This window comes from Halichoeres trimaculatus, unplaced genomic scaffold (assembly GCF_033239565.1).
Source record: "Halichoeres trimaculatus isolate MK-OKI-2021-1 unplaced genomic scaffold, fHalTri1.1 fHalTri1_scaffold_13, whole genome shotgun sequence".
Lineage (NCBI taxonomy): Eukaryota > Metazoa > Chordata > Actinopteri > Labriformes > Labridae > Halichoeres > Halichoeres trimaculatus.
The window spans coordinates 27,720,085-28,008,442 of NW_027437191.1; the positions used below are offsets into that span (position 1 = coordinate 27,720,085).

Here is a 288,358-nt window from a genome sequence, read left to right on the forward strand (position 1 = left end):
TTTTTATTATTAGTGTTATTTCTATTTTTATTATCATTATTATTATTATTATTATTATTATTATTATTATTAATAATAATAATAATAATAATAATAATAATAATAATAATAATAATAATAATTTTATTATTTTTTTAAATTATTTTTATAATTTTTATTATGAGTTTAAGTTTTGGCAAAATGTGTGCTGAATTTCTGAAGAATCAGTCCCACTAAATTTTTCAATTGGTGTCACCGCAAAAACACTACGAGTATAAGATAATGCACCTTCCTAGAAGTTATGCAAGTGTACTGTTGATGTAAGTTATTTGTTATGACATATAACTTCTAAATTATTAATCAAAATATTTAATTTCTTAATTAGATAATATTAGTTTTGTTGAACTGAGTGAGTCAGTATGCTGTACACATCAGTGTTGTCTTTATTTTTGGGTCATCTGGTTTAAAATCATTTTAAATTCTATTTTTACAGTGTATTAGACTGATAAAGTCAGTTTCATAGTAACTTTTAATTGACATTTATCAGTTTCACTAACTGGCCAGTTGTACCATAGTGCAATTTGACATGCCATATGAGCTCCTGTAGGCAACAGTGTCCCCAACAATATCCAATGATAAAATTGAAAAATTTTCGGGGCAAAGAAAGAGGTGGAAAAACTTATTTTAAGAAAGCAGGAAAATGTGTTCATCATGTTAAATTACAATAATCCAGAGCCAGCAGCTCAGCTTGAATCACTTGGAAGACAATCTGGGATTTCTCTTATGATCTTTATTCAAGTTAGTGTGTTTTTTTCAGAAACACAATTTATTATAACAGTGAACAAGAACAAGTGCATTTGTTTCTCAGTCATCCCTTTAATCAGTCCTGGTTTAGTGTCAGTAACTGAGCTGTGGCTTCAGAATAAAAGCTGTTAAGAGTTAGAATTCAGTTCAATTTTGAGAGAAGTGTCACACAAAACAGGGTCACGTGCACAAATAGATCAGGGGTTACGATTTATCTGAAATGTATTTTTTAGGTTTAATTTTTAATTGCACAATTACAAAAACTCCTGCACAAATAGTTGCTTTCTTCCAATTTTTAAATCAAGGGAGTATGTTTGGGCTCTGCATTTTCTCAGCATTGTCAAAGTAAAAGTGTAAAATTTAGGTTTAAAGTGGTTGTTAAATCATATCTCTGCATCCTCTTATCTCTGACCCCATGACCTAAAAGCCGACATTTATAATAGACAATCTAATTATGTGTTTCATTGTGTTGAAATTTCTAGAACAGCTATCAAAAGCACATTTTTATGCTGTTTTTCTCCATCATCCTGTAAAGCAGTCTTTGTCCCAGCAATGGAGGGAATAATAAGTCTCAGACCAGAGACGTGGTGCTCTCTGGGTTGATCCTGACCGGCCTGGTGCTCTTCCTCAGGTCCTGCAGCTGTTTGGCCGGCTTCCCCACCCCCTCCTCAAACCTCCGCTCCACCACAGGCAGCACGGTGTCGTGGAGGAAGCTGGCGTTCTGCATGATGAAGGTCTTCTTCTCGGGGTCCTGCTCGCAGCGCAGGCTGTAGTCCACGTGCTGCACGGCCACCAGGATGATCTCCCTCAGGCTCTCCAGCAGCACCATGTGCAGCTCGGGGAAGTAGAGCTTCAAGCCCTCCTCCAGGAAGCTCATCATCTGCTTGGTGAAGGCCACGATCGTGTAGCTCAGGTTCACCCAGCAGTCGTCACCAGTGTACTGCTCGAAGCTGCCCATGCCGCAGCTGCGCATTTCATCCTGCAGAGAAAAGATACAGAGACGTCACAGCCTCACTCTGAGTTCAACAAACACATACATCTAAAGCAGGAGAACATTTAAACCCACCTTGAGTTTTGCTAAAGCCTCAGGAGTCATGAGGTTCATCCTCCTCCACATCTCCTCTGAGTTGCGGTGCTTCGTGGCCTCCATGATGATGTCTTTGTAGCTGAGCAGAGCCGCTTTGATGTCTTTGACCAGCAGAGACTGCAGAGTGAAGGTCAGGTCCAGGCCAATCTCTGTGAGCTGCTGACAGTGCTCCTTCGCTACTTTGACGCACTCTGCTGCTGTGGAGAGGCTCTCCTTACTGTCAAACACCTAATGAGAACCACAACCAATCATTTTACTGGGATGTTTTTGCATCCTTAACTATAAAAATCCACTTTTAGGAGTTGTTAAAGAATACCGAACCAATGCCGATCTCTTTCTCTGATAAATACCATACTCCGTTGGGTGATTCTGTTGTAAATGAAAAATCATTTTTGTTGTATTAACACCCATTTTAAAAATGTTCCAAGACCCTGTTTTACTAGCACTGCTTTCCAAAAAGAAGTAGACCCACACAGCAGACATGTTTGCAGAGTGGTTTGATTTACAACAGCCGTAAAGCGTGACAGTGCTGAAAACACGTAAAAGTTGGATCAGTCCCGAACATGTACCAAAATCCAATCAACTCTCCAAAAACAGCCATATCGGGCACAATACTGATCAGAATATCGGATCTAGACATCCCTAGATTTTATCATATTTAAGACCATTTTGACCTTCAAACAACATTTGTATATTTCTTGCCCTGCTTTCTGAACTATTGTTCGTCTTGCTCTTAAAACGCCAACATTTTAAGGACATCCATGTGTTAGTGTAATCCTCCACCTACCTGTTTGCTAAAAGCGTCCACAAACATCCTCATGGCTGATCTGGACCAGACCACAAATGCAGAGTAGCAGCCCGTGTTCCCAGCGAAGTCCATCGCAAACTCTTTCGCTGTCTCCAGCAGACTGGTGAAGAAGATGTTGCAGAGTTTGTGGATGTACAGAAGCGTAGCTCCCTCAATGCGGAGCTGCCGTATAGCTGTTTGGACTGCGGCGGCTCGGTTCTTGAGGAACAACTCACAGGCTTTAGTTGACTGGTCTGAAACACAGGAAAACATGTCAAAGCTTTACAAATAAGCTGAAATAATGAGACTGAAGATGTGTAATAGATTTATAAAGTAGACTATCTTGTAATATGCTGTGAAAAGAGAGTAAGACCTAGTCTGATGAGCTGGGACACAGCTCTCCTCGTGGCTTTCGGTCCACCCCGGAGTGACCGATCTGGAGACAACTCAAACACCAGCACCTCTGTCAGCTGCCTCACACGCTCATCCACCTTCGCCCTCAGCTCTTTGACCCTCGGTGTAACCGGCTGGTCTTTGAGGTACTCATTCAGCTTATCCAGCAGGTCCACAGCACCCTCAAAGTCTCTTTGAGCTATACACACATCCAGATCCTCCGGCAGCTCCTGGATCCACTCCATGCTGAGGTCTACATTCTCTTCAGCACTTGCTGGTTCATCATCCTCCATATCGAAAGGGTTTGTGGACACCTCGGCTCTAACAGGTGAGGTGGGGACCTCCTCCTCTTTCTTGTGCTTATCTTTGGAGGCTTTGTTCTTCTTTGTCTCATCCAGGATCTCCAGCCACTCCTTCTTGATCTTGCTGTTCTCCGCTTGGAAGATGCGGCTGTCTGGGAACATGAGGATCTTGAACATGTCCTTCATGGGAGGGTTGTCTTTGACGTTGACCACAGCAAAGCTCTCCAGGTCGTATAAAGCGTTGTATTTGTACTTCACTGCTCCTCTGCGGTTTGGCAGCCAGGTGGAGATCAGCAGACAGTCGTTCATGAGGAAAGCGTGCACCTTCTGGATCTGGGACATGTTGTCAACATCAAACTCAACAAGGTCACCATTGTAAACAAGGTGTCTCCCTGGAGTGTCCATGATGTTTTTACCTCCCTCTACTTTCTCCAGCAGTGATGTGAGCGTCCTCTGCTTCACCTCCTCTGTTTCTTTAGGGAAAGCAGCCTGCATCTCTTTGGAGGTCTCATCTTTGTCTGTGGACAGCAGGGCCTGAGTGATGCTCTCCATGATGCTCTTCTGCTCCGTCAGGATGTGACTCAGTTGGTACATCTCACTCTCCAAGTAAGAAATCTCTTTAGCTGTTTCAATAAACTGTCTATAGTTCTTGTAGACATTCTTCTTCAGGTTTTGAGCCGTTTCGTCGGCCAGGTTTTGGATTTTTTGACGGTGCTCTTGCAAATCTCTGTCGCCATCGGACTGCTGAGACAGCTGCTTCACGTAATTCTGTGGATCGAAATTGGGCGATTCGAGCAGCTTCCGTAGTCGGTTCCCCGTTTCCGACATCCTAAACGTCGTTTTAGTTTTCGTAATAACCAAAAATGACGATTAATCAGGTTAAAATGTAGAAATAAGAAGAATTTCCTCCTTTCATATCCACCAACAACCCAAACAGGAAGTTGTATGCTGGTTGACACCCTGAAACGTCACGAGACTAATGGCCAACGAAAGTACTTCTATCAAGGCAGTTGGAGTCAATTTTTGTCTTCGACAAGATTAAAAATACACTTTTAGTTTATTCACTTCAAAAGTTAGTTTCGATATAGGTATTGTTATATTTTAGCACGGACAAATCAGTCAAAACAGCAGAAAAAGACTGGGAATATTTTACTGTTGGCCATCAAATTTAAACCAGTGACTTCAAGTCCCAGAATCCTTGACAGTTAGTTCAAGAAAACGGAAGTCAAGTCAACATTTCAAATTAAGTGCATCGAAAACGGTTTAAACGGTTTTAAACGCGAATTAATGTACACGACGGAAATAATATATATGTTTTTTAGTTTATTTAATTTATTTATTTATTTATTTATTTAAATTTATTGCCGCGTCGACTTTTAAATCAAGTTTTTAATTAATATTAAGTTTGTAGTGGGTGTTACTTTGAAGGTCTGCGGATATCGTTACGTATGCACTGCAAATGCAAAACATTTTACACGACAGCCGTTGGCGCTAGCTTTGGTCTGACAATAATGAGTTTACGTCCAATATGAGGATTTTAATACGTTCAGCGAACTCGTGGAAAGTTTGAACATTATTTTAAATTCATAAACGCTTTTAGAATTTGAAAGGACTCTGCCGTGGCCCTTATGAAGCTGTCATTTGATGTTTGAGAGCCTTGGACAAGCTACGTTAGCCGAAGCTACATAGCTACCTCAGTTTACATCATCTCTTGTGATGGATGGAGATTTGTTGCTCGCTATCCAGCTACAGGAGCAGTTTAACAATGAATACGAGGCATCAGTGTTGTCAAACAGCTTTGAGGACAGTGAACTGGAACAGAGCAGCAAGAAAAGAAAGGTGGAGGTAGCTGGAGGCGGTGGCAGGGATGTTGTCCCATACTGGAAGCCGACTGCGCAGCCTGAGAGGCCGCTGTCTATTGTGGATGAGACCTGGGAGATGCTGGACCCTAACCCTGACATCAGGGCCATGTTTCTGGAATTTAATGACACTTTCTTCTGGGGGAAACTCTGCGGTGTGGAAGTGAAGTGGAGCGCAAGAATGACACTGTGAGTCACTTCTTATCGATACCGTCACTTTAACTGTAACTAGATGCACTGATTTGGGGGAGTTTGGTGTAATCTTTGTAGGGAATGGGCATTGTCATCTCCATAGTTACTTTGCAAACAAGCGCATAAGGATATCCTCCATGTAAGCGTATGTGATGTTTACATATCTTATTGCTAATGCTGTTTTTGTGCTTCTTTGCAGGTGTGCTGGTGTGTGTTCCTATGAGGGTCGAGGTGGATTGTGTTCAATCAGACTAAGTGAACCTCTCCTGAAGCTCAGGCCAAGGAAAGACCTGGTTGAGGTGAGATGTTCAAAGTGAAAAAAAGAGCAGTCATTATTTTAAAAAAGGATAAGAAAAACAAGAGTTGCTGGAAGTCAAGGTGAAAAACACAACAAAACAAAAATTGCATGAACAGATAGAGATATGACTGAGGTTTAAAAACACCGAAACACATATTTGTTTCCTCCACAGACGCTACTTCATGAGATGATCCATGCGTTGCTGTTTGTGACCCAGAACAACAGAGACAGAGACGGCCATGGTCCTGAGTTCTGCAAACACATGGACCGCATTAACAACGCCACAGGGACCAAGATTTCTGTAAGTTCTTTAATCACACATAGCAACCGTTTTCTCAATAGATGTCTCAAAAATTGAACATCTGAAATGTCTCTCAGATCTACCATAGCTTCCATGATGAGGTGGATGTGTACCGGCAGCACTGGTGGAAGTGCGACGGGCCCTGCCAGCACCGTAAACCGTACTTCGGCTACGTAAAGAGAGCCATGAACCGGGCTCCATCCTCTCTGGACCCTTGGTGGGGGGACCACCAGAGGACATGTGGAGGGACTTACACAAAGGTCAAAGAGCCAGAAGGATATGGCAAGAAAGGCAAGAAGGATGGAAACAAGGAGGGGAAGACATTAGAGAAGAAGGCCTCAGGACATGGAAAGCCTTTGAGTATTACTGCAGGTGAGGGACTTGTTGGTATCTCTATTCTGCTGTAATAGGTGCACAGTGAGAATAAAACATGTACATATCTGTAACAACAATCCAGAATCTTTGGTACAAAAAGGGATGGAAAAAATAATCTAAAAATTGGGCACCAGATACCAACCTGAAGTCACAAGATTTTATTGTGTGCTCACCAGAAAATTTCACATGAGCACTCCATAATTTGTTGTGAGGATGAAAAAAGTTGTTTGTGCAAACATTAAACTAACATCTTTTTGCCAGCATCCACCCCACCTAAAGAGACCCAAAGTGTTTTTATGCAAGTATTTGAACGAGGGAAGGTAGTCTATATGTGTAATGAGTAGGAATGGAACAGTTTTTGAAAAAGATCTGAACCGTTTGATTTTCATCACTCAGTTCAGGGCATCTGTACTTTGTTCAGTTTTTTCTTTTTTTCTTCATTTTACTACTCAGTTTGGAGTGAGTATGTGGCTCCGATCATATGCATGCACAAGTGATGGAAGCATGTGTGTTTACATGACAAGCAAAGAAGACAGAGTTGGAGGGTGTACCTGTAGCGTTGTTCTGCTGTCTGGGAGCACTTTAGATTCAGTGTGAGCTCTGATCAGGGTGGTAAGAAAGTAGAGGATAAAACCACAACTGAGTGTTGCCAACTCAAAGACTTTGTTGCCTAATTTAATGACTTTTCAGACCCCTATGGTGAGTCTTTTTTTAAAGACGGCAATTTTTGCGACTTTTCTGGAGTTTGGAGAATCTGAATTTAAAGTACGTTTTGATGATGCTTCAAATGAATCACCAAGTGTGTGTCTCATTATGGTCACTTCTGCCGGTCCCCAGCCCAGATAAAGGAGGAGGGTTGATATTTAGACATAAAAAAAACAAGAATGGACAGAAGAAAGTTGATTTGTAGTTCTAAACATATTTATGATGTTGTGTTTTACCTGCTTTCTGTCTCTCCCGCATTATTCCTCTCTCCTACAGAGTCCATGACAATTACATGCAAATGGATTATCATACAAATCAGACAGCAGCGTCATTTAGTGGCTCTTAGTGGCTTCTGGAACAGCCAATAGTGACTTTCCATACTGAGGAGTTGGCATGTTGTAACTAGCAATGTTTCTCTCAGCTGTAATGATGTTTGAAATGGGAAAAAAGCCTCATTCTTTCAGGTTTTACAGAACTACAAACAACATAATTGATTAAAAATAATCTGTTAATGGTGGATTATTAGGGTATATGGTAATCTAGAGTGTTAAAAACGACAACAATGTACACCGAACTGAAAACTTTGACCGCAAAATCATAAGAACTGAACCATGTTTTTTGTGAACCGTTCCATCCCTAGTAAAGAGTATCTTGTGCTCCATTCTAAAGAATCTTTTTGCCACATGGTAGAATAGTTTTCTGCTGCTTCTCATTGTCTGCTTTTCCTCCCTTTCAGGCTCTGGACTCCAGGATATCAGGAACATTATCCCATTCAGTGGTAAAGGCTTCCTACTTGGAGGGAAATCACAGCCCTCTGCGTCTTCCTCAACACCTCAAACAGCAACCAGCTCCATCCCCTCTCCAAAGAAACCCCTCACTCCTTTGTCTCCAGCTAAAAATCTCACTTCTCCAGTTCACTTTGGCTCAAACGGCAATGCAATCTCCAAACCTGCTGCTTCTACAGGACCAAAACCACCAATTAAACGGTCTGTTAGTAACACGAAGGCTTTCATAAACATCAACGGCTCGCCTGTGAGGATCACAAAACCTAGCAGCAGCAGTGGCACTCAGGATGGAAATAAAATCAAACAAAGGTCTATTGAAGACCTTTTCTCCTCACTGAGTCAAACTCCAAACTCCATCAAACAAAGTGAAAAAGCTTCACCCTCTCCTTCTTCCTTCTTTACTAAACAGCAAAGCAATAATTCATCTTCCTCTCAAGAAAAACCCAAACCTAGCCCCAGTAAACTCAGCAACTCTAAGTTTTCTTCATCAGGAAGTAAAAACAGCCCTGCTGACACAACACTGACCAAGTATTTCACTAATTCAAGCAGTGACAGTGCATCAGGAGGAGCTTTCAGAAAGAGGTCGTGGGATGAGCGCAGCAGCTCTGCCGGCATCCTTGACTTCTTCCAGAAGACTTCAGGCAGCGTTTCTGGAGCCTCGAGGGACTCTGTGAAGACAAAAACGCCTGCAATGCAGCAGAGAGTCATCCCTGCAACTACTACCACCTCCTCCTCCTCTGCAGCTTCCTCCTCCTCCTCTTCCTCCTCTGCATTGATGGTCAGCTGTCCTGTGTGCCAAGCAAAGGTGCAAGAATCAAAGATCAACGCACATCTTGACTCCTGCCTGTCTTGAGTCTGCATTGAAAGCAATAGAAGTTCTGCAGAGAGCTTGTTCAGAGGTTGCTGTGTTGTTTTTTTTATCTGAAGTTGCACAACTTTTTCCAAGTTTAAGAATCCTAAAAAGAACAGTGAGTTCTCTTTCAGCTGGATTTTACTTTAGGTTTGGGTTGTTTTCTTGCTGTAGCAGTGAAAATCTTCCCCTCACAAGTGCCTGTCTTCGTTTGACTGAAGCATTCTTATTTTATCCACGTTAACTATTTAAAGGACGACATTTCAGGTTTATTTCCAGTCATTCTGATCGGTTCTGTGAAAAATCACTGCTGTGTTTAAAGGATGTAAAAGCAGCATCACAGTAAAGTGTTTCATTATTAATCTGCATGAGACACAGCAGAGGAATCATAGTTTGATTTCAGATGCAGGAAAGATCATTAAAGCTTCCTCCAAGGATGGATGAGTTGCCTACCTCCTGTACTCGGATCACCTTTACTCTGCATCCTCTGCCCTCCAGACAGCCGGAGACACCGACTGACCTCTGCTGATCTCTGGGAGTCAAGTTTCACAGTTTCAGGCTATTTATTTTCTGCACGTTTCCACTGTGCCCACCTGCAGGGTCAGGAAGGACGAGAAGAGCTGACTGTGCCTTTTTGCTGAGTATTAATGCTGCTGATGCATCGTCAAGATATTAAGTGGAAATGTAAAAGATGGTTGTGTTTTAGAGGAAGTGTTGGAGTGTAAAATGCGATTCATGCTGCTACACCAAGATAGTTTATAACAGTTTGTTCAACTTTTAAATGTTTTCAAGTAAATTTTAAATATGTTGTTTTTTCTGATGCCAAATAAAGGTTTGTACTATTTAATTATGTGTAGTTTTGTGGAGCATCTGTCATACCAATACCAATCCCAAATGATTACTCAATGAGGGAAATGAATAGAATTGCTTTTGATCTGATCCAAAATCAAGCACAACTCAAAAAGTGAAAACTTCAAAAATAACACAAAGAAACCCTCAGATCAATTGAAAGGTGTCAGAAACAGCAGGGGCCAGTCGTTAAAAGAATTTAATCTGGATTTGGAAATCCCATTTTCTGCCGTCCAGGATCAGGTAATCCATTGTAGTTTTACGCCGGTTTTAGATCACCCTGATCCAGATACACCGTTTTCAAGATTACCAGTGCTCTAAATGGGATAATGTATCACAATGTGGGCTACTAGCTCTGTAAAGAACAGGTGGAAGAGCCAAGACTCACTTAAAGCATTTCAGATTTTCAGACAAAACACAAAAACAACATGAATATCCACTTCTATTTATCATTTCATCTATGAGCTCTCATCTGAGCCACAACCAATTAAAAAAAACACTGACAAATACATTGTGGATATTTTGAAAACATCTTAAAATTAAAAAAGGCTAAATATCTGGTAGATAACACAATAAAGAATGTTCAGGGGAAAATATAATACGTGTAATATTTTCATGTATTGTTCTGCGCAATATCTCTACGAGGCACAATGTTCCTCTTTGTGATGATGATCCTGATGTACCTGAAACTGTTGAGGGACTAGACCAACTTCTGTTTCTGTCGGATTGATCTTTGATGATTGTATCTTATATCCTGTATCTGACATTTCTGCTTCTCTTTCTATAAATTTGTGCTCCTTCAAATGTGGCAACATTTAAAACAGAAATAAACTGGCTCCAAAGGTATAAGATTTATTTACTAAAAAAGCAAATAAAGAATGTACCAAACACATATTTCCTTATTTATTGTACTAAGTTATATCTAGAGACACTTTCAAATCCATATTTATTAGGGACTTGGCATCATATAGTGCAGTGTTTCTCAAAGTGGTCTATGAACCATGGCAAGGAGGTCCGTTCAGTCCAGTCCAGTTAAGTATGTTTTGCCAACCAGGAGAGCACTTTTACACACATTTTGGCTTGCGTCACTTCAGCGGGAGTTTTTCAACAAATGGGCCTTAAGGGGAGTGATGCCCCCCCCCACCCCCTCCCCCCTCTGTGCACACCACTGCTTCTGATACCATTTACTCAAAGTTTACAAAATGAATTGCTTCGAAAGTATGAATGTAGCCTTATTCTATCATTGCAAAATACTACATAGTAAATTATTACAAAATATTGATATTAAGCTAATAAATGTTACGATAACGAGGGGGTCCTTGGAAACATGTCTGACCTGAAAGGGGTCCATGGTCTGAACAAAACACTAAACAACACTTTACTTTCATGAATGGAGCTGTAATGGAGGCAGGCAGAGTGGGTGTATCAGAGCTGGTGGGTGAACAGAAAAGGGGGCTGAGGTCAGAGGTCAGACAGCATGAAGCCAGCTGCTGATCAGGACCACGCCCTCCTGTCTGTGCAGAGCAGACTGCAGCGAGGTTGGAGGCGACAACAAAGCATGTCGGCACATAGCCCCAAACACCCATCTCATTTCAATTAGCACAGTCTGCTGCTGCTGCTGCACACTTCTTTGATACCATCTGCCCACATCTGGAGAGGAAAGGATGGAGGTTCTCTGATGTTTCAATTTTATTTTTCCCAACCTGAGGTGCTTCAATAAATAACAAGTCATGTGTCAGACTCCTTGACTTATTTCAATAGGTTAAAGAAAAGAGCAGAGAGTATAGGATTTAATTGTTATCCTCCAACAATATGGGACAAAACTGTCACATTCCCACAGTGTGACATTACTCTGTTTCCTGTTTGAACCCAGGAAGGAAACCAAAAGGAAGGAAGAAGCTGTTTATCCATTTAACAACTTTGGGAACAGACAAATGTGCAAAACACATGTGACCCAATTGGACACAAACATATTGTGTGTCTGTATTGAAACAGCCTCTAAAACATCCAGCTAGTCCCACTCTAATGACCATAACGTCATCCTCCTCGTCCCCTGCGGTGGCCCCTCACAGGAGGAAACACTCGTGTCAGTGACAGCAGCTGCTCTAACCGGCCACTCCTCTTTTCCTGACCTGCTGTACACTGACACAGTGAAGGACACTGACCTCCTCCACTCACACACACACACACACACTCCTTCTTTTCAGTCTCTTTGTCTCTTTCTGACAGTGATGCATCCCAGACAAGCTTGAAGTTCAATGCAGTGTTGTTCAGTTGGACGTGGCAGCAGCAAGATGACACAGAAACAGGCTTTGGGCGGATTTGTCTTCTGTTTTTTCTCTTATTCCTTTAACTCCAACCTGCTTTAATACTGAATATCTTTTACAGTGATAAAACATTTTATTTTGAAATGTATCTCGCCAGACATACTCAGAGGACGTCTGCGGTTTCATCCATGATTTAGAGTTGGCTGGAAAATCTCAAATGACTTATTTATTATGGAAAATGTTGAGGCCTGTATTCTATTCATGGGGGTGAATGTGAGCACATTCTCAGTACTTTCCACACAATGCGAAAAACAATCATACTTTTATTGTTCAAAAGTCTATATAGCTGTTTTTGACTTAAGTTTCAACATATTTTGATCACACCCTTACAGTTTTGTGACAACAGTTTGATATAAGATATCAAATAATGGGTTGGAAAATAAAGCAAACTTAATCAGCGTACAAGGACACATCCACAACTAGTTGAAATTTTCTAAAAAAAAAAAAAAAAAAAAAAAAAATTTGTTTAGATTTAAATAGAAATTTACAGTTAAGTAAAACCTTTACATTTTAAAAGTTTGAGGTATTTTTTGTATATTTATTTAATAAACAAATAAATGAAATATTTTATTAATTAATTAATAAACCCTTCATATTTTTAATAAATTGTCTGAGTTTAAGTCATTTTTTAGTTGACGAACTTTGACTTTCTTAAAGGAAAAACAAGGAAAAAACATTAAAAACACAACCAAGAAAAGCACACTAAAGACTTAATACTACACAATACAAGTCCTGCAGAGACAGAAGGTGTAGTGTGAACATGGGTCATTATTAGCCAGCCTATGCTGAGTGATGCATATCCATTGTGCATTTCAGCATGGCAGATTAGCACCAGCATGCTACAGTTACAGTTACATGTAACCCCAGGGGGTACCATCATACCCCTAATCCTTTGATCTCAGGAGGCGGTCCTGATGATGATGATGGTGATGGTGATGGTGGTGCTGGTGGTGAAAGCTTCTTCTGCTCATAAATACCCTGAGCCAAACAGATTGTCCTCCATCAGTTTAAATGGTGCAGCTGTGTCCTGCCAGATGATGGATAATTGTTTTAATAGCTGGATTACATTGAGGAGCTGAAGGGACGTGGTTCATCTCAAGGGCAAATGAGCCATACTGTGTTCACTGATTAAACGGTCAAATACAAGTCAGACTTTGAGGCACTAAACAGTCAATCCAATTGTACACAAACATGGCCATAAAATCAGATTTAGATAACAGTATTACTTTAATTCATTAAATTTAAAAGTACTTCAATACCCAGCCTGGTTTGTTTAGATCTTAACTCTATCAAACAAGTCCGGTTGAATTTATGTCAATACAGTGAACATGAATACCAGGCCCCAGGCTCCATCCCTCTGTCTGACTCTGGCGTTGTGTGTGTGGTATAGCACATGCTGCTCTTTTGCCGGCAAGTGTGTGCTGCTTTTGTGTGTGAGTTTCAAGGTTATTGTTGTGTTATTGTTGTGGTGAGGCTGCAGGCTGGGGGGCCGGGAAGTGAAGCCTACCATCTGTCCTTTATGCTCAAACTATTGTCTTGCACACACACACACACACACACACACACTTCAATCATGACCTCACGCGCTGTTGTTTGTGAACACCCTGATGGTTAAATCTAACAGTAACTTTTATTGTTGTGAAGAGGACAGACATAATACACACTTTAAGCCAATGAAACAATATTTTTTTTCAGGGTAGTTTTGTATTCAGATAAGGGGTTTTTCAACTCATTGTTTTTCTACTAGATTTTTATTGACTTTAATTATTTATTTTGTCCTTTTAAAACTTATCTTAATGAAGCAGAATTATTGAAAAGAAAGGTGAAAAAAGGACAGTTTTCCATCAATGTGAGGGATGGCAGGGAGACGCCCAGCAGCCACTTTATTAAAAGGACAGGAAGCGGATTTAACTACTCAGCCACAATCTAAAACAGTCAAGTTTACAAATTCGACACCAATAGACCTGAAATTCTAACCAAAATAAAAGCTCTGGTATGTTTTCAAATGCTTGTTTTTGCACTTTGTTTTATCGTTGATATTGTTGAGAATTGTTTTGAAAAAATATCAAAATTTGTACATTTTAGATTTTAAATGATATTTTACTTTTTTATTAATATTATGTTGTATTATGTTGATATTAAGTTACACATAAGCAGGTCTTGGCATTCCTTAACTAAAAAAACATCAAATTGGACAGTGGAAACTGAAATGTAACTGCATGGATGATTTTTTTAAACCCACATAATGTTAAAAAAAAAAAAATGCAACTGACCCCCTACAGTCATCAGTTTTTACCAGTTTTCAATGACTTCTTTTTTTTTCTCCTTCTTTTTTAACATGATTTTATTTTTCTTTGAAGGGATGAATATGGTCATTGTTATATAGTGCTCAGTGGGGAAAATAAAACTGTGAATGTTTACTTTCTTCTTTTCAATGCACTCAAAAATCACACAGCTGTTGCAAGAAAAAAGATAATAATAATAATTTCCTCAGGAGACCCATAGCTATCCTTCCACAATGTGACAGAATAGAACTTGTTTGTTAATTTTTTAAGATGATAATAAATAATTGAGATGAAATTAGTCAGAAACAGTTATAAGTTGTGAGATAGTAAAAAAAAAAAACAGGGTGCCAACATGGCGCTTTTATTTTGGCAGTCCCACCGGAAACACAAGCAGCGACGTTAAGGTGCCCTGACGTGGCGACGCTGGCCGCCCCGAGCAGAGAAAACCACGGCTGTTGCTCTGCTTGTTTGGTGCTTGAGACGACTGTTTATTTCAAGCGCTGGACACCTTACGGGACTGTACGGCCAAATTTTGTCTTTAAACTAAGAGTTTTCGTTCAACAACTCACAGGACGATGAATGGTAAGTCAACGAACGGTTCGTTGGGAGGAATGGCCTGTATCGAGGGTCTACCCCCGCTGCCGAAGAGCCTGAGCGGCTTGCTGAACTCAAGCGGCGGCTCCTGGAGAGAAATGGAGAGGATGTATGTGAAGAAAACCATGATCCAGGACGACCTGAGCCGGGGCAGAAACAACGCCGATAACCTGCTGGCCAACAAGCCGGCTAACCTCGATGCTGCTTTGGCTCTTCTGCGGAAAGAAATGGTAGGTATTGAAAGGAGTTATCATTTATTTGGCGAGAAGAAAGTGCCTCGCTGTGGGCTTGTTAATCCCGTCTCGCGGTGTTGCTCTCCGGCCAGACCCCCTTATGAAACTCTGGGAGTTTAACGTTGCCTTGATTTAGGGACATTTAACACGTCCAAATGTTTTCTATGAAACGTTTTTACATCAGATTGGACTCTCATGATAAATTCGGCTTATATATGGTTTACCATACACCATGTTTTATCAATAATATGCCAATTTAAGTGTTTCCTGCAGCAATCGACTTTGACTATCATGTGCGCACAAGATAAGCTAAAAACTGAGGATATTGTTCGCTATCTAATCATTCAGGTTCAGTTAATCACAGCTGAACGTATGCCGATGATAGTAAAAATCTTGCTTTTTTCATGAGTTATGTAAGTATTTATGCTGCCTACTGCGAAATTTAAAATTAAACACTAAAAAATAAAACACGATTTTTATATATGGAGTCTGGCATTGGAATACCTAATTCAAGAGAAAGCAGGATCAGGAGCAGCTTTGCAGTGGATGACACAAATTAAAGCATTAGGCTTGTGCTGATTTTTGTTCTAAGCTGAATTTAATACCTTTTAGCTTAGGAGGGTTGAGGATAGGTGAACTAATACATGTTATTAAATGCACCGAGGAGTGAGCAGAGTGAAACGCTTACTACACACACCCTGCTCACTCCTTAGCCAGCAGCAGGGATTTTCATAACCAAAGCCAGACCAGATTTCATTCCTAAGGTTTACTCCTCCACACAACAATAGCCTGACTCCTTATATGAGGGGGTTTAGGTGGAAAAGGTCAAACTGTTGCTGAAACTTTACCGCTTTTGGACATTGTCACATGCTTTACTGAATCCTATTTATACTAAGTGCTTGCAGGGAATTCCAGGCTACTCCAGGCATATTGCTTTGATGCTGTTAATGTAATACTGAAAGTTTGTGGTTCACATTGTTTAGTAAGTTGACAGTGTCCCACATTTCAGAGTCTGTAAGCCTCTCCTCAGTGTGTGGAGCCACAGAGCTGGCTCTCAGCTGTTTGAACTGACTCTGACTTGCACGTCTGTCTGCTGTAATTTGTTTGAAAGACAATGCAGTGACCCTGAGTTCAAACTGCACTGTCAGCTCAGTGCTGTGCAGTGGAAATGTCCTTTTTAACCCTGCTTTTGACATCTTTTGGTGATGAATTCAACACCCTAAACTTGAGATTATTTTCAATGGAGGAAGCATGTCTTCAATCATGATTTGAAAGAAAAACCTTGACAACATAATAAACTAGAAAAGCAGTCAGGTTCTGGATCGTACTTTTACACCTGTCATAAATTGTCTTGACCTTGTCTTGTACTGTTTTGCAAAATAATCCGACCATTTATCGTAAAGTTATATACACATATGGTGAAAACGGCCCTATCTCACAATGATAAAGAATCCTTTAAAAGAATCCCGGATCCATACAGTGATCCGGATCATCTCCAAAATGTAATCACTTCATTTTTATTGCATTTCTAACGTTTCCTGAAATTTTCATCAAGATCCATTTGTTAGTTTTTGAGTTATGTTGTTCACAGACAAACAACTCTCAAAAACAACCTCCTTGGCAGGGAAAAAAATACTCTGAATTTATGTTATTTGAGGCTATGTCAAGAGTCGAAGGAGACTCACTGGAGTCTTGAGAACATTAATCCTGGATTAATGTTTTTCTTTTCCTTTCACAGTATCCTGTTTGTTTAAATTTGTATGTGGGTGTGTGAGCAGCTAATATTTACAGTGTTGCAAGGATCCAGTTCTTGTTTTTACTTTTAGATCCAAAGCAAACCCATTGAGCAAAAACCACAAAATAATCAAAAAGAAAAGGCTAGAAAAATAGTATTGGTTACAAATATACACAGTTAACTCTCATAAACTTGGCACAAAAAGTACAGATAATAATTGGTAATAAACCTTAAACTGTAGTAAAGCCTGTTTATTTCCCTTTTAATCCCAGAAATGCACATTCCTTACAAATGTGGCTCCATTTAAAAAGGAAATAAATAGACTTTACAACAATATAAGATTTATTGGCAAGAGGCACTTTAATCAATATCTCAATCCATTTTCTTCAAGGTGGGTTTGCGTCAGCAGGACATGTCCCTCCTCTGCCAGCTGTGGTCGCTCCACGAGTCTATCCAGGAGTACAAAGGCAGCTGCCAGGACCTGAGCGCCGCCTCCAGCCTCAGCATGATGGACAACGGCTACTTCGACGAAGATGATGAGTATTACCCAGAGTCCGGCGCTACGCCCACCGGGGAGCAGCCAGACGGAGAGGTCGGAGACGGGACGTCAGGAGTGAAGAACGGGAGCAGCATCGGCAAAGAAGACAGCTGGGACTCCTTTCATGTCACCATCTGAGGCCTGGTTCTCATGCAGATAAATGCACATTCTGGTGCATAGTTTGAGGGTTTAAAGTCTGAGTCAAGCTGGAGGAAAAGCTGAGGAACTATTTCTTGCCTCAAAAGGGAAGTGTTTGTTGGAGATAGCAGATTATGGTAACTCTTTACCATAAAAGACTCTAAAAATCAAGCTCCAGCTTCAATCCAACTCCTCCTCAGGTGAAACACACTCTTGCTTGTGCTGCAGAAGGCCTGTTTTTTGCAGTGTGAGCTGAAATACTTTGTGCTTTAACCAGCAGCACTCAGACTCAGGAGTTGAGATGGACTAAACTCCTCATCCTCACATTTAGGCAATATGAATTTGATATCTTTTTATAAACAGCTCTGCTGCTGCTTCCCTATCAAGCATTTTTGCAAGCCAGTTATCCTCTTTTGCAGAACTTTTCTTTTTTACATATCAAAAAAATATCTATGAACAAAGTTGTATTATTTATTATATAATATAAATAACAGAATATCACTTTCCTGTTACTCTTTATGGATGTTTTTACTGCAGCTCTACCGGGTACAAGTGGAGCTTTTAAAGTCCTTGAAATCAGGACGGTGGATGAGACGCTTGGACTCATTGGTGCAAAAAGAGCACAGACTCTGTGGATAAAGACAGTGTGTACTTTTTTGACGTTGATCTTGACAGGAGTTGAAGAAGAGGAGTAAGAGCTTGTTTTCTTGCTGAGTCTGCTCCGAAAATGTGAAATGCTCAAAATGCTGGAAACAATGTTTATTGTTTGCAAAGGCTGAACAAAGTCTGGGAGGCTTCAGACAGTGAGCTTCTCCAGACCTTCAAAGCTGTTAAAGCATTGCAGTGACATAAGGTGTTTTTCAACCACAGGAACTTTTACCCTGGAACTACATGTGGAACTAGGATCCAAATTTAGCCCCCAGTGTTACAGTTTGAAGAGTGACCCTGTAAACCAGGGACTCTCTGCAGAGTGTGTTGGTGGATATCCATTTTAAAACACTTGTTCCTGTTAAAAAAAAATAGTCATCTGGTTAACACTATATTTGAAGGAGTATGCATAACACTGACATGACACTTTCATTAAGCTGAAGGAGGCTTCATGCATATCTGAATGTTGTCAGAGTCATTTGGTCAATTATGTCATCTTTTAAGGAAAGTTGACATTGTTTGGGGGATGTCTTTTGTTATTACAACTTAGCATTTACACCACCCCAAGTTCCCAGTAGGATATTCCAAGTTCAGGAGTAAATACTAATTAAGCTTCTTTAATTTTTTTTTTTTTAAATTTCGGGCTAATGTTTGTTGCAATAAATTAGCCGTATAGTATAATTCCATGTTTATATACAGAGATACTGCTGTTATGGCCGTCAAAGCATTGCAGTGACATAAGGTGTTTTTCAACTACAGGAACTGAAAGACAACCTACACTGCCTCTGTCTTTGTAAATGTAAAGTTTTAATAATGATGCATTCAATTTGTACTCCAAACTAGGAAGTCAGGAGTGGGAATGACGTCATCTCCGTGTTCAGCATTCCAGTTGCCAAGTCAGAAAAACTTGCCATAACAGCAGTATTTCCAGAATATCCTACTGGGAACTCGGGGGTGGTGTGAGTGCTCCAACTTACAAGTTGGAAATTCCGACCTCAGTGTTCCAGTTGGGCGTCTCCACTCGAAACTCAGAAATTCAGTCTTCCGAGTACAAATGGAACGCACCATAACAAAGACATCCCCAAACAATGTCAACTTTCCTTTAAAGTTGAAATAATTGACCAAATGACACTTGATGACAACATTTATAGACATGCATGAAGCCTCCTTCAACTTAATGACAGATGTCATGTCATGCCACTTATCAAGGGGCTCGTTTACTAAATTAAAACAGCGGTCGATCTCTATCGTCTTCAAGATTTAGACAGCAGAGTTGTCCGGTAATCAGCGGCTTTGTTGCTTCTAGTGTCAACAAATCGATCTGCGGAATAAAGCTGATCCAAACCAGCACTCCTTGCTAACTAGCCAATGACTTTTGTCACTGTCTTATCGCCCTCTAGGGGTGTGGCATTGCATTACAGTTACTTTTATTTTTTTTTCTCCATATCACTGGCCTGGTTTGAAAAATCTACTACTGTAGTTCCTGGGAACCGAACCTTCTGGTTGAAAAACACCTTTTGGTATGAAAGGGTGTCCAAAAGTTAGATGGTTCCTATCACCAACTTGGGTCTTGTCGTAGCATTACCCGCAATCTCTGTAGATAATATGTTTGTATACTGATGTGTCAACATGGCAAAACAGACGTTAGACCATGCAAGTAACACAAGTTCTCATATTCTAGGTGCAAGCTTAACAAATCAACAATAAGCTCAGATAAAATGACTAATTTAGCCATTAAACATATATATATAACCAGCTTTCAAACTCTTACTCAAAATATACTCCTAGCAGTTAAACGTTGCCAGATTTGAGATACTCTGGTGTAATCTCACATTGTTTGCGCTCTGGCGCTGGAGAGCATGTTTGGAAAGTTCAGTTTTGGTGTAAGAGATGTGTTTACCTTGGTCCCTGTGGCCTTCAGATGCTGCTCGCAGAGCAAACACGGAGCTGTTAACCCGATATGAATGAATACAGGGTACTTTCTACTGCTTTGTATCCTCAACTGAACTTTTGATTAGCAATACATGCTGTGCTACATCTAGAATTGTACTTACAGACTCAAGACCAGCTTGGGCATCAGATAGATATATCAGCATTATTATTTTTTGTTGCTAAAACCAGACAGTACTAGTCTTTGTACCACAGCTGTTACTTCACACATGACACAAAACACCACACGAGAAGAGTTTCAGTCACGTTGTGTGTATGTCAGACACAAGCCAAAGAAAGTACAGCACTCGATATGAAATGTATTTGAAGTAAGGTGCTAAAAACAACCCAATCACCTGCTCTTGAATTGTTACTTTGTACTTAAAGGTTCATCATTACACCTGACGAATGTCTAGTTCATGAATGGAGTCGTACGCCAGCATAAACATGTTTTCTTTGTCCTCTGTAGGCGTGGCACTTAATTTGCATTGCAGTGATAGCTAAGTGTTTAGCTGTCTTAGAAAAACACACTCAGCTGACTGACACAAGGTTCAATTTCATTGTGTTCGTTAAAACCTGCTTTCACAGAGTGACGAGTGAACGTCTCGATAGCTTCATGTACTGTAAACACCTCCTGAAGGTTAAAGTTTGGAGCCTGTCATCACTTTCCAATCTATAATTACAGCAGACATTACAGGGGTGGAACTTTAAAGGAGCAGTTCCACATTCTAGGGCATTTTTTGAGCTGCATAATGCTACATGTTTTGCAGTTTAAATGGCCAGTTATGATTCCAAAGACATTCACAGTACTTTTTATTCTTGGGAGTATTAAATCATTCAGTAAGTCACAATTTAGATAAAGGTCTTAAGCTCCAGCAACTTAAAGACCACTTTGTTTAAATCCAAAAACTTTTCCCAATAAAAGATGTGATTCATGAGCTGTGAGAGGAACAGCTCTCATTATTTTCTCCAAAATAACTTGAGTTGAATGTTTTCTCTGTTCAGTAAACCTGCATCTGAATGCTACAGATACTTCCAGACAAATTCAGAGTCAGTTAAAAACACCCAGCTGCCACACTTAAAGCACATTGGCTCAAAAATGTAGCTGATTTAAAACCACTTAATTAAAAAAAAATAATCCTGACCCAAAATGTTTTTATTGGATGTCTACACAGTTAGTGCCTTTGTACAGCTTCAGGTGTCAGACCTGAGGCTCATCATCGAGGTGGAGACGAGGATTTAACACAAACTGTTTGAGTCGCTTGATGTGCACTTGGTTGTCAAAGCTGCTCTCCAGATCTCTCAGTACAATTCAGCAAATTCAATAAAAAGTTGCAAAAATATGTCAAAGTTTTATCTTGGTATTTCCTTTTTAACTCCTCTGTCAAAAGCATCCTTTTCTTCTCATTGAAGAGGATGCAGCTGTTGGGAGTGGTGCATTTTTGATGCTTCCTCCTCCTGAAACTCAAGTAGCGTCTTTGTTCAGAAAGAAACCGCGTTCTTCCTGAAGCTGCACACATCAAACATTTACCACGACGTGTAACAAAAATAACTCACTTATACTTCTTCACGTAGAGCAGCTTTGACTTCCAAAACTCGTACCAGCCTTAAAATCTGTCGTGTTACTCAAGCTTCACAGTGCACTTTACACTGCAGGTGTATCAGCGCTAATGTTGCACTCGATTGTGATTCCTCCTCCAAAACTACGACTACCTGATCCTCACTGAGCTCAAAACACAAGCGCACAGCTTCCTACAGTAACCCTACTGTAACCAAACCCAGCACAAGTTAGAAAGAACTGAAAACCAGCAGCTTGTAACAAATATTGGTCAAATGAGTGTTTTCTTCCTTCCTGTGATTATTGGATGTGTAATACGGTGATGTCATCTCAGGGTAACCTTGTGGCTCCTTCACCCTGGAGGGACTAAAAAAATATTTGATTGTAATGTGACACTGTGTGATTTGGTGGTGTTTTTTTATATTCACAAGAATAAGTGACCCAGTTTACACAGGTACTGAAGTAAATTTGATGGATGTATTTGTATCTTGTGTCGAGTTTTGGTGCCAGTCTCTTTGAATCAAACGTGAGAGTTTATCAGAAAAGGCGCCATTTTTACACCAAATTTAAACAACCCTGTGATGAAAATTCAGTTGTTGGAAAGGACAGAAAGATGTTTTTCCTCCTTAGAGCTAAGACATTTGTTTAGAGAACAGTACTTCATGTATTATTGCCCTCGCTTTAACAGTTGAATAAGGCACTTGGGAAGAAACAAGAAAAGTGAGATATTTGTTTACCAAAACTAGCAAATTCTGACACTTAAAAACAAATTTCCAAATTGATAAATGAGATTTCCTTACAAAGTGTCAGAGTGTGATAAATGTTCTGACAAATATTAATTTATATGTCATCAAAATGACTAAGTTTTCCTTTCAGGGTCTACTTTTTACAGAAGAGGATGAGAGCTACTAATAGAAAGAGAAATTTAAGTAAACTTTTTAATTCCTTATTCAGACTTTTTTTCAGATTTGAAGGGTTGAAGTCAGAATTTGGTCATTTTTCTAAGACCTCTGGCTTATATGTCCGAATTCTAAATTTATGACATTCCTACTTTAATCTCAGATTTCTAGGTTTTGTTTAAGACTTCACTTTAATGTCTGTTTTAATCGTAGAATCTTAACTTTTCTTCTACAAATTTTGATTTCAATCTTGGAATTATAATTTTTATTTTAAGAACTCTGAACATTTTTCCTCACAATTCCAGAGTAAAGTCGTGATCCTTATGTTCATTTACGGACTCCTGACTTCTATGGAAAAGTATTTGGGCCACTGGGGATTTTTATTATTATTTTGTTCTAATAATAATAATAATAATAATAATAATAATAATAATAATAATGGTAATAATAATAATAATAATAATGGTAATAATAATAATAATAATAATAATAATAATAATAATAATAATAATAACATTATTGTTGTTATTATATTATAGTATTATATTTTATAATAATTTTAATAACAATATAATAATAATAATAATAATAATAATAATAATAATAATAAATATTATTATTATTATTGTTATTATTATTATTATTAGAATTATTACTATTTATAAAATTGGAATTACCATTATTATAATTATTATTAGAATTCTGAGACTATTTCTTTTCTCAGTTTAATATTAAAAAATATATTTTGGACCTTATTTTTTACCCCATTGGCCCTAATAAAGTATGACTTATCTTATCTTATCTTATCTTTAATCCTCCTCTGTAGACTTCAATCCAAGAATTCCAGCTTTAATTTGAGAACTTTCTTACTCAGAGTTCTGTGAAGTCAATATTCTAATTTTCATTTGCAGAGTTATGACTTTAACCCAAAAAATATATGACTGAAACTGTACCTATTTGAAAATTCTGTCTTTAAGGTCAGAGTGAAAAAAAGAGACAAAGTCAATCCTCTTTTATGTTTTTAGTGGCATTTATCCTTTTCTGTAGTTTTGAGTCCTAAAACAAGCCAAAACAATAAAATCAGATTTTTTTTAAACAAAAATGAAATTGATTCTCATTAAGCTAACATATAAAAAAACAAGTTAAAATTTTGAAATGTGGATTTTATAAGAAAAACACGAGTCAGCCTTAGAAATGGTAAATCCTGAACATTAGACTCATTGTCCTCCTTTACTTCTGAAATTCCTGACCACAGCTGTTTATTTGGTTGCAACCTTGTATAAAAGAAATTTGAAAGACCGGATGAGGGAAATATCTGGTTTTGTTCTCATACTCTCTCAATCACAACTAATGTAGAAAAAAATTACATTAAATGGATCTTATGTTAAAAAATATGCAAAAGTTAAGAAAAGAAGTTGATGCAAACTGTTACCATCCATCATGACATGTTCTCTAATCCATGAATGACCATTCTACTGTTTCTTTGGACGGTTAATCTCAATCCTGTCATAGTTAATATGCTGGTATGTATTTAATAAAGCAGTTTCAATACTTGTCAGGTTTGAGTGATGGTTTTAATTCTTCTGAATAAAGTTTGGATGAATATATAAGCAGGTACCAGTGCTTGCAGTGACCTGAGTTATTTGTTTGGTTTGTTCCGCACAGCCTCACAGAGAACACAGTTAGAATAAATATTTGTTTAGGCACAAAAGCTGTTATCTTTCCTCTCAAATCCCTGCAAACCCTGATGAAAGTGAAAGCGACTCAGCTCCCTGAGACCAAACTGCAGTCTTTATCCTCTCCCCGCTGCCCTACTTCTTTCTCCCCTCTCTGAATGCGTCTCTCTCTGGCCTGCATTTAAATGCAGCGATCTGCATTTTGGTCTTGAGTAAAGCTGGCTGTTCTGCCGGTGCGGTTCTGCTTTAATTGATCATTACTGCAGCAGAATGTGCTGGCTTTGATGTAGCAGCTCCCCTCATGCTGCGAGCTTCAGATGAATTACTGATGATGATAACACTGTTTATATTTTCATACTGCGAGACCCGAATTAAATTCCCACAAACCTCTGTGAAAGTGAGGAAGTGGGTCACGCTGCAATCGATTCAGCTCTGGATGTTTTCTGAAGATTTTTGAATCTCTGCTTCCTGAATTATGAGTCAGGCTGAGTGTGTAACAGTGAGAAATACTGAGTGTTTTTACACATCTGTGACCTATTTGGAGATATATAAGTAAAACTGTAGCTTTAACAGCAAATCTGCCCCTCAGATCAGTAAACACTCCTCTGAACACACACTTTGGGCATCATTCGAAGCTTCTGTTTTCTTCCTCCTCTGCTCAGTGCTCGGGTCTCGTGCTGCCTCTCTGAGCGTCTGTTGGGGGATTAAAGCAGATTAACATAATCTTGATTGAGAGAGTAAATCCAAGGTGTGCATCACTCTCTCCGCGGGGAGTTCAGGGACAGATTTTCACATCAGAGCTGAACTGTGAGGTCGAAAGGCTGTATGCAGGCTGAACTAGCTGAGACACTGGTGGTGTTATCTTTACATGATCTCTGTCTGCAGACACCAGTTGCTGGATGTTGTTGGTATAGCTTTTGCACTTCAGCACTTGCTTCTTTCAAGGCCCTGTGAAGGCTTCAGTAGTTGTCTTGAAATAGTCTCACTTTTATGTATCTTCCTGTTCACACTCCACAATTTAAAATGAGATTATTGGCACCAAAAGTGGTTATTTCTAAATGCTATATCTCAGTATCTGTGCTTGAATAACAGTGACGGATAATTTCTGACAAAGGCAGCACAGTCATTCTGCCATTGAGTGCAAAATAAAACACAAAAAAGTTCTCCTTGAGTTTATGGTTCGTTTTTTGATAAATTAACAAAAGTACAAAAGAAGAAGGTAAAATACAACAAACAACCGTCTGAGTTTTTTGTTTGTTTGTTTGTTTGTTTTTTAAATAAACTGAAGTGCAAAATAAAACAGTTTAACTGTTAATTCTCCCTAGTTCTTTATATTGTCTGAACCATAGACTGTATATAGAGTGAACAGCGTGGCTCCATCATTTACCACTGTAGGGTTTTGAAGCCAAAATACCACCGTCACAAGCGCAGCCATTGGCAGTCAGAGTCTGCGCAGTAGAGACTGTGAGAAATTCTGGGAGAATCTGAGTGGAGCCCGTTGACAAAAATAATAAACATTTTTTCTTTAGAGAGTCTAATCTCTCTCCCGACATAAAACTAAGTTTTTAACCTCTTAAAACTACTGAAAACATTTTTTTTTCTGAAAAAAAGTGGACTCGAATACAAGACAGCCAAATGATATCTTTACTTCACCACAGCAATTGACGTGAGAAACATTTTTGAGAGGTGTATTAATTTTTTAAAGTTTGATCATAGCCCATCTGGAATGACTGGGGAGCGGGATTTTTTTTAACCTATACAGCTGCCGCCCACCAAGGGGGCCAGTTTTTGTGGCAACTTCACTTTGAGCCGAGCAAGATGACGTCCATTGTTTTTTTTACAGTCTATGGTCTGAACAGGACATGATGCACATTTGCAGTGGTGTCAAACTGCAATCGGGGCTGCCACATAGAGACAAACAACCATTCATGCACACACTCACACCAATTCAGTTAACCTGGTGAGCATGTTTTTGGACTGTGGGAGGAAGCCAGAGTACCTGGAGAGAACCCACGCATGCACGGGGAGAACATTCAAACTCCACACAGAAAGGCCCTCGACCAAGGTGGGCCTTTTTTTGAACCAGTGACCTTCTTGCTGTGAGGCTGCAGCGCTAACGGTCGCGCCACCGTGCAGCCCTCTGCGGTAACTTTGGTTGATAAAATGAAGAGTGAGGTTACCTTAGCTCTGCCTCGTGAGGTTGTAGTCGGTAGATGCGCACTGTAGTTTAACAGCTCACAGCTCTGGCGGTGTTGTTTATCTCAGCTAATCGTACAGGGAGTGTGAACTGACTTCAGGTTGGATTTACCCTCCAGCTTCAGACTTTGGGCAACAAAACTGGTTCTGACCCAATAAACGGCTGAGTGCTGACTGTTAGCATGGTAATCTGATTAGCCTGACTCAGGTCAAACCTCTGCATACCTCAAGCTCACATTTTTTTGTTTTTAGATACTCTCTCAAGGGTTTGTTGAAGCCGATTTTGACCAAGAGGAACTATGTCAGCAGGTTATGAAAACATTACTAATATGTCTGTATGTTCATTGAGAAATTTGACATTTACAAAGACAGAACAGGAAAGATGGGAGATCTGCTTTTGGAGATCAGGGCAGTAAAGAAATCATTAAACAGAATTTGCAGATTAGGGAAAGACTTCTGAAATTTGCCCCAGAAATCTATGTTTAATAATAATTTCTAAGCAATTGGTGACTTAAAGTGTTCTTAAACCATATAAACATCATGAATAAAATGTGAAACTTTCAAGATAAACTTTGACAAATGGAGCCTTAAAGAGTGATTTAGAAGAAAACACTAACACAGGAGTCAGAAGTCACAGGGAGGAGAAGAGAAGTGGCTCCACTCTGAACTTAAACTATAATTTTGATCCCTTAGATGCAAAAGCAAAACAAAACAATTATCCGTTGGCATGTTTTGGTCAGGCTGATTTGAACATGTCTTTGTTTCAAGCCTCCAAAGACCCAGACCACATCTCTCTGCAAAAACTGGAGCAAAGATCCACCCAGGGTGAGGACACCCAACCAAGCATTCCTCACTCCTGTGCTGTCTCCTAAACTATTCACGGTCCTGTAACAACACGCAGCCACGCGCCGAGTCAGCGAACACACAAACCAGGAGAAAAACACACCCACACAAAGTCAAATCACGACACACGTTTGAGTATTTTTCTGAAAAATAAAGCATTTTATTCCCTCATTTCACAGTTTTAGGAGCACATACTGTAACATTTACACACTGTGTGTCTCTCTGCAGCTCGAGACAAACCCGCTCTTCAGGTTCAATTTATGTCATCTATCACGGAGGTATGAGCAGCTGCCAGATTATAGGTTTGTCTATGGGTGGAAGCCAGAGCTGTTGCAACAGTTTTTCTTTTACAGTATCTGCAACATCAGAAGAATGTACACAGATGCAGAAAACACACTGGCTGCTATCGCTTGTTTAGTTATCACAGAATATTTAGCAAAACAAAAAGTGAAAAACATGATATGTATTCAACAGTATGGTACTGAAAAAAACAAGGAAGAAAGTTTTAGACATTTTGAAAATATGAACTTTAAAGCTCCTGTGAGAAACTTTTTGTCTCGATTTTGGCGCCCCCTGTGGACAAAGTGGTGCTTTCAAATCTGTATTGTTTTTAAAATCATCAGTCTTTCTGATCATCTTGTTAGCTTTTGTTAGCCACAGAGGGGCATCACTATAGATTAAAGTTTGTTTCATGACCAGGTGAAGACTTGGCACAGGAGCTTTAATTTTAAGGAGTGAGATGCTGAAACTTTAACTGGTTTTAACCCCTGTGTTGCAAAGAGTGGCAGTCTTATCTGGATTTCATGGAGTGAAAAAAAAACACAAGATAGAATTTCACCCTAAACACTGTGTTCAGACTTCATGGCAGCAGATTGTGTCACTTTAAATTTGATGCCTCCATGCATCTGTTTTAAATCACATTGGTGTTATTTGGGGGGGATATTGTTGCGTGATCTCGTGAGGTGAGTCCTCTGTCAGCAGCTGGTTTTGTTCAGAAAGAATTCTCCCCTCGCCTCGTCACGTGTTCAGCCTCTCAACAGTTTAAAATAATACTGGCTAAAACCCCCCGAGGCTGGTGCAGGTTCCTCTGTCCCTTCACACTGTAGGAAATCAGAGGGAATAAATTCCTCTCATTCCTCGGACTCTGGGTCTGTTTGGGATGTTTGTTTTGCTTTGTTTACTAGGAATCACAATTAAGGGTCCTTAATGGATACTCAATGAAAGATTTAAAAAAAGCTGTGTCATCCTGGGTCAAATTAATACTTATTTCTGGCAGTGAGTGATTTCACTACCTTCAGTTAAAATGGTGAGAACAACATGATGAGTAAAGAAAAAAGAAAAAAAAAATTCAACTGTCTACAGCTGTCAAGAATTGATGAATTATAATTAAGCAAATTACTTCTTAGCTGTTTAGGAAATGAAAATATCCTGCGTCTAGTCTTTCAAATAAATTATATTTCTTGCTTTGTCTGAGTTCAAAGTCAAAATCAGAAAAACTCGCTCAATTTGTGACATCACAAGTTGGTAGTCCTCTTTAAAATGGCAACTTCGTCATTTTAAAAATAGTAACATAACTGTTTTTTATTTCTGGTGTGGTAACAGTGAAGGAGGCTTCTTGAGTGCTGGGTTCTGGAATGCTTCAGGAATCATGTAAAGCTGCTACAAAACTATCAGAGGGACAACATTAAGCCTTAAAATGAGCATTATGACCCCTCTTTAAAACAATAACTAGGCTTCATAAGAAGACCCTGAATCAGTACCTTTGTGACATCACAAGTTGGTTAACCCCCCTTAAAGGGGCATATTTTGCTTTTTAAAAAGACTAACGCTGTTTTTTTCTTACATGGCAACAATTAAGGAGGCTTCTGGAAAGCTGGGTTCTGGAATGCTTTGAAGGGCTGGATGTAAATCATGTAAAGCCACTACAGAGCTGTGAGAGCAACAATAAAAAGAATTAAAATGAAAACACCCAGGCTTTATTTTTATGAGAGCTTGAGTTTTTTTAAGCATCTCTCTGATGAGTTTAGCAGTGTTAAGAGTGTGTGTCAGCCTCTGTCTAAACACAGATGTAGATTTTGATAAATCACCTCTGGTTAGTCAGTCTTAGAGAAGGAGTGAGGGTGTCTCCAGGTAAAGAGTCAAAGAATAAATCAGTTCATGTTGTGGCTCCTCTCTGGGCCTATTTTTCTGAAGTGGAGTGATCAAATTGGATTAGATTCCTGTGGACTCCAAACAAGAAAGATAAATGTCTTCTTAAAAGCAACAAAATAAAGATCATCTTCTTCCAGAATGAAGAAAGAACATCTTCTCTATAATGAGAATAAAACAAATGAACAAAAACGTTTCTTCCGAGGCTTCCCTCTTCTTCCTTAAATGTGCAAAAGCTCCAACTTGGCGTCATCTCTGGCTCAAGCTTACATCACCGATCTGATGTTGCTCTCAGTCTGTTGAGTAAATCATTCAAAAGTCAGCACATCCTGGATGCATGGAAGATTCTCACAGGCCCGGGCCACACAGGTCTCTGACAGCAGGCCTAAACACACGGCCATCAGCGAGAGGCGTCTGCTGCTGTTCAGGATCACTGGAGATGAGAGGAAGAGGAGTGTTGGAAAAGGAGAAGAAAACTAGACCCTTTTCATTTCTGTATGTTTCTCTAAAGAGACCCTTTGTTCAAGTATAAGGCAGTCAAAAAGCTTAATTCATTCCTTTGTCCCTTTGTTGCACTTGGCATCAGTGAAACACTAATTTGTTCCTCATTTCAGTGACGTGCAGAAACTCCTCATCAGAACAATAGAGAGTTAATCACTTGACAACATGTCACTGTTCCCGGCTCACGGGCTTGTTGCCAAAGACAGTGAGTACATTTATGTTCCCAAAGCTGTGGCTAAATGCTTTACAATGCATGTTATGTAAGGGATTTATTTTTTAGGTCTATGAGTTCATGTAGTCAGGAACCAGAGAGATGAAGGACATGTTTTTCAGACAAAGAAGCTGATTTTCAAAGCTGATCTCATTGGTTTCATCAAAGAAGATGGGACTTTGACATTTCTGAACTGTCAACTGTTTAATCTTTATCTTAAGGTCTGCAATAAGGGTCAGGGTCAGATATCCTTCCTCTCTTTTACACCCAGCAGAGGAGGGGGAATTATCTGAATAATCGCTCCAAAATTTGTTGTAATGATTTAGTTCTGCTAAAAATGTCCTTAAAATGAGTGGTTTTTGTGTACAGGTGTTGCTGTGAGATTTGTTATTATGCAGTCATGTCCTTGAAAGAATCTTCAATAAATGCATTTTCTTCTTGGGGGATTTTCATCAGCAAAGTGTAAAATCAGTCTTGTGGATTTGTGCCACAGTTATTTATTAAAGAGCTTAAAAGTTTTAATATAATCTTAAGCTGCTTCAAAGTCCACAATAATAGAAGATTTAGGTAAAATAAGGTCATTGTGTGGCATAATTTTCCTTCACCCTGCATTTTGTGAAGTAGCCTTTTAAATCTTTGTTTCTATGTTGTTTTATGGAGGATATTGTCAAACATCAAACAGATTAGAGATGTTCTCTCACCTCTGATAGCCTGAGAGTTTGAAGTAAGCACAAACAGCTTAATGAGACCGAGGCACAGCGGAGAGTAGTCGTGCTCCCAGATCACAGCAGGTATGAGGAGGACTTTCCCGTAACAGGACAGAAGCAGGGCTCTGAGGAGGAGGCTCAACTCAAGGGTGCCACCCTGGAGGAGACCAACCACCACCCAAAGGAAGCACAGCACACCTCCGCAGAACGCTGACAGCTCTGAGGGATCAACAGACAGACAGACACACAACAATAATATTACGATACATAGATTTAGCAGTAGATGATAAGTTGGTAAATCAAGAGTCTTGAGTATACGTCTTACCAAGGGCAGCCAATCCAAACATGTTGTAGAAGTCCCATTCCTTGGTGTACCGGATGATGTCAGCAGGGTCACTGCTTTGCTCTGAGCCATGAAGTAAAGACCACCTGAGATACGCCTCACACAGTAGGCAGAAAACACACAACTTCCAGTGGATCTGCACAAAAGGAGAAAACACATGAAGAAGAAATATGTGCATGCACAATACCAATCCCATACCATTTATAATAATAATCAACTGTCATTTGTATAGACAGTCAGAACAGTAGATACCACTTACGTTCAGGCTTGTGTTGAATAAAATATGTCTGAAGGCCTGAGTCTTACACAGCAAAGCATCAATGAGAATGATAACAGGGTCATACTCAATGTACTTGTCCACTGGCTTCTGGCAAGACTTCTGGAGACAACACACACAAACACAAAAGTTATAAAAACACTGCATGTGTACACATAGCATGTAGCCCTGATGAAACGGCAACATAAATTGTTTAATCCTAAAAAAAATATATAAAATGTAAAAAAAAAAAAAAAGGTTCACCTTTCTATCATCAAAAAATAGCAGGAAAAGAAAGAGAAGCATTTAGGTAGGTGACAATTTAGCAATCAGCAACCCATACTAGCTAGCAACTTTAACAATCACTTAAACTTCTCAAATCTAGGGAAAAATATTCAACTCACACATATTGTAATCTTCAGGATCCCGTTGCTGTAATCCCTGTGCAATTCCGTTGCTTTTTCATTACATTCAATACATCTAAACTCCTTCATACCCATTCTTCAACCTGTCAACCGCTACAAGATGTTAGCATTAGGAGGAATCACAGCGGAAGCAAAACACGGATCCATATTCCTCACCTTTCAAAATAAAATCATGTGCTCTGGCAACCTGACTTCTGAAGCTCAGAATATCGTGTTTTCAAGTTGGATATGTTGTGAACAAACTTGTAACTGTGTATTTTTCTTTGATATCAACGGCTTTAGATGGACATCTAAAAAAATAGATACGTTTTTGTTGACTTACTTATTTAAGTAAAGCATATATTAAATATTTTCAAACTACATTGCAATATTTTCCAACTCCAAGCTGTTAATTTTTTCCAAATTTTACGCCACTAAAGAAACCTAGTTTCTCTCTCTCTCTCTCTCTCTCTCTCTCTCTCTCTCTCTCTCTCTCTTTCTCTTTTTTAATTTCATTTTCTAGCGTTCATAATAAACCCTTACACTCAACACAATGTGCATGCAGCAAGTCTTTTACTTATAATGCTGGCTCTAATTTTGTGGGATTATAAATTTATCAGGCTATCTTTAGGCAAAGCAGCTCTATTTGTAAATAATTTCCATTTAAAATATAATAAATAAAGATTGTTTCTTAAAAACAAGCAACAACAACAAAAAACAACAACAAACAAAACTAATAGAAAGTCATGCATGTAAGTTTTGGCACTATTATAGGATGTATGATGGGCTGTTATTGGCCCTGAATTTTTTTTTTTTTTTCAAATATCTGGAAATATTATAATGACCCATAAAGCTTTATGCGTCATTTATATTTGATGAGCCAAATAAAGATTACTTAATGTAATTTAGAAATGTTAATAAGACAAAAAAAACGTATTTTCAATTAAGCTTTTTTGTCTTGTTTTGAAGTTGTACCGGAAACATTTTTACTTTTACATTTTCCGGAAAGACCAGTTTGGCAGCCGCAGTGAATACCGGGAAATGTGGTTTTACCGCCCTGCGGTCTTCTTGCTGGGAGTCGTGCGCGTGAGGGGGGCGTGTCCGTTTTGTTCGGTTTGTTCGAACTGCAGCTTCCGCTCTGTGGCGTCACACATGTAGCACAACATGGCCCCCTCCAGCCGGGCTGTTGTTGTGGTAGCGCTCTCACTCCTCTACCTGAGTCGGTCAATCTTCTCCTCCGAGTATTTCTCCACTCTGACTTTGTTCAACAATGAGCTCCACAAGCAGGGATGCAGCTCGCTGTCCGAGTGGGAAGAGTACGCGGCGGACTGCGGTAAAGTATCTGTTTTAGTTTGCCACGTCCTCCTTGATTCAACTGTCACTGTGTAACCCCGGTGAGCCGAACCATTCACTGCTAATGTTCAGGAGCTAAGAACAGGCAGCAGTGACAGCCTGGAGAGAGGATAAGCTGCTGCTCCAACTGCAGTGCAGGTTAAACGGGATTTGAAACAAAAGAGAAAAGAGGAGTTGGGAGTGAGAGTGTGTTGGTGTGTCGATAATGGGCTAAAAACTCGACACATTAAAAATGAACTTCCGTACAAACTGTCTTTTTGAGTTCAATGATAAAATTCACTATTCAACAGCTCATCGCTCAGTGGCAAAATTTATTTCTACTGAGCCTTTCCAAAACACATGTCAGAACAGCAATGGGCTACTAGCTTATTCTGCTTTCGATTTATTTAAATTGCTAACAAACTGATTTTACTTTTCATCTTTCTACGGAAGCCCACAGCAGACATCCACCTATACATTTAATTTACTGAACTCTCACATGGTTACAGATAGAATTTTGTTGCTTTTCTGACTCAGTGTCAATGAAAATAATTTGTATTAATGCAAAAGCACAAAAAAAAAACCTATAGAAATTACATTACAGCTGTTGTTACCCATCACAGTGACTAGCTTATTTCCTGAGATGTCACCAAATGCCACATGTCGAGATGTCAAGATTTTAAGGAAGTAATACAAAATGACTTGCAATCATATCTGCAAACCTACATTCTTGTTTTAGAATTTGAAAACATGGTACAGAATGTAAGGATGTCTGTCCACTTTGGGCTTCCATAGATTCCAGTGTGCCCCACCTTAAACTTTGTTGGCATAGTCAGAAGTGGTTGTACGACACTTGTGTTGCATCAGTGAATATGTATTCAGCCGTGGAGATACATAGAGGGATTTGAAAACTTGTTTTATGCAGTGTGTCTGCATATTTTGACCTTAGGTCTAACCTTTTCTCATGGGTCATTTGTCTCGAAGAAATCTGATTTCAGGCTCAGTTAAATCCTTCTCTGTGAATATTTAGTCAGCTATTGCAGCTATCACAGCTGGCTTTGTGTGGCAACACAGTAAAGGATTTGCCAGTCAATCCCTGCTTAGTTCTCATAGTCTTTCCCCGTACTTTATTAGTTTACCAAAATCTTAAAGAGACATGTTTCTTTTCTTATCATTGTTGGTCATAATTTCTCTGAATATTCATCTTTGCAGAGTCCTCGATCCTACAGCTGGATGACCCTGACTGTGAGGAGGGCAGCAATCCACCCTGTGAGTCAGTCTTCTCGCTCAACGCAGAGAAGATACTGGTGAGTACACACCCACACACACACACTCACACACCTTATCTCATCTTGAAAAAGGGGACGGAGTGTAATTTATTTTGAAAAAGAAAAGCAGTTCCTTTAAGGTGTGAAAACCTCATTTATATAAATAGCACAACTCTTGCACTTAGTACTTAGCATCTGTGTGCGCTAGGGAGTTTTAACACCCAATTTGAATTCTCATTTTACTCCAGTTTTCATTTTTACACATGAACTAAAACTCAACAACAGTCTTCTGTTAAAAAAAGCAGAAGTGCAAATGATAAACAAACCAACTGTTGGATGAAATATAAATAAGCGTAATAATTTATTAACAAGATCTCCTCTGTTTCACAGTCACACCCCAGGCTGTTGCTGCAAAAGCAGAACTACGTAGTACTGTAGTTACACCTCATGCCCTCACTTATACAGAATTTGGGAACCCATTAAACAGAAACTTTTACAAACACTGTCAACTTAGTTTGACTTAGAAAGCCTTGACGTTGTGCTGCGATGAGTGTGAGGTGAAGCAGAGACTCGTGAAAAGCGTGATGCTGACACACATTTGTTTACAGTTTGAGTTTTATTAGTCCTAATGTCTTGATCCCAATAAATTTACTTGGCCCTAAATCCAAAATAAGAAATCTTTGGTTTTACTATTGGCTGCTTCATTTATTGCCAGACACAGCTGGTAAAAGTCAGGATGCCTCCCCGCAAGCTGTGATGTAGCTCTATGTTTTGACTCCTTCTCCTGCACCCTCTTTGGCCAAAGTCAGACAAATTTCCATCAGCACTGTGTTTTTCTGGTTAAGACTCTTGTGTGTTTGAATCATCTACTATCTTTACTGCTGGAGCCCATCCCTGCTTGGTCTTTGGGTGCAAGGTGGGGTTGCCAGTTTATCACAGTCTATCTAAAGGCTGGTACACATTACAGGGCTCTAAAAAATTTCACACATTTAGAGACCACACACGTAATGATAACAAAAGACAGATCGCACAAGATTTCTCTCTTCTGATCTTACAGTGTGTGGTCTGCACTCCGAGGACACCTCACACTAACAGAAATTCAGCAGAGCTTCAGCTTCTTCACGCTCAATATTCCAAATCTCACGTAGTGAAACGTGACTTCTGTATAAGAAACTATGATGGTGGTACGGGAAAAAGCTAAGATGTTTGTTTTCAGACTCTTTTAGTCGTAAATGTTAAACATGTTCATTATCTGGGATATCTGAATCGGAGGCTCTCTGAGTGGCTCCGACCAGAAGAAAGCACTCTTAGCACACCCCACACCACAGGAATGATGTCATCAGACAATCGGGCCTTTGCTGGCTTCGATCGTAAGGGGAAGATCGGGACAAAAATCAGCTCGATTATCCTGTAGTGTGTACCCGCCTTAAGAGACAGACAACCATTCACACACTCACTCAATCAATCATTCCTACGGGCAATCAAGGCCTTGTACACACGTAGCCCGGCATTTTCAAAAACAAATATCAGCCAATCAGAATGAGCCCTTTTTATTCAGGTGGGAAGTTTGAGAACCAAAAACTCTGTTTAAGGCATCTACACCACACCATGAAACTGGAGTTTTCCAAAATCTTCACTTTGGCCGGAGTTTTCAGGAAACATTGTTCTAGGTGATGTAAAGCTGCTATGTAAAAATATATGCAATTATTTATTGGGCTTAAAATACTCACTTAAAAAAGATTTTAAGTGATACACCCCAGGATTCTACCTTTTGTTTTTTAAAGAGAAAAAGGGAAGAGAAAAAATGGCTTATATGGAAGATTTTTCACCTTTCTGTCCATCAGTATGATTTTCTTTTATACATCAAGGGAGCAAGCTTTTCTGATCTTTAGGAAATTCTGTATCCATCTTTAGTTCCTGTCTCATCATCATATCAGCGAGGCAGGAAGCTGCAGCCCTCTGTGTGTTATATTATAGCATGGCACAATGTAGTTCATGCTGATATTGTGTGATGGGGTTTTATATGATATGCTGCTCCATGCTAAGCTACATTACAATACAATGTAATAAAAAATCAACATGATATAAGATACATTATGATGGGAAATATTTTATTGTCTCATGAAGGAAAATAGACTTGAGTGTCTGAATTATTCAGAAAGCTCCCATTAACAAAAACAAACAACCATCCACACGCATAAATAGAAAAACCACAAAGAGTGTGATCCACTTTACCCATAATACACATCCCTCATAGAACACAACATACAGAAGAGAAGAAACAATAAGACAGATAATGAACATTCTCTCTTTATTTTTTTTATGAAATCATAATAACAGATCACATTATGTCTTCTAACTGCTCATTTGGACACAAGTTGTTTCCTCTGCATCAAATCATGCACTTGTGTGTCAAAGCCTCAAACCAAATTTTGAGGTGTGGTTGTTTCCACACCCTGCAGGGGTTTTTGTTTGCACAGACAACACCTCGTCATTACTGCTTCACGTGTGTTTTCACATCAGAATCAGTTCATGTCTGACAGGAGAGAGGAAACCTCGTGTGAAATAACAAAGCTCTACCTCACTCCCCTTGTTATGTGCAATATGTGACACATAATGATCACATAATGACCTTGTTGATGTGGCAAGTGTTTTACCTGGAAAGGTCAAGAGTTTTTTGACCGCTGTACGCTGAGAGGATGAACAAAAGTTCTGTATTTGTTATAGACAGACCGATATGGATTTTTCCAGGCTGATACCGATACTGATTATTGGTAGTCAAGGAGGCCGATAACCGATATTTGAAGCCGATATTAATTTGCAGTCAAAGTGCAAATATTGGTGTCAAAATTTTGAAAATGACAAACTCCAACACTTAACTTCATTCAAATCCCTTTAAGCATGAGTTTATTAAACAGCTCCCAGGCTCAGCAGCATGTTTTATAAAGTTAAATTAAACTTTAAAAAATAAATAGCCAAAGTTTTCTACAGTAAATTAAGTTTTCCAAAATGTCAATGTAACTGTAATAACTGTAATAACTGCACTGCTGATTGGCTGTTTCCCAAGCCATGACTCTGCTTGTTACCAATCAGATGATACTGTGGGTGGGACAGTGCTGGGGACTGAGTAGTGACTGCAGAGTAGTGAGCTGCAACAACAAAGTTTTAAATATGTTTCTCATCAGCCATCGGATTAAAATAAGGCCGATGCTGATATGCCTCAAAATGACGAATATCGGCCCCAATAATCGGCCCGGCCAATAACCCTTCTATCCCTAGTATTTGTTTCAAACAGGCTTAATGTTTGTTATGCCAAATAAATCGACTGATCATTGAGAAAAGCTAAGAAAACGTGGAGTTTCATTCGTAAAGGAAGAGCAGTGAATAGCAGTGAGTCAGCTATTGCCAGGTGAAGCACCTCAGTGGCTTAAAGCCTTGGCTTGGCCTCTACAATTATTATTATTATTATTGTTATCATAAATCGCTCTGGAAAATGTGCAACACCCTGTCTGTGGAGTACATATCCCTCTTATATGTGCAGTATTCTATATAACCTATTTCACCCCTTGCACACATATCGAACTTCTTGTGCACACCTCACCACCATTCCTGTACATATAACCTCCACCTGTACGGTGTTTTAGTGCTCTAGGGTTTCTTTTATATTCTTTATTTAAACTGTTTTATATTCTTTATTTAAATTTTTGATATTCTTGATTTGAATTGTTTATATTCTCTTTTTAAATCTTAATACATCTTGACTTTGAGAAAGCCCTGCCCAAGAATTCCTTTGTGTCTGGACTGTTGGTCCATGTGCAAATGGAGGGATAGACCAATTATCGGTACTGATATTTAGCATTTTGAGGCATATCAGACTTTTTTTTTTTACCCGGCAGCCATTAAGAAATCGAATTTCAAACAGTGTTACTTTAGCTCCAATTCAGCTGCACCTCTGGGTGACACCTGGTTGGTGACACACGGAGACATTTTATGGGAAACTTGACCTACTGTAAAAAAAACTTAAGGGAGTTTTTAACGCAACTGCTGAGCCTGGGAGCTGTCTAATAACCATAAGCTTAAAGGTGTTCAAACAAAGTTAAGTGTTGGAGTTCGTATTATCCCAAATTTTGACGCTAATATTTTCACTTTTACTGTAAATGAATATCGACCCCAAATATTTGTATTTGTATCAGCCCTGAAAAAACCATATCAGTCTATCTGTGATAAAAACCTTAAATCCTTGTGTTATATGATCTGAAGCTTTTTGAAAGGGGAAACTTTTATTACTTATGACCTACAACTGAATCCACTGCGATGGTTCCTTATGTATTTATTCATTACACTAAGCTTTCTGGTTGTAGGACAGTGACATGTATTTGTCTTGTCAGATGTTACCTCAGCATCATTTGCATGCTGTTGAATTTGCATCCAGTAATAGTGTTTGCTTTATGTCACTCTGCCTTTCTCCGTATGGGCTTCTACAGTAAATCCAATGTGACCCTGAGGAGGAGAGCAAACTTTTGATAGAAGCTGCTGAGTGTTAATCACTACAGAGGAATTGGCTTTGCATCAGTGAATGGCTTTTGAAAGGATGTTTTTCTACTCAGAGTAACCTTGAGAGATGCTGGAAGCTTGTTAAAAACTCTTGTAATTTAACAAAATGCCCCAAAGAGAGATTATGATAAGCAGAGTGTGTTTGCTTCACTTTTTCTCTCCTTGCTCTGAAACTTTCAATAAAGCTGAAAAACATGTTTTTAGTTTTTAAGACTCAAACTGTCGTATTCTGCATTTCCTGTCTGTTTGTACAGACTTCACACAGGAAACCAAACAGTTAGTTTTCTATGCGAGAGTGTGCTCTTTGCTTACCAGTGTTCCTGTTTTTTTCTGTCTTCACAGAACCAGGCCAAGCTGTTTGTAGAGCAGAAAAAAATCCCCTTCCCCGTAGATAACCACAACATTAATGAAGAACTGGGTAAGTCTGCCCGCTGGCATGAATACAAACGTGTTGACTCTGAAGAGTTTGAGATAACTCATCTTTGTTTTTTTCTGTCTTTGCAGCTATAGGTTATGTTCTGATAGCAAACGGTTTTTATGATGAAGCCATCAAACACTTCTCACAGTTATTACAGGTAGGTGAACCACGGAGGGGATGAAGGCTGATGAAAATGTTGTCTGGCTGCTTTGTCAATCTTTTCTGTGGGTGCTTTTATGAACAAAAAGAAAGAGCTGCATGCTTGTTTGCTGTTATCTATCGTGAATCTGTCGTAAAGACACCATCAGATGAAACTTCAGCCTCTGCTTCTCAGTTCCAGTATTGAACACCAGAAGAAAACACTGCAAAAAATGAAAGTTTATCAAGTGTTTTTGTCTTATTTTAAGCAAAACTTGTCTTGTTACACTTGATATGAGCAACTTTAACTGGTCGGTCCAGAAAAATCTCTTGTTTTAAGTTCATTAAAGACTAAAATAAGGTCTGAATTACTTGTAAAAAGTTGAAAAAATCTTCCAATGGAATAAGAAAACAGTTACTTGTATTAATACATTACTCCAGTTTCAGGCAAATTTTTAAACACTTTTTTTCTTGTTACATTGGCATATTTTTTTGACTTGTTAAAAGAAATTCAGACCTCATTTTTGCATTTAAATAACTTAAAACAAGGCATTTTTCTGAACTGCTCAGGTAAATATAAAGTCTAAAAAACTTTTTTTTACTGGTAATAAGACAAAAACACTTAATGATATTTTTTTTTCCGTGCATCTCCCTCTTTTGAGTCCAAGTGTAATGTGCTTTGAGTAAGTGTTGGATCTTCCATACGATAAGATACGATCACTTGGAGAATGAAGTAGAGAGGGGTTGAACTGTCAACAGAGTAGATTACATCAGTTCAAAACGTATATTCTGTCCAGCTGATCTTTTGCAGGTGAGGAGATGATTTCATCTGCACAGTAACAGGCATGAGAGTTAGCACTTTGAGACAAACCAGCTGGGAAAAACAGCTTTTTGATAGTCGATCACCAGGGGTTTTTGCTGTAAAATTCATTTTAAAATTAGAGATCATATTTGTAAGAAGAGAAAGGAAAACACCCCATGTTCTCAATCAGTCAATCAGTCAAAGTGCCAAATTATAACAAACATTATCTCAAGACACTTTACAAAGACATAAACAAGGCTAGACCTGTTAACATGAGTAAAATTTGATTTTATCAATCCCTGTTTTAATTTGATTAAAATGATGTGTAATCATATTGTAAAAAAGTGGCTCAGTCTAAAAGGATCTAACTTGAGATGACTATTGTTAAATGATCTTGTATAAAGAAAAAAAAATGAAAAAAGAAAAAGAAGTCATTTACAAACCACACAATTTCATCGTGTGGTTTGTGCAGACTTTACACCCGTCACACTCAAGACACAACTGATACAGATCTTGTGAAACAGGCCACAGAAATGTGTGTTTGGTAGATTATTTGTTGTAACAATGCTTCCTGGTAATATTTGATGGACCGTTGGGAATCCTCTTCACTTCCTTTTTAAATGGAGCAACATTTGAATTTTCTCTGCCAATCCCAAACAGCTTGTTCTGCCTTTGCCTCCTGTTTGATTTATTGGATGACTGAAGTCTGAAGAATTGAGACATACTAGCAGAAGAAGCCTTGGTAAAATAAATAAATAATCTACCATACGCAAACATCCTTACTTTTTGTGCTAAGTTTATATCAACTTTCTTTAACCAATCCAGTATTGTGGGAGCAGATTAGGAATTATGGTTGTTTTCATTTTTTTTTTTTTTTTTTTTAAATTTCGAGTGAAATTCTCTCTAAGGGTGGAACCTTGTTGGTGTGGCTGGTGTTTTACCCAGAACATGGGTTTTTAACAGGTACACGTAAAAGAGAGCACAGCAGCCCAGTACCTGCCTCAATTGACCGGCTCCCTGTAGCTTTTAGAGCTGATTTTTAAAATTCTTTAGTTTGTTTTTAAATGTTTGCCTTAAAAAGTGTCTTTAAACCCATTTTTATTCTTTTTCTTTTAACCTCAATGAGACTTAGTTTCTTTGTCTGATCTTATTCCCTTTTATTTTCTTTATTTGCTTTTAGTTGTTTTTGGTTTGTCTTCTTTTATGTGTTTCTTTAAGGATGCACTGGTATGAAAATTTTTTTCCGACACCGATATCCAATATTAATACTGTTGTTATGGCTGATAACCAACATTTACTGATATCAATATTGGTTTAAAAAAAATAAATCTAAGATGGTGTGCTGAGGTACTTTAGAGAGAAGGAGCCATGCAATCGTGAGAAAATATGATCATGGAGAGGATCAAAGGATGGAGTGGGGTCTTGAAAGTACAAGATGTTCAAGAAGCTCTGAAAATGGCCAGTAGCTAATGAGCAAATATAAGCCCACTTTTACACATCAGCCGATACCAATATTGATAACGATATATTGTGTATCCCTAGTTTTTTTATCTGTTTTTCTCTTTTTATTTTATCTATCTGTACAGCACTTTTGTTACAGCTGTGGTTGTTTATAAAAGTGCTTTTTGAATAAAGTATGGTAAGGTGGTATGGACAATAATTGACGCGCTGCTGTTCACTGCTCCTTCCTGATGAATGAAAGGCAACATTTTCTTTGCTATACACAATGATCAGTTGATTTATTTTGCAAAACAAATTTTCTGCTTGTCTAATGCAACTACAGAATGTTTGTTCACCCTCCCAGCACCATGCTGCTTCAGCGTACAGCTGTCAAAAAACTGTTAAACCTTTCCGGGTAAAACACCTGCCACACCAGCAAGGTTCCACCTTAATAAAGAATTTCACCCATAATTGAACAAACAAGCCCATTCATAATCTTCTCCTACAAGTATATCAGCAGAACTGTCTTAATTTGTATTCAAGCTTAATTTATAATTCTGTTATGTTTTGTGTTTGATAAAGAGTGACCCAGAGCTGGTCAGCGCCATCTATGGGAGAGGAATCGCTTACGGGAAGAAAAGTTTACAGGTGAGTGAAAGTGACTTTTAAAATACTTTTCAAAAGATATTGCTTTGTTATTAACTCTTTCCATGCTGACAACAAAACTGCAGAGCTGGGTTCTTACAGACTTCAAGCAAGGTATAAAAAGTAGATTTTAATATCTTCATCCACTGAGAATTTCTGATGCCCCAAAGGCATAAAAAGACGTCTTATGTAACTCCTGTGTTAAAATGTGATGTTACAATAATTATTAGTCTCATGTATCAACCACAAAGGATGTCACATGTGCCAGATTCTCTATAAACAGCCTTTCTCATTAATACATGATATTACTATTTGCCTGTTGTAGTTATGACTGCTGGTGTGCTCACGCTGCAGTCAAAGTCTAAAAATTACACATAGCAGGTGACTCATACTATCGTGGTTATTGGTGCTGTAAATCCTATCAATACACGTGGACTGGCTGTGTTTGCATTAGCAGTTTACTTTGTATGAGGTCAAAATTTCTCAGAATTGACTAAAAACCACACATTTTCTCATCTTCATTCTGGTATTCAGCAGCACAGAAAGCTGTGTGCATTTTTTGGATGCCTCTGGTTTTATTTGTGTGGAAATAAAATCCCACGCTGGGTTTTGGTGACAGTAGCAGTTTCAGGCAAACACAGAATGACTCATCGTGTCTTTGCTTAAAACAAACTCAATCTGGTTGTCTCTCCTGTTGGATGATTTCTCTTTGTATTAATACTCATGTCAGCTAAACGTGACAGTCCCGTGTCTCTGTTTCTCTGTTAGGACATCAAGAACGCTGACTTGGCGCTGTTCGAGCTCAACAGAGTCATCACCCTCGAGCCGAACTGGCCCGAGGTCTACGAGCAGAGAGCAGAGGTGAGGCTGACCCTGCTGAGAGGGTTTTATTACTGAATTTCCTGCTGGTTAATGAGCGGTTTGCTTCTGTGCCCACGTTTCCTCTTTCTGGCCCTTCTTACCCCACCATCAATCTGACAGACGAGTTACACAAAACTGCTCCACACCCTGAAGAGCCCAAAACCTGTTAATGTTGCAAAGTGTAGTGTTTTTTTTAAGAATTAGAAGAATCATGAATTATTAGATTAAATTTGGCTCATACCTTCAGGTAAAATGCGTGACGTCTCTGATCTGGATTGCAATGATGTCAAGCGTCTTTAATAATGTATGAGATGACTGTGCACTTGGAAAAAACAGGGAAGGAAATCAGATGATGGTGGGAGAGTAAGTGGGGAAGTTAGTGAACTAATGCCAATGTTGCTTTCCACATTAAGGCCTTTTCACACATGCACCAAAACTCCTGAAAATGCTCTGCAAATAGGCTGCATGTGTCCCAACAAACTGTTTTCCAGCCTCATCTGGAAGATATGATCCAGGAGGGAAAGCAACATTCACCAGTTGGATTAAGCTATGGGCACAAACAACATAAAGAGTGTACACATACATAAGTGCTACAAGTAAAGAGAGCTAATGACCGCTTTTTAAATGGAAAAAAAAAAAAAAGCAGAAAGACTCTACTCTAGAGTTTTTATGGTGTGTGCTTAACTAATGTACCCAAAAAAGAAAAGAAAAGAACTAACAAAAGGATATAAAACTGAACCTCTGCTTGTGAAAGACGCCTGGTGCTCCCAGCCCAGCGTGGCTCTAAATCTCTAGCCAGACTCTTCTCCTCTGTTGTTCCCAAATGGTGGGATGAATTACCTAACTCTATACGATCCACAGAGTCTCTTTCTACTTTAAGAGATGTCTGAGGACTCATATGTTTAGGGAACACTGAGGCGCTTAATCTGATCCTTCTCCTCTTTGTCCTCAGGGGTAGAATGAGTCAGAAGGTCTCAGCGCCAGCTCTTAGTGAATATTTAGCACTGATCATTGAATGTTGGTTAGTTATGGCTAAATTATTCTACATCTACAAAAAATATTCTTCTTGCACTTAATAGCAGCACCTTCAGCCAAATAACTTGTAGCTCTTCAACGCACTAATGAAGGTTTTCCCTTCTTTAAAAATTCTTGCTTGTGTTGTACACCACTTTGGTCAAAAGCGTCTGCTAAATGAAACTGTAGAAAACATCACGCCTAAACCTGGTGAATCTATTAAATTGGACTAAGTGCGCTGTAAATGTGCCCAAAGTAGGGGTGGGTACCGAGTTAGATATTTTTATAGGTACCGACCGAATTCTGTCAAAAGTACCAGGTTTCGATTCATGTAAAATCAAAAGGTACCATGTTTAGGTACCTTAATGCATCCTTGTGACTCTGAGGGAGTGAAGGAGTAGGTGATTTTCCATGCTGAACATGAACACAGAATTACCAAGTTTATTAAAAAGAATATATATTAAATAAAAAAAACATTTTATTATTAAACAAATTGATATTTTTTGCCACATAAACACAAAAAGTACTGAAAATTGGTACTGTTGAGTACTGGTACCAATTGCCAGGTATCGGGCATCAGTACCGTATCGTTTCAAAATGGGGAAAGGTACCCATCCCTTGCCCAAAGTACTTCTATCCATCCCCTTGAGTGCTGAAGCACATATAACAATTATTTTAATCATAAAAAAGAGTTTTTGCGAGAGTTTGACAATGGTACGACAATGTGGACTCAGTTTTTGTAAAATGTTGGTGAAAGTCAGGAAAAAAGTCAGGACAACTCACCTCAATTGCGTGCATGTGTTATCAAACATCTCTGCTTTAACTCCCAAAGTGTCACCATTAAAAAGATTCCTTCTCCTGCGCCTGCTTTCACCAAAATGAGACAAATTTTAATCAACATTTTTAGATATTTGACAATGACTAAAAGCATCTTTTGAACCAATTCTTACTTACTTACTTTCCAAGATCGTGACTGGTTATTTTTTGGAGAGAAATGATCTGGTTTACTTTAAAATATTCACCGTAGGTTTTCCAGTTGAGGAACAGTTTTCCATTATAGAAAGAAATTTTGTACATTTTCAAGTCAACAAGAAATCCTGACTAATATAAAACGTTTTTTTCCCTTTTCTGTCCCCAATTTACAAGTTTTTTTATTTTAATATAGATTCATAACCTGTCAGAAAATATATTTTAAAGTAAATGAAGAATAACCTACCTTGTCTGTCTTGTGTCTCCATCTCTAGATCCTGTCTCCTCTGGGTCGTATCAGCGAGGCTCTGGCTGATCTCACTAAAGCCATCCAGCTGCAGCCCTCAGCGCGTCTCTACAGACACAGGGGGACACTGCTTTTCATTTCAGAGGCTAGTTTTTAATAAGTCTGATTTGTGCAAGTGTACATGAATACTTTTATTCTAATCCGTAGATTTTTCCTCTCCAGGATTATGTGGCAGCTATGGAGGACTTTCAGCAGTCTTTAGAGCTGAAGAAGAATCAGCCCATCGCTATGTTGTATAAAGGCCTCACCTTCTTCCACAGAGGGATGCTCAAAGTAAGACGATTTGTTTTAATCATAAACCAAATGGGAAATTAGTTTATGTTTTCATTACTAAAAGAAACCGGTGAAGATCTCACTTTTTATTTTGCTCTCTGCTCATTTTAATGTCAGGAAGCCATTGAGACGTTCAAAGAGGCTTTAAAGTTAAAGTCAGACTTCATAGATGCCTATAAGAGCCTCGGGCAGGCCTACAGGTAAATCTGACTCTCTCATATTCTCTTTTTGTTTTACATTTCGGATAACTTTTGAAGGGAGTTTTTGTATTTAAAGAAATATTTCTTTTATTTCTTCTGTTTCCAGAGAGCTGGGTGACTTTGAGTCAGCGATGGAGAGCTTCCAGAAAGCCCTCATGCTGAACCAGAACCATATCCAGTCCCTCCAGCTCCGTGGCATGATGCTGTACCACCACGGCTCGCTGCATGAAGCTATCGGTAACTTCAAGGTAAGAGGAATCCTGCACAGGTCAATGAGACAATGAATTCCTTAAACTGACGTTATTCCCTCTGATATCTCTCTCCTCCTCCAGAGGTGTCTCCAGTTGGAGCCGTACAACGAGGTGTGTCAGTACATGAAGGGGTTAAGTCACGTGGCGATGGGTCAGTTCTACGAGGGAATCAAAGCTCAAACTAAAGTCATGTTGAACGACCCGCTGCTGGGACAGAAAGCCAGCTCAGAATACCTCAAAGTCAAATACCTCAGAGGTTAGCTGACATTTGTAGACACACATCCTCAATCAGTCAAGTTTCATGATTTCATTTTGACATTTTAATGATCTCTCCCTCACAGAGTACTCTCGCTACCTGCACTCCCACCTCGACATCCCAGTAGCAGAGTACAACGTGGACCAGGACTTACCAGGGAACTTTAAAAACCATTGGGCCAAAAACCTGCCGTTTCTAATAGAGGACTACGAAGAACAGCCAGGCCTGCAGCCGCATATAAAGTGAGTCTGACGGCTCAGTTAGAGCTGATTTAAGCCTTCAGCAGCAACCAAGAGCTGAAATCAACTGTTGTTTCAGTAACTAATGAAATACTCAATACTGACGTTATTCCCTCTGATATCTCTCTCCTCATCCTTTGTTTCTAAAATCAAGGATTTTAAAATTCTGGGACTTAATAAAATTTAAAACAGGTCAGATTTTGTTTAAAGCCTGGAATAAGTTGTTACCAAACAACATCCAAATGATGTTCATGGTCAGAGAGGCAGCATATAATTTAAGAGGGAATTTTAAATTTAAACAACCAACCATCCATTCAACACTTAAAAGTATGTGCATCTCTTTTAGTGGTGTAAAATTGTGGAATGAACTAGAAGAGGACTTAAGAATGTGCACTAACTTAAAACAATTTAAAAGTAACTACAAAAAAACACTCTTGTTCTCCTATAAAGAACTAGACAGATAATTTTATTATCTTTTTTATTTTTTCAAATAATTTAGTCGATTAACATGCTTTTAACTAAGGTTCTATTTATATTAAACTTGTTTGTTTTATTATAATAAGATTGTGTGAATTATGAAATTATATGACAGTGTAAGGGGGGGCTGAACTTGATAAGCTTTGCTTCCTTCAGCCCCTTCTCGAACTCGCACTTTATCATTATGTGTAATTTTTTTTCTTTTTTTCCTATTACAAATATTGTTTGTTTTTATGTGCTTGTTTGAGACAAATAAAAATCAAATCAAATCAAATCAAACTCAGAGATCAAAATAAGATCAGAGTTAGTGTTTTGAAGTGAAAGACGTTTAGAGTGACATTATACCTAACCATTTCTGTTTCCTTGGCTTCAGTGGATGTTGATCATAGCTAACACTCATCCCTGTCATAATCACAGTCATCCTCATCTTGTCTTCCTCCCCGTGTGTCTCGTTTGCAGAGACGTGCTGCCACAGAACTTTGAAAGCTACAGTAATGAAGTCCAGAAGTTAATATGCACAGCTGACCACCTGGGGGCGCTGATGCAGTACGACACTCCTGGTTTCTTACCAAACAGGAGAATACACAGAGGTAACAAACTAGGAAAGCACTTTCTGCCAGGGAATTTTTATCTTTTTATCTCCTGATTTCACCTTTTAAACTTCATATTTTGAATTACAATCTCAAAATTTGTCAATTTGTTTTGTGTATTTAGCAAGTGTCTCTTAATTTTGAGTTTTTTAACCCATGATTTCACTTTTAATTTAATAATTTTGGTCCTCTATCTCCTAATATGATTTTTTAATGTAAAATTTTCTTCTGTTATGTCACATTTTTATATTTTTCTTTCAAAATTTTGTCTTAGTATCTCATAATTTTACTCTTTTAATCTCATAATTTGTCAATTTGTTTTGTGTATTAAGCAAGTGTCTGTTTATTTTGAGTTTTAACTCATTATTTTACTTTAATGTAATTACTTTAGCCTTTTATCTCTTGATATGACTTTTTAATGTTATAATTTCAACTTTTATGCCATGTTTTTTATATTTTTCTTTCACAACTTAGGCCTAGTATCTCACAATTTTATTTTTTAAGCTCATAATTTGACTTGTAATCTTATTATTATGACTTTTTATCTCTTAAAGTTGACTTTTTATATTATTATATTGAATTTAATATCATATATTTTATTTTTGTTTCGATGTTTTGAGTAATTCCCTTAGAATTACATTTTTTATTCATTTTTTAACTTTTTATCTCTACAATTGGTTTAAAATTATTTTGACTTGGTTTTGCATAATTCTGACCTTTTATCATAAATGACCTTTTTATCTTAAACATTTCTGTTTATTTATCTTCTTTTTTATATATATAGTGTTTGTTTTTCCCAATTGTTTGATTTACCTGGCTGAAACAGGCTCCCTTAAGACTCTTATTCTTTTAGCATATTAAGATGTAGGTGGTTCTGTACTCATGCTGTGTCGGCTCTTCCTCAGCCATGGGGTTAGCCACCCTGGAGGTGATGCAGGCCATGCACAGAACATGGAGCAACTCCAAAGTTCGAGTCAACGGCAAGACCAGACAAATGCAGTGGAGAGACATGTTCGACATTGCAGTTAAATGGAGAAGGTGAGAATTCTCATTCTTATTTAGCCTGAAAACATGAGGCTAATGTTTTATTAAAATCCGTCCAACAGGTGTACTGCAGTCACGCCCAAAGTCAGGCTCAAAAATTACAGAAATAGTCCAAGTTCTGCGCTGATGGATTGATGTGGTTTCTCTGTTCTTCAGGATTGCAGATCCAGACCAGCCAGTCCTGTGGTTAGACCAGATGCCTGCCAGGAGCCTCAGTCGAGGCTTCAACAATCACATCAACCTCATCAGGTAGCAGCTCCTCCCTGGCAGCTTTGCTCTGGGTTTTTCTTGGCCTTTGTAGTGAGAAAAAGATTTATTCAGCTTCTCTGAACCCGGTTTCTTCAGAGCCCGAAAAACTCACTTAAAACATTTCCTCTTCAAAGTTACGTAAGATGTTGTTTGACAGTATTTTGAAAATCCTTTTTATCTCTGTGTTTCTTCAGGGGACAGATTATCAACATCAGATACCTGGCCTACTTTGACAACATCCTGGACTTCATCAAAGACAGAATTCTGGTGTATCATGGGTAAATCCACTCTACACTGTCTGCTGCTGGGGCTCATCCGTCTTTCATTGATAAAACTCTAAATTCACAAAAAACTCATGAACACCAGAGTACTAACACAAATTAGCTTAACTTCACCCTGGTCTGACAGACATGTTTTTTTGTTAGCATCTGCTCATCTCATCGAAACAATCTGACAGCAGTGATGTTTTCATGCTTCCTTGCTGTCTGCCATCAAAGCAGGGTTATGTAAATGACTCTTTCCTCCAGGCTTGATTCATTTTGCATGAGCATGTCGAGTGGGTGACTCATGCAAATATAGATGAGTATTTCTCTCTCTGCTTCTTTGCCGAACTTTTCTCTCCTTTCGTGTCTCAGAGCGTATAACCCCAGAGGACTCCTGGAGGTTCGACAGGCTCTGGAAAATGTGAATAAAGTAGAAGATCTGCTTCCTATAATGAAGGTAAGGACGAAAGGGGAAGAGATGTTTGCATGTCAAAAGTAAACTGATTGAAGGAGAAATTAAATGTGTTATTCTCGCAGTAAAAACCAGGGTTGGTTTGTTTTTGTGTTTGTTTCTTGAAGCAGTTCAACAGTAAAACCAGAGATGGCTTCACGGTCAACTCCAAGGTGCCGAGCATGAAGGATGCTGGGAAAGAGTACGACGGTTTCACCATCACTATTACAGGAGACAGGTGATGCACTCAGCCTCTTATCAATCATGCACACATTTGAATATTTCTGATTCTTCATCTCATCCTATGATTTGATTTTCTTCACTCCAGAGTGGGCAACATGTTATTCTCAGTAGAAACTCAAACCACAGAGGACCGGACGCAGCAGTACCAGTCAGAGATAGAGTCCATCTATAAAGACCTCACAGCAAAGGGAAAAACATTAATGCTGTCGACTGAATTCGGGGTAAGACTCATCTCTGCTCTTAGTGAGAAACTTTTCCCCTGGCATGACTGCACAGCTTCATAAATTGGAGGAAATACTTCAGGGGGGTTGGATTTCAGCATGATATGCCTCTCAAGTTTGAAGATAACTTCTTTTCTTGATATTATTTTTTCATGAAATAGCTCTTTTTGGGTTTGGACATCCAGGTCAAGACAAGAATTAGAAAACCTCATTTGGTCTCTTATCAAAAATCCAGTTTCACACTGAAATCAAGCGGCCTGTAAATGCCTGGTTTGTTTATTTTGTGCACTCTCTACAGGGGTTAATCTTTCAAACTAAGGACATGTGTATAGATTTTAGAGATAACTCAAACCCACCTCTTAAACCCTCTTTTTACTGTGATGAAGGGGGAGACTGTGGAGCGCATCACCACTTTAAAGTACCTTGGGGTTGTTGTCCTCTTTTTATGAAAACACGGACATTGTCTACAAAAAAAAGCACAGCAGCAGCTGCACTTCCGAACCGTTTAGTTTGTATCAAGGTTTTGTGGTCATGGTTTCCAGTTTGGTTTGATGTACATTGTTGTTTTCACCACACTAGATTACCATATACCCTAATAATCCACTATTAACAGATTATTTTTAATCAATTTTGTCATGTATAGTCATGATAAACCTGAAAGAGTCTGTTTCCCATTTAAAACATCATTAAAGCTGAGTGAGACATTGCTAGTTACAACATGCCAACTCCTCAGTAAGAAAAGTCACTATTGGCTGTCCCAGAAGTCACTAAAAGTCACTAAATGACGCTGCTGTCTAATTTGTATAATAATCCATTTACATGTAATTGTCATGAACTCTGTAGGAGAGAGAAATAACATGGGAGAGATAGAAAGTAGGAAAAACACAACATCATAAATACGTTTAGAGCTACAAATGAACTTTCTTCTGTTGACTCTTGTTTCACTTGTGTGATTTCATCTGTCTGCCTGTGTTTTGGATAGGGGAGGGGGGCACATATGATGACCACTGAGGAGATCAAAACACACTTTAACCTCAGATTCTCCAAATTTCAGAAAAGTCCCAAGAGCTGTCATCTTTAAAAAGACTCTCCAGAGGAGTCTGAAAAGTCATTAGATGTGTTGGCAACACTCAGTCTCAGTTTTATCCTCCACTTTCTTAACGGTGTCATCGGAGAATAGAATAGAATAGAATAGAATAGAATAGAATAGAATAGAATAGAATAGAATAGAATAGAACTTTGTTGTCATTGTAACAGCAATCAATAAAACAAAAGCAAGAAAGTGTATAGAAAGTGCAAAAAAATCCATAAAAGAATAGATGCTGACAGCTTGTCCATCATTGTCCAGTTCAGCCAGCCTCCACCTCTGCAGGTGAAGTTCTTCCAATGTGGCGTTGGTGTCAGGTGTTAGCTCCATAAGCCATGTCTGTGAATAGCATGATGCTACCCTGCCTTCTGGTATTCCCTCTGTTGCTGGGTCAGCACAGCTAGCTTGTGGAGTTGGATCTTACGTTCCCAATAAAGATGGATGGAAGGACAGGTAGATATCGTCACTTCTTAGCTCACACCTGAGAACCAGCACATCGTCCTCACCTCCTTCTCCTCACCTTGTGGGAAACATCAGGTCTTGCACCAATTAGCAGTGACACGCTACAGACTGCTAACAGCTGAGGTCACATGTAAACAATGCAGCCATGGTTACATGTTGGATCTGCAGACAAACACAGGAGAAAAAGTAGCAAAAATATCGCTGAATCCACTAAAAGTTTGGTGTCAATGACCAACAAATGAGCCATACAAAGTAATGACCCACTCCAAATACAAAGATTACGAAAAAGAGATGAAAAAATTACAAGAAACGGACAAAGAAGAGAGAGCTGCTGCAAAAGGCAGCCAAAGCCAACAGGGCGGCACCTAGCAATTTTTTTTTTTCACGTTGAATCTCAAGTGCTCCCACACAGCAGAACGACGCAACGCCACAGGTACACCCTCTAACTCTGTCTTCTCTGCTCGTCATGTCACCAACACACACCCCTCCCCACAACTGTTCCGCTGTATCCTTCGCTTCGTTCGGAGCTACAGACTCGCTGCAAACTGAGTAGTAAAAACACAAACCGAACAAACCACACGGGCCCTGAAATGAGTGAGGAAAACTGAATGGATTGGGTTATTTTCATAAACAGTCCCATCCCTGATGTTTTATCACCCCATGGTTGAATCTGTCCTTACCTTTGCCTTCATCTCCTGGTTTGGCAACCTCTTGATAGGAGACAAAAAGAAGTTGGGACACATCTCTGCAGGATGGTGTTTTTTTAAGGCTCGGGACATTGCGCAGTGCCCTGTTCATCCCCTCCATGCAGAGTTTGAGATCCTACCCTCTGGCAGGAGATTTAGACTGCCAAAAGCTAAATCTGACATGACCAACAATTCATTCATAACACAAGCCATTATACGACTAAATTCATGTGGTGGAAGGTGACCGTTGTTGTGCTTTTGTTTGTAATGATGATGCTGCCTCTGGTTATCCTTATTCTTTGGGTTATCTGTGCACATTTCCGTTTCAGTGTAATGTAATAAAGTTGAAGTTCAAGTTTTGATGACTCACTTTCCGGATAATAAACCTTCTAATATCTGCTCTTTTAGGATGCAGATGCTGTGTGTAACCTGATCCTCTCCTTGGTTTATTACTTCTGCAACCTCATGCCCCTCTCCAGAGGATCAAGGTAACGTCTCCCTCTTAACAACCTGTAGGCGTAGCACTCGGTGTTTCCTCAGTTCAATAAATGATGAGGGATTTACGCTTCAGTACCTGTGATTACTGTTATTTACTGTGATTTATTGTACTTTAACTGTCACATCGCCTTAAGCAAAACGGTGATGTGAAATATACTGGGAACCAGACCTACAGCACATTATTATGGGATTAAGCAGGTGTCTTTATGGTCTGTGGAATAAACCTGTCAATCTGCAGGTTAAAAATCCCAGCATGCAAAGTTTGTTTTTTTCCAGTTTGTGTTGAGATTGAGTTCAGAATTTCTGAAATGCTCTAAGAAAATAAATGACCCATGAGTGTAATGGTCTGCTTCTCCTCAGTGTGGTAGCGTACTCCGTGGTGATGGGGGCGCTGATGGCCAGTGGGAAAGAGGTTATCGGTAGAATCCCCAAAGGAAAGGTAAACCTCTGTGCACCTGTCTCTCACTCTCACCTCTCCCTGTCATGGCTGCATTCTGTCTCACTCACCATATTTGTTTCTCCTTCTCGTTTTCTTTTTCTATCAGTATCACTATCTATCAGTAGTGTCTGTATCTCACTTATTATTGCTCTCCCTTCCTCTTACTTGCTACTATCTTATTTCTCTCTCTGTGACTTTTCTCTCTCTGTATTTTTTTAGTCTTTATCTCTCTCTCTCTCTCTTTGTCCCTTGCTCTTTCTTGTTCTCTGTCTTTTTCCTCATTCACTATCTTTTTTCTCCCTCAGCCTTTTTCTTGCTCTCCTTGTCTTTTTTCTCTTTCTCAAGTCCCCTCTCTTTTTCCTCTCATTCTCACTCTCCCTGTCTTTTCTCTCTGACTATTCTTTCTCTCTCCCTGTATTTCTCTTTTTCCTTACTCTCTCTTCTCTTCCTGTCTTTTCTCTCTATCAATTCTTTCTCTCTCCTTGTATTGCTCCTTTTCTTTCTGACTATTCTTTCTCTCCCCGTATTTCTCTTTACCTCACTCTCTTTTCTTCCTGTCCTTTCTCTCTAACTATTCTTTCTTTCTCTCTCCCTGTATTTCTCTTTTCCTCACTCTCCTTTCTTCCTGTCTTTTCTCTCTAACTATTCTTTCTCTCTCCCTGTATTTCTCTTTTCCTCACTCTCCTTTCTTCCTGTCTTTTCTCTCTAACTATTCTTTCTCTCTCCCTGTATTTCTCTTTTTCCTCACTCTCTCTTCTCTTCCTGTCTTTTCTCTCTAACAATTCTTTCTCTCTCCTTGTATTTCTCCTTTTCTTTCTGACTATTCTTTCTCTCCCTGTATTTCTCTTTACCTCACTCTTTTCTTCCTGTCCTTTCTCTCCAACTATTATTTCTTTCTCTCTCCCTGTAGTTCTCTTTTTCCTCGCTATCTATTCTCTTCCTGTCTTTTCTCTCTGAGAATTCTTTCTCTCCCTGTTTGTCTCTTTTCCTCACTCTCCTTTCTTCCTGTCTTTTCTCTCTAACTAGTCTTTCTCTCTCCCTATATTTGTCTTTTTCCTTGCACTCTCTTCTCCTTCTCAGCTACTTTGTTGCTCTCCTTTTCTCTCTCTGTTTTTTCTTTCTCCCTTTTGTCTTCTGTCTTTGCCTTTCTCCCTCCCTGTATTTGTCTCCCTCTGCCTATTTTTCTTTTTTCTCTCTCTGCCTTTCCTTTTTGCTCTTCTTTTTTTCCTCTCTACCGTCCTACTCTCCTTTTTTCTTTCTCTGCCTTCCTTTCTCCTGTTTTTTTTCTCTCTATTTCTTACTCTCTGTTTCTACCCACCTGACTTTTTCCTTCTCTCCCTGTTTTTTTTCTCTTTTGCTCTTTTTCTCTCCCTTTCTTTGCAGATTTCTTACTCTCTCCCCTTCTCTCTCTTGCTCTCTTTGTATTCCTTATTTTTCATTCTCTGTTTCTTGTACCTTTGTCTTTCTCTTGCTCTTTCTGTTACTCATCTTTCACACTTTCTCTCTCTTTCTCTTTTTTTCTCTCTCTGTCTTTTATTATAAACCACATTATAAATCACAACCTAATCTGGATTCTGAGTAAGCGTTAAGATTGTGCTTTGTTTGTTTGTGTTTTAAGACCAACAAGGTCAAGTTAGAATGTCTAATCCTTCTTTCATAGAACATTAATTCATGTAGTTAAAGGGGAAGAATGAGACCAGGTGCCAAATATGGCATAGGCTCTTTGCAGTGTGATATTTGTGTGTCTTACTGAAATGATGGTACAGTGATTTTTATGTCTGGGTCAGTAACTTTTGTTGTTGAGTCTCAGATAAAGAAAGACAGGTCTACACAAAAAAAGATCCCTCCATCAGTCATCACTGCTGTTGATGTAAACAAAGACAGATTTCTTTTTATACAGAAATCTGTCGAAACCCTCGTCTGTGTGAGAGCTTCTCTACAGACTTATTGTTCCTGTAATAACATCACGTCTGACGGGAACAAAGAGGCGCTGAAATCTGATCAGGCATTTGGAAGCTGAGGCTGTGGGAATTTCAGCTGAGATGGACTTTTTGAATCAGGAGCTTTGTTGATTTAACTTCAGGAAAAATGAATTAAACATTCAGATGGGATGAAAGGGAGGACATGGTAGTAAAACAAACTGCTGCTCCTGAGAGCCTGAGTTCATCTATGCATTGTCATTAATGTTAAAGTTATTATATTCATTGGTCAGAAAGGTCACAGACTTCTTTCACTTTTTCTCAGCTGGTTGATTTTGAAGCCATGACCACTCCGAGTCCAGACAGCTTCAGCAAAACAGCCAAAAGTTGGATGAACCTCAAAAGGTAGGCAGACAAACCGTCCATCTGTTAGTGATTCCTGTTTCTGACAGAGATGCTGACCTGACCCGTTTCTCTGTCTCCACAGTTTGCCGAGTTGGTACCAGAGTCTGCCATCTGTAGCAGAAACCTTCCCGTCTTCAAGAACCATGATAGAGGTTCTCAACACAGACTCGTCCTCACACTGTCCAAAGAAGTCTTAGCACCATGTTGACCTGGGAGAGACGTCTGTTTTATAAAAGTCTTAATTATGGAGCTTCTACACTGGGCTGAATAAAGGGATGGGCTTCTTCTGCAACCCAAACGAAACAGTTCTCTATTAGCGTCTTTAGCTTTAAAGGTGACTGTGTGAAGGATGCCAAAATTTCAATCATGAATGCTGATAATGTCTTTTCCTTCAGTATTTTTAATCAAATCAAGGTTTTAATATTGCAAATTCGTAACATTAATTTAAACACAGTTTCTTGCATTTCATGGTGGCTAATAATCGGTTTGCTAAAACACAACAATACTTTAACTTTGGTATCGTCCTAGCTCATAAATTCTTTTCTTTCTCATTTTTTCAGAAACTACTGAACTCAAATCATTTTAGTTCTTGCACCACTTATACTTGAAATTTTTTTGTTCACACCCAAAAACTGTCCCAAAATTTGAATTTGGCTTAAAGCTAATGATTAAAACAGAACAGTTTCAATTAAAATCACTATAGATACAAAAACACAGTATTATCCTTCATATTAGGGCCTGTGTCCACCAGCAGATTTTCTGCAGAAGCAGCAAGTGTTTTTATGCAAACCAAAGCAGGTTAGCATTTTTAACACTTAAAACAGCCCGAACATCAGCATTTTTTTCTGTCTCAGTGAAAGGGACAGTTAGTGAAAGCTACCAGCTGCAAAATTTAGGATTGCAGAAAATGCTGCCAGTGGAACCAGGCCCTTAATTCATACTGTGTACTGACTGTATGCAAGTTAAAAACAGGTTAAAAAAAATGCAGAATAACATTTTTTCCTCCTGACTATTTTTATTTTCCAGTTTTCAATATTTTCATGTCAAATATAAATTTTGACCACTGTGTCTTTAATTATTCAGCTGTTTTCAGGAGGATAATAGAGAACTTTAGTGTCAGTGTTTGGGATGCAGAAGCGATTCTGTCCATCTTTTCTCTTTTTTCTCTGCATTTTAGGCCTCACACCGAAACACCCAAAGCACAAAGTCTATCTCGTGAGTCATCAGCGCGAACAATCCCACATTCTTTAGTCATGGTTAAATTATAGATTAGATTATTTAAAAGCAGGTGTCGATTTTTTTTATAGTTTCCTCCTATTGGAGAGCGTTCAATTTAGAGAGACGGGATTGTAATTGGCACTTTATACTTGATTTTTAACCACTGTGCTACACACACTCAGAGACACAAACACACACAAACACACACAGTCCAGCCTAACAGCAGAGAAGAAATTCTTTTATTTTAAAAGTCTGAAACCTTTCAGGGCTATTAAATTCCACTTCTTGGGATACTTGAAGCGTTTTTCTTTTCTCAATGGACGACAGACAGTCGCACCTCTTACAGCTTTTTTTTTAATGTGACCAATAAATAAAAAGGTTGGTTTTAAGGTGGGTTGAAGCAACAGTCGAGAGATTTCAGAGAATTTTGGGGAAACTTATGATTAATTTTTTTTCTTTTTTTGTTTTCTTGATGCAGCAAGAATACAAAAAGAAAAAAACAGATGTTCATTACAAAACCATTTATAATCACAACTACTTTATTTAAAGGTACAGACTCCTGAATATTCTCTGTCATCTCTGACTGTCGGGATTAATCATAGATGAGGGAAAAAGCACATCACTTCCTCTTTCTTCTTTGACATCATTCCTTTAGTTTGTATTTTTAAAGACATCTCAGACCAATGATAGTTCAGCAGAGAAAAGCTCATCACACAGACACCAGTTCTTTTGATGCGGTTACCTTGAGCAGATATTTGCCAGAAGAAAAAAAGACCAAGAAAATCCTCTGGAGTTAAAGTAGACCAGTCCCAAATTGTATGACTATCTCAGTTAAGATGATGTTTACATGCAGACACCTTGTGAAAAAGTGGTGCCTGTTTTTTTTTATTTTTATGAAGTGTCAGTTTAAGCACAAAGAGCAGAAGCGAACAACTTAAGAAGGTGATTCAGATGAAGTGATCAGAGAGTATTCAGTCTTATGAACAAATTTCAGCAAAAATTTTAAAGATTGGATTAAGATTTTTCTCAAGGGTTTTCCATGAAAGTGGAATAAAATCTGCAATAGTTCTTCACTGAATGTCATGTGTCATTTTTTATAAGAACAAAAAGGGTCCATTTCACTGCATATCTTAAGTTGTTTTTTTCCTGTGTTGCTTGATGTCTTTTTCTTCCTTTTTTTCTGTCATATCAATGATTGTGCTAATTTGATGTAATTTTCTTTCTTGCACCGGGTGTTCCAGTCAATAAGTGCTTTGTTGGGCTGTAGAAGAGGAAGAAGCGCACAACCTATCTTAAAGCTTAAAACTTGAAGGAGGGAATGTTTTATTGAATGAGTGAATGTTCAACAGTCAATAAAACTGGTTGACAATTTTAACTGCAGCTGTTATTGTTTTGTTGTTTTTGGAAACCTCTAAGGGTGGGATAAAAATTAAAAAGCACAGACCCTTTATTTCACTTGGCTAAAATACAGTAGGGTAAGGGTAATATTTTGGATTGAGTACATAAAAAATGAAATAAAACTGAAAAGCAGAAATGTATTTCTTGTTTGATATTGATATAAACCTTAATTTTAAAAGATTGATGTAATTGAAACTCAATAATATAGCTACAAATTCCATGCTTACTTTGAATCCTTATAGAAAAAAAATCGAAATTTGTTGAGATAAAAGCATAAAAAATGTACGTTTAATACTTAGATTAAGAAATTAGAAGTAGATGCAAATTTGGCAGCTTTGGGCTTCCATACAAGAGAGATTTACAAAAGTGCTGCGTCATTGGAAACTACTAAGAATAAAAGGCATGTAATTTTTTTTGTTAAGATTTTATTTTTAATTATTTTATTTTTTTGAGTAATTTCTTTTTTTTTCTTGCGGGTATTAATCATCATCGCTTGGCGTAGTTGCTAACTGTCACAGCCAATGACTGAAACCCTTCAGGCTAAAGCCCCACATGATGGAGTCACGTGGTCAGGATGTCCTGTAGTTCACATGTCATTTGATTTTTACTACCAGTTCTGTGAGGGAAGCCGGTGAACATGGCTGAAGACGTAGCTGAGTCTCAGGAGACTTTAGTCAGTGGTTTGGCTCTGTTGGTCAACTGGGGGAAAATCCTCCTGAGTGAAGCCAAAAAGGACGCAGAAGGTAAGTCTGATGTACAAGAAGAATATGCTACTTATACCAGACTTCATTTGAAATATAAAGCTTTTATTGCGTTTCGCTGGTAGGGGAAGTAGACACCTGTTGGGAGGTCACTTTTATGAGAAATTATTTCAATTTATTTCAAATAAAAATTCGGCATACAAATAATGCAAACTAGCTCTTTACTTTGTGCCGAATACACTATAAAAATTATTACCTTACGTGTGTACGTAAACGAGAAACGTACCTGACCAAAACTCGGACTCTTTTACCAAAATATATAGTTTTTCTACTATTCGCATTTTTAGGTTAAAATACATGTATGCCGAATGAAAGAGGAGATCAACTTTTAAATAAAAAATGGCTATTAATTTTTTTAAACCTGTGTTTTTTTTCAGATATTGCACAACAACATAAAAGTTAACAAAATTCAAATGGAATTCGGTGCGCCATTCTCACGAAATATAAACCATCAAACCCGTTTGAATAAATTGCATAACGTACATTTTAGCACATTTTATACATCATGGTGTTTAGATAAACCAGGTGCGTGAATGTTAGCAGGTAATAAAGGTGTAATGTATAAGTCTGTACATGAATACTTTATGAATGACCCAAAACGCATACTTCCTCTGAGTTGTAAAACTAGATCAGTGAGATCAAATCACTTGGATTAAGAGACCTGCTGGCATGGAGTGTGGTGTAATTTAATCCCTGTCATGCTTATTGCCAGCACAATGATATTGCACAAATCCAGCTGACCACTAACTGTGGCCTTTTGTTCTCTTTCGCAGTATCCCTGGAGGATTTTGTCCCACATAAAATCAGCACTTTGTTTGGCCTGATCACACCCGGGGCAGATTTCTATAAAAGGTGGAAAATGTGGCCTGAAAACACCTGCAGAGCTGCTTAAAGTTTATTTCCCTTTACGTTCTGATCAAAATGTTTTTTAACTGTGAATGATATGGTTGTTTTGTTGCTGTTCTGCAGCCTTGGAGTGAAGAAGTGGAGTGAAGCAGAGGCCATATGGCAAAAGTCCTACAAGTTAGTAAAAAAAAGTGATACAACATGAAGAAAAATACATATTGATATATGTTTAAATGTATTGTATTTAGCCATATCTGTTTGAAATTGAACCTAGATATACCTGTCAACTGTTGTATTGAGAAATGTGAAGTGTGACATCTATGATTGGATAATTTACCTCTTAAAAAACATGATTAGTTGGTAACAGTACTGCAGGTTTGTACAGGTTTTTTAGTAATGGAAATAAAATGAGGATATTTTTCCCTCTAGCATTCAGATCAGTAAAGACAGTTATTATCAATAATTTGTTTGCAATCAAATTTTAGTAGCTTGAGTCACAGGTTTGTAACAGTCATTGCTGGGAACTTGCTACAGGGCAAACCGCTGATTTCTATGACTGACCATTTCGAAACATCTTCATTCTTTCTTTTCAGTCATGAAGCAGTGAAAGAGCAGGTGGAGGAGCTTCTGCAGCTGGAGGTCTGTATCTGGGATGAGTTGCCTTTGAAATTTTATGTTTAGTTAAAGATTTATTTTTCAAAATAGCAATTTAATAAAAAACATGAGAAGATAGCGAAGAAAAATGGGAATTTCCTTATTTTGTTTGGATTTTTGAGACAAATTTTTACCACTTTTCTGTCCTGATGCATGTGTGTGCAGACTGAGTGGGACTCGTTCCTGGAGGGTGTGGACAGAGGTCTGCAGACCACAGACAGACAGCTCTCAGGAGGACAGACAGCTGACAGACTCAGCCCTGAAACTGAACTCATCGACGCACGGAGCACCACGTGAGTTTTTTACAATATATCAACCATTTGGGGATTAAATGTATCGCTGACTGAGAAAAGATAAATTTTAACAGTGAGGTTTTACAGTAGATGAAGTTTCCTTCATTTTCTGTTTGCTGTGTTCACAGGAGTGTGACTCTGGGTCAGTACCTGGGTCACGGTCAGAAGCTGCTGCTGGTTCTCATCAGACATTTTGGATGACTGCCATGACGAGACCACATGGCCGAGCTGGAGGCCAGTCAGGTCTGTATACCCTCAGTCCAGCAGCATTTACTTGTTCATGCACAAAACCGACCTTCAGCTGGTTCAGTCTGTTACATATCATTACACATTAAAAACTATATTTCATCTTTGATTAACAACGATTTGAGGAAAAATTTTGAGCAAACACAGAAAATACATTTCACTGCTTTGAGAACGCTAAAATCATTTTGAAGAGATGTTGCAGAAAACCAAACACAGAAACCTTGCAAGTAGCTCAGATGAAAGGAAGAGAGGACATCTTTTCACATTTGCACTCCTGAAATCTCCTTGGCACTTCAAGACAGCTTGCATGTCAAATTTCTCAAGGGATGTATCTACACATGTCCCTTGCAGTGTGGAAGCAACATGAAAAATAAGTATGATGAGTCTCATATTACGATGTTTTTCTTAAAACTTGTTCAATCAGAACATTTTCTGTAAAAAAGAATTACCGATTTGTGCAACAAGCTGTTTTGAATGGTATTGCTGTTCTGGGAGCTCCCAGAGCATGTAATCCTGTAATGCTAAAGCCTGTGGCAGGGGGAGCACACATGTCCTATCTTACATGGGTATACATACAAAGCCTAAGGCAGAAAGAGCACACTGTCTCACTGTGTGAAAAGTTCTTGGCAGGGAGAGCAAACAATGTCTCTTTCTGTCTCTAATGAACATCCATGAAGGCCTTTGGCAGTGAGAGCACACCCTCTCTCGCTCACTGTCTCCAATGATCAATCATCAAGGTCTTTGGCTGGAAAAACAGAATCCCCCCTCTCTTTTTCTTGTGAACAGCCATGAAGATCCATGGCAGGAAGAGCACATCTCTCTGTCATGAACATCTATAAAAAGTCTTAGACAGGGAGAGCACACCATATCTCTCTCTCTCTCTCTGTGTCTTTAATGAACATCCATGAAGGCCTTTGGCAGGGTGAGCACACCTTCTCTCTCTCTGTCTCTAATGATCAACCATTATGGCTTTTGGCAGGTAGAGCACAACCCCCCTCTCTTTTTCTTGTGAACATCCATGAAGATCCCTAGGCAGGAAGAGCACACCTCTCTCTCTTATGAACGTCCATGAAAAGTCTTTGACAGGGGGAGCACACCACATCTCTTTCTGTCTCTAACAAACACCCATGAAGGTCTTTTGAAGGGAGAGTACACCCCTCTTTTTTTTTTGAACATCCATGAAGATCCTTTGGCAGGAAGAGCACACCTCTCTCTCTTATGAACATCCATGAAAAGTCTTTGGCAGGGAGAGCACATGTCTCTATCCTTTTATGTTCATACTATATATTGAATAGCTTTCAGACTTGACATAAAAGAAACAGAAAAAGTTGCAACTGGGCGTGCATCAGCTGTATGTAATGACACTTGCCTAACTCATTTAGAAACATTCTGAAAGGGAGGATGAAACTGACCTCATTGGGCAGGTTTTTATTGAAAACTCCTGCAGATAAACATGAGGAAAGCAGCTAACAGGACAAAAATTAGCATATGACAGTTTTAGTTATTCAGTTCAGCCTTTCTCCTTCACCTCTGTCAGCATCTTTAAGTCATCCAATCTTCAAAGTAAATGTTGAACATGATGTTTAATGAAAACTTTTTATCTTAATACTAGTATTGTATTGTTCGTACCTAAAAAGAATCTGGCAGGGAGATCAGTGGCAAAGATGCCCTGTGAAACAGAAGAGCACCAGCAAAAATACATATGACACTGATGAAATCAGAAACAGCAAAAAAGGAGAAGCTGGAATGATGGTAGTTTGAAAGTGGTTGTCGAATCTGCAGGCTCTCCTGGGCGCTCGGTCTGTAAAGGTCTTGGTGGTCTCCTTTGGTGGTGTGGAGGGAGCCAAACTGTGGCTGGAGCAGACGAGATGTACCTTTGACATGCTGCTGGATCCACAGAGAAAGGTCAGGATCAACCTTGTCTACGTGATAACAGAGAGAATCTGGCAGGTGCATGGCAAAAGAAATAGCAGATCTGATTTTTACCGACTGTGACTCAGCAAAAAACAAGCACAGGAGCTGTTTGATGATGTGTCATAAACTTGCCAGTAAGCTGATCCTCCAATCCCTTCATTCTGAAGTCAAACACCAGATGTTGGGATGGAAACAAGGGCAAGGCACCAAAAATGAAAAGTTTCCACATACCACAAAGTCAATCATAGCTTGTGTTTGTGTGTGTTGAAAACCTGATTAGGTCACCCAGCAAATACTTTTACAATACTGGATCCAAAGCGGATGTGTCGTTTTTCTTCTTGCTCTCACCATAAAACTAACAAAGTGTCTTCCTGCACAAACTTTTCTGGTAGATATTTTATTATTTCTGCAACAGATTTACAGGAGTTTTGGCCTCGGCTCGTCCTACGCTAAGGTTATGAGGTTCAGGTGCCTGATGCAGTACTCAGAGTACGGCGCTGTGGGCATCGACTTCCCTGATGTCCCACCTCGCTTGATGGAAGATATCTACCAGGTACTAACAGGAAATGAGCTTAAGCATGAATATTTTGATATATTTTAATCACACTTTTAGATAACTGTATTGCATTGTGTTTCACTAATCCTGCTTTGTTATTGTTTTCAGATGGGAGGTGACTTTGTGCTGGACGAAGCAGGGAAAGTTCTTCTCTGTCATCCGTCTAAAAACCCTCACGACAGGCCGACTGTGAAAGACATCCTGCAGGCTGTGGCTCCAGGGAAGCTGTAAAAGCAGTGTGGAAACAGTGAGCCGGCGTTCAAAGCAGCACTGACACCGCAGAGGACGAGCAGCTCTTTGACTCACGATTATGACGTCACGACTCGCACTCATGACACCATGAAGAGGTGTGACCGATGCTGAGCTGTGAGGCAGAGAAAACGTCTCGTCCTTGTCATGTCAGTGCTGTTTTTAAACAAGAGGTTCTTCCACTACAGAAAAACAACTGAGTCATTAAGAAATCAAGTAAAAAATAATATAGTGTACTTTAAATGATTGCTAATATATCACTTTAGTAACAGCTCTGACATATTTTCATATCAAAAAGTTTTATAGGTGAACTTTGTAACTTTGCAGATGCTTTTTAAATTTATTTCAAAGTTGAGACTTCCTCAGGGTAGATTTTTTTTTTCCAATGCTACAAATGCAATGTAACTACTGACACTTTCCTTCATGTGCCTCGTTTTAGTCGAGGTAAACAACAGAAAATTTATTGCTGCTGCAACATTTTTTCTTAAACAAAGATCATTTTTAATGTAGAACAGAGCTTTAAGACTTGAATAGAAAAGGTTAACACATACTGTATTTTAGATCTACTCTTTTTATATCTATGAATAGTATGTGTACATGATGGGATTTTCCATGGACTGTGAGAAAAAAAAACATAAGATGGTAGGATGATTGTGTGAAGTAGGGCTGGGTATCAAACTTCAATGCTAGTTTGTTATGCTAGCCAAAATATTCGGCTAACTTCTAATTTTATAAAGACCAATTTATATTTTTTACCATAGGGGCGTTGATTTGCTCTGAGGTTTGAACATGTGTTCTGTATGCTAATGCTATAGCCCTAAAAGGCAAAAATAGCCCGCTTTTGAGACACTTAATTTTTTAAAACTTAAGCATCTTCTCTTGAATTTGAAATGCCTTTCAGGACATGTAAACATTTCTGAAAGTAGAGCAAAAGATTTTCATCCAAATCGAGGCAGGTGCAGAATGTCATATGTTTGGCGAACTTCCTGGAAAACCTGTATCCAACAAACCTGAATTGTGCATGCGTACTTTACATAAACAGCCATAACCATGGCATGAACACGATGTCTGCCATCTTTTAAACAACCTAAGAGGTGTGGGTAATACTGGTGTTAGTACCTGTAATGATGAGGTTAGATACCATTAAATTAAATGCTCTTAAATGCTAACCAAACCATACCATTAGTCCAAATGGTCCATTTTCATGTCTGTGCGTATATATGGCCCATGTGTTTAATACCCAGCCCGAATCAGGAATGAATGTGCTACGCTACCTGCTGAAATGTTTCAATGATCAAATAATGATTTTATAAGCCATTTCAACTTTTAATAAAGATTTATGATAAACATTTACAATCAGCGCTTTATGTACAACTCTTGTTTTACAGATTATGGGTCTCAGGATACATCTTTATACAATGATTGTCATAGCTAAAATGGGGTTTTGGGATACAGGGTAACATTGTACTGTAGAGAGTTTGGATGCAATTCTAATGCAATTCTAACACTAAACAGTAGGAGGCGCCTTGGCAAATGCTGAATGTGATATTAAGACTTCAGGTGTAAAGGAAGCTAACAAGGTAGCGGCTAAAGCCTGGAGTGGTTAATGTTAACAATCCTGATGTTTGTCTCAATTTGTCTCTAAACCACGCCCTTAACTGTGCATCATTTTGCAACACTCATAACCATCATATCTGTAAAAAAAAAAGGCGTTAAAAAAGAATTTGCCTCCTGTACAGCAGGGATGAACAAATAAATTGGATATTTAGAACAAAAATAATTTTTGTACCATGCCGTAAACATTATAACTTTTTTGCATTAATCTGCATTTTAACACTAGTGTTAATGAGACGTTATGGGCTTTTTGGGTCAGCCCCTAGTGGACACTTGAGGAACTGCACTTGTGGTAAAACTTGGCAAAGCAACTTAAATCAATGCTCAATGCCTCCCTTAAATTTGGATAAAGGCTCTTTTTAATTAAAATCCATAGCCAAGATTCATATAATCCAGAAACACACTAATCATTATCTCCAAAAACAACAGTGTAGATACAGCCAACCAAACTCAAAGTATATTAAAACGCCATTATAGATGACAATTTCATCAGCATCCATCACACCTGAAAATGTTAATCCCAGTGTAAACCAAGGTGCCACCTGGTGTTCAGTGTCAGGATTACATAGAATAAACACCCATCAGCATTTTTCAGGGAGACATCACATAACCCAAAATAAAACCCCCATTTTGTTTTCATCACAAAGACTTTCAAATAAACTGAAAAAGTGACCCCACAGCTTCAGAAATGTTTATGCCCGGGACGTTGAACACTCAGCAGTTTAACAAGAGAGTCCCATCTGGTACCAGACGTTGTGAAAATATCCTCAAAGCTCAGAACCAACAAAGAAACACTGCCTAATTCCTGTAAAGCTCAAGCACACATTGATTTATGTCTTCCAGCAGGTCAGTGTGTGCTGATCCATGGGGAAAAAAAATCCCCCAGCTTTTCTTGTTTTCCTTTTTTGGAACAAATATTTGGAATTCCAGGCTTGAAATGGCAGGAAAGTCCAAACTGTTCTTTCTTTATATCACTGCAGATGTCGATATTTATAACATGAACACACACAATTTTGTAGCCTCTTTATGTACTGTAACTTTATATAAAATTATTTGTGTGTTTTTGAATGAAGGTGCAGAATTATACTGGACATGTATCTTTGAAACCACAGGCTTCCTTGCAGGGAAATGAAGAATTTCTAGTGTATTTCTGAAAACTTTTTTTGTCATTATAACAAAGATGGATGACAAGTCCCCCCTTCCCCAATACAAAAGTGAAACCAAAATACCCTCATTGATGCTGACATTTAGTGATGGTGACGCAAGGTGAGTTTTATGACTTAAACAGCCACCCAGTAGGGGGAGCTACAGATTTACTGGCTTCACTTTGGAGAGCTGTCTTGTAGTCCACTATTTTACACAGTCAATGCTGAGGATCAACATCTCTAGGGTCAAAGGTCAAGCTGCTGAGACAGTAAGTCTCTCAGAGTTAATTTAGTTTCAAAGTCCCACTCTGTCATCAAACTCGCACATGTAGTTCATGTTCCGGTCACAGTAGTGATCCCACCAATCGCCATCATCCGACGACATCGCCACACAGTTCTCCCTCCTGCCTCCGTCCGGCTGACTGGAGAGGAAGTGTTTACGCCACTGGAAGTAAGAAACCCGAGTCCCGTCTTCGAAAAGGTACATGCCCTCTGATCGCAGGTCGTTGATGCCTAACCAGACGGGCCAGTTCCCCGGGTGGAAAAATGATTTCACATAGTCGGCGAGGGCCTCCTGCTCTCTGCGATCGCGGGGCATCGCCATCCTGCCGCCTCGTTCCAAACACTTCCTGGAGGCTCCTGCGTAATCCACATGGTTGTTATAGACGAGGTAGCATTTGTATCCTAGTCTGCGTCCCTTCTGGCAGCCTAAGACAAAAAATCCAAAATAAGCACATCTTCATTGGTCAAATCTTTTAATAATATTCACACAAGCAATGACAGAAAAAGAAAAAAGATTCAATGCTAAGGCTCGTTTCTGTCAGTTGTTGAGTTTTGTCACCAGACCAAAACAGAATGGCCCAATAACCCAAAACTATGTGCTGAAAGATACTACTCTGCCATCATCTGGTGGGAGTACCACATCATAGCCAGGCTTTTGTATAAACAATGTAAAAATGTACTTTTAGAATTTGATGATATTCAAATGAAGATTTATTTTTATTTAAATTAAAAAATATTCAAACATTCAGAAAGCACAGCCCTAGTTCTTGTAATTCAATTTCACCTAAACAAAAAGAACGTTTCAGATATCCGCTATTACGTTCTACATATCCTCAATTGTCATTTCAGACATCTACAATGTCATTTGACTCACTTTTCCCCATTCATGTGTATGGGATTTCTTATTCAAGACATCTACCATGTCATTTCGGGTATTCAAAATGTGAATTAAGGATATCTGCAAATGAGTTTCAGATATCTGTTATTCCAATTCAAGAAATCTCTGAAAATGTTTTGACTAGACAGAATTAGAATTACCAATAACTTTGACCAGTAATTCTAATTCTAGGTCTAGGGGCTGTTTACACGACAACGATTCTAGGGTGAAACGCCCAAAGTTTTGATGCGTTTCAGCCGACCTTAAACACAAACTTTTGAACACGGCCTCCAAAGTGGAATTTTGCTCTACTCTTGAACTTACTATTCCCCAATACACCAGATGATTGGCTCAACTCTACTTCGGTGGAGATCTACCAAAAGCGACTTATGGACAAGACAGTTGTAGCACCACCTACAGGCCTGGCATTCTTACTACAGCATCTTCAGTTGGTTGGCGTTTCCGTGTAAACACAGATTTTTTTCACTGCGTTTTCATTGCGTTTTAGCATTTTCAGATGAAACGTCATGTGAACGGGGCCCTAGTCAATTTTTTTTTAGAAATATCTAGAATGGAAATAACAGATATTTACAGGTCATTTGCAAATATCTGTAATTCACATTTTGGATTTCCAAAATGACATAGTAGATATCTTTAATGAGAAACCCATACACATGAGTGACGTATTTCGCCTAGTCGAAACGACGTTGTAGATATCTGAAATGACAATTGTGGAAAGGTGGAATGTATTTGCAGATATCTGAAATGTTCGTTTTGTCTTGGCAAAATTGAATTACAAATATCTGCATCACATGTCCTATCTAGCATTTAAATGTTTAAATGGCTTGCCGTACAGCCCATACTTTTTTTCCGTCCAGCAGAATTTGATTTTGCACAGTTGCATACAGACTTCCTCAAACAAGTGTCTTTCAGCTTAGACCCTGGAGGGAGTGAGTATAAAGTATATTGCAGAAGTCTGGGCAGATAACTGAACAGAGTATTTCTTCAATGTGATAAATCAAGGAGCAAATAGACATAAAGGGAAAATTAAAGTACGATACCCTCTAATCTTCCCATCTCTTTGCGGTTGTCCTTGCTGTGCTGGTAAACCTCTCGGATGCTGTCCTCCAGCTCCCCAACTTTGGCTGCCAGATTCAGTGATGGGAACAACAGGAAGATGGAGACATTAGAGTCAGTGAAGGGTGGTCTTAGAGAAAGAGAGATGAGGACATTAGTTTATGGGAGAAAATGGAAGTTATACCATCCATCCTGGAAAGACGATCCATCAGCTGACTGACTTTAACATCCAGGGTGTAGTGACCGACATTCAGCTTGTGGATCGCCTGGTCCATACCAGCTAGTCTGGACACTGAAAAACGACAAAATGTGACTTAATGGGAAAGAAAATACTTTTATCTTGCTTTCTGAGTTGGATCTGAGTACCAGACTCACAGACATAGTTGTATGAGTTCTCAAAGTCTGACACTGGACTCGTTGGTTCTGGTTCCGGCTCTGGAAGAATATCAGGAACATCCCCTCTTGCCTTCTTCACCTCTAGCGCAGACGCCTGGTACAAAACGAAATCAGAGTGTCAGCATTTCTCAGAAGCTGTGTCCTCCATGTGCAAGTTCCATCTCTGTTCCAGTAGATGCACTAAATCAAACCCAGCTTCCCCACAACAGCATTCGATGCTCCAAACCAGCTCATTAAGGCTTTTTCCAAAACACAAATTACCCCCTGTGAACATCTGGGCCTGGATTACTGTCAAATTCCAGATAAGTCCTTCGCTTCTGCAATGAAACAATTGTTACATAATCGTCTCCTCTCTAACAAGGAACATATTAGAGTAAATGTTTAGTTTACTGTGCTCTAAACCTCAACCATCTTAATTATGTGCAGGATGAAATGTTTGCAGACTTGTTTTAACTTTTGGTGCGGAGAAAGAAAACTGTTTAGAGCAGTGGGGAAGGATTTGGGAGCATTACATAAGGGAAACACCAACAGCACAGTGTGGAAATACTCAATACAAATACAAGTCCTGCATTTGTGCAGTTAAAACTCCTCTGAGAATTTTTTATTTTTTTATTTTTTATTTTTAGCCATTTTGAAATGAGACTGAAAACAACACCGGTGCCACTTTTTGTACCATAAAGCAAAGAAGAGAACAAGTGAAAAGACTATTTACTGATCTACTGAGATTTTTAAAGCCACTGCTGCTACTGGGTAGGTGCCACAGTGGGAAAATGTTTTTTTTTTTTGTTTTTTTTTTACATTACCGTGGCAAAGATAGACATCAGGTGGTATATTTGACTGTTTAAACAAAGCAAGCAGTGACTGTTTAGAAATATTTTTCAGATGTATACAGGATAAAAAAAATCTGTTAATATGCCCCTCACAGGAGCTTTAAGTTGAATTAAGTAAGTACAATTCCACTGTGCCAATTTAATAAGTTTGATATTCTATCATCAATTTTTTATTATTTATCCATTTTTATGTGTAAAAAGCCAAACTTTCACTTTTTGTTGATTGTGGTTGAGTATGTTCTAATTTCTCAGTTGTAAACGTTTGTAAGAAACCCCAAAAACGGAGAAAACTAAAAACGGGAAACAGTCACAATATAGCCCAGTTTATAAAAGATGGTTAAAAATGACAATATAGAGACTTTAGGTAAACAATACCAGCCTTGATTTGCTGAACAAAGCTACCAGTAGCAGAGCTAGCACCACCAGTCTTTAATCCCCTTCAACTGTTAGTGTCGAAATGCTAGCTAACTGTGGCTATGCCATTCATCTGTGCAGGTTTTCATGCAGAGTGTTAAAGCATTGTGAGAGTAGCCATAAACTGGAGCCACAGCCCCCTCTGGTGGTGGAAAGCTGCACTGCTGCTCAGACACACAGCGCAACACAAGACCCGTATTATTTTCCATAATCATATATTATGATACAGACTTTTAACTGACGGCATGATAATATAACTAGCAAAATACTACAGAGATGGACATTTAATTTTGTATATCACAAAAACTTTTACATATCCACGACATCGTCTTTTAGTGTAAATCAGCCAGAAAGCAATGTTCATATGTTTGTCCTTACATCTAAGCAAAGTATTAAAGCTCCTGTGGGGAACTTGTGGTCTGTGTTGCTTTGGCGCCCCCTTAGGTCAAAGTGGTGACTCTAATATTTTGGTTCAGTTTAGTCCTATATATGTGTAGGTAGTGATTTTAATCAAAAATCAAAATAATTCTTACTTTGCTTTATTTAACAAATAAACATATAATTCATTGTGAAAAAGTGTTGTGAAAAAGTGTTGTGAAAAATGTAAACAAATGCAAACACATGACCTGTGGGATCAAGCATATAAAATAACTGATTATGATACTCTATCCCATCACTGATGGTCCACTTTGTTTAAGAATTGCATAAAAAGAAACAAGTATTTATTTTATCCTTTTTCATGAACAGTTAAAAATTCCTTATAGGTGCTTTAATTTTGGTTTTACTTTACCTGATTTAAGGAAAACCTGAGTCCCACCTTTACACGTGTACAGTACAGACACTTTCAGAGCACTATGAATGGATACAGTGTTTTACCTTTGCAAGCAATGTCACTACAACATTCCCAGTTGAAAATGTAGATAAAAGTTGAATAAGTCAATGCATTGCTAACCTGTGTTGGTGAAGCGTCCACTGTCCCTGCAGGAACCCGCAGAGAACATAAACACAGCAGAGCGAGCGAAGTGGCAGCCGGTCCCATTTTCTGCTCCTGCTTCAGCAGCGAAACTCCCTCTGCACCTCAGAGTCTGTCTCCCTTCCCTCTCTTTCACTCCCCTTTCCCTCCTTCTGCCCTCAGAGATGTGAAGCAGGAGTCTCCTGTAAGAAATATGAATGAGAGCTGCTCTGCATCCCCCTTTACAAGAAGAAGAAGGAAAAAAAAAACCCAGGATGTTAAATCCCAGGTGTGGTGAAATAAATCAAACTCTCATCCCAGTAGTCCGCCTGCTGTCTCGTCTCCTCTCTCTGCCACGCTCAGGACGTCTCGCCTTCTTGCCAAACAACAGGAAAGCTCTTTGTTTTTGCTCCCACCTCCCATTTCCACTCTTTGTGTAAACCTGCAGTTTTATGTAGGGGCGGATAACATCACAGGTCTCTGTCCTGTGGAAACAACGTGGACAAGGATAGCTCCTCTGAATGACTCCTTTCCAAGAGTAAAGACAAACAGGCTCCCAAAGCATCCTATTAGTGGGTGTCATACATTCTCAGACAACATTTCAGTGTATTACTCTTAAAAGTGATGAAATGAGATCCATCAGTGCTGCTTCTTTGAGGTCTCAACGGTCTGGTACTGTCTTCATCTGGAGCTGGAGTTTGTATCGTCGTCATAGAGATGAATCCGTTTACACGCCAGCTCCCTCTGTCTTTTGTTTAATTTATGGCATTTTCAGGACATCTTGTCTGTGTAGCATTAAATATTAGATCATGACAGTTTATTCTTGACCTGCCAGAAAGTATTTGGACCAAACTGTCAGTTCCCTGAACTGTTTACGAGGTCAAGGAAGCCTGCTGCGCTGCATTTCAAACACTTATTTGTTGGCTTTCAGTTGAGTTGCCAGAAGAAAACAGAGCATGTTTGTCATAAACTCAAACATTAATGAGCACAGACTTTATGATAATTAGGCTCAATCTCAGACCTGCCTGCCAAACTATTTTTGTAAAATCTTGTAAATAAATGGTGAAAGAATTATGAGGTTGAGAATCTGTCCAGGGGAAATGATGACGTAAAAAGAGAAGGAAAATACTGTAGGAGAATGCCTCTGTGTGTGTGTCTGAGCGCGCGCATGTGTGTGTGTGTGCCTAGGAGGTATGCCAGTTAAAATGCCACAAGAATCCAGCAGAGTTTCCAGGAGAAGCGTCTGAGGCTCTGAGAACAGGAGACTGGGAGGAGCTTCTGCAGAAACCTGGACTGTGAGTGCAAAGCAGCTTTCAGGGAAAAAAGAGGCTAATGTGTTTGAGTTTTCTGGACGTCTGCACAAACAACAGCTGGTCCTGTACACAGTGGACTCTGTATTTGTTCAAGGTCTCGTTTGCAATTGACAAAGACACCATAGTCTTTGTTTTGACCTCAGCAGTTCTTTCATAGGTTCATGGTAAGGATGCTCCAAAGTGAATAGTTTCACTGTCACTTAGACAGAAATTTATATCCTGATTAGCGAGCTGATCAAAAATGGAAAAACATCAAAAACAGTTAAGATGCAGCTCAATTTACTTTATAAATACAACATTAAAAAATGTCAAATTGGTTTGCTGAGTGCAAGTTTTGATCAATTTTCTGGATCAAAATACTAACAAACAGTGTCACACTATGAGATACTATCTATCATCTGTGCTTGTTTTCATCCAGGTGGTAAAGCATGTCAGCATTATGATAGCCATTTACAAGAGCAACAGCCCCAGCTAGTGGTGGGCGGCTGCACTTACAGCTTGGACGCAACATATGACCAAGCAGCAACCTCTGGTTTAAGAATATGAGACAATGCAGAAGTGCTAAAATCTGCTGTTTCTCGAGTGTTCGCTTGAGGCTGGCTCCAGAAGTACCTGAAGTCACATACACACCAAGTCAAAAAAATATGTTTTCAAATCAGAAATTAACCTATTTACAGCCTGGTTCAAAAAACGTCTCCTGTCTGAGTTGCTAATTTTACTATCGGCAAACACTGTGCGGGGGGTAAATTTTTTTCTAACTTTGCCGTTCAGAGGATATTAAGATCGCAAGCTCGCCCAACCAGAGGCACAGCTCAGGCGCCCTATAGCTATATGCTAAGTCCTTGCCACTATTAGTATGGTCGCTATAGCCGATGTGCTTCATTTACCGTTTCAGAATCAGACGGTGATGTCGGGGAGACTACGTCCTTGTTTTATACAGTCTATGCATATGACCAGCATTTCAGGTCAATAATAATAAGGAGACGGGAACCAATCAGACAATGAACAAAACATGATCATATCATCATCACATCACTATTGGATAAAACTTTGTATCTCCAAAACCAATACTTTACAGAAAGTGAGAAAAGAAATACCTAGAGCTGTGTCTCAAAAACAGTATCCTCTGTTCTCCAACATGTCACATAACTCTTTGGAAGCCAGTTGCAAAAAATGGTAATACACTGTAATGAAAGCATTTAGTTTCAACACAATAGCAATACGTGAATGTTATCTAAAAAACACATGCAATGATCCAGATTATGATATTATTTTCTACAGCTATACAGTTTAATTTAGCAGACGCTGTTGTCCAAAGCGATGTACAACACAAGCAAGAATTTAGACAGAAGGGAAAACCTTAGTGTGAGTCAACAAAGTGCTTGTTGTTTGGCTGCAGGTGCTGCCATTAAGTGCAAGAAGTATTTATTTTTCTTTCCCATGTAGAATAATGCGGCCATAACTAACCACTATTAATCACTGCAACAATACAGTTCAACCTTCAACAAAGTTAAATGATCAGTGCCAAATATTCCCTAAGAGCTGGGTCTGAGACCTTCTGACTCATTCTAATCCTGAGGACAAAGAGGAAAAAGGTCAGATAAAGTGCCTGAGTGTTCCCTGAACAGATCTCTTTAAAGTAGAAAGGGACTCTGTGGATTGTACAGTGTTTGGTTATTCATTCCACCATTTGGGAACAACAGAGGAGAAGAGTCTGGCTAGAGATTTGGAGCCGCGCTGGGCTGGAAGCACCAGGCGTCTTTCACAAGCAGAGTGTAGTGGGCGAGGAGTGTAGACCTGGATGAGGTACCCCAGGTAGGCAGGAGCCGTTCTCGTCAATATTTTGTAAGCCAGAGGAAGAGCTTTGAATATGATTGGAGCTTCTACTGGAAGCCAGTGAAGAGCGATTAACAGCGGGGAGACGTGCTGTTTTGGGCTGGTTAAAGACCAGACGTACTGCTGCATTCTGGATCATCTGCAGAGGTCTAAAAATAGTTTTCAAGTTGTCACTTAAATCAACTGAATGCCGTAACTGTATAATAACCACTTGCACTCCACTCACAATAAGAAGCTTAAAATACACACCAGCCTGACCTACTCTTATCCAATGCATAACCTCTAACCTACTTATGAAATAAGAATCAGTCTATTTTCTGTTAAGACGCCTGCTTGAAGTAACACTTTCACAACAACCCTCCTGTTTTTCTTTTTGCTCTTAGTTCAATACCATCCAAGCATTTTCATTCACCCAAACATTTGTTGCAGAAAATAGCTGAGAGGGAGCACAAAGCCGTCATTGAGAGGCTGGAGGTGCTGGGTGGTGCTGCAGGGAGGCCGCTGGACTACACAGAGGGGCCTCAGTTCAACGGGGGATGATGAACACGAACACACTGTACCTGAGGACCACCGCTGATAAATGATGGATTTTATTTCAAAATGTTTGTGGCTGTGTGTGAGAAACTGTTTCCGACGAGTCCAGGATTATTAATGCTTGTGGCATATAAATTCATCTGTTACACATTATAACTGAGTTTAACCTGACGAAAAAAAAACAGTTTAACTGATTTGCATAACAACTGCTTCAAGAACTAAAACTAAAAACATCTCTTCTCTTTGTTTTGGAAGGCAATGTTCTGGAAAGTCTCAGTTTTTAGTGTTTGGCAACCTCTGGAAATATACACTTCTATACACTTAAAACCCTGCCCCATTACATTACTCTTACGCCTGTCCAACAGCTTGTTAAAGCAAATTTCTAACCAGCCGATCACATGGCAGCAACTTAATGCATTGAGCATGTAGACATGGTCAATAGGATCTGCTGCAGTTCAAAGTGAGCATCAGAATGGGGAAGAAAGGTGATTTAAGGGACTTTGAACGTGGCATGGTTGTTGGTCTGAGTATCTCAGAAACTGCTGATCTACTGGGATTTTAACCCACAACCATCTCTAGGGTTTACAGAGAATGGTCCCAAAAAGAGAAAATATCCAGTGAGCAGCAGTTCTGTGGGCCGAAATGCCTTGTTGATGCCAGAGGTCAGAGGAGAATGGACAGACTGGTTGGAGCTGATAGAAAGGCAACAGTAACTCAAATAACCACTGGTTACAACCGAGGTCTGCAGAAGAGCATCTCTGAACACAACACGACCAACCTTGAGGCAGATGGGCTACAGCAGCAGAAGACCACACCGGGTGACCCTCCTGTCAGCTAAGAACAGGAAACTGAGGCTACAATTCACACAGCAACACCAAAACTGGACAATAGAAAATTGGAAAAACGTTGCCTGGTCTGATGAGTTTAGATTTCTGCTCCACATTCAGATGGTAGGGTCAGAATTTGGCGTCAACAACACGAAAGCATGGATCCATCCTGCCTTGTATCAACGGTTCAGGCTGCTGCTGCTGGTGTAATGGTGTGGGGGATATTTTCTTGGCTCACTTTGGGCCCCTTAGTACCAACTGAGCATGGTTTAAAGTCCACAGCCTACCTGAGTATTGTTGCTGACCATGTCCATCCCTTTATGAGCACAGTGTACCCATCTTCTGATGGCTACTTCCAGCAGGATAACGCTCCATGTCATAAAGCTGGAATCATCTCAGACTGGTTTCTTCAACATGACAATGAGTTCCCTGTACTCAAATGTCCTCCACAGTCCCCAGATCTCAATCCAATAGAGCACCTTTGGGATGTGGTGGAACGGGAGATTCTCATCATGGATGTTCAGCCGACAAATCTGCAACGACTGTGTGATGCTATCATGTCAATATGGACCAAACTCTCTGAGGAATGTTTCCAGTACTGCCAAACTCTATGTTCGATGAGTTCTCTTTGTGTTTTTGTTTTTTTCATTAATACTCAGCTATTTTCTGGCTTCTAGTAAACATATGCACTGTGCAGATGGTTGTGATGTCAATTTTCATATCCATATATAGCATAAAGAAAATAAGGATTTTCCTTGCAACAATGTATTTCACTATGAAAAAAATATATTTTAGATATTTCATTTGTTTTTGGATATTTATGCTCTAGAACCGCCGGTAAACTTTTCAGTGACATTACCTTAGTGTATGGAGCCAGTTCATTGATGGTTGATTTCAGATGAAGCATGGTAAAACTTCACATTTCTACAAAAACACAATTCCTGTCTTTAACTGAAATAATCCAGGTTGACTCTGTCGCCTTGTTAACTGATAATACATGCAATATGTATGAACCACAGTCATTCTCTTCTTTCCTAAAATACATTTGGTACAGCAACTGTGTAATACTTGAGGGAGACACTGGAAAGAGGTCTGCTGGTTTCAATCTGGGCCGATGTGCTCTTCAATTGAGCAGTGAAACGTTTCCTTTTGAACATGGCTCATCCTTCCTTGCAGTTTGGATCTGGTGGAAATTACAGCTGGAGTCAACAAATGAAAAATGCTCAAAATTGGAAAGTTTCCATTCTAAACATACTTTGGAATAAAGACAAAAGCAAGCACTTTGACTTTTATTTATTTATTCACTTCCTTCCAATTTGTGACCCCAAAATGCAGAGTGCATAAAGTACATGAATAGAATAAGATACAATCAAGAGATAAATATAAAATTCAGTAAAATAGTACTCTAGTCATGTAAACTGGACTTTTTTTTCATCTATGACACAATTGGTGCAAATCACTACATGCCTGCCCGTTTATCTAAAACACCTAAAACACTTTAGTGCCTTTAATTTTCATTATAAATGCACACATTTGCTCAGCACAAGTTTGAGGTCAAAGGTGACACTTGTGGGAGGGGTGACTTTGGTGAGGAAGTGTTGGCAAGCAGCTAAATCCACACAGGACATCTGTAACAGCTTCACATGGCGGCCTGGATGCACAGACCGTGAGTTTTCCATGACGAAGTCTGAGCTCTTCCATGGATTTCTTTTTTTTTTCTCCCATTCCTGTTTGAGAAGCTGGTTTCCACTAACTAAAAACCACAATCTAATCCAATGAACGTGTAAAAAATGGAATACATTCGGCTATATTCTTGTAAGATGATGCGGCAGGAAAAAAAATCCACGTGAGTCTAGGAATTCCAGTACCAATCTTATCTATGAGGACCAGGAAAGCAAGACTGAGCACTACTTAAACTGTAAAACTCTTAGATTTATAGGAATATATAACTAAGTATAAATAAAAGCACAATAGAGAGCATATCTTCATAACAAAAATAAACATTAAAAATGGATGAGGGTCTAAGGTGTTGCACAGAGGAAAAGTTTAACATGCTAACAGTACAAAATATAGAATTGCTTGTTGTTTTAGTGTCTAAAAGGTACACAAGAAGGCATTCAACTCTCAGCATGACTGTACGTTCACACGACAAGCAGCTTGATCAACAGGTTGATGTTGTTTATACGAGTACTAGGCTTAAGTGTTGACCAGATAACAACCTTCTCTAATGAGAAAATGCAGCTAAATCTGCCCTTGATGAAAAAAAACATTAGATTGCTTCATTACTTTATGATAATGGCATCAAAATGTGAATTCTCCCTTAAACTGTTTTTGTTTTGTTACCTTCATAAGTTAAAAAGCAGCCATTCTGAGTATTGAAAATGTGTTTGATTAATCTTACTGCCATGCTCGGTGGTAAATGTTCAATATATTTGCATTTCTTCACAAACTTATACACTATTTAAGGATTTAAGGGAAGTAAAGAGTGTGTTAAGATCCCTGAAGAGTCTTTAGAAGCATAGCTAAAGCTGGTCGTGAGCTAATTGGTCTTTTCAGCAAGCTAGCAGGAAAATATCGTACCGATTTAAGAAGTAAAACCCAAGCAGGGAAGACTACATGATTGCACAAACTATTTGCATCAATTCACTGAAAGTGCATCAAAATTATGTATGTAAAGGAAAGGAATGAATCTTCATTGCTGCACCAGATTTGAATCTAATCTGTCATTTTGTTGGATTCTAGTGTTTTTGAATCACACTGCAAAAAACTGAAATCTGATCAAGTGTTTTTGTCTTGTTTTCAGTTGAAAATGTCTTTTTAGACTTAATACGAGCCACTTTCACCGAAAAGTCCAGAAAAATGAGGTCTGAATTGCTTGTAACAAGTAAAATAATCTGCTCATGGTGCAAGAGAAAAGTCATCTGTATAAAGACATTACTCTAGTTTCAAGAAAATTTTTCTTGCTGCACCTCATTTTTGTCTTAAATAACTTGAAATAAGACACTTTTCTGGACTGATAAGTTGAATGTGTCTCACACTGAGTATAATAAGACTATTTTTACTCAAAATAAGACACAAAACACTTGATAAGATTTCAGTTTTTTGAGACTGTAATGGCTGCATGTAGCTTTTGATGGTATCTGATGGCCCCTCAGGAGTGTAGGCAGTGGTTTAGTTCAGTAGGGATCTCAGACACAGGTCAGCTTTGAAAAACCTCTAAACCGAGCTGATAGCAGAGTGAACGCACAGTCAGCAAGTCTTTGAGGTCCGACCCCTGCTATCTGTACTTCGTGGGAGAGGGGGGTGTTAGGCGAGCACATAAAAGCCTTAAACCCTAATCGGGGAGCAAAGGGAGCTTTCTAGTGGGATGTTGAGTGGGTGGGTAAGGGGGCACCAGCACAAAGTCGGTGACATAATGTCTTAAGATAATTACAAGAACGTAATGTGGTCTACTCATAGACTGGTGGTTTTAAATCTAGACGTGGGATTGTGTGGTCATGGCAGTGTGGTCCTCCTTAAGGGTGAATGATGATGATGATGATTCATTCAGGGTGGTCACTGGTCTGGGCTGTGGGTTACCAGTTGTCCAGGAAGTCGAATCCAGTCTTCAGGATGTTGCTGCTTGTGTTGTACTGCGGGGTAGGAGACAGAAAGACGGGATCAGAGTCTGGAGATGCACATCTGTGCACAAACAGACATCCTACAAAAGATTCAATGCAACAAAACTGCAAGACCTTCTATATTTTTTAACAGCATTTGACTTTTTTTTTCTGTATTTGATTTACTAAATAAAGCTCATCTAGTTGCAATAACAAAGAATTAGTTTCCTTTTATTTGCCTTTCTAAATCTTATCATTTGTTCTCTGCTGCACAAAAGCTTCTGTTGCATCTTTGTCTTTTTACAAAACCTGCACAAAGAGGCTACTTTTGTTTCGTTTGTTGAGGCCAGTAAAAAACGCTGCCAAACTGAGTCTGAATGGTTTATTTTGGGTGAATTCTAGTTAAACTGTGGTCAAAGAAGGTTACATCACTGGATCTGTTTCTCTCCTCTGCTCTCTGTGTCACGCATAAAGCATATGTCGACTGAATCTGCACATAATCCAACGGCGTGGCACCTTCCTGCAGGGCTGTGCTGAAACAAAGCTTTCCATGACACAATTTCAAAATAACCGCTTCCCCCTTGCTTCCCTTTTCCTACTAGAGGAGGCAAATTACAGGTAGCACCTACAAAATCATACATTAAACGAGGGAGGTGGTTTGAGGACTTTTGTTTGAGGAAATGATGCTATAAAAAAGTTGTTTATCTAAATCAGATTGGCAGAAATCAGAGGCCTCTGATGAATAAACTGACCTTGTTTGTCAAACATGCTATTTTTTTTCCACAGGCTTTAATTTTCTCTGCAGACTTACAAAGCAGGAGTTAAGATTTAGCACCATCTGCTTCAAACCTCACCTGACCAAACGTGGGGCTGGAGGCTAAACCATCCTCCCCTCGGTCTTTCTCCCCATTACTGCTGGTTGTGCTGGGGGGCTTGGGGGATAAAATGCTGGAGGAGAACACTTCATCCACGGTGCTGCCGACGGATGGCAAGGTGCTCTGAGATCGCTCCCAGCCTGCGACCGATGAGGACACGCTGACAGGAGGGGCCGGACTCGGGGAAATGGAGATGGATGTGGGTGTTGCGCTGACAGCGACGGGGATGGGAGGTGGGGGAGCGGGAGGTTTGGGTGCTCGCTGCTTGGTGGACCTTGCAGGTGCTGGTGCTGGAGGGTGCGAGTCTGCAGGCTCAGGCTCCTTGGAGGTCTCCTGAGGACAACAGAAGTAGAGTTTCAGAAAGGATCTGATGTAATTGTTGCTTAACAGAAAAGCCTGCTCTCCACATTTCTTTCTTTTCACACTCGTGTCAGTGCCTCAGGCTGGATTCTATTTCAGAATCTAATCTGTTTGACATGTGACAAGTGTTTGGATAAGAAAAGCTTTCAATCTTTTGTTTGATAGAAACAAATTAGGTCAGATTCCCACAGAAATGTAGGAACATACTTTAACGTCAGCTGTCACTTTAGAAACACTTGAAACATTTCTCTGCTCACCTGTCGGAGGTAAGATGGCAAGGATTTCTCTCCTTTCTCCAGGGATTTGATCTGGCTTGGGGTTAGGGACTGGAAGTCGGCTTTTTCTCCCTCGCCGAGCCGGGACCTCTCAGAGGTGATCTTCCAGAAAGATGACTCTTCATCGGGCCTGCGTCCCTCGCTGACAGACAACTACAAAATCATGGAACAGGTTACATTTTAACTGCCTCTGAATCACACTGTGGAAACGGTTATTTTTGCTCGAGGATGAATCAAAGTTGCGTGCATGAGTGTGTTTTGTCCACCCATGAGGATTATATAACCACAGAAAGAATATTTAAAGAGTACTAGTCTAATTCAAAGTGGCAGGTTTATCAAAGTGAACAAGGTTTAGAAAACTGGTCATGCACTTGCTTTCATCATACCTTGGTTCCTGGTGTACTCTTGCCAAGCTGGTTAGAATGAGGAGTCTTTGCAGCCTTTGAGTCTGCCTGTGAAGATGAGACCCCCTGCTCTGAAGAGCCTGGTGCCAAACTGAAATCCAACTGGCTCTGAAACATGAAAGCAAAGGTTAGGTTAGGTTGAATAAATCTGATGCCTTCGGTGAGGTTCAAGTTGGCTCTAGGGGTGTTTGACAGAGCAATACTAAATCCTAAAGGTTGAGAACGTATTCAGTATGCCTAGAAAGATCGCAGGATAGGCTCTGTGCTCACACACAGATGCATGATGATGCTGTATGAGCGCACAGACAAAACACCATATGTGCTTTATCAAGTAAATCCACTGCATTACCATGCTTCACGTGCCGAGTTTGAAAACAGTAGGCCTAAAAATTAAAAATTTTCCTACTTGATCTCATTTTTTATTGTAAGCTAGAGCTGAAACAATTCCTCGAATGATTCGAGGTACTCGATTACAAAAATTACTTGAGTAATTTTCTTTGCCTCGAGGAATCGTTTAATTTTAAAAAAGATCATAAAGTGGTATTTCAAATAGAGCTGAGCTGAATTTTTAGACCCCTCAAGCTACCTCTTATACAAAATAGCAACTAGCAACAAATCTAGTTTCTTTTCTGGAGTTTGGAGACTAATGGGTCATTCTACGAAACGGTGCCATTTGGGTCCGCAACATTTGATGGGATGTACAAGGCACAAAAAATGTGTCAAAGTGTGTTTACAAATTTTGGAGCTACCAAAGCAAGTGCTCTTATTGACATGCTGTATCAGAAAATTCTATTTCTTAAAGAGAAAAAATTTCATTTGAAAAATAACTGCTCTTTAACTAAACAAAAATGTATTTTCTCCGATTACTCGATTAATCAATGGGATTTCCAGTAGAATACTCAAATACTAAAAATCATAATGTAATATTTTGTTTTTTGAACGATTTGTTGGCTTAAAATAGGTGATATTTGGTGAAGACTGTGTTCAAAATGCTTGCTTTTGTCAGATTCGGATCACGCAGAATAAAAATATTGATGTATGATCAGAACTTTCTTAAACAGCTGTGTAAAGGTAAACAAGGCTTTTCCAAGGGGCCATAAGAGGCCATAAGGCCTTTACACATTATATAATGCTGTGTTTTTATTTAGTGGGTCAAAAAGAAGCACAAGTGTTGACGTTGCCTATTTACGACAGGCTGAAAACTTAAAATCAATCCTAAAAATGTCAACAATGTTGATAAAAATGTTAATAAATGATGATAAAATGACTCACTTTTGTTTCCCATGAGAAAGGGGCAGAGTGCTCATCTTGCCAGGTGATGTCCTGAAAAGAAACATAGTATATCGTTGATAAAACTTCAACTCTCACCTTTAATATTTTCGGTACAGTAATAATGATAATATTACATTCTGTCTCTTGTTAAAATAGATGCCTAATTTTATTAGTATGCAAGTGACAATTAATTTTTACAGTGTTTATCACATTTTTATCTGTTTAAACATCAAACTGTACCCTGTGATACCGACAAATTCACATCTGTCGCTAGGTTACGCAGCAGCCAGCCGGGTGACGTACGCCAACATATTTTAACAGCTACGTGGCCGGTTAGCTACTTTGAAAACAGATGCTAATCCAACCTTAAACACGTCTAAAATGATTCAAAACATTACATAAATGAGTTAAAAGTACCTCCTCTCCGAAATGAACGATCTTCTGTCCCGTCTGAATGAGCAGTTTAGGGTAACAGGCGATTTCTTCACGCTCAACTCTGTGCATAGCGTATCGGGCTCGGATATGTGGGTCCATCATCTCGTTATCGATAGCCGTGTCCTGCTCTTGCGGCGTCATTTTCTCCCAAGACGAACCATGTTGGGCTTTAATTTTTTCCCGTTCCTGCATTATTTTCTTCGCCATGGAGTTGATGGAGGAGAAATATTCGAACTTCTTCTCCTCCATTCTGTGGGCGTCGAGCCCCGCCATGGTTGCGGCGGCCATCTTTAGCTGCTGCCAGCTGTTGTTATTGTTCGTCGCTGCTGTGGGCGGGGCTCGTGCTCAGACGTTACTGTTCCATTACGTTTCAAACGTTAATGGCGCCATCGTGTGGTCTTTACCCAGCGGCTGAAAGATTTCTTCAGATCAAGGTTGGTTTAAATCCAGAAAGTGGTAAAAAACACTTTCCCCCCCATTTTTTTGTTCTTATTTTCAACCAAGTCAGAAATAAAAACAATGTTGCTCTGACATCTGAGATAAACATATCAGACTTTTAGGATTTTAAGGACTTTATCTAGCCCAGGAAACAGGATAATTTTCTCAAAATCAAACTTTTTGAGTTGGTGATAAACATTATTGTACAAAATCTCTTTTTGGAAACATAACTCACAGGACAGGACAGGGGGTAAAATAAAAATACAGTAACTTTAAAATAATAGTACCAAAAAGTATGCTAACTGTTAATATCACCTCTTTCAGTAGATTTTTTTTTTCCAGTTTTATGTTGTGCTTGATATTTACATATTTTTTTCTTTACTAAATTATTTTTTTCAATATTTAGTTATTGTAATGTTTTTCACTTCATACTTTCTTGTTTGTCACTGATATTCTGTAAATTCCCCACTGTGGGACAAATAAGCTGTCAATTGACCATAAAGATTTCAAATCCAGGACAAAGTGGACTAAATTATGTATTCACTTTTTTCAAAACCAAACTACAGTACAGAACTTGAAGAAATGCATTTAGTTGCATTAAGTTACCATGTACAAGATTAGCACTGTCTCATGCCTTGATTCTCGGAAAGAGACAGTGGACCCAGGGAAGGCCAGTCTAGCTCTGAGGAAGATGAGTTACAAGGACATGGAGGGCCCCATTGACTGGGTTTGCCTTTGGCCCCCAAACGACTAAATACGCCCCTGGTGCTGACAAATCAAAATCAGATTTAGAGCCGCAATGGAGAAAATGTTCAGAAGAGACAAAAATGCAGGCTGTAGTTGTGCACAAGTAAAAGGCTCCATTTTCACTTTTTCTGTTCATTGGTATTGACAGAAAAACAGATTATTGTCCCCTGACCCTCACCCCCCTGAAGAGGGGTTTGTACCAAAGTCCACTGTCATCTCCACAGTCTAAAACAGGCATACTTTTTGATTGTTATTCATATATTAAATCTTATTTTTTTGCATTAGGAATGACAAACTTTGACGGAGGTTGTCGAACCGTTGACTGCAGTTACCTCTCAATATCTGACAAAGGGTTTAAAACCTGCAATTTTTCTTTTGTTTTTAGCTACTTTAGGTTGGATTAGAAAAGGCAAAGACTGAAAAATGACATGCATTTTTTGTAGTGGATATTACCACGTTAAAAAGTAAATAAAGAAGTACTTTGTTTACTTTATTGAATGGCTTTTATGAACCTCAAATGAAAATAGCAGGCCCTGAACCTGCTAAATGCTTCATCATGTCAGTAAGCTAGTTTTTAGCTCATAAGCGGATGTGGATGACACAGTAAAGAAAATACATCATAAAATTGCTTTCTGAAGGCAGGAAAAGCAATAAAAAAATGAGTGAAACAGTTTCACAAGTTATCAGTATGTTGTCGAACATTTATTGCAAGACAAATGTCCTTAGCGTAATGCTAACTAGAAGGAAAATAAGTTAACTTATTTGGCAGTCTGTCTTAATCAAATGTTCATTTGGAGTTTCATCTTTTGTTGTCTCGTTAATCTTTCTCTCAACAAGAAAGCGCCTCTTTAAATTAAAATTTTCATGAAAAGCTAGCAAAATTTTCAGCTATCATGCTAGATTCAGCTTTTGGAAACAGTGCAGCAGTGGATCCAATCACAAGATAAACTTGTAACTTTGTTTATTTTATTTTTTTACAACCAGTTAAAAACACAGGGCTCAAAACGTTACATTAAATATTACACATGATAAAACATGTAATTTTAAATTCAAATATTAACAGCTATAAAAGTCATACCAGGGAATTTAACAATGCAAGAGAAAATAAAAGAGAATTAAAAAGCGACCTCTTCTGAAGAGCACTATTTCATGACTGTCAATCTGACCAGCTTTCAGGTGGTGTTCAGGCTACACACGTCAGTTTATTCTGACATAATAAACAAGGTGCATCTTGAAGGTGCTAATCTTTAAGTTATATTTACAAAAGAAAAATTCAGTGAGAAATGTGCATGCACAAACACTTTTTTTCTTACACAAATTTAAAGGTTTGCTCTAGCAAATGTACAATATGTTATGTTGTTGCAGTTATTAAAAGGTGTACAGTCTAATAAATAGGTCTTAGTGAGCCACAGTCTCTTGCAAATTGAGAGCCATGGGTCACAGCATCAACCAACCTCCTGAATTCTCTGTAATCTTGTTTAAATCTGAGCTCTAAGACTTGATGCCTCCTTCAAGCTTTGCTATAACTGGCATCATGGAGGCTAAGTTTTTCATTTTTTGTCAGGCTGTCACCTCCTAAGTGAGGGTGCATGGCAAGAGCTGAAGCCGGCACAGTTCTTAACTTGCGCCTGAATGACCTGGAACAGGCCATGTAGACGATCTCTGCAAGATTGAGTAAAACCGAGACGCAGGACATTGTCAGCATGAAGATGATGAAGATGGTCTTCTCTGTGGGCCTAGACATGAAACACTCTACAGTGAAAGGGCAGGGGTCTCCGGAGCACACAATTCTGGGGTCCATGACAAACCCATACAGGTAATACTGCCCCACGATGAACGCTACCTCGATGATGATTCTGAAAAATATGGAGGTCATGTAGTTTCCCAGCAGGTTGCCTCTAATCACGACGTGACCTTTTTCATCTGAGTACTTGGGGGATTTGGTGGTTTCAGGTTGGTTCTTCATGCGTTCTCTCAATTTATTTTCTTTGTGGATGACATGGAGGACATGACCGAGGTAGATCAGTGTCGGTGTTGAGACAAAGATAATCTGGAGGACCCAGAAGCGGATGTGGGAAATGGGGAAAGCCTGGTCGTAGCAGACGTTCTTACAACCAGGCTGTTTGGTGTTGCAGATCATTTTTGACTGTTCATCACCCCACACCTGCAAAATAAGATCAACATCATTATATTTACATTTCATGGACAGAGTATTAAAAAAACAGAGTGAAGGCATTTTATGTGACTGTTCAGTGATTCAATTCAGTTCTTTTTCAAAGGGAAGCGCCTTCTTTATTTTTTCCCTGGTGCATGTTGGGTAATTTTCTACAGCTGTAACTTATGGACAGCATAGAAATTCGATGCACTTTTTCTAAAATATGTGTCACTTGTCGAATCACTGTGTTGGATCCCTATTATGGCCACTAGGGGGTGTAGTTTCCCCCAAAAAGCTTTCAAGTGGTGCAAATTTCAGCAAAATGTACCTTTTCTGCTCCAGCTCCCAGGATCATGATCCTGAAGATGAAAAGCACGCTGAGCCAGACTTTCCCCACTACTGTGGAGTGAGACTGGACCTTATCCAGCAAAGAGGACAGAATTCCCCACTCTCCCATGGTGTCTTATCTGAAAAAGAAAATGAACACAGTTTGTTTACAAAACCAAAACAGAACAGAAAAAAAGATTTTTTAAAAGTATAGTCTTTCATTCTATTTGGGTTATCCTGTATTGATATGTAAGATATAGGATCAAGAAGCACATGGAAAAAAAACATGGGGAGTGACACATGTGAAGGTGCAGTGGGGTCAGGATTTGACCCAGGCTGACTGGTTTATGGACCTAAGCCAATGTGCATTGGGTGTATGTGACTTAAAACCAAAGATACACCTGCAGCTCTAAAATGTTTTCAAATTTAGCATTTTTCACTTTATTTTGAATTCTGAAATTTTAATTAACTACAAACAAAAGCCTCATTTGTTCATTTTTCACAGACAACACTAAAACCTACTTTTGAATGTAATTAGCCATAACATATGGTGTAACTACAATATGACAATATAACTTCAATTATCTGTTCATGATTGCTATTAAGGCTGAAAACTCACAAGAACTTCTGACAGTAGACTTAAATACACTACACTTGTTGAGATGCTATAAATTCACATTATTAATCTCAGAAAAACTACTTTATTTCATTTAAAACTTATTCCCTGTCTTGTTAACATAAAGCACAAAAAGTATGAATAAAAAGATATTAGTTGGTATCTTGTTGCAATACACACTGAAACTATTGGTGCTTTAACCTGATGCAAATTTGACATAAACTCTGTAAAATCGTACCTCTCTGGAGTAGAAAAATGTGTCTAGGACTGTAAATCAATCTCTAAAATCAACTACATACCAACAATGTTAAAAATCTCCACTGTAAGAAAACAGATGTTATGATATGAAAATAATTTGTATTTCAAAGACCTTTCAACGGTTGCTTCATTGAGAACAGGAGCACTATAGTTTGTTTACCTCCAGTCCCACAAATCATTTGTATCCATTCAAATTATGTATGGCAAGAATTAAAGACTCTTTATTAATTAATTATGTTTCAAATATTAATTTTCATACCCAGAGACCGTTGGAAATAGATCAGTTGGATGCTATTGTTGCTATTGTGTGTTTTCTCACTTGCATTTATTCTGCTACATCCCTAAGCCAAGGTACCAAACCCCTCAAATATTAACTTAAAGTCACATTATAACCTCACTGGTTAGAGATTTGGTCGGAGTATGTCAAGAAATATTGTAATTGAAAAGTTTGTATTTCCTCTACTTTGAATATCCTGCAGCAAAGTCACAATTTAAGATCTTACCTTTGAGAGTAAAAGTCCTCACTGCAGACAAACAGAGCAGCGACCAGCCGTGTGAGCATGAATGATAGAGAGAACAGTGAACCAAATCAGACCTGTCTGTGGTACCTTGAACTTTAGATGTGATGAAATTGCACAAGAGAGTGAGCTGTCACGTTGTCCTGACATCTGGAAATGATAAAATCCCAAGAGAACACACTTTTTTTGTTGTTGGGCAGAGCGCTGACAAGAATGTTCAGGTTAATGATTAAAAGTGCTATAAAATTGATAAAATATCGCTAGTCAAGATTTGTCTTGTAGATGTTATATAATTGTTTATCATCAGTGTGTGGTTGATATAGGAAATTTATCTACATCCTTTATATTTTATTATCATTATTCCATAAGATTTATCAGTCTAGTAACCATAAAGTACAGGAACTAGAGGCCACATGCATAACACGAACCCCTTCACAGACCAATGCAGTAACCCTGCAATGATTAGTACGTGAGAAACGAGCAGCCACGTTCATTTTTCTGTTCAGACTGTGTCAACAAACTTTTTTTGTTTGATTCAATCTGTACCCACTGAGCAAATAAGTTTCACAAGGATGCTTTATCCCAGCATTTTCTGTGGAACTGAAGCATGTGCAGGTCCCTTTGCCCTGTATATGGATGTATTTGACCCCAAACATTAGTCACATTTAGTTTATACTCTGTACATCTGATGTTATAGCCCTTCACCTTATATAAACCAATTTAGATGATTAATTTGATCTTGTGGCTCATATCTACCCACATATTAACCCCTCCTTGTTCTTAAGTTATAATGATTAAGCTGCCATTATTTATGGTTGAGTGAGTCAGCAGACAACTCACTGGTTAAGTTTGAATTGTTCTTATGCAAAGAATACCATAAAATAATCTTTTTTTAGTTTATAAAATTTGAATATTTAAGGTAATCTTTAAGATTCAACAAGTGTCTGTTTTCAAAGAGTTCTAGAAAGCTGTAATTTTTCCTTAATTTACCTACAACATAAAAGAAACCCCAATATTTGATATTTTAAAGCTCCTTTATGCATTTAAAAAATAATTTTAAAGGTCCTTTGATCATTTTTTTTTTTTTACTAGTTTTGAGATAGACTCTAACTTTAACCACCTTACAACCCATGAAACCAAACAAGACCATCAGAATAATATTTTATTATTTGGAAATTATTATTTTGTTGTCTTATTGTTATTTTTACTGGTTGATAATGTTGTCGATGGGTAGATGTCAGGCGAGCCAAACTTGACCAAGAGAGAAATTATTCAAAGACATGAAACTTATTTTTTACACCAACTTTAATCAAGTAATAAAACAACATAGCATACAAAAATTCATCTACAATACACAACAGAGTCTTTACAACAATCATCATCATTTGACCAGACAACAATTTAAAGTTCTGGACAATAAACATGGCAATAAGTTAAAGAACACATTCAATAACTGGGCGTAGACAACAATCTATGTAAATGAGCAACATAAATACATTATTAATATTGCACAGTTTCCATTTATAGATTTCCAGTTGAAGTGCAAAGTAAAATTCTGGCAAAGTGTCTCTAAAACACCATGACTTGTTGACGTATTATGGTAAGAATATTACTTTGCAACAATGATAAAGCTTCAACTTAGTGCTCTGTAATAATTTCTGCACCACTTTGTAAGATATATTCATTTCAGTCTCTAAAATGTATCTGAGAAAGGTGGGGGTCATCCTTCAATGACCGCTCAGAAGTCGCTTCTCCTCTTTGGCCCCATCAAGGCTCCCACCCATGCTCTGGCTGCTCTCCAAATCCATGTTCAGCTTGTTTTGCTCGAGTGGCTCTGTGGTCGGCCACCTTGGAGCTGAGAGGCTGGCAGGGTTTTCTGCTGAGGTGACTTTGTGAGCGTTGGGCTTGCGCCGACATCGGACCCTGGTACAGATCAGGTAGAACACCTCGATGACATTGAGAAGCAGAGAGATGCAGGCCACGACCAGCATGAAGATGATGAAGATGGTTTTCTCTGTGGGACGGGACATGTAGCACTGCACAGTGAAGGGACATGGCGTCCTTGAGCAGGGGAACATGGGAACCATGACGAAGCCGTACAGATAGTACTGGCCCACGATGAAGGCAGCCTCAATGATGATCTTGAAAAAGAGCTGGGTGAGGTAGCTCCCCAGGAGGTTCCCCTTGATCTTTACCTTTCCTTTCTCATCTGTGTACTTGGGCCCTTTGAGGAGCCGGCTTCCACCTGGACTCGACAGCTGCTCTCTGAGCTTATTCTCCTGATGGATGACGTGCATGGCGTGGGCCAGGTAGATCAGCGTTGGTGTGGAGACAAAGATGATCTGCAAGACCCAGAAGCGGATGTGCGAGATGGGGAAAGTCCAATCATAGCAGACATTCTCACAACCAGGTTGCTGAGTGTTGCAGATGAAATCTGACTGCTCGTCACCCCAGACGCTCTCAGCACCTGCACCCAAAACCATGATCCTGAACAGGAACAGGACACTCATCCAGATCTTCCCAATGACCGTGGAGTGGGACTGGACCTTGTCCAGCAGCTTTGACAGAAACCCCCAGTCTCCCATTGTGATGAGTGATGTTCAGTTACTGAGCTGTAGTAAAGGAAAAAAGACAAGAACAATGAGTTGACACATGGGAAAAAAATGCCTCATCACGCCTTATTACCTCAAAGATTAACCACGATCTATTATAAAATCAATGTGCTGCTGTAGGAAGAAAGGTGCTCATTGTTCTGTGAAGTAAGATAAGCCATCTTTTCTGTTCCTAAACTTAGCTTCTTGAGAAGGAAAAGAGTAGCAGAGCCCCTTGACCCCTGAGCGGGTTGGTCAACGACCTCCTAAAATAATCATTAATGAAAATTTGGAACAGAAAAACCAACAACTTGGTGGAGTTGCTCCACTTAAGACACAGTAGATCAAATCTAAAACAGAGGTTCAGCTATGTTAAAAAGAAAAAGATGGATGCTTTCCTTCAATTGTTCTCAGCTGAAAGTCTTAACTTCATATTCAGTATCCAGCATGAATAAAACTAACTTATTCAAAGCAGCAGATATATTGCAAAGATAACAAAATAATATGACGTGAATAACTTTCAAGCTTTCATTGATTCCACTTACTTTTGGAGTAGAATTAAAAAAACATCAATATTATTCCAAACTGTGTCAAAAATATATAAAACCTCACATTTCCAATCTAAAACAGTCCTTCACTCACAAAACATCCTCTGTAAACTCCTCACATTGTCTGTTACACGTACGAGAGAACAAGAGCGGCTGAACCTTACCTGCTGACCTGCAAGCGTGGACTGATGGCAGGGACTAATCACCACGCTACCTTACAAGTTGGACCTTTGGCATAGCTCGTTGGGAGGACGGGGATGGGAGTAAATTATTATGCAACACATCTGGCGGTACGTGTCAGCATGTGAGGGTAGAAAAAAGTTGGGTAAAGGCAAGAAGTGTAATTATTGACAGGTGCTTTGGGGGCTGAGTCTATCTCTGTTTAAACCTCATATTGTTTGAAAACCAGTAGAGGAACTCAGTAATCCTTTTAACAACAAATGTAACTCAAATCTGAACTTTGGTTTGACTTTCAGCATAAATTATTTTCACCTACTTTTTGCCCAAATCATCAAAGTAAGGGTGACCAAAAGTGAAAAAGGCAATTGCCCTCTTATGGTTTTTTAGCATTTTACTGGAGATACAGAGTTCATTTTTTGGAGCATTTCTCATTCCTTGATCACTTTAACTAAAGTAGAAGTATTTAAAGTAAATGGCAAACATGAGATCAGTATATTTCTAAGATGTGTAGAAACTCATTCCTCTGTTTTCAGTTGCAAAATATGAAGCTAAAGCTTGCTAGCCTACTTAAGAAGCTGAAAGACAAAAACAAAAGTTAATAAAGCTCAGAGGAGTTATATGGAAGCCCAAAGTGGACACATATCTTAGGCATAAGCCTTGTTATCTTAAGAAAGTGAGAAATAACACTAAATATGTTGAATCTTCAAATTGAAAAAAAAACCTTTCAATTTTTGTCATGTACGGAAGCCCTCAGAGGTCAATTTTCATAAGACAATGGCAAACTTAACCCATTACCTTGAAAAAAAAAAGATCTTGCTTTCCAGCAGAGCCTGTGAGTGGAGTGGCCGAAATTTAAAAAGGGTGTCAAGAGGTTTTTATTTATTTATTTATTTTTATTTTTTTATTGATACGGAGGTGGAGCTCAATTTTCACTTGTTTCTGCTCACAACAAGAGTTTTGTCAAAATTTGGGCAAAATTTTATTACCTCCCACTGATTTGGGGTCTAAGTCTTAAATTAAAGATAAGTAAAGTATGCATGCACATGTTTTTGGAGCGAGTGCGAAACAAGTGTGGAACGGAGACGCAATTTTGGTTTGGAGTGCTGAGCAGCAATGGGCCGAGCGGCATGGTGGGACTTTGAGCAGGGAGTGACGAAGGCGGGCACCTCGGGTTGTGAGGCGTGGGATTTCTCACCGCTGAGCTCTGCTCACAAGCTCTGCTCACAAGCTCTGCTTTCTAGAGCTAAAAGTTTAAACTCAGGAGTAAGCTTCACTTACCTCAATCATTTGTGAAGGATGACAGCAAGGCATATTGTCTTCTGGCTAATGATAGCAATCAAGCTACCTATTAAATTTTTAGCTTATCTTATGAAAACGAGCTTTGTTTGATAACAAGATATATTAACACAATACTGAAATAAGGTAAATTAACTTTTTACCTAAAATAAATAAGTCAAATATATTAACAAATTGTGACATTTTAGGAGTCTTGCATTCATGAAAAAAATATTTACTAAAACTGCACTGGAAACAAAAAAAAGGATGAGTAGTACTGTTACAGGGGGCGCCAAAATCAACACAAACTGAAAACTCCTTACAGTAGCTTTAACTTGATGTTTTAATCAGCGTTTAGTGAGTGCAGGGAGGAAGAATAATGGATGAGGTTGTTTTGATATCAGTATTTATTAAAGTTTAAAATAAAATGTGAGCCGCAGGAAAGAAAAGGACAACTGAAAAAGGTACCATCTGAATTTTTGAGGTTTATTAAATCAAGTTTATAACAGCATTGTCTGAAATTCAAGAATGCACACAACATGTAAAAAAGGACAAGAAAATCCCAGTTTTTGCTTTGCCTCACAAAGTTTCAAGAACTTTTTAGGTGACATTTTTCATGTGACTGAGTCTTGTTTACCTAAGCTGGTTTTTCTCCTTCTCAATCTTTACTTACTCTGCACACACTCTCCCCCCTTTTCCCACCCACAGCCAAAACACACATGAACTGGATGCCAGGAGCTTGGGACACGCACAACCTGTCACTGCCTCCATACTTCAGACCAAGCTTCGGACCTCCCCCATATTGTTGTTCTCCGGCGTCACGTTCTTAGGAGCCTCGCTGACCCCGTTTATCCCCAACTTCCGGCCCTGAAATTCCAACTCTAGGTTGACACAGTTTTGAATCACTGCATCACTTTTGCTTTTAAAAGCTTTCCTCTCTGTAAGCGGGGGTGTCACTGGGGTCACAGTGTAGTCCTGCCTCCTAGCTAAGCACTCCTTCACAGCCTTCACGCATAGATAGATGAGCTCAACTATGCTAAGGATCAGGGAGACGCACGCCGCCACCAGCATGAACCAAATGATGACGGACTTCTCTGTAGGCCTGGACAGGAAGCAGTCCACTTTGTGAGGGCAAGGTAAGCGTTGGCAGACATGGCGGGTCTGGAGGGTGAAACCGTAAATAAGGTACTGACCAACGATGAACACAACCTCAAGAATGATCTTGGCTAAAAGATGGAGGACATAGCTGCGGAGTAGACGGCCACGGATGCTGATCTTGCCAGTGCTTTTGGTGTACTTGGGAACTTTGTAGGACCTCCTTAGGAACAGACTGGCTGGGTCATCCAAATCAGATTGTCTCTTGATCTTCTCTTTCATCTTTGAATAAAAGGACAAGAAAGTAGTTAGGAATTTACTCTAAAAACAGACAAAGTCAGATTTAAAGGTCCCATATCGTGCAAAAATCACTTGATTAAGTCTGTTAATGAAATTTCTGGGTCTTTGGCTTCCCTCCCAGTCCACAAAATGTTATATTTCATGACAAAACCTGTACTTAGTAGTGCTTATGAATGTAAAATCCTGACCTAAAACGAGCTGTTTGGATTTTTGGGGATTTGCCGACGTCAGCGATTCCCTTTTTTGACCAATCAGGAGCAAGTCTGACGAAGAGAAATCTCTCCAGCAGAGGGGTGGAGAATGCCAAAGTTGAAGAGCCATCACTGCTTTGATTTTGGCTGTAAACAGCCACATAGTTCCATGCACAAGCTTCCCATCTTGGAAGAAGATAAGACTAAGTGACTAGAGTTCATTTATCAAGGGAATGTGCCAGCTACACTCAGTAAAACTGTGCATGTGTGTGCTAGTCACTTCGCAGCCGACTGCTTTTCCAACTTTGGACAGTACAACAGAGGGCTAGAGAATAGACTGGTCCCGAATCCAGGCGCATTACCAACCATCCTCCAACAAACCTCAGACCCTGGAAATGTGAGTATTTTAAATGCTGTGTGCTGTGGAGCAGATGTAAGAGCTTTTCCTCAGTGTCCCCCCCGTCTGTGTGTTAGCTTCAGGATGCTAACTTTAGCTGCAGTTAGCCTGTTGTTTTAGCCTGTTGTTTTAGCCTGTAATGTTACAGTAAACGAGCTTTGCTGTTTTCTAAACATTGTGCACTCGGAGCTCGTGGCACCGCTCTCAGTGACGCGGAAGAGCGGGGCGGTATCAGCGGTGGCTCATTTACATATGAAGGCCACGCCCACTAAATCGGAGCGTTCTGAACAGAGGGGCTATGAGAGCCTGGAAACAATGCTGCTGTGCTTGATTTATTGGCTTTTTGGACCAAAACATGTTACTACCATTTCATGAAGACATCAATGATCCATATTAAACTGAAGAAAAGGAGCATAACATGGGATCTTTAAGCTCTCAAACTGATTTCACAACCAACTTGTGCCACATGGTCCTGTGGCAAACCTCTAACAGACCTACAACATAAATGCCGACTAAAGGTGCGGCACATCTGACACACCTTCTTCTCAATGTGGATGATGTGAAGTACGTAGCCGAGATAAAGCAGTTTTGGCGTAGCGACAGCAATAATCTGGAAGACCCAGAAGCGAACGTGGGAGATGGGGAAGGCCTGGTCGTAGCAGACATTCTCACAGCCAGGCTGCTGGGTGTTGCAGATAAAGTCTGACTGTTCATCGCCCCACACCTAGAGGAGAATAATAAAAAGATGAAACACAGTATCATAAACATAGAGTTCAATGTTTTATGGTGAATACATCAACTTCACAGAACATTAGAATAATCTTAAATACTACTATGTTGGCTTTCTAGCCTTTCATAAACACTGACAATGTAGCTACTCTCCCAATCTTTATATGATGTGAACTTGACATTATGCTCAGACCCTTTCAGCGACAGTTCCAAGCACCAGGATGCGGAAGACAAACAGGACAGTGAGCCAGATTTTGCCGATCACCGTGGAGTGGCTCTGCACTTTGTCCAGCAGGCGGCCCAGAAGATCCCATTCACCCATTTCAGTCGCCAGCTGTCCTGTTTTCTAAATGACAAAACAAGAGTCAGCTAACAGTGGTGTTAGTGCAGTCGTTCATAAAAAAGAAATGCTTTTTAATTTTCTTTTTAACAATTACAAAAAGCAGACAAAGTAATCATTAAAAGGTGTGAAGGCAGAATGACCCGACTCCTTTACGAGGCCAAGCATAATCATTTCTAGCGTTATTTGCAGATAGATGCCACATCTGCTGATTCCAGGTCCCCAAAACAGTCTTATCTGCTGGAAACCAAGACCTTAACCTTGGTAAATCCCAACCTTAGCATTGAGCTCTATCACTGATGAGCAAATAAGTAGACTGCAACATTTTTCCTATTCAGCGTCAAAACTTTCTAACTATACTGTGTTTCCCATAAAACAAGTATTTTTCCATAACAACACCAAATTTTCACCTCTTTTTTTAAACTTTTCTCAGTCAAACAGAAAGAAATTTGTCAAAGCATTTTGGGTAAAGGCTCAAAATTCACACAATCATGTTCAATGGTTGTCAGTAGAGAGTCAATTCATTCACATCACATGTATGAAGTCCCATTTATGTTCCTTTTCTGGGACAAGAATGCCTTTGCTCACTGCTTTATGTCATACAGCAGGGTTCGGCTTCCTCTCCTACACATATCTGCATGCAAATGTATGCACATAAAAATAAAAGATTTGTCATTTCAACCAGAAATCTACTCACCAGTAGAACAAATCCACAGAGAAAAAAGCAGGATGAAGGGAGCGATGTTTCATGAGGACAGAGAAGAGCAAAGTGAGGAAGAGGCTGTTCTCTCATCGAGCTTCTGACATCTTATCTTGAAGGACACCATTTTCCCCACAACAACCAAACTCCAGACCTTACATCAAGCAGAAACTATCAAAATGAAATTCAAACTGGGAGACTGATGTCAAACTTGTCAGTAAGTTTTATTCTTTGATGCGTAAGTGTATGTTTAATTTTCAGGACAGGAGGCAGAAAGATTAACTTAAGTTCAGGGAGCCAGTTCAAAACTGTGGCCATCATTGTAACGTCAACAGGAGATTTTTGGCCTGGGTGAAAATCAAGAAATTTCATCAACCTGCTCTGACGCCCTCTATTGTATGGAGCTAACAACAGACTCTAGCTTTGGGTTGTATCGCCCTAAAGCAGGTCAGGTTCACCCTCCACACTGTGTTTTCACTGCAGACTGCAGCTCACGTGTGGCTTTACAAACAGTCTCTGACCTGGCTGACCTGAGGGGCCACAGGATCAGCTCTGGTCGTTGGCCTAGTGTCTCTTCATTGACGTTAATGATTTACACAGTCTGATGATTGAGGGGGAAAAACAGGAGGTTTGTGTCCTTCAGCTTAAAGATCAGTCAACATTTAATGTATGCGGATAGACCTTAGACCAAACCCTGCACAGTCAGGAAAATAAACAAGTCTTCAAAGACTCACACTTTGCTAAACACACCTCTGTGATAATGGTGCTGTTTTACTAAAGCTGCTTTTACTATGATAAGTAATAAAAATACAAAACACCATCATAACGACTCTAATACTTTAAGACCTAGGCATGACTTCTAGTAGTACCTCTCCTACAAAGACCGGTATAACCACTCTGCATTTGGTGTATTTCCCCCACTGTTACTTCTAAATCTACTGCTATGGAGATCTACATCTACCATAACTACAACTCTGACAATGACCACAACCATAGAAGTACTAATTCTTCCAACTTCATTAAGCACTACCATTTTGACCATCACTACTTCAACAAATACAAATACAAGGCTAACCTAACATTCTACTACTAATTCTACTTCTACATCTTCACTAGTTAAACAGATACTGCAATACCATTTCTACCATGCTACTACCTTTTCTGCTACCATACTGCGGCTATTAGTTCAACTACTAAAATCATGCTTCCACTACAAGTTTTTCCCTGACCTAAACTTTAATATCTACCACTAATACCCCTATTACTGGATTAGTACTGCTGGTAACACTACCATTGTATCTTCTGTGGCCAAAGAAACATTTAATATCACTATTATTATTACTACAGCTACTTAGGTATGGGTACCAATTAGGTACTTTTAAAGGTCCTAACCAAATTCTGTCAAAAGTACTGGGTACCGTTTCATGTAAAATCAAAAGGTACCATGTTTAGGTATCTAAACGCATCCTTGTGACTGTGAGAGACTGGAGAAGTAGGCAATTTTCCATGCTGGACATCAACACAGCATTGCAAGGTTATGTACTGAAGAATAAATATGTTAAATTGAAAAAATGAAGTTTTATTATGAAACAAATTGATTTTTTTAACCATATTAACACAAAAAAGTACTGCAAATTGGTACTGTCAAGTACCGATACTGATTGCCAGGTACCGGGCATTGGTACCGTATCATTTCAAATGTCAAAGGTACCCATCCCTATAGCTACTATTAGGTCCAACTACAATCAGTACTTCTACCCCTGCCATAGAAATGCTACTTGCTCTTCCTTTCACGTCTTCAAATTCTACTACTAATAAAGCCAAAGTACCACCACCTGTGCCATTACTTGTACTTATCAGACTACTAATGCTACCACTACTACAGCCATCATAGGGCTACTTGTACTATTACTAGTACCACTCCAACAACTAGAATTACTTCTACCTTTACCATGGCCACAGAAGCACTATTTTAAATATGATTACTACTACTACTGCTGCTACTACTGCTACTACCTTGTGTCACATTAAGATACACTTTAAGTTCCCTTACCATAAAAAATACAAGACATGACAGTTTGGAAATGGAGAAAGAGCTTTATTGGTCTTTTGTGCTGTAAGTCAATACATCATATACCACACTTTGTTGTGTATGCAACCACTCCACAGAACACATATGGATATGATTCAGCTTTAAATATAAATATAAATCTTCACACAGCTCAAATGTTCTTGCTCAAAAAAACCCAAACTTAACACGCTAACTCTTCAGTGCATCTCAAAGTCACTTCTGGATATGCTTGAAACTTGAACCCCTGAGCAGTAACACCACAGACACCAAAGCTCATCCACCACCATGCACTCATTATTTGGCTGTAAACACACTCTGCACTCTTTGTTTCTCTGAGCTCTCTCTTTAATCTGATGTGGAATCCAAATACACAAACAACTAGTGTCACAATTTTGAGTTGGGCTGAAATATGTCTCCTCTCTTCATGTGTGGGCTGAGCAGCTGGAAATCCACTCGAATCACTTTTATTTTTTTGTTTTTGTGCATAATTCAGCCTTTTGCTTACCACTGTATTAATACTTTTGATTAACACAAAGCATATTCTGCCTGTTTCTTTAACATCAAATTATGTGAATTTGGTTTTGTAGTGAATACTGTTAACTTTTTGTAGGAGTGCCATAAAGGTGTGGTGAGTGCAGTAAAAGCAGGTCTAACCAGAACGAAGTGTAGTGTCTCATAAGGACTCAGAAAAACAAAGAGCAGAGTCAGAAATTTGATCCCGTGTATCTGTTTAACTTAATTCATTTTGTGAATTCTACTTTTGCACTTCCTGTTTAGTTGCTTCTTTCATGTCTTATGTAGCACTAGAGTAATGAACACGCTTTTCAGCTTGGCTTTATGTAGAAAAGTGACTTAAGTGCCACTTTTTATTTTCCTTTTGTAAAAATAATCATACATTCAAGTCTTTGAAGATAACTTAATTCTGCTGCTCTATATTAATGAATTACACCTTTATAGTTCATGGTCTGCCAATCTCTTATCTAATAGTTCAAAGGGTTGGAACTATATTGCATAGAGGCTCATATTCTAAATAGAGATGATAATCAACCGGGTCACAAATGACCTTCAGTTTCAGTCACACCCACATTTTCTGGCGCTTATCCCTCGGTCATTTGACTATCAGGCTATAACCCACTGAGATGTATTACATATTAAATCCAGATCCATGAAGACTCAAGGTGAATTGTGCTGTGGTCCTCAAAAGCTATTTGATATCAAAGGACAATCATTAATTATTATCTTTACAGGAATGAACCTCCGCCTTTGAGTTTGACAATGGAGAATGATGAATTCTGCTGTGACATGCTCTAGTTAGTCTTTAGCAAGGAGGCTGTACAGGAATGAGCATTCAGGTCAGATTGATGAACACGCGTGACCCAAGAACCCAAATCCACTCTGGAATACATCTCATCAGCCCGTACTGTGAAGAAAAACAAGAAGAGAAATGTTTTCAGTCATAAACTCTGCATACACTTCTTGCTATTGTCTTGTTGCATTTTCATATATATATTTTACTCACCTGCAGTGTGTGAGGCCAGTAGCCGGTGGTCCTGTTGGAGACGCCCAGGGTGGAGATTGCGTGGCGAGCATAAACATCTGGCTTTGGTACAAACCAGCCCTCTGTTGATGGTGGATGTCGTCCACTTGTGGCGATCTGGTTACACGTATATACAAAATGTAAACATCAACCACTGAAACAACTAAACAGCCAGGATGTAGTTAATGGTTCTATGGACTCTTACTATGTGATTCTGAGAGTTGTTAACTCAAAACTGAAGTTTATCTTTCACACTACCAAAAGAAGCCTGAGTATCAGCCCAAAATCTTCTCCCATGGTGTTTACCTGGAAAGGAATCAGACTTTGAATGAAGATCCCTCTGCTGCTGTACTCCAGGTGAAGAGCTCTTGAGAAATGATCCATATAGCCCTGAAATATCAGAAAAACAAAGGAAAGGTTGTATCATCATATGCATGTAAAGGATGATTGTGTGATTTTTCAGGACATGCATGATGATAAGGTCAGTGACAGTCAGGATGCGGTTTGGCTGATAATACAGTTCTACAGTTTCTACACTTTTCTACACTTTTGTCCAAAGTGACTAATAACACAAGCAAAAATTTTGACAGAAGGGGAAACCCTCATAAGTGTGACAGAGTGCCTCAAGTTATTTGGCTGCAGGTGCTGCTATTAAGTACAAGAAGATTTTTTTTTTCAGAAGTAGGGATGGGTACCGAATTAGGTACTTTTATAGGTATCGACCGAATTCTGTCAAAAGTACCGAGTACCGATTCACTTAAAATCAAAAGGTACCATGTTTAGGTACCCAAATGCATCCTTGTGTCTGAGAGGGAGTGGAAGAGTAGGCGACTTTCAATGCTGGACATGAACACAGTATTGCAAGGTTATAGATTGAAGAATAAATATGTAATGTTGAAAAAAATCAAGATTTTATTTCTAAACAAATTGATATTTTCTACCACATTAACACAAAAAAAGTACCGAAAATTGGTTCCGTTGAGTTTTGGTCCCGACTGCAAGGTACCAGGCATCGGTACCGTATTGTTTCAAGTGTGAAAGGTACCCATCCCTATTCAGACATATGCTCTATTTGCTGCTCCCCTCTCTGTCTTTGTTTACTTAAAGCCAGCTTCTGGTAGAAAACTGACTGATCCATATTAAAAACTTCAATAACTGTGTTTTTAATATTTGATAAAAAAGACTGTATCAGTTAAAATCAGGAAGTATCGAAATGTAGAAAAAAGAAGTGTGACAAAAAAAATCTGGATCCCTACATGGTGAAGAGGTGGGTATGTGTGGGTGTGTGCAAGAACAAAAGGTAGATCTCCTCAGTGTTTTATCTCACCGTTGAGGCTGTTAGTGCTACTCTTCCAGGAAAAGGTCTGCAGCAAGCACCCGATGATATATTGACCACAGCTCCTCTGCTGCGCTCCACCATACCTGGCAGCACCAACCGAGTCATCAGGGTAGCGACTGCAACGTTCTGATTCACCAAATCCAACAGGCCCTGCTCGGGTATTTCAATCAAGCTCTGCGGGGCAGCCAGAGACTCATCGAGGCAGTTCACAAGAAAGCCGATATCTTTCCCCCTCATGGCCTCTTTGATGGGCTTGCTGGCAGTCTGGTCCAAAGAGAAGTCAGCCAGCACAACGATGGTTTCCACTCCGTAGCTGTGGGAGAGGGACGCAGCTGTGTCTCTGACAGAAGTTTGGTCCTTTGTGACAAAGATGATGCTGATACCATGCTTGGCCAGCTCTTCTGCATAAGCTGTAGCTAAAGGCTCGGATGCACCTGACAAGAGAATACACACAATCCGTCAATGAAGAATCAGTCACAAACAACAGATGAAGGTCACTGATGGAAGGGGATAATGGCAAAATTGTTTGACTTTTAGCTTCCAAAGTGTGAAATACTACTGAATATCTTATAATTTCAATCACACACACAATTTGTGAACTAATATGTATGATGAATAGGATTTTGTTTGTGTTTTTTAATAATGCAAGGCAAAAAAAACAAGATATGACAGGCCACAAGAAAGCACCACAGAGAAAAAATAACAACAAAAGGATAGAAACACTGACAGGATTAAGTATTTAAGCTAACTTGGCCAGCAAGCAAGTGTATAGCAAGTGATTGTATTCGGATCTAACAGGATCTGTTGTACTTAGTTCTATCCAATTAATGATCTATTAAAGTTTTTCTTTTAATAGTTTATCTTTGTTTATTTATCAGTTTTGTGTTTTATGATTCTTCCAAGTTGCTCTTTTTGTTTTAACTACAAGTTGTTCTCCATTTACTGACGAACCATGTTGTCTATGAAAACACATCAATACAGAAAGAGGCCTCCTGCGTTTTCAGTGTCCAAAATAGACTTGTAAATACACACATATTCTCAGCATGATGCTCTGATCCCCTGCTACAGCCCTTCCTTACCATAAACAACAGCCCAGTCTCCAAATCTTTGAGTGAGCTTCTTGGTTGGGATCAATCTCGGCAGAAAATGCACCCTCACTAGCATGCAGCAGTCTCTCAGCAGGATCACCGCCTTGCTGACTGTGTATAAAGCCCCAACCAGAGCCAGGGTCTCAAAGTAACAACTGCATGACCGAGAAATTTCTCTGTACAACAACTGAAAGCTGTCAACTGCCGCCATGGTCCACACTGTTGATGTTGATGCTAATTTGGTAGCTTTAGCTTCTCCTGCTGATTTTACGTTTTAATTTCTTAACGTCACGTTAAGTGTTACGTCAGGCGCCTTAATAAAGCATTTCTATCTTCCTATTCAGTATCTTTTAATCAGAGTTGCAGGTTTTGACGGGGATTCCAGTGTGTGAAGGTGTCCGATGACAAGCACCCGGCAGACGAAGCAAAACATTGAGTCACGTGACAAAGTGCGTCATGGATGCTGCGTTCAGGGTAGTCGGGGAGGAACAGTTGAAGAAATTTCAAACCAATTAGGCATTCACTAAACAGTTATAACTTCCCAAAATATTAATATTTTTTATGATTATGTCAAATTAATCTCTAATTTGCTTGTCAAGTACAACATTTAAGTATTTTACATAATTTAAAGAGAAATTTCCGAGGTTTAAACGCGGCATCACACAGCGTCTTCGTTCCCAGATTGCAACGCGGTTGATGCGAGGAGACGTTTCCATAGATACGACACAGCCGCTTGCTAGCGCTTCTGTAATGCTACCTGCATAGAAAAGCTTACGTGAGTACCTCAAAAGGCAATTTCTATTGAGTTTGTATTAAATGTCATTCTAGTCGAAGGTTTTGATTTGGGTTTCATAGTTTTGTGCACTGCCTCGCATATCAGCCTCAAATGCTCTATTTATGAAGTAAGTTGTCGGGCTAACCAAAGAAAAGCATATGAAACGATGCGTCGGCTGCGTCCAGTGATCAGATATGGACGAGTTAAGTTATAAGAAACTCTACAAACATTTTAAAACAGCGTCTCAGAACTGTGAAACCTTTATTATACTGTATTGTCCCAATGTAGAGTGAAACAATCCCTCTGTCTGACCTCACAATGAATTAGGTTAGGCGAGTACCTCGTTATTTATTCTTGTAGGTAGACTTATTTGCATCAAAATGATGACATCTACTTTGACATTTAGTTAGAAAACAGTAAGAATTGACAGACTAACCCTAAAACACGATTAAAAACCTATTTTGACTCAACCAATCATAATTTAAATGACTGAATATAAAAAAACACATCAATAAAGAAATGAAATGAACAATGCTGTTTGTGTGCCACTTTGTCCTGCATCAAGGGAGGAAGCTGGATCTTATTGTGCAAAGGGCGGTAGTCACTGTATAATCCAGGTAGTAATATGCATGGTTTTTGTCCCCTCATGACCACCGCACATTTGTCCATTTTTAGCATACAATTCTAATCATTTGTTGGACTGGCTGCAGAGATGTCGCAGCTATCAGCTGAGGATGAGGTGGAGTTGCAGTCCCTGCTTAAACAGCTTCTGAGGAGCATCAATGACAGAATCTCTGATGCTCCATCAACTGAGTGTGCTGAAGAGATTCTGCTTCACTTGGAAGAGACTGACAAGAACTTCCACAAGTAAATATGATAAGAGCACAGTATTTTGACTGACCACATGCCCCCAAACATAACTGTACTTACATCTATTAAATATCTAATATATTCTCAAGTCTTATTTTGTCTATCATGCAGGTAAAAGGCGTAATACTAATAATTCTTGTCTATACTCTCTTTCCAGTTATGAGTTTGTTAAGTACCTTCGTCAGTATGTGGAAAGTTCACTGGGGAGTGTGGTGGAAGAGGAGACCAAGAACCTGACAAGAGGAGATGCACAGCATGCAGTTGGCTCGAGTCATGACACTTTGATCCACGCTGTCACTAGAAAGACCAGAGATTCCACTGAGTGAGTGTTTCCCAAACAGATATCTCTGGCTTTAAATTTTTTTGCTCAAGTGTCACTCAAATCTTCTAGAATCATAATAAATGTTGAGAAACCCAGTGTTCTAACTCTGAATGCCTGAGATAGTTTCATGCATGGGTTATCATTATTGTGTGATAAGACGCTTCTCATATCTCATGCGATTGGCATGTCTGCCGTTGCATGGGCCACCTTGTTTATTTTGGTATAAGTGTAAGGATCACTGAGTTTAAAACTCTATGTGCTTGCCATCTTTTACCAAATTTCCACAGGGTTTAGACCACAAACTCTGAAACTAGGGGATAATAATAACCAATTTGATGCTCCTCTATCTTCATCCAGATACCAGCAGATGATGCAGACTCTGAAAAACTCCATGATCATGGTGGTGGAGTCTTTGATCAACAAGTTTGAGGAGGACCAGATGAGGAAGGAGGAGATGCACAGAGAGAAGCAACACAGTCAGTCCAACAGCCAGTACACTGACAACTGCTCTGACAGCGACTCCTCCTTTAATCAGGTCAGAAACACAACAAATACACTATGGCAACAGTCCAGTGGGATTTTTATATCCTTATAGTCTTTTATAGTATTTGATGACTCATATAAAGATAGTAGCTCTGCTGTACTCCCTACATGGCCTGCATTTGCTGTCTGTAATACTAAACGTATGAAAAAGACTGGCATGGATTCACTTAGTTGCCTTTTTTAATCTCCACCTTCTTCTTTCTAGAGTTATGCTTTCATCAGACAAGAGCAACTGCAAGTTTTGGCTGACAAACTTGACTCCAGCAAACCTAAAGAGGTAGAAAAACTTAGTGACAGCCATTAAGATTATTGTTTTGTATTTTTCAGAACCCTGGGGTGTTATTTGTTGCTGTGTTAAATTGATTGGTGATAACAAAGCAGGAGCTGAGTTCTTCATTATAAATATGCAGGTTGTGAGATAATTAACCCGAAGAAAGGAAGAGATTGCCGTTGGAAATGATATTGATGTCTTCATCATTTAAGTTTGTCTACTGAGTAAACAGAAAGTTAACGCTGCTGGTGCTTGAAAAATGAAATTAAGTTGATTTTGGAAACAAGAGTTTAACCTGAGAAGTTAATTTGCTGTTTTAGCCAGGAGTGATGAACAACCAAGCAAAGAATAAAAATAAACACGCTGAAACAAAACCAATATATTCAAAGGAAAGACATCAAAACACATCCCCACCACTTCAGTTATACTTGTGTAACTCTGCATGTAGGTGCGATGGGAGGCTCTACAGGCCCTCTGCTGTGCCCCTCCGTCTGACGTCCTGAGCTGTGAGAGCTGGAGCAGCCTGCGCAGGAACCTCTGTGCAGCCCTGACTGACCCTGATCTCAGCGTGAGTCCTGAGCCACCTCCCCTACTGTTCAGTTGTTCCCCAATATGGAACCCCAAACGATTCATAATTAAATGAATAAAAATCATTTTGATAAATAACAGAAAAATATGTAATATGGCCATTTAATTGTGAAATATGGCACTTTTATTATGAAATATGTTTTATTATCCTTTAATATTGAATTATTATAACTAAATATTTCATAATGATCATTTTAATAATTTCATACATTATTTTAAAAAGAATGAAATAATATTTTATTTAATTTTCCAGCTTTTATTAAAAAAAATTAAAAAATCATCATTTTAAATTTTATAAATTCATTATTTTATACATTATTTTGTAAAGTATAATTTTTTTTTTTATAAAAGCTTGGGAATTAAATAAAAAATCATTAATTCATACTTTATAAAATCATATATTTTTTAAAATTTCCAAGCTTTTATGCAAAATATTCTAAAAAATGTTATTTCAAAATGGCCTTTTATTTCATGATGTTGTTTTACTGCTTAATGACTCGGTCTGTCAATCAAAGCATATAAGGCGGAGCTAGTTTACACAGACAATGCAGCAGCGTTTGAAGTATCCATTTAAACATGGAGAAATACCACTAATGTTAAGAAGACTGAAAAGCTGAAAACAGGAGTGCAGGACATGTTTGAGACAGAATGGCTGCAGGAAGAAAGTCAGTTTCAAAGTTGCCCCTCAAGCAGCTGAGAGCAGAGGTCTGCAGCTAGACCACTCTTAAACCAACTGATCCTAATAGATCAAGCATAGGTCCAACCCTCTGGCTTTGATTGACAGACCAAGTTATTCTGATGAAAAACAACATAATGAAATAAAAAGGCCATTGTGAAAAAGAACATTATGATTATGATTATTATTGATTATTATTATTATGTAATAATAATAATAATTATTATATAATGTAATAATATGATTATTATTACAATATGAAATAAAAGTAGACTTTGTAAAAAACGTTTTTTTAAAAAAAATTATTTATTTATTTATTATTTTGTAAAAGCTTTAAAAATGAACAAAAAGTCATTATTTTTTAAAACAATTATTTTGAAATGTTTGATTATACTTCTTTCACAATTTAATGGCCATATTATTTATTCGTTTGTTGTTTATCAAAATGGTATTTATTTATATTGAAATGCTGCTTTTGTTTATTTAATTATGAATCTTTTAGGGTTCTATACCTCAATCTCACTCTTAATCCTTTTACAAATGAATCAATAATAATCATGTCATCTTTATGGACGATTTCAAGCTTTGTAATGATGATAACAGGCACAAAACCCTCGCTTAATTGCGGGAAAAATGTGATAACGCTGCTGAGTAATTGAAAGATAATTGGTAGCTGCATGAAGCATGAAAATATGTTTGTGTCTACCTAATTTAATTTCCACTCACTGAAGTTTATCATAATTTAAGATTAAGCTACTAATGATTGCTTCTTACCCTCACACGGCCACTAACACAGTATCGTGTTTCCTGATAACTTGTATCTCTGCCTCTCAAATCCATCAGGATAATGTTCTGCAGTTCTTCGCTAAAAGCTTCTCCTCCTCTCCGCTGAATGTGACTCGGGAGATCTACACCAGCTTGGGTAGGCGTGTGGGCAGCACTGTCATGTTTGAGCCAAAGTGCATTTTTAATCCATAGAAAGCAAATTTTAAAAGGTTGGCTTCTCTTTTGAGTCACATATTAAGCATTTCTCCCACATATGCAGAAAAAGAAGTTTGGTTTTATGCACAGAGGATGTCCATCTATCAGCTTTATGCTTGCACTCAAATACAGTGGAGGTTTTAGTACTGAATGTATATTTGAGAACATTTTTATTGGTTTTAGATTCTGTTTCTTTTACGTTCAAAGCATTTTATAGTTGGAAATATGTGCACTTGAACTTTATCATCTACATGCTGCACTATGTCTTTGAACAGCAATTTATCTCACTCCCAGAATAATAAAATGCATGGTTTGTAACATAAACATTTCTTCTTTGATGTGCAGCTAAAAGCGTGGAGTCAAGTTTCCTGTCTCACAAGCTGAGTTTTCCGACCGCCTCGGCCCACATGGACATAAACAGACCCGAGATCAATCGACTGCTCAAACAGGTACCTCATCTTTCCCTTTTGAGTTTCACATAAGTGATTTTCCACAGTAGTTTTCCCTCACTGTTACCTGTCCTGCCTCAGATTCGACTGATGAATGACTTTCAGAAAGAAGTGACGACCTTTTGGATTCGCCACCCTGAGAAGTGAGTTAAAACAATAAATGTTGTCAAATCAGGCATGGATCAACAGGGCATAAATACAGGCATTAAAAATTAGGCTTCCATGAAGAGGTTATTCAATGCTTGTAAAATTCACCTACACTGGAAACTGTGAAAAGAAAACTGATAGAAGTGGAAAACTTGAGTAAACTTGTCATGTAAATAAATAAATACAAGATTATAACTTCAAACCATAAGCAATTGTGAAGTATGCCAATTAAGTAAACACATTCAAATAAAACAAAGTAAATTGATTAGAATAGAAAAAACTTAAACCCTTCTACCATAATGTAAAATTTTCTTTGGCTTCAGAAACAACACACACACAAGATCTTAGTTTCAAACAGGACAACATTCAGCAACAACAAAATGAGAGCACACCTGTTGTTCCTTCCAAAGTCATCAACATAGTCAACATAGTTCATAAACAACGAGTACAACACATAGCCATTTAAAGGGGCTGTGGAGGAGCTCAGTTTCTAAGTGATCTTGAACAGGTCTTCCCTCTAGATATATGCCTGACTGTAATCCACACTTCAAAATAAGATTTTCACCGCCCATATTACAGGTTACAGATTATTCTAAATTGATAATTCTTAGCTTCCTGATCGGGTTGAGCAGGACCGCATTGATTTACAACACGTCTAGGTCTCTATGACAACACCAAGCCGCTATGAGTTTGGTCATTTGGTCTGCTGAAGATGATTTCTGTGATTAGTTTTGTAATGATGGTGGACACAGGAGCCTAACTGCCAGACAGAAAAAGGACAGAAGAGCAGAAGATAAACAGGAGAGAGACAGAGCACAAGCTAAAGGCTAACACAGGGGCTAAACTGTTTGTGCTAATGTTCATTCCAACTCACAGTCAGCAGTTATTCTGCAGTGGTCTGTTCAAACTTGAGAGTCTATCAATAAAATGAAGAGTGAGGTTACATTAGCTCTGCTTGGTAGATGACTGGCAGGACATAGCTAACCAGGATTTACTTACGTGACACATTACAGACATGTCTTAGAGCACCGGGCTGCCAGCTGTGCCGAATATAAGCGGCTACTAAACTACATACAAACTGACAGTGTTTACTTGTTGTCACCAAGCGGCAACCTCCGGTCTGGGGATATGAGACAATGCGGAAGTGCTAAAATCTGCTGTTTCTCGAGTGTTCGCTTGAGGCTGGCTCCAGAAGTAGCAGAAATCACATACACACCAAGCCAAAAAAAGCAATTTTCAAAGCAGAAATTAACCTATTTACAGCCTGGTTCAGAAAACGTCTCCTGTCTGAGTCACTAATTTTACTATCGGCACCCACTGTATGGGGGGGTGATTTTTTTTCTAACTTGGCCGTTCGGAGGATATTAAGATTGCGAGCTCCCCCAATAAGAGGCACAGCTGAGGGTCACGTGACCGACAGGCGCCCTATGGCTGTAGGCGAAGCCCTTGCCACTACCAATATGGCCGCTATAGCCGATGTGCTTCATTTTTCATTTCAGAAACAGACGGGTGACGTCAGCGAGACTACGTCCATGTTTTATACATGGTTGTTACTTTGGCCCACAGATACGTCGGAGCACAAGGCTGCCGATAGCACTACATATAGTTGGCTACTACTATGTTTGCTTGTTGTCAAGTTTCAAACCGTAGGGCTATGTAACTGTAATGATAAGTCTCTTACCTTGGCGCGTTGTATCCAGTAAAAAAGTTAAACAAAGAAAGTTTGTTTCGATCTGATCTCCGTTTAATTCCAAAACAAACTCACGCCTCACTAAACGCAATTTACAACAGTGTGCGTGAGACTGCGGACCAGAAAGTGGCGAGGGGATTAAAACAGATTCTCCTCATAGCATCTTGAAATGGCTCTTGAAACATTGTGTCCTGTTGGCACGCCATTGCTCTGCCAGTTGAGCTTTGTATGCATGAGTTACAGTTTTTGGTTGTGGAGCAGCTCATGGAAAAGTCGAGAGAATAGAGACTTGTCTGTTTAAGTTTCTTCTAGTTATCTGCCAAAATTTCATGTAAGAATGATCTTTTCTGTTATATCTTCTACTCTTGTTACATCGATCTACATTGAACATGTCACACTCATGGAAAATATGAACCCAGCCCCTCTGCAACCTCTTTTCTAATTTTTTTGACAGTTCTGGTTTTCATACATTTGTTCTGTTTTCTTTTTGTTCTGCTTCAGATACATGGAGGAAGTTATAGAAAGCACCTTCTCCCTGCTTTCCTTCCATCACGATCACGGGTCTTCGTCTCCAAGAACAGAGAAAACCCTTTTACCTGTTAACCTCCTGGCCTTACTGGATGTTAAAGCCACCTGGTTTAAAAAGTGGATGGTGTGTACGATTAATGAGGACATATTCCTGATTTTAGATTTACTGTTAGCTATCTCAAACACTGTTGTCTCTCCTTCTTCCTCCTTTCTTTTTTAGCATGGATACTACAGCAGGACTGTAGTTCTCAGACTCCTGGAGAGAAAATACAAGTCTCTGGTGAGTAGTTCACTCCGTAATCAATATCTCTAAATAACTCCTTTGTACTTCTGAGGAGGCTGGCAGCAGAAAGAAAAAAAACAGCAGGAAGAAGAAAAAACTCCTGCACTGTGAAGTAAAGTGAGAGAAAAAACCTCTGTTATGTTTGAAGAGCTCAAAAGAAGCACATATTTAGTTATTCTGTGTTTTCTTTGGTCTGATCATTCGGCTCCAGAAGGAAGCAGAATATGCTTGTGTAGTTCCTGCATTTTCTGAGTAAAACAGGTGGTGAATAAGTTAAGAGATTCTTCATTTAACTTCTGTGAAACTCTTTTGTGCCAATAGAAGTCTTTGACTCAATGAGGCGTAGGAGCCCAGCGTCATTTCGACATTTTGGAATTGATTGTTTAATCCTAAACCTCCCTCTCAACTCTGACTTTGACTTTAGAGAGGATTAATGCCCAATTTTATCTGAAGGAAATGTCGATGGCTCTCTCAGAACACTGTCAGCATAAAGTACTCTTGCGCTGAAGTGCATTAATATTCCCTCAAGTGCTGAGATTTGGATTCAAAAGAACGCTTCGAGTCGTTAAACTGTTGATTAGGAAGTTCGATAAGTGGAGGTTGCATTAACTGTCTGACAGACTTCTTCTTAGGCCTGGTCTGCCAGCTTTTAGATTCAACACAGGAGATTAGGAGACGTCTAATCATTCAGCCAATCAGCTGCATTGTTTGATATTTGAATTTCAGATTGTAGCAGCGCTCCAGCAGTGCATCCATTACAAAGACTCCTCTGAACGTTTCTCACTCCAGACCTCTGATTCCAAGTCAGCAGAGCAGCAGAACTCGAGTAAGTATCCCGGTCGTGATGTTTCCTCCTCACTCTGAGTCTCACTCCATGTGGGGAACATCAGCACATTAGCCGTAATGCTGATTTAATGTGTCCTGTGAAACAAACAGTGGAATACACTCAGGGGTACGGTTAAAGTCCTAATGAGAAATGAATGCTTCATTTAAAGCCTGTGGGTGTTCAGTGTATTTGTACCTAGAGTGTGCAGCCATCATTTATCCAAGCTTCTTCATGTGCAAAAGTTGTTCAGGCTACTATTAGTCTGTGTACTGCAGGATGATGCAGAGGACAAATGAAGAAAGACGATACAGGATAAAAGGAAGAAAAGTCAAGAAAAAACAAACAGAAAGTACAAAATAAAGTTAAAGGGAGAGGAACTACGGTGGCCAGCGGGTGTCAGCCGATTTGCAACTGCCAAAACACCAACGCAAGAGCAAAAAACATAAATGCAAAAGCTACAACATAAATTCAAAAGCTACACAAATGAAAAAGCCAAAATACAAATACAAAAGGTACAACACAAATGAAAAAGCCAAAACACAAATACAAAAGGTACAACACAAATGCAAGAGCAAAAAACACAAATGCAAAAACCACAACATGAATGCAAGAGCCACAACAATAATGCTAAAGCTACAATACAAATGCAAAAGCTACAACACGAATGCAAAGAATACAAAACAAATATAAAAGCCATACAATAAATGCAAAAGCCACAACACAAATGCAAAAGCTACCACACAAATGCAAAAGCCAAAAAATGAATGCAAGAGCCACAACATGAATGCAAAAGCAATTACACAGGTGCACAGCCTACGACACAATGGAAGTACAGCCATAACAAAAGTATAAAAGGTTGGTTATTAAGAGAAGATGCAAAAGTAAGGAAATGTTTTTCTTTTTTAACATCATGTTTAATAAATAAAGCTTCATAGGGGTCTTACCTTTCAATTTCCTTCATTGTACTTAAATTTCTTTATTTACCTGAAAAACAAGTCATCTTATATGTAGCTGTATGAATAAATAACATTGGTGTTAAAGCTGTAAATATATCACACTTGAAGGTATAAAAAGAAAACATTCATTTGATTACCCACTCAACTTGTCTGTGTCTGTTAGGATAACTGTCCTCTTAACTTATGTTTAGGCTGCAACAAGCCTGTTTATTGACGTCTTTCAGCAGGTAGCATCCTTCTCAAACAGCTTTAGATCATCATCAAATACTTATCTGATGATGTGAAGATTTTGACACAGATTTTGAAACTTAACTAGAATTCATCCCATGGACTCCTTTTGTTTCAGCAACTGTTGTAAACTGCATATTCTCTGACACGTTCAGCTGTGGATCTCCACTTTACACTCTTTAAACTGTAACACCAGGGGCTGACAGAGACACATTCACACTGTCAGGCTCAAGGTAGATGACATAAAACCACTGTGAGTGCTCCACCAATCAGAAATGTTAAGATTGTAGGCCCTTTACCCCAAAAGTTCCTGAACATCCCAGACAGGGTCGTATTAAGGGGTAAATTTATTACTCCAGGGCTAAATTTAGACCCTAGTCCATTAAAAAAAACACATAGTTCTGACTGAAGTTCCTGCTGTAGAAAAAAACATCTTTTGTTTCACTTCCTAAAGACCCATTGCTGACAGGCTGAGCACATTTATTTTTCATTTAAACCACGTTAGATTCCATTTCTCTTTTTCCCTATGGAGTGTTTGTTTTCAAAAACATATTTAATCTTTATTTACAAAAGAACCACCTAGAGTTCAGCAGACCAACAGCTAAATGCTGCTAACACGTTTATTTGTGGGAAAAATAGAGCAGGAGTTGGTGTGTGAGTGCTGAGAGTGTGAGTGTGTTATCTCCTTAAAGCCAGCTGGCTCCTCCAGACCCAACATTTTGACCTTGTCTTTTGTGAGCGCTGATACACTGACTCCCCTTTCAGTGATACACTCCTCATGAAAGAAGAAGAGTTTATCTCAGCGCTGCCTCCTTTGGCTTTCCTGCAGCCATGAGATGCTGCAAGGGTGTACAATGTTTTTAATCTGGTTCTGTAACAGAAGTTTCATGAAACATCATTAAATCAAAGCCCTGCACTAAAGGCACTCATCTTAGGCTATAAAAAAATTGTATTTAAATCTTTAAATTGTGTACATTTCTTTTCTTTTTTACTGAAATCTCATCTTTGTGAAAATGGTGTGCTGTAGTGTCTTCTCCTATCTTTGCTATGTCAGAGCCCTTCTTTAATATTTTATTTTTTATTTTTATCTCCAGCGCTCCCGTAAATGTTATGACAGCATAAATCAATGAAGTCTTAAAACATGGTCTTATTCCCTGTGCGTTTCAGGCTCAGTCCAGAGGAGTGTTTACACAGGGAAAGAGCTGGAGTATGCCTTCTTTGTCCACTCTCTGTGTGTCCTGGGGAAGCTGCTCATCTACACCAATGGCAGGAAGCTGTTTCCCATCAAAGTGAGGAAGCATAAAGGTAAATTGCATGACCTTTTAAAAGCTTTTGGGGTTTGTTATTTTCATATTTTGTATTAAATAATTTCACCTTTAGTTTATTGCCATGCAGAAGCGGCCTGTGACTAAAATTACTGAGGAAGCCAGAGTGAATTTGATTCAATATTTAACTGTTATTTGCATACAAACAAATTGCTATCATAGTACAGATATTTTACTGAGCTCTCATTAATTTCAATGTATGTGTCAAAAAAGAGGGCAGTGCTTGTGAGAGGAAGTAGGCCGCAGTGTCACACCAGGTGTCAATACGTAGCCGGGTGTCTGGGAAACCGCATAGATTTTTATACGTTTAAGCCTGTCGTACACACAGAACCACGGTTTTGCGTCACTAAATAAACAATGTTTTCTGAAAACTCTTGCCAAAGTCAAGATTTGGAAAACTACGATTTTGTGGCTTCATGTAGATGCCAGAAAACAGAGTTTTTGGTTCTCACAGCTGGATAAAGCCTGTGTTATGCTTTTCTCACAAACAGACGCACGGAAATGAGACACATGAGATCCGCACGAGAGAATGCATGAGGCTTTTAAACTCTTTAACCATAGACTGTACATAGAGTGGACAGCATGGCTCCACCATTTACCATTGTGCGGTTTTGAAGCCAAAATTCCCCCGTCACAGGCGCAGCCATTATATAAGAACGGCAGCTGTCAACCATCGTTAAGCGTGGCGCAAAACCTTGTTTTTATCCTCTTAATAACTAACAAAAACAAAACTTTTCAGAAAAAGAAGACTTTAATACAAGGCAGCCAAATAATATCTTTAAGTTACCTCAACAACCAGACGTGAGAAACATTTATACAAGGTGTATTGATTTTTTAAAGTTTGACCACAGCCCAACTGGAATGACTGGGGAGATGGATTTTTTTTACCTATACTGCAGCCAGCCACCAGGGGAAGCAGTTTTTGTGGAGACCTCACTTCGAGCTGAGCAAGATGATGCCCATTTTTTTACATTCTATGGTTTAGGCCTGTTGTCCATATGAAACTGCAGTTTTACATCACTGAAAACGATGTCTTTTGAAAACTCCAGCCAAAATGAAGATTTTGGTTTTGTGGTTTTGTGTAGATGCCGGAATACAAAGTTTTTGGTTCTCAAAGGTCACCGCCGAATAAGGGAGGGTTCATTCTGATTGGATGGCACAAGTTTTGTGTCTAGAAAACACTGCCAAATATGGGTTTGGCTTGCTTCAAACTGCACTCACTGGCAGATTTGCTCAGTGTGTGTGGATGAAAGTATTTTTAAAAGCAAATGGGGGTATTTGTTTTGGAAAAAACCCAGCATTATGTGTTTAAGGCCTGAGGAACAGCTTGCTTCCGGCTGTGCGCATGTGTCCGGCACTATGACATATCTAGATATTAAAAAACAATTGTATCCATTGCTTTCACACACACAGGCTTTACCCTTGGCTCTACCTTGGGTTAAACAAAGCTTTGAATCTGTCTACCGTCCTTTTTGACTTTTAGTTGATTCTCAAAAGGAAGTTTAGTGAAGTCATTTTCTTTGGTAACTCAATATCCCAGATTCTGTTCATTCTCTGACTTGCTAGCTACCTTGCTGTGTGGGCTAGTTGGTCACAGTGGGCCTGTTGCGTAGAGTGTGGGTGTTTTTTGTAACAATTTGTGAGGCTGAGCCTGGGGAGGTAAGGTGAAGCAGGCCTCTGAACTGACAGACAGGTCAGAGATCATGAGACACCAGTGTAATAAACAATGAGCGCTTGGCAAGCCAGGTGCTGTTTTGCTCCTTTTTGAAGTACACTGATGCAGTGTTTTGACAAAAAGGAAATAACAAAAACATAAAAAATATAAAGTGGTAAAGCCTATTTGTATTTTTTTTTCTTTCTGGTAATATTTTATTGGGGAAGCCAGGCTCCCTTTGGCGTGGAAAACCGCCTCTGTTATCACAGTGCTTTTTGTCATAAAGTTACCAGAATAAAAACCGCTGTTTCTGCGATTCAGACCTTGGCGTTGGTACAATTTTTATAGCTTTTTGAATAATTGTGCCACTCTATCATTGATCTCCTCCTCTAACTCTGCCAGAAATCCATTCAGCAAGACTCTGAAAATGTCAAACTTCTCCTCTAATCTCTAAACACCTTAAAGAGTTGAACAGTGTTTCTGCTCTGCCTCTGGAGTTTGAGATAAAGGGGAAAACAGATACCTTGATGATGATAGTTTATGACCCTCAGCAAACCTTTATCGCTCCTTTGGGAGCTTTACTACAAAACAATCTTTACAACTGATTATCTCCAGAAGGAATGTGTGTGATCATCTAGAAACAGTGATTATTTTACCCTCCCCTTCCTTAATTACTACTAAAGTTACGTCACAGTATGACACATTTAAATGGACTCATTGTCTGCTGAATGAGCTCTTTAAAATGATTTATATAACCGTTTCTCACTCCTCTTAATCACTCTGAGGCAGACAGAGGCGATCAGATGATTATAGTGAGAGTGGTTTACATGGATCATAAAGCCAAACTTTTGGCAGAGGCTCGAGGATCGACGTGACCCCGATGTGTCAGAGTATGTGCCACTCCCAAAGTGTCCATCCCAGTTTTTATAGGATATCTGTGCCTCTGTGTCATTGCATTTTTTTTTTATTTCATGATTCCTCATAGTAAAATTTGATTTTAATCATAAACTTAACAGGAAGAGTCAGCAATTTTTCACTGACACATTCACATTTGCAGACAATGAATGTGACCATTTATGATATACAGGATGCAAGCAGCAACTTCCTGTCTAAAATTTCGAGGTAATGTGGAAACCCTAAAAAAAGATTGCAGTTGGTCAAGCGTCTGCTCAAGGCTGGCTCAGGAAGCACCAGGAACCACATACACACTACAACATGGATGCACCGATCAGATACTGGTATCAGTGCTGATCCAGCCCCTGAAAGTTGGATCGGGTATCGGAGGGAAAAGATTGGTCCAAACTTCACACTAAGGCTAAACTATGATTTAGTCTACAAGGTATAAAATTTTACAATCAAACTGTCATTTTTGTAAATTCTGATGCTTTTTTTTAACCAAACAGCTGTTCAACTTTCAAACACTAATTCCATATGTACTCAATTTCGTCTTTTACTCAAAACATTACCATGTCTTATTGGTTGATACCCAAAGCCCGGGTATCGGTATCGGGACCAGAAAAGCTGGATCGGTGCATCCCCATACCAGAAGCCAAAAAGACAATTTCCGTTGCAAAAATAAACCGACAGGGCGTCCTTTAGCTGTTGGTGTGGAGGCTAAAAGCCCGCCTAATTTTCAATATGGCTCCCTCTGGTGATTTGCTTTAAAACTTTGTTTCAGAAATAGACACCAAGACTACGTCCATTTATTATAAAGTCAATGGATGTTTGTTGGATCTCTTTTACACTATACGAGGGAGGGCAGAAAAGTTCATGGCCTGACTAGGAAGGAGTTTTGCCAGAGTGATGAAACTTGGCATACATCAAAATCAACTTTTTCTTACACTTATGGCATGGTTTATTTTCAGATTAACTGACGCTGATGTAGTGTTTGAGGACTCTGAAAAGTAGTTCCAGAGTCATTTCATGAATATGGATAAAATTTGGCACCGTGGGCGTGGGGGTTATCAATATCTGCAGAAAAAGGGGTTAACCCCCAAGACATTCACACCAACATGGTTGCTACAGTGAAAAAGTGGGCAGCTGGATTCAAGAGGGGTAGGGAGAGCCTTAAGGATTACCCAAGGTTTGGACGTCCTGCCACAGTAGCAACCCAAGAAGACACTGACCGTGTTGAAAAATAAACCATGCCATAAATGTTAGAAAATGTTGAATTTAATGCCAACTTTCATCACTATGGCATAACTCCTTCATAGTCTGGCAAGGAACTTTTCAGTCCACCCTTGTAGTACATTTAGGTAACATGTCAGTGTTTTGGTCGCATGTTTAGTTGTTCAGTTAACCCCTTACTGCCTGAATCAATTAACAATTATTAAAATAGATTGTTTTTATGTGTGTTTGCATTCTTACAGATGTTAAATTAAGCAGAGATTGTAAATTTGAGTATAGTACACACAATAGTTTTCACTGAGTTTTACATGAGAAGTTCATCCCCTGACCAACATAACGTGACATAGTGGATCTGATACGATTTTTGGTATATGTATGATATGAATGAACAGGTAATAATGAGATACAAAGGTCATTTCAGCTGCATCAAGACCATAGTCTGTATAAAACATGGATGTAGTCTCTGCGGCGTCACTCGTCTCTTTCTAAAACCGTGAAATGAAGCCAATCCACTAACCCAGCCTCATTCACTATGACGCGGGCTGTGAGTTTTTCTTTGAGCAGCTACAGGGCGCCCGGCGGTCACGTGACCATAGCTGTACCTCTGATTGGAAAATCAAACGATCCTGATAACTTCTAAACCACAGAGACAGAAAACAGGTATTAAGCTTTCAAAATTTGTGGAAAATGCTTGACACAAACAAAAAGGGTTAAAGATAAGTCAGAGGACCGAGGAAAACTGAACATTTTTACATATAACATAATAAAAAAAGTGATGTTGGATGTGCTACTTGTAATGCATACAAAACTGATACCTAGAGTGATATTAACATACTTTTCTAGGTTTCATTTTTCCTTTGATGGATTAGAAAGCTAAAGAGAGACAGGAATACAAAGGGAATAGAGAGGGGATAGCCGTGCTGAGTCCTGTAGCGTGACACCTCATAAAATGAATATACTTCTTATGCTTTTAGTTGTGTTGGAATATGATTGCAAAAACTTTTAAAACCCAGCCTTTTACAAACAGCAGACACTGAAACTCAGACATAAAACTGTGAAACGGCTCTGGCGTTGGTTTAAATTTCAAACACAGACTATTTCCTTCTCAGCAGCACTCGTCTATTTTTACTGTTCTTGTCCAGAAACTGAGTCACCATACTGATTTAATATTTTATCACATCCTGTTTCAGATCCAGTCAGCCTCACAGGCCTGGTTGTACTCCTGATAAACATCATGTACCAACACCCTCAACCCGTGGTCAGTGACACCTCACACACAGGTGGGTCTCTGCACACTCACGCGGAAATAAACTACGCCTCCAAGTTTCAGCTTCCTCATGGTTTCTGTGGAACAGGGGTCACTCCCTCTCAGGCATACCGATGACTTTTATCACTTACCCTTGTACTGAGTCTCCCTGGAAGACCTTCCAGTTTATTGCCTCAGTCATTCACATGAGTTACAGCTGAGCGGCCTCCCTGTCAGTGATCAATAGTGCTCCCCACCTTGACTTTATCAGAGGATCACTTTGTTTGGCTGCTCAGGGGAGACAGGTTGGGCAATATTTTATGTTCAGTCTTATGACAAACACCTGCATCACTTGTGAGAGTAAGAGTCACTCCAGGTTATTTGTTTTCTGCTGTCTGGGGACCTTATTTGGTACTGGAGAAATTTATAGTGATACACATGGAGCCAAAATGTGCTGAATGCAAAACTTTGCTCTGATTCATTTTATGTGTCTATCAGAGGATCTCATAGCCAGATATTGCTCTAAAGTTTTCAACAGGGGTAATAAGGAACTGTTTTGATAAAAAGAGGTAATTCACTCAGAATTTTTTTTTCTTTAAGTTTTTTTTTTTTTTTTACAAAATATGTCAAACATGCATCTATAAGGGCTTCACAAAACAACAGAGACACAATATATATTAGAGCAATAGGTGAGTCATATACATATGAAATAAAAAAAAATCATAATAATTACTATTATATAAAGATAAAATTGGGGCAAGTATTATATTGAAAGATTTGAAGATACCATAACATAAAAAAAGAAGAAAATAAATTGATTTAAACCAAACTGAAATAAATAATTATTAAAATAACTATGTAATCTGTTAGAATAAAAAAAACAATAATATATACAACAATATATATAAAATATATATAAAAATATATAAAACTAAATGAAATTAATTAAAAATAATTTTTATAAAACTTATTGAAATAGAAGAAATTATATAAAAATGTTTGTACATAAAATAGAACAAATTTAATTCAAATAGAAAATTAAAACAAAGTAAAATCAAGATAATTGAAATGAATTAAATAAAAAATAATTAAATGAAAAAAATGAGGAACGTATTTTATAAAGAAAGCAGAATAGAATAAAATGACATGAAGCAAAATGAAATAAATTAAAGTGAATTGAAATTAAAGAAATGAATTAACATTGAATGAAATTTTTCAAGAATAAATAATTCAGATAAAAGATAAAACAAAATAATTGTTAAAAAATTTAAAGAATTAAAAAATTAAACTGAGTTACAACAAAATTGATGAAAATTAACAGAAATGAAACAAAATGAAATCAAATGGAATATAATTTGAAATGATCTTTAGCTCGTAGTAATAAAAGTCAGAGTGGCAAGGTCCATCTTTAATATCATCACTAAATCATTAAAAATTCAGTGACACTGTAGCCTTTTATTGGTTTATCCCTCAGACTTACACAGTGAACATGCTGAAGGTATCAGTTTGTCTGTAGCTCATGTTTGTGATCATTGTTGTGTCTTCAGACTCCTTGTCTCCCAGCTGTCTGGCCATGGAGGTGCTGTGGATGCTGTGTGAGAGGACGGAGTGTGCTGCAGAGTGTCTCTACCAGACCCCTGTCATAGAGACGCTGCTGAATCCTGTTATAGCTCTGCTCAGTGGAAAGCAGGTTAGAGTATAAACAACTCACTGAAAAGCATCTCATTCTCATCTGAAAAGTCAAATTATTCAAGCAGAGTCTGTAGTCACAAACTTATTTCACTACCCCAGGACTAAGCTCTCGGCTTTGACTTTGTCCTCTGGATATAAAATGTTTGTGTTGGTGGTGTCGTCGGGACTCAACAGGACATTTTTTAGCTGTCAGCCTTTCATAAACAGTTTGAGATTATGCACTGCTTTTTGTTTTCTCTATCTCTGTAGAAGTTAATAACATTATTTCAGCTTTCATTATCTCCCCATCCCTCCTGGAATTCAACTTTTTCATAAATAAGTTTGGTAATTTTGTCTGTTTATTCTCTGTGGTTTGCAGGCCAAATTAAAATCTCCTGCAGCAACTCTGACGCTCATCGCTGATGTTCTCGCTCGCATCGCAAACACTGACAGAGGATTAGCTCTCTTCTTATACGAGGAGAATCTAGTCATAGCCGACAGTGAGAGGTGAGGCGGCATGACTGAGTAATGATTAAATACACAGTTTCATTTTGTATCTCCCATTGTAATGAATAAATTACATTTTATTCCGACTAAGCAAGAAGTTTTCAATTCAGAGTTAAGTTTGCAGAACAAATCCTCTGCAGAGCTCTGCAAAGAGAGCAGATTAGAGCTGAGGATGTGGCTGCTTTGACAGACACTGAGATTTAATCTTTGAGTCACTCAAGTTTCATGAAAACAGAAACACAGAAACTGACTCAGAGCCCGGATTGGCTTCTGTAACAAGGCTGAGGTTGTTTAACCCTGATAGAGTTGGCCTGTAAATGTACAGAAATAAATAACTTGTGAAAATAAGTTGTTTTGTATGTCCTCTTCTCCTCTGCAGAACCTCCGCTGCTCATGTCATAGTTCAGTTCACCCTCAAACTGCTGGATAAGGAGCTGCCATTGCTGAGTGATTTAGACAACTTCCATGCATTGTGTGGAGCCTTTATCTTTGTCTGCAGGCAGATATACAACACCTGTGAGGGTTTACAGGTGCTCCGACCTTATGGCCTCCACAAGGCTGTCGCTGCTGCATGGAAAGAGGTACAACAATACCACTCTAACGGACCAGTCTTTCTATGGGAGCCTGTTTAAGCCAGGAAAAAAGATACAGGGACACTTGCCCTGAGATATGAGATTAGTGAAATACAAGATGAAAAAATGTGAATGAATATGAGTTATGAGATAGAGGTTGAAATTATGAGAAACTTAATCCAAATTATGAGATAAAAAGTCAAAAATAAGAGACACTGAGTGGAAATTATGAGATAAACAGTAGAATTTATTTGTTGTTAAACTACTTGATAAATCAAAGTTGTGAGATGAAAATTCAAAATCAAGGTTTTTTTTTTATGTTTTCAATTGTTTTTAAATTGTTTTTTGAATTTCACATTAAGTGTTTCTTATGTCTCATATTAGCCATGTATTCAATTTAATTTGAATAAATTTGATTAATTTAATTTGATTTTTATTTAATTTTATTTAATTTCAACTATCTGATTTCTCTGTACAGCACTTTGGTCAACAGTGTCTGTTTTTAAAGTGCTTAAAAAACAAAGTTTGATTGGATTAGATAAAAAGTCATAACCGTGCATTACTAATTTATATTATTAATAAATTAAAAAATATAAATAATTAGATAATTAATAAAATCCTTATCTTATTATTGCAAAATTCCCATTTAGATTTTTGACCTTATATTTTAAAATTTTGATCTTTTTTTTCCTCATAATTTCATCAATTTAATTTGTTTATCTCATTATTTCATTTTTTTAATCTCATAATTTCATTAATTTTTTCATAATTTCAAAACTTTTCCTTTTTTATCAGGGCAAGTCTTCCTGATTTTATTTGACCTGGCAAACCATTTCTGCCATTTCTACAGAGTTAACTTAGAAGTTTTTTTCTCGTAAAAGAAAACAGCTTTTACATGTCTTAGTTTTCTTATATAAGGGTTTAGAATAAACACGAAATTTAAAAAAACTCTGTCTAATATATGGGTAATATAGTTGTGACTGTTTCATTGGAGCCCTGGGAGAATTTCTTCCTGGCTTTGGTATTAAAAGTAATATTAATGTGCTTTATGCATGAAAAACTGAACACATTTAAACAGAATTATTGAACACATTGGAAAACAGTTTAGTGTCACAGTGCTCGTGTTGCCTCTGGGGTTAGTTGCTTATTAAAGCCAGGTTCTGTATTTGACCTTGTCTTTGAGGAGGCTCCAAAACTCATCAGCTCATAAAACTTTAATAAGCTGATTAATAAACTGCTCCACTTTTCTCATCATGCTCATTTTGCTTGTTAAAAGGGAAGCTGATTAGAAAAGCACAACAGAAAGGTACAACCAATAGTTCCAAATGAAGAGTTGAAAGCATTTGTAATCTGCATCATTTCACTTGAAGAGTACTCGTTTAATAACCAAACAATAAATCCCGCTATCTTTCCTCAGGCGCTTCAAAGTGAAAAACAAAACTGATAAACAAAACTGAAAATAAAAAAGGACTCAGTCAAATCTGCAACCAAAACCAGAAGCACTCAACTTCTCCTGCTACTAAACATGAGGAAACAAAACACAGCGACAACAAATAGTAGCAGAGCTTTAAGGATTAAAGTTTCAGAAGATTTCTGTAAACACAACCAACAATTCACCTTTTGCATCTATTGTTATCTGAAAAACCAGTGTAAAAAATTAACCCCTGGGATTGTTACAGCTCCAGTCTGCAGCGTTTTCCCCTCTCACTTCCTGCTGACTTTACTCACTGTGTGTTAAACATTAAAGATCAGCGTGCACGTACAGCATCGCCACTCAGCGTGGAACATTCCGTATTATACGGTGACTCAAATCATAGTGCCCTTCTAATCTTAATCTACATCTTTTGTTGGGTTTCTTACCTAATCCAACAACAATGTTGTCTTGGATCCACACCCATCATAAACCACACATGACCCCCGAAAGCTAGTGGGAGGTGTTTGAGGGCTTGTGACTTTAATTGGTTTGCATGATTTAGGAGTTACAGGTTAGACGTCTGGTGCACTTTGATAACAGTGTTGAACCCATGAATGTTGTTTGATATAAGAATTGTTTTTGCACTCTTGCAGATTTGCTTTAGGTAGAGATAAACTTGTATAATCCACTACAGCACCACTAGTATCTCATAGAATATAGTAATATAGAATAGAATAGAATAGAATAGAATAGAATAGAATAGAATAGAAGATAAATAGATATTATATATAGATCATTCGTTCCCAATAACAATGGATGGAAGGACAGGGCGATGTCGTCCTCACACCTGAGAACCAGCACGTCGTCCTCACCTCCTCCTCCTCACCTTGTGGGAAACATCCGGCCTTGCACCAGTTAGCATTGACATACTACAGACTGCTAACAGCTGGTTTCACATGCAAATAATGCAGTCGGATCTCCAGACAAACACAGGAGCAAAAATAGTAAAAAATATCACTGAAGACAAAACCAGTTTGGCGTCCACGACCAACAAATGATTCATACAAAGAAATGACCCACTCCAAATGCAAAAATAACAAAAAAGAGATGAAAAAATTACAAGACACGGACAAAGGAAGAGAGAGCTGCTGTAACAGGCAGCCACAACAGGGTGGCGCCTAGCAACAAACAACAAACAAATATAACACATATGACTTAATCTGACACTTAATCCCTGCTGTGATGACTTACAGTAGCTATTGTTGTCACTTTTCCCCTGGCACTGATGAGTGTTTGAATTCTCCTCTCAAAGTTCTGTTTTCCTTCTCCATTTCTAGACCAGTATCTTGTCTGAAAGAGTTCCAACACCAGTACCTGGAGCCACCGCTGAAACATCAGCTCCGGAGCAGAAGAGCACGTGAGAACACAAACACAAATACAAACACACTAACACAGACACAGTTTGAGTATCTCACTTAAAGCCCCTGTGAGGAGTTTTTATCCTCCTAAAAAACAGACTGAAATTAAAAGTGATGCCTGTGAATCCTCTGCATGATGCAAAACACTCAGGGTATGCACTGGAAAAACAATCTGTGACGGCGGCTGTAAACACAGCAGATAGCGGGTTACATAAGCTGTGCTATGTACAGCAGATTTAAGGTATTATGTAAAATTACTGCTCAGACAGAGTGGTCGATGATTGCCAAGAGACCATAAAATTAGGGTGTACACCTCTGTTAATCTGCGTCTGGCAGCGTGTATTTTCACTGAGACGCTGTCTGGCTCATGAAGTGTAAGACAACATATCACAGGACACATGCTGTACCTTCTCTGTACACATATTGCAACACAGTGCATTCCAGAGTATGTTTATTAGTGTTATTTGGACTTTATGTGATAGGACAGCTTGAAGGAGGGATAGTAAATGGGTGGAACAAGTAGTGATGGAGTGCACAACAAACTGTCTGAACCAGGAATTGACCCTACAACCAGTGTATTGATGTCTCATGCAGTGAAGACTGCAGCCAAGGAGTATCCAAACTTTTTTCAGTTCAATTAGTTTGTGAAAATAACAAAGGATGCAGTGCTTACTGGCATGTACGAACAGTTAAAGTTACATATGAGTGCAAAATCAGTCACTAGGAGTCGTCAAACTTCCTTGTGCGACCATTACAGACTGATGAAATCAAACCTCACCTGTCCCTCAGGTGCCTCTTGATATCAGATAATAAGGGGTCAGTTTTCTGCAATATGTGCTGCGTAAACATCAGCACACTCTACTCCTTCTCAGGGAAAATGTTCTCCACTAGGGGGCGATATGGGGTAAATATGTCAGTTTTCTTATGGCAGGATCAATTTTTTCATGATGTTTTTGAAACTAATTTTAATTCATGAATAATATTTTTGACCCCAAATATTTCTTAACCTGTATTCTGAACTTTTTTTCTGCAACAGTTTTTGTCTTTTCTGCACAATTTCATAACTTTAATCTTGTCTCGTGTCCTTAAATGATTTTTTGAAACTCTCACATTTTGTCATCATGGTAACTTCATTCATTTAAAGACTTCAGCTGTGAGAAATGTTGAGTTTCTGCAGAATGCACAAAGCGCTAGCTTTAAAATAGCAGCCCATGCACAATCCAAATATAATTTCATGACTAGCTATCGTGTAAACCAGCGGTTCCCAAACTTTTCAGGCCACGCATCCCCTTTTATCTCCCGACTTAGCTGATAAAAAAACAAAAGGTGTAGTCTTCATAGCCACGTACAAGGTATCAAGTTTAATAAAATAGGCTACTGTTTACACAGAACAGAATGTACAATAATGGGGCTAATGATCTCTCACATTAGAAACAATGGGGAGGATAACAGTAAGTAACAATATAATAATGACAATAATTATGTTTTAAAGCCATGTATGGTCGCAGAGCGATGAATAACAGTTTTTACAATATAACAAAAATTCAACGTTTAAATATTTAAACTGTTAATTCTCATTTAAAAGTGTTTACATTTTATATTTATATATTTATTTATTGATACAATATCAATAAATGATGTTGCTCAACTGCCATGACACTTATGTCTTGCACCCCCTCGCAGCAGCTCTTTGGGAAATCCCTACTGTAAACAATGTAAATTTACATATTAAAACATAATTCATTTCAGTGGCATAGCTGATGCATTGTAGGTTTAAAGCTGCAGTACTTGGTGTTTTTTGTGCTGTACATTCATACCATAGCTCAGCAGCTACAGAGAGTCTGTCATTTCTTCCACTTTCGTGCAGGGTTATCTGGGAGGAGACGTTGTTGGACAGCCTGCTGAACTTTGCTGCAACTCCCAAAGGCCTCCTGCTGCTCCAGCAGACCGGAGCTATCAATGAATGTGTCTCCTACATGTTCTCCCGCTTCACTAAAAAGTTACAGGTAAAAATCTTTCTCCAACTCCTTACAAGGGCAGAATGATTTGGGAAAATAATCTGATTGCAAGTTTTTGTGACCATTATTGTGAATGCAATTCAGCACGCAATTTTTTGGGGTGACATTTATCTTCTTTGTTATTCACTAAACAGAAGCACTAAATCATTCTATAATAGAATAGAATAGAAAATTTAAAAAGTAAGAAAATTAAAAAAGTAAGAAAATTAAAAAAGTAAGAAAGTGTAAAGACAGTGCAAAAAGGTCCATAAGAAAACAGATGATGACAGCTTGTCCATCATTGTCCAGTTCAGCCAGCCTCCACCTCCACAGGGTCCAGGACTGAGCTTCTTCACAGCAGGAGAAGTTCTTCCAATGTGACATTGGTGTCCAGTGTTAGCTCAGTTAGCCATGTCTTTAAAAAGCATGATGCTAACCTGACTTCTGGTATTCTCTTTGCTGCTGGGTTAGCACGGCTAGCTTGTCCATCTTATTGGAGATAGATCTTACGTTCCTAGTAATGATGGATGGAAGGACAGGTCGAGGTTAATGTTGTCACCTCTTAGCTCACACCTGAGTAACTGCATGTCGTCCCCACCTGGTGGGAAACATCAGGCCTTGCACCAGTTAGCACTGCCATGCTACAGGCAAAATGATACTGTAAGAATATAAAAACTCTTTCCTGCACTTTTTAATCAAAAAAGAAAAAGGAACACTGTGAAATTTGACTGACCTCCATTTGCCAGTGAGAGTAACAAACCATACAGATTAATTAAACAAGGCGTATGCCTCTGCCAGCCACAGTCATTCTACTAAGGATCTCTGTAGCTCAAAGGTATTTGCCAAAAACTTTCAGCATATTGACTTGTGCTAGTTTTGTAGAAGAATGCGTACAAGTGGCTGTATTCCCTCCATGTCTGTGTACATGCGATTTGAAAATTGCATTCTATCACATTGTGAAGTCGGTTTCAATTTGATTAATTGTTCAGCCCTACTCCTTACGCAGGAAAACCTCTGGTTATTTCAGATTGGATCATTTTCAGTCCTAAAAGATATTCAACACTTTGTCCGCTTGGGATCAATTGAGCACCTTAAAGTCGAACCAACTCTTTTACAGTCAGAGTTGCAATTTCCTCTCAGTGTTGTTTCCTGATGCTATAAATGCTGGCAAAGCACGCTGCCCAGTCTTGTGTGCAGAAGTGTTGATATAATATCAGATTACAGTCAGATCTTAATGTTTCATCACCTCTATGGAGGACCTGGATGGTTTCTCTTTGGCAGTGCCTTGGTTTTAAATCAGTCTTGATATCATCAGTGAGCAAAGTCATCTTCTGAGGGATTTTTTAAAAAACCTGAGAACAAGTCAGGAATCACACTCTGACAATTTTAAGTACATTTGTTTAAATTTAAGAAACTGTTATCTGTATTTTCATAAATTAGCACAAAATCAATTAGTAATCTGTGAAGTCTGACTGTGTATGTGTGAATATGAAAGAAAACCATTTGCATTCACATTGAATTTACGTCACTCCTTCATTATCTTAACATGTGTGCCCATTAAAAATGAATGCATCTTATACTCATGCATTCTATAATGTCCTATCCTGCAGAAAATAATCCATGATTAACCCTTAATTTCCTCTATCGGGCTCCTTCATGCATAACCTGATTACATTCAGCACAGCATGTGGTTGTTTAGCCACAGTCACATCTCCTGCACACTGTTTTGTATTCACAGAAAGCCTGGAGGCTGTTACATGCTTCTACTCCTACACTAGATTTAATTTATTAATCTCTGGACCCCACATATGCCTTACATACAGAATAATATCAATGATTTAAATTGCAGTCACACACTCTGAGTCTTAGAGCAAACCTTAGCTAATCCCCTGTGGACTTAATTTACTGCCATTGTTTACACACGGTTATAATTGCTTCTCTCATTAAGTATTTCGCTTTAATTATTGAATGTAATTATATTCTGTCTATTTTTAGTCATGACATTGTGTAGTAATAAATGGAGGGCCTTAACACTTAGAAATCAATTTGATTTCTCTTCAGTAAACTAAACTAAACCACATTGTGTTGGGCCTCGTCAGGATTCTTGGAGGGCCACAGCCGAGTTTACGTACTGAATCGCAAATACACTATCCACGCTTCAGCGTCTTTTTTTTTTTTCTTCTTCAGGATAATCAATCCTTTGTTTTTCCCCCCTCTTGGCCTCACTTTCATCTTGACTCAAATAAGAGAAGATATCTGCATGTGCTGAGTGTTTCTGTTTGCGATTTCTGCAGGTGAGCCGCTGTGAGAAGTTTGGATATGGGGTGATGGTGACTCAGGTGGCTGCAACTGCTCCAGGGGTGGTGGCTTTGCACAGTTCAGGTATGACTGCATAAACTCAGACAAACAAATATGTGACTGCTGGAATGCTTCAGAGCTAAATAAGGCTCTAGTTCTCATTGTGTCGTAAAACGGCGCTACCTCCGCTGCAGAGCCACAGCTGGCTACGAGGCGCTCGCCGCTTAGTGTATCAGTCCGGCCGCGGCGTGCCACATATAAACAAACGCAGGTAGTCTGCCAGGACAAAGAGACACGATGAGAACTAGAGCCTTATTTAGCTGTGTTTCTGTGTGAAAGTAACGCACTGAAAATTCTCTAAATAAAGCGTGAATGCAGACCGATATCAGATTTTTTCGGTGGGAGTCCGTTTATTTGTGTTTTTGGTCAAGTAAAAATTGGCCCCGTCTGAGTGCAGAGGAAACCGGCTGACGAGCAAGGAGGGGGTGTTTGGTGCGAGCACCCTGGGCTTCTGCTGCACAAAAACACTGCTGTAGGGGTAATTTCTGCCCTAAACCTTGTGATAGGACCCAACTTGTTCCATCCCGGAGTATCACTTTAAGCCTAGTTGACTTTAAGTAAACTACTATTAATATTCTAAAATGAAAACTAATGGACACATGTATTGATGGATGGTGCATCTACATCTTCTTCCACTGAACAAAAATGAAGCCAAGCTATCATTACAAAAAGGGAATCTGCAAGTTAAGCTGTGATATTGAGGCCATGTCCTCTCCATTGACCAAAGCATGCATTTAACTCACTAATGTTTAGCAGAATAGGTTCTTCGATCAGTCTTAAGCAGACATTCACAGTTATGGAAAATTCAATATGTCCTATGTGAGGGTTTTATGTGTCATCCTTCAGACCAGTTCATACACTGCTAAGGGAGCAAATAACTTATTAGAATGAAACTACTTCAAAAAATAAAAACACGTGAAGCGGCAAAGGCCATTGTCCTGCCTTGCAATGATCTGCAGCAGATTCAAAGGATGGAGGCTAATTCCTGGTTGCTAGTCCTACAGTGTAAGGTGACTTTTCTTCATACTAATATAAGAATTTACATTTGGCAAAACTGCAAAAAGACACAAATTGCATGAAGAATTCAAAACAAACAAAAAAAGTAATCAGGCACAAAATGGGACCAAAAAAGCAAAAAGTGCTGAGTCATACTGCTAGCCACTAGCTGTAATTTGTGGTGCCTTAACCTCTTTTATTATAAAAATAAAAATCATTATCCATCATCAATCAAGGCAACAATACTGGATTTTTTATTGTAGAGGGCCAAGCATCACTCATTCTCCACCATTTTTATAGTACAGAAGGAAGTGCTGCTAAATGACCAGGAGGGGGCAGTATAAAACAAAACTTGACTTATGATATTAAAAGTGTCTGTAAGTACCTGTGTAGGTTGAATTTGGAGCCTCATGGCTGAAAAAGAGTGGAAACAAAGTAGGAAACAATTTTGCCTTCACTTTTTGGGAGCTGTCACGTTGTCATTATTTTTTACAGTTAATATACAACTAAAGAGAAAATGTGGTCTCAGCACAAAATTTCATATGTAAATTGTTGCAGTCTTAGTTTTACATGATTCCTTATTTCTCTTCTTTCATGTGAAACCTACTCTGCCATCAACCCAATTCCTACTCTGAACTACTGTTGTGAAACAAATGCAAATTAGGTTTGATGTAAATGTAAATCAGATTTTTACATCTGACTCAGAATTACATTTACATGTAATGTAGAGCAGTAAATAGTGGATGAATAATTCCACGTGTCAGCTGCATGTTAAAGCGGGATGGACGGGGGACTCATACATTTGCATAAGTGTGGGGAGTTGCATTCAACTGTTCAATCTATAAGAGTGCAAGTGTGAAATTAAATAAATGGTAATGTATTGAACGTCTGAGTAGCTGAGTTGTTCTGACGTGTGCCACAGAATTGAATTACATTCCATGTTATTTGCCTCTCTATTGATCCATACTTTGTGTCTGGTATGTCTGTCTCATTTAAATGTTTCTATATGAAAACGTGTATTGTGGAAATATCTGTTCAAATCTTGCTCATCCATCAAAGTTTTGTAAAACCTCTGAGACTTTCTTTGTTGTTGGTCCTCCAGGGTTTGTCCGTGCTCTGGTTCTTGAGCTGTGGTCTGCTCTCGAGTGTGGCTCAGAGGATATCAGGGTGGTCCGTCCAAAGCCCACACCTATGGACCCCATCGACAGGAGCTGCCTCAAGGTATTTTTTCACTGTGTAGATCGATTGTTCTTCCACGCCCCAGCAAATACTTTCAGTAAACTCAGTCTTTATTGTAGAAAGTTGCAGGTGTTCAAGAAAAGCTGTTTCTTAGTAAATGGAGGTTTAAAACTTGTGGAAACTTAGAATGCCATTATCATGAATCCAAGTTAAAGAGGGAGTATTGTGCTTTTTTAAAGTCTTTATAATGTCCCTCTGGTGCCCCTCTAGTAACTTTACATGATTTACAGCATTAAAAAGTACTTATTTTTCCCATGCTTGTGTTTTAGAAAACCCATTCCTCAGCCTCTGTCTGAAACACTTTCTTTTGAGCTGCTATTTTTTTAAGGCTCCTAGCTCCACAAACCCCCTTCCCTCTGATTGGCCAGCCCTCTGCAGGCCTGTCAGGGATGGAGCTATGGGCAGGACCTGGTGTTTGAGCCCCCTCCCCTCCCATGTACCATGAAACATGAACCAGGAGACCCTGATGTGATGACCACATCAATTTAGCAAGTTTAATGAAGATCTTGGCTGTGTCTGAAATCACTCCATATTCACTAAATAGTGATTTCATAGTGCTGTGCGAAATCTGAGTGAGCACAGTCATTCGCAATATAGTCCACTCAATGTATCCCACAATGCATTTTGAAAAGTAGTGTATTAGCTATACTCACTATATGAGCAATATATACCATCAAGCATTGTGGTTCAAACAGAAGAAATGGCTGATTACATGATTAATGGTTACTGATAACATGAAACAACATTAAAAACAGTCAGAGAATAAGGACGCAGTCACACTGGCCAATCGTGCCGTGCCTAAGCACTCTTCAGCCGTAAAGCACGTTTGGAATGGCCAGTGTGACCGCAACTGTACCGTGCTCAAGCATGATTCCCTTCCGTGCTTTGGCACGCTTCGAAGAGGTGGGCTTCGGCACGGTTTACTTCATGCACAAGCACAAACATGCGGACAGCGCGTGCGATCCATTACCTATGATCGCCGCGAGCGCATCTCTCGACAATCATTCTAAACAAAGCGGGGGTGTTAGAGGGCTGTGTCGGGCATAAACGACTCACCATAAGTCCAAAAGTTGCAGCAGTGCCCTCTGTGTCTCATTGTGCTGACTCTGATGAGATCGCGCTTCATGTAAACAGATGCTTCACGATGACGTAGGTGGGCCATGCACGTGTGTGATACCCGCTATAGTCTGGTTCATATAGGGATAGTGTGACCGCTGGCCGTACTCTCCAACTGGGGAACAGCGCTGCGGGGGGGCAATCGTGCTTAAGCACGGCACGGTTTGGTTGGCCAGTGTGACCGCGCTCTAACACTTAATAACTTTTGGACGAGCCAGTCTCACAACTTCAAGCAGAGAAACAAACAACATGGATGTTAGCCGCTAAACCGGCAATCGCGGATGATGCATTCACTGGACCTTGTAAATCTCAAACACAGCATGAGTTGCTGTGCAAATATACAGTTCATTTATTTAAAAAATAACGTGTAATAAATGTTTCTTTTATATTTGGCTGTTGCGGAAAATACACTTAGCATAATACTAGTTATCCCTGAAATACATGCTGTTTTGCAGTGTTGGAGAAAAATTAAAACTGTAAATCCCCAGGTGTCTGTGAACCACACAAGAGTAATTATGCCACTGCCAGCAGCTGGCGAGTGAGTGAGTAGTGTTCGATATGTTCTTTTAATTTAGCTGATTGAGTGGACTTTATATTCTGCTACATATAATTTACTATATAGTGAGTTTTGAGTAGGGACTGAGTGAGTGATTTCAGACACAACCCTTGTTTCATTTTTAGAACGGACCATTTTGCACCGTTTACAGACAGTTTCTGGGATTGCTACAACATGTAAAAATGTAGCAGTTTAAAAATTTGCATACATCTAGTTTGAACATCCAGCATCGCTACTTAATTTTTTTCCGTTGCTAGGCGCTACCCAAGTAGCTGCCTGTTGCAGCAGCTCTCTCGTCTTTGTCCGTTTCTTGTCATTTTTTTCGTCTCTTTTTCGTAATCTTTGTATTTGGAGTGGATCATCACTTTGTATGGTTCATTGTTGGTCACGGACACCAAATTTTTTGTGGCTTCTTCGATATTTTTGACTACTTTTCTCCTGTGTTTGTCTGGAGATCCTACATGTAACCATGGCTGCATTGTTTACATGCGAACTCAGCTGTTAGCAGCCTGTAGCATGCCAATGCTAACTAGTGTAAGGCTTGATGATTTCCCTCGAGCTGAGGAGGAGGAGGTGAGGACGACGTGCCGGTTCTCTGGTGTGAGCTGGGAGATGACAACGTGGACCTGTCCTTCCATCCATCGTTGTTGGGAATGTGGGATCTAGCCCCGGGGGATGGACGAGCTAGCCGTGCTAACCCAGCGGCATCGTGCTGTTCACGGACGTGGCTGACGGAGCTGACATCGGACGCCGGCGACACATCGGAGGAGCTTCGCCTGCTGTGAGCAGACAGGATCCAGGAGACAGAGACTGAACAGACTGCTGGGGAGGCTCAGTCCTGGACCCTGTGGAGGTGGAGACTGGCTGGGCTGGAGAGTGGTGGACGAGTGGTGGACGGGATGTCGTCATCTATTTTCTTGTGGACCTTTTTGCACTTTCTATACTCTTTCTTACTTTTGTTTTCTTAAATGCTGCGGTGACTCCTGAATTTCCCCTCGGGGATAAATAAAGTATTTTCTATTCTATTCTATTCTATTCTATTCTAATGGCAATATCCACATGTAGCTGGATATTTGGGAACCCGCATATATTTTTATATGTTTAGGCCTGTCATCCACACGAATACCGCAAGTTTACATCACTGAAAACGTCAGTTTAATAAGTGGAGTTAGTCCTGATTGGATGTGTTTTACGTCGGAAAAACAGTACCCATTTTGAGTTTGGCATGCTTTTAGCTGCACTCACAGGCAAATTTGGATTTGGATTTGGACAAAAGTATTGGTATTTGTTTTTGAAAATACCTGGTTGCATGTCTACAAGGCCTAAATCTGTGTTTAAGATAAATGGGAAAGTATCATACCCTCTCTTTAATCTCTTCATCTGGCAAATTTTATGCTCTGTGAGCAGCTACTTTATGGAATTTCAGGGTCAGATCTTCTAAAAAATTCCTGAAAACTTCAGAAGTAAAAGAGCCATTAACTACAAACAACAATAAAGCCCAAGAGTGAACTTGAAAATGCTTCCTCCTGGCAGAGGGCTGGTCCACGTTTTGGCAGAACCTCCAGGTTCAGTCCAGGACAACATCAAACTTTCATTTGAAGCCTGGGTGTGTATCTTGTGTGTGTGTGTGTGTCAGTCTGTCTGATGCTGGCCTCTGACAGGCGCCAAGTCTTCACTCTCAGTGAAACTATCCAAGTGAATACGAACAGTCGGTGAAGTGTGACCTGTGCCCTGCCACTGGTGACTTTAAAGCTTCCTTATCAGTGGGTCAGCTGCCAGGTTACATGCTTAGAGTCAGACCTTCAAGCCCGTCGCTGCCAGCGGAGCCCCTGAGCTGAGTTTGTGTTGGAAAGAGATAAAAACCTGAAGTTAGCAATGCATGGCGTCACGTTTGGTGCCTTGACCTGTGTGAGACAAAACAAATTTAATATGCAGGAGAGGAAAACAGGCTCTGATGTATTCATGTAGGTAAGGTGAGGGGATTTGGGTGCTGGAATACATAAAAAAGACAGGGAATAAAACGTGTCAACGTCTGTAACAAACCTTTTGAATGATCAAACAGGCAGGAGTGGATGAAAGAGAAAAGCCTGAGAAAAACACACCTTTAATTCCACAATCAGTGCAAAAGTTGAAAGCGTTCAGGGTGTTTAATTAAAATGAAAACTGACTTTTTATTGATGTGGGTGCATTCAGGTGCAATCATCATCACTTTCCTTTAGTTCCCTCTGTTCTCTTTATTCATGAGGAGTCCAAGAGGACTTGCGTTTGACTTTGTGGCTGTTTCTTCATGTTATTTATACCTCATATTTTGTTTGTTTGTATGCTGTTTATAAAGTTAAATTTTGATGTCACCTCATGTGGACTCAGGAAGGAGACACAGACACTGCATTTTAAACAAAAACCAAGGTGACCTGGTTGGGATCTTGCAAACAGAGCTTTTGGAAATGGTGCTGGGTTGCAGGGTGGTGTTGGATGAGGTGCTGGGGGTCATGTGGAGTGAAGGGGTCAGAGCTGGAGTCTGAGAGCAGTCACTGATTGCCTCTGATGAAGGACAACTGTGTGTAAATAGGGCGACACCTCCACACGCCAAACCTCAAACCACTGCAGCACAGAAACAAAACGCAACACTTATAAAAAAACAAAACAAAAAACACACTCTGATAAAAACCCACTTACTTATATTTTGTAGTTTGAGCATTTTTAGAATTATAGATACAGAAGTTGTTTTAGCCATCGCCATACGGTTAAAATACACTGGATGTGTCTGCAGTGCATCTCCTTTCAGTTACGGCAAACAGATCAAATAGGTTTCATTCTAATCAATATGTCAACTTACACTGGATCTGTTCTGTTGCAGTTCATCTGCGTGGCTGGTCTGTGGTGTTGCAGGTGATAAGCAGCCATCCTATTTTTGATGAACACGGAGCTGTAACGCATAAATTAGCGTAGGGAAGATCGAGTGGGACAGGAAGTCGTGACCGAAAACTACTTTAAAACACCCAGGGACTTTCAGAATGAAACAGACTGTGTTAAAATCGGTTCATATTTAGCTTGACTGCGACAACACTCAGACATAATGAGCGTGGCCAGACCAGGAGTCAACAGGTTTGAGGTTTTATGGCCCAACATGAATGAACAGAGACTTATCAATGGAGTGGGAAGTGCAAGAACTCCAGCTATCTGTCAGTCACGCTTACAAGCAGCCGGTGTAAGTTGACGAACACAGTCAAGACGCAGCGAAACAGAGTCACACTGCAGATGTATCTGGTTTATTTCAGGCGTTATACTTGAACTTACCCTTCTGTGATTGACTGACTGGCAACTGTAAATGATCTGTTGTGATGTGTGAGTGTGTGAATGGTCTATCTTTATGTGTTAGCCTTGTGAAAGGCTGGTGACCTGTCTAGGCTGTGCCCCACCCTGGGCCCAAAGACAGCCGTGTTAGACACCAGCTCCCCACAGTTGAGATAATGGATGGGTGTCATGTCCGTTTATTATTTGTATTTCTTTATTTTTTTCACATGGAGTCCTCATCCGATAGCTCCCTAAGCTCACATGCAAAACATTTAGCAGCAGAAATTGCTCGGCTTGAAGTAAGGTTGCAGCAAAAACTGTCCCCTCCGGTGACTTCCTGCAGTGTAGGTCAAAAACTCTGTAAACCAAATAGACCTCATTGGGATGTTTGTCAAATCTGTATGCTGTGGTTATATGAAGATACTGGGCTGCATTGTGTTGAAGTCCTGTTTTTTTCTGAAAAGTTTCTTTTTCATTAGTTATTAGACATTACAACAGGGCTTTACATCTTTTGTCTTTTGGAAGTAGTAAATAATTTGAGGAGGTTAGCCAAAAAGATTTTTGATTCTTGAAAGAAAGACATTACACTTCATTTTTTGGTTACCTAGCTCCACAGTCTCTGCAGACTCTGGCTGTAAGATGGCAGCGCCTTAGATGGTACTTTGGCTTCAAAACTGTGCAGTGGTAAAAAACTGAGCCACAGTTTCCATTCTATATAAAGTCTTTGGTAAAAACAAAGACACTGCACTCTAACACATTAATGTAAAGTTTAAACCGTTCATGTGGCTCGATACACCAGTACATGTTTTATCATTGTTTCTATTGCCTTAATAATGTGACTAGTTCTTCTTTTATTTCTTATATTTCTCACTTACTGTGTGTTTTAGGAGTTGTAGTATCAAGGTTAATGAGATTTTTGATCCAGGAGTGACCTCGATGCAACTAGTTAAAAGTTAACACCAGACCTGTAGCTGAACTTCCTTGATTAGTTTATCAGAAATTCAATAAATGAAAGTCTGTGGTGGTAAGGCAAAATCTAAGTTACAGTGACTTTGCAGTTTGGTGGTCAAAGCTGGCAGGCTCCTTTAGGGATCAGGCTCCTTACCTTCACAGGTGTAGAGCACAGTGACACCAACAGTATGTAGAAAATATGACAGTAAAATGATTCCAAAAACACTCCAAGTTAGGATCCAACACACATGAGAGCATAGATAACTCTTTAGTCCTACTTTAATGTTATACTCCCTTTCAGCAGACTGTCTGCTACAATTTGGTGATAGTTGAAGGTTTGTACGATAATTTGTTACTAAGATCCATATTCTGGATCTTAGTATCCAGAATATTGCCAGTATCTGGATCATACTTTAACATTTGTCAGAAATTATGGTGACCTTGTCTTGTATTGTCTTGCAAAGCAATCCGACCATTTATAGTAGAGTTATATACACATGGTGAGAACGGCCCTATCTCACAATGATAAAGAATCCTTTAAAAAAATCCTGGATCCAGACAGTGATCCAGATCACCTCCAAAACTTAATCACTTTTTCCTCATACCATTTTAAACATTTCCTGAAAATTTCATCAAGATCCGTTTGCTACTTTTTGAGTTATGTTGTTCACAATCAAACAAAAAGACAAACTCTCACAACAACAGGTAACCATGAAAAATGGAGTTCTCATTTTTGTTTCTTCAAACACAAAATACAATAGATGGCGGACATTTGTGGATCAATTACTGTTGCACCCTTTTTTGTTGATAACCACTTAAATTGAAATGTTTCTTAAGATCTCAGCTTCATGTGAGATTACAACTTAATCGTTAGTTGTTTCCATATAGTCAAAACAGCACAAAACAAACATTTAACAGCTTATTACAGCTACCTTAACCTAGCATCCTGTTTTGTTATTAGAATGTGAAAAAATAATTGTGTGGAATCCTCACAAGAAAATGATGATTAGATAAGTTTTAGTTTCAATCATAAATAGAGTAAACAAAGCATTTAAACATGTGTCCACTCTGGGCTTCCATACAGGCATGCATCATAAGGAATTAAATCTGAATAAAAACCTGTTCAGGAAAGTTTAAGGTTTGATCTCTCCAAGTGTTTCTCCCTCTGCTTTTTTCTTTACTTCTTTCTCTAACTCTGTTGTTTTTTTTTTACTTTCTGTCTCTCCAGTCCTTCCTCTCCTTAGTCAACCTGCTCTCCTCTTCTCACTCGGTGTGGGAGCTCCTGGGCCGACAGCCGCTTGCCAACAAGCCTGAATACACCCTGAGAGAGATGCCAACCTCCATCCCTGTGAGTGCTTTTTAAAACTCCGTCATCCAGACACTGCAGTTCCTCTTTCAGCCATTTGAGGGCATGTTTGCTCTTGTTATTCCTCCTTCTGATACCCACCACCTACACGTTTGTTTTACCTCTCAGAAGCCTCCTCCTCCTCCTCTTTAAACTCCCAATGCACTTAGGCTGATGTACGTTTCCCACCTTACACGTCGTAAAATACTCACGCTGTTGTCTTTTCGCACCATGTCAGCTTTATCTTTCCTTCAAAAGCTCCCGTTTTACTCCACAGGATTTGATTGACAGGCTGATTGCTGTGAATTCAGATGCCAAGATTCATTCCCTCTTCCACCACGAGCAGTCTCACACGTTCGGCCTGAGGTGAGATTGATATTCTCTTTCCTATTACTTAACACCAGCAGGGTAGCACACGGTATAGGATTAACCTCTGGTGGCTACACTCACACACACACACACACACACACACACACACACACACACACACACACACACACACACACACACACACACACACACACACACACACACACACACACACACACACACTTCGGCTTCTAGCAGCAGCAGCAGACTGACATGGTTCTTTATACTTTGATTACCCTGCACTGAAAGGCTGATGAAAGGATTTCTATGGATAAGAGAGAAATATGCTGGGCTGTGTGTGTGTGTGTGTGTGTGTGTGTGTGTGTGTGTGTGTGTGTGTGTGTGTGTGTGTGTGTGTGTGTGTGTGTGTGTGTGTGTGTGTGTGTGTGTGTGTTTCTATATTTATGAAGAACCGACACAGAAAGTGAGAGGAGTTGTGAAGTGGTTGAAGATGTAGAAATTCCATCTTCAGTCGAGGCAGAAGAAACAGTGTAGGAGCTGCTGTGAAACCTAAACACACTGTGGGGCTTTTCACTGGTTATGAAACAGAATTGATTTAAAACTGATACTCTATATGACCCAATGAGGCAAACTAGACCATTAATGAGAAGATGTTTCACACCTGTATTTCTAATACACACAGAAACAGTTCAATAAAACTGAACTAAAGAGACTTTAACAATAGCCTTCCACTTGGGCACTTGGTGGGTCAGGGAGCTCCCAGAACAGAGCCATACTGCCAAATAAAACTCATTGAGTGGAAATGTTTTGGCATGTTGTTAGTCACAGCTTAAGACCTGGATCTAACACAAGCAGCCGAACAAACATGAGTGAACTTTTATCGCCCTACAAGGACTTTGTATCACCTCAAATACACCAGGTACGACTGAAGTCTGGCTCTACTTTGTTGTTTGTTGACTGGGTTTGTCGACTCATGTCAGCTGTGTGTTCAGTCCGGCAAGCCGTATGACTGACAGACAGCTGGAGTCACAGAGCGAGGAGTTTCCAGGCTTCCCTCTCCATTGGTGATGCTCTCTTCATTCATGTTGGGCTGGAAAACCTCAAACCTGTTGACTCCTGGTCTGGCTGTGCTCATTATGTCGGTTTGTTGTTGTAGTCAAGCCAAATACCATCTGGTTTTGACACAGTTAAGTTTTCTTTTCAAAGTTACCAGGTGTTTTTAGGTAGTTCCTGGACACAACTTCTTGTCCCATTCAGTCTTCCTCATGTGGAATTGAAATATCACAGCTCTGGCATTTGGCCAAAATAGGATGGTTGCATATCGGCTACAACCTGCCAGACCCACCACACAGTTGATACAGTGTGAGTTGAGAGGTTGACTTGAATGGAAACCTATCTAATCCAGTGCCGTGACGGAGTGGAGACAGAGTGGAGATGCAATTGGTGTATTTCAGTCGTAAGTGATCCTTGAAAAGGTCTATATTTGCCTATTTATAATACACTATGTAAAAGAAGATGTGGGTTGGATTTTCCCCGAAGAACATAGATCTATTTACAACACATTGTGAAGGTTTATGAGTTAAGAGACATTTTTTGTTGTTGTCGTTGCAAAGTTATTTTTATTATGGGGTGCCAGCCATGAAAAAAAACCCTGACAAAAATTGTTTTGTTTTGTATTTTCCAAGTCAACACACACATATAAAACCACACAATGGATGTAAAGGTTAAATAATAATGAAAACTTGACCCAAGACACCATAAAAAATTCATTCATAAGTTTTGTATTAGAAACTCCAGGGACTTAGCTACCCGAGCTTTCATGCAACTACTGATCAGCTGCATCTTCCCGCTTGTTCCTGGAACTGATTCAAACTGGGGGCACCTTCAACAGACGCCATCAATAAAGACCCCTGAGCTCCTGTTTTGACACAATGTCAAAGTTGAGCAGTGAGAAGAAAAATCTGGACTTTATTTAGAAAAGAAAAATAATTTCTTGTATTTATTTTGTAGTAATGTTGGGCACTGGAGCTGGTCTGTCTAAAAGAAAAAGGAGGTCAGAACAGAGGAAAGCTAAACAGGAGAGTGATGCAGCCTAAGCTAAAGGACCAAACTGTTTGTGCTAATGTTCATTCCAACCCACAGTCGGCAGTTATTCTGCAGTGGTCTGTTCAAACTTGAGAGTCTATCATAAAATTAAGAGTGAGGTTATGTTAGCTCTGATTGGTGAGGCTGGGGCTGGTAGATGAGCACTGGTAGCGTCCATATACCGATAATTTACACGATTTTTTAACACTATTGTATTTATCTGCTTACGTTAAAGAGTTTTATTGTGTTTATTTTTATTTTTTTTTTACCTTGAAACAGCATTTATAGACAAATCTAAGAAGAATCTGTCTTGTCATGCTTCATGAGTAAAATCCAGTCTACTTTGGGCAGTTTATTGTTCCTTTTTCAAATTGGGATTACTGCACAGCTGGAGAAAAACTTGCCAGGTAGGACGTAACCAGGAACCACTATCGTTACACGTTCCTGTGAGTAACAATAAACAGATAGTCTGCTCACCTTCTGGACACCAAACTACAAACTGAGGTCACAAAGTGTGTTAGCTGTTGAGTGTCAAACACTTATTTAAGCAGGATCATTGCAGCTCCAGATCTTTAGTCATAAGGGGGCGACAAAATCAACAAAAATGAATCAAGTTCCTTACAGCTGTATTAAAATTAGTGCATAATAAAAAAATAATAGTAGGGAGAATTTACTACTATCTGTCCAAGACTTGCCACTTTATTTAGCTGGGGGATTTAGTTTCAACAACTGCCTAAAATGTGTTTAATGGAGATAAAAAGCAATCCATGCAAATGAATATTTTCCTCTCTCCTCAGACACTGATGTCTCTCGGTTCTGTGTGCAATATTCAGGTAGCTGCCGCGAATTCCTTCATCTTCTCTGAGGCTCTCTGAATCACAATAGCTCTGACTTGTTTGGAGCGGCGCTGACTCACTCACTCTGTCTGTGCCTGTCAGTCAGCCCACTTCCATTAACATCCAGAAGCAAAGTGAAAGGAACAAGATGCTCTCTCTGTTTACAATCCGGACTGATGGATTAACTGACAAAGCCACACTCAAAGCCTCTGTGGGTGTCGCTGAAGGTGCTAAATGTGGCATTTTTTGAAGTATTTGTTCAGTTTCATATTTGTGTTGAACCTAAGACTTCTGAATTAATCTAGGTTATTATTTTCCAGCCAAAGAAAGTGTTTGTTTTACCGTTCAACTCACCTTCATGACTGTTATGAGCTAACAGACAAACCCAAACCCATTCCAACAAGTCTGTTGTAACACGGTATCAACCACAGTACACTGATGCCTGTTTTTATTTGATTTCCTGATTATCCACAGCCTGAGGGTGTACGGCGCTTTGGTATAGCTGCGCACACTGTTTTATTGACCCCTGAGGGGGACATTGAATTCAATAAGGCAGCGACTCTTTTCAAGGACATTGTACTCATTAATAAAGAATGTGTCAAAAGGAAGGCGTGAGTTAAAAAGCACATAGCGAGTGAAAGAGGTGCAAAAACAGGTCAAGATAGAAGCTGTGAAGGAGGTTTTTTATGTTGTCAGTGTGCGTTACATAAAGGTCTGTATATAGAGAGCAGGTTGTTAAAGCAGATCAGAATCTTGACTGGGTGAGCAGAAAAATAACTCCTTTTTATCCTGCTGACTACACAAATACTGATGTGATAAATTAATAATGTCACCCTGTATCTGTTGCACTCAAGTTTGAGCTGTTTATGTGGGAGCATTAAGCTCTGAAGCCTGCGTAAAATCAGCCAGTTAAGATCCTAGTTCTACTTACCTCATCACTGTCTGTTTAATATTGTGAAAAACAAACCAAAAGTTAGTTTTATAATTGTATCAGTGTCATTTTTACATAATATGATAAGCCGACAAACATACATCCAATGGAAGCTTACTTTTGGCTCCAGTTTTGGTCTCCACCACCTCTTTTGAACAATATTAGGCTCTTTAGGAGATGTGACGCTGCAGATATTCTCTACCTTCATGTCCCTTTAATGTTGTTGCACTTTTAGAAAAAATGTGTTTTTAGCTCGGAATCTGAGCAAGTCATCCCGGGTTAATGTGGCTCTAAAGCACAAGGCTGAATCGTGCTAGGGGCAGAGGTGACAGTCATTGCTGCAGCATTGAAATGCTAACTTTTCTTCTGTTTCTGCTCTTTACTCTGGAGAAAAGGTGCGAAAAATGGCTCAGAGCAGAGTAGTAAAACATGGAGCAGTTTGGCCTTAACATCACAATAGAGGGCTGAGAGGGATAAGGGTATCATTGCATTTGTAATAAACAGTGTAGTAAAAATTGTATGCACTGCATGAAATGACTAAATAATTCACCATAGTAACGTTCTTAATCATTGCCAAACTCTATGCAATGTGATCTTTAAGTAAACAAACTGGGCTATATTTCACTTGTGCCATGGCATTGCAGTTCTATGGAGTCCCCAAAGGGACACAGGCAGAAAAAAGAAAAAAAATATTGTTGTAGGCACCAGAAACTAACTTGTGCTTATGAGAAACATATATTTAGGGCCCAGTGTGGTTAAAAAAAAACGGCAAGGAATCAAATGTATGGGTATGCATTTCTGGCAGGGTCTAAAAATGTGAACAAAATCAGATATCAGATACTGGATGGTGATGTAAAATGGAGTTCAAGCATGTTTTCTGTGCTTCTATTACATAGAAATATCCTTAGACAAAGGTAAAAAAGTTGAAGTGCTCTAAACCAGTGTTTCTCAAAGTGGGGTCCCAGAACCCCCAGGGGTCCATGAACCATAGCTTGGGGGTGCACAGGAAATTTAAAGATAATTGTGCAAGTGTGCTGTATCTTTGAAAAAGCAACTAACTGTGATCTCTTGCACCAATAAAATCTGTTTTTGTTTTTTTTTTCCAATACTCTCATCCCATGTTTTGCACCATGAAATCAATTCTCATGTGAACGTCACGGGTCTATCAGTTTATAGTTTCCAGCAAAATGACGAAAAAAAACCCTCAAACCAAAAAACACCTTGGTGCAGTGGCCTTCACAGACTTTTTGAAGGGCAGGGGCAAAAAGAAGGAAAAAAAGGGGGCAGTTAATCATATTTTAACCACTCAAAAAGGCAGTCAAGTGTGTTTTGCCAATCTGGAGGGCACTTTGGCACACATCTTGACCCCAGAGAGGTCACTTTAGCGTGTGTTTTTGCTCCAAAGAGGGCACTTAGGCACGTGTTTTTCAACAATTGGGCCACGAGGGGGTTGGCCATCCCCCTTGCCCTCCCCCTCTGTGCACACCACTGCTTTAGGCCCCGTTTACACGGAGACTCCCGCAACGATTCTTCCTTTGCGTTTTCAAAAGCCACCCGCGTTTACATGAGGACGGCGTGAAAACGATCCGCGTTCGTACGACTCCAGGAGGACAAGTCTCCTCTTCTGTTCTTTCTTTTTCTGCCGTTTTTTCTGCACACGTTTTCACTGAAAACGCAACGTGGTCTCGTCTAAACGGAAGGCCAAAACGCAATGAAATGTTTGCGGAATCGACCGTGTTCGGCGTCGTGTAAACGGGGCCTTAGAGTCAACATTTTCTCAAAGTTTACAAAAGGAACTACTTGGACAGTATAAATGTAGCTTTATTCTGTTGTTGCAAAATACATTATTGAATAGTAATATAATGCTATTTGTTGACGCTGGAAAAATATCTAACCTGAAAGGGGTCGATGGTCTAAAACAGTTTGAGAATCCCTGCTTTAAACAACTTTGATGCTAGCAGTTATACTACATCTATACCTGCAAGCAGTTTTTCTTTGTATGTAATGAAAGGCTCCACTTGATCCCTCCTGATGCAGTTTTGCTGATGTATATTTCCTGGGGAACACCGCCCCCTGTTGCTTGACTATAAGCAAAAATCAAGTAAAGTTACCGTGTTGTTAATGCTATCTCACAGAGCGACAAAGCCACATAAGTTTAAACACACTCACCTCCTTAACCAACATTTTCAACAAAGTTCTCTCAGAAAAAGTTTCTGTTTATTCTATCTTAATCAAATTTTGACTGTTTAATAGTAAAAAAAAGTAGATGCCCTTGTTATTTGTTCAAGGAAAACTGCCTCATTAGCTGTGAGTGGAAAAACTTTTTCATCACAGCTGGATGATTAAAAACAAGCCCATCGATAGCACATTGATCTATTTTCATGGTCAAACTTTCACACAGAGTGTAGACCAGTTTTGTTTGATGTAATCATGACAGCAAAGAATATTACTTTAGTCGCTCTGAAATGCAGAAGCATGATCCAATTTAAAGTGGAAAATTCTCCTCTTCTCAGCTCAGGCATCAGAAGCACCTGCTTGTGTTTCGTCTTTGAGGAGCTCTTCCTCCGCTGTGTCATTATTTCCTCTGTGTGTTTGTGTGACACGGGAGCATCAGCCTTATACAGCGTTACACAAAGAGCGGCATAAACACTTATTAAGTCTGATTTTCTCAGTCCATTGGACAACAATTCTGCATGTAATGTTGTATTTTTCCCACTGAGACATGAAGATAGTTAGAAATTCAATTATGCTGACAACCTGGCAGCCAAACTAATGTTTAATTAAGAGACTCTTTGTACTTTGTGTACACATCATAAATTTACAATGATAAAAAGCTGGCACCAGAAAAAGCAGGTGGAAATGAAAACAAGATGTAATTATTGTGTTCTGAGCTCACTATTAAAAGCAAAAATTGATTTATTTTGGCTTTAAAATGATGTCCATTAGCACCTTTATTTTTGTCTAGACAAACACGTAATCATGAGCTTTAAGTTTCGGTTTCTTTCTAATTTTTTTGTGTCCTCACATAAAAACTTGTTGATATGCTTTTTAGATAAAAAAGGAGAAATTATGCAAGAGCTACATGTGTTGTTCTGTTGTACACACATGAAAGGGAGTAGGTGTACTCTCCTCACAAATAGTTCCCCCATCATTCCAGGTCCCAGAGCAGAGTCATACCATTAATGTAACTTCATTTCTGTCATAACTTCTGGCCACTGGCGTTCATTAACTCTGGACCTCTTCTTTTGGTTCCTAGGGCTTTTCAAAATATTCATTTCAGGTTTAATCACCAGCCCTGCTGTCAAGCAAACATACTCCAAGCACTTCTGAAGTGAAGCCCCCCTGGTAAAAAAAAAAAAAAAGAAGAAGAAGAAGAAGAAGAGAAGCTACAATTTCCAGCCCTCTTGATCTCCACAAACTAATGAGAGCTAAAATCCCTCAGCCCTCTTCCTCCTCACTGAAAGCCTCTTTGTTGTCATCGCAACCAGCCCTCTTCCCCTTCTTCCTCTTCCTCAGTCTGAATTGTTTGGATGCCTTTATCCTCCTCCTATTGATGGCTCCGAACATGTCAAGTGTTTGCTGGTGCAGAACTTCACACATGATTTGATTTTTGTTTTCTTGTTGGCAGCAAAGTCTCCACTAAACACTGGAGACATTATTATGAATCTGGTCACTACTGCTTCAAAAAGACACCAGCAATGATACAAGGAAGGAGACACGTAGAACACATCTTGTTATCACTGACTCTGTGTTTAGGAAGAGCAAAAAGCTGTCTGGATTTTTGTTGTAGCGGCATTTTTAGAGTCAGTGATGATAATGAGTGGGTAGCTTGGGCTATTCTAGCATGCTGTCTTTATGCCCACACAACACCTTGTCTTTACAGCATGTGCCAAATAAGTGTCAGCGACTAAATCAGGTGGATTACACAGCTGCCTGCTGGAGTGTTCCAACATGACAGCAAGGCAAAGCCAGTTTCTTTATATTACAGGTTTTGGCAAAAGGCAATGCTAAGTTCTTCACTAGACATGAAAACTGTTCTTACAAACACTCACTTGAACACAGAAAAAAAGCCCCTGAAAAATCATTTGAAGCTTCTGTATTTACAAGAAAAGAGTTTGAGAGGACCTGACATTTTAGGGGGTTTATTGTAGATATCTAGAGTTAAAACGTGAATACTGCCTTTCCATGTTTGGTTCTGATGACTTGTCCCAGAGGACTTGAGTAGTCTAGATAGTTTGTGCTATAATTGAATAGCACTAATGTATTTTGGACCTAAAGACTCTCAGCTCTTTCTGACCTTCATTTTCTCCTCTTTAATGAATAACTGTTTGTCATCTGCATAACCTATAAACTGAGCCAGTTATAACGTACATTTTTCAAAAAACAAGACGGCCCAGTAAAGAGCCTTGGGGGACTCCGCATGCAGCGTCATAGAGTAGCTTTTATCTTATAAGTAAGATTTAAACCAGTTGAGTGCTGTGCAACATGACTCAACATATTGTGTGCCTCAACAAACAAAAAAAAAACAAAAAAAAAGGAAAAATCATTCTGAGCTTCAACCTAGATTTACAAGAAAAGTGTTATTTAACCTGAGATTTTAGGGGATTTATTATTGTAGATTTTAGATTTCTTGAGTTGAAACATAAATGCTGCCCATGTTTCAAAGTTTGGTTCTGACAACTTGTCCGAAGACTTGAGCAGTCTAGATAGTTTGTAATATAAGAGAGAAGCACTAATGTATTTTGGACATACTGAATAAAAGACTCTTATTTCCTTCTGACTTTCATTTTCTACTCTTTGGCTCGAAAAACTACTTCTTCAAATGTATCTCCCTTCAACTGGAGACATTTAAGGCACATCCACTCATTGATTTATTCAGCATGTTAAAGCTTGTATTGACATTTTAATGTATAACTGTACGTCATCTGCATAACCTATAAACTGAGCCAGCTGAAACATAAAGATTTCAAAAAACAAGAGGACCCAGGATGGAGCCTTGGGGGACTCCACATTTAATATTATACAGTAGCTGCTATTTTATAACTTGTGTTTAAACCAGTTGTTTATTGTGCAACATGATTCAACACATTGTGTGCCTCAGTTTCCCCCCTAGGCCATAAATAACACTCCAGACATTTTTATTTCGAGGAATATGTATGTCTTAAATTGAAGCATTTTTTTGCAGGGCACAATAAAATTACTTTGATACTCATATAGAGGGATTAGTGTAATTTCAGTCTGTTTTAAAGACTCATCCCAGGAGTTTTGAAGCATGGTGGTTTAATAAACTCCCTGCAGTGTGTAAAAATTACATAGTGTTGTTAAGTGCCTAAATTTAGCTTCCCATAAAAGTTAATAAAAGGACACCCGTGGCCTTTAGATTAGTTCCTGGGTAAGTACAGGCCATTTTTAAAAGAGCTGAGAAGTTCCTCTGTTTCTACCATGAAAGCTGATGATTTGGCAGTAGTATTTAGCATTCCCTCAAAACCTTTGGGAAACGATGTCTTCTTATCTCCACATTTCCAGAGCTTTTCTTTGCATTACTGCTCCATTTAATGATTTTATGATTGATTTAAACAGCCCCCCCCCTTGACTGTCGGTGCTTTAAGCCTCCCAAATGGTGCTTCCATAAAGATTACCATTTGCATCTTGCCTCAGGCATGACTAATCAATCAGAGGCATGATCATTACTCAGACTGGCAAGGAGATTACTGCTTCTGATTGGTTTTTACTTGTGTCATCTGATGCATGTGACCACATCATCAAGAGAGCAATCATCAGTCATGAACGGGCGTTTCGTTCCTTGAAGATTAAGTGAGATGTAGTCCTTGTCAAAATGAATGACAACAACTTGAGCTCTCAGGTGAGATGGATTGAAGCATTTTGAATGATTTGACTTGTGTCCTTGTGGGAAGAATTATAAGATCTGTTACTTTTGAAACACAACATGTCTGAAATAATGCAAAGAAATCAGGCTGGGCATAAGCAGTTGATCTCCTGCTCTTTTATGTCACATTAGCAGCGTTCCCCACTGACGTATGTGTGTAGTTAAGAAGCCTTCATTCATTACCCACATCTGGGTTTTTGGCATCCTATAGGGCTACGTGTGCACTTTTAATTATGCATAGCAATTCACACTGTAAACACAATTAGTAAACTTGCTGACATCATACTATGGTTTAATGCCAACACCAAAAAAAAAAGAAACAGATTGTCTGCACTGGAGGCTGTGATCTCTTATCAAAAGTAAAACAGGAGTTATCTGTTCCTCTTTGAGTTAAATTCAAAAGTGTCTCTTCAGCCAATTTTGCTGATAGTGCTAGACCTAAAATAAAATATGGCCGTCAGCAGAGATGAGATAAAAGGAGATAAGATTGTTGATCTACAGAGCGGACATTGGTGAATCACAGCTGTAGGACAGATATAAAGACAAAAGACTCAAGAATACAGAAACCTTAGCAAGTGAAGGACATATGTTTGGACTTGAGAATGTAGCTAAAGGATGGGTATTAACACCTCGAAATACAGAAACTTTTGGTCCAACTATAAACCAAAGAAAGCAGAAAAATTTGTTGAAATTCTGAAAGATAAAATGTGTTGCGGAAGTGGCATCAGTCAAAGCGTTCGTGAAACATTAACTGATGATTCATGACATTAAAAATATTGGAAATGATCTCTTGGTTTACTGTGACACTAATGGACTTATACAATATTTCAATGGGTGTCTTGCGAAATCTCAATTTGGAAGAGTTTTGAGTAGCTCCTCTAGTCTGGCACTTTACATCTTATTCTGGTGACCCCAACAATTCTCAGAAACTAGGTTATCGACTTTGCCAACGATGCCAACAAACGATTGAAAATCTCAACATCTTTCAGCAACCAGATCAAAGACTCTGCGAATGATCTTACAAGGCTAACTTGGCAGACCTCAAGATCTGTAGATCTGTCTACTGCTCCTTTCTTGTGTTTGGAACTGAAGAGAACTTTTGGAGGAGAAGTAAAAAGTCTTCATGAACTCTACCAGTTGCCTTTATCAGATCAAGCTTCAAGTTATCATGACCTTGCTGATTGAGAAACTTCACAGACATGTTCTGGTGACTGGATCATGGAATCAGGAGTGGAGCATAGACTGTGTATAGAGTGGACAGTGTGGCTTCGCCATTTACCATTACAGGTTTTGAAGCCAAAGTTCCCCCGTCACAGGCGCAGCCGTTGAAGCAGTTGTGCAGCCAGAGTCCGCGCAGTAATGATTGTGGGGGATTCTGGGAGAATCTGAGTGGAGCCGGGTGAAAAAAAATATATATATTTTTTTTTTTCTTTCGAGAGTCTAATTACTTCCTGACTCTACCTCCTGACATGTTTTACAGTCCCCGAAAAAGTACACAAGAACAGCATCTGTCAATCATTGTTAAACGTGACGTAAACCTTAATTTTTATCCTCTTATAACTAATAAAAATGAAACTTTTCTGAAAAAAAGAGGACTTGAATGCAAGGCAGCCAAATATCTTTAAATCACCACAACAATCAGACGTGAGAGACATTTCTATGAGGTGTATTCATTTTTTAAAGTTTGACCACAGCCCATTTGGAATGACATGAAAGACAGATTTTTTTTACCTATACTGCAGCCAGCCACCAGGGGGAGCAGTTTTTATGGCGACCTCACTTAGAGCCGAGAAAGATGCCGTTTATTTTTGTTAGAGTCTATGGGTCGGAGCTAAACTTTTCTGACAGAGGCGGCCAAACTTAGGCACAGACTTTTGTAGGGGTAGCATGGTTCATTCACCCTTTTCCGTTTGACCGTACATGGTGGTGGCAGACACAGTCATGGGCACCACATACTTTGTGGTGATATCTCCAATGTCGCTTTGCAATACTCCTCCAATACACATGAGGGCACTGTGGTCTGTACGATCATCAGATGGCTTGTTTGTGGTCCTGCTACATTTTGTGATTTTTCAACATATCTTTGAGGATGTTATGTATGTTAAGTCATTTACATTGTTGTGGCCTCTGCACACCAACAGTAATGTGAACAAACAGCACGGAATTGCGAAAAGTTTGCAGGCGTCATGTTCAAACTCCGCAGCTATTCTCCTTCAAACCTTGTCTTTGTAATTGTATCGTAAGTTATTGTAAAGAACCAGGCGCTGGGACATGAACACAATCAACGTTGAATATTTTGGTACATGACTTGTCAACAGCTAGCGTTTTGATTGACCAGATGTGTACTTATTGCAAGCGAAACTTTGGAAAAAACAACCTCAGTCTGAAAAAATTAAAGCCACAATTTTGAGAAGAATGCGGCTGGTGTGAAAGCTTGCATCGAAAAACAGTAGGTTCGAAAAAAATAAATAGAGTGCGAAATATGTGCGCAAAAAATACGCCTCTGGTGTGCAAAGAGCTTTACAAGGACTTTGCAGACGAAGAATGAAGGCTGCAGTGTTGATTCAGAAGAGGAAGTCCAGAAGTATAAAACAGGCTGTAATCAAAACATGCTGAAAATAATCTGCAATCCAATTAAATTGGCATTTTAGCTGTTTCTTTCAGTTAAGATTAAATAGTCTAAGAAAAAGGTTTCAGATTAATTGAAGATTGAAACAAGCATTAGTTGTGTCCCTGGAATAAATGCATTCAGATGGGGAAAGGTAACAGAAACAGGGAAGCTAGTATAGAAAGAAGTCATTCTGGACAACAAGACCTCTGATTGTACAGTCAGTCAGTCTTCACCCCAGCTGATAGAAGCCCATCAAGGAGACTAAGTGGAAGGTTAGGGGAAAGGTTCCCTGCTGCTTTGTTTCAAACCGAGCGAGGTCAGAAGGCCTGACAGACTCTCAGCCTCTTGCTGTGCCGCTGACAGGATGAGTGAGTACAGCTGTCAGTCAAACAGGAGCTGGAGCTATACTGCACGGCAACATCAGAAAATGAGGCAGCTGTTTAAAAGAAAAGGGAGAAAGAGAGCGGTATTTCACAAGGACAAAACACTCCAAACAACACGCTGAGCCGAACACCACATCTCATGTACGAACAAGAACACATGCTATTAGAAACTGAAGTGACATTTAGTGAAAGGCAGGAAAGAGTTGTTTTCAATCGGCTTTTAAATGTGTAAAAATAACCCTGACATTTCTGCTCATTTCACGGTGCATTTGAAGCGTTGTTTTGAAAATGGAGAGAGGCTAATAGCAGTGATGGGAGGAAGGATATCGAGACATTGAACACACAAAGGGTCTGAAATAACAGTTATGACATACTACATGTGCACAGAAGCAGAAAAATGGACTGGATTGATTGTTTGAAGGTGTGCATTTTTTCATGTTTGAGAATCACATCTAACACTTTTGTGAAAAAGCTTTTCTGCCCACACTTTTAGCTTTTTTCATGGCTATAAAACACAGAAAACAGGTAAAAAATGAGAATACAATAGTAGTTTACAGCTGAAAATCAGAACAAATGAGGAACAATGCTGATCATTGAGGTAAAAAATGAATTGCAGTACCATTTTTAAACAGCAGAGTGTGCCGTCTTGATTTTCCGCTTACAGTTTTTCTCAGTTGCTTTGGTACAGTTCTCGAATAATCCTCGCCATTTGCAAAACAGCAAGTGCATTTATCAAAACAGTTTGTACAAATAGCAAAACACCATGGATTACCTGCAAAAGCCAGTCTTTCTCAAAATCCTTAGTTCATCCTTCAAAAGTAAATATCTGTGTGAGTAAACATGTCAGTGCATCAGAATGACAAGTCCTCGTATCAGTGTGTATGGACAGGACAGTCAAAGTGCTGAGTCATGTTGTCAGTATAACAGTGTACTCTAGAAGGACGTTCTGATATAAACTATGGCAAAAGTTTTGATGACTGTTGTAAACTGTAAGTAATTGTAAGTTACAGCAGTAACACTTTCCTTTAGAGGTCCACAAATTTCATTACACTTGGGTAATAATAAGACCAAGTTTTTTCTTGTTTCTTTGAAATTAGCACATAACTTCTTTAAAATTGGCACATAACTTCTTTAAAATAATGTCCAAATTTATCGTTGCAAATCATAATTGGTAGGTTACTGTTTTTTTTTTTTTGATAAATAGCAAATAATTTATTTTAAATCAAATCACAATGCACCTCAAAATGTTTTTAGAAGTATCCGCACATTTTTGCTATTGAGAGCACTCAAATTGAGATCACATGCAAGATAACTTGCTGTGAGCCTATCAAGGTGGGCTGCGGGGACTTTGCAGGCAAGTCCTTGCACCGGGTCCCGGGACTCCTAGGCATTGGTGGGTTTGCCGGATGAAGAGCCATCAAAAACATGGTGGAAGTAGCAGAAAAGGCTTCATGGTGGCTCTAGCCTCTAGGGGGGACATAGTGTGCTGCCTGAATACAAGTCGGGGCCTGATTCCCCCCCCCCCCCGACTGGGTCGCCAGGGTGAGGGTGTCCGTTGTAAGACCAGAAACACCCAGTGACCCCAGGTACATCACTGATGATGTGTCCAGGATGCACCATGAGGTGTATTATAGAACTAACTTGTTTAAACTTTTTGCATGTTAAGACTTAGGCGATGAGCTCATGACTAAATGTTGTGGGGGGTGAGAGTATTCAACAGAGACCCATAATAATCCATTTTGATCAATATGACATAAGCAGCTGATAATGTAGGAAACAGAAGAAAACTGTCTAGAAGCATTTGCAACTTATTCAAAGAAATGAAATACTGAGTTTTCATTGAGCACAAGTGTCACAATGATGTGAAGATTGAATGAGTAATTTTTAGAATTGCAATTCTGATCTGAGAAATAAACCAGAGCAACTAAGAAAAACTGCAGTCTATATCGATGTTTATATCGCCCCGTACCTATGCAGAAGCCTGCACACCCAGCCTATCATGCTCCCTCTTCAGAAATGAAGCTTCAAGTCGAATCAGTGCAGACTACAAGCTCTGTGATTGGTCTGCTGGGCGACATCATCATGTCTTGAATTTAGAATATTTTTGGTAGCATCATCCGCCAACTTTCAACATCTCTTCTCTCTTCTCTCTTGTAGCAATTGCTGTAACTGCTCGACATTTACCAGCTCAGACTCCACTGATGCTTGTTTGAAAGATTTCTTGAGCCTTTTCTCTCTCAGCAGGTATTAAATCATAAAAACTCTGAGTTAAAACACTAAAAGTGTCGAGTTGAACAGTCTGCATGAGCCTAGTGTCATTACCAGCTATTGAAAATGAACCATGAAGCTTCCCCCAAGGCTTCCTCCTTAACAAAGCCAACAACTGGCAGAAGTGAGCTAGTGGGGAAACACTCTGTTGACTGATCCAGCAATTCAAATTGGGGCTTTGTCTTTGTTTGCAGGTTGTCGCCCGCTGTGTAGCCACATTGAAGTCTGAACTGCTCGATGCTGCTGTATCTCAGAGTGCCAGTCCTCTCAGTGTGCTGTTTGTGTGTTTTTGCAGACTGCTAAGTGTGCTCTGCTGTAATCTGGACTCCTTCCTGCTGCTGGAGAGCCAGTACAACATCTGCTCCATGCTGCTGCAGAGTCAGAGGGAGGACGTCACCGAGCCGGACAACAATGAGGGGTAAGAATCAATAGAGTCTGTTTTATTAAAGCCCATTTGTGGAAATGTCTCACAGTGACCTTTCAGTTTGTGATTTCAGAAATGTACATGATTTTGTGTTAAACTCCACAGTGTCAGACATTTTTACTTAATGTTACTCCTTTCACCTTTACAAGAATAATAAATAGTTTCTATTAACTTTACTTGTAGCCTCTGGTTAAGACCAGGGAGGTGATATCGTTTGTACCTCAGTGATGATGCCCTGTGGGGGCTCATTAATTGCACATCACATTTTCAAACAAAAAGCACTGTGTTATATCAAAGTGACTTTCATTATTGTTTTTGCCTGAAAGACATAATAAGGAGGTGTTATTTTGAGTCAAATTTCAGCGTTTTATTGTCTTTTATTGAAAAAGAATAATTAAACTGAAACTAATCCATGAGAATTCAATGAAAGTTTGATTAAGATAACCTAACTCTTTGTTGTCTTGACCTTTTACCAAGTTAAATAACAAGACAACACACATAATCTTACCTAAGCCTCATAGTCTTGTTTATTGTTTCATATATTTATATCTAAAAATAAAAGGAGGCGTCTGTATATAAAACTTTTAAAGTGCCCAGGTGTTCTGATTAAGGTAGTTTAATGTGTTGAGAAGTTATTGAATTATCTTATTAAAATAAGAAAAAAGAACATGTATCACTTCCAGATCTCACAGTTTTGTGGCTAGTGGGCATTTCAATGAAAATGTATCTGTTTGTATGTACCTTCAGTTTCAATCCATAGTTTAAACCTTTAAGTCATCCAAAGCCGCATTTCCAGCAAGCAGTCTGGTTCGGTTCAGTACAGTTTGATACAGTTAAACCTGATCCCGTTTGCGTTTCCACAGCAAACTGTGCCCTCTCGTGTAAGCCAGATGCTGAAAGCCTCAGCTGTTTGACAATAGCGTGACGCTGTAGCAGCGCGACACAGTTTACCCCGCAAATAAATCCAACGAAGAAGAAAAACGTGACACACTAAACAAAGAGCATAGATGGAACACATGCAGCAATTTGTCCTCTCTGTGATTGGATCTGTGATACAAAGTGCAATCAAGCTTTATTTCAGAGAAGTCTGTGTGCCGCCAGGAGAAATGCAGCCGCTGTTGCACAGTAATTGACGATTATTTTGACGAATCAACAGACTGCAGTGTAGCTCCACCTCCCGAGAGCAGATCGGTTCAGTCTGGCACCCATACGAAAGGGTCCCAAAAAGTAGAACGTCTCATCTCGGTTATTTGGGGATCTGTCCCAGGATAAGTCGATGGAAACGCTACAAAATGCGCGCCGTACCGAGACGAATCGAACTGGTCTGCTTGGTGGAAATGCGGCTTTTGTCATAGTACATAAGTGTAAAGAGTGTACCAGTTTGAATTGCATGGAGTACATCCTATTGTGTAATTGTCTTATATCCAGGAGATGTTGCTCAAAATACTAAGCCACTCTTTTTAACTAGTTCATCTCTGTGGTTGGTTATAATCTTTGCTATTTGAAGAAAACAGAAGTCAACTTTTAAGAAAAAAAACATGGTGGAGTTCTGGTTAGGTTCGAAAGACGTCTCATTATTAAAACATGGGGTTGCTGGTGAGACTGCTTAAGGGCAGTGCCTCGTAAATGTCAACACTACAGTAAAGCCCCGTATCCACCAAGCGGTTCAGTTGGGTTTGTCTCGGTATGGCACACATTTTACAATGTTTCAACTGACCAATCCCAGAACAGATCCCCAAAATGGGGCATAAAGTCTTCTCTGAAACAAAGCTTGATTGCACTTTGCATCAAAGAGCTACATGCCGATCACAAAGAAGCCTAATTGCTGTGCCGCATTTTTCTTCTTGGTCGGATTAATTGGCGAGGTACACTGTGTCACGCTGCCATGCGTCACACTATTATGTTACTGAAGCGGCTGTCGGCATCCAGCTTACACGCCGCCTACCACAAGGGGTCATGGTTGGCTATGGAAACACAAACAAGCTTTCTGGAGGCCTGTTGTGGGCAGACCTTGGTGTTTGAGGCCTGCACCTCAAACATGTTATAAACCAGTTTGGAGATCATTATGTGATAGCTTCATCATTTCAGCAACTCTTGCGAAGATCTCATAAAGCTCTTATGTGAGTGTTGTCACATAAGTCTGAGTCTGAGCAGAGTTTATATCCATTTTTAAAATACTGGAAACCATAAAACTCCCTCACTTTTCAATGCTAAGCTAAGCAACCCTTGAGGAAACCAGCTTGCTATCCATCTTTAAATCCCCCAAAAGTTTCAACTGTCTATGTCCATGTTTGTGTTTTGAATGAAACTTTTTGGCTGTACCTAAAGGGCTTACTGGGCATTGTTTTTTAGGATACAAAAGGTCTAAAAGTTTTGGACCTGCAGTTTTAAAATATGCACATTTAGGAATGTTTCCAATGCAGAACTTCACATCAGGTCAAAGTGTGAATGCTGAGGTTAGCTTCACTGATGGAAAAGTTTGTTTGTGGTAAATGCTGTTGCATTTATGCTCCCAGTGCTTGAACTTTGCCTCTGAATATTTTTAGATAGTAAAGTTAAAAATAGCCTGAACTACGTTGAACTGAAGGATGTTTTCCAGACTTGTGGACATGTCAGGAGTTTCCATTTTCAGCACACAGTCGTATTATGCCTCCCAGTTCAGGGGAGGCCTTTTGCTCCACTCTACATCACCCTGATACGACAGAGCACTTTCAAATTTAATCATTGCTCAGGATGAGGAATTGTTTGTTTGTTTTCATTGTCACAAATAAAATGGAATAAAGCGGAAAGCGAGTGAAAAGGCCATTTCTGAAAGTGGGTATTGAAAAGTGCTCTCTCCTGCTAATGGCTGGCAGAGCTGTGGCTGTCGGTTATGAATGAAAATGGCCCTGAAATGCCAACTCGCATTGCATTTTGGAGAATGATGACTTGTTAATTTATTCTCCTGTCTCCCATTCCTGCCCTCTTTTCTCCTCATGCCCTCATTATCAGCACAGACCTCATTGTCTCATTTTTTCTCCTCTGACAATCCTCTCTCCCTCCCTTTTTTCCCCACAGTCTGTTCGGTATTTTTCAAGTTTTACATTTTGACATCTGACTTTTTCATCATTTATTTTCCATTTTCTCTGCTTTATATCTGCTCTTCTGTGGCCTTTCAAAAAAAAAATCAATGACACTCCCAAAATAAAAAGTACTTTGAGGAGGGAATCACACCATTTTATTAGACCTCTGTGGTCTAAACTTTTATTCAAATAACTTTTTGTTTCATTCTCAAAATGATATTTAAATTAGATTTTGTGCCAAACAAGTCTTTAGAGATAGAGGTCTGCTCATATGCTTTGACTTACGTGTATTAAACATGACTTTCCAAGGTTGACATCCATCAGAGCAGCAAGTTTTCTGGTCTTATCTTCAATTCTTACAAGGAGAAGAGGAATACAAAACATAGATGTTTCTGACCTGCTTCCTGTTACCTATTGGCTTGATATGAGTAAATAAACTGAGCATTGTGCATCAGGTAGTAAAATTCTCCTTGGTCTTTTCATAACATGGCTTTCAGCACTGACATTCAAACAGCCTTTGAAACTCAGCACAAAGTATTAAAGGGACTTTTAAAGGAAGTTATTAGAAGGAATGATGAATCAGAAAACTTTTAACAGAATCAAAGGTCCAAAAATATGACCCACTAGAAAAGTTGAGTTTTTTTTTCAAATATTTTCACTGAAAATGGAAATGATGATTTTCTTCAATGTGGTGAACAGAAAACTTAAAAATTTACTAAAACTGAAGTGTCATATTTTAAAATGTGTTTGCATTCTTGCAAATCTTGTTATTTTTATTTTGTCAGCCAACCGTGAAGGTTCATTTTGTCTCTTTTGGGAGTCACTTTGACAGTGTGCTACTGTGCCCTATCTTTATTAGTTACATAAAAAATAAACAAAAAAAGTGGGAAAGTAAAAAAAATAAAATAAATCAATATTTAGAGTAGAATAGAATAGAATAGAATAGAATAGAATATAATAGAATAGAATAGAATAGAATAATTATTTATTGTCCACTGGAGTAGAAAAATTGTCTGTAGGCAACCTAGTGCAAGTTTTTCATAATTAATACCTATAATATTTCTTAATATATAATATATTTATATCTATAAGCTTCACAGGACAAGTCTCAAAATTACAAGAAAACTCTAAAGAAGTGGCGAATCCAAGGCAAAAACGCTTGCATTAACAAAAGACTAATGCAATCATTAAGGTATATATTTATTAAGGTAGTTTTAAAATTAAAGATAGTAATAAGCTTTAATTTTAAATGAAAAAAGGTTAAGATTTATGTATCACCTTTTATACAAATAGAATGGAGGCCAAAGTGCTTCACAGTGTTTGACAAAAAAAAAACAAAAAACAGCAAAAAAAAAAAAGAATAAAAAATAAAAACATAAAATACATACAATACAAAAAAACATAGAATAATGGCAATAACGGACCAAGGTAGAGACTAATGCAAACCTTAAAATATATTTATTAATGCAGTTTAAAAATTTGATAGATGATAATAAGCTTAAATTTTGAATGGAAATAACATTGTGGAAACTTAAAATAAATCTAATTAAATAAATAGGTAAAAGGGTTAAGAATGAGAGTTGAAGATAAATAAAAGCGCTAAAAATGAATTGAAAATCACTCAGAATGAGTTGCTTATGCTTGTTTTAATACAATGTTGTATCTTATGTTGCTGAAATGCAGCTGCTCAAAAATATCAGTGCAATAAATTGTACAACACCATGCTTGAAATTCAACGTTTATGTCACTCCTTTCTTTCTGATTAACCAGAGAGTTCATCATTGACAGCCTGTCCGTGGAAAGGAATCACGTGCTGGTCCGAGTCAGTGTGGTCGGAGGTCCGTCTGAGAGGAAACTCCCTCCCAGAGCACTGCAAGAGGTCAGCTGAAGACTTCTGTATATCATGATATGATTTATGCCTCCTTCCTTTAATTACACCTACTTCATGTAAGGAAAGGGCTCTGATCTGGCACAACACAAAGGGGAACACAGACTCATATACATGGTGACAATGAGAGGTGAGGTTCACAATCACAGAGAAAGAAAACGAAATGCAGCATCCAAAAGCACAAAACCATAAAAAAATGGAGACTTGGGATCATTCTGGCGTCATTCGTCTTATTTCGTATGTATAACTAAACCATTGATGTTGTTTATTTAAAGAATTCCCAGGAACAGATGAACTCAGTCTTCACTGTTAATAGCTTCACACTTTACCTCCAATCTGTCCGTGTGTGTTCTCAGTTTTTGCTGCAGGTAATTTATGCATCGATGTGTGAAGCCTGCGGCCTCATTCACCTGGCATGTTCTGGACAGATTACAATTATTTAGTTGTTGTTTACACCGAACGAAAAACAAGAAACTCATTTACTGTGAGGTCAAGGCAAGGATATGAAAGAGATTCATAAAAGTGGAAGTGTAAATTAGTTTAGCGAGGGTTTCCTTCATGTTGCAGCAAAGTCTATCTAGGACAGAGAAGCTGTTTACTGTGTGACACATCATAAAAAGAGAAATGACAAAAGTCCTGTTGTTAAACTAATGATTCATGTCTTGTGTTAGAGTTTATCAGAAATGTTCTGCTTTCCAGGTGACCTGACTTTCTTTTTCTTTGGCTTTAACAAGAACACAAAGATAGCTTCACAGTGGAACAGTGGAGTCTTGTTTTAATGGAATCTAATTCACCATGCTCAAAAGAGCTCATGCAGCAGGAGACGTTATGATCAAAACTGTCACACTGTCACTTTGTTCCTGTGTGCAGGACTGAAGGCTCCACTGAGCAAACCTGAGTCATGTTCCTGATCACATTCACAAGACTTAAGGGGGTTTAAAGAGCATCTAAAAGAGTTAAAGTTCAATGCATATCCAGTGTTTTTATTGATTTGTCGGTCCAATAAGCTGTTGAACATAATGTTTGGACCAAATATGAGAAAGTATCAAGTAAACTGACTCATTTCCTATTTTTACACACATTTTAGCCCCTTTTCAACAAAGCTGGTGCTCGTGCACTGGTTCTTTGTGTTTCCACCGACAAAGCACTGGCTCCAGCTGTTTAAAACTGGTGGTTAGCAGGCACCAACATCAGGGGCCAGGGGCGGGGTTACCGTAACCCACGATCGGTGGTGGTAAACAACTATTTTTAAAAAAGAAAAGTTGCTGAGTAAGTCCGCTGTTGTTGTGTTGGCATTTCCTCAATCAAAACTTGAAATGGAGCTGAAATTGAAGCAGAAATGCACAACCTCTCTCATAGATCAAGTGTTTATCTTGTTCTTCTATTAAATAGACTATAAAACTTCATTTTATTTTCTTATAATGACAGGATGTCATTTCTGCCTCATGGTTGCACATTCACATTTCTTTATCCCGTATAACAGAGTTCCACCCTAATGTGTCACCGACACACAAACGTGTGGGCACACACACACAGACAAGCACCCTGTTTAGCACAAAGTAAGGAAAAATAATGTCACAACCACCACCGAAGAAACACAGAAAAAAAATCTGCCTTTTTAAGCACTCCCAGGGCCATTTCTATGAAGATGCCTTCACAGCCACTAGCCACACCTACCAAAGGCTGTAAACCTAGGGGAGAAACACTGAAATGACTATGTTTGCAGTAGGGATGGGCACCTTTCAAATTTGAGTTATGGTACCTGGCAATCAGTATTGATACTCATCGGTACCAATTTTTGGCACTTTTGTGTGTGTTTATGTGGTAGTAAATATTAATTTGTCTAAAAATAAAATCTAAAACTTTTTCAATTTAACATATTTGTTCTCAATATTTAACCTTGCAGTGCTGAATTTATATCCAGTATTGAAAATTGCCTACTCTTCCACTCCCTCACAGCCTCAAGGATGCGTTTAGGTATCGAAACATGGTACTGTCTGATTTTATGTGAATTTGTAATTGGTACTATAAACAGAATTCAGATGGTACCTGTAAAAGAACCTGAGGGGCTGTTTACAAAACAACAGTTTCAGGGTGAAACGCAGAAGTTTTTTTGCGTTTCAGCCTTGCGTTCACACAAAAACGGCGTTTCAGCCGACCTTAAACACAAACTTTTGAAAATGGCCTCTAGAGTGGGATTTTTCTGAAACACTGCCGACACCGTTGCTGTGTAAACAGTAAGATGGCGTTTTCAGTGGAAACGATGACGTTTCCACTGCTTCCCGTTTCATGCATACAACAGTACCGTTGTCACAATTGTCAACTACTACTGTTGCTCTACTTTTGAACTTAGTATTCCCCAATACACCAGATTATCAGCTTAACCCTACTTTGGTGGAGATCTCCCAAAAGAGGCTCCTGGACAAGACAGTTTTAGCACCGACTATAGGCCTGGTGTGCTTACCACAGCCTGTTCAGTCCCTTGGTATTTCCATATAAACACAGGTTTTTTTCACTGCGTTTTAGCATTTTCAGATTAAATGTTGTGTAAATGGGGCCTAAATTGGAACTCATCTCTAGTTTGCAGTGATATACTGATGTTTTACAGTGACGCAATGATGTGGCTCCTTGCCAATGGAAAACCAAACTTGTTCTTAGGTAGAACGTGATTAGAACAAACTAAGTACGAGCAACAATGATGGAAAAGTGGTCTGTCTGTGCTGTTCAATTATTTCTGGATGGAGCTTGAGCTGTGTGCTTTCTGCAGAGACAGGTGAGGTTTGTTTTCATAAGTCTGTATTGATGGCAGAAATATGTATTTACATTTGATCAAAGGAAGAATTATCATTTTTTATTTATTGAATCATTTTTATGCACTTTTTTCAAAGAAAACTCTAAGTTTAAGTACCTTCAATCGTGTTGAAAGCACCTGAAGTATTGAGTGAGTGTTTGAGCTATTTAAGGTTGGTATGCAATCATCAGAGCTTAGCCACATACAGGGCTCTCTGCATTGTCAGAGCAGCACATCATGTGAGTGGCAGACCCAAATACCAGCAGGGATTAAGATGAGCGGAGTGCACAGACAGTGGGATAAAGAGGCCTGCTTCCTAAACCCCATTAACATTTAAAGCACATGACTTCAGTGAGCCACATGTTGAGCCATGACTCAGAAGTTATGATTCCTCAAATGTAAGATATGAAAAGCATAATGAGTGAGGCATTAAGGAGACAAATGAGAAAGAAACAAAAGAAAAAAGGAAATAAATTGAGACTTAAAATGGAAGCAAACACAGCCCACCACTTAACTGTTACTCAGTCATAAATTCACAGTCATCAGTTTATCGTTGGTAAAGTGCACTACACTGCTAAAAGTTTGAAATGTTTCTTTTAAAGTGTCATCAAACATTGCCTTCAGACAGTTTTAAGGATGTTAAATTATAAACAAACAATCCGACAAAATGACTCATCAATAACCCCGCAATCCCACGAACCGCCACAGCTATCTTATCAGAGGGGTACAGGAGTAAATCAGAGAAATATTGCAAATATGATGAATCATGTCAGTTTAAAAGGGTCTAGACAAACTCAGACAGCAGACAAAACAAATTTGCACAGATTTATTGGGGCTGCATATTGAAATAATAAGCTGGTCAAAGCTGTATTTTATGTCTTTATTTGCTCATTTCAGGGGGAGCATCCTTACCCGTGGCCCATGTTTTCAAGCTGCCCTCCACCTTCCTGTTACACTCTAGACCCACCAAACACTGATCATAACATACAAGGTAAGAGATACATCTATGAAGCTTCTGACTTTATCTTTTGCTTTTATTTGATCATTTAGTTATAGTTTTTTCTCTCTTTATACAGACCCTGAACTCACTGCATTTTTGGCCTCATCTCAAGACACAAAGAACAAGGACGGCTGGATGGAAATGTGCAGGAGGCATTACTGCCGAGTCATGAAGTCCAAACCTAACGTCTTGACTGGAAAAGGTACGCTACATATTCATTTGGCAGAAGTATTTGGGTATTGTCATAACTGAGTATTTTCCTGTAAAACTATATTGTGGGCATAAGTAAAAGCTTGTGAAAACAGACATTTCTGCAGTGATATTTTAAACCTCAAGCTGCTGTGAGCAACAGAAAAACCCGTAGAGGTTAAATCAGCTTCATGGACGTTATCAAAGGAGTACCCCAAGGATCAATCCATGGACCACTTCTCTTTTCTCTGTACCTTGAATCACATTGGAGACAAGTTAGGTTCCATCTTTATGCTGATGATACCATTTCTACTCCTGTGCATCTTCATACTGTGAGACTCTTTGATGACTGACCCTAAAGGTCTTTCACGTCATGCGTTTTTTGGATCCATAATCTGAAAAAAAGATAACGCACAAACACCTTGCACACTCAAAGTTGCAAAGTTTGTTTTTGTATTAATTGCAAAAAACTGCAGTACAAGAAAAATGAAATCAACAAGTAGTGATCAAGAAATTGATCCTGAACTGTGGCTGTCAGTATGTTTGAGGTATGCGCGTGCGGGCACACTCCCACACCGTCACACACATGTTAAGAAGTCTTCACTCATCATCTAATCATCACCCAAAATGTGTAGAGAAATAAATCACAAAATGTGAGAATGTGATTTTAGCAATAAGCCTTCAGCATCTCTGAATAGTTGAACTACCCAGGAAATAAGCTAGATGACGCATATTCACACAAAAAATCAAACCTGTTCCAAAAAAACAACAATAGATGAAAGTTTCGGCATAAGTGTGAAAATGTGATTGACATAACATGGGATCAAATTTATTTTGTGCTGTGTATCAATTCTGGAAGAAAAAATACAGACTGCAAAGACCTTAACTCTTACTGATGATAAACCTGTCAAAAACTAAAAATGTTTTTCTCCAGACAGAACATTGAACACATCAATGCTACATTGTTCACATTAAATGATACTACTTTGTAGATCTCAAACTCAAGTGGAAACTTTGAATTGGTTTCCTTTGTAGAAACGAGTCTGCACAACACAGAAAAATGACGAAATTATAGCTAAACTAAAATAAAGAAAAAGTCACATAGAAATACAGCGAAGAGAGCAAGCAATGCCAATGAAATCTAAGTGCTGAAACGCTGAGGGACTGGAAATGCTGTAGTTAGCATGCCAGACCTGTAGTTGGTGCTATAACTGTCTTGTCCAGAAGCCTCTTTTGGTAGATCTTCACCAAAGTAGAGTTGGGCCAATCATTTGGTGTATTGGCGAATGCTAAGTGCCGAAGTGGAGCAACAGGTGCATATTTTGTTGAAAGACAGTCAGCCGATTTAGCAGATTGAGCAGCACTTGCACAACATGGTAGTCTGTAATGATCGCAACAACGGTACTGTTGTTCTGTTGTATGCACTTGCACAAAGTGAATTGTGACAGCGTTACCACCGGGTTTCTGTTCACATGGCAACAGTGTTGCAGTGTTCAAGAGAAAATCCACTCTGGAGGCCATTTTCAAAAGTTTGCACTGTAGGTCAGCTAAAACACAGTTTCTGTGTAAACCGTTATTAGGTCCTGTTGCCAAAGTGTCCTTGGGCAAGACACACCTAAAACTTCCTGGTGCTCTGACACTGTCTCCCTAATAAATACTAAGATATCTCTTACAAAAGTTTACATTTGGCATGAAGAATAAGCTGCAGGAATTTGTGTTCCTTTGAGTTTTCATAAGTACCTTTCATAAGTTAGCTTTAAATGCGCTTAAATGATTCCACATTTATCTTTCTAAAATTTAAGTTCAGGAGTAGCCCCCACAAAGTAAATGGATCACTTATAGTTTCAGGAGTGATGATAGGAAGAGTTGGACATAAAAAGTTTCTCCACCTTTTGGAGCAAAGATTCTATATTTAACCACATTGTCCGCTCTCGTCTTCTGTGCTGCAGGTGCACCACACACACCTCCACACTCATATTATACAGATCTGATGTCCATGAACCTTTTAAGAACTCCTCATCACTGCTATTGACATCCACTGTGAAATGCCAGCAACGCCTGCTTTTCAAACGTGGGAGTAAATAGCTGTGATTCAAGGAGGACAAAAATACATTCAAATGAGGGCTGACAATCTTGCCATTAATGCACACACTGTACTGAGATTGCTTCCCTTCATCAGCGCACTGTGGAGGCATCCAGCCTCTACTCTACGGCGCTCATTTAGGGCTTTTTACTCGAGGAGCATGATCAAGATTTATTATCTGCTAAGCTCCCCGCTGCATGCAGAAGTGCTATTTTATTTGGCATATAATTAACCATACCAAGCCTGACATTCTGCTCTTTAGGACAAATTCCAATGAGGGTAAATTGCTGCAGTTATAGACTATATTAACCTTCTTCCTCTGCTGTTTATTGAACTTCGACTTCCATCCGTCTCCGCGCATGAAGGCACTGTGATTAGCACTTGTATAGGCTTCTATAAAGCTGTGAGATAAAAATGATTAAATATACTATCTCTTCATCAAAACACTCGTGATTAGAAGAGCTTGTTCAATACCTCACTATCTTGTCAGTGTATTGATTGCTTAATTGTCCGGGCTCAACAGCGTCTCAATGAGATGCTTTCACTTGCGCTGAGAGCCGCTGCCTTGCAATATGATCACACTCATTGTGTTTTCTAATCTGCTAAACCGTCTTTTGATTGCATGTGCTCAATGCTTTCGCGGATGCATTCAGAGTTTTATGTTAGCTTTCCATTAATGGAGGCAGATGAATGTTTCAGTTAAGAGAGTGTGCAAAGATATCATTTCAACATGGAGTCGAGTCGATATAACACTCAAGAAGGAGTCTTGAATGCCGTCTTTTTTAAATAACGAACCAAATACATCAAAGTAAACCGCGGCTCTCTCTACCTACACTCTCTTTAGACAATCAACGCCAATAGCCTGTGACGTTTAGTCATTTTGAAAATTGCCTTGATTATACACTTAAGCTCTGAGAAACATGTAAATGGATGCCCATTCTCTGTTTACTGATTCCTCATAGAAATCGCTAATCTCCTGGAAGGAAACTAGATTTAGAGTGAGAAGTGTTCCATTTTCATTCAGTAGGGTGTTTTTAATCTAATTAGAGTTGACCAATCAAATGCCAGAAGGCTTTGTGCAAATCAGTATGTTTGGAGAGTGGAGAGGTTAAACTCAATCTGCTATAACTATATCCTGGCCCTCGCTGTGACTGATTAGATGATGTAAACATATACTGTATTAAACTGCAAGCATTTTTTCAGGCTAAAAATATGAACCTGATTAAAGAAACCTTCAAGAGCCTCTAAGTGCACTGGAAAAACTGAAATCTTATCAAGTGTTTTTGTCTTATTTTCAGTAGAAAATGCCTTTTTAAACTATATGAGCCATATTTACCCAAGTGATACAAAAAATGTCTTATTTCAAGTTATTCAAAGACAAAAATTAGGTCTGAATTCCTTGTAACAAGTAAAATAAATCTGCAAATGCAACAAGAGAAGAGTTACTTTTATTAAGACATTATTTTAGTTTCAAGCAACTTTTCAAGCAAATTTCTCTTGTTCAACTGGCAGATTTATTTTACTTGTTACAAGCAATTCAGACCTCATTTTTGTCTTTGAATAACTTCAAACAAGACATTTTTCTGGACTGACTAGATGAATGTGACTTTTACAACTTTCTGGAACCAGTGAGAAAATTAGAGAAAAGCAACAAATCTAGCGACTTTTTTTGGTGGTCGGAGGCTCCAAGATCACGGGAGAAAAGTAAAAAAAAAAAAGCACTGTTTTCTCTCTTTCCTCATTCATGCATGGCCAGCTGTACACTACGACAGCTCAGTTAACAGGTAGGCAGCCACAGGTTCTGCCCCACTCCCATTGGACAGAAAAAAAAGCGACCTCTAGCTACTTTTGGGTGGGCCTTTAGCTACTTCTGATGCTGAGGAGTTGGCAACACTGGAGGGGCTGAAAGAGTTAGTTGTTGTTAAAAAAATGTACGTGCCCTTGCTTGGCTTGGAGTGAGGTCACCACAAAAATTGTTCCCCCTGGTGGCTGGCTGCAGTATAGGTCAAAAAGTCTGTCTCTACAGCCAGATGAGCTGTGGTAAAACTTTAAAAAATTATTTTATACCTCATAGAAATGTTTCTCACTTCCTCATATTCAGGTCCTCTTTTTTCTGAAAAGTTTTGTTTTCATTAGTTATAAGAGGTTAAAAACGAGATGTTATGTCATATTTGACAATGATTGACAGATGACATTCTTGAGTATTTTTCTCAGGGATTGTTAAATATGTCGGGAAGTAGAGTCAAGAAGTGAAAACAAGACACAAAAAAAACTTTTTTTTTTGTCACCCGGCTCAACTTGGATTCTCCCAGAATCCCTCACAGTCTCTACTGCAGACTCTGGCTTCACAATTGCTACCAATGGCTGTGCCTGTGACGGGGGAATTTTGGCTTCAAAACCATACAACGGTAAATGGCGGAGCCACGCTGTCCACTCTATATACAGTCTATGGTTGTTACCAGAGTGGAGGTTTGGTGATGAGGCTTGTAGTAGATTTTGTGTTCAGTCTAGGAAGCCAGTGAGGAGAGAGAAGGGCGGGTTTGATATGGTCATACTTCCACACACTCATCAGGATCCTTGCCGTGCTGTTTTGGATTTACTGAAGTTAGGAGTCCCAATGAGGAGTGCATTGCAGAAGTCCAGCCTTGAGATGACAAGGCTGCCCCTGAAGAAATCCAGGGTGTAGACTTAAAGAAACTTTTTCCAGTGAAACGGAGACTCGCCACAAATAGATACACCAACAAAATCATATAAGTGCTTTTTTTATCTTATACCATCATTCTTTCCATTCCGTTTCATTTCATTCATTCTGTTAATGTATTAATTATTTTGTGTGGATAACTAGATTTGATGTTTTGAATGTGCATTAGTCTCTACTTTAAAATCTTTGCTATCATTTTATTTAAAGTATTTCTGATTGATTTTTTTAATTGCTGCAAAAGATTTTGAATTGCATTTTGATTAGTATGAAAGTTTCCCCAGAAAATAAAAAGTTGACAGTTTGATTGATGAACTAAGAAATGACAGCTATGATTTTGCAAACATTTATGGAGGGTTTTCTTTCTTTTTACCTGAACACGTTTCCTTCCTTGGTTTCTAACTGGAAAATAAACAATGCAGCAGCTGGATGCTAGCGCTGTCGTAAACATACATTGATACATTCTGTACCCTGCATCACGTTAATCTCTGAGGAGAGCTTAAGCACAAAAACCAATGGTAGGGCCGAGTGCCAGCCATCATACATTTGTGTTTGAATAGTCAACAACAAGTGTATCTGTTGGAAATGGCCTCAGTGGTTAAAAGGTATTTTTTCTAATCTCAACACCCAAATTTTAAAGGTAGAATTCTATCCGAGTTGTTTCATTGATTGTATTCATTTTCATCTTTGGCACAGATTGTACCAAGAGACTACTCGTCAGATACTAATGCTAAGTGGAAAGCTGTTATTCTCATTGAAAAACAATTACAGTCTAATGAAAAGAACTTCAAAATCCATTTATATTAGATTTGTTTATTGTTACGCTCAACTTAAAGTGCTTTCACTTAACACATCTACATTTTGAACAAGGACGCTAAATGATTGCTCTTTTACAACCCAGCCAGACAAAGATGTTTCTTCAAGTACTTTAACTGGTAGATAGTCTTACAACAACATGCTTTCACTGTCATTGTTAGAGTTTCTCTGTTCCTCTTGGATTTCTTCAATCAGTTCCTCGGAGACGTGACACTAAAAGCAGTGTTGAAGGGTTTTTTTTCATCCTGACCATCAAGGGCATTGAAGCTGTGAATAAATACAAGCATATCCACATGTTTATAGTGTTTTGATAGAAATAATTACATATGTTGTTGCAGCTGAGGTTAACACTGACTCATCCTAGATTTAATGCTGCTTTATTCCTCACAGCTATACATGACGTGTTAATGGGATGTTAACATAACACAATGTTATCAACCTTGTATTAATAGTTAAAGTAGCCGAGTTCTTTGAATGTGTAAATCTGATTCATTTGAACTCAAGGGTCATTGTAGCTTTGCCAGCATTAATCTCTTCCATACGTCTGTTTCTTTTCTCCTCAGTCCTGGCTGACCTTCTGGAGACGGTCGTGGCTCATCTCTCCAGCTCAGCCTCAGAGTGTTTCTTCTCTCCTGCTCAGTACAAAGGTCAGTGGAAAAAGGCAACACATTCACTTCTTATCTTTACTGTTTGGCCAGAGGAAAGTATCCAAAGACCATTTTATACTCAGGGGTGAGCTGAACCCTGACTCTGACACTGACTTTCTGGATGTGAATTTCACATCGTGACCATCAGTACAAGCCTTACCCATACGATGATAGACGTGACCTGAGTAATGCAGCAGGGTTTCCCACAACACTCTGGGTCAAATATTTCTGTTAGACATTACAGTTGTATCAACTGATCTGCGCAGATGTTTTTCTGTTAGCCCTTTAAATCCCATCTTTCAAACCAGACCTTTTACACCAACCTTGTGAAAAAAATTTAACCACAGACTTGGCTGTGCTTTCAGGTTATCTGGTTTAACCCAACCCACAGGTGGGTAACACTTTCCTTCAGATGTTAAAGGCTCTGAAAATTATCGAGCTGTTCTGTTCTTACTCGCCTCTCTAACACTGTACAGGAGTCAGGGTCATCCCTGTGGATCTGCAGTGAAGGGCGAAAAACAAGTAAAGGAAGAAAGTTCAAATTCAGAGCACTGTTTTACCTCAGGTTGAAAGATGTTGCATGTTTCTCAAATCAAATGAGGTAAAGATTTTAGGAGGTGAACAGTAGCCAGTGGGCTAAACAACCTGATCAGGCTGATGGCAGCTAAAAATGTGAATAAGCTTGGCTAATTAATGAACACTCAGAACACTTTAAACTTTCCCACAAGTAATGAAGCCCTGATTGCAGATTATACTCTTATTTGACTATTTTGCTGTTCAAGTAGACCACAGATTCATGATTATGTTTATAATCCAGAAAGTGTATCAGGTTTAATAAAATAGCTTAGAAAATACTTTATTCATCCCAGAGGGGAAATTCAGGAGTCACAGCAGCAATCAAAAAAGCAAAAGTAAGAAAGTGTATAGGGAGTGCAAAAAGCTTGTCCACCATTCTCCAGTCAGCCAGCCTCCACCCCCACAGGGTCCAGGACTGAGCTTCTTCAGCAGTCTGTTCAGTCTCTGTCTCCTGGATCCTGTCTGCTCACAGCAGGTGAAGCTATTCCAATGTGGCGTTGGTGTCCAGTGTTAGCTCTGTTCGCCATGTCTGTGAATAGCATGATGCTACTCTGCCTTCTGGTTTTCCCTCTGTTGCTGGGTTAGCATGGCTAGCTTGTCCATCTTTTTGGAGATAGATCTTACGTTTCCAATAACGATGGATGAAAGGAAAGGTCGATGTTGTCACTTCTTAGCTCTCACCCCAGTACCAGCACGTCCTCCTCACCTTGTGGGAAACATCAGGCCTTGCACCAGTTAGCATCGACAGCTGATTTCACATGTAAATAATGCAGCCATGATTACATGTAGGATCTCCAGACAAACACAGGAGAAAAAAAAGTAAAAATTATCACTGAGGACAAAACCAGTTTGGTGTCCATGACCAACAAATGAACCATACAAAGCAATGATCCACTCCAAATGCAAAAATGATGAAAAAGAGACAAAAAAAAATTACAAGAAATGGACAAGGAAGAGAGAGCTGCTTCAGCCTAGCAACTAGTCATAGATAGTTTTCTCAGCAGTGTATGTTTAAAGTCAGTTTATAGCTAACGATAAAACCTACATCTTATTTGAGCCAAACGACAATGTGCTGCTGCAGAAATAATATTTTTATGACCTTGCAATCACCAAGCAGTGATGGGTGAAACATCTTTACTCTGCAGCACCCAAAGCAAAACTAATAGTGTAGAAGGATTGGAGTTCGCACAAGGAGCGAGACCTTGAATACAATATGAGGGCAGAATTTGGGAAATCACTGTAACTGTATAAAATGCAAAAAGAAAACAAGAAGAAGAGTTACATTAAAAGCTGTGTTGCAAAGATCAAGTGGTGGAGTGCAATTAAAGTGACTGGAATGACCAGCATGAACCAAAATATGCTTTATTACTGTAAGAGTGGTCTAACAGCACCGTCCTCCGCAGACCTTCCAGCATTTATTTTAGTGCTCAAATGCATTAAATTTGACTGCTTTTAATTGATTTTTATGCAAATGCATTGCCGATGGTAATAGCTGGTGTCCTACATTATAAGAATATGATAATAACCCTTTCAAATAGCATACATTTTCTTAATGGAGTGTAAAGAAGATGCTTTTGAGGGCAAGTGTTATTATTAAATACTGTACGTTTCATGAGTGGAAAATTAAATCCAAGACCAGACACACTCAGAAAAAAATACTAATATTAAATCATTTTATTTCTCTTTGATTCAGATAAAGTGAATTTGTGATGTAATCTTTTTAGTCTTTTTAAAGCAAACAAAACACTTTTACACCACGCGTCACATTGAGGCACTGATGGTGAATTAATCTGTTGTTGTTGGTATAAATCCCAGAATAAAAGTTGCCATGAATCTGAAAAACAGATAATGAAGGATCGGTTGTTATGATTCAGTCAACAGTCATTTGTGCAGTAGCTTGTGTAAATACTAACAGAAAACACTGGTTAGAAGCAGTGTTTGGTATTTGTTCAGTATGCTGTCATTATTATGCATTTTTAAATAAGTCTCTGTCAGTCGGTTAGCAGAGACACATCTCCTCTGAGGCCACACTGATGAAGAATCTTAATCTTCACAGTTTATTTTGATCATTTATTGATCCCAGTTCATTCTCATACTTCAAAGTTGTTGATTTTCTGCGTCTTTATGACATGTTCATAAATCATTTATACCCATTTACATAAGTTCAGTAACTCAGAGTATTATTCAGGGTCAACTTTTCCCACCAGACCCATCTTGAAAAGATTTGCTACAGTTTTGCTCCTTTTGTTTTTTTAGTCAAGACAAACAAAACAAATCAAATTTTGTCAAATGTCCTTGATTCATAACCTATGGGACCAACAAGTCAAGTCTACTAGAGAAGAAAGCATAGATGAGCTTCTCCTTGTCCGGTTTTTGTTATTAACCCATAGACTGTGTATGCGCAGTAGAGGCTATGAGAGAATCTGAGTGGAGCCGGGCTACAAAAATAATGTATTATTTTTTTCCTTCAAGAGTCTAATCTCATCTTGGCTCTCCCTCCAGACATATTTTACAATCCCTGAAAAAAATGCACAAGAACAGCAGCTGCCAATCATCGTTAAATGTGGCGTAAAACTTAGTTTTTAACCTCTTTCTACTAATGAAAATGAAACTTTTCAGAAAAATTACAAGACAGCCAAATAATATCTTCAAATCACCTAAACATTTATACAAGGTTTTATTAATTTTTTTCAAAGTTTGACCACAGCCCATCTAGAATGGCTGGGAAGATGGATTTTTTGACCTTTACTGCAGCCAGCCACCAGAGGGAGCAGTCTTCAAGCGGAATACAAGAAGACGTCCATGTTTTTTTTTTTGCTAGTGACTGTTTCTGATTTGGTCTTTGAATTTTAGAGTCAGTGACTCAAGCTATTTGTTGACAGTGTTTGTTAACATGACTCTTGTCTTTATTTCACCTGAGTTTTGACTTGATTGAATGGAAGTAAAGGTTAGTTCATCCAATTATTTAATTTCTCCAAACAGTGACACAGTTTCTCCTGGATATATCTGAGTGTCATCAGCATAAAAACAATAATAAAAAATGGAAATTCTGCAGAATTTGACCACAAGGTCGCTTATGTAGGCTGAACAAAAGGGGACCGAGAACTGTCCCCTGAGGAACACCACAGGTCATAGCCACTCGATTAGATTTTTAAGAAATAACTTTGCTCCTTTAAACACAACCTGAACCATTCTAGGACTTTTCCATTGAGCCCTGGTACAATTTTGGATTTTGGTTTGCTGAGAGTTTCAAGAGTGAGATGGTTAGAATTCTTCTCCAGACAATGTATGACAGAAAACAACACTGAAATAGTAGTACGCAAGGTAATTAAGAGTTTGTTTTGTCACAGCTATGATTTTAAACAGTTTCTTTCTGGTAATTTCCTGCTGGAGTAGTTCTTGTTGAGAAAATCATGATCATATTTACAAGTAAGCGCTGAGAAAATGTCCTCTCAGAAATTCATCATTCTGCACAGAGTAGCTGAAACATTACAGAGACAATAACAAGAGGCAAAGCAATGTTTAAAGGGCTTTTAATGGACTCAAGATGTAATCTACTGTAGCTTATAGCAGCTGGTTGTAGAAAATCTGTTGCTCTGAGTAAAAAGCAAAAGATAATTCTTCATCATCAACAAGAGGATGTTTTGAAGCCTGTGACAAGTCTGAGGACTTGACTTTTAACAGATGTGTTTCAGCTTGAATGATGGATCTGTAGTCAGAATGAGTACATGTAAAGTCTGTGCTGCTCAGAGACGCTCTGCTCTCAGGAATCAGTTATGAAACAGCCGTGTTAGCCTGCGCCTCTACGTCTCTTTATTGCTTTGAAATGAAGGTTCTCTGGCGTCCTTTCTATTCCTCTCAGTCTCTCCCTCTTTCACTTTTTCCATTTTCCCTCTAATATTCCTCCCACCAAATAGCCTCTGAGGAGAGCAGGCAGCTGTCATGGCTCTTGTTGAATTGTGCAATCTAGCAGCTACATGTGTGTGTGTGTGCATGTGCCAGTATATATGTGTGTGTGTAGACAGGGAGCAGGTCGTAGGCACCTCTTAGCGCTTGATTGACGCTGACTACAGTCCCGGCCACTCTGCCCTCCTTCACTGCTCTCATTGTATGGAGAGAGCGGACTCATTTGCTGAGTATTAACCTCTGTCAGTTCACTGTTCTGAGTTGTATCTCCTCACACTTCATGGCACTGACTCATTCAGGCAGCTGTCCGGCAATCTCATTTATTTCTGCTGCCTGTTGAAATTGGGTGGCTGAAAACAAAGAGATGGCACCTTTTATGCTGACGGTTGCATCTTAATGGCACAGACAGATCTGCGCTTTCTTGAGTGGACTGTTATTTGAAGAGTCTTTTAACACTTTTCTACCTACACTTCACACAAACTCCTCTTGTCTAGACTTTTATCTAGGCTCAAAGAGCAAGAAATCTGAAAACAAAATTTTGAAAAACAATGTGCTGCATGATCTTGGTGAACACTAACATACAGACAGAAAAGACAGAATAGCTTCAGCCTGAGCAGCCAAAACAGTGAATGACATGAATAATTATTGCACAGGATTTACTTTAATTTGCCTTTGATGCACTTGTATACTTCTTCTGAAGATTTCAACCCTACAGCACACTATCAGACAAACTTTTCTCAGTTATCACTGATCTTTATATCAGGGTTTAAGCAACAACTGTCCATTTCCTTCAATGAAAACATAAATTCAGGCACGAATTTTGATCTAGAGGTAAGGAAACACTTCAACATCAGTCAAAATGGAGCATAAATGAAAAATGGGATCAAAGATTTTATGAGGTCAAAGTGTTTTACAGAGTGTGGCTACTATTAGCAGAGCTAGCACCACCAGTCTATGGTGCTCTGGCATGCTAACATCATAGACTGCAGCCACATTTAATATGACACCTGCTGTGAGTTTACTTCGAAACAGCTACAGGAAGCCCGGCAGTCACGTGACCTGAGCTGTGTCTCTGATTGGACAATCAAACGATCCTAATATCTTCTAAACCGCAGAGTTAGAAAAAAATTCACTCATCGTACAGTGTGTGCTGATAATGAAACCAGCTTTTAAGACCCAAGCTGTTTTTTGAACCAGGCTGTATATACGCTTTTTAATGCCGTAAAAGTCTGTTTTTATGGCTGCATGTGTACATGACTTCCGGTCTTTCAACAGCCTCAACAATTCCCAATGAACAGCAACATTAAGCACTTCCGCATGGGCTTCATTTTTACTAATCAGATGTTGCCCCTTGGTTAACATCCACATACCTGTACTGGTTGAGTTGCTATATGCTGGCGTAACACTAGAACCGTCATAATGATCTTTTGTTATGAATTTTGTCATAACCCTTCTAAATAAAAACAAAATTACAACCTTGAGGTTGGCTGACTTCTACAGTGGCTGGTGGGGGTCAGGCAATTTGCAAAAGCCACAACAGAAATGCGAGAGCACAAACACTAGTCCAAAAGCTACAACACAAATGAAAAAGCCAAAACATGGGTGCAAGAGCAAAAACACAAATGCCACATCAGAAGTTAAAAGAGGTTAGTTATTGGGCACAGAAAAGTACTTTTTAGTTTTAGTTTTTATTTACTAGAAAAACATGCCGTCTTATATTTAGCTTTATGAATCAATAGCGTTAGCATCAAAGCAATGTTTTTCATAGCTGAAGGCAAAAAGGAAATGATCATTTACCTACGTTCACATCTTTTCTGTGTCCCTTGGGATAACTGTCCTCTTGACATCCACTGTGTTTTTGCTCTTGCATTTGTGTTGTTGCCTTTGCAAATCCGCCGATACCTACCGGGTACTGTAGACTTATTCTAAGAGTGTCTATAGCTTAATGTGCAATTGATTACATATAGATTGCATATAAATAGCATAAAATATTATGAAATCTACCTAATTTTACCATAAGTGGTCATGTACTGCACAGTTTTACTGTGGTTAAAGTTTTCAAAAATGTATCTCGAGATTAAAATGTTTGTAAATGATTGGGTGAGAAAGATCAAGGTTGTTCCAGCCTTGGAAATGCTGCGAGCTTTAGACAGTAGCAAGTCAGATCTTGATGCAATCTCAGAGATAAACGTGTTACTAAATGTGTTACAATGTAATGCTGCTGTTATTTTGTTCTTTTGAGAGGTATGCTTATGTAGGAGATTTGTGAATTACTTGATTAGTGCTCAGAAAGACGGATTAAAATGTTTGACTTTTGAGGTCAAAACAGCTACTCATGGCAACTCGAGAAGTGATGGACTTCCCACACTTCTGGAGTTAGTGTTGCACAGCAGCTTTAGCTTCATGTTCTGGACCAAAACACTGATAGACCGAGTCATTCTGCAAGATGTGATCCATCATTAGCATTGAAGCCTTCTCAAAGTAGCCTATAACAAAGCTTCAGCTCCCGCCTGTGGCAAATGGTAGCAATTCTGTTAAACACAACATGTGACCATCATTTCAGGCCAACATATTTAAAGCCTTCTTGAACAGACAAGTAAGAGTGATGATGTTAGAGTGAAAGCAAACGTGTCCACTGAGGTTGTTTACTCTCTGAAAAGTTCTCCACATTTAATCTTTGGCTGTAAAATCATGTTCTGAGGCTTCCCTCATCTCAAAATCTCAATTTCATATTCACTCCTCCGCTGCCACATCCCTCACATGCCAATTGTCGCATTTGTCACCAGCTCCATTCGGAGATGCTGCACTCATTTTGACGGATTCCCTTAAATGCGTCTCGCCACAAAAGACTCTCATCCAATCCCCTGAACCCTGCAGGCGTCTTTGTTCTGTACTTTTGTTTTAATTTCCCTGCAGCACGGAGAATTATAAAGACTCCGGAGACTGAATCATCTCTGAGCTGAAGCACAGATCCCCGAGATTACTCTTCATAACTCTCACAGTCGCTCAGATTTGCAATTAAGAACATATTGTCACAACTATTGTCAGGGATAAATTGCATGTGCCGCCTTCTTTTGAAACCACAGTTAAATGGTTGAATTAAAGTTATTAGAAACTGTAAAATAGACACCGGTGACTCAATACTGAAGAGACGGGAAGGGAGAGGAACCGTGAGGGAGGGAATAAAAACAACGAGAGAGCATTCATCTCCATTAGATGGTAATTGCCATCAGCAAGAGGTTTTTAGAGATGTTAATATGTGAGAGGGAGAATACAGTGTTAGTTGTCCTGCTGCTGCTTCATCCCCTCATCAAAAGCCATTTTCTCTCAGTTATTACAAGATTTGATGGCCTGTGATTAATCCTCAGAGCTCGGTTGTGATTTTCAAACGGTAACAATGTTGAATTATCGCTCAGATTCCTGCATCACCGTTTCCCCCTGCATATTTCTGCACCATTAGCCTGTAAATTGGATTTCGAGTTTTCCCTGCCACTTATGTCGCTGGATAATACTTACCATGTTAATTGTTAAAAACTTCTCATCATCACCGCAAAGTGTCTGAAGCAGGGGATCTATTACCACAAATGCAATAATAATCTTTTTTCCCAAAAGCCGGGGAGCAGCGGAGACGTCTCCCAAAACAAGATCAGTCCTCCTCCAACGTTATTGCTTCATTTATCGTTCTCTCCACACGATTACAAGTGTAACTCCAAAAACTAATATGTTTTTATGATTCTGGACGCTTAATGGTGGAAAGTAAGAGCCCATGAGAGCGCCTGCTGAGACTGATAGCTCCACGATCTGTACAAAGCCGTGGCGTGTGGATCCAAAGCTGCTCTGCTCCACTGTTTTTTCACGCCGCTGTTGTATCTCGCGCCACAGATGAAGATAAAGTCCCGAGATAAAGAGCTTTCTCACAAGGCTCAAAACTTCACGCTGCAGTTCCCTCCGAAAAACTCCAGCACACTCCTGAAATCAGGAGTTATGACTCAGCGGCTGTAAACCCTCAAAGTGCTGCTGTGAAATCACCTGTGGATGACTGTGAGCAGACTCTCCATGATGCTGTGCCTCTCCCACAAACATCAAACTAAATACCAAACCACCAACTACAAAACAACCCACACCACAAACATCATCCCTGTAATACCCTGAAAGTAGAGAGTCATGATACTTTATCACATTTTCCATTCTCCAGGGTCGTAACACACCTTGTTAGTGATATCTTGGGAGTGTTTTTCCTCTCTCCGGGTATTTCCTCGCTTGGTTAATAACCATCTCTTCTCTTTAATCACCTCCTCTTCTTCCAGCGGAGGAGCAGACTGTAAAGAGTGCCTTGTTATCGTCTGTGGAGCAGCTGGGAGTCAGCACCTGTTTCAGGTATGTGGAGTGTGTGAAGTGTTGTTTTTTTTTTAGCTCCTTATTTGATCAGACGGTCCTCTCACAGCAGCACCTTGGGAAGGGAACCTGCTGTGCCCACTCTTCAAGTCAAGTCGTATAATCACTGAGATACAGCTGCTTTACATGATGGTAGCTGCAGAATCAAAAATCATTCCATCAAATCGAGTCTTAGACCCACTTAAATATAAAAATACAAACAATTTTGATTTCTACTCAACATTTATGACCTACATTAGTTTTTCGTTTGTTTCTTCTTTTATTCCAGAGGAAACGATTCAGATAATTTATATTTTCAGACAAGATACAGTTATGTATGGTGGCCCTGAAGTGCAAAACACAACAGTAACAAGCAAACACAACAAAAAGAAAAACAAGATTATAAGTTTGACAACAAAAGGAAAAAAAAGGTCACAAAAAATAAAACATGACACAATAAAAGATAAAACAACAAATAAAAGAGAACATAGTAACAAAAATGGAAAGAAAACAAAAAAGAGAGCACAACAGCTAAAGGAGAAACATAAACAACAATAAAGGGAAACCACAACAAAAAGAGTGAACAACAAAAAATAACTCAAAAGAGAGAAAAAAGAAAAAAAAAGTGAGAAAATAACAACCAAAAGGAGCCCACTACAAAAAAGACATGCCAGCAAAACGGAACAAGATAAGTTAAAAGAGGGAAAACATAAAAGAGAACAAAAGGAAAAAAAACATCAAAAAGAGAACACAACATGAAAACGAGAACATGACAACAAAAAGAAAAAAAACAACAAAAAGAGAACACAACATGAAAAAGAAATAAAAAACAACAAACAGAGAACAGGGCACCATAAACAAAACAAAAACAAACAAACAAAAAAAAAAGACCAAGTCAACATTAAAAAGTTCATGACAACAAAAAAAAAGAAAAATCAACAAAAAAAAAAAAAAAAAGAAAACAGGACAACAAAAAAGAGAGCATTACATCCAAAAGCGAAAAAAAAGAACACAGGACAACAAAAAAAGAGAGCATTACAACAAAAAGAGAAAAAAAAAAGAAGAGGACAACAAAAAGAGAACATGACAACAAAAAGAAAGAAAAAGGAAAAAAATCAAAAAAGAAAACAGGACAACAAAAAAGAGAAAAAAAACAAAAAAGGAGAACACAAAAAAATAAAAAGAGAAAACACATAAACATGAAGAAAAACAAGAAAATCAAAATGACAACAACAACAAAGGAGAAAACTACAACCAAGAGCACACTTGAACAAAATGAAAACACATTAGCAAAAATAAACACACAAACACAAAAAAGGAGAAAATACTACCATTAAAGAAAAACAGTAGAAAAGGTAGGTATCATACCAGTGTGGGGCTAGAATGTTTACTGATTGATTTAATGCTTTGCCTGTGTTTTTGATAGGAAGGAGAAGTCTTAGTTCCCTGTTTATTTCAGAATATATGCACTTCAATGTGATTCTATTTTATCAGATAATATTTAGGCAGAGAGATGTTTTTACTATTTGTTTTTGCACTTTGGGGCCACCGTATATTTTCCATTTCATCAATCAGATATTTCATCAACCAGCCTCAAAAATTGCAAAAGCAGCCACAGTCCCAAGGCGCTGTAAATAGGAGGCACTCAAACTTTGAAACAGTCTCACTCTTGTGCTGATGTATCTCCATCTGAAGAATCACTATCTGGAAGCCATGCTTGTGTTTTTCTCTCTCAAACGTCACCACGGGGGCTCTGTGGTATTCCATCCATTCATTCGCTTCCAAAACACATTCCTGCTTCAGCAAGGGCTGCATCTTTCTGTCAGCGGGTAATAGTGCTCATGGGAAATTCAAGAGTTGAATTGAAGAGTTTCAGCAGATAACACACTACCATTTTCTTTTAAAGGAGTCATGAGAAGCACAGACAGCAGGGGAGTTCCTCACAGTGACTTTGGAGGTAAAAATAGAACAAATAGGCAAATAAAAACCAGACAGTTAAAGTGTTTAAGAGTGGAAAAAACTTTAATCGAGTGATTGTGACAGACTTTTAGAATGAACTCAGAGAGTTTCTCACAAGTTTTTGCTGCTCTGTCAAACCAGCTGTTTGCAAGCCATACACCAACCTCACCTCTCTGTCCTCGATTAGAGTCTGTTGATTCGAGTTTCTCATAGGTGCAGCTGCGCCCTGACTGAGTCGCCGTGGTGCTTCCTGATTAACCTGTCTGTAAACCACTTCAGCTTCAGCTCGTGAACTTTTAAAAAGCAATTTTACTAGGACATCAGAGCTCACCTCAGAGCTTACTCCACCACACACCTTGTTAGGGTCAGACTTCCACCTAATTCTCTATTTCCATAACACACTCACTCTGTAGATATGCAATGAAGCTTGTTTGTAAGTTTGTGTGAGATTCAAAGCTTTATTTTTCTGTATGGTGGCATAAAATGTGGCCATTGTTGTTTGGAAAACAGTAAACCTTTATTTTAGTCAGTGCATTTTGCTGTAAGTTTTGGCTTCATTCTCCCAGAATCACAGTTGTCTTCTGAAGCTGCAAAGGATGAGCAGAGACGAGGCCACTGCTTTAGAAATAGAGATCAGTGTTTCCAGGACAGAGTGGAGATTAAAATGGAGTGCAGCAGCAGAAGATGTGAGCTGTGTCTCAAGTCAGTGACTGGATCGTCTGACCTCAGACTGCAAAGATGTGCCCCGAACAGGACCAGGCGAGATGGTCTGTCTGGATTGTTCCGCAGCTTTAAATGGCACCAGATCATTGATTGCCTGTAAAGACGGATGATGCGTCCCCAGCTCTATCTGTTGTTAGGATGGGCCACGTTTTTTAAAGCTTCAGAAATTTTTTACTTTATCAAAAATTGGATGTTCATAACAAATTTTATCTCATTTAAAAATGACAGCTTTCAGGAGCGCAGATGGCAAAGTGGTTTGCTCTCCATGAGGTTTGCACTTGGGTGGCACGGGTTCGAATCCAGCCTGTGGCCTGTGGCCTGCATGTCACTCCCCACTCTCGCCCTGTTTCCTGCTTTATCCACTGTCCTCCTCCAATCCATCTCAATCTAATGAAAGGCATAAATAGCCCCAAAATAACTTAAAAAGCAACAGTTTTTCATTGATTTTACTGGTACCTTGTTGTTGTGCAGTGTTCCCACTCGGGATGGGTACCGATTTAAGTACTTGTAGAGGTACCGACCAAATTCTGTTCAAAGTACCGGGTACCGATTCACATAAAATCAAAAGGTACCATGTTCAGGTACCTAAATGTAATCTTGTGACTGTAACAGAGTGGAAGAGTAGGTGATTTTCCATGCTGGACATGAACGCAGCATTGCAAGGTTATAAAATGGAGAATAAAAATGTTAAATTGAAAAAATATATATATTATTATTAAACAAATTGATATTATTTACCACACAAACACAAAAAAGTACAGAAAATTGGTACCATTGAGTACTGGTACTGATTGCCAGGTAACGGGTATCAGTACCGCATAATTTCAAATGTGTAAGGTACCTATCCCTAACTCCCATCAGACGGGGGCTACCTATCCCTAAGTCCCACAAGACAGGGGCTGTAGCATGTCTTAAAGCAGTTTTCAAACCATGTTACATAACCAAAAAGGAGAATGATGACTGCATCAAAAAGTGAAAAAAACAAACAAAAAAGAACTAGAAAAGCAGGGTACATGGTGGTGCAACAGTCTTTAATGCTGCAGCCTCACAGCAAGAAGAGAGAGCGCAGACCTCCTCCAAGCATATTGAAAATTGTCTCCAACACTTTAGTCCTACGTTAATGTTATACTCCCTTTCAGCAGACTGTCTGCTACAATTTAGTGTTAGTTGCAGGTTTGTGTGATAAATTGTTACCTGAAAGTGTTGAAAATTATGATGACCCAGTACATATTTCATATTCTTGGTCTTAGTATCCAGAATATTGCCAGGATCTGGGTCGTACTCAAACATCTGTCAGAAATTATGGTGACCTTGTCTTGTATTGTTTTGCAAAGGAATCCGACCATTTATGGTGGAGTTATAGACACATTTGGTGAAAACGGCCTATCTCACACTGACAAAGAATCCTTTAAAAAACTCCTGTATCCAGACAGTGATCCGGATCACCTATAATTTTTAGTCACTTCTTACTTTTCCCATTTTGAATATTTCCTGAAAATTTAATCAAGATCCGTTTTTTACTTTTTGAGTTATGTTGTTCACAGACAAGCTCTTCCAAAAACACAACCTCCTTGGTGGAGGTAATAAATAAATTAAATAAAGTAACAGAGGAAAAAAAATATTGAAAGTCGCTGGAAATATAGAGTTAGAGCTTTGAGTTTCAGCAATGGGGAAAACTGTGGACCGAGCATGGCAGTAGATGTAAACGAACATTAACAGGCAGAGAGCTGTCTTGTGTTATTATCTTAATGAAAACGAAAGAAGAAAGAAAGGAAATCAATGAGATAATGGTTGAAACTCTTGTAGCGTTGTTTCATTTAAACCGTCAGAGCTCTGGAAGAATTTTAAGTTTTAACTTGTCTGACCTAAGAAAAAAAACTCCCCTCATCATTTTTGTTTTAACCCTGGCAAAAGCGATTGATTAGTTAAAATTTTTTTAAGTGTATCTTTGTTAAAATTTTTGACCTATGTTCCATCTGTGAATATAGAGATTGCGGGCTTCACTTTTTGGGAAGCTACTATGATGCCTATCTTTCTCCACTGCATCCAGCAGCGTGTTTATCTGAGCAGAGACAGAGAAAAAACACTTTGCTCTTTTCATCCTGCTGTACTTTCAGACCCCTCTCTCTCAGTCTTCATCTGTAAATGTTCTCCTGCTGCTCTGTTTTCGCTCTAATGATGCCTGTGTGCTTAGTACTCGGTCCGCTCTGTATTTTTCCAGCAGCAAGCCCTCTGACTTGAGTAACTGTTCTCACACTGCTTGTTTCTTTCTTTAATGACACCCCGCTGCTACAGCACATAGCCGTTATAACTCTTTGCTCGACACCTCCCCTGAAGAGCGCCTTTGAGCTGCAAAGTTTCAGGGCATGTACAAAAATTGGAGTGCTATGTTTGCATTTCTGGGATTCAACAGAACAGTGTGAGTGCATTACCCTCAGAGCGCCGGGTCTTATAGGATTTAAAGTTGTTGGACATGAATTCATAATTAATCCTTGACTTACAAGTGTCAGACGTGCTGAGTAAAAGCTGACCACTCCAGACGTTTTGGATTTCGATGACTGCTTCTGTATATTAACACAAGGACTCAGTGTTTCCTCATGTCTAGGGTACATGTCTTTGCAATTTGTCTTTTAAGAACATGACATTATAACTCAAAACCATTCAGGATCAGCAGGTATGTGGAGGATTTTCATGATTTCTGTTGTATTCCTTCATCCACAGGTACGGCTGCTTCCTGAAGATACTAAAAGAAGACGCTGCGAACAGTCTCACGCTGCTGATGAAGCACATCAAGATCTTCTTGTCTGCACAGAGAGTTAAGACTTCTTCAGAGCTCAGTATCCTTTACAAGACCACATCGTGGAAGTGAACAAATTCCCCATTTTGAAAAAGAACGTTATCTTTAAATTATTTGTATGGCTCTCGGTGAACAGGTCAATCAATAAAACTAGCAGCACACTCAGAGAGTTCTGAAAGTGCAGACTGAGGTCGAAGTGGTTCATTCGGTACAGATCTGCTCAAACTTTGAGGGCTACTCCTCAGTCAATGCTGCTGGTTTGTCAGCTGTGCCGCCTCTTCTGGGGTCCGATCAACTGTTAGTCCTTGGTCCTGATCTGGAACTGGATTTATTTCGAAATACAATAGGTTTACTCAGCCACGTCTTGCTCTTTAAATATTATCACGAAATGCAGGTTACAGAAGTTTCTCTGCGAACAGGACAGACTGCACTAGACTACTAGTGGACATAACCATGAATACATGTTTTTTTTTACAATCGTTTAACCCTTGATTCCTAATTCCTTACAAGTGTTTACCTATTACAAAGATATACACTCACCGACCACTTTATTAGGCACACTCATCCAACTGTTTGTTTAAGCAAGTTTCTAATCAGCCAATCACATGTCAGTAACTCAATGCATTTAGGCACGTAGACATGGTCAAGACGATCTGCTGCAGTTCACAGCGAGCATCGGAATGGGGAAGAAAGGTGATTTAGGTGACTTTGAACGAGGCATGGTTGTTGGTCTGAGTATTTCAGAAACTGCTGATCTACTGGGATTTTAACCCACAACCATCTCTAGGGTTTATAGAGAATGGTCCCAAAAAGAGAAAGTATCGAGTAAGCGGCAGTTCTGTGGGACAAAATGTCTCGTTGATGCCAGAGGTCAGAGGAGAATGGACAGACTGGTTGGAGCTGATAGAAAGGCAACAGTAACTCAAATAACCACTGGTTACAACTGAGGTCTGCAGAAGAGCATCTCTGAACACACAACACGACCAACCTTGAGGCAGATGGGCTACAGCAGCAGAAGACCACACCAGGTGACCCTCCTGTCAGCTAAGAACAGGAAACTGAGGCTACAATTCACACAGCAACACCAAAACTGGACAATAGAAGATTGGAAAACGTTGCCTGGTCTGATGAGTCTGGATTTCTGCTCCACATTCAGATGGTAGGGTCAGAATTTGGCGTCAACAACATGATAGCATGGATCCATCCTGCCTTGTATCAACGGTTCAGGCTGCTGCTGCTGGTGTGATGGTGTGGGGGATATTTTCTTGGCTCACTTTGGGCCCCTTAGTACCAACTGAGCATGGTTTAAAGTCCACAGCCTACCTGAGTATTGTTGCTGACCATGTCCATCTCTTGATAAGCACAGTGTACCCATCTTCTGATGGCTACTTCCAGCACTGGACTGGTTTCTTGAACATGACAATGAGTTCCCTGTACTCAAATGTCCTCCACAGTCCCCAGATCTCAATCCAATAGAGCACCTTTGGGATGTGGTGGAACGGGAGATTCTCATCATGGATGTTCAGCCGACAAATCTGCAGCAACTGTGTGATGCTATCATGTCAATATGGACCAAACTCTCTGAGGAATGTTTCCAGTACCTTGTTGAATCTATGCCACCAAGGATTAAGGCAGTTCTGAAGGAAAAAGGGGGTCCAACCCAGTACTAGCAAGGTATTCCTAATAAATTGGCGGGTGAGTGTATATTAAGTGTCACATTTGTTCCAAACAGGCTTTCCAATGGTATATAATTCATTGCCAAGGAGCATTGTTACAACTTAGAAATAATCTACCAAACACACATTTTGAAACCTCTGATATATTTTGTAGTCAACCAATTGGCAAAACAAATCTGCTACAAGGTAGAGAGAAGACCCAGCCTTTTAAATTATTGAGGAACTATTTTTTTTTTTTTTTTTTAAGTCTTCAGTTTTAAATCTTGTATCTGATTTGTAATACTACTACAACCTGGGAAATTTTGAATCTGAGATATGAAATCTTTTTATTTATTCTGGGCAAATTGAAAATTAAATCTCTCTGTGTGCTTTCTGTCAGCACAAACATTACAGACGAGAAATCAAAGGAGGAAATGTTGATAGTCTGAGGTTGTGTCCAGGACTCTTTTCTGCATGGCTGTGCTGAGAATTGCTTCCAGCAGGATGTGAAAGAAACTGTAAAATACATGAATGAAACTGAGCTAACAGAATCGATACTCCAGGGCCTGAATAACCCGCTCGTACTCGATGAAGGAGCTGAAGAAGAGAAGCTTGGAATGTACTTTAATTATGTTACATCTCAGGTATTTCAAACATTTCTTTATAGCAGATATAATCTGCTGCTCTCGATGCAGAGCTGCCTTTTGAGAAGACTTGAAGTACTTGAGTGATACTGAGTTCTTATTATCCAAAAATCACAAAAAGAAACTTTTTTCCATATAAAAGCCATTGATGCTTTGATGATTGAATTTATGACATTGCTGCACTACTCAGTAATTCTGTGTTTGAGTTAATTCACCGCCGCCTTCTGGAGTTAGAGATCACCAGTTCGATTAAAGACGTCTGAATGTTTATGCCACACACACGCACAGCTGTGCAGATCTTTGATAAACATTAAGATGCAGAGGCTGGTACTTTAAACACATTTATTTTACTGTCAAAGTCTCTTTCTCTTGATTAAAATTCATGCTTCCGAAAGCTAATTTGAAGCTAAGATAAACACTCTGCCCTCTTTCCTTTCATTGCATCACCTTCGTGTTGCAGAAAGGAGTTATATTTGTTTTTTTTTCAGGATCTCTGTGAGTCATTGATCTCAGTTTTTCTTCCACTGGTGCTTTGATTCTTTAACTCCTCCCTGCAGCCACTCAGCAGGACGGGTATCCGGGCCATGACTGGCTGCTCTCTACAGTGTTCCTCATCATGGCTGGAGACGCAGAGCGCTCACTGCGTCTGTTGCTCAACCTTTCCGCTCTGCTTACATCGGCGTTCATCTGGCCCGCGAGAATACACGCCTCTGTGAGTATAGAGATGGTTCTACCAGTTTAAAATGATACTTCCACACACTTTTTAAATGAAATGATCTTGATACATGTCATAATTTTGCTCATGTGATATGAGATTCCAGATTTAAAATTCTTATTTGTTACATTCTCATGCAGATGTGCCACTCAAAACAGTAATTTTTTTTTGCATTGATTTCAGTTTTTTCTGCAAATGTGTGGATGGGAATGTGAGGTGTGTGTGCCTCATGTAGTTACAGTTCTCAGTTATTCTTGAGATTATGTTCAATGTTTCTACACATAGGACGGTGGCAATAACAGTCTGAACAGACCAGTAATAAAGCAGAACAATCAAACACAATACATAACAAAAACATCAGATAAACAAAGAAGTGATACTTTTAGTGCTGAAAAAAGTAAAATGAGATCAGACCCTACCTGACATACTGAAAAATCTGAAATCGTATCAAGTATTACTTTATTTTCAGTAGAAAATGTGGTTCTAGACTTAATTATGAGCCATGTTTACCTGACCGGTCCAGAAAAAATGTCTTATTTTTAGTCTTTTAAGGACAAAATCGAGATCTGAATTGCTTGTAAAAAGGAAAAAAAAAATTCTTGTTTCATTGGCAGATTTATTTTACTTGTCTTTAAATTACTTAAAACAAGACATTTTTCTGGACTGACCAGTTGAATGTGGCTCCCATCAAGTGAAATGAGACAATTTCTACTTAAAAAAAGACTAAAACACTTGATAAGATTTCAGTTTTTTGCAGTGCACAACCGGCCATACAGCTTCCAGTACAGGCCCTTGTGATTTCAGGCATTGACTCCTGCAACTCCCTCCTTACAGGCCTCCCTGCGCCTACATTTAAACCTCTGCAGATTACCCAGAATGCAGCAGCATGTCTTGTCTTTAACCAGCCCAAAACAACACATCAACCCCAGCACTTAATCTCTCTTCACTGGCTTCCAGTAGCAGCTCCAATCAAATTCACAGCTCTTCTTCTGACGCACAAAACATTGACAAGAACAGCTCCTTCCTACCTGGGGTCCCCCATCCAGGTCTACACTCCTTCTCACCCACTACACTATGCTTGTGAAAGACGCGGCTCTAAATCTCTAGCCAGACTCTTCTCCTCTGTTGTGCCCAAATGGGGGAATGAATTACCTAACTCTATATGATCCACGGAGTCCCTTTCTACTTTTAAGAGATGCCTGAAGACTCATCTTTTCAGGGAACACTTAATCACTTAATCTGACCCTTCTCCTCTTTGTCTTCAGGGGTAGAATGAGTCAGAAGGTCTCAGACCAAGCTCTTAGTCAATATTAACTGTGGTCAGTTATGGCTACATTATTCTACATCTACTAAAAACAAATCTTCTTGCACTTAATGGCAGCATCTGTAGCCAAATAACTAACAAAAGCATCTACTAAATGAAACTGCAGAACTGTAGTTTGTCTGAAAACTCTTCCCACAAAAACAGGACAAATTCAGTAAGGACATAAGAGGTCTCACTCTTGAGCCCCCTGTGGACAAAGTATTGAGCTACACTGCTCATCTGGATCCAGTAATGTTAAAAAACATACATGGATATGGTTGATACTGTCCGGTATTTCTTTGAAAATACAAGACAGTATTTTCGATAATAGGATTCCAAATCTGGATCATCAATTTTCTCGATTGAAAATTTTGAAGAGCAGGGCTTAGGATTCACCATGTTTATCTGGTCTTCTTTAATAGTTGATCAAGGACTGAAAAAAGCCACTTACAAAAGTTGATGTGAAGCAATTAATAAAACAAAGACTGGAAGCATCTTTCTTTTTCAACTGTGATTCTTCTTCTCACACAGAAAAAAACAATTTGAAGACGCTGCTTGGACACAGAAGTCACATGTTCCATAATCAAACATAGTGTCCCTTCCCGCAAAGTAAATTAAAAAAAACCCAAACAGAGTTTTTGGGACTGTGCTGTCATCTCCTAATCCTCACTTCCTTATCCAAAGCACATCAACAATCACAGCTTGGTTAAATAAGAAAAACAGAAAGTTTTGGATGGATGCAAAAAGCCTTTTTCTCACATAATGACATTCTGTTCGACTTTTCGTCTTCATTTTTCAACAAGGGGAAAACAAACATTTACACCTTGATGGATGTTTTTTTTACTTAAATGAAAAAGGAGCGGGGCTAGCTTTAGGAGGATGATAAATGAGGAGGGGAAAGGAAGGGAAGGAAGAGTAGAAGGAATAATTTAAGTTAGGGGAAGAACTTGAAAATGAAGTCGAGATTCAATCATTTTAAATTGCAGGAGTGAACTGAGGTGCTGTGATTAAGGTTTGCTATCATTACACAAGCCTCTATCGCGCTGCTGTCGTCTCTCTTCAAAGCCGGTCTCGGCCTGATTGGTCTCGTCTGAATGTGTGTTATGTGCTCTCTGCGTGTTTGATGCAGATAAAGCAGGTGAGTAATTCCACGCAGCAGTTAGCCTCAAACTCCGTAATGTGATCGATTTAGTCGATATCAGAGAGAGCGGAAAGGGCAGGAATAATTAAGAGGCAGAGGTATGTTCGGAAGAAAGCACAGGCACACACACATTTGTACATCAGAGATAAAGACACAGCATGTGTGTTTTGTGACAGGTTCATGTTCCTGTGGAAGTAGCCGACTCTGGGATCCCTCCAGTTTACTGGTGCACAGCTCATTATGTGGAGATGCTGCTGAAAAGTGAAGTTCCTCTGGTGCACTCGGCTTTCAGGATGTCTGGTTTCACCCCGTCTCAGGTAAGAGCTTCAGAGACAAGTGCTAAGACCTTTAAATGTGCTCGAAAACAGCAGAAAAACGATAATCATCAGCTTTATAGCACTGCAAAACTTTGATAGGCATAACTGACCACACCTTAGTGACTCATTAAATCCTCTCATTGGTTCCCTTTTTCGGCCTTTTTATTGTTTTTTCTTTTGCTCATGTGTGTTATTCTAATTTATCTTTGCTTTATTATTATTGTTTCATTAATTTTTATTTTATCATCATTATAATTTCATCTTTTCATATTTGCTGTCCTCTTTTTTGTTTATAACTGCCTTTTATTACCTTCTTTTTTTTCTTACTGAGTTTACGTTTTTAGCTTTTATTTCAGTCCTCATTGTCCAACTTTACATTGCATGGTTCTTGTATCGTCTGGATTCCTATAACATTTGCTCTTGCTAGGGTCTTTTATGCCATGTGTCTTGCTTTTGTTTCCCTGTGCTTTGTTGTCTGCATGTTCCTTTGTTGTCAAAGCACTTTGTGAACTTTTGTTTTTAAAGGTGCTATATAATTGAATTTTTATTATTAATATTATTATTATTATTGTTATTATTTCAAGTCTCACTTCCCCAAAAACTGATTATTTTGGCCTTTTTTTCATTATTGAACCTGATATTCAAGAGGTTAAAGAGGGGGTATTGTCCTCGTAATTTATTGCTCAAAAACTTTTTTTCAAATCTCTCTTGTGTTTTAGAACACCCTTATTTCAGGCTCTGTTTGAAAAGCTTTGTTTTAGCTGCTGTCTCTTTAAGACTCCCCACTCTGCAAACCCCTTCCTTCTGATTGGACAGCCCTCTTGAGACCTGTCAAGGGCAGAGATATGGGCAAACCTTGGTGTTTGAGGCCCACCCGTCTTAACATGTCACGAAACCGGTTGGGAGACCCTTGTGCAATGACCTCATCATTTCAGGAAGTCTGGTGAAGATCTTGTGCTATTTTTAGAACAGAATCTTTTGAGCAGTTTAAAGACAGATTCAGGAATTTTGACAACATGTGAATAGGTAGGGGGTTGAAAATCTGCACATGCTTTGAACAAATATCCAACATTCCTACTTTATAGCCATGTTTAAAATATGGAAAATCATCATATCCCCTCTTTAAGATTCACTAAAATAGCATAAATACTGCCCATTATGGGCTGTTTGATGTTAACAAGTACATTCAAAGAGGCTTAAAGTTCTTTGAAGACTCTAACTTGTCCAGATTTGTATTATTTCAAGAGTTAAACTGTACTGGTTTTTCGCTTTGTACTGTTTTCTATGTCTTGGCCAACTTTCAGTATTGAATCAGCGATATTGATAATGTATATTTAGAGAACCTGATGTAGTGATGAGGCAATAGTTTCTGTCGACACTGCAGAGAATCCAGTATTTCATTCCTTTTTCCCTCTGTCTTAGTGTTCAGAGTCCATTATTGAGCCTCTTAGGTGAATAACAAAGAGTCATGACTAATGATGAAAGCAGAAACTAAATTTAGATTAGATTGACTCTAATTCATTATATTATGCAAAGACATGACTCCTTTAACAGCAGCAGAGTGAGCAGTCTATTTTGTGTTGTCGCTGGTGTTGAATAAAAGTATCTAATTAACAATGTGAGCAGGAAACCCCAAACGGGATTTTAAAGCCTTTAAAGCCACTCTTTTAGTTGCCCCGTGAATGACTTGTCTTTTTATCCTCCTTTGACTTCAGCCGACTTTAAAATTCCAAATAGAGTCTTTGACATTGAATCTCTTCCCTTTTCTTTAGCAGAGCAGCTGAAAAGTTAGATCTCCGCTTCTCTGCTTGTGATTCTTTTGACACAGACTCGTCTCTCCGAACAACGAGGCAGAAAAAAGGGTTTCACCTTGAATCCTCTTATGTTTGATCCGGTTTTCTGCGTGTCGGCGGTTGACAGTCGAGGCTCAAATAATGTTCGGCGGCTGGGGTGTTCATAAGACTCGCTGCATTTGCATCAGAGATCTGAACTCTCCGTCTCCAGGGTGGAGTTAAACCTTAACATTCAGCTCGTCTCTTTTCTCTTCAAGGCAATAATGGGCACCTGTTATTCAGTCAGAAATGGAAATACCTATTCCAAAGTTTGAGCTTTGAAAGCCTGACAAAGCAGCAGCAGCAAATGAAGCATTATACACCTCTGACATTCAAACAGTAGAGGTTGTGTGGGCCTGTGTGTGCGTTTGTGTGTGTGTGTGTGCTCAGGCCTCTGTCAAAATCCATTTACAAAGCGTTTAAGCATTTAGAATAGATTGCCTGGAGAATTGAATGTGTGTGAGGAAAAGAGTCTTTAGTGAGAGCAGCGACCTGTGCTGGGTTAACCATAAATAAGCTGAATCACAGGAGGGAACGTCAGGTGTTCGGTTCACACGACCTGAATGAGAAACAATCTGAGTCTTTATGAAAAATAACAGGTAAGGAGCCCTTTCAGGGGTCCACCAGCCTGAATCTGTTGTTGATCACAAGGTTTAATACCTGAGCGTTCTAGTCTACAGTTTCCTGGACCAGTAAAAATGTCACACAAACCAGCTGATAGTCTAGTAGACAGAGGTGTTGATGTGTTATACCTTCATACTCAGCATCTTCAGTCTCACAAGACTTGGACAAGAGATGCACTAAGTTGGGCGTACACTGACAATTGTCGGCTTGTTTTGAGCCAATTTACCCCTCGAGTCTATTCGTGTGTTGTGCCTCGTGTAGTATACATAAGGTAACAAAGAGAGACTGACACCTCACAACGAGCTCCCAATGGGCTGATCCCAAGAAAATCAAACGTTTGAAATCCTGATCGCTCCTCATAAAGGCACTGTAGAAGCAGCGCCACAAGCCGACTTGCCAAAATCTCTTGCACAGAGCATGTGTGATCCCTGAAGTGACGTCTAGAAGAGGTTGGTCTAAAGTTCAATTTAGCTGCTGCTGGCAAACTCCTTTTCTTAATGAAAATTTGAGAGACTGTATTGCCAGCATCTGCCCAGCCAATTCCTTGTCTACACACATCTTCTTTTTTTTTTGTTTTTGTTTTTTGTCTCTTTACACAGAATGGCACAAATTGCCAAGGCAGTGTGTTTGTTTTTGTTGAGCACCTTCGGTGTGCGTCTCCCACTTCTGGGTTTCTGGGTTTTCTCTTCTCCTCCTTTTGACGTTGCTGGATACAAGAGTCCAGCTCCCAAACGCCATAGAACAGAAAGGATACAGAGTCTGCCTGTCTGAGGTGTAGTATATGGACGTATAGTGTGAGCAGTGAAGTCCCATCAGAGCATCGGGTTGTATAATGTGAGAACATGATTCGTAGGCTGCGAACTTTTGAACTCAGCGATCTAGTTGACCAGTTTGAGATGTAGCTGAGTCAAAACAATAAAAAATATTGCACAGTATATTCCCGGCTTTGGCTGAGCAGCACCATATCCAGCCTTTCATTTCATTTCATGTCATTTGTTTGTTTATTCGAACAAGTTAAAGACATATCATAACAAAACAATAAAACAGTACAGAGATAAATAAGATGCACTATGTGTTTAAGCAGAAGTAAAAAAAAATAAAAAATAAAAATAAAAATTAAAGAAACAACTCTAATAACTTAGATCTTTATACCTTGTTCGAAAGGGTGTAGGATGAAGTCAGAAGCTTTTCTAGTCCTACTCCTTTGTCTTTGCATATTTATAGTCTAATTTGTTACAGCATGTGTAGAAACCTGAAACAGAAGAAAACAAAGTGCATCACAATAAAAGAAACAAAAAGAACACCTCGGATATCAAGTAATATTGCCTTTGTATGGAGGACTGAGTCTGCCCTTCTCTATTAATTGCAGAAAAGTGACTTTGTGCATAAACCAGAAGACAATTTTAACTTAACAGGGCCCCATGATTAATCGTGTGCCACAATCACAGCCTGTATAATACATGGATGTTGTCTCCGTGACATCACCCATCTGTTCCCAATGCAGAGTTTTAGAGGTTATTGTTGCAAGAATAATGGAAAAGCTGGACTCAACTTAACTTTGGTCAAGGCAGAGTAAGGTAAAGAGGCAGAGTCAAGGTGGGCTTTGAGCCTCCTTGCTAATCTGCTACAGTGTGCTTACTATTGATGAAATTATTGGTGCCTCTTATTATTTTTATTTTCATTATTATTATTATTATTATTATTATTATTATTATTATTATTATTATTATTATTATCATTATTATTATCATTATTATTATTATATATTGTGCAAACCTAGTAATCTTACTACTTCTAAACTGCTGAGTCATCGAAAAAAATCACCCCTGATACAGTGTGTGCTGTTGAGAAATAAGCCTATCAAACTACAGTCAATTTTCTCAATTTTTGCCGTAAACATTTTTTGATTGCTGTGCATTTGATTTTGTTACTTATGGAAACAGCCTCTAGTGGACACTTGATGAACTACAACTATTTTTTTATTTTTTTATCTTAGCTTAATTTCTTGCAGCCAGAAGTTTTGGCTATTATGCTAGCATTAGCAAGTAGCAGCACTGGCAGCCATGAATATCAAACTGGTTTTTAGTGAAATCTGGCTATCACAACACCTACGGCACAGTGTATCACAAAAGGTTATGACCTCAGTGTGACATTTTTGAGAGATTGGTTTGTGCATATTTCAAGGTTTTCCGAAAAATAAAAGACAAATAGTTTTGTTGTTCTTATTAATGAGAATGATCTTATTTGGATTTGATTTTCATTTATTTTGGCAGTTGTGCCCAAAAAAACTAAAACTGTTTTTATTATCACAGTTGAATTTAATTCCATTACCTTTCTGATGTGATACATTGAGCCCTCAGCTGTTTCTACCTACCTCTATTGTATTATTGGCTTCAATTTTGATATTACTATTGACAAGTTTCTCACACAACCCTGGATGGATAACTGTTTTCATCATTAGCTGCAGCTTTTTGATCACTTCTGATCCTTTTCATTTGCATCTTTATTGTTTTCACTGCATTATTTATCCCAGCACCATCTTCAGTGTTCGCAGCACCTTCCTAAATGGTGTCAGCAACTTCCTTTTTTTCTACTACACATATTTTCTGCCAAGGAGTTCCTTTTTTTAAACTGAGTCTGTAGCAGCTACTGAATTGATCTTTTGTATGTGCTTTTTCAGTGAGTAAAATTCCTAGAGTTCTTTTCTCCATTTAAAAGTCACCTTGAAGATCCGTCCTCTTAAAGCTCTTGACTTATAAATTCTTGAAATCTTGGCCTTCACACACCCTCCACGGTACGATCTGTCTAGGAACATTTTCACTGAATCATCACTCGGCTCCACCGCAGAGCATTCAGAGCTCCACACAGAGACTGGTTCTGATATCTGAGTGTGACCTGACCCACTCCGATTAATAACAGCTTTGAAAGCCTGTTTATGGCAGAAAGGAAATGAGGCAGAGAATACTGCCAGAAAGCAGTCACACTCACCTTTGACCTCAGAGTTTTAGCTCACAGCAACAACAGAGGCGAGCAGGTTTCGCTTCTTTTCCAAGAAACGCTCGTGGAAGGACCTTGAGGGATTTATTGTTCCTTTTTGTAGGAACACAAAGTGCTCTCTCTCTCTTGTTTTTCTGGCTCAGGGTTTAAAAGCGCAGATCGAGGCGTTCCTGGTTTTTATCACAACACACAAATTAGGATGTCAGTGTTTTTATTGGAGTCAAGCTGAGATGGAGGAGGAGAGGGTTATAATCGGATATGTTTATGGAGCATTAGTAGAGCTTGTTTGTATGCTTGTGCAGAGTTGGTTTCATCGTGAACACAGCGGGAAATTACCGTCAGGGCCCGTATTCACAAAGCTTCTCAGAGCCCTCTCAGAGAGCTCCTAACTTAGCCTAAAACTTCTTAGCTTAAGAGTGATTCAGGAAGCGTCTGAGAGCAACTCTAAAAAAGGAGAAGACAGAAACTTTGATCTTTGTGAGGAGGTGTGGTTTACCCTGTTGCTAGGTATGACGCAGTCTCCTGAAAGCTGTGATTGGTTGGTGCAAAAGAGAAAAAGATGAGGGAAAAATGCTCCATGCTCCTAATTATGAATGGGCAGTAAAACCAACGGATCACATCACTTAAAATGAAGAAGAAGAAATGTGTTACTGTGACATTAATTTTATGTTATGATGATGACACTCTGCTAAATCAAATTAATAGTGACACAGCTTCAAAATGTTTGAATGTGCCTCATTCACACAACGATTGCATTGATTTGCTTGTTGATCTGTTTACTGTCCATGCTGCTCATGTTACTACTCAATGTGTTTGAGTTTGAAGCAAAAGCGGAGATTACATCACCAAGTGAAGTTGTTCTCAAACAGTTTTGTGGGTTACCACTTAGGGTATGACATCGATTTCTGCAATATTAAGGTGTATTCACACCTGTGGCTCATTTGCTTTGTACCGATTCAGGAGCAAAAATGATACAATTGTAGTGGTTGTCACTTGGTTTGTTTGTGTTCACAAGGCAAAAGTCTGTTGTGGTCCAAAGTTGTAAACAAATGCCACATGTGATCGATTGTTTTTCTCTCATTGGTCAGAAGTCATACCCTTGCAGAGCAGATGGACCTGCCTGATTCAGTTTCTAAAATCCTGCAGATCCATCTTGCCAGGTTCCATTGACTAAAAAAATGTCACTAGACTAAATTCTTAACTTCACTTCATTTCTCTACTGCTCCACGTGAGCCCATGACTAATTTTCTTCAGTTTCTCGGTCTTCTCTCCTTCCGCAGCTGTGGTTGATTCTACTCCTTATTTTTCTTCTACTGTTTTGAATGTACAGTTGTCAACCAGGCTCATTACTGCCCCCATAACTACAGTGTGAGCCACAGTTATAAAGATAAAGGTAAAGATAAAGATAAAATATACTTTATTGATCCCCAAAGGGAAATTCATGTTGTTTGGGCCCATCTTCCGATTAAAGAATTAAAGTAAGTTAAGTCAGTTGTGCCGGTTGCTGGGGTCAAGACCTTTTATTTTTGGCGATTTGGACCCGCTTGTTTTGTCCCGCATTCGATTACTGTGTTCACATATGCCCAAACGAACCAGGGTTTTGGGGGCTGCTCACTGTTTTGGAACAACTGCCCCAAACGATCCAGGTGTGAATACACCCTTATAGAGTTTCATCTGCTCAATAAACAGACTGCTCAGGGGGTGGATTGCCAGATAAACAGCTGTCTAAGGTGGCAGAAACTGTTTGTAGTGTGTTGGGAAAGTCTGACACCAGTATCGGTGTTCACTCTTGGGCGTCTTAAAAGTCCTCCTCCCTCCTCCTTACAGTTTTTCACCTTAGGAGCTGTCTTAAAGCCTAAGACGCTTTGTGAATAACTTTTATCTTACCGAGGGGAAATTCTAAGAAAATCTTAGGATCTGAAGAATCTAAGATTTTTCTAAAAATGACGTCACTAAGAGCTACTTTCAGCCTTAGGATGCTTCATGAATACGGGCCAAGGTTGACACTGCATGTGCGTTTATGTGTGTCTGACTCCTCCTGAAGTTAAATCGAAGCTTTCATTAGAAATAAAACAAAAGGTTTTGACTTAGGTTCATGCTAAGCTGCAAAGTTTGTACTAACACATCCCTAAAGTGAGGCACATCATCCTCTCCTCTCTCCTGTAGATAAGTAGATTCCTTTGTTTTGGTTTATTTCAACTTCGAACAGGTGGGAACCCCCTGGTGGAGCTTCTGCATTAATATCACAGATCTCAGCTCAGCCATCAGCTGGAGAAATAAAACATTTGCATGCATCTCCATGTCTCTCTGTCCCCTAATCCCAGCTCAATATTCAGCACTGCCGTGAGTTATCATTTTTTTTCACTCTCAAAGTAAACAAGTTTCAGAAAGATTCATTTAGAAAAGCTGATAAAGCAAACAAAGTGCATTTAAACTCCAGACATATAGAGCACACGGGTGCAGCTGTGGAGTTTAAGTTGTTATTTAAATCTGCAGGTGGGTGAAGAACAAATCACTATTCATTATCTCAGTCGTGGCAGTGTGGAGATAAACAGGATTTGTTTCGTATGAACTCAATTTTATGAGACAAATCCAGCTTCACCCTGAACTACATTACTCAACAACACAGTATACAAATCTAACAGGATACAAATCTAATCTAATCTAATCTTATACAAATTTAACAGCATCAGGATCAGGTGGAAGTGAAACAACCACGAACAAAGAGGCTGTAATAGTTTCCTCAAAGGAATAAACACAACAATGGTGAGCGATTAAAAGGAAGAGGTGGGAGACAGTTTTAAATAGAGACATGCTGGCTTCTATAGCAAGTCTTAAGGAAACTAAACCACAGCTTCAGAGCAGCAGAAACCAGACTCACTTCTTAAGAGCAGACACAAAGGAGAGCAGGGATGCCTTTAAAGAGAACACAAAAGGCTGAGGCTGAAAAGAGGCCAAGTGTCGATGAACTACAACTTTATAGAAACTGAATATCACAAATACAACACAAGAAAGGAGAATGTAGTGTGTAAGCAGGCACACAAGAACACAAAAAGCAACCTCTCACAACCTCTGGAGGTGAGATAATGAGTTAGCTTGGGGATTTGAAGAGTATGTATTCACTGCTAACACCTCCAAATAAGAGGCAACCAGGAACGTACGCCTGACCCTGCTCTTTTATGATCACACAGCGAACTCACAGTGACTTTACTGAGTGTCACTCACATACACAGAGGTGTTATGACAGGTTGTGTCATGAAAAGTGCCACAAAGGATAAAGTAAATCCACAAGTTGGAGCCATATTTGAACCAACTATTTGCAGATTTTTTTCTTAACTAACACATGGCTTCATGATTTGAATAGCTGTACTATACAAAATTAAGAAAAAAAACATTGTCTATTTTAGCGAAAGCTGTGTTTGTAAAACAGAATTCTAAACTAGAAAAGCTGAGAGCGCAGACCTCCACCAGGCATATTGTGATTGACACGTAACACTTTACGACTTTAATGTTATACTCCCTTTCAGCAGACTGTCTGCTACAATTTGGTGTTACTTGCAGGTTTGTACGATAATTTGTTACCTGACAGTGTTGTAAGTTATGACCCAGTACATATTTCATATTCTGGATCTTAGTATCCAGAATATTGCCAGAATCTGGATCGTAATTTTACATCTGTCAGAAATTGTGGTGATACATTTTATTACTTTTACATTATGCAAACCCTTACATTTCCGGATATTTTATCATTGTAGCCTGTCTCAATCTTTTAGTTTTTAGCTCCAGTCTTTCCTCATGGGGGCCCTCCACACTGGGAGTTGTGTCTGGTCTGCCCACGGGGGATGTTGTCCTGGAGATCCCACAGACCTGGGCGGACTGGAGGAGGCTCTGCACTACGTGTGGAGTCTGCCCTGGCCTGTGGGGGGTGGTCTCTGTGGTGGCGCTTCCTGTGGTTGCAGACTACGGTGCCTCTCGGTGTGGATGGCCTCCCATGGGTGGCTTCTCCTCGCCTGGATTCTCAGTGCCATGCCGTGTTACCAGTCTTTTTACTGTGTTTGTGAGTGCAGGTGCGGGAGTGTTTGTGTGTGGGGGGGGTCGGGTCTATTATTTTCTATTATGTTGGGGTGGGAGGGGCGGGATTTCATTTTTTATCGTTTCCTGTTTCGTTATTTTATTTTCTCTTGTGAAGCACTTTGAGTTGCATTTTAATATGTATGAATATGTTATATTCACATATGGTGAAAACGGCCCAATCTCACAATGATAAAGAATCCTTTAAAAAAGTCCTGGATCCAGACGGTGATCTGAATCAGCTCCAAAACGTAATCACTTCTTCCTTATCCCATTTGAACATTTCCTGAAAATTTCATCAAGATCTGTTTGTTGGTTTTTGAGTTACGTTGTTCACAGAAAAACAAACAGACAAACTCTCCCTAACACATAACCTCCTTGGTGGAGGTTATTATGACAAACACCCAGAAAATACTTAAAAATAGAGCACAGTTTATTTTGCATTCAGTAAATAGTAAGTGGACAAAAGCTTATAAACCTCTTTTCAAGTCATTATGACCAATCAAAGCACTTTACACTGCTCAGCTCATTCGCCAATCCACACCACATTCATAAACAATGGCAGAAACTATCCATCAGTTTAAGGTAACACATTCATACCCTTCCACACACTACTGACCAACAGGGGGAGCAATTTGGGGTTCAGTGTCTTATTTAAGGTCACTTTGGCATATGGTCACAGGAGGTGGGATCAAACCCTCGACCTTCTGATTGAGTGACCCCTGAGCCACAGACGCCCCCTTTGTTATTGTTTGCAACTTTTTATTGTGAAGAATTTTGCTGTGTGTGGCTAAAACTAGCAGAGCCCTCAGTTCTGCTAGCAGATTAACATCCACATTCCTGTACTGAAACACCTTCATCTGTGCATCTGTGCTTGTTTACGTCATGGTAGTTGAGCAGTAAAGCATTAAGGCAGAAGCTATTTACTTGAGCTACAGTGCCCACTAGTGGTGCGTGGCTGAAATTTTAGGCCTATTTCTAAAAAGAAGTGAATGTTTTTTTCTTCAATTTAACTAATAATTTCAGTATTGACCAGCAACAAATTTTGATATTTTATGCCCACATTCCTACTTTTGTTGAGTCATTTTTCTGTTTTGTTTTTTCTGTGTATACTGCACAGTTCAGCTCATTTTTACTTGGTCTGAAAATATTTGTAAAAAATGTACCCCCCAAAGGAGTCTCAGTTAAACAAACTTTTTTTGATTGCTCATTATTGCATCTCAAGAAAAGACTATATAACATTTTAATTTAGAGTAAAAAATTTAGTTTCTGAGTAATCTGGTTTTAATATTAAAAAGCTTTTTTTTCCAGGCCAATTAGAAATGTTCATGTTCATGAATACAAACAAAGCAACTTTATTCACAATACTCTGTTTTCTTGGTTGAACTCTGAAACCACTAAGAAGTTCAGGTGAACTCAACGACTTTCAAGGTTTCATGATGGCTTTGAAATAAAATTATCTTTAGCTTTTGCACAGATTCAAGTTGAACTAATGACTTGAACAAATGTAGTAGGTCATCAGACTGATTAATATGCCAAAAAACTTTCACGGGACTGTGACAACAGTTAGTAATCACTTTTTATAACAGACCACTTTGAAGATTGATGACATTGTAAGAGTGGAGACATCTCATCTCCCCTTGATTTATCACAGAGTGAAAAATATTTCTCTAAATGATTAATAAATTCCCAGAAGCATTAGGTTAATCTTTCATATCACAGGGCAGTGTAGGCTTTTGTTTTGTTCTGGTTTAAATGAGGAACTTGTAATGCTTAAAAAAGACTTTGTCATGTATTGTTGAAAGTTTAATTTATTTAATTCAGTTCAAATTTTGTCTTTCCCACCACAGATGTGCCTCCAGTGGTTGACACAGTGTTTCTGGAACTACCTGGACTGGATGGAAATCTGCCACTATGTTTCCACCTGTGTGGTGATGGGTCCTGACTATCAAGTGTACATGTGTGTGTCTGTGTTCAGACACTTGCAGCCTGACATCCTGCAGCGCACACAGTCCCAGGAGCTGCAGGTGTTCCTCAAGGTGAGGTGGACAGTCTGTACAACAGAGTATTTCTAGACATCTTTCAAACTTGCTGTTGGTCTTGTCAAGAGAGAAACACAGGGTGTTGACCCTTCAGGTTTTTGAGTGTAGATACTTTATCATAAGTTACCTCCATGGCATAGAATACTTTATTCATCAGGAGGAAATTCAGGAGTCACAGCAGCAATCAAGAAAACAAAAGTAAGAAGGTTTATAGAAAGTGCAAAAAAAAACATAAGAAAATAGATGATGACAGCTTTTCCAATAGTCTCCAGTTCAGCCAGCCTCCACCTCCACAGGGTCCAGGACTGAGCTTCTTCATCAGTCTGTTCAGTCTCTGTCTCCTGGATCCTGTCTGCTCACAGCAGGTGAAGCTCTTCCAATGTGGCGTTGGTGTCTGGTGTTAGCTCCGTCAGCCATGTCTGTGAATAGCATGATGCTACTCTGCTTTCTGGTATTCCCTCTGTTGCTGGGTTAGCACAGCTAGCTCGTCCATCTTATTGGAGATAGATCTTAGGTTCCTAACAGTGATGGCTACTGGTCAGTCAAGGAGGGGAAGCTAATTTTTTTACAGCCTACATTGTAAATTTGTTTATTTATTCAAACGTAAGTTCCTTTTCAAGACAATGATCTGTGACCCTGTCGTACCAACCAGGTGTTTTTTCCAGGGATTTTACCAGTGTTCTCTCAACGCTCGTTGTTTTTAAGAAAGTTAAACTCGCGAAGGATCGATAAAATCTCTGGATCAGTCGAGAACAACTGAGAAAATGCTCCGGTGGAGGGTTATACTACAAGATCGCTGACTGGCTCATTTCACTGTCAATCAAAAAGGGATTCGGCCTCAGACAGATCATCCAATCATCATGCAGAAGCCCAGCGCCTAGGCCAGCCCACTGTCTCATAGACCCCCAGAGACGCTGAGCGTCCGATGGGCGGGACAAAGCCCAGCGTTTATCCAATGACCGTCCAGTTTCCACAGTGGAACAACCCACTCTACGCTTCCCCGCTGAAGTCAGAAGACGCTCAGCGTCCGACTGTGTTAAAGCGCTGAGACGCTGCGGGGATGAACGAGGAGGAGGTGGAGCCAGTTACCTGTGATAGGTAGCTGATTCTGAACAAAAGATGAAGAAATTCTGGCGCAGATTTTGTCAATGAAATGTTCACACAGCAGAACATATCACCACTTTTTTGGGGAAATTTTAGGGGAAGCTGAGCTTCCCTTGCAGTCTTAGAGCAATCGCCACTGGTTCCCAATGGGTGGAAGGACAGATTGATGCCATCACTTCTTAGCTCTCACCTAAGAGCCAGCGCATCATCCTCACTTCCTTCTCCTCACCTTGTGGGAAACATCTGGCCTTGCACTAGTTAGCATTGTCATGCTACAGGCTGCTAACAGCTGGTTTCACATGTAAACAATGAAGCCATGGTTACATGTAGGATCTCCAGACAAACACAAGGGCAGAAATAGTAAAAATATCACTGAAGACAAAACCAGTTTGGTTGAGCCATACAAAGGAATTTTTCACTCCAAATGCAAAAATGGCAAAAAAAAGAGGCCAAAAACCAGGAGAAACAGCCGCCACAAATGGCATGTATCCACTTTTACCCATTTGCTTGTTAAACATCAGTAAGGTTGATCTAATTATAACTTTCAAGACCAACTTCTCCTGGACTACAACACAAATCTTCTCACTTCCTTATTCTCTGTGTATGTTATATTTAGGCTGATCATTACACTCTGAGAGCTCTTCAGGATCACCGCAGACCTTCTTTATTATTTGGCCTCATATCTGGATGTTAAATATAAGAACAGACCTCCACTGAACTCCACAGCTCTCCTTTTACATTCAGTACTGATCCCTGACTCACATTCATAGAGAAGAGCAAATCGACTTTTTTGAATTCACTCTCAAAACTTCCCACATCGGTGTATTTTTCCTTAGAGTTAACATCTCATTGAAATAAGTTCTGGGTTGTAAATTTTGGATTACGCTGAATTGAAGAGTGCGACTTTAGACCTTCAGTGAAATATCTTCAGGGTCACTCTCCGAGACGTGAACTTCTGTTAATATCTGAAATATTAAAGAGCAGCATTGTGCGCGAGGCCGGTCCCTGACATGAAGCGCTCGCTAAATGTTTCAATCCTTCTTGTCTCCGGCTGATAGCTGGGGTGTTAACATCACCATGAGCTGCCTCTGACACTTTTTGTGAATAAAAGATCAGTTACCGAAGCTTTATCTGAGGAAGCCCTTCTAATGAGCTGTGGCATCAGATACTGCTCCCAGAGACAGCGCAAGTGTGTGTGTTTGTGTGAGAGAAACTTGTAAAAGCCTCGTCCTGAGCTGAACTGGTAAAAGTTTTACACTTGCCTTTTTATGTCCGTGGTTTTATCTTCCCTTCTTGTCTCTATCTCTCTGTTGGAACAATGTGAAGGAAGTATTTTATTCCAACAGAAAAAGTAAAAGGATTTTTTTGAAACCCTTTACACTTATCCTGCCTCACTGGGGTGTTGTATCTATATTTCATCTAAATTAAAATTTGAAAAGGCAAATGACTTCTTACGGACATTTAAAGTGGAGCTGGAGTTGGAAACTAGAGGAGAGGAAGGGTCATAAATCTGCCACTGACTCGGAGGCTACAGGAGACCACAAACCAACTGAAAACTTAATTTCAGTTTCTCTATATTCAGAGAAAAATTGCCTGTCACCACAAATATCAACTTGTTTTACCGTGGGTTCTCTGTTAAAGTTTCTGGTTTACTTTTATTTTATTACAAAGTTTGTTTATCCAGTTTTTCTTTCCCTCTTAGTGCAGCCGTAATACTGCGGTAATATTTCATTTCCACTACCCAATAAACTCTTAATGTGGTTTTACTGAAAACACAGATTCATGCTGAGCTCTAGAACAAATCATCACTCATAGAAAACATGGAAGTCTTTGGTAATTAAAACATTAATTAGCTTACTTAATGACCTCAGAAGTGCTAATGGTGGATGGGTCTTGGAGATGATGTGGGGCATTAAGCAGCTCACGTCACTTGTCAAGCCTTCAGCAGAACATCAGCACATTCTGTGTTTTATATCAAAACTTAAAAAAAACACATACGAGCCTGACGCTGATCACGTCTGTGCACCTTCATCTTAATTCTCCCAGACTCTCAAAAAGAGCCTGAAATGACTCTCCCCTGGGATTTTTCTCTGCTTATCTCCTCACAGCTTCAGCTGTCTCTGCTGCAGGTTCCTGGTGAGATCAATTAGTCGGCAAAGCCGCTCCAGTTTTTGATCATCTGGGATTAATTTCATGATGCAAAGTCCTGGCTGACACTACGGGTCTTCTTTACTTACAGTGCTGCTCTATGAAAAAGGAAAATACACACAAATAAACTCTTTGATAAACCAACACAATAAAAGAAGGTAAATGCAACATCACGAGCAATCTGATCACATCATACACACATCATAACGAATCAATTCCCAGAGAGGAATTAGTCACATTTCACTCTGCCTGTTGACAATGTGAAATATTAGAATAAAATATTATATAAAAATATTAGTTTTGGTCAAAGAAAGGTCTTGAGAATGGGTGAATAAAGTCAGTGGGCTCAGATATGAGAGCATCCTGAGGAGCAAGAGGAAAGACCGGAGCAACACCCTGTCCTGCAATCCAGGCAACACCTACTCGACAGCAGAAAGAGAAGAAAAAGAAGAGCTCAATGAGGATAGAAACGTTCATCATGCTCGATCGTCTAGTTTCTCATTTCTAGTGCCTTTAATGATAAAGCTAAATTTGAGGCATATTACAAAACTTAAGCAGGGTCATGCTTCAACTTGACCGCAAATTGAAACATTTAGTTTAATGTAAGTTTCCAGGGAAGGCTGAAAAAATACTGACTTTTAAATAAGGTAATAGTTCTTCAGCTGCATAAATTATTTTCAAATCTCTAAAGATACCTTCAGAAATCAATGTTTTTCATCAACTTCTTTGAATAGTGGATGATTATGTAAATTAGAGTCCTGACAGGGTGAGCTCACCCCAGATGTAAAGGCCCAACCTAGAGAGATTTTTATTTGCATAACCACCCATTCACTGTACATTATCCCTTAAGTACATATTAGCCAAAGGATTCCCAGACTTTTCAGCCCATGACCCCCCAAAAAACACTTTCAGAGACCGGAGACACCCTGAGGTGAGAATAAACTTATAGGCCAATCCAAAATCAGACAACTTATAGAAATTGATAGAATAGAGATTGATAGAAAATCACAATTTGAAATTTCACTTAGCAGATACTTTAGTCCAAAGAGACATACAACACTGGGTCGTTGGGGTATGGTGCCTTGCTCAAGGGCACCTTGGCAGAGCTCAGAAATTATGCCACCCCTCTTCCAGCTATCAGCAAAACATGCCAGACTTCCATGCCAGGACTTGAACCAGGGACCCTCTGGTTACAAAGCCAAGTCCCTTTGGACTAAGCTAACTGCCTCTGCTGTAGACTATCTATGTGAACATGTTGCTGGATTTCCTAAGTTAATCTGCTGGTACTGATACCATCACTACCCTGACTTCTTCAACAAAGAAATGGGTGACATCAATCGAACACTTGTAAGGTTTGGTAAAGATTAAACTCCTTTACTTACTAATACTTTTATTATAATGGATGAAATATGCAATTTGAATAGTTTTTAAGTTTTGAAGGGCATTTAATGGCCCCATCAGTGTTTTGTGACCCCACCTTTACTTGGGATGGGTACCAAGTTAGGTACTTTTATGGGTGCTGACTGAATTACGTCTGTAGTTCTGCCAATTGTGCCAATTTGTGTAAAATTAAACAATACCGTGTTTCGGTGCCTAAAAACATCCTTGTGACTATGAGGAAGAGGGCGAGAAGGAGATTTTCCACGCTGGACATGACCACAGCATTGCAAGTAAATATCATAGACTGTAAAAAAAATGTGAAAACTGCTCCGCCTGGTGGCTGGCTGCAGTATAGGTCAAAAAAACTGTCTCCCAGTCATTCCAGATGGGCTGTGGTCAAACTTAAAATAATTAATACACCTCGTAGAAATGTTTCTCACGTCTGATTGTTGTGGTGATTGGAAGATATGATTTGGCTGTCGAGTATTCAAGTCCTCTTCTTTCTGAAAAGTTTTGTTTTCATTAATTACAAGAGGTTAAAAAAGAGGTTTTATGCCACATTGAATGATGATTAACAGCTGCCATTCTTGTGCATTTTTTCAGGGATAGTAAATTATGTTGGTAGGGAGATTCAAGAAGAGATTAGACTCTTAAAAATGTAATTTTTTTTTTTGCCCTGCTCCACTCAGGTTGTCCCAGAATTCCTTGTAGCCTCTGCTGCTCAGGCTCTGGCTGCACAACGGTTGCCAATGGCTACCAATGGCTGTGCCTGTGACGTGTGTTTTGGCTTCAAAACTGTACAATGGTAAATGGCGGCGCCATGCTGTCTACTCTATATACAGTCTATGGCTAATATATTGAGAAATAAATGTGTTATAGTGAAAAACTTTGAGATTTTATTATTGAACAAAGTTATATTTATTATTACATACACATATACAAAAGTACCAAAAACTCACAGCTTCCCTCGAGATCTGCTCCGATCAGTGAAAGTTGACCCTCATACCGAAGGCGCCATCTAACATGTAAGATCTGCTGAGTGAGAAAACACTGCTGGTTTAAAGAAAAATTACATTTCATTACTACTTGTGCTATGAGTTTATTGCAAACATCCATAAAGGGAAAAGTGATTCACTGATTCATCTGTATACCTATGAGTACCAGATCTTCAAAAGGAAAAATACGGATTTAATAAATTTTGAGGAATGTCTGAAAATAAACCCTCACTATATTACAATCAGTACATCAAACATGTCCAGAATGTGACCTGTAACTCATACCACCATTTAATTAAAATTTTCTCTCATAGAAAAAGTGTTTTTTTAGAGTAATGCACTGCTTCCTAGATTTTCCACTGCAGAGTCCTCCATCAGACTGAAAACTCATTTCTTCCTGACGTTACTGACTCCCCGCCGAATGATTGCCGGCACCTCACTTTCATTTTATTTCTCTCACTTAAGGAATAACTTTCACTGGTTTGGTCTTAATCTCTTTTTTCATTGCACTTCAGCCCTCTGTGGTTTTTCAGGATGTTACCTGACATAACGGCTGATTATGTTTGGGGTAATTATACAGGAAATGAGGTTCATGAGATCGGTCTTTCTCAGAGCGGGAGTTTCATCTTTACTTCTGTTTGAAACAAAGGTCAGTTCAGCAAAATAACAGTTTAACTGCTAAGAAATTCAACACTATCAGGCAATGGATGATATTAGAATGTTTGTTGTCCTTATGGGGGTTAATTGCCTCCAAAACAGTAGTTTAATTCACCCACATCAAAGGAGTAAAAGGGAATCATTAAATGTTGATGATTTTCAGGTCGTCGTCTTGGATCGTGATGCAGAGTGAACTCAGGTAGTTCTGTCTTTTGTTTTTCCTGAATGTGTTGCATCGATGTGCCGTAGCGACGGCTCAGCCGGCTAATTGCTGCTGCCACTCACAGCATAATGCACACAGACAGCTATTTGCTCTGCTGCATTGTTTGCGTTGCCCAGGAGGCCGTGGTTATCCTGATGCAAAGTGCAGCTCAGGCAGCAATTACAGCAGCCACAGTTAAAACCATGATGAGACAAATGAGCTGAATAAAACGCTCTGTCCGCTCCAGTTCTCGTCTCTTATACGATTAATATCACAGCATGTCTTGTTGTGCATCTGTGGAAATGCTGCTACTCATTTAGATGTACATGCAAAACCTCATTACTGCGAACAAGGTTGTTTGCCTGCAGGTTGCAACTTCAGGAAGTTTAATTTGTGCACCTGTGACTTTGAAAAAGATTGAATGTAAAATAATCCAATGTAATGAAAAGGTTACATCAGATTATTCACACCTCACCTCCCGACAAAGTGTCTGATAATTAAGTAAGCAACCTTCTGCAGCAATAGAAAACCAATATCTGTCTGCAGAGCTAAACCATAGGGACCCAAGATTAAACTAAGGGTCCCAAATTAATCAAAGGAAACAGAAAATTGATGTGTTGGTTAGACAAAAGTTTTATGTATTTGCTTCTCTTTAACTTCAGTGACAAAGTAAAGGTCTCTCAGGGAGCTGGAGACTGTGGCAAGGGACAAAACTATCAAACTCTCCTAGCTCTACATGGAAAAAATGGAAATCTAATTGATTGTTTTTGTCTTATTTTCAGTAGAAAATGTCTTTTTAGACTTAATATGAGCCACATTTACCTGACCAGACCAGAAAAGTGTCTTGTTTCAACTTATTTAAAGACTAAATGAGGTCCGAATTGCTTATAACAAGTTAAAAAATCTGCAAATGGAACAAGAGAAAAGTTACTTGTATTAAGACGTTATTCTAGTTTTACACAAATTTTCAAGCAAATTACTCTTATTCCATCAGCAGATTATTATTTTTTTGTTTCAAGCAATTTAGACCTCATTTTTGTCTTAAAATAACTAAGACAAGACATTTTCTCCAGACTGGTCAGGTGAATGTGGCTCATATTAAGTATAATAAGACTTATTCTTGTTATGAAACAAATATATGAATATCTCAAGCATCAAAAGTTAAAGTAAGAAGTAAAGTTTTTTTAAACTTGGACTTTAGAATAAGGAAACGTGTTTGGTAAATTATTTCTTTGTTGAAACAGTGCTTCCTGGTAATAAATGTCAGAACATTGGAAAGTCTGTTTCTTTCCCTTTAAATGGAGCCACATCTGTAATGAACATGTATTTGTGGGATGAGCAGCAGAGATGAGCATGTGGGTTGCGCCATTGGAAAATTTGCCAAATCTTCTCTGCCAATGCTAATCCGATCTGATCATCTGATGTCTTCAAATGACATTGAGTGCGATTTTCCTGTAGGGGTGGGCTAAGAGTTATTTTTCCAGTCAGAGCTGCTCCAAAGGCCTCAGATTGAAAGTTTGTAGATAATAAACATGTTTAATATTTATGACTAGAAATCCTATAGTGTGTGGGGCTCCCCCAGAGGGTAGCAGCGCGTACACAATATGTATACACTGCAAAAAAAAACTGAGCTCTTGTCAAGTGTTCTTTGTCTTATTTCATCAAAATTGTCCTGTTATACTCACCTGACTAGTCCAGAAAAATGTCTTGTTTCAAGTTATGTTAACACAAATATGAGGTCTGAATTGTTTGTTAAAAGTTAAAATAAATCTGCCAATGGAACAAGAAAAAATTTGCTTGAAAATGTATTTAAATCTAGAATAATGTCTTAATACAAGTAACTTTTCTCCTGGCAGATTTTTTTAACTTGTTTCTAGCAAGTCAGACCTCATTTTGTATTTAAATAACTTGAAACATGACATTTTTCTGGACTGGTGAGGTGAATGTGGCATATGTTAAGTCTAAAAAGACATTTTCTACTGAAAGTAAGACAAAAACACTTGTTAAGATTCCAGTTATTTGCAGTGCGTGATGTCACATGAACCTTAGCAAAGCCAATCAAGATGCGAGCTGACTGACTGAAAAGGAAGGAAGAAATCTACCTGTAATATTTGTGACTACTTCACCCACCTCTAAATCGGGCTGTTATTCATACAGCCCATGTCCCTGCTGTCTTCACAACTTTTTCAATACTAGTTTTTATTTTTTGTGGGGGTTTTTTTTTCGGAAATTCAAGAGGCCAAAAACAGCCATCGTTGCTTTTTCCTTTTTTTTTGGTCATGTTTGTTTACACCAAAGTCACGTTTTACTACATGGGATTTGGAAAATTGAGTGTAAAGCTGTAAAGCTGACACTCTAGTAAAGAATCCATTAGTGTATGGTTTGCTCCGCAGAAGACAGAGATCTTGTTATCATCAAGCACTTTTTGTGCTAAGTTTATATAGTTATGGGAAAAAAAAGGTTGTTTTCTCTCAGGACAGCTTGTGATCAAATTTTAGATGTTGTTAGGAGATTATCTCCTCAGATCTCCTCTAGAGCCACAATCCACAACGAAAACTATTTTAGTGGCCAAAAAATTTCACCCTCTAATCAGTCTGGTAATTGTGAATGGATTAAACCTCTAACAAATCTCTCTTCCCCTGCAGGAGGAGCCAATCCAAGACTTCAAGGTGAGCAACTACCTGGAGTTCATGGAGGAACTGGAGGGACGATACAGAGACATCGTTCTCACAGACATGAAAACCATCCGTAACCCTGTGGAGTAAGAGCATCCAGACCATCCTGTGTTACAACAGGAATATTCCTAAATTGGTTGTTGGACAATTTTTGGTTTAATGGAGCTTTGGGATGTTCACTGAACATGTGAAGAGCTGAAGAGCTTAAACCTTTAGATGAAGAAAACCCTCCAATTGGATTGAAGATGCTGCCTCTTGCTACAGTGGTGGGAGGAAATGCAATTCAGGATGAAGCTCTTCAAAGTCTATGAAGTATGACATGAAGGATGTATCTATTGAAGGAAAATGCTTAAAAAGTACAACAGAACACTGGAGACAGGAAAAACCTTGAGTCAGGTTGATTCATCACTCAGCTTTGTTACTGAATGAGTCTTAAAAAAATCTATTTATTACTTTTCTACATTGTTGATATCTGAGATGTTTTGTTGTTCATATTAAAACCCTCGGCTGTGAATAAAAGAAATCTTTACATTGCTCTTGGTTTGTCTCAATATGATCTGTTTCTGAATCCTTCTCACGGCCGTGTCACAAATCATTAATGCCCGAACATGCAACAGAGCGTCCCACAGTCTCTGCCGCTCGTACACTCATGCAGGTCTTTGTATGAAAGATGCATGAGGCAGGTTGTATCTTTGTGATAAACCCCTCATTAGTAACCCTGGACTACTCTCTGTCTGTCTCCACTCTGCTGTCCCTCTTCAGACACGCTGAGGCCTGAATGATAAATCACTTTGTCCTGTCCATCCGTCGCTCACATACCAGTGTTTACAGGCAGTGTGCAGGACACAGGACAAGACAGGTGGTGACGAACAGTGAGGAATGATCAGATGTTTATCATGTAGACAGGGTGAATATTACAACTCATGGAATTAAACAATTTTTTTTGCCGCAAAACTCATTTACAAGCTTCACAAAATTTAGCCTCAAGGTGTTTTCTTATGTTTTATTTTAGCATTTTACATTTATCTAAAGATAATAGACATCTCCACCTCATCCTGAAGCAAAAAATATTCTCATCCCGCCCTGTCCAGCAAACAAATCTATCTAAATCCTTTAAAGGGACGACAAAGATCCCTCAGGTTACTTTAAAGTGAAGTCCACTCTTGTGATTGTGTATTCTCTCATTGGTCTTCCTCTGCTCTAGTAGTCTGGTGCATAAAGCGCTGCATTTGCTATCAATCATGGCTTGCTTTATACCTTAACTTCAACGTCAACTTTGTTATAGTCCAGGGGGAAAATTATTTTTCAGCAGCAGCAGGCATCAGTTCACAAGTACATGATAACACACAAATCATACGGGTATTACAAAATAAGGAAAAATCCTGAACTCAGGTGAAAAAGGACAGCACTTAGACCACAAAATGCCAAAGACTAAAAATCAGGCAAAACCCACAAAGTGCATTCAGTCATCAAAATCCTGGCAGCCCTAAAAAAAAAAAAAAAAATCTATTGATTAGTCGCACCGTTGTATAAGCCTCAGGGTTTAGAGCATGTGGAAAAAGTAGCGACTTACAGTCCAGAAATTACGGTAAATTAAACAAAAATCTCTCAGAGAAATCAACACGTACTTATAAAACAAACATAAACAAGACTAAAGAACGAATAATTTGAGGTGTTTTGAAGTTGGATCATGTGGTAATATGAAAGAGGAAAGCTTGTAACCTATCATGTGACAGTCTGACAAGCGACGTGAATATCACCTTGTCCGCTGCCATTGATGTCTATAGACATCAATGTGATTACGACCGTTTACTGCCTCTGTAGAAGTAAAACATGTTTTTCAGCAAGAAAGTGGGGTTTGGTGGAGCTTTTCAATCTTGTAAACTATTGTGGGTGAGAGCAGTGTGCTCTTTGGATGAGAGCTCAGCATGGATATGAGGAGAAGATGTGAGATGACAGAGACATAACGAGACACTGCAAGTCAGAAAAGTTCAGGCAGCTCACACTCCAACTGAGGATGTCTTGCAGTAGTTCAGAAAGAAATAGCGGCGCCATCGTGAGAAAAAATGACAGAGATTACAGAGAGGGTCAACGGATGGAGCGTGTAGTATCTTTGTCTTGAAGGCGGCTTCTAGGCCCAAGTCCCTTGCAGGTGGGGTCTGGATGGCCCCTGAGTTCCCCCTGCCTAACTGTTTTCTAACTTAGTTGGCTAAAGCCCTGATGCTATCTCGATGGAGCAGACTCATGGAGTCCAAAAAAGGAGGGAAGTTCAGCCAGCTTGACTCCAAGAACTTTATTCAAAGCAAGCAAATTTGAACAAAGTGAGTTGACAGGTCTGCAGGAAATCAACTGCTAAGCAAGGGTGAGGCAGCTTCTTATATACCCTGATGTTAAGCATCCTGTCTGTGCCAGATGGCAATTGGCTGTCTTTCTTTGGGCAACAGTTTGGGCAACAGACGCTTTTGTCTCTGGGTGTATAATTGGAAGATTTTATGATGGTTTCCTGTTTTTTAAGTCTTCTGAGTCAGCACGCAAAGGTTAAGCATAGCTATGTGAACATGTTGGTTCAGGCCTTGTGGGCTGTATTGGTTTAACTGTTTTTACTTTGTTTAGCCAGGGTTGTGTGAATGTACGTTCTAACTTCTGTTTTAAACCAAGTTGCCTTTAGGGGACATTAAAGACTGTTAAGTTAATTTCTGGTTTCTGGACCTTATTTAGGTGGTATTCAGACCTGGACTGTTTGGTCCACTTTAAACGGACCAGGGTTCGTTTCCCACACTGGTGCGGACTTTTCATGCAAGTGTGAATAGACACAAACGAACCCTGGTGCGGTTTGTGGTTCTCCGGTGCAGGTCTGAATACAAACCAAGGTCCATCCGAACTGACTACAGGATACATGTGCCTTTTTGGCCTATAAAGCCACCGTAGCCAAGCATTGTGCATTAATCCTGTAGTTAATGTTGTTCTTTAGTCCATACCTGATCCTCTGTCATCTGTTTAGCCACGCAGTTGCTAGCATGTTGTGGGTCAGGATACGCAGAGCATAGCGTCTCCTTGCTGTGTGCTGTTAAAAAATTCGAAACGGTGTTGTTAAGCCTGCTTTGAAGGAGCTGCTCTTGAAACTGAAAATGATTTTGCAGCTCTAATAAGAGCACAAACACACGTTAACCTCCATTTCTTGGTCTGTATTCTGTGTGCCGCCCTTTGTCAGTGCTGTCCAATGAGAGCACTGATCGTCACACACGTGGATGTGTTTACAGACTATAGTCCACTTGCAGAAAAGTACAATCTGAATACGAACCGCACCAAACAAAAAAAATAAAGTCTGCTTTTGGTCCGGACCAAACAAGTGGACCAAAGGACTTTTCTGGTCTGAATACGGCCTCAACTTTCGTCTCTACACAGCAGTCTTGTCCTATGAGATCAGGTTCAATGGTCGCAGCTGTTCTCAAGTTATTTTCTATCCTGCATGCTAGCTGACTCTACAAGAGGGCAAAGGGTAGAGAACTTTCCGGTTTTGTCCATAGTGGTCAGGAGCTGGTCTGCTCACTGCTATATTTAAGCCTTGCACAAATTTGAACTGTTACATCATCATATTTTGAGACAAAAATTTCCTACAAGCACCCGAGACGAACGCAATCAAAAAAAAAGTACGTCCTGACATCAAGTTAGAGTTGACTCTTCTTAGGTAGTTTTGGTGTTTACAAAGTCATAGAAAACAATATTATTTGGGTCTTGAAAGATCATTCAAGATGCTCTGAAAATGGCTGGCAGTGAATAAGTTAAGTTTTGGCTTCACTTTTGCTGTGCAGTCATGTCGCCCATTGTTGGCAAATCACATTATTTAAGGATGAAACAGATTTCTCTTCCCTGTTCTAGTTAAAACAAACAAAAACATAAATTAAAAAATCTCAGTAAATTTGTGACGTTTGAAATGTTTCTTTACCTTTTTTCAAAATTCTTTTAGAAATTTTGCTTTACGCTCTCAAACACCCACTTTAACACCTGCCTCACTGCAGATTGTTTACATATACTCAGCCTTTAAATGCAGTCCCATAACCAGATTTCTTTAGCATATAAAGATTGTAGTTTTCCAGGTTGTTTTGAAATTGAAGTGTGGTGATAGAAGTTACGCAACAGAGAGAAAAAAAAAACACGAAAAGAAAAAGCATTAAGCTTAAAGTTTAGTATTTTTGTGTGTGTTCCTTTCCCGTTTCTTTTTGTAGTCTTCGCTTGAACACTCACCAGTCGTCCCTGCTTCAAATGCCTGCTTCAAGTGTGACTTTTGCAAACAGATAAAACTCCTTTGCCTCTCCGTTCTGACAAAAGGTTAGCTGTCCCCTCAGTCTGCGTTAGCTGGAATGCTGCCAGGCCGTTCATGTGTCACAAAACAAGAGGGTCAGACGTCGCCTCTTCTGTCAGAACTTTGTACGGTCTGTTCAGAGCTGCACGATCCATCCAACAGCGAAGAGCATCCATTTCTCTCAGCAAAGTCAAGCTCCCTCAAGAAAAGAAACTTCAGGATCCTCCTCGGCTTTGACAGATTACAGCCAGCCACTGTCTGCTCGCCGAATCAATCTCCTGCTCTCTCATTCTGAGCACAGAAGCAGCGTCCACACGGATTCAGCTGATGAAAACACCGCTGACAGACACGTCTAATACGGGCGCTATCGTTGGCCCCGCACCGACACACTCTCTCCTCTCATATCTTGGCTCAAACTCTGGAAAGTAGAGCAAACAGTGACATCTGGCAACAGCTTGACATTAAATTTTACTCAAAGCAAACAGACGGAGCGCTGGTGAAAGGAGACCCAGCCAAATAAATTTATTCTTCTTTCTCGTCTTGATCGTTAGTTGAAGTTATCTGACAAGGAAAGCAGAGCTGACGCCTAAAAACAGGCACGCCAACAGCTTCTCCTCCAAGAGCAGGCCAACCATTCTGTAATGATTTTCGTTGATGTCTGCATCTTATTGGAGTGAGACACAAACACACATACAGTAAACACTTCATTCCCTTTAAAATTGCCAATCCGCTCTTGTAAGTAAATCTTTTCCCCTCCGGGTGTTTCTGTTTCTCTGCTCGTCAAAGCGAAGGCCTGAATAAACTAAAATCATTATCACCGGCTCACAGTCAGCCCCCGGATCAAACCTGAAGCTGTTTTTATTGGTTTCCACATCTGTTAGCGGGCTGACATCTGCATGTTTATCTGATATACTCACTTCATACGAGACGTTTTACTTTACCTACAGCAAGAAGAGGAAAGAGGAGAGATCTCAGCCCCCAGGGCAGATGCTCCTCAGTTTTATCCTTTTGAGTTATGAACTTTTGCAGAGCTGCTTTGTCACTCTCCTATGAGGAAGTCCTGCGAAGAAAGCAGTACTCTAATTTTTTTCTCAGACCTGCCCAGGACATATCTAGGCAGTTATTTTAACACTTTCAACTTTTAATGGCTTTACTCAGAGAGGACAGGGCAGTGGATAGAGCAGGAAACAGGTGGGGAGTTGGACGTGGTCACCTCATGGGACACACAACCTAAACACGGCTAAAAACTCAAATCTTATCAAGTGTTTTTGTCTTATTTTGAGTAAAAATTGTCTTATTTTACTTGATATGGGCCACATTCAACTTATCAGTTCAGAAAAATGTCTTGATTCAAGTTATTTAAAGACAAAAATGTGGTCTGAATTGCTTTTAAAAAAATCTGCCAATGAAAAAAGAAAGAAAAAGTTGCCTTAAACTAGAATAATGTCTTGATACAGGTAACATCTCTTGTTTCATTGGAAGACTTTTTACTTGTTACAAGTAATTCAGACCTCATTTCTGGACTGGTCAGGTGATTGTGGCTCATACATCAACCAATGACAGGCAGTAATTAAAAACTAAACCACATAAGTTTCAGTTGCTGATTTTCAGTGGCTTTAAGTTGTGTTCAAACCAGGCGTAAGTATCAGATGTTTCTCGTCTTAAGGTCTTTGCAAACTGGGTCTGTTCTCGAAATCTGAAATAAAATAAAGAAAAAAAGTAATGTTGCACAGAGACACCTCTTTCACACTGAATCCAGAGTGTTTATTTTTTATTAACTGCGAAAATCCACGGTACGAGAAAAATGCAATCATCAAGCAGTGATCAAGGAATTGATCCTGAGCAGCGGCTGGCAGTATGTGCGCACACACACACACACAAGCACACACACACGCACGCACGCACGCACGCACGCACGCACGCACGCACGCACACATGCACACAAACCTTCATTAATCATCTTAACATAGCCCAAATTGTTTAGAGAAAATGTTGCAAGTAAGGACTGGTACCTTTCACATTTGAAACGATACAGTACCAATGCCTGGTACCAACGGCTGTCGGTACTCAACGGTAACAATATTTGGTTCTTTTGTGTGTTTATGAATATTATTATATTATTGTTGTAATAATAAAATCTCAAAGTTTTTCAATTAAACATATTTACTCTAAAACATTTAACCGTGCAATGCTGTGTTCATGTCCAGCGTGGAAAATCGCCTACTCTTCCACTCACTCACAGTCACAAGGATGCATTTAGGTACCTAAACATGGTACTGTTTGATTTTATATATTGGGCACTACAGACAGAATGCACTAAGTACTGATAAAAGTATCAAATTTGGTACCCATCCATAGTTGCAAGTAGTTCAGAGCGTCTTCGAATATTTAAACTACCCTGGGAACTAGTTTGGTGGATGTCATAAAATGCAAAAAATTAAACTGGTTCTAAAACAAAAAAATGATGGACAAAAGTTTTGCGTGAGTGTGCAAACATGATTGACATAACATTGGATTGGTGTCCCTTTTTTTTTTAACATGCGTCAATTTCGGAAGAAAAAACTGGCCTCAGCCAGAATACACCAGATGTGTCTCCAGTCTGTCTCAGCTCTGCTCTGTGACCGGATCAATGGGTTTCTGTTCAAGTCAGTGCATCAACTCACACTGGATCTGCTCCTTGGCTGCATCGCTGCTCCGGCAAGTTACAGCAGGTACACAAGCTTCCTTATTTTAACAGACACCAGAGCTGTGATGCCTCAATTCACACAACACACACAAAACTCACAAAACAGATCAAGCAGGATCCTAGTGACTTTAAAAATAAAAACTGTGTCAAAACCAGGTCGTATTTGGCTTTACTACAACAACAAATTGACATGAGGAGTGCAGTCAGGTCAGAAGCCAAAAGGCTTGACCTTTTACAGCCCATCATGAACAAGAAGAGGATCTTCAGTGGAGCGGGGGGCGCAGGAACTCCTTGGTCTCGCAACAGGTGTTCTGCAGAGTGCCCGACTGTACACGCAGCCAACACACAAGAGTGTATTCCCAGCGTTACCTTTCTGCCTTTCTGAGGCAGTTTGGTCCAAGCTCGTTTGACACATAGCAGAGGTGCTTTTTCATCTGAGGTCTGACCCTTTACTCTGAAACCTGAGGAGGTCCTCAAATCCCAACCATCCTCCAGCCTCGCCTTCAGCACTCTACCAAAACAATCAAAAACCTGCTGGCAATGACTCTGAACGCGTCCAACACGGAGAAATTAGCATTTGTAATATTCCAAGCATTAAAAACATGGTAATTCATTCATTTCAGAATCAAAACTACCTCGACTAAAACCTCATGAATAGACCTCCCCATCCATTAAATTAACATCCTTTCACTGAACAATAGAAGATTAACCTTCACCTTCAGACGGGATTTCAACCCTTCAGAATTCTTTAACACGTTCAGTGAATTTATTCCTAAATCGAAATGAGAAAAGTTACAAAAATATGAACACAATCACTTCACTTTGATGCAATTTCATCACTACAAGTCCAAATAAATGTAATATTCCTGTTCTAAAGTTTGCATGTTTATTCAGTTATTTCATTTGGTGAATGAAAGAATTGTTGAACAGCTTCCTGTACATACAGAGAATGATGAGGGGACTCTGCAGCTTTCATTTACATTACCAAAAAGAAACAAAGATAGAATTTAGCCCAGAGATCAGCCTTATTTAACTTTGGGAACTGTACAGACAGTCCTAACAGATGAACAAAAAGACATTAAAAGCAACTTGAAACAAAGTGAAAGCACTAAAATCCAACCCAAGATGTGACACTGGAGCACTCGGTCACTTCTTTAGCTGGTTTAAACATGAAAGTCTTTTGCTGAGTGAACGCCTCACACTGGATTACCGCCTGTAACTGAAATAAATTATACTCTCTATTGACTTCGAATGAACGATACTCAGCGCCTCTCCCTCAGAGGCCCCTGAGTGTGCCTCAGAGAGTTCGAAATGGAAAATCTGGCCCTCAGGGACCAAAGCTGAAGTTTGAAACTCAGCGAGGCGTGAGGAACTCGATACTGTGTGGAGACATTTTCATAAAATTTGGTTCGCTCGCAGTACTGGACAGGATCGAATCCAAAAGATCAGGAAGACATAATTGGGATGTAGATGAGTGGGCATGTTTAATTAGTTTCCCCAGACGTGAAACTTGAGAGTGTGCAGATGGTGCTGCAGGAGGAAGACAAACCTGAACTGACACCGTGAGTTTGAGCCTCAGAGTGAACAGTCTGCTGGATCAGGAGGGGCTTGTTTGTTTGTTTTTAATGGTTGTTATTTTACAAAGGATGATGGACACATTCAACCTGTGAGCCCAAGCTGATGTGAGTTTTATATAAACTGACTTTAATAGAATAAAAAATGAGCAGGCATGGGACCAGGTTTTGGAGTCAGAGTGTTCAGCTTTCTGTCTGGTGCAAACACAGACACAAACAGAGCTTTAGCATTAGCATTAGCGGCCTCTGTGAGTCCAGAGTCTATTGGCAGCCAACTTTAGCTACACAAAAGTAGATAGAATGGAGGATACATAAGCCCCATTTCCACCAAGTGGTCCAATATGGGTTGGATTGGTTAGAGGAGAATGGAATAAAATAGAATTGAATAGAATAGAATATTTTGTTTAGCCCCAAGGCAAAATTCAGGAGTCACAACAGCAATCAAGAAAAACAAAAGTAAGAAAGTGTATAGAAAGTGCAAAAAGGTCGATAAGAAAACAGATGTTGACAGTTTGTCCATCATTGTCCTGTCAGCCAGCCTCCACCTCCACAGGGTCCAGGACTGAGCTTCTTCAGCAGTTTGTTCAGTCTCTGTCTCCTGGATCCTGTCTGCTCACAGCAGGTGGAGTTCTTCCAACATGGCGTTGGTGTCTGATGTTAGCTCTGTTAGCAATCTGTGAATAGCATAATGCTACTCTGCCTTCTGGTATTCCCTCTGTTGCTGGGTTAGCACTAGCTCGTCCATCTTATTGGAGATAGATCTTACGATCCCAATAACGATGGATGGAAGGACAGGTTGATGTCGCCACTTCTTAGTTCACACCCGAGAACCAGCACGTCGTCCTCATCTCCTTCTCCTTACTTTGTGGGAAACATCCGGCCTTGCACCAGTTAGCATTGACATGCTACAGGCTGTTATCAGCTGATTTCACATGTAAACAATTCAGCCATGGTTACATGTAGGATCTCCAGACAAACACAGGTGCTAAAATAGTCGAAATATCACTGAAGACAAAACCAGTTTGTTCATGACCAACAAATGAGCCATACAAAGTGACGACCTATTCCAAATGCAAAGACGAGGAAAACAAGACGTAAAAAAATTACAAGAAACAGACTAAGAAGAGAGGCAGCCACAACCAACAGGGTGGTGCCTAGCATAGTGTACCCTGCTAAAGAATCAACCAAAAAAAAGAGTATACTTTTATTTTGACTAAAATATAGTTTTCTATTGATAACGGGCAGTTGGGAGGGGGACATCAGTCTGTGGGGTGAATTGTAACTTTATTTCATGTTACGTCATGTTTGTCTTGTAACAGCTTATCTATCTATCTATCTATCTATCTATCTATCTATCTATCTATCTATCTATCTATCTATCTATCTATCTATCTATCTATCTATCTATCTATCTATCTGTCTATCTATCTATCTATCGAATGATCAATCGATTGCTCGTTGTAGGATAAGGCTTTGAATCACCAAAGCCTCCATGACTAAAAGCTTCACCTGAACTTTCTGGATGACAAAATCTAAAGTTTAGGTCCCACTTTTAGTTACAAAGCTTGAAGTCTTCTTTTAAAGATCTGCTCTCCTTCTCCTTATCTCTGTTTTTTGTTTGACCATCAGCCACCCTTTGACCTGCCCCTTTATCCCACAATCACAGCCTCTCTTTAATTGTGACATAATGAGCTGTTTATTTCAATTAGCTGTGAAAAGCTCATTATCGTCGCAGCGGCTGATTGACCTCAGAAGGAGACACAGTTTAGTGATGATGACTATAATGGCAACCTTTACAGTCGTATACAATCATCTGTTGTGCTATTCATCTTGATTATAGACTTTCCAAACTGACAGAGGGCAATTAGAAACAGTTAATTGTTGGTAATGAGTCTGATTAGGCAGCGACGAGGACACACCACACCCTGCTCAGAGCCTGACAGCGTCAGCAAACACTTTTATCAGCTTTTTGTTGTTATCTTCGGTGGTTTCTGTCCCTCACTTCTTCTTCCTGAACTCATTTGTAAGTGTCACAGATTCCTTGATTAAACTACTATTTTCATCCTCTGATTGTAATCTGTAGCTGCAGGAGTTTGCTGCCTTTGTCTCTTATCAGGTGGTTATCTAAATTTTTTATCTTCCGTTCCCGGTTTGGTTTTTCTGCTTTCTGTTCCCAGCCTTTTGTTTGCAGATTCTCGGCAGAAACCCAGTTTTAACAGGCAGAGATGTCATATTTTGATCATTCTGCATGCACACGCTGCTGTGCGGAAACAGCTCTGTGCTTTGGGGAGTTTTCATATTAGCATTTCCATTTGCTATGGTCAATATTTTCCACAATGGAGTGCATTGTTCATTGTGTGCATGTGAATCGGATGACTTTGGGGATTTGCGGCTCAATGTTACACGCTGTTAAACACGGTGTATTGATAAGTATGCGGGGAAGGTCGTTGACGTGTCTAATAAAGACACATCAGAGCCTTGCGTTTCATTTTGCAGCCTCTTTTTAATGAGGACACAAACTCAGAATGATTTATCGATCCCCAAAACTGCAGCGAGTGATGCTCCAAACTCTTTGTTTTGTTCTGTCTCTCACAGGAGCTCTGCAGGGTCTGTCTTTAATTTAAAGTGTGGCCCACTCTTGTTTGGAATGCATGCTACAGGCTTTCCCTGAGTCCCTCTGCCCAAACCCTGCTGCTATCAACCCTGCTGCCTGTCAGACGGTCTGAGAGAGACAGCGGAGACATGGTGAGAATTATAATTCATCTTCTCACTCCTGGTTGCATAGACACAGAGCCCTGCACAGACTCTGCTTCAGCCTCTACCCTTATTGCATCCGGCTCCTCGGATTTGTGCACCAAAATCAAGAGTTGGCTTCCCTAATCCCTGCAAGTCCAATAATATCCAGAGTGTACTGGTACATGAAGTTTCCTCCTGGCACAAACAAGAGGCTGTTTCATTGTGTCCTGGATGCGTCTCTGCGCTATCAAGAAAATAGCTCATAAAAGGACTTTGCCAAAGCCTTGAAAAGCAATCAGCCCAGTCTGGAAGTTAGTTCCAAAATCAGTGTGCAGCCAGTTTAATTTCATACCAATATGGTTGCATTAACTAAGCTTCAACCCAAACAAAAGCCTCGTCTCATTGGGCTGGGCCGTGCTCCATCGTCATGAAGCAGCCTGCTGGAAAAAGAATAATTTTGTGATTGAATTAACAATCTTTTTTTTCTTTTTCTTTTTTTAGAGACAAACTTAACATGAGACAAATACTGGAGACAATTGCTGGACGCTGAGTCCTTTCCAGTCATGGCTCAAGATGCGTCAAAAAATCGATGCTCCCCATCTATGTTGGGTTGTAAAACCTCAAACCTGTTGACTCCTGGTTTGGCTCTGCTCATTCTGTCATTTTTTGCAGGTGTAAAGTAAAATTTGATCTGGTTTTGACGTGATTTATTTTATTTTAAAAGTCAACAGGTGTTTCATTGAGGTTTCTGTCCAAATTAATGCTTGGTTGCTCCAGCATCTGACATGAGACCCAACAGGAACACAACAAAGCTGAGCCAGTGTGAGTTGACACATCAACTGGAACTGAAACTATCTGATCTGATGAACTTGATAAGTTGGAGATAGATCTGGTGTGATTTGGCCGTTACATTACAGATTACTACTTCATATGTAGGTCTGCAAGGATCCTCCCATTTTGGGTTCAAACTAGTGCTGTCAAATGATTAAAAAATCAATATAATTAATCACAGGGTTTGTAATTAATTAATCTAATTAATCGCATTTTAATCTCAATCCGCTTAAGGTCCCCAAATAAAGAATTTGAATTCTAGGACATTACAGAATTGTAGTGCATGACTAATCAAATGAATACACGAAGAAGAGAAGATTTGTAAATCCACACAGGCCAATATAAAAATGTCCATGTTCCTGCAAATATAAGTAAAGTAGTAGTAAAGTAGAATATAACGGCTCCCAGGTTTGTGAAATAGCAGTGAGTGGACAGAAGTGATCAGCAAGTGGACGCTGGTGTTTCAGTGTAAAGTGTGACCCTGTTAACTGGTGATTCTCGGCCGTTAATCACTGACACTGTCGGCTGAGAGTCACCAGTTAGCAGGGTCACTATTAACTCCAAAACACCAGTTGCTCTGTGACGGTCAAAACTTGATACACGTTGTCTCTGTTTTATAGTATTGTTTCTAAAAACTGTCCACAGAACAACTGTACATTTTTCATGCTGATAACAGGTTGAATTTCGTGTTTAAAAAACTTTAGCTAATCTGAATGAATGGAGCGAAACTCTTTACTTAGCCTGGTATGGGTGTAAAATTGTATGAGTTTTGGTTCGGGGAATATGTAGTTAATTCAGAAGAAAGCAGAATAATAATAATAATAACAAGTTTTTTTTTGCTTTTTTTTCGTTTGTTGATAAAAACTTGCACAACACTTTTGGAACTTGGGCCCTAATGAAGTGAAGTCATTCAAAGGAAAATGGACATTAAACAATCAGTTTTATGTAATTAAAGGAAGAAGTAGCTAAATTTCTTCCTTAATGGTGGAGAGGCACCAATCACAGCCCTACTGTACCCTCAGCTGTAAGTAGCCTATCAACCTGCAGTCACAGGTATTATAACTAATCTCACTTAATCCTCTTTACAGCTAAGCTGCCATTTAGATGTCCAACGACCTGAAACACTTTCAGTCTGAGAGCTCCAGAGAGTTTCCACAGCCTGATTATCAGCTTATCAAGGTGTGTTTCCTCCTTTAAGCGTAATATTTTAACATAATATTCCGTCTATACCGACGGAGGCGTTAGGTGGACTTTTAAATGCTTAACTGGTATCAGAAGATTGATCAAAATCACCTATTTTCATGAAAGAATACCCTTTAATGCTCTCTGACTGCTTAAACTGTCTGCCTTACATAATGAACTGAATCTAAATCTGTCTAATAAATCCATTCAGACTGTGTAATGACAGAGGATGTGCTCTTGTCTCAGGAGGTAGAAGTGAAATGTCATCCATTAGTGACACAGATACTGAACTTTAGCACGGAGAAAAATAAACAAGGTCTGACAAAACACCATTTATATATTCTTAAAGGAGCTATAGCTAGAAAACAAATCTGCTTGAGGAGGATATTGGAGCGGTTTAAAACTGAAATATCTCCCAAAAGTATTATTACCATCAAGGTTAATCTCAGTGTCTGCAGGAATTCTCGTTACCTGTTGGTAAACACAACATTCAATCTGGGCTCCTCCTCTTTGGCTCGGTGCCAGGAGCAGCCACAACCGAAGCTACATGAACACACTCACTAGCCCAACAACCACCTGTAGCATCATGTTTCTACATGAAAGAGATTCAAGAGCCGTGCACTAGATTTGGCATGTTAGCACAAGCTAATCAGGGGTATTTGACACATATCTGGTTAGCAGAAAGCTAACTTGTGTTACTCTTTGTGCAGAGCTGCTCTACCAGTGCCCAAAAGTGATTGAAAATTGAGCCAAGCCTTACCCTCATTTAAGAAAAAGCTTTATCTGTTTGGAGTTTCCTTTCGCTTTGGTTGTGTTTTTCTTCCTCCATGCTACGTCCACTATTGTAGCCTCTCAGGAAAGCTTCTTCTACTCGCTATTATCAACACACAAAGTTGGTTGTGCATTGAATGCTCTGTGATTGGCTGAGGTATTCCCGCTTACCATCCGCCCACAAACGTCTCGTTGCAACCAAACCATGGAAAAACAGGCAGAAGAAAGGGTTTGAGCCAGACATTAACACTGACACACATGTATAGAGGCCCAGAAGTGACAATTGAGCAGGACTGTTATGTTTGACTGTTATGACATCTTGTTTTTAACGAAACTCCTGCAGACTAACTTTACTCTATTTCAGTTTTATTGAATTTTTTTATCCATGTTAATTTTTTGTCCCATAAATTGAAATGTCAAAAATTTCATAAAAGTTAAGTATTTCCAATAAGTTGCAAATATTCTTCGATTTTTTTCAACAATTTCAAAATTTAAATTAAATTTTAAAAAATGTGGAAAAATTAGCAAAAATTCCAAATATTTTGGAATTTCAAAAAATTTGCCAGAATTTCATACATTTGAAAAAGAAAATTGCATTTTTTTATTGGAAATGTTAAAATTTTAAAAATTTGCCATTTTTAATAGAAATTAATTAACTTGCAAAAATTTGAAGAATTTCGAAAGTTGTCTGAAAAAAAAAATGAAATGTCTTCAAAAACAAGATTTTTTTCCTTAATTTGAAAAAAAAAAAAAACCTTCAGAAAATAGAAATTCAAAAACATTTGGAAAAATCCCAAAAAATTTGAAAGCTTTATTTCAAAACATGATGCATACTTAGTTAAACATTTTTAATGCATGATTTTATATAGTTTCAATGTATTTAATCATCAACACCCTATAAAAAGAAACAAAATTATTTTATTGAATAATGAAAGTGCTTCAGGTTGCAAACCCTTGGTAAAGAGCTTGATGAAGAGAATGTGCCTTTTTAGAAAAAAAATTGACTGAAAACAAGACAAAAACACTTGATACATTCCAGTTTTTTTGCAGTGTAACTTAAAAATTTCAGGGCCCCAGTTGTTAGGATCAAACTTAAGTCTAAAGCATCAAATGATCAAATCATGAAACTAAGCTGTAAATTATGAAATTATTAAAATTTGATTTAAAATTTAATAATCCAGTGTTGGCTTAATGTGGATAAAATCTCAACCGTGCTGGTTGAAGTGTCTGAATCCTGCCTGGGATTACTCGCTGAAACACACACACACAAAAAAAACAATTTTACAAAGAAGCTGTCATTTCAGACTGTTTGGATGTTTTGTTCTTAAATGCTAAATTTCTAATGTGACAGGTAGAGTCTGAAATTAACACCCAGCAAGCGCCAAACAGAGACAGCACCTCAGTTTGAAGAATCGAACTCAAAGAGCTTCAACACTGATGCAAAAGTCCAAACACAAGAGCTACTCATTCAGAGGTTTTCAAGTTACAATCACTTAAATCAAACGATGTGCCAATTTTGTGCCTAAATTCCTGAATTTTAAAAATTTAATACATTAAGAAAGATTTGGTTTCAGAATAAAAAGCCAAAGCAGCAAACGGATGAACACATTTTTCCATCAACAGCAGTGTTTTGATCCGGTGTCATGTCTGGGGACAAAGTTGCGATCATCCCTGACATTTCCCCAGTGGCTGCCCAGCCTCCACGTCTCGGCCCAGCGGAGGAGGGAAATGAGAAGGTGAGGAGGTAAAACGACACACAGAGCAGCAGCTCTACCAACACGACCAAACCGAGCACTACATTCAGAAATGTGATTCTCGTTACAAAGAATTTATCAGTTTAAAATAAAGAGAAAGGTTTAAAACAGACTGAACCTGAGCAGAGATGGTTTATCACGCTATGATTGTTTCTCCTCTCTCCGCCGGTTGGAACCAGAAGAGCTCTTTTGTTAATAGAGGGTAACAACTGTTTACTTTGAGCGTCTGTTGATGTTTTCAGACAGGCTGAGCAAATGCTGAGCAGATCCAAATTCAATTACTGTTTGACTTCGTCTGCTTTGATTAAACCTGGCTGGGAGACATCTTGCATTACAAATAGACGATGTCAAGTCACTTTGAGAGCATTTAGGCGATGAAAAGGGAGGATGAAACCAAGTTAAAAAATACAATCCAGCAAGATGTTTTGATGCCTTTGTGTCAGCCAAGCAAATACGCACATCAACGCTTTTAGGCTATGTAAAGCTTCAAGGACAAGTAACCAGACCTGTTAGTAACCTGTTAAAGGTCCCATATTATGCAAAAATCACTTTATTAAGCCTTTTAGTGAAATTTGTGGGTCTTTGGCTTTCCTCCCAGCCCACAAAATGTGATATTTAATGACAAAACATGTACTTGTGGATGTAAAATCCTGACCTAAAACGAGCTGTTTGGATTTTGGGGATTTGCTGACGTCAGCGATTCCCTTTTTTCACCAATCAGTAGCAAGTCTGACCTGATTGGTCCACTGGAGCAGATACCCCAACCCCCCTCCCCGCCCACTCCCCTCCCCGCTGCTGGAAATAAATCTCTCCAGCAGGGAGGAGAATGTCAAAGTTGAAGAGCCATCACTGCTTTGTTTTTGGCAGTAAACAGCCACATAGTTCCATGCACAAGCTTCCCATCTCTGAAGAAGACAAGACTAAGTGGCTAGAGTTCATTTAGGAAATGTGCCAGCTACACTCAGTAAAACTGTGCATGTGTGTGCAAGTCACTTCACGGCCGACTGCTTTTCCAACTTTGGACAGTACAACAGAGAGCTAGCGAATAGACTGGTCCTGAATCCAGGCACATTACCAACCATCCGCTAACAAACCTCAGACCCTGGAAATGTCTTTTCCTCAGTGTCCCCCCTGTCTCTGTGTTAGCTTCACGATGCTATGGAAGTTTTCCACTTTCCAAGATTAACTTTTCCTCGTTCATGGCATTGGATTTCATCTGGATCTGACCTGCTGATGTCTCCTGGACCTGATTCAGGAACATGGTTTTGATATGCAAGGAAAAAGATTTACAAACGGGAGCCAGAAGATGGTGCGTTATTTCAAATGCCGGGATACTCTGATCGTTTTTGTGTCTGTTTTCCTGATTAGTATGATCTGCTCTGCAGAGATTGATGCTTTTCTACAGCGCACTCAGGCACAAATAGACATGTAGGGCAAAGAGTATGTGTGAACTGGGGGTAAACATCAGCAAACTGCTTTTTCTGAAGGAAAATGTTCTCCACTAGGGGGCGATATGGGGGAAACATGTCAGGTTTTTTATGGCAGGATCAGGATCTGGATTTTATCAGGCTCGTTTTTCCTGATTACAATTCTGACCCATAAACATTTTAAGACCCAAATATTTCTTATCTTGCATTCTGAACTTTTGTTACCTTTTCTGCACTATTTTATAACTTTAATCTCTTCTTATGTCCTTTAATGTGTTTTCTAAACTCTCAGATTTTCACATCATGATAAAAACATTCATTTAAAGACATCAGCTGTAAAAATGTAAGTATAAACATAATCCAAAACATGAATTATTACAGTGCCATGATCTAAACATTGTAAAATGAAAGCTGGGGGCCGTGTGTAAATAAACTACTAATGGCATGGTAATGATATTGCAGACCTCTTGGCCAGGTCACCCCTGCAAAAGAGATCCCGATCTCAATGGGTTTTTATCTGGTTAAATAAAATAAGTAAATAAGTGTTAGAAAAATATTTGGTTTCAGTCTGTTTTTGTCTCAAAAAGTCTCTCTCTGTCTCCGTCTCTGTCTCTCTCGGTGAACTACTTCGCCCTCCTGACCAGCCTGACTCCTCACAAAGGACTACATTTCTGTATTGATCAGTGATGCTATCAAACCCACACAGGTGTGTTGTGTTGTATCAGGCGATGAGTCAGCAAGACTCATTGTGTGTTTCTGCAGATATCATGGCACTGAGATTGAATCCACGACCCCTGACATGGTGAACATCCTCCCTACAGCACAGTCATCCTCCTTCTGTCATCACTCCGACCTTTCTGATCTACCCGCTGTGTGTGTGTGTATGACTTTGTGTGTTTGTGGAGTTATCAACATGAGCATGCATGCGTGGCTTTTTTCAACCGACCTGTAAGGCAGAGACTTTGTCATGCACAATGTGTGGACTGCAGAAAATAAACTGGCAGCTCAGCGTGCTTTAAACTTGTGCGCACTGATATGTCAGCAGAGCTCTGTTCACGTGTCACCTGTTCGTTCATTGCGCAGAGAGAAAGGTCAGGGAGAGGAGAGGCGTCATTAACTGAGCCGCGACTTTACTGCCACTCTGATGTGAATAAACTCAGACAAAGACACTCGACTGATGGAGAAATGATGGCTGCTGGAGAAAGATAGAAATATAACAACCACAGTGTGACATAACAGTCAGTATCATTACTTTTTTCACTCCTTTTTGTTCACATGTTGTAATCATGTGACATTTCCTCACAGCTTGCTGAGACGATCCACTAATCAGTCAAAGAGATTCTCTGTGACGCACCTAACAACAAAGATCAATCTGAGGTAGTCAGATGACTTCAGGTGTTGTTGAGAATTATTGTTCCCTATGGTATGACTGATGTGAGGTCACAGTGACTCTAACCTTTGACCTTTGACTATCAATATCTGACCTTTTTTTTTTTTTTATCAAGACTGGTTTTCTTGGAAGCAATGTCCAGTTTATGCCAAATACATTTTGAAAAATTAGTAGAGAAATTAGAAAAAGTGCACAAAATGTACATGAAAAAAAATGCAGTGCAACAAAGAAATTTAAAAGAGAGCAAAATAGTTCGATAAGAGTGTACTATTGTAACTGTAAACACACAATGACCCGAAATTACAAATTGACTTTGCTATTAATCTTCCAACACATGAACAATTAAAGGCTGTGTTGAGATTTTCTCCTTGCATTTTTTTTAAGTCCTTCTTATGGGATGAGGAGGATCTGTTTTAACTGTGCTGCCTCACCACCTTCTGTTCCAGAGGCACTGCACACTGTGAGAAATTACTTTGAGTGAGGTGTGTTTTTAAAGTTCATAGTTATCTTATTTCTAAATTTTTTGTGTGTGTGTTTATGAAATTGTCATTGAGATGTCATGGTTTAACTTTTTATTCACAAATTTTGGATCCTAAGTGTCATACATTACAATTTGCAAAATTTTATGAAATTTAAACAGTTGCAAACATTTAAAAAAAAAAATCTACAATTTCAAATATTTTGAAAATGTGTCCAAAAAAAAAAAGTAGAAAACTAAAAAATGTGCAAAAATTTGGGAAAAAAATCCAATATTTTGGAATTAAAAAAAATAGCCAGAATGTCATAAATTTGCAAAATAATTAAAATTATTTACAACTTTTTTAAATAATGTAAAAATTAAGAAAATTTGCATTATTGTTCAAAGATGAAATTTAAATAATTTTGAATTTTTTTTTAGAAAGACAAAAATTTGCAACATCTTTAAAAAAAACTGCAAAATCTTCAAAAAGGGTTTGTTTGTCTTAATATGAAAAATGACCAAAAATCAAAATTCAAAAATTTGCAAAAAGTTTTAAAAAACTCACAAAAATCTTAAAAATTATTTTGAAAGCTTTATGGCAAAGCTTTATTGCTTGCCTTCTTCTGTTCTGGAGGTTTTGCACACTGTAATAAATTACTTTTAGCGAGGTGTTTTGGAATTAAATGTCGATTGGAAAAAAACCAAATTCTTTTTGTTCAAGACAACTTTTTACTGGATTCAACACCCCAAGGTAAGGTATTTATCAGTACAGTTATGGAGCACTACGGTTTGAAATGTGACATCAAGCAAAGGTTGTAGTAGCCGGCTATATGTAGTCCTATCAGCAGCCCGGTGCTCTCATGTATCTGTAGGATAACATGACAACAAGTTAACACTGTCAGTTTGTTAGTAGTTTAGTAGCTGTTAATATTTAGCACAGCTGGCAGCCTGATGCTCTAACACATGTCTGTAATGTGTAATGTTAGTAAATCCTGGTTAGCTATGTCCTGCCAGTCATCTACCAATCAGAGCTAACGTAACCTCACTCTTCATTTTATTGATAGACTCTCAAGTTTGAACAGACCACTGCAGAATAACTGGTGACTGTGGGTTGGAATGGACATTAGCACAATCAGTTTAGCCCCTGTGTTATAGAGTGATACAGCCCGAGCTAAAGGCTATTTAGCTTTTAGCCCGGGCTGTATCACTCTCCAATTTAACTTTCTTCTGCTCTTTTGTCTTCTTTCTGTCTGACAGTTAGGCTCCTGTGTCCACCATCACTACAAAATTAATCACAGAAATCATTTTCAGCGGAGAAAAACGCAGATCTCTGAGTTTTATCTCTTCTCTCTACTCAGCCAGCGTGATAGCTCAATTAACCCAGTCCTGGTCTGGTCCTATAAATGGCGCTTACACACACTTCCATGTGTCCTTTACGTTGATATTGCTGTTAACTAATACATCCACCAGGGGGGCCAGCCCAGATTTAAACGTTTATGACAACAACAAACTCAAAAACAAACATGGCGACTGCGAAGGAGTTTGCCAATGTACCTCTTGCATAAAAGACAAAACAGCAGCAGTGTTGTATGAGGTTGTGGTTGGTGAGGCTGTTAAATTCATCGCCAAAGTTCTGCCATTATTTCTTCTTTATGTCCCATTAAAGCTTGTATTGGATAGTAACAGCAACACTGCCTCCATGGTTTCTGGTGGTACTGCCCTGTTTGGTCCATATCTGTTAGCTCATGGAAACGTGCAAAAATATGGATGAAATGAACATAGAGCACAGGCAGAAGGCTCCATCTGTGTCTGGATCCATGTTGAATGTTGAATGGGTCTTAAGTCCAGTCAACTTATCCTTTAAAAAACTATTTTGTCCAAAAAAGATTCATAAACCACCAAAAAACCTCTGAATCCATTAAGAGAAAAACACACAACTAAAGTAAGGTTAATGGAGAAGTGACAGCTGCTAAATGCTAATCAGCAGATCAGTTTAAATAAAGATATCTTGTCTTTTTATGCTAATGCAGCTCACCCGGCCTATGTTTAAGCTTGTGTGGTTTTAATGTGGCCGGATCTCTTCAACCCTCTTAAATCTGAGCACTGATTGGACTGACATTTACCTACGCTGCTGCTCGAACACTCAGCTAATGGAAGGAGTTCACTGAATTAATGTCACGATTAGCAACAACGAGCTGATGGGACGTGCGGTTGACCTTTGGGGGCTTCAAATAAAACCCCAAAAACTAGAAATTCAAGTGAACAGATCAAATTAAAGAACACAAAACTCACATTGAGCTCTTAAGATGCAGTCAGTCTTTTTTTAAACTCAGTCCCACGGATCTTAATATTTTTATTTCCTTGAATGCTTGAAAACACACCATGAAACATTCATACACAAACAGGCACTGAAAAGACTTCCTGGAAAAACAGATCCAGGTCACTCACCTGAGCATCAGACCTCCTCATGTTTAAAGTTTAATCCCTCACCTCTGCGTGGTTAAAGCTTGACATTAACATTCTGCTCAGCTGTATGAAGTGTTGATTATTGCGCTCACCCTCTCAGAGCTGCCCTCACTGTAACACCATAAATGTACTTATGCATAATTTACCCGGGAAAGCTTTGAATAATTTAAAAGCCAGAGTTCTGTGATTGGCTGCAGAGTGAGTGAGGCACAATGAGAGCAGACGGGCTGTCAGCTGACACAGTTTGAAGAACTAGTGACACTGCTGTGACATTTCACTGACAAATATTTGGAAGTTTTGAGTATGAAAATAAAAATAAATAATGATCTGGAGAAAATACAAAATGTGTCATGAAAAAAGGCTTCTCAGTCATCAGGAGAAGAGTTGCAGTGTGTGCCGAATTATCTTCTATGCTGAAGATGAAATGGTGTTAAGCCCCATTTAGGCTCAACGTTACGTACGGATACAGATACAGATGGAGTCTTCTGTCTGGCTCTGTGTACATTTCATCCATATTTCTGCACGTTTCAATAAAGCTTATGGTTACGGACCAGTGGCGATTGCTCTAAGACTGCAAGGGAAGCTCAGCTTCCTCGAAAATGTCCCCAAAACAAAGTGGTGATATGTACTGCTGTGTGTACATTTGATTGACAAAATCTGAGCTAGAATTCCTTCATCTTTTGTTCAGAATCAGCTCCTATCTCAGGTAACTGGCTCCACCTCCTTCTCATTCATCCCCGCAGCGTCTCAGCGCTTTAACACAGTCGGACGCTGAGCGTCTTCTGACTTCAGCGGGGAACCGTAGAGTGGGTTGTTCCACTGTGGAAACTGGACGGTCATTGGATAAACACTGGGCTTTGTCCCGCCCATCGGACGCTCAGCGTCTCTGGGGGTCTATGAGGCAGTGGGCTGGCTTGGACGCTGGGCTTCTGCATGATAATTGGATGATCTGTCTGAGGCTGAATCCCTTTTTGATTGACAGTGAAATGAGCCAGTCAGCGATCTTGAAGTATAACCCTCAACCGGAGTATCTTGTGAGTTTTACATGTACTTGTTCTGAACTGATCCAGAGGCTTTATCAATCCCCAGTGAGTTTACCTTTTCTTAAAAACGACAAGCGTTGTGTTTAAAGACTCTCTCTCTTTTCACCAAAAAGCAGCTACAGCTACAGCTGCGGAGCTTCTCCCCGTCACTCAAACTGACAGCCTGTCGTAGTCTCACGTAGCAGCTCCAGCTGCTAACAAGCTGACATGGAGGGTAGAATTTACGTTTAAATAACACTCCAAATTTATGATGTAGGCCGGAAAAAAATGAGCTTCCCCTCCTTGACCGACCAGCAGCCACCACAGGTGAGCAGTGACAGTTAAATCGTTTGAAATTGATGGATACATGTTGGTACATAAAGGAAGGAGAAATGGGCCTTAAAAAAATTTTTGGGCTGCCATCTAGTGGTCAAAAACCCTGTTCTTCTCAGGCTGTATTCAGACCAGAAAAGCCCTTTGGTCCACTTGTTTGGTCCGGACCAAAACCGGACTTTCTTTATTTTGTTCGTTTGGTGCAGTTCGTATTCAGATTGTACTTTTTGCAAGTGGACTATATTCTGTAAACACATCCACGTGTGGGACAATCGGTGCTCTCATTTGACAGCACTGACAAAGGCGGCACACAGAGTACAGACCTGAAAATGGAGGTAAACATGGAAGTCCTACATGCAGCTCTCCTGGTCTGTGTGTTTGTGCTCTTATCAGAGCTGCAAAATCATTTTCAGTTTCAAGAGCAGCTCCTTCAAAGTAGGCTCAACAACACTCTGTTTCAAATTTTGGAACAGCAAGGACACGCTATACTCTGCGTGTCCTGACCCACAACATGCTAGCAACTGCAAAGAAGACAGAGGATCAGGTATGAACTAAAGAACAACATTCACTACGGGCTGCGAGTGAAATACGTGTCGATCAATGCACAATGCTTGACTATGGTGGCTTTATAGGCCAAAAAGGCACATGTATCCTGTAGTTGGACCTTGGTTTGTATTCAGACCTGCACTGGAGAACCACAAACCACGCCAGAGTTCGTTTGGAAGCGGGCCAAGACCACCTCAATAAGTGGGTCTCGGTCCGGTTGTTTGGTCCGCACCAGGGTTCGTTTGTGTCTATTCACACCTGCATGGAAAGTCTGGAGTGGGAAACGAACCCTGGTCCGTCTAAAGTGGACCAAACAGTCCAGGTCTGAATACCACCTCAGATTCAAGTTTCACAAATTTAGACAGAATAAATGTAGCATTTTTGGCTAAAACAAAATATGCTTTTCAACCACAGGAACTTTCCTGGAACTGTGCAAGTATTGTTGCATTTCAGCCTCACGTCTACACGGAAACGCAAACTTTTGAAAACAGCCTCCAGGAATTTTTCTGCTGCCACCGTTGCTGTGCAAACAGTAAGCCGGCGTTTTCGGTAACAACACTAACGTCACACTCAATTGTTGCAAACTACCATGTTTTGTTTGTGCTGCTGAATCTGCTGAATCTGCTGACTGTCTTTAAACAAAATGATCATCTGTTGCTCCACTTCTACACTTAGCATTCCCCAATACACAGATGATTGCCCCAACTCTACCGTGGTGATCTACCTAAAGCCAGGTAGGACAAGACAGTTATAGCGCCACCTACAGGCCTGGCATGCAAAAGTCAGACTGCTTTCTTTGACCTGAGGTTTTAAAGCTCCACACCCTTAGCTCCAGGTTGATCTCGTGTCCTGCTGTAATCCTTGGACTCAAATCCAAACCTTCCTCAGTAAACGACCACTTCAGGATGTGTCTGTAAATCTACAGCCTCCAGCTTGTCCAGGGCTTACAGAGACTCCTCATCCTCAGCTGCCTGCTCAGTGTGTCTAAGCTTCTCCTTCCACACAACACTTCATCTCCCTCTGGCACACAGAGAGCGGCTGCACTGCGTGACGGTCCGCAGAGTGCTGGGACCACCAAGTCGGGGCCTGAGACTCGCTGTTTCTGCAAAGACGGTCTGCCGTGACTGCTCACACTCCTCAGAGCCTGAAGTCAGACCTCATGCTGCTGCGACTGTCTGGAGTTAGGGAGAGGCTAACTTTGATTCCCTGCAGCAGAGTCAGACAAGACTCAAAGCTAATCTACAGCCAGAATGTTCTTTGAAGATTGGAAGAAATGCACAAGAAAGAGCGCAATTGTAGCGCAGTAGAAGTTAAATGCAAACATGTTTATTCTCATGTAAGCAGCCGCAAAAGAGAAATATTTTATACATTTCTTTCCCAAACCCTGGCTACTGAGTAATTTCCTCAGATTTTAGGACTCTGACTGGGTTTGAAATCTTAATATCACACACAAACACATCCACTCACACATGTACATGACACATGCACACACACACACTTTCACACACATGCAGAGGCTAAGCAGGCAAGCAAGAAGGGAGCCAGCGGGAGGGAAATGTCAGGACAATGTCAGGGTGTTAGCTTGGCGTGGCACAACTCGCCTCTGAATGTCTCTGAATGTCACCACTCTAGAGACCACAGGAAACCACACACACACACACACACCACACACACACCAGACACCAGCACTCACACAAGCACAGAAATCTGGACCAGAGAGAGGGAAAAAAAAAAAAAAAGAGTCTGCGCTGCCCGTCGGGTAAAAACGGCGGTGGATGAAAAATCTCTCCGTGCTTTATAAGGTCACTTCTGAATGTCACTCATTGATGATTAAACTAATGCCAAAGCTCATTTGTTCACATGTGTGTGCATGTGTACATACAAAAAGCATGACAAAAGCTTGAGTTACCCTCAAAGTTGAAATGAATTATCACCAAATCTTTCTCTCTTTTTTTGTATTTATAAATCTGTTACATCATCAGACTTTTATACTTTTAAAAGTATCATTCAGTTGAGTTTGTCTTTGTTTTAGTTTGTTAAGCTCATGGTTATGCTCTTGCTAGATCCACACTTTCTTTTAAGCTGCACAGTTGCTATTTGCTGAGGGGATATTAAATTGGATTGCATGCGATTGCACTAATGTTGATATTATTGCATGAAATTCATCTAAAGGCTCAGAAAATAAACAACAGGGACCAAAATCAAGCTCAAATGAAAGTGCTGAAAATATCTTCGTATCAGTATATCTGGTGATTCAGAAATGTGCAAATTGCAGCTTGAGGATGATGTTGTCTATGTTACATAATAACAGGAGAAAGGGATGTATGTGCTCTTTGAGCCCACAGGAAGCAGTACTTAAAAAAAAATGACTCTGTATTGGAAGTCACTGCATGCGCCCAAAATCATGTGTTTTTCTCTTATTTTCAGTGTAAATGTCTTTTTAGACTAGAGCCACATTCACCTGACTTATCCAGAAAAAGTCTTGTTTCAAGTTGTCTTGTTTCAAAAATGAGGTCTGAATTGCTTGTAACACATTAAAAAAAAATCTGCCACTGGAACAAGAGAAAAGTTACTTGTAGTAAGACATTATTCCAATTTAGTTTATTTTTTTACTTGTTACAAGCAATTCAGACCACATTTTTGTCTTTTAACAACTCGAAACAAGGCATTTTACTGGACTAATAAGTTGAATGTGGCTCATATGGAGCATAAGAAGATTTTTTTTTACTTACAATAAGACAAAAACACTTGTTAAGATTCCAGTTTTTTGCAGTGTAGACTTAAGACGAACTGTCAGAGACTTCTCCAGACTCATGCTGAATAATCTATGCTCTACATCAGGGATGTCAAACTCGTGCCATGGAGGGCCGAGAGGCTGCAGGTTTTCTTTCCAACCAAAAACTCCACCAGCTGATTTCACCGATTAGTCCCTGCTCTCTGCTTGAAGGTGAGGAAATCAGTGAAATCATCTGGTGGAGTTTCTGGTTGGAAAGAAAACCTGCAGCCTCCTGGCCCTCCATGGCACGAGTTTGACATCCCTGCTCGACATCCTTTACTCCATAGAGCAGAGGGACCACAATGAGTCACTATAAACGATTATGTTGACTATAAAAATATATCAACGCAGTACTGAATTTTTCAATGCATCATATTATTGTTTTTACTGTCCTTGTGAAATGGTGAAATCAGTTCACTGCATGAGGCGCTGCGTTGGAGATTTTTATGGAAAAAGATCACTAAACATGAGAAATATTGATGGGTCTGCGACACCAGCTTAGACAGCCTGACAGCTCCTGATTTTTAGTGCCTGATTATACGATTCGGAGAAATAAGTTAACTCCTGTCTTCTTTGCTTTTGGATGTAAACAGTTTTTCAGAATTTGAGTCACAAACTAGAGTCAAAACTCCTGTAACTTTTTTTGTGACGCTCATCCAAGCTCACACTGCGCTCGTATAACAACAACAACACTTCCTTATCACCTGCTCACATGACCCAGAGCTGACCAATCAGAGGAAAGAACCTAACTCTGGGTAAATGCAGTGAGAACTAGGAAGCACATTCAACAGATGTTGGTCACAGATATAAGGCACTGTAGGAAAACTGTAAACATGCTTTAACTGAAAGATATGAATTAACAAAACTATACAAACTGACTTTGGTAAAGCTTTCATTCAAACAGGAACTATGAAGATTAGAAGGTTAATACCTCATAGAGTTTTTATATTCAATTATAGACCACTTTGGCTTTTAGACAAAGAGTGATAATTGATGAACTCCTTATGTTGGTGTTAAACATTAATCTGGGCGACCACAATCGTTGAATTTTGTTACTTCAACACCATTTTTAGCCATATTATGTATCACATAATTTGCTGAGTCATCTGTTTGATTATTTGACATTATAAGGAAGGAGAAATGAAGTCTGCATGTCGCTATGGGTTGAGCTACACAGGTTGGATTTTACAGGTGCGCACTCCTTAAGACCTTTGCCAACAGCCAAGCAAATAAACGGCACTAAATTGCAAAAAATTTGGAGGTATAAGATTCCATCTCTGCTGCTATTCTCCTCCAAACGACGTCTTTCTAACCATTGTTTTTGTAGTTTTTATGTCTTTTGTCGTAAAGAACATAACCAATGTTGAATGATTTGGTATGTGACTTGTCAACAACAAACAATGTTTTGATTGGCTGCGATGTTGCTTAGCAAAAGAACATTTCTGGTGTGAAATCTTGCATTTAAAAAGGTTTAAAAAAAAAAAGATAACATGGAAAATATTTGCATGAAACTTCTTGTGCTGACTTTTTCTATCTTGTTTTCTCTTTTTCCAATTGATCAATTGTTATCTTAGTGGTCTGCATTTGCATCCAACAGCCTCTTATTTTGAGAACAACAGGTACATCATAACACAGAACTACAACAAATTAGACTCTAGCTTGTTGAGTAGCTAATGTCCTGATTTGCAAAGCACCAAAATCCAAAGGTAGAGGACCTCAAACTGGACCTTTTAAGCTTCCTATCTCTTTACACCACTGATTTTAAGAATCTCAAGACATGAGACTGAACACAGATTTTTCTCGACCTGAAACATCAAAGTCACAAACATTCTTCCATAAATGAAAGATTCAAAGATGGAAAACAAATGTTTTACTTCCCCTTTAAAAGTTTGGAAACAAAGTGCATAAAGTATCGAGGAGGTCTACAGGTGGATCTTTGGGACCCTGCTGGTTTCCTTCACTTCTTCAGGCGGGGATAGTTTGTTAGTTTGTCAGCCGGCTAAATCATTCATGAAAACAAAGGAAAAGTCACAGTGACTTATGACTTATCTCTGTCAGAGTGAAGTAACGCATAAATACTGTCCCCTGCTCACACTCACAAACATACACACATACACACACCTACACCTGGGGCCGACCTGGTGGGAGGCAGGAGGAGACGTGGTGAAAGATAGATGAGGAGGATGAATCTGTGTTTGGCTGTCGGTGCCGCTGCTCGGGCTGAAAGCCATTCAAAAGGGCAAAACGAAGAGGGCAGATTTTCATTGATCACAATGACCCACAAGGGAAAACCCAGACAATAACTCTCAATCACACACACACACACATACACAAAAAGACAGAGGGCGGCTGAGACTGCGGCAGTATATCCACACAAACAAACACGGAGGAGACAAAAGGACAAAAACTACATTCAGCGTCTAACACAAAAACAAGTGATGACAATCTGTCCTTCCTTTTCAGACACACACGAAGCATCGACTTCACCAGCTGAGAGTCTGCTGTGGGAAAAAGATGTCTTTTTTTGAATATTCAGTCTTGAAAAATTGATCTCTGAAACATAAAAACAACAAGTTACATTCTCACAAGACAATCAGGATGGCAAAATAAAGTGACTCCACCACCTCTCCTCTCCACAGAAAGACTTTTTTACAAGACAGTCCAGCTGCAGACCTCCTCTCTCAGCTGACTCTCTTCGAGGCTCCACTACTCCACCGTCAGAAGGAAGTGACATCGCGGGCTACATTACATTAAGAAAACGAAACGTATAAACCACACGTCTTTAATAACACAACATGTATAGGTGAGCACCCCATTTGGTCTAATGCTCTCATTTTCATTTTCATATTTGATAAGAAGCTAAGATAGCCCCACCTATCTTAGTTGGATAACAGTTTCCCCAGGAAAACTCTGACTCAATCATCTCTTTTTCATCATCTTTGTATTTGCAGTGGATCTTTACTTTGTATGGTTCATTTGTTGGTCATGGACACCAAACTGTTTTTGTTTTCAGTGATATTTTTTTTACTTTTTTTTGCTCCTGTGTTTATCTGGAGATCCTACATGCAACCATGGCTGCTTTGTTTGCATGTGAAATCAGCTGTTAGCAGCCTGTAGCATGTCAACGCTAACTGGTGCAAGGTCGGATGTTTCCCCACAAGGTGAGGAGAAGGAGGTGAGGATGACGTGCTGGTTTTCAGGTGTGAGCATTGTTATTGGGAACGTAAGATCTATCTCCAATAAGATGGATGAGCTAGCTGTGCTAACCCAGCAACAGAGGGAATACCAGAGGGCAGAGTAGCATCATGCTATTCACAGACATGGCTAACAGAGCTAACATCAGACACCAATGCCACATTGGAAGAGCTTCACCTGCTGTGAGCAGACAGGATCCAGGAGACAGAGACTGAACAGACTGCTGAAGAAGCTCAGTCCTGGACCCTGTGGAGGTGGAGGCTGGCTGACTGGACAATGATGGACAAGCTGTCAGCATCTATTTTCTTATAGACCTTTCTGCACTTTCTATACACTTTCTTACTTTTGTTTTCTTAAATGCTGCTGTGACTCCTGAATTTCCCCTTGGGGATAAATAAAGTATTTTCTATTCTATTCTGTTCTGTTTTATTCTATGCCATGAAGGTAGCTTGTGATTAGCTCCTGGGCTCTATTTTATTAATTGTATTAATATGCTAGCAGTTAGCATGTATTGATATAACTTAGGTTTAAAACTCTAAATGTCCAAATACTAACAGACAAATTTTTTCCTAAAACTTACATACAGGCTATGGCTCAAATTATTGCTATTACCACTTCAAGACACTAGATGGCGTGCTTCAGTCAATAGTGTATAACAAAACAGTAAAACGACATAAGGTGACGTGCGATTTTTTTTTACTTTTCTTAATTTAATTATGTACAGAGATATCCAGATCCACTGACCAATTTCAAATTTATTTGATTGTTTAGTCTTTGTTGGCTTTATATATATATATATATATATATATATATATATATATATATATATATATATATATATATATATATATATATATATATATGTATATATATATATATATATATATATATATATATATATATATATATATTTGTTTTAGTTCAACTTTACATCCTTACTTCACTTCCTTCTGACAGTGGAGGTCTCAGAGTGGACCCCTCTTGAAGTTTCATACAAAAAAGTAAAAGGTAGGAAGTTTAAAGACTTTGTCAATCTTCTTCCATCTTTCTTTTGGGATCTATAAAACTGGCAGTGAATCATGAAGTTGGTAGTCATCTTCCTTTTTTCCAACCACATCAGAACATTTGAGCCGGCCACCAGCTCAGGGCTTACCTCACGGATATGACCTAAACTGCTGGGCCCTATTTGCTCCCCTCTTATGTAAAAAAATCAAATACATGCTTGGAAGGAAGAACAACACATATCTATAGGCTGTCATCTTAGACTCAGCTTTTACTTCTCAAGTTGGAAGCCAGACTAAAAAAAAATGGGTCCAGAAAATCCAGGAACGAGGTTTTTATGTGTAGGAAACAGATGAAGCTAGTTGTTTGCAAAACACAGAGTGGGTCATCAAGACGAGACAACAAGAGAGTTTGACTTTTTTGGGTGATTACAGACAACACAGATGTCCTGGATTAGGCATTTACATTCAATCTCTGCTTTTTTTCCAAGCGAGATGTCTGCACACCAAAACAACAAAACTCACTCATGTCTGATATAGACATTGCTGCTGCAGGAGTCTTGTAAATACAGAGCTAAAAATCTGCTAAGTCTAAAAGTTGGGTAAACAAACAGAGTAAGATATCACGAGCTACCCTTCTCTGACACACACAAACACAAATAAAGGCCGCCACCAGAAGAGTGGCCATTGATGCAAGAGGTCCGTGGAGATTGGTGGGATAATGGAGCGAGGCTGTTAAGTCGGGGATGAGCTGATGATTGCCAGGCAGCCCCAAAAACAAATTAAAGCATTAAAGCCTCTGGCTCATTCCTATATTAATGCAGCTGTGATGAGTTTCTACATTAATAGAAGAGTGATCATCGTCCTCTCCAGGGTTTTTTAAAAGTTGCACCAAACCTGACTGGAATAAGGATTTTAGAAGCAGTTAGATCTCAAAAATTATAGATTTCAAATGATGCTTTTAAACATTGTTGAGGGATTGATCTACTTTTACAGACACCGGGATCGTCTGAGGCACCACATGGGCCGGACAATAATGAGATATTTCCAGCTGAGGGAGAGGGTGAATTCAGAGCCAACTTTAAAGTTGTTCTTTTTTACAGAGAGGAGAGCAAAATGCACCTGTGGTGCTTTAAAGAGACATCAAGAAGCTTTGATATAACCTCTATTTTGACAGTTTTTCCATGAATTAATGCTCAACTTTTTGGTGAGAGCTGTTAGCAGTGGTTTCCTCTCACTAAGCTCACGAAAGGGGCTCATTTTGCTGTGGAGAAGACATTTATTCTGGTAAATATACCTATGCAAAGATTAATGTCTTGTTATAAACTGAAAGAAAAATAAAAGAATTGTAAAAGTTAAATTCTTACCTTAAACTCTGATGGTACGGCCACACCAAACGCAAATTTGCGTCAAGACTACAAACAAAGTCAATGCAAAAACACGACGCCGATTCACCCCAGATCCATTGGACGCGTTTGGTGCGGCACGTTTTAGGCATTTGCACGTTTGGAGTGTTCGTCGCGTTTGGAAACGCCTAAACGCTTGGGTTGAAAATATTGAATTTTCGACACGAATTCGCATGAGGCTGTTCCACGGCAGCCAATCAGTGATGACATTCCCCCACGACGTCATTGATTATGACGTTGGGAGGGAACCGCCAGCTGGAAGAAGGAGGAGGGAATAATCTGTGTGGTGTGTCATCATCCAGAGTTATACGATACGACTTGTGTACTCTACAGAGCCCGGAAAAAAGTAGCAGGCTTGGGTAAAAGTTGCTGAGGAGACAGGTTTTGAAGGTAAGTTCTGTAAATATTTGTTTCCAGCTGGACTTGCCTGCATGGGTCATCACTGAGTCTGACTGTGTTTTCCTCAGTGGAGTTTTGAGCCTGATAGAGAGGAGGAAGGAGCAGGGCAGGGGCAGAGCCAGGGAAAAGATGGAAGTTCTCTGTGCTCCTCTCTTTCCTCAACCCCTTCATTATCCCCAAGGGAGACCTCCAGGAGCATGGGTTACAGGCGTGTTGTGTGTTTAAATTTGTGAGTTCGTGTTTGGTGTGGTCGCGCCACGAGAGTACTCGGTACAACAGACAGAAAGAGGTCATGACCATCAGTCACCTGGGTGTTAGATTAAACCTCTTGCAAAAGACTATGCAAAACTGCAAGTTGCAGTTGTCTAAATGCAAAAGCAGTTATGTGGTGTACCAATCTGATAAATGAGTGGATGCTGCCCTATGTTGAATCATGAAAGAAACCAAAATGAAACAACCAAACCAGCCCCACAGTTCTGTCGCTGTCCATGGTGCTGAAACAGATGAACAGCTCTCCGCTTCTCTCTAAGCTGCCCCAATGGAGAACTGAGGGATTTATTTTGCTGTTGATTTATTTTGCTGTTATAAACTGCACGTGCAAATTAGATGTATGGCTCAATCTTTTGTAGGAAGAAGCCACAAAATTTACAAAAAAAGAAGGGTGACTCGGGGAAAACAAAACTTAAGGGAAAAAGGAAAACCATAAGACATTGGTGATGGTGAAACCAAAGAGTGCATCTAAACCAGAGGGTGTAATTATCCTGGAGTAAAAATGTTGTAAAAATGTAATTCTGCCCTATCACAGGCTTTAATGGGGGTTTAATGTCTTTTGGGGCCGACCCCAAGTGGACACCTGAAGAACTGCAATTTTTACACTTCAAGATTAATTTTTCATTTTTCTGTCAGCACAGAAATCACTTAAAAATTTCATACTACAGGGGTTGCAAACAGCAGATTTGATGCTGCGGAGGTTTTACTTCATGAATGAAAACACATTTTAATATTAGCTTACTGAGGTAAGTGAGGCATGAGCCAGTGAGTGTGTGTATGTGTGTGTAACGCAGGCCTCTGCTTGTGTTTGCAAATAGATTTTGAGCACGTCTTTCTCTTGGGTTGTTGTTTGCAAACAAGAGAGTCGGTCCCTGAAATACTAAACTACAACAGTGCCCTTGAATTTAATGACAGCATCATTACCACCAGAACATCCAGACCCGTTTATGCAGCATATTCTCATCAGCTCTGCATCTGCCAGCACAACAGCTTCAAGGTATGTGACTTTTAGGAATGTTCCTTTAGTTATACACCACTAAACTGTGTTGCAGTGGTGATTTAGATCAAAGTTAGCGCTCCTTTTTCACAGAGTTTACATAATTTATTTACCCACTGGCTGTCTGCATGCTTTGGCTCCTCTGTATGTGGGTATTAATAATGAAAAAGCTTGTTTATATTAGGCGAGTGCAGTCTGTGCGTTTTGTGGCTGGGAAAGTCTGCATGTCATCAGAGGACAACATCGACTTCTGCATCTTTACACATATCTGAGCTTGTTTGTTAAAATACACATGCCTGACTGCCTGTGTGTGTTAAGGACATGTGTGTTAAAGCGTAACATGAAAAAAAACAGCTGTATATATGTGTGTGTGAGTGCGTGTGTGTACTGAGTTATTCAGATGAGACGACTGTGTTTCCATCTCCTCTTGATTTCCATTCAAATCAGTCTCCACTCCAATTAACCACCTCTGCAAAGTTCACCCTCTTCTCACTGCTATTGATCTGACAGTCTGTTAACTAGACAGAGGAGAGCATGTGTGTGTGTGTATGTGTGTGTGCATGAATGCAGCGCTCATTAGCTCTACAGCTTAAGAACAAACCTTATAGAAACTCCTACTTCTTAAACATTGAGCCCTCTCTGTTTATTAGCAAGAACGTTGCTCGCCTCTGCCTTGAACTTAAAGCTACTACAGGAGACTTACAATCACTGAAGTCTCAGATATGAAACTTTCTGTCCAAAACTTGTAATAAACAACAGGAAATAAATACAATATGGGCCAAAACAGTAAAGTTTATAGCTGTTTTATGGTTATTTACATTTACATTAAAGGCCTTCAATACCAAGCCTTTGTTTTCGAGATCTACTTTGAAAAGGTTCCTGGGTGTTGTTTGATATCATAAAATGTGTCATTAAAGAGAGATGGGAAAAAGAACAGAATCAGAAAATAACTTAACACCAATGGGAAAGCATTTTTGTGAATTTAGTTGGAAAAAACTTGTAAGATATTTTTTTTCATTTAAAACAAGTAAATACTCAACATCATCAAGAAGTTCTTGCTGATAGAGGAACTGTGGGTGTGAGGAAGCAGATCACCACCACATTTTTTGGGACTGTCCAAATTTATCGCAGTTCTGGTTCAATATTTTGAATATATATTTTTTTTAAATCTGGGATTTTCAATTCCACTAACTTTTGTTTTTCTGTACTTGGGTGACTTGCCAGAAGATATATCATTAGACACTAAATATCTCTTAAAAATATTTATTATTGCGGCAAAAAGCAACCGCTGTTTGATGGTTACAGGCTGATGCACCCACAGTACAAAATTGGCTTGAAATCATTACAGAAATTCAAGAGATGAAACATATGACTTTCCTACTGAGATTAAAAAAAAAGAAAAAAGAAAGGTGGAAAAATAGACACTGTATTTTCAGAAATAGAGGATGTCAGTGGTGGTTGTTCCTTTTTATACTGTTTAAAAACATTACTTAGTTTAAATACACACTGTAAAAATATATTACTGTGCAACTTATCTGAGACTGTAAATGTTAAAAAGTCTGCCAACAATGTTGGTATTTTTTTTCTATTTTTGTTTTTGTTTTCTCTGTCTTTATTGTATCTTAACTAAAAACTGAAATAAATTTCAAGTGTTAAAAAAAAGAAAAGGTTACAGGGTGTCCTTCATTATTATCATTTTGGAGGATTAACCAACGTACTTTATATAAATGGTAATAACAATAAGATTTATTTCTATCGCACTTTTTAAAAAGCAGTGTCACAAAGTGCTGTACAAAACACAATGAGCAGTAAAAGAAATGGATAAAAGAGAATTTAAAAAAATGTGAGGGGGAGCAAAAGAAAATACATTATATAAAAGGATAAAAACCACCATCAAATAAAGGAAAGGAAATGTCAGAAAAATAAAAGCAATGCAAAAATTAAAACAATTAAACAACAAAAGATAAAAGATTGAATATAATTCAAATCATACTATAATGTATAAAAATGAAGTTTGAACACTTCAGTTTTTTGCAAAATGCAAAATTATAGTATTGTGGAATTTGACATATGCAATCAATTTTTGTAATCATGCTTCAATGAAGAAAGTTTACCTTGTTTGACAGCCTTTACAAATGATTAAACATGCATTATCAAATCCTAGTTTAAACAACACACTGCATGATGATATGGATAAAAAGGTGTTTCCTGTACTGCAGCGTGTTAGTGTCTCACAGTTTTGGTTTCACTTTAGAGGAGCTGTTCTGTCATCCTTCTTTAACGTCCACTACCATCGCATATAAACATAACCCACTTTGTTGGCCTGCTCTTGCAATGTGCTGCAAAGTTGTTTTGCTGATGAGCATACAGGAATGCAGATTTTCACGGAAAGAAGAGCAGTAAAGATCCATTTAATTCCGAAATCCAGAGTTTGCAAGTTTAGAAACTTTGCAAGAGTTTGCGCTATTTGAACTGTGTATACTGTGGTGATGCTCACACCAATGCTCTATATTGGCTGTGTTGCAGTGCTGAGAAGTTAATCTGTTACTGTTTTCAATATGCTTGTTATTCATTAGCCAAAAATAAATTTCTCACTGTTGATGAAAAAGTTTTATTCCCATTCTTTTTCTCAGGAGTTGTGACTCAGAACATGTTGAGACATAATTTCCTTTAAGGATGAAGGATCTATGCAAAGTCATTTATTGCGGTAACTGTCACAGCTTTACAGCTTGCTTACTCCTTTCTTTATAAACATGAAATGCAAAGCAAGAAAACAAAAAAAAAACTGCAAGGTTTTATTTTCAGGATGACTGCTCAAAAGAAAGTGCTGACTCAGCACTCTCCTGCGGGATGTCAGCAAACAGGTTAAGTCAAAGCAACAAGCACTAATCCTCGGTCTTCTTAAAACAGCCTTCATGTTCGAGCGTGTTGCGTTTGAAGTTGTTTAAATCCACTGAAATGCAATGACTGAAGCTTTCTGGAGACTTTGTTTAGCCGGGATCAGCAGTTTAGCTCAGTTACTTCAGTCAGAAACCCTCACTATATAATAAATGGAAATAAGATTAGACCTGGCAGCATGGCTTTCCTCTGAGGGACATTTTTCTCCTGCAGCAGTACAGCACGGCAGCAGGAAGCTGGAAATGAACCTGGAAATAGAGACCCTCCAGCACGCATCCAGGAGAGCTGAACTTAATGCAGGTGGAGGCTGGGGTGGAGAGGATTCTTGTAAATGTCGGAGGCGGTGACAGGAGTGGATACGAGTCAGAATATAGAAAGAGAAAGAAGCAGAAGGCTTTTAAACAGCACAGTGTACTGTTAATGGCGATCTCTCTTCAATGAGAGAAATCCTGCTCATTTTAAAAACATCACACTGACTCCGCAGTGATTAACTCCACAAAGCCACACTCAGAGAAAGTCAGCATGCTTTTTCTCTTGAACAAAAGTGGATTTTAACAATCCAGGAGGTATGTAACATTCCTGCTAACTTTGTTTTATATTGTTTTGTTTATGCGTCTCTGTTCGGAGCACAGTGTGTATTCTTCAGTCTTCCATTTGTGCTGCTTTGAAGCTGCAGTTCTTCTATTTTTTAAAGCCTTCAACATTTTGTATTTTTCTTTCCATCAAAGGTAATGAAAAGATGAAAACTTGGAGTAAACTGCATGAAAGCATGGATCCATCCTGCCTTGTATCAACAGTTAAGTGGGCTGTTCTGTGGTGGATATTTTTGTGGTACACTTTGGGCCCCTTCATACCACTGGAGCATAGTTTAAAGTCTCCTGAGTGTTGTTGCTGACCTTGTATGACCCCATATAACAAGGTAAGGTAGTGTTTGAATATGGCTTTCTGGTGAGATATTAACAAACAACCAAAAGGAAAGATTAAATATCAAATTCAAGTTTTCTTTCAGAAGTTTTGAAATTTCATTTTTTTTTCATTTGGCTAATTTTTCATTTTTTCTTTTTCTGTTTCTTTTTTCCAATTTCTTCTCAACAAATAAAAACAACATTTTTTTTTTATTCTTGCAATTTTTTTAATGAATTTTTAAAATTTTGCAATTTTTTTACTTTCATTTTTTTCAACTTTTGCTAATACATTAAATTTTAAATATTTTTTCTGCAAATAATGTAAATTTTCATTTTTTGGGGGGAAAAAAATTGCAATATTTTGACATTTCATTATTTTTAACTTTTCCTAATTTTTGAAACTCCAAAGTGTGTTGAAAACATTTGCAACTGTATTATCTAAATGAAAAACTAAAAGAACACATGGACAGTTATAGAAATTTAAGAAAACTTTTTGTTTAGATAATCATTACCTAGACTTTTATTATGCACAGAATTATATACACTTTACAGTCTTTATTGTGAAGACGAAATACAACAAAAATACATTTTGTTGTTCTAACACCAAAATCAACAAAATGCTATTTTTGACCTGACATACAATTCTAAATCAGCCTATGATATATTTTTACATTGAAACAACATGAAGCATTTAACAGTGATCATAATGACATCAGATCAAGTCGATCTCAAAAAGAGGAAAATGACTTGACTTCTTTGAGTTATCTAAAAATAGAAATTGCAGAAGAATTTATGAGATTGAAGAAGAGTTGGAAACTGGGTCAAAACGGAATGACTAGAAAGGGTCAAATATGGGGCAGAAGCACAACTTTTGGTAAATGTCAAGCAGCATGAAAGTTCCAAACCACAAAATCGCAACATCTGTTTTTGTTTTAAAGGATGATTTATTTGGTAAAATGTTGAAACATGCAATAGTATGCCAAAAATTACACTAATCTGAAATCTTTTCAGCTTCACTTTCAGCAAAACTGTTTAGATTGCAGTGAATCTAAGCCCTTGTTAAAGTTCATGGGGAAGTTAACTGTAGCAGAAATCTCTACACTGTATTTATGCACCATCTTTTCCTCCCAGTTTTGCTTCCAAGGCTGAATATTCAACAGCAGCTCCCGAGCAGAAAACCCTCATTTTGCACTCCAAGATATGGACACAAGCAGTAATTTGGCAGCATTAATTAGACACAGAGAGAAAGAGCGGCTGTGTGTGTGTGTGTGTGTGTGTGTGTGTGTGTGTGTGTGTGTGTGTGTGTGTGAGTGTGTGTGTGTGAGAGAGAGAGAGAGAGAGAGAGAGAGAGAGAAGACAGAACAGCTGCAGAGGCTGAGAGTTTGGTATGAGTCATAGATTAGTCTGGCTTTAATTAATGATACGGGCCTGGAGCTGTCACATACAGACATCACACGGACAGAGAGGGAGTGTAAGAGTCTAAAAATGTGTCTAAGGAAAAGAAAGAAAATCCAAGAACACACACACACACATGAACCCAGCAGGGGCCTGTAGAGGAGCCTCTGCTGTCCCCCGGCCATCTCAAGGTTCCAGATTTGATTCCAGGCAGCTTTGCCTTGGAGTGGTGCTGCATGTGTGTTTCTCCCAGCAACAATGGTGTCCCTCTACATTTATCAAGAGAACACACTTTTTGACAGGTGAGATGCCTTGGGAGCTGCTTCCCTGCTGTCTTCTTGCTGCTTCCTAGAGGGGGCGCCCTGAGCTGTAACCTGGCAGCAGCCTGCAGAGTGCAACATGCATGTGAGTCCTCAGATTTCTGCAAAAACACAGTCTCAAGCCCCGTTTACATGATAACACTTAAACCAAATATCTAAAACACAGAGAAAAATAACCTGCATTTACACGGAAATGCTGTAGTAAGCATGCCAGGCCTGTGGATGGCACTATAACTGTCTTGTCCAGAAGCAGCTTTTAGTAGATCTCCACCAAAGTTGAGTTGGGCCGATCATCTAGCGTATCGGAGAAGGCTAAGTGCAGAAGTGGAGAAACAGATGTGCATTTTGTTGAAGGACAGTCAGCAGATTCAGCAGCACAAAATGATAGACTGCAATGATCGCAACAACGGTACTGTTGGACTGATGTACCGCGCTTGTATGAAGTGGAGTATGACGTCAGCATTTCCACTGAAAATGCCGGCTTGCTGTTTACAAGGCAACATTGTTGGCAGCATTTCAAAATAACTCAACTCGGGGGGGGGGGCTTACTCTCACTCCCAAGTGCTTAAGTGATGAAATCTACTGTTTCTCAAGTGTCTGCTTGAGGCTGGCTCTGGAAGTAGTGGAAGTCACATACACACCAAGCCAAAAGAAGCTGTTTTCACATCAGAAATTAACCTATGTACAGCCTGGTTCAAAAAACGTCTCCTGTCCGAAACGCTAATTTTTCTATCGGCACAGACCGTACAGGGTGGGAATTTTTTTCTAACCTGGCCGTTCAGAGGGTATCAAGATCGCAAGCTCGCCCAATCAGAGGGCACAGCTCTGGGTCACGTGACGGACAGGTGCCCTATAATTGTACGTAAAGCCCTTGCCACTACCAATAAGGCCGCTGTAGCCAATGTGCTTCATTTTCCATAGCTGTAACCACACAGTGCTGCTGCCTTGCAGCAGGATTACTTATGACACTACATTAACACACCCTTAAGTCTACTACATACTTTCATTATTTCACTGAGTTAAACATGACAGCTACAGGTTAAAAGAGGAGGTGACAAAGGGTTTTCCTTTCTTTTCTTGTTGTAATATAAAGATATACGTCCAAGACTGAGGATGTTTTCCAAACCGTCTACTACAAGAGCAGTGCCTTTTATTTTGGCTGAAATTCACTCAGTCTACCTGGCATTCTGTTTCCCACAATGCACAGTGCTAATGCTGTTTGTCTAAGCGGTTGGCAGATTTTGGTGATTTACCGCCATCTACTGGAATAAGTCAGCATTATAACTACAATACAACAACACTAACGTTAAGGTCTGTGAGATAGAAGTGAAGTTCTGCTAAAGAAACACTTAAAATTCTTGTTACTTTTAGTTATAAAAGAGGTGTTTACTTCTAGATATTCATTAAAGCCTATATAAACCATTAATTCACTTTTTAAACCATTTGTGGTTTATATAGAAGTGGTTTTTCCATCAGCTGTAAAAATAAAAATCCGGATTCATTTTCAGTAAATTATATGAATGATGATTCTGCTGTGATATGATGAACAAAATAACTAAAATGCTTAAAGCTTGTGTTGTACATCTAAATAATGATAAAGACAAAATAAAATCCATCACCTGTAGCTCAATTTTCTGAAACTGGAAACCAGACTAGTTTAATACAAAACAGACCCAACAGAACAGTCATACTACATACTATAAGCAAAAGCAGTAGGTTGTATGCAGTACTACATACTTAATTCACATGTAGTATGTAGTAAGCACTGCTCTTCTCCTTTTAAGCTAACACATCCAAACACTCTTAACACTCTTTACTCCTGACTTAATTCTTCAAATATTGTGACCTTTACCTTCAATACCTTCATTTTTTACTCTCTTAATGAGGCCTTTATCATCTTTCAGAGGAAATAAACTTCTTTTACAAAATAGATAACAAAGGATAAATGTATTTTAGGATAATAGATTGTGCTCAAACACTGCATCTTTCCAAATAGAGGTTTATTCTATTCCTGAGTTGGAAAATGTTCAAGAACCAAAGTACCGTGCTCCCCACCTTTGTTCCCCTCAACTTGCCCTCTGTCTCCTCTGTCTGCTGTGTCTCTGAGAGTAATTGAAGTCGGCTCTTCTAAGCGTTTATTTCTCCATCCACATCCAGTTGACTGCAACACATTTCCTCCTCTTTCTCCCTTTAAATCTTTTCTGTGAGATGAAAAAGACAGGTTGTAAATAGATCACCCTGTGCCAAGAATTACGCAGACACAGATTAGGAGTTCTCCTGTTTCTTCCTGATCAGCATGCTGCTGATTACTCTGGGTAGAGCACGGATTGATAAAAGGATGTCAGTCAGAGATGAGGAGAGGTGTCAAGGAAGCAATTCTGTTCTCCTCAAGAAGTCAGTCTGTTAGAGAGGACAGAACAGATGGAAGGAGACAAAAGACAAGTGTCAAGTTTAGTTATTAATGTGCAGCTTCTCCTCTCTAAGGGGACTGGGTGAAACTGGATGAAAAACATTGTACTGTGTATACATATACATGTGATATTTTAAAACATGCAATAAACTGCACAGCATCAAGCTTCAGAGTCATTTTCAACCTCTTCTATTACATATAAAAAAAAATCGAAGTCTATTCTTTTTGCATTTTCATCATGTGCATTTTTCTTGTCTTTTCATGTAATACATTTTTCATGGCTACAAACTGCTTTGGTTTTAAAAGTAAGTGGCTCTGAATTATGCAGAAACATGTTTTAACATTTGTCTACTCATTTTACTTCTTTATGTGTCAAAACTTATTTATTCTACATCTTCTTCTACACTTTGATGTTTCAGGGTGTGTGGAGTCCCATTTAGTTGGTGAATTCAAGCTTTAGCCCAATTTTTTTCAGTTGAAGACAACAATTTTGGGAGCCTAAAAATCACTTTTTCAGAATTATGTAAAGAGATTTTTAAAAAGTCAAGAGTAAATAAATGGCTAAATTTACACTTAGTTACACTTTTTCAAAAGTGTTTTCTTACATTTAGACCCAGCAGTAAGAAATAGGGTTGCAACAAATGAAGCAGATGTGGGAGTGTTAAAAACTGCAGCTCCTCAAGTGTCCACTTGGGGTTGGCTCCAAAGGCACCGAAGTCACATATGCAGACATTCAAAAAAGCCATTTTTACAGAGAAAAAAAAACATGTATACAGCCTGGTTCTAAAAAAAGAGTTGGCCTCTTAAGCTCATTTTTAGTTATTCTCCAACAGTTTTAGAAACGCTAAGATTTACTGTTTTGTATGATTAGAATAACGTCTGAATTGACTGATAGGTTGGTACAGTGTACCTTGTAGCCAGGAGGTTGAAAGCCAACCTCAAGCCCCCTCATTTACCCTCATGTTGGGTCAGTCAAAAGTTAGGTTTAATCAACACCTCCAACTCACAACATCACCCATTTCTTTCATGAACTCTGTCAATTTTTCATACAGTCTAATCTGAATTTATGTTAAACCCTATGACGCCAAACATTTTACATTTCATAGATACGTTTCAAAGACCTCTATCTCATCAACATGATAAATACTTTCTTTAAAAAATAAAATAAAATAAAAAAAAATCGTTAAAAAGTGTTTAAAAAAAAAAAAAAAAGGATTTCCCACTTGAAGATTACCATTCTACTACAGGCAGCTGAAGTTGTATATTGGCCCTGTTCAAAATAGCTGCTCTCATGAAATCATCCACACACTTTACTTTTTTTTTTTTCCATAAAAATCATTTCTAAATTTCGAGAAGTTTTGGTAAGAATACAATCTTCATTGTTATGCATTCTATAAGGCAGTGTTTTTTGCATTGAAAAAAAAGCATATTTACCAAAAATGTTCCTACAAGAGTTGCCGAAATTGCTAGTGTATCAAATGTGATACAAAAAAAAAAAAAAATTTAAATGATATAGCAATATTTTTGTGGATTTTGTTAAAGAGTTAATAAACATCCCTGTTCCAAAAAAAAAAAAAGAAAAAAAAATTCTGACTATCTTAAGGGTCATGCTTTATAGTGTTAATAACCTGGGAGATAGTTGCTTCTGGATATCCCATTCTTATTACATAAGATCGCAACTTGTGAAAACAGTAAAATTATCTTGGCCTTGTTGTTTTTGAGGTTTTCCTTTTAGGGCCAATCAAAGGATCTGAGTGTGTGTGTGTGTTTTTTTTGTTTTAAGAAAAACAAAAAACATAACAACTCATACAAAAACAAGGAGTATTTCTTTTTACTAAGGCACAAAGTGAAACCTGACTTTTTCCCAGCTGATGTAAGACTGAAAACTTGGAAAAACTGCTGCCTACACTTTGACCGCTTAAAAGTAATAAAAACTTCACCAAAAAATGAAATAATGAACAGTGAGCTAATTTAAAGTTCATTAAAGTGGAATTATGTGGCAATTCTAGAGATAGAAGAGACCTGATCCTGGAAATCTGTGAGCTGATGGAGGTATGACTGGACGTCAGGGAGAGGAGCAGATTCTCATTTCAGAGAATGAAAGACTCAGTGTTCAGTAGTGAATGGGTGACATGGACATGAATTACTGCAGTTAGCTAGCTACACTGTGGGCTGATATTACAGAATTCAGCTCAATCCCTGGGCCTTTTTATCACCTCTTGACAGAGAAAACTTTTTAAAAAGGTACCAGTCATTCACATTAGTTATCTACCGTAAAGTTTGAGCTTAATACTGACAATGAGTTGACTTTTATTATGTCGATATATATGTAAATACTTTTGCTGCTCTTGTTCTTTATGATTATGGAATCACTTCAAACCTTGTAAACCTTGTTACCTTCCAAGCATTTTATGGTACCCATACAAATAGAGTTAACAAATGTGAATAGATTTTTTTTATTGACTTTTAGCTGACCCATAGTCTCAGTAACATTTATATTCCACTGTCTCCATTTATCCTCCTTGTCTCTCATTTATTTCCCGTTTGCTTGGCATGATGTCTGTGTTAAAGTGTTACTGGCTCCAGACTCTCCACAGTCATTAGTTTTACGCACAGATCCAAAGACACTCCCACTGAGTTTTATTAGAGGCTCAGCAGAGTATCTCCATTACAGACATTCATCCAACTGACAGTAATGCTCTCATAAAATAAAAAAAAAGAAAAGAAGACAAGACGAGGGCACAGACAACCAGATGACCACTGCAGACACACTCGTCTCTCAGTTGAACGTAATCAACTTATGTTTGCAGCATTCAAGGACATACTTTGTGATGAAGAGCTGTAATAAACAGTTCCGGATACACTTGATTCGGTTAGCGAGTTCTTGCATTTCCCAGAATGCTTTAGTGACACAAAGGGAAGGGTTAATGACCTCTGGTATAGACTGGATCATGTTTATAATAAGCTTCCTCTATAATAAAGCAAGCTGGATGACATGATAAAATCTGAGGCCTGGGGTTTGTTGTCCAGGCCCTCTTAGACCACAAAAGATATTTAGGTTTTTAGATATCATAGGCTCAGCTGAAACAACAAAAAACAAACAACTCAGTGATGACATCAAATTCCAAGTGATCAACATTTACCATGGCTTTTTAAAATCTATCAACTGAAAAAAACAAAACAAAAAACAAAACAGAAAATGTCTTTATTCCCATCCTAACTTTATAGGTAGGTCATTTAGTAAGATTAAAAATAATCATCTCATTTTTTGGGTTAATCATTCTGTCAGGTAGCTAAATCTACTAGGTAGAGAAGCTCAAACCGTTGATTTATTTCTATTCATTTTATTTTTTTAATATCATTTTCTCAGGACACTCAATCTTAAAGTTCAGTATGCTTGTTCTGCCAGGTAGTGCAGCTTATTCTAGTTGGTAAGGTAGCGCATTTAGAAAGTGTAGCTGACTACGCTGGTTGAGGTTTGTCATGTAGCTAAATCTGCCAGGAAGAGTAGCTCAATCTCTCAGGTAGTGTGTCTCAATCTATTTATTTTGTATTTAATTTACTTAGGAAGCTTAATCTGATAGATAAGGTAGAGCATCCAATTCTAGAAGGTAGGGTAGCACATTTGAAAAGTGTAGCGTACTAGGTTAGTTTAGGTTGTCAGGTTGCTAAATCTGCTAGGAAGAGTAGCTCATTCTGCCAGGTAGTGTATCTTGAACTTGTTGGTAGTGTCACTCATCCAGGAAGTGTAGCTCACTCTGTGGAGTTACTTATCTTACTTATCTTGTGGCCCATTTATTCAGGAATCTAAATCTGAAAGATAAATTGGCCCATTATACCAGGTAGTGTAGCTCATTTAGAGAGTGTAGGTCACTGTCACTTTAGGTTGTCAGGTAGCACATTCTTTCAAGGTCAGGTAGCTCATTCCGCTGGTTTCTATCTCTTTAAGGAGCTTAAACTGCTTGGGGGTTCAGCTTATTCTGCCAGGTAGTGCAGCTTTTTTGTATATAGCATGAAGTGTAACTCACTCTGCCAGTTTAGGTAGCACACTCTGTTGTTCTTTTAATTCAAGTAGTTCAATTCATGGGATATGTTGACTTATTTTGTGGGGCATTTTATTGCGAAAGCAAACTGATTCTGTTCCCCCAAACTTTTTTTTTTGTTTGTTTGTTTAGAAAGCTTAATCTTCCAGGTATATACGCTAATAGTGTAGTATTAAATTGTGTGAGGAAACTTGCTTTTTTTTTTTGTTTCTTTGTTTTGTTATGTTTTGTTTGGGTATATTGTCTGGTAGCTCATTTTTTGAAGCAGTGCAGCTAATTCTCTCCGTCAGTTAATACAGTTGGCCAAAGTACCAAATTTGGTTATAGTTGAAAAAGCTATCTTTGGTAAGGAGCTGTACATGTGATTCACTTTACTGTAATGAATAAAATGAAATAAAAACTTTAAAAAAAAAAACTAAGAAAAAAAAAAAAGGAGAAGAAGCCATTTTAATATGGGCTCAAATGGGGATTACCTTGCTTTTGAGGTCAGCCTCAAGTGGACATTTGAGGAACTGCAGGTTTTGCACTTTCACATTACCTTGGCTTTTTAAACACTGCATAATGCTGATTGATTTACCTGCTCAATCAAAAATTAACAGCTAATAACTCAGATTTTATTTTTCTGGTTGGATGAATTTATTTAATACTTCTCACATTTCACCACTTTAACAGCTGCTGATGCTTTTCACATAAAGCCACAAATGTCAGCCCTTCAATGCTGCCAGTGAAATAAATAGCAAGGGGATAATAAACGTAGCATTTCACACTGACAGTAAACGTCCACGCTTCACAATTAAATGAGTTCTAATGGGAATTCCAGCCTGTCATCTGCTGATTTTTGCTCTTTCTGTATGACACCAAACTGTTTGTTTATTATGCGTGAGCCTCAGCAGCCTGTTCATGCCCTGAGCACATTTCACTGTAGTCTCATTAAGTTTATCTGTTCTTACAGTGTGCCTCACCATACAAAAAGTGACCTTGTGCCAGAATCAGTGGCAGCATTATAACAGCCAATATGTTTTCCCACTCCAGGGATTAACTTTATATCCCATATCTGTCTGTTCTATCTCTCTCTGTCAGGCATGACTGTCTTGTTTGGGATTATTTTTATGGAAGCTTATTGACAGAAAACTGTTGAGTGAGCACAAACACAAGCTGTAATCAATCTGAAAGTCACGATTTGAAAGTTTGCAGGGTCAGGATTCAGACACAGGAGCTTGTTTTTGTTTTAGCTGTGATTCTGGCTGCAGAGAATACAAACTGCTGTGACTGAAACATGTGGATATGAAGGTCACTGGTTGGATTTATTAACTAACTGAATGAATCTGAACCTGCGACTGTGAAATTGCAAACTGATCAGACATGAAGGAGTCAAACAAGACAAAAACACACTCCTGTTTGATATTATCATTTTGTATCTCTGGCGTACCTCAAGTCTGGCAAAAACAAACCACAGATGCTTGTTTAAAGAGAGGGTAATTAAACTTAACCATGTTTTAAACATGGATATAAAATGCTTGGTGTTTATACTTCGACCTTTGCCAAAATGATGAGGTCACAGCATAAGGATCTCCAAACATGACACATTGGAGGGAATACACCTGAAACACCAAGGCCTCACCATAGCCCTGCTCCAAACAGGCCTCCAGAGGGTTAGCCAATCAGAATGAAGGGGGTTATGAATTGGGAAGCCTTAAAGATACAGCAGCTGAAGTGAAGTGTTTCAGATGGAGGCTGAAATAAGAGTTTTCCAAAACATCAGTGAGAAAAATAGGGACTTTGTCGGGTGCCACAGAGACAGTAAAAAGCAAAAGGAACAATACCCCCTCTTTAAACCCAACTTTATCTGTTCGCGGAAGTGTTGACATATAAATATTTGTATTTATCTTGATTATTAGTTGAAAAGTATGGACATTAGTATTTGAGTGCAGGTAATTTCCCTGATTAATCCAGAGTCAAAGCAGTTTAAACTGCACGGTGCACTGTGCTGTGGCAGGTAATTAGGCCCATTATGAAGAACACAATGTAGTGCTCCCACACTAATCTTCACCTCATTATGGTAAACAAGACGTTTGTTTATTTGTCCTTACCACTTTGTAATCAAACACAATGTGGCTGATGTGGAGTCTAAATCTATAATTCTCAGGGTTTATTTTTCATTGTGGGAGCTTTGAAACACAGAAGGAGATAAATAAACACAAAGCATGCTACCTGTTACAGCTCTGATTTAAGCCTGTGGGTTCATGTAGAAGTGATGATGTTTGTCCTTTCCTTTTTATGTCTTTACAGCAGTTTCTCCAATCAACTGAACGCTAAAAGTGCCTTAACATTGCATCCACTACTGTAAAGCTTTACTAAATTCCACTCATACACCACTGACACAGCCTTATTTTGAGTTTTCAGCTGACACACTCTTCAGCATGTGGGCGGTGAGACAATACTACTGAATAAATACAGCTAAGTCTGGACTTAACTTCCACTGCTACGCTGATGATACCCAGCTCTACATTTTAACACCATCACTCTTTCGATTCTTTCTACTACCACAAACTCTAACGGACTATGTTTACATGCCCTCATTAACCCTTTCATATTTTGAATAATAGCAAAAACCTAGTTGCACACAGCCATGTAAACACCAATAAAACAGAATATGCTTATATTCTGGTTTTCAAAAACTTGAAAATCACCCGATTGGGATATCCCCATCGAAAGGAACATTCATTTGTGTTCTGCACATTTTCTGTTTGCAAGGAATCTTGGTCTTTTGAGTACAAGAAGTCCTTCGTGCTGCTGTTGTTGTTGTTGCCGCCGTTGCTATGGATACAGTAAGAAGAAGCTGCAATTACATACATTGCGTCATGTTGTTGTCGCTTTGGACAATAGTGCCTGCTGAATAAATGAAACTGTTTAATGTTCCCTGTTCGTCAAGACGTTATCCGTGCGCCACTGTTTTGATCAGGATACCATGTACGCAGCAATAACCCTGTTTCCTTTTGCATGTAAACAGGTTAAACAGAATATTTCAGGAACTGGAACATTGACGTTAACCCAAGTATTGAATGCATGTAAACATGGCTACTAACATTAAACACTGACTGAAGAGTAACTTTCTCAAACTTAACTAGAAAATAAGTCTGAACTCTTTATCAGTAGCTCATAATCCTTCTGACCCTCCATTCAGAACTTCTTAATTGTCCATGACATTGGTATCGTCCTTGATCCCACTGTGTCCTTCCAACCACACATCAGAAAAATAACAATTTCCTTCTTCCATCTCCTTCCACATAGCTAACCTCTGATCCAACCTCTGCACCTCTGTTGCCAAAACTGTCATCCATACCTTCGTAGTCTCAAGACTGTTGGAATGTTTCAACAGCATTCTTTTCGCCTTTGCTGTACTGGTCTCCAAAACCTTCAAAATGCGCAAAACTCAAGATCCCCCACATCACAGACATCGCCCTCAATAACTTTGCCTACTCATAACATTCCTTCTGAAACATCATTCTCCATCTGACAACCTAAGTTGATCAGATTCCAGCCTCCTCACCCCTATCACCAAGATCCAGTAAATGGTAAATGGACTTGAGCTTATATAGCGTGTTTCTAGTCATGGACTACTCAAAGCTGCTGTACACCACAGGTCACACTTACCCATCCACACCCATTCGCTCTCACATTCACACACTGATGGATCCAATCTTTACTATGACACTACTACTTACTATGACTACGACAGCTATCCATCAGTACATCTAACACAGTCGCGCCCTTTCATACCCATTCACACACCACTTACGCAGCAGTGGGAGCAACTTGGGGTTAAGTGTCTTGCCCAAGGACACATCGCCATGTGTCGCCCAGAGCTGGGCTTGAACCTGCAACCTTCCGATCACCGACCAAGCGCATTCTCCAACTGCGCCACCGATGCCCCAACAGTACCACTCCAACTTTGACTAATTTAAAAGTAAACTCAATTACCAAAACAACAATTTTTCAAGAGTTTTTGTTTTTGGCATTAACTTTTCAGTTTAAGGTCTTGGAGGCTGGAGCCTACTTAAGTTGTATTTACAGTGCAAGGCTTGGTACACCCTGGTCACCAGTCTATCAAGGGGCTAACACACTAAAATTGGCAACCAATTACTCATTCACACTCACACCTACAGGCAGTTTAGATTGACTAGTGAAGTTGACAAGCATTTTTGGTTTTGGACTATGGGACGAAGCCCACACATGAATGAGGAGCACGTACGAACTGTACATAGATTGGCACCTGTCTGGCCGGGGAATGGACACAAGAACCTTCTTGCAATAAAGCAACAATGCTACCCACTGCACCACCATGTAAAGTGGAGTAGGGATGGGTACCTTTTACATGTGAAACCATATGGTACCAATACCCGGTTTCTGGCAATGGGTATCGGTACTCAACGGTACCAATTTTCTGTACTTTTTTGTGTCAACATGGTAAAAAAATATAGATTTATTTAATAATAAAATCTCTTTTTTTTTCAATTTAACATATTTACTCTTCAATATATAACCTTGCAAAGCTGTGTTCATGTCCAGCATGGAAAATCACCTACTCTTCCACTCCCTCACAGTCACAAGGATGCATTCAGGTACCTAAATATGGTACCTTTCCATTTTACATGAATCGGTACCTGGTACATTTGACTGAATTCGGTCGGTACCTATAAAAGTACCTAATTCAGTACCTCTCCCTCAAGTGAAGCACAAGAAAATGTATTGCTAGAGCTTACAACTGCAAACAAATTGGTGTTTCAGTTCAGACTGACTTAAAATTAGTTCAATTATATGATAGCGTTAGCCCTGTGTGCAGCAGTTGATAGCCTGGCTTCAGTTCCTTTTCCCCTGATTCCTAAAAAAAAGAACAGCCAAGCTAAAGGTCATTTCCTTAATATTAGCAAGTACCTCATAAACCACATGTCAACATTTCACTTTTCTCCAACTGGATTGTCTCTGAGCAGATGCTTTTCTGAAAGTTTACCTTCCAGGCTTGCAGACAGCTAAAAGAATCCCCTGGGTCAGTTTTATAGTGTTACGCATGCAGGTCCCAAAGTATCTACAAATACAACTCTGATTAAAAACAAGCAAAATCCCCACGAGTGCTACTAATTTTTTTTAGTGTAATACCAGCTCACCTAAGCTGTTGTCTGAGCCAGAGGTGGAGAAAAGCCTCTCAGTGTTTTTCAGAGACGACAAAGCCAATGGTCAGAGCTAAGTGCTAAATGAAAAGAGCTGTTGTTTGATAGATGATGTGGATTTTACAGCAGCCACCATTACAGCTTCATCTATCACTGGTGTGCTTTTGTAGGCTCCATTACTTGCCATATCACACACACACAAACACACATATCCACACAACCACACACAGCTCTTCCTTCATTTTTCCCCCCTCCTACTCACCCAAAAAGATGAATTTCTGACAACCCAGACTGCCCAGCTAAAACAAACGTCAAGCGTCTGTAGCCGGCAGTAACAGCCAGAGCACTGCTGAGTGTAGTGTGTGTGTGTGTGTGTGTGTGTGATGAGGCATAGATGTGTGTGTACGATGCAGCCTGTCTGATGCTTGCATGGCCCAGCAGCTCGTTGTTTTGTTGGTTTCTTTCTCCCGTTCTCATGACATGACAGTTAGTAACAAGGAGACGACGGGCCGGATGAAGCTGCACTGACAACATGACATGCAAAGATGCACACATCAACTCGACAACTGTCCTGCCACAAATAAAACCAATGCTTGCGAGAAAAACAAAGAAAAGATGCTGGAGTTGGGGATTTATTTAAAACTTTGCTTGGCTGTGAAGTAAGAGTCCTGTTGGAGGGCAAAGTTAATTTTATAAAACAGTTTAAATGTCTAAAGGTTAATCGTCACCCCCTCTACAAAACAGACGAAATAACCTCATTCGTATTCTTTAATTGTCATTAAGTTGGAATGCCCTCAATGATCTTCAGATGCAGATTAATGAACTCAAGCTCTCTGTCAACTAATTCAACCCAGCCTCCGAGAAATTAGATTCTGATGCAAATAAACTGCAATACACATTCGCAGTCTGTGGCAAAGATCAGTTTTAATAAAGGAAGGAGTGTGGACATCAGCAGACACAAAGTTTTTGTCTTTCAGACTGTTGAAGTAGATCTCCATTGCAAATTGTGTTTGTTCCAGAAAGTTTATTTTGGTAGAGGTGCAACGTTGACCTTATAAACAGCAACTGACTGACAAGGCTTCGCTGTAGCTAACTCCAGAGAAACTTCATAAAAAAGACTGGGAATATGAAGCATACTTAATCTGCTGAGTAGGATTCTGCAATAAAAAAGAGCTCCTTGGTGAGGACTGTATGCAGAGCAACTTTCTAAGTTGTGAAGTCACCACACACAGCTCTGACTCCCAAGATATGAGCTCCTTTGTGAATCACTGGTTTCTGTAGTTGCTGTTGTAAACTTGGTGTGTTTTGATGATACCAGTCCCAGAGCTTTTTGTTTTCCCAAACCACTGGAGACAAAATAAAAAACAACAAGAGACTGTTGAAATGAAACAAGAGGGGAACTATTTCTGAGTCTGTTTTTGGAAAGCCTGACAAATTATGTACCAGAAGAAGTTTTGGTATCTGATGATAAAAAAATGTCACCATTTTTGTCTTAAGGGTTGTGCCAAACTTGATGTTGAAATATTTCTACTACATGACATTCACAGAACATACTGTGATCATAGTGTCTTATTGTTTTTCTGTGTTTCTACCACAGCTGAAGACCCAGGTATATAACCCGAATCAGGATAGTGATGTATGGAGATAAAAAAAAGGGTAACTGCACTACACTACCACACCAGTAGAGGGCAGTAAATCGATATCGATGTCGAAATCCGATATGGGTTTTTTTTGCTAATTACCAAAACTGTTTTTTTTCCCGCATAACTAACAGCAGTGATCATCAACTTTATCCTGTACTGGAAATAGCGTACAGTATTATTGTGCATACCCTTGTCACATTTGTTATGAATTATTCATTTCTTGTGCAAAATTTGAAAAATACTTATTACTTAACCTGGGCAAATTTGGCCAAATTCACAATTGACATAGTTTGTAAACATATCCTCTGTTCATTAAACCAAAATTAAATAAAATGTATTACTCTTTGACCGTAAATGTGCCTAAATGAGTCAGCTATACGCACCTTAAAGACTGTTGCTTAAACTCAAATTTAACTTTAATTTAACTTAAATTTAACAGAAGACAAGTTCGTGACTATTCAATCTGCACCGAGCAAACAAAATCACAAAACATGCAAAAACTTTATATGGAGCCCCAAATCAGATCTTAAATTAGTTGGAGGGTTTCTTCTACATTGCACAATTCTATGAGCTACAAACACTGTAACAGAAAGGTGCAAACAAAAAATAAAAAATAAAGAAACATATTAGCAACAGTTTCAGTTCATGGCGCAAAGGTCTGGGAAATTCTATCTGGGGATATCAGATATTTCATCTTAGCCAACATTGGCTAATACTGATAATGTACTGATATTAAGTATTAACCCCCAGGCAGGGCCATTTTCAGGGTAAATGAACTAAAAAAAACACCACCTTATCTTTCATAGAGGCGCCCCTGTTCTCTGAAACGCACAACTTTTCTGTAGCTTAGCTGTTTCAATTATCAAGTTGTGCATTAGTGTCCACAAAAGTTTCTGTTTCTAACATAATAAACTAAAGTGCGATGGAGCATCTATTGTGGTTGGAAATCAAATTTTTGGGACTTTGTATAAGTTGCATATAAAACTGAGATGCTTTACAAGCTAGCTTGCTAAACAAGTGTGTGGGGGAAAAAAAGACTACAATACATGCTAGAATTTTCTGTGGTGTCACCTGCTAGTTTTTGAAGCCTATCATCGTTAGCCACCATTTTGGATCTTATGACTCAACCTAACTCTGAGTTTTGGAGATTAAACTGTATTAGCTTCCACTCTAGACAGATTTAGCCAAGGTTTTAATCATGTTTCTTTTTTTTTCACTGTGGAAATTGGCTTTTTTAAATGGGAGTGTATGTGGCTTCCAGTGCCCCTTGAGCCGGCCTCAAGTGGACACTTGAGGAACTGCCTCCTTTTTATTTTTTTTTTTCAGGCTTTTATGCCTTTAGTCAGATGAGAGGACAGTGGATAGAGCAAAAAATAGTGGGAAGTGATATGTATGAAAGAGGTTGATTTCTAAACCAAGCCACCTGCTCGAAGGTGAATTTCATGGGACTCAGGGTCTGTGGTTTTTTCCTTTTTTTCTGGCGACTATCAAACAAGTTTATATTACAGGAACATGCAGGCGAGACCATACCAACACCTATTAAGTTAACTACCATTCGCTGTCTGCTAACACCAGCTAGCAACTTGTCTTTTGCTAACTACAAATTTTAAAACGTTTGAAGACAGTGGCTTTAAATTAGTAAGCCACTTTAGCTTTGTGCTTTGTTTCTCCGTAGTAACTTTGGTTTGGTGAACTTAGTATACTGTTTAGTTAGCTTAGCTTACTTGGTGAGCAGCTTGCCCAATAACTAGATTAACCACTGACACTGATTGTATTAAAAGTATGTGTCTCCTTTGGAGCATAGATGGCCTAGTGGTCTTGGTCGCGCTCTGTGAGGGTCACCCTTTAGCGGGTATCCTGTGGCCCCTTACCCACATGTCACTCCCTACTTTCGCTCTGTTTCCTGCTCTATTCACTGTCCTCCTCTGTCTAATTCAAGGCATAAATATCCCCAAAATATAACTTAAAAAAAAGTGTCTCCTTTGAGTATATTTTAGCTATCATGCATGACTTTGACACTGAATCTGACTGAACCTTGAGCCTTTAACTCATGAGGGAGAAACATGGGAATCCTCCGTTCTGGTGCCCTTTTAAAGACCCCCCCGCCTCTGCAACACAACCCTCCAGCTGTGAAGGCAAACTGTAAAAAATGCCAAATGCAAATGAAAGGCTGATGAACCGCAAGTGTCCTACAACATTACAAAGGACACGGTGAGAGCAACTAAATGATGCAAGTTTCTGTAATCTTATCTTCATGAAACACTGTAACTCAAGGGTGCTTTCCAGTGTTATTTATTCTGCTGTTATTCCTCTTCTGGTTGTTCTTCAAGCAAGTTTAACAGAAGCCTCTAAAGGATAGAAACACAAGGATACACGACTGCTTTTACCTTCTGTTTGAATACACAGAGATGACGCATTTCTTTCATGACCTAGAGGGAGCTGTGCCTGAAATTACATCCTGTACCTGTCGTTGAGATTGTTCTTTAATGAGGTACTCATTTCAGACAGTGGCGGCGTTTTCATTAACTCCTCGACCGCAGGTGCCTCTTCAATAAGTTTGAAATTTCCTCTTACTCCTGACCTCTCACTTCCTAAAACTATCCGCCTCCCACTGCAAAAACTTCTGCCCTTTCTTAAAGTTTTGATTTCAAATGTCACAACCCAGTTAATGTCTTTTATGAAGCAACATAATATCTGACAAACTGTGATCTGGTTTCAGAGCCCCTCCGAGCACAGAGACGACTCTCCTCTGAGAGGCGCATGACCTTCTTTTGAGTCGTTGATGCAGAGGAAATTTCCATCTTAAATCTTTCTGCAGCCTTGAATATTGTAGGCTAAATTATTTGACTGTCTTGCTTAAAGGCCCGTGTTCAGAAGACTAAATATTCAGTTTAGACTCATCGCATGAGCATACCAGTGCAAAAAAGTTCAATGCACGTTTTTAAATTTGAATTTCAACTACTCCCAGAAGATTTTGAGCTGCAGATCTCTCTTATCAACCAATCACATAAAACTTTAATAACAATGACATGCAAATACATGCAAGGAATTTCAATATCTGGAGATCATCTGCCTCTGTATGAAGGAACTGCTTTGTATGTCACACAGTGGAGAGCCGAATGATTCTCAACCCATCAGGAATTATCAGTATTCTCCTCTCTCAGCTTAATGTAACTCTCATGCCTCAATTTATAAGACTGTAAACAATAGCAAGCACAAGGACAAGCAACTCTTGGCCCAGAAATCCTTCACTGCCGAGATGAGTGACCTCTTGGTACATGGAAAGCCCCCCAAAATTGGCTGTAGCTTTCTGAGGCTATATCATCCAGACAGGAGATGTAACGAGAGATTGCCAAGATATGAGTGTCAACAGCATTCTGCAGGAAAAGCAAAACCACAACCAAGGTCAGACGCAAAAACACAAATAACATAAAGTTTATGTTTGTCACACCGTCGTCAAAGTGAAGTCCTAAAATGTGCCCTTTGCAAACTGATATTCAGTAAACAAAATGGCAAGAGGTCAAGAAAAATACAGTCCTTGCAGAAACTTACAAAGATGAACTGGAACTCTGTTTAAAAGTCAAAAGTTTAAAACCACAAAAACCATAAAAAGCAAAATTAAATAAAAAAAGTCATAGATACCCCCCAAAAAACTGACATTGAAGAGAAAACAACAAAATGTACAAAGTATAGGGACAGAAACAAACTCATGAGGATAACTAAGCAATGATAGGGGGGAAAGCACAGGAAGTTATCTTGGCAGTGCAACAATGGAAATAAAACAAGAAACACACGAAACAACCAGATATGAAGAAATCACAACACTTAAGACTGACAGGAAATAAAATATTGTATCCGGTGTTGACTTAGCTCACTGTCTGATTTCTTAAACTGGATGTAAACTTACTGACAGCACAGCAAGAGTGGAGGGAAAGAGGTGGAGTGAGTGAGAGCAGTGCACTTGGAGAAAAGAAACTAAAACTTAACTATGGTCACATACATGAGGTGCTGTAGGAAAAAAAAATTAAACAGCCTAATATACAAATTAAGGATGTCCTGATCAGCACATTTTGACCCCGATTCTGAACCCAATTTTTTAGTACCGAGTATTGGCCGATACTGCGTCCAGATCTGAGTTTGGGGTTTCGAGATAAACCTTGCTGACGAAGTTACAAAAGTGAAGCCTCACACTATTTGTTTTGTGTGTTAACAATAATGAATAGACAAAAAGTAGTTAAATTATGATCCCAAACCCGCCGACGGGATCAAAATACCACTTATTTTTAATGACTGGCATTTACAAACCATTTGCCCAATCCAAAAAACTGAAAACAGTGGCATAATCGTCAGATTCTAAAGTTTCCGAGGGTACCTGAATGTATCATATGTGAAGCCAGCAACATGTCTTAACACGCTGCAGAGGACAGGATAATTTGATTACTATCGCTTTGAACTTCGTGTCTTCTTGGAAAATTTGCAGAAAATAACCTGTTTGCTTGCTTAATTATGTGTAAAACAACTAAAAAATAAATCTGCGTTTCTTATGGCTTTCAGCAAGCCCTGAATGTTGGACAACTTGCATGCATGCAAAACAGCACGTTAAAATCAGAGGCTAACCTGAACGCATCTCTCATTAGACCGTGTGAGACTTTGAAGGTAACTCTCGCCAACTCATGTTTTTCCCCTTTCATGGAATTGTTTATTCTTCTACAAATTGGATAACAACTTCAACTGACCCCAACCATCCCAAACTGGAAAGTACTACGAGGCTCAGCAGAAACACGGAAAGAACTTCTTTTGCCAAACTTACCACATCATGCGTGAACCATGTTCCCACGGACTGTGCGGTACAACTCCAGTGAATCAGGCTGTTAAACCAAGTGTCTGGACGGCAGGACATACCGTGGATAACTGAGATGGCATCCATTCTTGCAAAGCCCAGGAACAGCGGAGCAGCCTTTCCTCCGTAAGTGAACTACGTTGCATGTTGTTTTCGGATGTTTTGGTTGTACTGAAGTCCCGTGAAAAGATCGCAGTGCATTAATGTGGCTGCTCAGTGTCTTGGCTTTCTTGATATATTTCCACTCTGCTGACATTGAAGCCGGGAGTTGTTTGTGACAAGCAAGTTTGTTTTCGCCCTTTGAGCGCATGTCCCTGGAGAGTTACCTTAGGGTGCTGTAAAGCAGATGTTATTGCTGTAATGTGTCTGGTTGTGCACGTGCTCTGCAATAATGCTTAAAGTGGCTGCTGTTCCACATCAATGTGCCATACCTCATTTTATCATTAGCTCTGCCAAGGAGGTTATTGTGTTTTGGGGAGAGTTTGTCTGTGATCAACATAACTTAAAAAGTGACGAACAGATCTTGATGAAATTTTCAGGAAATGTTCAAAATGTGATAAGAAGAAAGTGATTACATTTTGGAGGTGATCTGGATCACGGTTTGGATCCAGGATTTTTTTTAAAAGGATTCTTTATCATTGTGAGATAGGGCCGTTTTCACCGTATGTGTATATAACTCCACGATAAATGGTCGGATTGCTTTGCAAAACAATACAAGACAACGACACCATAATTTCTGACAGATGTAAATGTATGATCCAGATCCTGGCAATATTCTGGATACTAAGATATGGACTATGAAGTATGTACAGGGTCATCATAATTTTCAACACTGTCAGGTAATTATCGTTCAAACCTGCAACTAACACCAAATTGTAGCAGGCAGTCTGCTGAAAGGAAGTATAACATTAAAGTAGGACTGAAGTGTTGCGCGAGGATCACAGTATGCTTGGTGGAGGTCTGCGATCTCTGAGTGCTTTTCTAGTTTTCTCATCAACTGTATTAGGTTGGTTGTTCTCATTGTGCTTGGTTATCCTGTCGCATTAGCACTTGGCAGCAATTTTTGCTCAGTGATGGCTAATGTGAAAGATTATTTGAGATGACCAGAAATCACCAATATTTAAAAAAAATCCAAAATCAGCCTGATCCAATACTCAGGATTAGGACATCCCTATTACAAATACTCTCTTATCAAAGTTTTTTGTAAACTACTTTATCTGGGAATACTGTTAACTTACCAAATCATTCCATATAAATGCAATTTATGGTCCAGTGCAACTTATAGTCTGGAGATACTTAAAGTGATACTCCAGGATGGAACAAGTTGGGTCCTATCACAAGGTTTAGGGCAGAAATTACCCCTACAGCGGTGTTTTTGTGCAGCAGAAGCCCAGGGCGCACACACCAAACACCCCCTCCCTGCTCCTCTGCCGGTTTCCTCTGCATTCAGAGGGGGCCAATTTTTACTTGATCAAAAACACAAATAAACGGACTCCCACCGAAAAAATCTGATATCGGTCTGCATTCACGCTTTATTTAGAGAATTTTCAGCGCGTCACTTTCACATAAAAATACGGCTAAATAAGGCTCTAGTTCTCATCGTGTATCTTCTTGGCAGACTACCTGCATTTGTTTATATCTGGCACACCACATGCACAGACTGATACACTAAGAGGCGAGCGTCTCGTAGCCAGCTGTGGCTCTGCAGCGGAGGTAGCGCCGTTTTACGACACCATGAGAACTAGAGCCTTATTCAGCTGTGTTTTTGTGTGAAAGTAACACGCTGAAAATTTTCTAAATAAAGCGTGAATGCAGACCGATATCAGATTTTTTTCGGTGGGAGTCCGTTTATTTGTGTTTTTGGTCAAGTAAAAATGGCCCTGTCAGAGTGCAGAGGAAACCTGCAGAGGAGCAGGGAGGGGGTGTTTGGTGTGAGCGCTCTGGGCTTCTGCTTCACAAAAACACTGCTGTAGGGGTAATTTCTGCCCTAAACCTTGTGATAGGACCCAACTTGTTCCATCCCGGAGTATCACTTTAAAGACTAGAAAATATAAGATATAACACACAAGGCAAAGACTTAAAAATAATGATGAAATTACAACTAAAGTATGAAACATTTATGAAATAACGAGAGTTATGTTTTCACTGGTCGAGAATGTTTCTGATAGTTCAGGTGCTGTACGCCTGAAAACGACTTTAAACATGTTGGTTAAAGACAAAATCTGGAGCAATAAATGGATATTTATTACCTATATTTTTTATTCTTAAAAAAAAGATTATTATTATTTTATTTTATTTTATTTTTATTTTATTTTATTTTCAGTGAGAGGTATTTTATCATGAAAGGGTACTTTCAGAAGATGGAGCTCCAAGGAGCAAGCATGGTGTAGGGAAGTTGACCATGGTTGATGCCATCACTTTTTATTTCATTTCATTTTTTTAAATAGATATTCTTCTTCATTAGATCAAAATTATGCAATAAGGGGAAATGATACATTATGAGGTAAAAAATAAACGTTTTGATGTGTTTTTTTTTATTAAAAAATTTAAATTAATTTAAGACAACAATCTGCAGCTACCAGGGATAAAATAATAGTACCAGAAAAAGCGATGATGCCATAAAAGAAAGGACACGTGGTGGTATTCACTGCACTCAGTAAAAATCATTATACAATTACTATACAGTATAGCTCCCACTTGTTCAGGGCATGCTTGTGGTTCCTTTTTTCTCTTTTCTGAGTCTTTTTGTCCGTGCCCTCCTATAGATTTAAAAAGGGATAAGATCTAAAAGTTGTGCAGCTGGCCAAAGATACAGAAAACACACTCAGTTGGAAAACTGCTGCGACTTGACTTTGTATTTTAAAATAATCTCCTACATAAAAACTCTTTGTCTGACTTATCTCTATCCCACTGCTAAAGCTGCACATCATCCACCGCAACCGGCGTCATATCTGAGACATCCTGAGCAGCACGAGCAGCTGGTCCCTGATCAGTGGAGCTGACATCCTGTCTGCTGTTTGAGATATTGCACTACAATACCTTCCCTCTGAAAGTCTGTCCCGTGGGGTTTCTGATGGTCTAATCTGTGCTTCCTATTTCCATCTCCCTCTCTTGTAAAATGAGATCCAAGAAGTGTCGAATCCCAGGAAAATTGCCTCTACCCATTGCTGGTTAGCATACATGTGTAGGCTCAAGCTTGTACGTGTGCACGGTCACGCTTCTTCTTCGCCACCTGTAATCTTAAGCTGTTGCTAGGAGCAACAAGTTAATTCATATTTTCCATGGGTATGTGTGATTATGAAGCATTAGCCATGGGCCCTGTATGTGTCATCAAAGCAGGGCAGAGCCTGCAGAGAAGGGGCTCCAGATGAACTCTTTATAGAGATGGAAAATTGCACTGATTATAGTTTCCAATAGATTTCCCATCATGCCTCAGTGAGAGCTGTGCTGATCAGCTGCAGTCTGTCACACGCTCTCCTGCTTCCTCCCACTCACATACTTTATGCCTGATCAGAGTTTTGGTTCCTGCTGACTGGAACCTCTCAGAGCACACTAACAAACTGAATGAGGGACTGAGTTATAAAGGGGCTGTATCTGATCCAGTCTTTACAGCGGAGCCGTCTTAGAGCTGCATTAAGGATAATGTACAGGGCTTAAGTGCTGTAACACAGTGAAGGAGACTTGACATCCTCCTGCACGATGCTGTGCAGTTCTGGGTTCCCGGATCAGTAAAGTCTAAACAGATTGAGGCTCACAGATACAGCCCACATCTAGAGTTGTTCAGCTGCTTTAATTCTGCCTAAATGTGGATCAGGTTATGAAGATTCTTCAAGATTGCAGTCAATGTAGCAAACAGACGTAACTAAACAATAATCAGGAATTACATATTGACATATGAAATGAAAACTTTTTCATTTTTGCAGGGATGTAACGAATCTAACGATACACTCAACTCGCGCTTCGATACAATTTCCAATACCGGGTTAATGATACGATTTTGTCATGATGTTTTTGAACAGAAAAAGCTTGCAGAGGAAATATGACTGAAAAAGATGCAAAATTTAAATCACACACACATTTATATATTTAAATGTTAAAAACTGTAAAATATATTTTCTCTTATTTTTAACAAATCAAAGAGAATTCCCTTTTTAATTCTCTAAAGTAGGGCATACTGTGCAAAACTTATATTTTATCTTGGATATATAAAAAAAACAAATAAAAAAGAACTTTTTAAACAAATCTCACATCAAAATAACTAAATGAATGATTCAAATAAACAGTCCTAGATTTGCATGTGTACCTAGTTACGGTTGGTGTTTGAATAAGTAATTGTGATTTATTTTTTATCTCAACAGATTTGAATCTTCACACATCTGTATCGATTTTTTAACTGTTTTGCGACTTATCGTTGAACCTCGATATTTTAGGGTAAAAGGAAGAAAACATTGTTTTAACTATGAGGATCTTTCTTTATTTAAAATGAGCTTAAACAGTGAAATCTATATGCCAGATCAATATGATTGCACAATAATATCATCTTTATAGAATAATATAGAATGGAATGGAATACAGTAGAAAATACTTTATTTATCCCAAGGGGAAATTCAGGAGTCACAGCAGCAATCAAGAAAACAAAAGTAAGAAAGTGTAAAGAAAGTGCAAAAAGGTCCATAAGAAAATAGATGCTGACAGCTTGTCCATCATTGCACCAGTTAGCATTGACATGCTACGGGCTGCTAACAGTTGATTTCACATGTAAACAATGCAGCCATGGTTACATGTAGGATCTCCAGGCAAACACAGGAGCAAAAACAGTAAAAATATCCCTGTAGACACAACCAGTTTGGCGTCCATGACCAACAAATGAACCATACAAAGTGATGATCCACTCCAAATGTTCATGTCGGCTAAAAAACATTTCTTGAAACTCAAGCTGACACCAAGAAATTAATGTTTTATATATATCAAGGAGGTTCAAAATATGGTGATCCCAAAAAAGTTAGTCTCTGGGAAACCCTGCTCCATGGGCGTGAGCATTGTCATCTTGGAGGATATAGTTTTGCCCCAGACTGTAGAGATATGGGACCGCCACTGGCTACAGAATCTCATCTGGATATATATAATGATGGCTTGTTTTTCCACTGCCTATCACCAAAACCTGTCAACTTATTGGTGCAGCACGACATTCATTGCGTCTTCTCTATACTTTGACTCTATGATCTAGATGCTGAAGACAAAATCTGGACTCATCCTTGAACATGACATTTCTCTTCATGTTAACCATTTCTTTGCTCTTTCCATTGGCCCCTTTTTAAAGTTGGGTTCAGTTATCTACACACCAGCTAGAGCTCCAAACTCTAAGGCAGAGGATGCTGCTTTCTGAATTTATGTCCCTGGGCTAATCTGACCTACAGAAAGCACAAATATATGAAAAATAATAGGGGACTAAGAAGTGAACCCTGGGGAACGCCAAATTCACCTGTGGATGCAGAACTAGATCTGCCAGGTACTCAGGATCTAAACTAGTAAAGAGATCTATCTCAAACACATCGTGATGGTTCAAGAGGGTTTCATGATCAGCTGTATCAAATCCAGGGCCGAGGTACAGCAGGATGGGGCACAAGAGTCAGGAGATTACCAGTTGCTTTGATAAACACTGTTTCTGAGCTGTGGTGGGTGCAAAAATCCTGATTGATATCGTTCAAAAGCACTAGAGTTACTTATATGTGAAGTAAATTAAAGATGCAGCAGTCCTTTCTAAAACTTTGGGTCAGGATGGATAATTATAAATTAGTCTAATGTAAGGTTAAGGCTTAGCTCGTCTTCATCACTGTGGTATAAGAAGAGAAAATTACTCTGGTACCAAACAGCGGATACATCTAAACAATGCTGAGTTAGAGGAGAGTTTTGCCTCGAGCCTGGAGAGGTTTTTGAGCTTTTGGGAACATAAATAGACAATTTATCACGTCTACTTGTAAACACAAGTTGGGATGTGGTAATTATTTACCCTCCGTATGTCGTGAATGTGATATTAGTCCTTGCTTTTGTCTTGTTTATTCTGCTGTAAACCGCCCCCCTAGCTCTCCTCGCCAGCTGAGCAAAGTTTGCAAATGCTCAGTCCCTGTTGAGCAGGTAAAATCACTCCTCCTGTTCACCAAACACTCGGAGCCTTTTCTCCAGCACTCTCTATCAACAACTTTGGGAGGAAGAAGTGTCTTGATCTTTGTAAAGAAACTTCTCTATTTTCTCCTGGGTTCAATCCATTGAGTCAGCGTCCCTCTGGTCGTCTGCCTTGCCCCGGGCGATGGTAGGAGGACGGGGCTTGAAAAGCTTCAGACGGCAGCCCTGAGGAATTAATCAATGTGAGGGAGCGGAGAGAGGCTGTGTCAGAGGGAGGAAGAAAGAGAGGGACGGAGAGATCAGAAGATACAGAGCCAGAGAAGATATGATAGAGGAAAAGGAAAGTGGGAGTGTGTATCATGGCAGATTGTGTGTCTTTGAGCTTTCTCTGAAATGTTTAGTTGTTTTATTTGTAAGCACTGAATAAGATAATTGGATAAGATATTCTGAGGATCTCTCAGCTGGACTTTGGTGAGGTAAGCATCAGAGCAGGACCAGGTGTGTGTCCCTGATTGTTCCTGAATTGGAGCAGGTGTGGGAAGCTGAACTGCTGAACTCCGGAGCGCTGAGCTGACTCATTAGCTCACCTTCAGAGGTAGTGAGAGGTGCTTTGTGTAAACTGCTCTCCATTCCCAGTTGTTGCCTTTTGTGTTTCTCTTCCAAAGCATCGCTGGTAGCATTTGAGTTTTTGTAAGAAATTCCTTTTTTTGTGTCGCTGGATAATTTAGTTTCCAGTCAGCTGCTCAGCACCGGTGATTTTTTTTCCCCGCTTTAACTTTTCTTTAGTTAAAAGAACTTGGTCTGTGTGGCCTCTCCTGTCTTTTTTTACCTTTCTTTTCTTTCTCCACTTGATTGCTCACAATTTTAGTTATTATTTCTTCTGGAGTAAATTCTTCAAAAGTTAGATGCTCCATGTCACTTTTCTCGACAGATACAAAACAAATGGATGAATCTTCGTGCTTTGCATAGATTGTTGATAAGACTTTCGGGCCCCGTTTACACAACAAGGTTTCATCCGAAAACGCTAAAATGCAGTGACAAAAAAATCTGTGTTTACACAGAAATGCTGAGGGACTGAAAATGCAGCAGTGAGCATGCCAGGCCTGTAGTTGGCGCTAAAACTGTCTTGTCCGGAAGAAGCTTTTGGTAGATCATCGAGGGCCAGTTCAAAGAATTTAATCCTGACCAAAATGATCAGGATGATGAAATCCCATTTCTTGCTTTCCAGATTACCAGTGCTCTAAATGGAACAACATAATGTCAGCTACCAGCTCTGTAAGGAACAACAGGTAGAAGAGCCAACATGGGTCATTGTAGGTGGGGTTTTTTTTTTTGAGAAAAAAACAACCAACCAAAAAGAAAAAAAACATCGACTTCCATTTTTAAGTTATTTTATGACCCCTCATCTGAGCCACAACAAAGAAAAAACAAATATACATAAAAAAATACAAAGTGGATATTTTGAAAACATCTGAAATGTTAAAAAAAAGGCTAAATTTCCGATATTTAGCAAAATAGTAATTGAAAAAAAAAAAACATTTTCAGAGTTATTCATCTGCGATAAAGAAGACAATACAACAAATATGATTCATCATTTTGAACGAAATCACCCAACAGAGTCTGAGATTTATTAAAGAAGGTTATTAAATCGGTATTGGCGAAACATGTCATGATAAAATGGGATCGTAAGTCAAAAAATCTGTACCAGGACATCTCTATTTAGTAGTGTTGAAAAAGTACCAAAAGTTTACATTTGCACAACAGTCGGTGAAGCCTCATCCCTATAGCAGTCTGTGTTGTTGAACTGGGCCTTTCATTAGATTGTCCCCAAAAAGTCAAATCTTGCAACTTTTGGCTTCTCTAAGTCCACTTAAAGAATGTGATAAAGATGTACAAACTTTTGATTTAAATAGAGCCACATTTGATTTTGTGACACATTTATCAACCCTGAGAGTAACACATGGATCCGCTAAATGTTAGCTACTTTTTTTTTGTGTTTTCTGAAAAAAACATCTCGTACCTTACCTATCACCAAACTGTTGCTTGATACCAGATGATCAGTGGTCAATTTTCTGCAGTGTTACGTGCTGCATAAAACATCAGCAAACTCTGCTTCTGACCAAGGAAAATGTTCTCCATTAGGGGGCAATGTGTGGAAAATGTGTCAGGATTTTTGTATGGCAGGATCAGATCTGGTTTTCATGCAGATTATGACCTGCAAACAACATTGTTAGCCCCAAATATTTCTTATCTTACATTCTTACATTCTCATGCACTGATTTTTACCTTTTCTGCTCCTTTTCATTACTTTAATCAGGTCTTGTGTCCTCTAATGCGTTTTCTGAACTCTTACATTTTTACATCATGATAAACACATTCATTTAAATATGTTAGCTGTAAAAGCTGTTGAGTTTCTGCAAAATGTAAAGAGCTTTAGCTTCATACAAGTAGCCTATGCACAGTCTAAATGTAGTTTGGTGAGACGTTACTAGATAAACTGATGGTTTGTGCACTTGACAGAAAATGTCAATGTGAACATAATTTAGAACATGGTTCAATTCAAAGCTGTGCATCTTAAGATGAAATACCTTTCTGTTATCATTGACATTTCACATCTTTTCCACTTGCAAAATGGAACTGAGACTCTTTTTTTTTTTTGCTATGATGTGCAAAAGCTAAACCATGCATGGTATGCACTATAAGTTAGTATAACATAACAGTAACACGTGATGTGTTGGCGCAAATTGGCCTCGATGTGAATGTTGGGAGCTTTACTGCACAAAAAATACACATGGCAGCATTAAGCTGAGCAGATACAGCCTCCCTAAACCCCTCTTCTATCTAGTTTAGCATCTGGTGCAGCAAATATCTGATTTGGAGCACACTGTATCTATGTAGAACAGGATATAATGAATCTGCAGAGAGTGCACAACATTTGCATGCAGCCATGTGGTTGATCGGATCAGGCAATTTTTACCTCGGCTGCTGGAAATGAGATCCAACCGGCCAACTTCTGCCTCTTAAAGATTCTTATTCATGTCTCATTCAGGAGGTGGAGGGAACAAATGTGTACTTTAAAGATGAGCACGGGGGAGGAGAGCCGGTCCAGCCTCTGAACTGCACCCAGCAGGGAGGACAACTGTGGGGGAGTGCGGGAGCTTTATGAGACATGACGTCTGCAGGGCCTGTTGATTTACTTCTGCAGTGCTCTTTGGGAAATGTGGCAAACACACACACTCATGCACAAAAAAAGTAGAGATAAAACACTAACAGATAAACTCACCATGTGCAAGAAAGGAAGTAAAAGTGGAAAAACATCTATTTACTGCTTTTATTGTTTGGTGAGGAAAATCTGCAGCATGCTGAATGACCTTCCGCTGAAAAGCACAAGAGCTTAGACACACAAAGCCTTAGTGCACGCAGTTACTGCCTCCTGGGTCAATATATGTATGTGCAACAATGAGTGTTTGAGGCAGTAAAGGCAGAGTCATGAAAAGATTATCTACCATCGAGTTCACAGCATGTAGGAAACCAGAGGAGAGAGATTTAGCCTCACCCTGTTTTTTTAAACTTCCTGTTGGGATGCAGCTTCGAAGGAGAAAGAGCATGCAGCGAGATAAAGGGTTATTGCTCCTTCTTCTGTTCTGTGCTTGGCTTTTTATTAAGTGATATGTCATTGCATGGACTTCCCATACTGCTATATAGCTCCTCTATATTGTCCTTGGTGTGCACACACCAATAAACCATGCTTTTATTGGTCGGATGATTAGATACACAAACAAGTCCCCCACAGACCAGCACAGAATAAAATGTAACTTCCAAGAAAGGCCAGAAAACAAAAAAAAATGTTTGTTTTCATTTCAAATATGGAAGCCAGAGTCAGGGTCAGCAATAAAGCAGAGCTGTGTTAAAGCGAGGGGAGCGTTATAAAAGCAAGAAGCGAGTTAGCTATGTGTCCCAAAAGGCTGCTGGTACTTGTGTAGATGAGACTTGAAACAGATATGAATAAAAAATGCATCCAACCAGTTTGCTAAAGGCCTACTGGAGGATCTAAAAGTAGAGAAGATGAGCTGTTGGGGAGCCTGACTTTATTTCTGTTTTGGCTCATAGGGTCATTTTTTGTGGTGTCAACCAAGAACCTGTTACAAAATGTAACATTTGTGCGTAATTATTCTTTATGTCAGAGGTCAAAGGCATTTTTACCTTCGCCAAGGAGGTTATGTTTTGGGGAGAGATTGTCTGTCTGTGATCAACATAACTCAAAAAGTAACAAACGAATCTTGATGAATTTTTCAGGAAATGTTCAAAAAGGGAAAAGGAAGAAGTGATTAAATTTTGGAGGTGATCTGGATCCAGGACTTTTTAAAAGGATTCTTTATCATTGTGAGATAGAGCTGTTTTTACCATATGTGTTTATAACTCCACTATAGATGGACAGATTGCTTTGCAAAACAATACAAGAGAAGGTCACCATAATTTCTGACAGATGTAACAGTACGATCCAGATCCTGGCAATATTCTAGATACTAAAATCTGGAATATGAAATATGTACTGGGTCAACATAATTTTCAACACTGTCAGGTAACAAATTACGTACAAACCTGCAACTTACACCAAATTGTAGCAGACAGTCTGCTGAAAAACTGCTTTTCCACCAAGCAGACCAGTTAGGTTCGTCTTGGTATGACGCGTATTTTGTGGCGTTTCCACTGAATTATCCGGGGACAGATCGCTGCCTACCACCAGAGGGCACAGTTTTGCTGTGGAAACGCAGACGGGATCAGGCTTGACTGTACCAAACCATGCCAAACCGTACTGAACCAAACCAGACTGCTTGGTGGAAACACGGCTAAAGGGAGTATAACATTAAAGTAGGACTAAAGTGTTGTGTAACAATCATAATATGCTCGGTGGAGGTCTGCGCTCTCAGCTTTTCTAGTTTTCTCATCAGCTTTATGAGGTTGGCTGTTCTCATTGTGCTTGGTTATCCTGACGCATTAGTGCTCGGCAGAAATTTTTTGCTTTTTTTGGCTAATGTGAAAGATTGGTTCAGATGACCAGAAATCACGATACATAAAAGAAGGCCAAAATCAGCCTGATTCAATACTCAGGATCGGGATATCCCTAATACAAATACCCACCTATCAAGGATTACAACCAGGATTTACTGACGTTACACAATATGGACATGTGTTAGAGCACTGGGTCGCCATCTGTGCTAAATATAGACAGCTGCTAAACTAAATACAAACTGAGAGTGTTTGCTTGTTGTCATGTTAGCCTACAGATAAGTTGGAGTACAGGGCTGCCGATAGCGCTACATATAGCCAGCTACTACTACGTTTGCTTGATGTCACATTTTAAACCGTAGTGCTACATAACTGTACTGATAAATACCTTACCTCAGCGCGTTGTATCCAGTATAAAGTTGTCTTGAACAAAGAAAGTCTGTTTTGATACAACCTCCATTTAATTACAGAACAAACACACGCCTTGCTAAAAGTACAGTACGACGGTGTGCATGAAACTCCGGGCCACAAGGTGGCAAGTATGTGCAATTAAAACAGATCCTCATAGCATCTTTAAAGAACAACACACACTTAAGTGCACAAATATGTAGTTTTTACAGCAGCATTTGCCATAGTGATAAAGAGACAAAAAGGAAAGTGGACCAGGCTTTGGTGTCAAGTAGGGAGTTCAGATTTACAGCAGTCCACACAAAACAAATTCTTCTGTTTCTTGTTAAATTTTCTCTAATTGCTGAAAAATTCTTTGCTGTTGAATTTTGAATTGAAAAATTGTAATTTTTTCTGAAACATGAATGTAGAAAAGTCTTCATTCAACAAGCTTGTTAACAAAAAGGAAGTCAAGTGCACAGACTGTATTCAGCCACAGCCACTAATGAATGACCACACAGTGATCAGTAACAGCTTACGTCCATCCATCCATCACAAAGTTCATGAAGAAAGCCCGCTGGTAGCTGTGTTTGAAGAGCTATAAAAAAAGTTTGGTCTGCAGGAGACATTTGTCCACATTAGCATCCAGTCTCAGTGGATCGTGTTGTGTTATTCTCCTGGCTGTGTCTGCTGTTTTTGACCTTTTTCAGATTTACTGATGGCTCCTTGGAAACTTCAGGGACATTTAAAGCCAAGATTTATTTTTTAGTGATGGGGTAAACAACGTGCTCCACAGAGACAAGGATGCTAATTGATGGAAATACGGCTCATCATACAAGGAAAGAGAATCGAGGGAAGGGGTGGGGAGTTGTGTGAGCGTGTGCAGTGGTGTATAATGTGCTCAGTACATTTAAATTCAGTGTTTTACTTTCAGCAGGGAGAATAGAGACCCACATCACTGATTAATTACAGTAAACATTGGGATCCACTCCTCTGACTGGTTTGCATTTGGAGAATCTGAGAATAATGTGCAACTCTGCAGCATCTCTGAGCTAATTAGTGGTGGGATTTGGATGTGAAACGCTGACCACAGCATGCAAACACTTGTTTACCAGACCTACTTTCTTACTGTAAATGCTGAGCAATACTATCCAGATCCCTGCACAGCTTTGATCCAGATTGTACAGCATGTCAGCCTGAATGCTGCGGCTGACAAAAGACACACTCTTGTTCCCTTTGTCAGGAGCTGAGTAGTGAAACTGGACCAGGGCCACTCAGACCTGAATAACATCCAGTTCTCCTTTTTTTAGATATGCCGGCGGCCTCCCTCCAGGCACCGCTGCTTGTCAGTCTGACGCTTTACTCCAGGCAAAAAATATCCCGACAACTTTTGAGTGATCTGTGATGGAATTTTTATTCACTTCACATTTACTCCACAGACCCTAAAAACAGCTTTTGGTGATCCTTTCAGTTTTCATTTCATGCCTCAAGCAGGTGGAAATTTATTTACCTGGCAGAATAAATCTAAATTTACTGGATTCAGAGTGAGTTTTTGATTTGTGTCTGAAGTATCCCAGCTAATGTAAAGATGGATGAATGAATAAACAAATGTCCTTTAGCTTGGGGAGAACAAAATGAAATAACAACATATGACCTAAGCTACTGGAGGAATAAAATATCATTTAAAATTGATGTTGCTGCACAGACTTTGCTCTCAGAAAGCCTCTTATTTTGCTAACTTCAATCACTCTTTAAATTACAGCTGCAGACTTGGATTGATTGACACATGTATAGTGCATCATGCATTAATTCGCACAACAAGTAAGGAAACTCATGTTTGGCAGACTACTTTTTTGTTGCAACAGTGCTTCTTGCCATTTAATTTTGTCTGGTGGGAAAGCCAGTGTATTACTATTTTATATGGAGCCACATTTGTAAGGAACATGCATTTGTGGGATGAGCAGTAGAGCTGAGTCTGTGGATCGCACCCATGAAAAAATTACCAAACCTTTTCTGCCAATAGCAAACGGCTCATTCTGACTCTGATCCTGAGGCTAATGTGCTAAATTACACATGATATGTAATAAAAACTTATAAAAGCAAATTGATGGATAAAAACAACATACATACTTTTGACATACTTTTGATCCATGAAATTTTAGTTGTAATATTTTTTAAATACACTGAAGTGCAAAATAAAACAGTTTGCCTGTTGACTTTGCCTGGTTCATTCATGTTGTCTGAAAAAGACCTGACGCATATTTACCGTGATTTCAAATTGCAACATTGTGGGGCGCAGATGGCCTAGTGGTCTAGGTAGCACCCCATGAGGTTCACCCTCAAGCAGGTCCCGGATTCAAGTCCAGCCTGTGGCCTGTGTCCCACATGTCACTCCCCACTCTTTCCCCCTTTCCTACTCTATCCATTATCCTCTCCTCTATCGTTAAAGGCATGAAAAGTCCCCCAAAAATAACCACAAAAAAAAAGATAAATAATAAATAAAAAAAACAAGACAGCAATATAGCACCAACTACTGGTGAAGGGGATTTACTTGACATAAGATCTTTTTGCCTTGAGTATTTGCTCCTGGTATCAGCAGTCTTGGCAAATACTGGAACATTGAAAAAGGCTGGTATTGGTCTGATACCCAATACCAATACCAGTGCTTGCCCATCCCTACTTTTAACACTTTGATCCTCAAAGTTTTGTCAAATAATAATAAATAAAATAATATAAAATTTGAATATTAAAAAAAGAAAAATCTGTTTTGCTTACTTTATTCAGTGGTTGGAAAATGTCCTGTGAGTTAGTGCTTTGGCCCATTTTTTTTTTTAATAGTTAAAACTTTCAACGTCTGGGTTATTTCCATTTAATTGCAAGTTATATGAGAGTAAAACAGTCTAAAGTTGAGACAAACACAAAATTTATTCAAGAGGTTATGTGAATGAAAGAACACTGCAGTCAAAAATAGCCAACAAATTTTGCAGAATAAACTTAGAATTTGAAGATTATAAATCATATGTGCAATAACATTTGAGCCTTTTTTTTTCTCATTTAACAAGTAATTCCAGCATTCCCATGGGCTGTCCTCCACTTTTATGTGCTCATTTCAACCATCAGCTCTGCACTTTGTTTGAAATTACAATTATGACCTCGTATTGGCCTAAAGAGCAGCATCTCAGCTTCCGCAAACCGTTGGAATTTCTCCAATTGTGCAAACCGTTTTTGGAATAATGATCATTTAAAGTGTGCTTGTGCAAATATATCGGTGCAGAAACCCAGTGTTTAAGGGTTAACAGGTTTTTCTGTTTGCAAATACATTCATTGAGTTTAACTGGCTAGGAAACTTAATGTAACATTGATGACACTTTTCGAATTTAAGAAGCAAAAGCATAAGCACCAAGGTTGACCCTACATTTATATTTATATCTTAAAACATGCAAATGCTACCAAAGGAAAGGTTTCATATGCGACTATTCAAAGTACCCTGCAGAGACAAGCGATTATATTCTGCTTCGTCCACAGGGGGCACCGGTATCAACACCAAAAGCAAGTTCCTGCAGCAGCTTCAAATAATTCTAAGCTTATTAATCTGAAACTTCATCAGTGTTGTTGTATCAAGGACCAGAGTTGTTTTGTTGTTCATATCCCACAAGCTCCCTGAAGGCTTTGATAGTTTGTAAAAGGCCTTAATGAGTAAAATGTGACTCATCTGCATGGTTAGCAGCTCTATTGAGGAGTGTTTTATGTTTTGATAAAGAAGAGACAAATCCAGCACAGAACCATGAAAAAAAGAAGAAAACTAAAGCAAAAAGTGAAACTCATCAGTCCAGACTGTTGGGTAAGGGCAGCTTGTCAGATATATCTATGAAACTTTATAACATGATGCCAGCTGCTGACTCATACAAGCCTACAGATTCTCCTCAGACCTCTGTCAGGAAAGTGAAATCTGTTCTTTACAAAACGAGCAAATGTACTTTCCGATCTCCTGCGCAGAGATCTGTGAATCCAGAGGAATACACCTCAATTTAAAATGGGAGTGACACTGTGCCATAAGAATTATTACACCATACGATTCTGCCTGTGATCCTAAAAGGATTATCTATGACTACTGTAAGTCACACTACAGCCTCCAGGGACTTGAGAGGAGGGGGAGAGGAGTGTGTGTCTGCAGGTCTACACTCACCCACACTTCTGCAAATAAGAGGCTTTTTCATGCATCATGGGCCTAAGCTGCGAATTTCATTCATGGTGTTTTTTTTATGTAAACATAAAGAGGGAAATATGAAAAAAGAGGAACAAACAGTTAATCTTCCTTTTACTCAAGATCTAAATGAGAGGCTCTTATTTGTAGAGAATATTTATATTCATTGTAGAAAAAAAAATCACACTCAGACTCTAATTATTCCTGTGTTTTGTTACGCTAGAACCCTGAAAAATAAAAAAATTCAGGCAAATTCTGACATTCACACTTTGCCCTTGACTTTTGGGATGATTCACTTTGCAGACTTTTCAGGGTTCCAGAAAATTTGTCTCTACACTGAAGACCTTATCAGAAAGGACACGGAGACCTACACCCGTCAATCAAAGAGTCTGTGAATGTGCTTTTGTGTCTGTGTTTCAGCTGGCAGGAGGAGAGACACACAAAGTTCACCTGCAGCGCCTCTTGGTTTGGTCTTAACGGCATGGGTGATACAGAAAGTGTTACAGTGGCGTAGAAAAGGCTGTTTGTGTGAGAACTAAAAGTGAAAATATCACAGTTTAAAGCAAAAAATTGTGTAACCTCTGCTAAGACCCTGTTCAACTGTTTACTGTTTAAGCGTTTAAAGATGCTTTGAGGAGGATCTGTTATAACTGGACTGCCTCGCCACCTTGTGGCCCGGAGGCCCACAAACACTCTTGTAAATTACTTTTAGCTAGGCCTGTGTTTGTTTTGGAATCAAATGGAGAGCAGATCGAAACAAATTTCCTTTGATCAAAACAACTTAAGCGTATATGCCTATTATTCTGAATATCTAAGTGCCTTTAAATCTTATTTATCTCATATTAACTGATATGGAGAGTATATATCTGATAATATAAAAATGTGTATATATGGCTATATATGTATGTGTATGTATGTATGTGTGTATATGTATGTATATATATATATAAATGTATTTGTGTATATATATATATATATGTATGTAAATATCCTATTACTCTGTAAATATTTCTGATGCACATTTTATCCCAGCCCTTTTCTACATCCACATCTTTATTTATCTATTTTTTTTATTGTCATGTTTATGTGTCATGTTTGTGTCCACTCTTGTACTAGAGAAAACAACTGCCGGAGTCAAATTCCTTGTATGTGCTGCATACTTGGCAATAAAAACCGATTCTGATTCTGATTCTGATTCTGATTCTGATGTATGTATGCATGTATGTATGTATGTATGTATGTATGTATGTGTGTATATATGTATATATATATATATATATATATATATATATATATATATATATATATATATATATATATATATATATATATATATATATGAATATATATATATAAATATGTATAGCAATGTGTGCATCTTTTATATAAACGTGTTAGACTTGCACTATGAATACTATACTTACATATCAATACAATTACTGTTATAATTATTATTATTATAATTATTATTGTTTCATAGGTATGTATGTATGTAATTGTATGTATTTATATACATATTTCTTTATATGCCTGTATATAATATTTTGTACATTGTACATATTTATGCACAAGTTCATATATTTTTCATATAAAAATGTACATTTGTGTACTTGGATGTATGTATGTATACATGGATGTAGACCAAAACGCTATTTAGATACTTATATTGAAGATATCATATTGTTCCTATTTATGATCGAGCGAGAGAGTATGTATGTGTGTATGTATATATTAATATGTATATGTGTATATGTATACATGTGTATGTGTATATATATATATATATGTATATGTATATATGTGTGTGTGTATATATATATATATATATATATATATATATATATATATATATATATATATATATATATATATATATATATATATATATATATATATATATTTTTATATATACATCTTTTTTTCGTTCTTTTTTTTTACTTTTTGAGATAAGGGTAGGTGTTATAAGCTCTGCTTCAGCCTACACCTTTTCGGTCAGTCTCTGTTTTTTTTTTTTTTTTTTTGACGACTCAATCATTTTCTGTTTGTTTTTGCCTTTGTATTTTTATACTTTCAGTATTTATTTTCCACTGTTAAATTGACCGAATAAATAAATCAAATCAATCTTTTTTACTGGGGGTGATGTTGTCGGCAGCGGGGGAGGGATTGAGTGTTGCGTCTTGTCAGAGAAGCTGCAGTCCACTATTCAGAATGAGCTTGTGTGTGTGTAAATGCGCGTGATGTACAAACAACATCCCATCCCAGGCATATATCTAGAAGGAAAACTTTTTCAAGATCACTTTCAAAGTCCTCACAGCCTCTTTAAAGTATGATGAAGATAATATAGTCAAAAACTCAAATGCCACAGGTTACTGCTCAAAGCTTTTCAACTTCACAAACTGATTTTAAACTGCAGTTTCTCTCTTCTTAGAAAGTCTCATTTTCAGCCACAGGGGTTACAACTCCACCATGACTTTATTTCTGTCAAATTGTTAAAACTGGATCACAGGAAAACATTCCTCTTATCCATTAATGCATCTCCACGTACTCTCATTGATCATACTGCTCATGTACCAATTCAGTTCACAGTCAACAGGGAGTGAGACATATTGAAGACATTTAAGAGAGAGTGTGTGTATGTGTGTGTGTGTGTGTGTGTGTGTGTGTGTGCATCTGCAGCCCCAGACTCATGGGACACCGTAGAACAGCTCTATTTTCTAATTGAATAGTGATCCAATCCTCAAACTCAGTGAGCTGAAGTGTAAAGCAATTAGCCGATTGATGGTGACCAGTCTGGAAGGAGTGAAAAGAGAAGAGGGAAGTGTGTATGTGTGTGTGTGTGTGTGTGTGTGTGTGTGTGTGTGTGTGTGTGTGTGTGTGTGTGTGTGTGTGTGTGTGTGTGTGTGTGTGTGTGTGTGTGTGTGTGTGTGTGTGCACGTTTCTGTGAGTGCTCTCATCCCTGAGCAGCCACATCAATCACCATCAATCATCTAATTGCTCTCCCAGTATGCAGGCAAAGAAACACACACACACACACACACACACAGACACACACACACACACACACACACACACACACACACACACCCACACACACACACACACACACACACACACACACACACACACAAAGAGAAGTGCAGAGGGACCCCTGGTGTGTGCTGGTGTGAAATTCCCCTGGCAGCAAATAATTCAGAGTACAGGCATGGAGCGCAGTGTGAAATCCTGCTAGTGTGTGCTGGATTACTGCTACTCAATTCTCACCGCCCCTTTGAGAGACAAGCAGAGAGCCTGTCAGTCAGCCCGCCTCGTTCAGCGCTGCGCAATTGTAAAACACACACACTCAGAAACACACAGACTTAAAGCATGCAGCAGAAGTACATGGGAACATAATAGAATCTAATCAAAATGAGGTTGAGCAGAAACACAGGCAGAGATTGGCGTGGAGAAACTGATTATTGCTGAATAAAGTTATGTTACGACAACCGTTTCCACTTAGGTTTATGTTAGATTTTGACAGGCTGTGCTTTCTGCCACAGAAGAAAAATACAAGCCTATAAAATGTAATCTAGGCGTAATCTGATCAGCCAATCTCATGTAAGTCATTCAGTGCATTTCGGCATGTAGGCACGCTCATGACAACCTGCTGAAGAAAGGAGGATTTACACAACCATCTCTAGGGTTTACAGAGAATGGTCCCACAAAGAGAAAAGAGCATGGCCAATGTGCCTTGTTGATGCAAGAGGTCAGAAAAGAAAGGACAGACTGGTTGGAGATGATAGAAAGACAACAGTAACTCAGTAAACTGTTATTTACAGCCATGGTCTGCACAAGACCATCTCTGAACTCTGGACTCACCGACCTTGAAGCAGATGGGCTACAGCAGCCCAAGACCACACTGAGTGACCCTCCTGTCAGCTAAGAACAGGAAACTGAGGCTACAATTCACAGATTGCTATTCACAGATAGAAGATTGGAGAACCGTTGCCTGGTCTGATGAGTCTGGATTTCTGCTCCACATTCGGATAGTAGAGTCAGAATTTGGCACCAACAACATGAAAGCATGGATCCATCCTGCCTTGTATCAACGGTTCAGGCTGCTGCTGGTGGTGCAATGGTGGTGGGGGTTATCATCTAAACCTGAGTATTGTTGCTGACCATGTCCATCCCTTTATGAGCACAGTGTACCCATCTTCTGATGGCTACTTCCAGCAGGATAACGCTCCATGTCATAAAGCTGGAATCATCTCAGACTGGTTTCTTCAACATGACAATGAGTTCCCTGAACTCGAATGGCCTCCACAGTCCCCAGATCTCAATCCAATAGAGCGTGTTCCAGCATGGTGGTACCATGTGTTGCAGGGGTCTGCAACCTTTACTTTCAAAGGAAGTAGAGGTATTGTTATTTTGCCTCATCTCACCTGGATTAAAGTTATTCAGGAGCCACAAAATCCTCTTTATCTTTGCAAGAAAGACAATAAAGTATATATTTAGTAAGTTTTAAACATCTATACATAGTTGAAATCTAGTGAATAAGTATATAAAGAAAATATTTCTTTTTTTAATTTGAAATATTGTACATCTGATGTCTTAGATTTTTACTTTTAAAAAATTTGCAAATATTTCCAAAATTTTAGGAATTAAAAAAAAAATAAAAAGTTAGCAAAAATTAAAAAAATATACAAATTTAAAATATTTGCTTAAATACAGAAATTTGCGGTTGCAACAAATATACAAAATTGTTTGAAAATACAAAACAAATACATTCAACAAAATTTTAAAAAATTTCCAAATTTTTGAAAGAATAATTGAATTTTGCTGAAGTCATCATTTTCTTTTATTTAAAAAAAGATTCATGACTTATTTAGTGTTCATCTCCAAAATCATCAATACTCTCTGTTAAAAAAATAAAAGTTCTTTATTCCAAAATATTTTTTCAAGCTACAAGGAGCCACTGCAAAGGAGTCCAAAAGCTGCTTGAGGCTCCAAAGCCAAAGGTTGCAGACCAAGGTTGGCTTGGGCGGGCTGGCACTGCTTTCATTTGGGAACAACATGTAGTCGTTGAAAAGGATCACCATTAAAAAATAAAACAAACAAAATTTGTTTTGCAAACCTTGCCACATTTGCTAGTTAGCACAGAAGTTGATTAGTCACCTAAATTGGATCAAAAGTAGCAC

General features: G+C 39.1%; 13 protein-coding genes across 14 annotated transcripts; 5 read left to right on the top strand and 8 right to left on the bottom strand.

Annotated features, from left to right (window-relative positions):
- Window positions 1-565: 565 nt before the first annotated feature.
- exoc8 (exocyst complex component 8) lies at window positions 566-4,323 on the bottom strand. The gene is made up of 4 exons (XM_074686013.1): window positions 3,029-4,323; window positions 2,658-2,909; window positions 1,850-2,098; window positions 566-1,762 (listed from the first exon to the last, which is right to left on the bottom strand). Exons 1-4 carry the CDS (start codon window positions 4,178-4,180, stop codon window positions 1,355-1,357), a joined length of 2,061 nt encoding a protein of 686 aa, XP_074542114.1. The 5' UTR covers window positions 4,181-4,323; the 3' UTR covers window positions 566-1,354.
- A 473-nt stretch (window positions 4,324-4,796) lies between these two features.
- sprtn (SprT-like N-terminal domain) lies at window positions 4,797-9,564 on the top strand. The gene is made up of 5 exons (XM_074684545.1): window positions 4,797-5,400; window positions 5,603-5,702; window positions 5,874-6,002; window positions 6,080-6,374; window positions 7,819-9,564. The coding sequence occupies exons 1-5, from the start codon at window positions 5,069-5,071 to the stop codon at window positions 8,718-8,720; spliced, it is 1,758 nt and encodes a 585-aa protein (XP_074540646.1). The 5' UTR covers window positions 4,797-5,068; the 3' UTR covers window positions 8,721-9,564.
- Window positions 9,565-14,592: 5,028 nt separating this feature from the next.
- On the top strand, window positions 14,593-18,416 carry fam89a (family with sequence similarity 89 member A). The gene is made up of 2 exons (XM_074685542.1): window positions 14,593-15,002; window positions 17,132-18,416. Exons 1-2 carry the CDS (start codon window positions 14,754-14,756, stop codon window positions 17,414-17,416), a joined length of 534 nt encoding a protein of 177 aa, XP_074541643.1. The 5' UTR covers window positions 14,593-14,753; the 3' UTR covers window positions 17,417-18,416.
- A 10,157-nt stretch (window positions 18,417-28,573) lies between these two features.
- arv1 (ARV1 homolog, fatty acid homeostasis modulator) lies at window positions 28,574-31,875 on the bottom strand. Its single transcript, XM_074685174.1, has 5 exons — window positions 31,736-31,875; window positions 31,335-31,454; window positions 31,058-31,211; window positions 30,727-30,951; window positions 28,574-29,746 (listed from the first exon to the last, which is right to left on the bottom strand). Exons 1-5 carry the CDS (start codon window positions 31,829-31,831, stop codon window positions 29,622-29,624), a joined length of 720 nt encoding a protein of 239 aa, XP_074541275.1. The 5' UTR covers window positions 31,832-31,875; the 3' UTR covers window positions 28,574-29,621.
- A 982-nt stretch (window positions 31,876-32,857) lies between these two features.
- ttc13 (tetratricopeptide repeat domain 13) lies at window positions 32,858-58,324 on the top strand. 2 transcript variants are annotated; one of them, XM_074685488.1, is made up of 23 exons: window positions 32,858-33,068; window positions 34,280-34,374; window positions 39,232-39,307; window positions 39,394-39,464; window positions 42,270-42,335; window positions 43,101-43,193; window positions 45,452-45,568; window positions 45,646-45,756; window positions 45,874-45,956; window positions 46,063-46,204; window positions 46,289-46,463; window positions 46,549-46,705; window positions 47,639-47,769; window positions 48,675-48,807; window positions 48,970-49,062; window positions 49,257-49,340; window positions 49,698-49,782; window positions 49,905-50,014; window positions 50,105-50,240; window positions 52,884-52,963; window positions 53,334-53,412; window positions 55,657-55,736; window positions 55,819-58,324. In XM_074685488.1, exons 1-23 carry the CDS (start codon window positions 32,900-32,902, stop codon window positions 55,931-55,933), a joined length of 2,481 nt encoding a protein of 826 aa, XP_074541589.1. In that variant the 5' UTR covers window positions 32,858-32,899; the 3' UTR covers window positions 55,934-58,324. The 2 variants fall into 2 exon arrangements, with proteins under 2 accessions (XP_074541589.1, XP_074541590.1); XM_074685489.1 differs by having other exon boundaries at window positions 49,908-50,014.
- Window positions 58,325-58,926: 602 nt separating this feature from the next.
- selenol (selenoprotein L) lies at window positions 58,927-65,227 on the top strand. Its single transcript, XM_074685915.1, has 9 exons — window positions 58,927-59,095; window positions 59,887-59,965; window positions 60,083-60,136; window positions 60,553-60,598; window positions 60,779-60,906; window positions 61,035-61,149; window positions 62,935-63,057; window positions 63,482-63,619; window positions 63,731-65,227. The coding sequence occupies exons 1-9, from the start codon at window positions 58,990-58,992 to the stop codon at window positions 63,851-63,853; spliced, it is 912 nt and encodes a 303-aa protein (XP_074542016.1). The 5' UTR covers window positions 58,927-58,989; the 3' UTR covers window positions 63,854-65,227.
- A 15-nt stretch (window positions 65,228-65,242) lies between these two features.
- clec11a (C-type lectin domain containing 11A) lies at window positions 65,243-72,059 on the bottom strand. The gene is made up of 5 exons (XM_074685916.1): window positions 71,459-72,059; window positions 69,242-69,356; window positions 69,051-69,158; window positions 68,851-68,934; window positions 65,243-67,338 (listed from the first exon to the last, which is right to left on the bottom strand). The coding sequence occupies exons 1-5, from the start codon at window positions 71,543-71,545 to the stop codon at window positions 66,926-66,928; spliced, it is 807 nt and encodes a 268-aa protein (XP_074542017.1). The 5' UTR covers window positions 71,546-72,059; the 3' UTR covers window positions 65,243-66,925.
- A 5,192-nt stretch (window positions 72,060-77,251) lies between these two features.
- On the bottom strand, window positions 77,252-83,519 carry cunh1orf198 (chromosome unknown C1orf198 homolog). Its single transcript, XM_074685094.1, has 6 exons — window positions 83,171-83,519; window positions 82,754-82,804; window positions 81,464-81,589; window positions 81,060-81,230; window positions 80,422-80,775; window positions 77,252-79,600 (listed from the first exon to the last, which is right to left on the bottom strand). The coding sequence occupies exons 1-6, from the start codon at window positions 83,474-83,476 to the stop codon at window positions 79,544-79,546; spliced, it is 1,065 nt and encodes a 354-aa protein (XP_074541195.1). The 5' UTR covers window positions 83,477-83,519; the 3' UTR covers window positions 77,252-79,543.
- Window positions 83,520-85,883: 2,364 nt separating this feature from the next.
- On the bottom strand, window positions 85,884-86,985 carry LOC141801809 (gap junction Cx32.2 protein-like). The gene is made up of 2 exons (XM_074685095.1): window positions 86,857-86,985; window positions 85,884-86,537 (listed from the first exon to the last, which is right to left on the bottom strand). The coding sequence occupies exons 1-2, from the start codon at window positions 86,983-86,985 to the stop codon at window positions 85,884-85,886; spliced, it is 783 nt and encodes a 260-aa protein (XP_074541196.1).
- A 2,989-nt stretch (window positions 86,986-89,974) lies between these two features.
- Window positions 89,975-90,832, bottom strand: gja13.1 (gap junction protein alpha 13.1). Its single transcript, XM_074685104.1, has one exon. It carries the CDS (start codon window positions 90,830-90,832, stop codon window positions 89,975-89,977), a length of 858 nt encoding a protein of 285 aa, XP_074541205.1.
- A 2,489-nt stretch (window positions 90,833-93,321) lies between these two features.
- On the bottom strand, window positions 93,322-96,657 carry gja11 (gap junction protein, alpha 11). Its single transcript, XM_074684995.1, has 4 exons — window positions 96,591-96,657; window positions 95,747-95,899; window positions 95,363-95,548; window positions 93,322-94,218 (listed from the first exon to the last, which is right to left on the bottom strand). The coding sequence occupies exons 2-4, from the start codon at window positions 95,873-95,875 to the stop codon at window positions 93,616-93,618; spliced, it is 918 nt and encodes a 305-aa protein (XP_074541096.1). The 5' UTR covers window positions 95,876-95,899; window positions 96,591-96,657; the 3' UTR covers window positions 93,322-93,615.
- A 2,019-nt stretch (window positions 96,658-98,676) lies between these two features.
- hsdl1 (hydroxysteroid dehydrogenase like 1) lies at window positions 98,677-103,082 on the bottom strand. Its single transcript, XM_074685122.1, has 5 exons — window positions 102,620-103,082; window positions 101,529-101,974; window positions 100,508-100,591; window positions 100,184-100,318; window positions 98,677-100,084 (listed from the first exon to the last, which is right to left on the bottom strand). The coding sequence occupies exons 1-5, from the start codon at window positions 102,837-102,839 to the stop codon at window positions 100,013-100,015; spliced, it is 957 nt and encodes a 318-aa protein (XP_074541223.1). The 5' UTR covers window positions 102,840-103,082; the 3' UTR covers window positions 98,677-100,012.
- Window positions 103,083-103,745: 663 nt separating this feature from the next.
- Window positions 103,746-210,815, top strand: tbc1d32 (TBC1 domain family, member 32). The gene is made up of 34 exons (XM_074684569.1): window positions 103,746-104,020; window positions 104,114-104,270; window positions 104,431-104,595; window positions 104,953-105,130; window positions 105,344-105,415; window positions 105,858-105,977; window positions 107,517-107,595; window positions 108,000-108,103; window positions 108,185-108,246; window positions 110,442-110,592; window positions 110,689-110,748; window positions 111,478-111,577; window positions 113,929-114,066; window positions 119,058-119,147; window positions 120,661-120,803; window positions 121,164-121,291; window positions 121,671-121,872; window positions 124,615-124,694; window positions 126,563-126,701; window positions 128,987-129,074; window positions 131,149-131,267; window positions 138,431-138,550; window positions 138,825-138,913; window positions 154,174-154,296; window positions 159,135-159,243; window positions 162,941-163,034; window positions 163,120-163,245; window positions 169,393-169,476; window positions 178,266-178,335; window positions 183,736-183,851; window positions 186,668-186,822; window positions 189,446-189,586; window positions 200,961-201,149; window positions 210,284-210,815. Exons 2-34 carry the CDS (start codon window positions 104,116-104,118, stop codon window positions 210,401-210,403), a joined length of 3,909 nt encoding a protein of 1,302 aa, XP_074540670.1. The 5' UTR covers window positions 103,746-104,020; window positions 104,114-104,115; the 3' UTR covers window positions 210,404-210,815.
- Window positions 210,816-288,358: the final 77,543 nt, after the last annotated feature.

What these genes read in the sequence shown, in the direction of transcription:
- exoc8 (XM_074686013.1), bottom strand. Translation starts at nt 4,180, where the DNA reads ATGTCGGAAACGGGGAACCGACTACGGAAGCTGCTCGAATCGCCCAAT. An exon ending in TGGACGCTTTTAGCAAACAG is followed by an intron (nt 2,099 to 2,657) that starts GTAGGTGGAGGA and finishes GGTTCTCATTAG; the next exon opens with GTGTTTGACAGTAAGGAGAG. An exon ending in AGGCTTTAGCAAAACTCAAG is followed by an intron (nt 1,763 to 1,849) that starts GTGGGTTTAAAT and finishes TTTTCTCTGCAG; the next exon opens with GATGAAATGCGCAGCTGCGG.
- sprtn (XM_074684545.1), top strand. Translation starts at nt 5,069, where the DNA reads ATGGATGGAGATTTGTTGCTCGCTATCCAGCTACAGGAGCAGTTTAAC. An exon ending in TGGAGCGCAAGAATGACACT is followed by an intron (nt 5,401 to 5,602) that starts GTGAGTCACTTC and finishes GCTTCTTTGCAG; the next exon opens with GTGTGCTGGTGTGTGTTCCT. An exon ending in CAAGGAAAGACCTGGTTGAG is followed by an intron (nt 5,703 to 5,873) that starts GTGAGATGTTCA and finishes TTTCCTCCACAG; the next exon opens with ACGCTACTTCATGAGATGAT.
- fam89a (XM_074685542.1), top strand. Translation starts at nt 14,754, where the DNA reads ATGAATGGTAAGTCAACGAACGGTTCGTTGGGAGGAATGGCCTGTATC. An exon ending in CTCTTCTGCGGAAAGAAATG is followed by an intron (nt 15,003 to 17,131) that starts GTAGGTATTGAA and finishes ATTTTCTTCAAG; the next exon opens with GTGGGTTTGCGTCAGCAGGA.
- arv1 (XM_074685174.1), bottom strand. Translation starts at nt 31,831, where the DNA reads ATGGGTATGAAGGAGTTTAGATGTATTGAATGTAATGAAAAAGCAACG. An exon ending in TATTCAACACAAGCCTGAAC is followed by an intron (nt 31,212 to 31,334) that starts GTAAGTGGTATC and finishes CCTTTTGTGCAG; the next exon opens with ATCCACTGGAAGTTGTGTGT. An exon ending in GTTTGGATTGGCTGCCCTTG is followed by an intron (nt 30,952 to 31,057) that starts GTAAGACGTATA and finishes TTGATCCCTCAG; the next exon opens with AGCTGTCAGCGTTCTGCGGA.
- ttc13 (XM_074685488.1), top strand. Translation starts at nt 32,900, where the DNA reads ATGGCCCCCTCCAGCCGGGCTGTTGTTGTGGTAGCGCTCTCACTCCTC. An exon ending in AGCCTCGGGCAGGCCTACAG is followed by an intron (nt 45,957 to 46,062) that starts GTAAATCTGACT and finishes TTCTGTTTCCAG; the next exon opens with AGAGCTGGGTGACTTTGAGT. An exon ending in TGCTGTCGACTGAATTCGGG is followed by an intron (nt 50,241 to 52,883) that starts GTAAGACTCATC and finishes CTGCTCTTTTAG; the next exon opens with GATGCAGATGCTGTGTGTAA.
- clec11a (XM_074685916.1), bottom strand. Translation starts at nt 71,545, where the DNA reads ATGGGACCGGCTGCCACTTCGCTCGCTCTGCTGTGTTTATGTTCTCTG. An exon ending in GAACTCATACAACTATGTCT is followed by an intron (nt 69,159 to 69,241) that starts GTGAGTCTGGTA and finishes GTCGTTTTTCAG; the next exon opens with TGTCCAGACTAGCTGGTATG. An exon ending in TCGTCTTTCCAGGATGGATG is followed by an intron (nt 68,935 to 69,050) that starts GTATAACTTCCA and finishes TGAATCTGGCAG; the next exon opens with CCAAAGTTGGGGAGCTGGAG.
- cunh1orf198 (XM_074685094.1), bottom strand. Translation starts at nt 83,476, where the DNA reads ATGGCCGCCGCAACCATGGCGGGGCTCGACGCCCACAGAATGGAGGAG. An exon ending in AGAGTACACCAGGAACCAAG is followed by an intron (nt 81,231 to 81,463) that starts GTATGATGAAAG and finishes ATGATTTTGTAG; the next exon opens with TTGTCTGTCAGCGAGGGACG. An exon ending in TGCCATCTTACCTCCGACAG is followed by an intron (nt 80,776 to 81,059) that starts GTGAGCAGAGAA and finishes TGTTGTCCTCAG; the next exon opens with GAGACCTCCAAGGAGCCTGA.
- LOC141801809 (XM_074685095.1), bottom strand. Translation starts at nt 86,985, where the DNA reads ATGGGAGAGTGGGGAATTCTGTCCTCTTTGCTGGATAAGGTCCAGTCT. An exon ending in TGGGAGCTGGAGCAGAAAAG is followed by an intron (nt 86,538 to 86,856) that starts GTACATTTTGCT and finishes CTTATTTTGCAG; the next exon opens with GTGTGGGGTGATGAACAGTC.
- gja13.1 (XM_074685104.1), bottom strand. Translation starts at nt 90,832, where the DNA reads ATGGGAGACTGGGGGTTTCTGTCAAAGCTGCTGGACAAGGTCCAGTCC.
- gja11 (XM_074684995.1), bottom strand. Translation starts at nt 95,875, where the DNA reads ATGGGTGAATGGGATCTTCTGGGCCGCCTGCTGGACAAAGTGCAGAGC. An exon ending in TTGGAACTGTCGCTGAAAGG is followed by an intron (nt 95,549 to 95,746) that starts GTCTGAGCATAA and finishes ATTCTCCTCTAG; the next exon opens with GTGTGGGGCGATGAACAGTC. An exon ending in TCATCCACATTGAGAAGAAG is followed by an intron (nt 94,219 to 95,362) that starts GTGTGTCAGATG and finishes TTTTATTCAAAG; the next exon opens with ATGAAAGAGAAGATCAAGAG.
- hsdl1 (XM_074685122.1), bottom strand. Translation starts at nt 102,839, where the DNA reads ATGGCGGCAGTTGACAGCTTTCAGTTGTTGTACAGAGAAATTTCTCGG. An exon ending in TAGCACTAACAGCCTCAACG is followed by an intron (nt 100,592 to 101,528) that starts GTGAGATAAAAC and finishes CTGATATTTCAG; the next exon opens with GGCTATATGGATCATTTCTC. An exon ending in ACTGGCCTCACACACTGCAG is followed by an intron (nt 100,085 to 100,183) that starts GTGAGTAAAATA and finishes TTTTCTTCACAG; the next exon opens with TACGGGCTGATGAGATGTAT.
- tbc1d32 (XM_074684569.1), top strand. Translation starts at nt 104,116, where the DNA reads ATGTCGCAGCTATCAGCTGAGGATGAGGTGGAGTTGCAGTCCCTGCTT. An exon ending in CTCTGCTCAGTGGAAAGCAG is followed by an intron (nt 120,804 to 121,163) that starts GTTAGAGTATAA and finishes TGTGGTTTGCAG; the next exon opens with GCCAAATTAAAATCTCCTGC. An exon ending in GGAGTCAGCACCTGTTTCAG is followed by an intron (nt 178,336 to 183,735) that starts GTATGTGGAGTG and finishes CTTCATCCACAG; the next exon opens with GTACGGCTGCTTCCTGAAGA.